The 288358-nt window shown below is 43.0% G+C and overlaps 1 protein-coding gene across 1 annotated transcript; it reads right to left on the bottom strand.

The window, feature by feature from the left end:
- Positions 1–146128: 146128 nt before the first annotated feature.
- LOC126204215 (uncharacterized) lies at positions 146129–275179 on the bottom strand. Its single transcript, XM_049938613.1, has 6 exons — positions 275127–275179; positions 268278–268479; positions 257179–257478; positions 251139–251477; positions 176044–176149; positions 146129–146316 (listed from the first exon to the last, which is right to left on the bottom strand). Exons 1-6 carry the CDS (start codon positions 275177–275179, stop codon positions 146129–146131), a joined length of 1188 nt encoding a protein of 395 aa, XP_049794570.1.
- Positions 275180–288358: the final 13179 nt, after the last annotated feature.

Raw genomic sequence — 288358 nt, 5'->3', positions numbered from 1 at the left:
TTTGCACTATGCAGTTGAAAGCTGTTGAAAACGCTGCCAGGCGTCACGGATTTCTTGACTCGACTGTAGGAGTGTCTTAGTGGTAAAGAATAAAAACATCACAACTTCATGCGTAATAGAGCAGTTCGTCATGCATCTCAGTGTTTATGACGTCATACCTTCTAACCTATGTGTCATACAATGATATAGTTTTTTAGGTACATTCAGCAGCGTATGTGGTTGTTGGCTGCAAAATGTATTATGAAAAGAGTGAGTAGCAAAGAAAATTATGTGTAATACAAATGATAGAGTTTCGTTGGCACGTTGAGGGCATATGTAGATGCTGTCTGCGAAATTTATTGGGAATACATTTAGTAGCACGGAAGTAATATAATAAATTTAAACGTCATGCATGTTGCGGCAGTTTTTCACGCATCTCATCGTTTATGGCATCATAACTCATGTTACGCAGGTGGTTCGTACCTCAACAGCGATTGTTGTCTGCCAGTAAGGGATATGTGTACCACATTCCTTTGAAATCGCTATAGAGTTTTAGGAGGAGGTATGGAATATACATATACACTTACATACATACATCCATAATATGTATGCATGAAGCAATTCTCAGTACATCAGAATACTGCCTACAATTCCTTCTTAGAAAAGAAAGCACGTCGAGGGTAGACGCTTGTTAAGAAACATGGCTGCTCTACAACACTTTATTCACCACCTGCAACCCTATTTAAAATCAACCAAGCTGAAAAGAGTGCACTATACTTACTGTTTGAAAATAACTTCATTGCTTGATTCTTTAATTCCGAATTGGCAGAACCTGGAAGGCTATAGGCGGGAAGTGCTTTGCATCTGACCGCTGCCACTAATAATAATAATAATAATAATAATAATAAACCCGTGGAGGCCCGGGAAAAGAATAGGCCTCCGGTATGTTCTGCCAGTCGTAAAAGGCGAAGAAAAGAACAAACCACAAATAGGGCTAACCCCCCCCCCCCTTTAAGTGTGATTAGTTGGTTCGGACAGAACTAATGAAGTCTCGGACAAGCGCTGTCATGGTCGGGGACGACGCTTGAACCCTATGCCCGTCCACAATGGTAACGACACTGCTAGCCACACGGAAAATGATTTAAATCCAAATAGAGGTGTTTTGCAGGATATGTTTCCTGCAACCACTCTAGAAGGAAAACAAAGACAGAGGATGAGATGGTCATATGAAGTTAACAGACACCTCATGTTCTGTTATTACCAAGCAACAAACTTAGGAACCAACACAACTGGATACAGATCACAAGTATACACAACATTTATTAGCACTTACCCAGAATTAAAATTTTTAACAGAACAACGACTAGCTGATCAGATCTGTGTGATAATCAAAAATAACAGGATACCCCAGTCAGAATTAGAAAATATCAAACAACAAGTACAACAAATACTGGAACAAAATAATGTGCAATCAGAAGAAGAAGAAAATACAGTAATGGACTCAAACATCCCAGAACAAACAAACAAAGAACAACACGCATCAATTAAACAATGAGAGGAAAACGAATTCTTAAGACAGCCACCAGAACAAGCACAAACAGAATACGAAGAGACACACATGTTAGATATAGAAGAAAAATTTCAGCTGACATAAATAGAATACAAAGACACAAATACAGACATTAGACCATTCTTGCATAGACCACCAAATAACTCACAAGTCGAAACAACAATAACAACTATCAACACAATCATACACAACAAAATAAATGAAAATACAACTATGGAAGAGTTACAACTACTGGTTTATATAGGAGCACTCACTACACTAAATATACACACTAGGCAGAGATCAGAACCAACCAACACACAGAGGAAACCCACCAAACCAGCATGGCAACACAGGCTACAGACCAGAATAGAAAAACTGAGAAAAGACATCGGACAGCTAACACAATTTATAAGAAATGAAATGTCAGACAAAAAAAGGAAAAAGGTTAGGTAAAGCCTCACAACAAGAAGCGATAGAGCAATTAGATAAAAAGAAGCAGAAATTACAAGCATTGGCCAAACGTTTTAGAAGATACAAAAAAAGTGAAAATAGAAGGAAACAAAACCAAACATTCAGCACAAACCAAAAGAAATTTTTTCAGACAATAGATAACACACACATTAAAATAGACAATCCACCAAACATAACAGACGTGGAACACTTCTGGAGCGACATATGGTCAAACTCGGTACAGCATAACAGGCATGCACGGTGGATACAAGCAGAAACAGACTCATACAAGATGATACCAAAAATGTCTGAAGTGGTAATTTTGCGACATGAAGTCACCCAAGCAATTAATTCTACTCACAATTGGAAAGCCCCTGGAAAAGATAAAATAGCAAATTTCTGGCTAAAGAAGTTCACCTAAAGATATTCACATTTAACTAAATTATTTAACAGTTACATTGCAGATCCATACACATTCCCTAATACACTTACACATGGAATAACTTATCTGAAACCCAAAGATCAAGGAGACACAGCAAACCCAGCTAAATATCGCCCCATAACATGCCTACCAACAATATACAAAATATTAACTTCAGTCATTACACAGAAATTAATGACAGATACAACAGAGAACAAATTTATAAATGAAGAACAAAAATGCTGTTGCAAAGGAGCATGAGGATGTAAAGAGCAACCGATAATAGGTGCAGAGGTGACATATCAAGCTAAAACTAAACAAAGGTCGCTACACTACGCATACACTGATTACCAAAAAGCTTTTGATAGTGTACCCCGCCATGGTTACTACAAATATTGGAAATATACAAAGTAGATGCTAAATTGATACAGTTCCTAAACATAGTAATGAATAACTGGAAAACCACACTTAATATCCAAACAAATTCAAATAATATCACATCACAGCCAATACAGATTAAGCGTGGAATATACCAAGGAGACTCATTAAGTCCTTTCTAGTTCTGCCTTGCTCTGAACCCACTATCCTACATGCTAAATAATACAAATTGTGGACACAATATTACTGGAACATACCAACACAAAATCACACATTTGCTATACATGGATGATCTAAAACTACTGGCAGCAACAAATCAACAACTCAACCAATTACTAAAGGTAACAGAAGTATTCAGCAATGATGTAAATATGGCTTTTGGAACTGGCAAAAATAGCATAGTCAAGGGAAAACACACTAGACAAGAAGATTACATATTGGATAACCACAGCGACTGCATAGAAGCGATGGAAAAAACAGATGCCTATAAATATCTAGCATACAGACAAAAAATAGGAATAGATAATACAAATATTAAAGGAGAACTAAAAGAAAAATATAGACAAAGACTAACAAAAATAGTGAAAACAGAATTGACAGCAAGAAACACGACAAAAGCTGTAAATATTTATGCTATACCAATATTGACCTACTCATTTGGAGTAGTGAAATGGAGTAACACAGACCTAGAAGCACTCAATACACTTACACGATCACAATGCCACAAATATAGAATACATCACATACATTCAGCAAACAGAAAGATTCACATTAAGCAGAAAGGAAGGAGGAAGGGGATTTATCGACATAAAAAACCTACATTATGGACAGGTAGAAAATTTAAGAAAATTCTTTCTAAAACGAGCAGCAAAATACACAAAGCAATCACTCATATAAATACATCGGCTACACCATTGCAATTTCATAACCACTTCTACAACCCTTTAGATCACATAACATCAACAGATACGAAAAAAGTAAATTGGAAAAAGAAAACACTACATGGCAAGCACCTGTATCATCTAACACAGCCACACATCGATCAAGACGCATCCAACAAATGGCTCAGAAAAGGTAATATATACAGTGAGACAGGATTCATGATTGCAATACAAGATCAAACAATAAACACCAGATATTACCGCAAGCATATTATTAAAGATCCCAATACCACAACAGATAAATGCAGACTTTGCAAACAACAAATAGAAACAGTAGACCACATCACAAGCGGATGTACAATACAAGCAAATACAGAATACCCCAGAAGACATGACAATGTAGCAAAAATAATACAACAACAACTTGCCATACAACATAAACTAATAAAACAAAACGTTCCCACATACAAGTATGCACCACAAAATGTACTGGAGAATGATGAATACAAATTATACTGGAACAGAACCATTATAACAGATAAAACAACACCACATAACAAACCTGACATCATATTCACCAATAAAAAGAAGAAATTAACACAACTAATCGAAATATCCATACCCAATACAACAAATATACAGAAGAAAACAGGAGAAAAAATTGAAAAATACATCCAACTGGCTGAGGATGTCAAGGACATGTGGCATCAGGATAAAGATGACATTATACCAATTATACTGTCAACTACAGGAGTCATACCACACAATATCCACCAGTACATCAACGCAATACAGCTACATCCAAACTTATATATACAACTACAGAAATCTGTAATTATTGATACATGTTCAATTACCCGAAAGTTCCTAAATGCAATGTAACATATACCGTACAGTTAAAAGGAAGTCACGCTTGATCAAGGTACGCGTCACTTTCCATTTTTAACCAGACATAACGTCTGAGACAGGAAAGAGAAATAATAATAACACAATGTAGGCGGTACCTCAGTGAAATAGCCAGAAGATAGTAAGAATTTCAGAACGATCTTTAGAGAATTGGCAGTTGAACCTGGCTCTGGTAGTTGAAACTGAACGTAAATAATTGTAACATTCGTAGGAAAAGAGGTCCACCACTGCACAGCTACACTGTTGATGACAAACAGCTGGAGACAGCGTCTGCAGTAAAATACCTATGCATAACTATCCAGAGCGACCGTAAGTGGAATGACCATACACAACAGATAGTGGGAAAATCAGACACAAGACTCAGCGTGATCGGAAGAATCTTAAGAAACTGTTACTCATCCACCAAAGAATTGGCTTAAAAAGCACTTTTTCGCCCGATTCTTGAACATTGTCGATGTGTCTGGGATTCCTGTCAGATAGGGCTGATAGAGGAGATAGAGAAGATCCAACGAAGAGCGGCGCGTTTCGTCACGGGATCGTTTAGCTGGCGAGAGAGCGTTACGGAGATACTAAACAAACTCCACTGCAAGATGTTACAAGAGAGACGTTGCGCATTACGGAGAGATTTACTATTGAAATTTCGGGGCAGCACTTTTCAGGAGCAGTCAAACACCATACTACTTCCCCCCACATACATCTCGCGTATTGACCACGAGGAGAAAATTAAAGAAATTAGAGCCAATACGGAGGTTTACCGACAATCATTCTTTCCACGCACTATTCGCGAGTGGAGCAGGATTGGAGGGATCACATAGTGGTACCGAAAGTACCCTCCACCACACACCATTAGGTGGCTTGCGGAGTATGATGTGGATGTTGATGTAGATGTAGGCATGTTTGCCAGCGATACTACTGTGTCCACGGACAAGGGGAACAAAACAGAGCGTTCTCCCAACTGGTTGGCAGGATTCCGTCACAGAACTACCCTCCCCCACGGGGAATAAACGTATGTTCACACCTCTGGAATTGCTCCCTCCCCAGACGTCAAGCTATTACTCGTTCAGTCAATTAGGATGACACATTTGTGCGCTGACAGTTTTTATAATCGAAAAGAGATATCAATAAGATCGCCTAAATCTGTGATAGTAATTACAGTCTGAAGGCTTATTTTCGATGGTATCAGTAGCATACTTGCTCATTACATGTTATTTTGACAGTGCTGGCAGAGGAATAGTGGATCCATTCTGGCTGAAAAGTGTTATAATGTGTCAGTTCAGATGGCAGATACTAAATTTTGACAGGGTCTCATTTTCTGGAATCTTATGTCTTTGCCATTGATGTCCGAAGACGTATCACTGGGAGAGACCATGGACATAATAAATGCAACTGTTGCGCCACAGGGTTGGATCCTCCCCCAAATGAGTGTCGGCCAAGCAGGTTCGCTGCCTGAGGAAGTAACACCACAGTGCCTTTTCGCCCCCATTGTCAGCTGACTCTTGATACACAACATGGTTTCGCTCCGCTCACCTCTGCCGTACTGTCTCGGGGCTCAGACTCTGTCAGCAGGGCACGACTACCGTTGATGGACTCGAGAACATTTCGTCTGAATATCTGTGATACGGTGGTCTGTGTGTTTTGGAACCCGAATTAAACTGTTAACGTTGTCATCAAGTGTCACTTATGGTCCTCTGTAATACATGCTGAACATCTGGAACCTCAAGTATTAATACTTTCCACTGCGTTTATATTGCTAGGTTCTTAAATTTTTTACAGATATACTGATCGAGCTGTTTAAGTTTTCTTAATGTAGATCATTATATACTGTAATTGTATATTACTTATTACTGCAGAGTACAGCATGGAAGATGCCTGATGGCTTAGTACATCTTCTCGTAGTGCTCCTGAGCTTTGCAGAACCTCCTTTCATTATTAATTATTAAATTACTTTAATCCATATAAATTATTATATCTCACGTTATCATCAAATGATTGTAATAAAAATAGCTATAACGTGTCATAATTTGAACTTGAGGGGCTCTAATGCCAACATTCTCCCGTCTAAATTATGAAAATATTTGTAGTTTAATTTCATCATATTTCTGACAGCAGATAGTTGTAATCACATCATTAAAAGTACTAACAATAGAGTTAGTATTTACAGTTTTTTTCCAAAACGCACTACTTTGAACTTGGTAGCAACATACAATGAAAAAAATGGACCACGAGTTTTATCATACTAACGTCCAAATTTTGTAAAGTATTAAAAACGAAATTGTCACCAATTATGATGAGTAATAATAATAATAAAAATATAATAATAATAACACGCAACGTAAGTAAAAACCTTCAGGTTATTCAGAAATGTGATATACTCAACCGCAGACAAGCGACCTGTCTGTCAAAAATCTGTCTTGAGATAGGTATTTTAACTTAAAATAAATGCACGTTATATCCAATTTCATAAAAAGGGGAGACAAAGGAAGCTAAGCACCGTTTTGTTCTTTTGTAGAGTATAGGGGGTAGGTGAGTGCCGAAACTGATGTGAGCGGCTGATACAGTCACGGCTTAACGCTTTATAGTTGGAGTGACGTCACGTAGGTAGTGAAATTTGCATTCGTAAATTAATGTCGCCTAGGTCCACAGCGATATGCCGTTTCAGATGAAAAAGAAGCAATAGTGTATGTAACGAGTATGTCCAAGAGCTGGTTGGAAAAGGCTAAGGACAGGAATGGGGTATCGCATTTTATTCTAATAAACGCTTGTCCCTCTACAAGTATATCTTCTTATAAAATGATGTGCATCTTGCTTGTTTCTGAGAAATATTCTCATTAAAAATGTGTCCTCTAGCTTCCTGAATGTTTTATGCAAGAACTACACTGTATGTAAGTATTTTTCACTGCAGATGAGTGTGTAATTTCCTGTGTGCTGTGCAGCCAGACGTAATTCCACTAAGCGGTGTAGCAGGTCGCCTTAATCACACGCTGCTCCTCGATGACACGATGGGCTCACTGTGATTGACTACAGATCGATTACGATGCACTGACGGGGACCTGTAGACCAGTCTAGGGACAGCCTGCGAGAGGTTTACTGTCGTAAAGAGCAGTACAGCAGTTCGTCATCATCGTGTCCATGGACGAACATGTGCATCCATGGTGTGTATTACATTAAGCTACCTCTCCATTTAACTTGGTTGAAATCGTCTATCGTGAGGCCCTATAAACACGAGTCTAAAAACAGTCTTTTAAGCTCCAGTTATGTTGCCATTCTTTTAACTCCCTTTAAACTATAAAATTAAAACGAAATTGGGAGTATTAAAAACGAATTACTTCTGATCGGTTGAGAAATTGAAGAAGTTGGGAAATTTCGTTTATTAAACTAGGTTTTCAGAAAATATTCATGCTGCTGCCTGCCAAAAACCGGCTTCCAGCATAGCATACATGCGACTGAGTGCTCCGAAAACTGAAGTGGATGTGACGGAGATAACGAGGAATGGGCACGGGATACGATGAGGAAGCCTCTAGCTTCAGTGGAGTTTTTAAATTTTTTTTTATTGCCTGTGTGTGTGTGTGGGGGGGGGGGGGTGGGGGGAGGAAGTTGACAGAGAGAGAGAGATTTAGGAAATTTGTGGTAAGGTCTTATGGGACCAACTGCTGAGGTCATCGGTCCCTAAACCTACACACTACTTAATCTAACTTACGCAATGGACAACACACACACACACACACACATCCCCAAGGTAGGACTCGAACGTCCGACGTGCGGAGCCGCACGGACCGTGACATGGTGCCTCAGATCGCACGGCTACCCAGTGCGGCCTATGTTAAAATGGAAATGACGACTTCGTGTTGTGCAATATTTAATTCATTTCTTCATATGCTGAAGATTAGACAATGACGCGCAATGTTTGTATATTTTCAAACTTAACAACTTATTTTGCTTACGATTTTGAAGCTAATTTGGGTGACATGATTAAGTGTTAACTGATTAGATAGGACCATATAAACAATTTCGCCACTTGAAAGGTGTAACGTAATTTTCAACAACTTCTTGAGGAAGTATTAACTAATATTAATTCCATTCACTGGCATGAACATGTGTTGCCGAATCGTTCAATTGCAATTACAGCTTCTTCATTTGCAAATAATCAGGAAATATAAGATACCAAATATATTGCAACTAAAGTGTTTGGAACTTGTAATAACTTTGTTTATGATAGAGTTAGCTTAATATGCTACTGGCTGACATATTAATATCTATTTACCTCGTATTTATTGTAATTCATTAAACGAAACCGGATCAACAATGTAAACGATGTGTTTATTTGGGCTATTGTATTATATTTTGATAATTTGTTTAAACTAAACAATAATATATTCATATATGCGACAAGAAACATGGTAGAAATATTTGCGACAATGTTGTTTCAGTGTAATCAACAAAAGAATAATCAGTATTACTTATTCGTATCATTTCACTTATTTTAGCATGAAAACAAGAGAACTGTAACTGCTTATGTATCTTATTCCATGCAATTCACTTGTTGCCAGCGGGTGATAACATCTTTTGTAATTATCAACGACTTATGTAACTGTAATTAGCGAATTTACTATACGCTACAATATATCAACTGCTAGACGCGGGAGAAATCGTGTAAAGTCCAGCACGATGTAAGATCTTGAGTAGCAATATGTGAAGTAATGAATAATACATTTGAAACAATAACTTTCTTTTCACATACTACGAGAACCATGGTGCTCTCTGGCCCATCTTTACGTAAGAAGTCTGCAGCAGGTGTCATCTGCAGCGAAGCATCGAAATGAGGATAAGTTCTTGTGAACGTTTATTAATTTGTACAAAATTGGTTACGCCCACCCAACTTAAAGACCTTTAATTTCAATTACTATTGATAAAATTAATATTTCGTAAACACATTTTCTTTCAATTATTTTCTTTTGACGACATTTATCCCCAGGAAGGAAGTTACAGCGGAGCTTAAAAGAGAATATGCCAAGTGTTTACATTCCTTCTGTGCTTTTGAATTTCATGAAATGTGTGAGAACAGATGGGATATCAGTGTTTACAGCAGCTGGAAACTTCTTAAGAATAATATTTTATTTCTGTTTCTATATATACTTTTATTTTTTTTATTTTCTAAAGGCTGTTATTTCCTCGTCTACAAAAATGTTACCCTCTTCAACTTTGTCGCCAGTATAAACTGTATACTAATGTCATCGCATTTTCTAATACTCGAAACACCTCTGGAACCTTATCTATTTTGCAGTTTTTCGCTCCCTCAACCATGCGTTTGTATTCTTTTTTTGTTGTTTTGTTTTTTAAACAGTCAACTGATTTTGGCTAGAACTCACTAACAGGGAGTACAGCCAGGAAGTGATGTGACAGACCTCAGCTTCCGCTTCCGCAGCTACGGAAGATCCACACATATTTTTACATCCTATTCCGCCTTCGTTTCACTATTATTTATATCGGAAGTTTACAGGAAATTTGAATAATGCCAAGACTGTTGCGTTTATTGCATTATTACGCAGTGATCTCTGACCATCGCCGCGAAAGTATAGCGTTTTCTCTCCCGTCAGTATACTTTCTGTTGCTGTATACTGTTTTGTTTTTTAAACAGTCAACTGATTTTGGCTAGAACTCACTAACAGGGAGTACAGCCAGGAAGTGATGTGACAGACCTCTGCTTCCGCTTCCGTAGCTACGGAAGATCCACACATATTTTTACATCCTATTCCGCGTTCGTTTCACTGTTATTTATATCGGAAGTTTACAGGAAATTTGAATAATGTTGGCCAAGACTGTTGCGTTTATTGCATTATTACGCAGTGATCTCTGACCATCGCCGCGAAAGTATAGCGTTTTCTCTCCCGTCAGTACACTTTCTGTTGCTGTATACTATTACTACAATGTATAGTGTTTTTTAGTCAACAGTTTTATGGTGTAACGTCAGCTAAGAGTGCAACACTAAAAGCAAAAAAGAAAGAAAGTCGAATTTGGAACTATTACATTGAGATTAACGATTTGAGTGCATAATGCAAAATGTGTGACAAAATATATTTGCGAAAAGGGCGCACGACGCTTTGAAGAGTCATCTTAAATCATTACATGTCGAGAAATTTGCAAAGCTTGAGAAGTTAGATGAAACTATCAAACTTCCAGTGGAGGTGGAAAAGCTAGAAGTTGGTCCATATTTACATAATAATGTAGTCGGTACTAATAATATAGTTGTATTATTATAGGGCGACCTCTGTCCACTGCTGATGCAAAGATGTTTTACGCGAATGATTCAAAATACCATAACATTTTAAAGAGTTTCACCCTATCGTTAGTTCCGGTAGGGTCGTGTTGGTAGAAGTAGACACATAAATTGCCTTTTCTCACTGCTGTCGGCGCTTGACGATATAAACATATAACAGTCTGTGGCACGGAGTAAATACGTCACTATACCATATGAACTGCACACAACTGCATGCTGACAGCACTGCACGAAATTTAAACCGGTTTTTTATCCCTGCCCTCATCCAATCTGAGGTGAGACCCTTAGAAAGGTATCGCACTCCATTTGAAAACGTTTCTAAGTATTTTATCTTCCATTTATCTATAGAAGAGTGATGGTACTCACGTAACTTTTTATAGTTTGAACCAATATTAATCGCGTTGCATTTACTCGTAGAATGTTAATTTATTTATTGCTTTTTGTTCTCCATATTTCATACTATATGTCATAACTTCTTTACCATAATCACTTCTGAAATAAACATTAATGACGGTAAATAGGTTCCTTACACCTAGTACGCATTATGAAGAATTAAATCCAATATTTATAAATGAACACCCTATTGAAGAACGGCAGCGTGATTTTTAAATTGGTTGAGAAATGTTTATTTTACAATTGTCGCTTTAGCTGGGCATGCTGCGAATTATTGGCGTGCTCTGCTTAACAATTTGGAATTTAGTTTGGTATTACTTTTTACGTATTTAATTTCTGGGCGTATTTTACTATTTATATGTTGTCTTTTTTATAGGTTTCTTTTACTCCGGCAAAATATGCTTAACAATCACTTACATTGCAACAAAGTCTGTTAGTCCTCACACCTAAAGTCTCAACAAATGGATAATGTGACTGCTGAAATTATTGCCCTCAAGAACTTCTCATATAATTTTTTGTCGAGGATACAAGCTTTAGCGGAGTAGTAAACGCTGATCATCCAAAGTATAATTTGATAGGTCGTGATGTTTTTTACTTGTATTCGTGTGATAACTTGTACACTAAGGTGGCAAGAAAGTTGAAAATTTATTTGAAGAATTTGAAAAAATCTTTCACAACTAACATATGGTGTGATCTACATTCTGGAACTTTATAACGTAGTTTGACTTCTCACAGGTCCGTCGCAGGAGAAGCGAGTGCAGTTGGTGTGTTAGCTGCTGTTGTCATGAACCCACACATGAGTACACGGGACATTGTGGATCCGGTGGACTTGGTCAAAATAGTGTCATGCGCATACTGCATCGTCACCGTTTTCACCCGTTTCATGTGTCGCTACATCAGTAATTACATGGTGATGACTTTAATCATCGAGTGCAGCTCTGTCAATGGGCATTAACAGAGAATGCGTTGCAGTTCTACCTGTTTACCGATGAAGCGGGTTTCACAAACCACGGGGCAGTGAATCAACGGAACCGTGGGACTGCTACGGTCGCAGGTTCGAATCCTGCCTCGGGCATGGATGTGTGTGATGTCCTTAGGTTAGTTAGGTTTAAGTAGTTCTAAGTTCTAGGGGACTGATAACCACAGAAGTTGAGTCCCATAGTGCTCAGAGCCATTTGACCCATTTTTGAATCAACGGAACATGCATTACTGGTCCGTGGACTATCCTCGCTGGCTCAGACAGGTAGAGCGACAGTGACCGTGGACTGTAAATGTATGGTGCGGAATCATTGGCGACCACCTCATTGGTCCTCACTTCATTGCAGTGGCCCAAACAGCTGCAACATACATCGCGTTTCTACAGAATGATCTGCCAACGCTTCTCGAAAATGTCCCAGTGGAAACTCGTCGACGTATGTGGTATCAGCATGATACCACATTCCGCAATTAACACTAGGCTGACGCTTGACAGGATGTTCGACGGGCGTTTCATAGGGCTTGGAGGACGCATAAATTGGCCAGCCCGTTCTCCTGATCTTACACCTCTGGATTTCTTTCTGTGGGGTACGTTAAAGGAGAATGTGTACCGTGATGTGCCTACAACCCCAGAGGATATGAAACAACGTATTGTGGCAACCTGCGGCGACATTACACCAGATGTACTGCGGCGTGTACGACATTCATTACGCCAGAGATTGCAATTGTGTGCAGCAAATGATGGCCACCACATTGAACATCTATTGGCCTTACATATCGGGACACACTCTATTCCTCTTCGTAAATGAAAACGGAAACCACGTGTGTACGTGTACCTCACCCCTCATGGTAATGTACATGTGCGTCAGTGAAAAAGACCAATAAAAAGGTGTTAGCATGTGGACGTAATGTGCTGTTCCAGTCTCTTCTGTACCTAAGGTCCATCACCGTTCCCTTTGGATCCCTACGTAATTCGGTGCTCTCCGATGTACACGATCGAACAGCGGAGGAGTGGTACTCAAGCGTCAACTTTAGGTTACAATATCTCCGGATGTAATTAACATTTTACAATGCAACAAACGGCACTGATTACGTATTTGTTTATATGTTCAGATGTGCTAACAAAACTAACGGGGTTCCTTTAAAAAAAACGTAGGTTTGTGTTAAAAAACAGACTTCCGTGCATTTTTTTATGGTTTGTATTAACCAATTACACTAGCCCCTGTCCTCACGTTCGGTCTGTGGAATCGATTCGTCAGTATTTGATGTGGTTTACGAAATATATCCAGCGGTAATGTTAGGTGACTCACCCTGTATACTGTAGTATCGACAGTACCGAAGCCACATAGTGTCAAAGGTTGGGACTACCACGAGACACCGACGACAGCGCCCTCTAGCCGGTGCTGTTGAGGTCTACGATCTCCGCGACTGATTCAGCCCATTTCATCAGGTGCAGCCAGCCAGGACACTTCGCTTCAGCGCCCCACCTTGGAAGTTATGTAATATGTTTGCATATGTGTATCCACTAGTAAAGGTGCTTTTAACAGTGTCGGCAGTACCGAGAGATTAGTACCTTTTCCTGTTCCTTACCCACGCGCCGCCTCCCAGGCGGGATACAAAATATACACTCCCGCTTCCCGATCCGTTTCCGTTTCCGCATCCGCTAAAATTGACTTTTGACATCTATTTCCGTTTCTGCTTCTGTTATCACACTTCCGTCGCATCACCAGACCAAGTGCATAGTTGTAGTTTCTACACCACAAACTGTTTCACCAGAAACAAAGCAGCGTATTCTTTCAGATTGTACCACTCAAATGGCGTTGATATTGTAAGTAGCACTCCTAACTGATAGTCCGACCTTGCGAAGAACACAGTCACCAGAATATTCACATATGGCCACACTTGTTAATCCGTTTTCATCTGACGGTCCGGAATGCATCCAATGAGACGATTGAGTGTCAATTTCGATGTCACATCCATATCCGTAAACCAATGTTTTATCCATCTGTTAGACACTTTCCAGTAGTTCTGCATTGCTACTGACATCGTCTAGAGACGCCCCAGAAACTTAAACTAGCTGCTTTTCTTGTTAGACTTTCAAAGAATTTTGAACAAGTTTTTCTCTCTTGAGTTTCATACCCAAAACATCAGAATAATCTCATGACATCAGCCACGTGATACAACAATATCATCAGCGACTATTCATATTGCGATTGGACTATTGTTCATAATCATTTCTTTCAACTTCTGCGAGATTTCACGGTTTGGTGGTGTGCTAGGAGGGCCAGTGCAGTCATTATCTTCAGCTTTTTCACGGGACTCTTAGAATTAAACCCATATTTTCCTCACAGCAGAGTCACCAAAAGCAATAAACGGAATTTTGTTTCTAAAACTTTACTTGCACCTTAGTTTCTTCTTATAGCAAAAGTTCATACAAATAGCAGTATTTAATGTATAAAATCTTCTCAGTGTTCAGACCTAATCAAATTGGAATTAAAGCTCCAGGTTTCGAAGAGCATCACCTCGTTTTTCGTCCGATATGACTGTCTACCAGCTATTTCAATTCCCCACAATGGGGGCGGTCTGGCACCAGATAAAAACCACTATACAATCAAATATTACATTAACTGCGTTTTAAAGATAGTCAAAATGTATAAAAGTTGGAAATAACAGATGTTTTTGTTAAAAAATACATAGATGGACGATACTGACAATTTTTACGTTAAAACAACTGAAAATAAAGGGGATTTTATGAAATACACAGCGATGGTAAATATTAATGATTTTTAAAACTCGTTTGGCGTTTTTATGATACAGTTAAAATATAACACTAATGAAAGTGAGTAATGTCATGGTGTAATGGTCGCGTGACTAGGGCCTCCCGTCGGATAGACCGTTCGCCGGGTGCAAGTCTTTCGATTTGACTCCACTTCGGGGACTTGGGCGTCGATAGAAATGATGAATAGGACAACACAATACCCAGTCCCTGAGTGAAGAAAATCTCCGACCCAGCCCGGAATCGAACCTGGGACCTTAGGTTTGACATTCTGTGGCGCTGACCACTTTTTTTTCTTTTTTTTTTTTTTTGTAATCTCATTTTGTTCGTTATAGTTCGTTGTAATTGTTCGTGGCGGACGTCCCCTGACGCCTGTTGAAGTTCATTATTGATCCATTCACTCAGTTTTTTTTTTAATACAGAGGGCAGCTGACCTGACGGAACACGCTGAGCTACCGTGCCGGCATCACTCAGCTACCGGGGACGGACGGTGTAATGGTGAAGCTGGGTGACGCACGAAAAAATTGCCATGATTAAGGTGCAATGATGAGTATGACTATGGGCCCTGTACAACCGCAGGAAGAAATTGGAACAACTCAGAAAGGTGGATTAAGGACAAGGAAAAAATGGGGAGATTTTGTGAGGTGGAGCGTAGTGATAAAGTTTCGAAAGGGGACGATTTCATCGTTGCGAAGTTGGAGTTAGTTAAAAATGCAGTGAGAGAGGATGGACAAGGCATGTGGATGTAGTGATGCAGCAGATTCGTTATTAGTGTGTTGGAAATAAGGCGCTGGTATTGGTTTTGCGATTAATGTATCAAAACCGAAGGTGATCTCGGATGAGAAAACGCTGTGGGAAATGGATGCGTTGGTACAGAATGAGAGTTGGGGAAAGTAGGTGGATGCGAAAGGTGATGCGGAGTGTGTGTCTTTCCAAGATTTCAAGGGACTTTCAGAATTTAGGCGAGGCACACATATAGGCAACGTATGCCTAGGTTAGAGTTTAGCGAATGAAGGATTTATAGGTGAGGAGAGTGATAGACGGATATAGACCCTAGGTGCAGTCTGTAAGTGTTTGGATGTAGACCCTAGGTGCAGACTGTAAGTCTTTTTAGTAGTTTAAGTCGGTTTCGGGCTTTGTGTTGGCGGTAAGGAGATGTCCGTTCCATGTCACATTCCTGTCAGGAGTTGGTACTATATGCTTTACTGTGTTAGTTAGATTGATGGATTGGAGGTAGATGGAAAGATGAAAATCTGGACGACGGAACTGCCGAATTGTTGGACCAAAGATGGTGCCTTGACTTTTATGAGGCTTTACTTGATGTTTCCGCGTATTACACAACTAGACTGGGAGATGGCGTCGGAGTGTAGCATGAGAGCGTTGAAGGGTATGATAAGTGGGTAGGTAAGCGGTGTCGTAGGATATTGTAGGAGTTACACTGGGGGTGGTATAGCATATAAAGGAGGGGTGAAGGGCCACAGCAGTCAGACACACCTGCAGCAGGGTGAAAGATTAGGGATCAGGCATGGTTGATTGTGAAATACGTCAGATGGTGGCGAAGGTAGGATGCTATAAGGCGGACATAGTTAAATGGGTGTGTATAGGTTTGTAACTTCAAGAGCAGTCATGAATGTCGCACCCACTCGAAGGCCTTTTGGACATCAAAGGAGACAAATATGGTGGACTTCCCTTTATCCAGTTGATGGGAGATCAGATGGGTAACGTAAAGAATTTGGTCGTCAGTGGAATAGTTGGGACGAAAGCCACACTTGGAATTGGAATTGGTAGGTGGGTTGCAAGGGGCTGATTGATTCTTTCGTTTAGAATGGTTTCAAAGATTTTGCTAAAAACTGACGTTTGGCTGATAGGTCGATTTGATGAAGTCTGCGCCCGCATCTCGTGGTCGTGCGGTAGCGTTCTCGCTTCCCACGCCCGGGTTCCCGGGTTCGATTCCCGGCGGGGTCAGGGATTTTCTCTGCCTCGTGATGGCTGGGTGTTGTGTGCTGTCCTTAGGTTAGTTAGGTTTAAGTAGTTCTAAGTTCTATGGGACTGATGACCATAGCTGTTAAGTCCCATAGTGCTCAGAGCCATTTGAACCATTTTGATGAAGTCTGCGAGGGTAGTTTACCACGTTTTAAGAACGGGAGGACTTTCGATCTACTGGGTGTGCGTTCTGCCTCCTTTACAGTGGCGCTCGAGTGTGTCATTGTTGAGGTGAAATCGTTTGGAATTCTAACTTCTATTCTCGATGTGACGTCACCTGGAGGTCGGGATTGCGAAAATGCTAGAAGTCGACAATGTGGCCATATGCCATCCCTCACCCATTTTGCCGCGATTGATGTGCGGAAATCGAACGGAGACCATCTCCAGTGTCACCCTTAAGAGTTACGATTTTTTGTTGTATTTCTTTAGAGACACTCCGCGTCAAGTGCTCGTCTCCAGCCACGATTATAACATCCATCTCTGTTAAAATCCCATATATGAGTGCCTGTAAGCACAATCTGAGCTGCAACAGCCAAAGTCAAAGCAGCCGAAGTAAGATACGACCTTGCTATAGCAATATTGTTACATCGTCTTACAAAACCAAGCCACAGAAGATTTATTTATTGTAATATCACTAACTGTGTATGTAATGGTTATCTTGTTTAAATACCGTGTGATCTCATGTTTTGTCTAAATGACTACGAATGTAAATGAAAACCAAATGAACTTGTAATCTCGACGAGATGTTGAAACTGTTACTAAAGTGTGAACCGTAAGGACTTTACAAAGTGTGCGACTGCTGTGAACGCACGGAAGGAAATGTTAGTGACAAACAATTAAAAAAAATTCATGTGCGACGATCATTTCGGGTGCATTGTGCCGTCCCAGCGACAACTGTGTCGTAAAGTCATTTAAAACAAAAAACTTGGAACGAGAAGTGTATCTCACGACTGAATAAATGTACGCGAACCTTATGTGTTTCACCGACGGCATATACTTCGACCACGCAATTACATTTACGCGTGTTTTTACAGACTCCGAATAAATAAATAAGTAAATAAATAAATATACTCCTCTAGAACAGTCACTTCAACTGAAAGTAGAATTACGAATGTGAATCCATCATTCAACAAAATTAGTTACGTTGTTGACAAAATAACGCTCACCAATCCTATATATTCGCAGACACCACAAATAAAGTTTTTTGTTGTGTGGCTTGCTCCAACACACTCAGTGTGTGCCCACAAATTACACTGCTGACACCTTAACCAGTGTTCTCCCGTCATTGAATGCGAGTATAGTTCCAAGCAGTACAAACAGACACAATCTTCTGTCGCATCACTGTTGTCACCAAAAAGGTATTTTTCGTATGATGTTTCTTTCCCAAAACTATAGTACGTCTTTGCTTTTCTCGACTATTTCGAATGCAACTTGTCTCACCTTCATGGTCACCAAACACATGCGACTCCAACATTTTCAGGTGCTGTACCAATCCACGCTCCAACATACGAGTAGTGTTGAAAGTTGACTGGAATCTAACCAACCATTTCTGAACACCATTCAAGATTTTGTTCGTATTCCTAGTTCGTCTCAAATCGTAGCCTGGGGAACTCCGAATGCTTTCGATGTTCAAAGCCATCCCATATCGCCGCTGGTATCTATAGCCTGCTGCATCTGCATTGCATCCCAATACTGTCTTGAGGATTTCCTTACTTTATTGTCAGCCATCTCAAAGGGTAAATTCATGTTCTTTTATTTGGCCTACGGAAATTCATTGCATCTCGTTTAATTTATTTTATTATATAATAACGTACTGCTCTTGTTAAATTTAAAAATACACGTAAAATAAATAGCTTAATAGATATCAAAGCTCACTTTACCCTGACACATGGTACGTCATTGGAGCCCGAAACGCCTTTGTTTCATTCGAGTAACATTCAACTACTGCGTGCTCTAGCAGAAACTTCTTCCTCTGAGAAGAAAGCTAAAAGTGTACTTTACGAGATGACTTATAATTTTCTCAACCATGTAATACCTTGCAATACTAATGAATGAATATAAGTTGGACGCTTACCAGTACGTCTTTCATTCACAGTACCAAGACGAAAACTATCTCATATAAAATTATTACACCACTTCGTTAATCAAAATTAATAAATCAAAAAGGTTTCGTTGAAAATTACCTTGATGAAAAACAGTTACATATCAAACTGAAATTCGTAAGAATTTAAATCCTAGAGTAGTGACCCATAGCACGGTGGTTATGTGATCTGCTAAATACTTAATATAAAAGAAATAAAGTCCTTATAAAGAATTTTATGAAGATCTGTTAACATCTTAGTAAAATAAGGAGAATCAAAATGAGACGGCTGATTTAACCAGGCAGATTTAATAAAACATACAAATAATAAAACAAATAATAAACAAATAATAAAACATACAAACGCCCTCTGTTGACGTAAAACTTCATACATAAACGTATTGCGTAGTTGCAACTGCTGTACGCTGTTTGCAGAAAGGCAATAAAACAAACAGTCCTTATACCTATCCTTTAATCAAAAACTGAAAAGTCATTTACTTGTTTGGTGGTGAAGTACATATAGCACTGGACAGTACCAATACGATAGAAGACAAAATGATTCCATAATAATAATAAATTATATTCTCACGTACTATCAGGCCAAATGAAGGCAGGCCTAAATTCCCATCTCAGGCTCCTCGGGGGTCGTGACATATCTTGCGTCGATGCAAGAGATCGTGGAAGAGCTCCCAAAATCGGCTGTTCTTCACCAAAACCTGCTCACTGAGCAGGTGGACGCCAGTTGATCTCAGATGGCAGTATACCACCATCTCCTATAGGAGATCCTTGAATCAGCCTTCCACAGCCTTGTACAATAACTCGACACCAGACCTCAGAGAGGGCAGGGTGTGCCGACACTCAGCCAGGCGGACAGCGATGTCTGATGTCGCAGCCTATCCAAAACTACGTGCTCACTAAAGCTGATCTCGAGCTTTATTTCTGTCTGTCCCACGTAACAGGACTCGCACTCTAGACATTCCATTCTGTACACACCTGATTCGTTTTGTACATATTTCTTTTATCAATTCCATTAGCTAAATGCGCCCAAGGCTGTTGGTAGTTGAGAAGGAAACGTTTACGTTTGGTTTTTTGAAAACCGATGCTATTTTTGTGGGAAGGGTGCCATAGTACTCAAGCAAATTTATTTGTTATACTCATCTTCGGTTTTCTTGCTACCTACCATTTCTCTTGCATTTTGGTAATTTTTTACAGTGTTATTGTATATTTTATCTACATAATGAAGGGCAATGTTGCGGGCTTTCACTTTTAAATGATGAAATAGTGGTGGTGTGGTGAGATGTCCCTCAGACTCAGAGTTGCAGTATTAAAAGTTTTGGCTGGTTTCGTTGTCTAGGGGCTGGGATACGTAGTTGCCGCCTTAGAGGCCAAATACTGCTGAGTCTACAGTACACGATAAGAATACACACATGAATCGAATGGTCACTCAGCAATTGCGAATTATGAAAGTAACATGTAAATTTATAAATGATAGATTGCAATCAAATAAAATCTGCAGGTACTATCTTAACGAATTTAAATGATGAGCACAATAGTCGAAGTACTTTTGAGAATGCGGTATATTTCTTCAAAACACTTATTGGTGTCGATGGTCCAGCTATTAAATAAAATATAAGATGAATAACAGGGAAACAATAGATTCCTACTGCACGTAATTAGTTATGAACAACAACACAGCTCGCGAGATGGTCACTTCTAAACGCACACTACGTCTTCATTGTAGAAACCTCGGAAATCTCACAAGTTCACAAGTCCGCACTCCGAAGTATTTCTATATCTCGCGACCACGCGCAAACCGCTCCACACTCCAAGTCTCTCTCCGACCGTCCGTCCGTCGCGCCGCCGCGTCCATCGAATTCCCCCCGTCCTGCGCGAGAGTCCAGCACTCCCGCACCGCCATAACTTCGGTAGTCGCCTCCCTTAGTAACAAGCGCTGCGATTGGCTAGAGCGCTCGCTCCACGTCTCCATGCTAACATACACTCACAAACATAAAACATATTCTAAATACTGGAGTTACATTTAAATACTTGAAATTAAACAAATATTCCTACGGCTGGACCATAAACACGCTCTAACACACATTATTAAATACATAAACAGTTAAATAAACATATATCAAAAGAAAAGAAGCAACAGGTAGACCAGTAGCCTAATGTCTGTGTTCTTTCTGAAACACAGTAAATATTTAACCAATTTCTTCATGAATGGTATATATCGGATATAAACAAAGATCCAAATGAATAAATATACTTATAAGCATGCTGCTACCGTTTTTTCGTGTAACTGTGGAGTACTTACGGCCTGACGCGATCGATAGTAATCGGTCACTTTGACCTCCTATAACTCATGCACTATTTAAGATACATGCCTGTAATTCATACCAATTTAGGTTTACACCAATAGCTTTCTAAAGATACGTAGATCGACGAAATCGTATGAACCGTTTAGATTTTGGGAATCCGTTGCTGGGTGTTACTTGTATAATTTATCGTCAGATACTAAACCTTAAACTAATAAAGATATTGCAAATCTGATTACACCATCAGAAACGTCGTACAAATAATAGTCATGTATATGTTTCTTTTTGAGGTACCATGATTCATGAATCATCCATGATTCATCATATCAATTGCTATACGAACTGTGAAATGTCTGCCATGATGGTTTCACGATGTCCGCCATCTTTGGCACTCCAGGCGTGTCTCCTTCACCGACACAGCGTCACTATGGAAATCCCAGCCACGCGGCCGATGGACCACGTGGTTCGGCCGTTGTGCGGCATCACGCGGTTGCTAACGAGCCGCGGCTTGCCCGAGCGGTGGCCGCCAACTCTGAACTAAGAATATTTCCAGGGCGCCGCAACTCGCCCATTACCTCACAGTGTGTTGATTAGTACCCAATTTTTTTCATGTTCACCTGGAGAGAGTGAGAGCTTAAGAAGACGCTCAGTGAAAATTAAAAGAAGGAGAAGTCTTATGATGATTTGAGTGTTTTGAATGGTATTCAATAATATCAATTTAAGTTATTTTTCTCAAAATTCCAAATGCGTGCTGCTCATTACCGTTCCTGGTGTTTGAGTAAAAGAAATTAATTGAACCACAGGTTTCCATTTCGCCGGTGAATTTGATTTTTTGATGTAGGTCGTTAAATCTGACTACAATTATATGAATTCCGTCATGATACCCATTAACCAGCAGCAGTGCGTCATCAACTTACCTAAAGCAATACACTACATTTACAGCTGGCTACATCAGGATTTTCACTGAAAAACTTGTTCTCTAGATAGTTGATAACCGTGTCAGCTCCCCATGCCAAGTCCATTATTTAGAAGACACATTTCTCCATTAAACGTAAAATTGTACTTCAAAACTAGCGACAGCAAATCAATAAATAGGTTAATTTCTTCATTCGACAGCCTACACTGACAGCACAAATTTTCCTTAATAATTCCAATAGCACTAGTAACCGTTACATTTGTATAAAGGTTTATTATATCTTGAGATACAGATTTCACTCTTTCTGCAACCTGTACTTAGATAGTGTTCTTGATCAATTCGTAACTATATTTTATTGAAAATTTCCTACTGAAGTGATCATATGTCTTGAAGAAATTAAGACATTTCCTATCGACTTTACAGAACGGGCCTCCCCTTCCATCGACGACTCGTCTTATCAGCAAGCAATCTCTAGGACCTTAATCTACGACCTAAGTGTGGGAGTGTGCGAGTTCATTACTTTGAATTGTTGTAATTCTCTGCGCGAAAAGATATCTTTATATGTTTTTAACTTCTCATTCGGTTTCTTATGAGCTTCTGCCGTTAGATCTCTATCTATTCTTGTGATATTCTTTTCAACAAAAAGCTTTTTAGTTTTAGTCAAGTGTTCACATCTCCCTACTATCATCACCGAGTTACCTTTATCTTATCTCGTAACGATAGCATCGTCAGCATTAAGCTTCCGGATAATATTGTCGACAATCACCTTTTTCTTTAATAGAGGTTGGTCTATTGGACTCATGTGTCATAATTTCATTTATTGCTATAGCAATTTTACCCTGTTCAAGTTTTGAATCCATGAAAGTACCTATCGCGTATTACACATCAAAGTGTGTACATGATAGCTCTATTTCCTATTTTAGTGTTCAAATTCTACTTCAAACCTTTGCATAACATTACTGTTTCTCGTTCATTGACATCAATGTTCGTCAAACTGACCACCCTTGGATGGAAGTTAACCTGTTCCCTGCCTATATTAGTGCACTCCGATTGCTCTATCAGATCTAGAATTTTCTTATTGTACCGTAACATTGTTTCATTAGCTGTTCTGCTAGCAATGTCCCTCATAACAGCAAATAACATACCAAACATCAAAGGTGTTAGTATCCCAGCCAGTTAAAAATGCAGCCTATACAACTAACAGCTAATTATTTCTTTTTTATAAATAAGTTTCTAAACTCACTTTAATTACCGCATCACATTTACGTTTACACTTTGAAACATACTCATTCCTACACTTGCTATGGTATTTTGCCAGTACATATCTTGGTCTTATATTATTCGCTATACATGCTTTGTTAAAAGCAGTACAAAGGATAGTTTCGCAAGTTTGATGGTAAGATTTTTGTATTTATGATACGTTGCACTTGCCCAGCTCGGCAAACTCTTAATCAGCCTCTTCCGCCAGGAACCGTTGAGCACAGTGACCGTAAGCTATAACGCTGGAAAGCACACAGCAGTCATCGCAATATCATTGGGTTTTATTATTCTTGCAAATCTAGATTTCGGTTGTCAATAGCCATCTTCAGTGCTAAAATACAAGAAAAAGTTACAGAATCGGAATTAATGTGCTTTACATAGAACAATAAATTCTATGTTATAGCATCAGTCCACACTCATCAACATACCGTTTTTGTTACAATTAAACAGACTCGCGGCTGTTCTGGTCGCCATATGTTCCTACAGGTTTATAGGCAGAAGGACACTGAGGCGGTTGTTTACAGCACGTACAACAGCCATAGTTTACCTCATGTAATACAAGTAACGCCCTCAATACTAAGAATTAACCAACAGAGATTTATTTCAATACACTAACTTACGAAGCCTTTGTATATAATATCTAAAACCAGAAAGCATATTTGAATATCGCTTTGAAAGATTCACGAAATTCCAAATTAAAACTTACTTCTTCATATTTTAGTGTCGAAGCGATCCATCAAAATGATTCGTTGTATCATTAATAGGTTCACGTACCTATCCAATACAAAATTACTGCATTACTTTAGAAATAAAAATTAACAAATTAAAAGGATTTCGTTGAGGATCGTCTTGATAAAATACAGCTACACAGAAATCTGAAATTCGTCAGCCTAGCGTAGTAATTCGTACCATAGAGATTATGGGAGACACTGAATGTCTGATGTAAAAGAAATAACGTCCTTACAAACAATTTCTGTAATGATCTGTTAACGTCATAGTAATACAACGGAGATCAAAATGACACGGGTGATTAACCAGGCACATTTAGTAAAACATACAAATACCCTCAACTGGCGTATAACTTCATAGATGAACGTATTGTAAATATGGTGTCTACTTATCGGTCTATGCATAGTATATTAATTTTTATTCTCTAATTTTTCCTTGTGTTTTAGCAGTGAAGATTTAAATCTATAGCCAGAATCTAGATTTACAAGAATAATACAAGCTTATGTGAATGATACTGCTGTGTGCCTCTCCTTGCCTATTGTCTACGGTCGCTGTGCACAACGGTTCCTTATGGAATCAAAGTTGGTAAACAGTCTCAGTCATCGTTCTTATGAACAGAGTTACCAGTTTGAGTTGTTGTCGCATCGATGTTTACTGCCGAAACGTGAAACGGCAAACAATTAGCCTCTTTTCAGTTGTCTCCAAATCTTGTTTTCAAGAATTTATCGACATCTAGTTTCTTAGCGTCAGGTAACACACTCGGTTTTTCAATTATGAGAGGTTCATGTACCAGGTCAGTCCTTGTGCCTTGTTCCAGAAAGTTTGAGAATCGTTTTGAGGGGTCATTCAACCTGTACGTCGGCTCCATTTTACTCTGACTTAAGACTGACCACCTTTCTTCAAAATCACACTCATCATTCTTTAATCGTATCCAATTACCTATAATTCTTGGCGACCATCCTGCAGTCCGTTACAAACTATCCTTTACCAAGAAATTCCACCGTTCTCCCAGCCTGATTTCGTTACGTACTGAGCTTTCTTTTCACGCTGTCTTTCAGTTTTCCCAGCACTAATTCTCATTCATTTCGAACGCTCTCCCATGGGTAAATAGCTTTTCGTGGTCGAAAGTGCACCATCATGCAGCCAACACCAGACTGTAAGTTGCAAGATGAAAATAGTGCAAAGAGCCATCAAAATAACGTGATAATAACCCAGGCTTGGAAACATGTCCTGAACGTATTCGTTTTGAAGCGTCACCAGCAGTGTACATAAGACGATTTGATCTGATTAGTGTTTTTCGCACTAAATTACTATAGTACAGATACGAAATGATCCGATCTAGCTCAACAATGTTAAAGAACATACCACGATGAGGGTAAAAGCGCAGCAAATTCTATTTTGAACTCGACTGAATTTTATATGTTCTGAAACGATAATCGGCAGTTACTCTACCTATCACAGTGTTTAATGGACACTAAACGATAATCCTCTATTACTCTACCTATCATAATGTTTAATGGACACTAAACGAAGAGATAAAGTACCTAAGAAAATTCGCTGTGATGTTAGTTTTGTTTCCCTTTGTGTCAGTTCCCTAAATCTATCTCAATGGAACAGGTAGACTAGGTACCAAGCGCTGACATGCAAAATAAGATATGAATATTTGCATATAATTGTGCCTCGGTCATGTACCAAGTTTGAGGAACTTGATTTCATATGCCCTAGAAAAACATTTTATGCACCACAAGTGTCGCTACTACTCCAAGCAATAAAATTACAAGGTTTTTTCCCGAATTATAAACAACTGATATAACTTGCAAGCTTCAGTTGCGATTTTCAGTTTAAACTTTTGCACATTTTTATAAAATATAAGAGACGTGCTGAAAAACTAACGGATAGTTTGTAATTTCTATTGTTAAATTAAAACAATTCACACGATTTCTTCGTTGTTGCGTTGGCAAACATCTCTGAAAAATATATGTGCAGTGATAGCCCTATCGAATGTTTACTCTGCTGCAAGGAGTCAAATAGCTTACACGTTTCTAGTTAGGAACTGCGATTACTTTTGTTGCGTAAATATATGTTAGAGAAATTGTTAAAAATTTTGTACAAAGCTGGAAAAGGTGCAAAACAGATTTAGAAATATTTCTTTGATATTGAATAATTCTCGTCATCACACAACAGAGACGGCTGCCGTGAGAGAATTATGCTTCCTTTACAGTGGTGCTCAAGAGTTTCATTGGTTGGGTTACAGCGCCGGGAATTCTAACTTCTATGGAAGTAGAAAGAGAAGGAAAGCTGAGTCATTTACTGTAGAGGAAACCAATTCATGTAGATCGTTATTTGAAAGAGCACAGTTTCCACCACTCGGGTAAAAAGCAGTCTGTCCTGCGGACTTGACTAAACAGAATATGGTATTAGACCAGTATTCCGATCTCTGCGAAAAATTAAGAATTTTGTGCGTTCACTGAAAGACAGCCTGGATTTGAAAGAACCTTGTGTCTACAATGGTCCATGTGAATGTGGTGAAAACTATGCAGTGCCGACAATCTGCATCGAACCCGAGGGCTGTATAGAATGTAGGTGGCACATGATGCCTAGAAATCTTGAGAAATCAGATATCACCAAATACAGCGATACGAAGGTCACAAAATCCACTCTGGGAAAGCGAATGTCCTTTCCCATGCATCGACCTACTGGTACTCGTGATAAAAGAAGCGACAGAAACTCGTATTGTGACTATTCGCTCCCCATTTGGCAAGGCCTGATGGAAAACTCGTGGGGAAAACCTTGGCGGAGCGATAGGCTGACCCATTTCATAGTTATTGAACTATTCCTTACTTCAAGATCTCGGTAGTACACTACAATGTGTTTGATTTTTGCCATGATATTTGTATATGTGAAGTTATATATGACAAATCGTTCATTCGTTGCGGAGAAAGCTGTTCTGCGTCGTACAGTTGAGGCTGGTTCCTGGCGGTGCTGGTAGGCGCTGTCCGGTAACCGTTGGAAGCGGAGATGTCGACGTCCGGTTCGTGCAGGCGCAGTACCCGTTGTCGCCTCGGTTAAGGCCAGCTGATGCAGCGCCTCATCTGTCTGCAGTTGGGCAAGTCGGAGTGGAGTTAGCCCCCCCCCCCCCCCTCTACACACACACACCCCACGCCGCTGACAAGACTCCGCACAGCAACTCGTCTCCGTCAGTGTACATGGAAAAACATACACACAACGTAACAGTCCCTTCCCGCTACAGACGTTATAACTACACTACTGGCCATTAAAATTGCTACACTAAGAAGAAATGCAGATGATAAACGGGTATTCATTGGACAAATATATTATGCTAGAACTGACATGTGATTACTTTTTCACGCAATTTGGGTGCATATATCCTGAGAAATCAGTACCCAGAACAACCACCTCTGGCCGTAATAACTGCGTTGATAAACCTGCACATTGAGTCAAACAGAGTATGGATGGCGTGTACAGGTACAGCTGCCAATGCAGCTTCAACACGATACCACAGTTCATCAAGAGTAGTGACTGGCGTATTGTGACGAGCCAGTTGCTCGGCCACCGTTCACCAAACGTTTTCATTTTGTGAGCGATCTGGAGAATGTGCTGGCCAGGGCAACGGTCGAAAATTTTCTGTATCCAGAAAGGCGCGTACAGAACCTGCAACATGCGGTCGTGAATTATCCTGCTGAAATGTAGTGTTTCGTAGGGGTGGAATGAAGGTAGAGCCACGGGTCGTCACACATCTGAAATGTAACGCCCACTGTGCAGACTGCCGTCAATGCGAACAAGAGGTGACCGAGACGTGTAACCAATGGCACCCCATACCACCACGCCGAATGATACGCCAGTATGGCGATGAGGAATACACGCTTCCAATGTACGTTCACCGCGATGTCGCCAAACACGGATGCGACCATCATGACGCTGTAAACAGAACCTGGATTCATTCGAAAAAATGACGTTTTGCCATTCGTGCACCCAGGTTCGTCGTTGAGTAGACCATCGCAGGCGCTCCTGTCTGTGATGCAGAGTCGAGGGTAATCGCAGCCATGGTCTCCGAGCTTATAGTCCATACTGCTGCAAACGTCGCCGAACTGTTCGTGCAGATGTTTGTTGCCTTGCAAACGCCCCCATCTGTTGACTCGGGAATCGAGACGTGGCTGTTGGATCCGTTACAGCCATGCGGATAAGATGCCAGTCATCTCGACTGCTAGTGATACGAGGCCGTTGGGATCCAGCGCGGCGTTCCGTATTACCCTCCTGAACCCACCGATTCCATATTCTGCTAACAGTCATTTGATCTCGACTAACGCGAGCATCAATGTCGCGATACGATAAACCGCAATCTTGATAGCATACAATCCGACCATTATCAAAATGGGAAACGCGATGGTACGCATTTCTCCTCCTTACACGCGGCATCACAACAACGTTTCAACAGGCAACGCCGGTCAACTGCTGTTTGTGTATGAGAAATTTATTGGAAACTTTCCTCATGTCAGCGCCACCGGCGCCAACCTTGTGTGAATGCTCTGAAAAGCTAATCATTTGCATATCACAGCATCTTCTTCCTCTCGGTTAAATTTCGCGTCTGTAGCACGTCACCTTCGTGGTGTAGCAATTTTACAGTAGTGTAGTGGAAAAAGAACGGATCATTAATTTGGCAGCTAATATGAAGCTTTCGCAGGTGTTGAAGTCACAAGCTGGCACGTTGTGGCAGAACACATGACATGTTTCGTATTGACACGCAGTTCACAAGTTATATTATTTTCGTGTACACGTCTCACTTCAGTTTCGTGACAGACACTTAACTGCACATATCGCACTCGCAGGCACATTTTATCGTCCAGTGACGAGTAAGCTAGTATTTACAAAGAATTCGTTGCGCCTCTGCGTTCGCCGTATTTCTAACAGTCCGCGCATAGCAGAGCAAATGCGTATTGTTACTCTAAATCAAAGTATAATCCGTCTCAAAGACATTGGCCTTTTTTTCGTTTTGTGTTAAAGTTTTAGAGAAAGCACACATAGTTTTTCGTGCACGATCTTGTCGTCTTCCGCGTCTTTTCACAGTATAACGTTCAATATCTGCACCTCATTGCCTACAATAAAGAGTTTAACTTTCACAGTTAGACATAGTTCATGGTTAATTGTCTCGTCCAGCAAATTCATCATTGACATTTTTAAATTCAAGTCAGACTGTGTTTCAGTTCACTCAGGGCTCTACAGTTCTTTCCTTTACATTTATTCTCCTAATTATGTTTGTATTTATACAAAATGTCTCCAACATATTTTAGACAATGCTGTTGTATTTTCGTCCTATCTGTGGTGAGTCCCATGTCATGTCTGCAATTTTTGCCCAGTTGTCTCTACTTTACAGAAATTTGATCCATACTGTTGTCTATGTATTTTTCATTTATTTTTCTTTGACGTTTAAGACATTCATATAGACTCAAAGTGCAAGCTCCTATGTTTAGAGCTGCCTAACGAATTGCAAATTAATCGTAATTATTTAAAGAAAAAATTTTGTAATTTCAATCACGGTTGCATTTTACAAGGGCCTATCTTAAGATGCGTAATTTCCTGCACACACGACACATGAGGTATCTTTGGTGTCAGCACACCCTACTCTCATGTACATCTTTAAAATCAGTACTCACACATCTCCCATTTTTTTCAACTTATATCCTAAGTGCATAATATACAACATTTGTATCTGCATACTTCATTACGAAAAAAAAACACTAATAGGCATTAATCTAAAATTCAAATTAAAATTCTTGCACCATTTTGTGCTGTCATTTAAGCTTGAATAAGTCTTTAGGATATACACAAACTTGTCTCATACATCATATTTCTAAACATTTGAAATGATTTCAATGGCAGTACTGCTTTGCACGTGGTATAATTACTCACATAAAGCAAATTTTAATGCATGGTTTTCTCTACATACAAGTATTGAAATCTTCTGTCTTCACATTAGAAAAAAAAATCAAAAAATTAAACTACTATTTACATATTTAGGTCCTGTTCTACTGAACAAATATTTCTTAATCTTTATACGTCTCTTTCGTTACTGCCTCCTTTTTGGACCATGGGACTATGTAGTTAGCATGTCAAAGCGTGCTATGAGGCACTACTTCTAAGGTCTATCCCTTGCTAGTACCCGGCCTCTCTGAAAAAACATTGTCATATTGTATTAACAACCGAGTCAGTTCCTTTTGTTGTACAGGAGGCAAATATTCTGATTCTAACGCTTTACTATTTATGAGATCCCTTTTTTCTTTTCATAATTTACTTGAAAGCTTCGGCAATACTTGTCGTGGTTTTCTTGCGTGCGTGACATTGGCAACACAGTTTGCTTACTCTTAATTACAAGACTTAGTTCTCAGCACAGCAGGTCGATTATCGCGTCACTCTGGCGTAGGAACTCTATTCCCAGGATGCAAGCAACCATCAACCCTTTGACCAACAGGATTAAGCTCTTTATGGCTTCATTTCCTACGCTGAAATCAACTTGCACCTGGTACCTCGTCACTTAAGGTTGTGCGCTGATTTCGCCTGTAACTCGGCAATTTTCAACCGGTAAGACAGGTATACTGTTATTTCGACTTACGTGTTCATAAATTATAGACTCAGGACGTTCGCCGACGCACCTGTGTCCACTATCATGTGGATCGGAATGCCAGATATCTGCTTGTGATATGGCCTGCCCAACGTCTTCATCGGTTTGTTGACACTTCTGAGGTACGTTCACTAATCCATCCTCAATGTTAACCCCATGATTGTATCTCAACATTTTTAGATTTGAGTCTCTTGAGTGGAATGTGCTTTCATTAGACCCTCTCTCAGCCAGCAGTGGAGAACAGATTGTGGCTGGTTTTAGTTTGACGCATCGGTTACAGGGGGTTGTCAGTTGTCAGTCACCTCCACTATCCACACGTTATGATTTTGATTATTATTATGATGGTTGGGTCGGCTGTTTTGCCTCCCCTGCCTTGATACGTTTGCTGGTTGCTGTAACCAGGCGTCATATTCGGAGGCTGGTTGGAAGTCTGTGCCAATTCTGGCGCATATTTGGTTGCCACTACGCTGGTTGTTCATTGTACTCGCGCACTTGGTTACGGTTACTCCGTCACTGCGGGTTACCTTTACCATTGTGTACGTTGTTCATGTGCCCGTCGTAACCTCTTTCCCTACATTGATTCGTATACCCATTACCAATATTCGGCCCCCTGCACGATTAAATTTTCCTTCGCTGTTCATGTCTTCGATAAGAAAATCTACAGAGTCAACAACGTCCATAAACTGCTCAATGTCATTAATAAGGTACTTTTTTATGTCACTAGATTATTTTATTTTAATTAGCCTTACTGCCGGCCGCGGTGGCCTTGCGGTTCTGGCGCTGCAGTCCGGAACCGCGGGACTGCTACGGTCGCAGGTTCGAATCCTGCCTCGGGCATGGGTGTGTGTGATGTCCTTAGGTTAGTTAGGTTTAAGCAGTTCTAAGTTCTAGGGGACTTATGACCTAAGATGTTGAGCCGCATAGTGCTCAGAGCCATTTGAACCATTTTTTAATTGGCCTTACTATGTACCGGTCAGACATTGGTTCATCCCAGAATCTAGTCTTATTAATATACTTTTCAAAATACTTGCGGATGGTTCCCAGTCTTGGATTGAACATCTCAGAACTGTACAATTCCTTCCTTAGTCTTTCCTGTATACAAATGGACCATAACTTTAGTAAAAATACGTACACAAACTGCTGCATGGTACGGCCGTTGCCCAGAGTGCCACATCACCTTGTATTAATGATAGAACGAATTGAATTATCTGCCTTTCCGTCCCTCTCCATGAAAAAAAAAATTACGGAAACTTTTAGTGAATACCACGGGGTGTACGGTCGCTTTTCATTGTTGAGTGGTTGAAACTGCCTATGTTTAATCACATTATCCTCTTTATGGTATAGTGAATTACCACTGCCCATTCCCATCCTTATATCCGGCGGTGAACAGTAAGGCATTCCGCACTGTGGGTTGCTGTTGTCAACCGGAGGTGCATGCGTTTAAGCGCTCTGCACGTTGTTTACGTTATTGCTCATTTCCAACCCAAGAATCTGAGTGGATACCGGTCTTCGACTGTCAGCTCGCTTTTCCAGTTCGGTTAGTCTCCGAGCGACATCTCTTTGCGAAACGCGTAACTCGCTGCTAGACGTGACTCTAACTGAACTAATTCTGCTTGAATTCAGGAAGCGCTGGCGTCGCTTTTCGCGCTCAGATCCGCTGTCGCTTGTTCAACAGCTGATTTTATGCTAACTTCGATATTTGATGAGATTTCGCGATCCTTTACAGATAGCCACTCACCAAACTCTTTTTCGACCTGTAGTGCTTGGGCGTTTAGATGTTTGTCTGTTTTCTGACGTGCCTCAGTCTCTACATTTTCGACACGTCTTGTCAAGTATAGAACTTCGTCTTTAAAGCTAGTGGGAGCTATTTGTAAATTTTGCATCCGTTGTTGTTGTTGTTGTGGTCTTCAGTCCTGAGACTGGTTTGATGCAGCTCTCCATGCTACTCTATCCTGTGCAAGCTTCTTCATCTCCCAGTACCTACTGCAACCTACATCCTTCTGAATCTGCTTAGTGTATTGATCTCTTGGTCTCCCTCTACGATTTTTACCCTCCACGCTGCCCTCCAATGCTAAATTTGTGTAGTTGAATTTTGGACCGGATCCGATATTTCTTTGCATACACCATGCATATCTACAAGTTTGGAATGAACGCTACACACTTTTTCCCTTTAATTTGTTCTCTTTGTTCAAGTTTCCTATCATGCTCTTGTTGTTTTTTCTCTACAGTTTGTTCTCTCTGTTCAAGTTTCTGGTCGAGTCGTCGCAGAAATCCTGCTTAGGGGTCGGGAATATGTGAACACACCCGTGTTCCACCCATCCTACCACTTGACTCGCCCCCCCTGCACATGCAGTGGAGTTATAGGTGTCACTTGTTCATTACTGTGTGGTGCATTATTTCGTATCCACAAAGCCTCGCCCCTCGCTTCGGAAGATATGTTTTCCGATGCGTTGGCATGGGACTCATTTCCATTCGGAATATTGTTTTCTTTTTCCATATCGAGCAAATGGTGCTCGTCAGATATAGGTGCCCTTGCCTGACCTACTTTAATGTGGCACAACTAAAACTTCAAACACTATCACAAATGTACTTATATCCCTTCCAAAATAAAACACACAAATACATACACAAACGCACTCACTACACTGTTAGCACTGATTACCGCTTTTACGGAGGATTGCTCATGTGTGTATGGCCTTGATATTTAGCACAAATTTCTCCAAGACTCTTGCGCTTTAAGCCTTACCTTTTTCTTATAAAGGTTTTGCTGTTCCAAAGCCTTTCGTTTCCTTTCTCTAGAGTATCTTCTTTCTTTCGTGTTGGTTGTTGTGCATGAAAAATTTTCTACATAGGCATTAACATTACACAATTGTTATGTAAGTACATAAATCACGTAGATATACATATATAAATTTTCATACGCCTATGTTGGGCGCCAAATCAAGTGGCTGTTCTAGAGGAACATATTTAATTATTTATTTATGCGGTGTGTGTAAAAACAGGCATAAATTGTGTGGTCCAATATGAAAAAATTATTAACTGATTTTTACTTCCAAGAATATTACGTGAGAATGAAAATATAGCAGTATGATAAATAGCCTCGACATATTCGTACATTAAAGATCATGGACTCAAACACTGAAGTCATTGTGGACCCACACAAACACTCGAAGAATACTCCTCTTACTATTATATTCGAGCTATGGTAGTCGAATCCTGGCTCTCGGCATAAGCTGAAGAGCAAAATCTTAAAACTAATATTGCTCTCCGACGCGACTCATCGCTGCGAAAAAAGTGTTTGTTAAATGTTAAAGCGGGCTATCTCTGCGCTTCCGCTATGATTTCACTTTTGAAATCGACGCGTAGTGGCGTCCGTTGAAGCAGCGGCCGCGAAAATTGTGGAGCTGTAAACGTCTTAAGAAAAAATAAACAAATTAAAGGAACATGACAGAGGGCTCACTGTACATTGAAATAACGCACATATAAACTTTAACGCATTGTATTAACAAAGTTAGCATAAATGCTTACATTACTTTTGTGCTACAAGATGTCTGCTTCTTAACACCCGAAAAAAGCGTAGAAACAGGAAGAGAAGAACAATCTAGGAGCGTTCTTCTCCCTTATTAATATGAGAGAGGTTATTACATAAACAGATTACTCCTTGGTACTAGGATTAAATTTAATATTTACTATAAAACATGTATATTTTACGCCGCCTATGCGGTCGGTGAAACACATAAAGTTCGTGTATATTTATTACGTCGTGACATACAATTGTCGTTTCAACTTTTTTTTATGTCTTTAAGACACAGTTGTCGCTGAGACGGCACACAGTCTTCACGTTTTGTACGATTGAAGTAAGAGACCTTAATAGTTACTGTTGAGGAATTGTTTCAGGAAGAGTCTTTTAATTGTTAGATTCAAATCTATTAAATATATCAATATCTAATGTTTATCTGAATTTCTTACTTTCTCTTCCTCCTATGGCATATTACCCTGACATCGATCTAAAATGATATATTATGTACTTTTATAAGAATGTCAAAAACGTTTGCTGTAATATTAATTAAAAAAGTGGCAACCAGATAGCGAAACATACAACTGAATGATGCACAGTCCTCATACAAATTTTATTTAAAATCATGGTTTATGAAGCAATAATGACCTAAAAGGAAAATGCTATGTCATTTTAATCAGATTTCCCCTATGTGTGAGTTATATGTTAAACGAGACAATACTTATAAAGTTTTTCAAAATAGTTCTTTAGATGCTCGTTCGAGGATAAACAAGATTAAAGAACATTTGGCAGCATTTGTCGACGGATATTTCCAGAAAATGTTGTACAGAGTATTGACAACTGGGGTGCTGCCAAGAATAAATATTATCTACGTAAGAGGCTGCCCTACAACAGTGAACTATATCATTCCCCCAAAACCTTAACGTTCAGTTTTTCGCCCAAATTCAGATTCTTGACACATGAATAAGACAACAATGAGTGGTAGAATGCACATATTTAAACAGTTTTGTGTAGTTTGGATCCAAATTACCAAAAATTATCCGGTGATATGGCGTTCACACTGAATTTAGAAATTTACTCGTTGCTCTTGGAAACCAAGATGATAGTACGAGTGTGATTTTGACGAACGTGATAATTTACCTAGAAACAGGTCAGTATTCATTTTCTTCAGTTATTTCACTAACAACTGGAATTACCAGATTTTAACATATCATTATTATTTATGTCATTTTTTCTGTCTTCTGTCTTCCCTTAGTTGCTTTAAAATTTGTGGAGGTATGAGCCGCCTATGCAATGAATTGAAGACAGTTTGTTTATTGCCATGTGCGTTTCGCTTCTTTTATTTGTAAAGCATCTTCAGTGGCCTGTAAAACATATTTCTTTTCATGCATAGGGTAGACGTATTATGTGGTAATTACAGTATGTTGCCATATTACATTTTCTCCTGTTTTCCTCTTGACTTTTAGATTACAATAAATTACATTTTGTCGTCTTTCTCTCTTGTTTTCTTAGGGTAGAATCAACTTTTGTGCTAGGAAAACATGACAAATGTAACATAGTAACATATTGTAACTACCGCATAATACTTTTATTACATGTATTACAAGAAAGATGTAATGCAAGCCACTGAAAATGTTCACAAAGAAAAGAAGCGAAACGCGTATGGTAATAAACAAACTGCTTTCAATTTGCTGTATAGACACATATTATTATTCATCATATTTTAGTCTTTTTTGCTTATTAACTCCTTTCTCGTATTTCCTATGCTTAGTAACATCAAAAATGGAAATAGAACGTGAAAAACTGACAATGTTGGTGTTATACACGTGTCAGATTTATCCACAAGCCAATAAACTTCATCCTATTGAAAGTTGACTATAGTAGTAGCCGAGAGGTCGATAATTCTATGTTAACGTGATAGGATCCCATGCCATTGGAAATTACGCTAGAAATGTTCAAACATAATTTGCAATATTATCTATACTATTGTCCCTTTTTGACAATAGCACTTCAACTGATAGATAAACGATTGGGGATTATGAAATGAGTACTTGTGCATTAATGGGATGAACATAGTTTTTAATTTAATTATGTGTCGCGGCACAAATGCAGACGTCAGCTGTGGACAGAGAAAGTTTATTAATCTACAGCAAAGTTCCCTGTCACTGAACTACCTAAAAATATACAAATCGAGGCCGCATGAAATATTTATTTTTATTTTACCTTCAATATATATTACGCGTCCCTTACTAAATAACAGTGTAACTATCTAGCTAAAGTTCTTAAATTTATTGCTTTATAACACGCGTCCGGTTTTGTCTGGCCAACCGCACATGTGCACATGGACGAGCTAAAATATGTGATAAACAGAGATTAACGATCTCGGATTTTCACCTCACTCCGTGACTGTCGATACGGGAGAATTACACTGTCAGCAGGATAATTGAGTAATTGCTAAAACCCCTCTCTAATAGTTTGCGGCTACCCATACTGATGGACGTGACAGCAGGTGTCAGGCAGATAACGAGGCCAATGGGAAATAAACATCTCATTACAGTTATTGCCAATAGCTGCATGTTTCAATACGTGTTGCAACTCGGATCAAGTGACAAAAATTTGCTGCTGCTGTTTCACAATTCATTACACACAACAGTCTCTCACAAATTTATAAATGTAGATAGGGCGCCCTCTGCATCACAGTTTTGACAAATGTTACAGAAGTAAGAAATAGACAACTAACTTTTCTCCAGTCATTGCCTTCCTTTACATCCTTCATTTCTGTGAAATTGCCAATGCTCTATTTCGTCCGATTCCGACAAACCAACAGTGTATCTTTTACTTTCATTCAACATTAACTTACAATGTTCAAGTTTCAGAACTTCCTCACATATTCTCCGTCAAATATTTATAGCCATGGTTGTGAATAAAGAATTAATTTTTATAGAATCAATCAATTTTTCTTACAGTTCTATTACGTATAAAATAATATTTTTGAGGTAAAAGTGGGATACAAACTGTGCTGTAAAGGATGGTAGGGAAAGCTGTAAATAAGTACTCGCAGCTAAGGTTTCACAACGAATCTGATCATCAATAATAACAAAAGCAATCTCCTAATGACTCTGCATAGCACTCTGTGAAAATCATCGAATGGCTGTCAGTTCTATCAAGTCGTGCATGAGAATCCGTGTTTCTGGAGTGAACAATTGTTCACGGGCTGTATTCAAAGGTATTCCAGATTTTCGATATTATTGGGAAAAACAACCAACCAGTTGAAAATACAGGCTTATTAAAGCTTGACCACCTTTTCGAAAGTTTGAAAACTGTCCTCTTCAGAAGTTATTTTACCGATTAACAAATATTACGACGTTGTGTGTACAACAGATATGATACAGTTACAATAACAAAATTAAAGAAAATGTTTGCAAAAGATTTAAGAGAAAATTTTTGGAACATCACATATTTGACATTGGACCAAACAGCGTGTACCACTTGACACACACACACACACACACACACACACACACACACACACACACACACACATATATATATATATATATATATATATATATATATATATATATATTTTAACCCCTCCCCTTTTAAAAATTTTAGTTAATATGTGAATTCTATTAATGGACACGTACTAGTGATTCACACACACACACACACACACACACACATATATATATATATATATATATATATATATATATATATATATATATATATATATATGGCGCTTCAAAAAAATGTATACACACTTTGAATTGTCATAGACAATTTATTTCCCATTCTACAAGGTACAAGGTTAAACATCTGTGAGAAAGTAATCTATCTTTCTTCAACAGGTGGCAACAGTAGCAAGTATGTAACTACAACATGGCGGACGTGCGTTTGAGCTTTGAAGCGCGGAAGCAGATAATTAAGTGGTACTGGAAGTTTGAGAATGCAGCTGCGGTTCGAAGACAGTGGGGAAGTGAGTATGGTACAGAATCACCATTAAGGTTAACAATTACACGTCTACGAGACAAATTAGAAATTCATGGAATAGTGTGTGATGTGCATAAAGGTCGATCAGGGCGACCTCGTACAGCTACAAGTGATAATTCCACAACTGCGGTCTTGGAACTGTTTCAGAGTTCGCCTCAAAAATCTTCAAGGCAAGCGGCACGTGACAGTAATGTAAGTGCTAGTAGTGTGTTACGCATTCTGAAGAAAGGAAAGTTTCGTGTGTAAATTCCAAGGCTGGTGCAACAGCTAAGTGACGACGATCCAGATCGAAGGTTAGAATTTTGTGAATGGGTTCAGGAGATGGTGAGACGTGAACCGGGATTTATGGGTAGCATAATTTAGTCGGATGAAGCCCAATTCAAACTCAATGGAACTGTCAATAGGCACAATTGTGTGTACTGGGCTGAAGATAATCCTCACATTACAGTTGAAAAGGCTTTGAGTTTGCCTGGTGTAAATGTGTGGTGTGGTTTGTCTCCAAGGGGACTCCTTGGGCCCTTCCGCTGTGAAGGTACTGTTACTGGAGAAACGTACCTAACAATGCTGGGTGACTCCATATTCCCTGCCATTCGTGCATTATACGATAATGAAGAGTTTTATTTCCAACAAGATAGCGCCCCGCCGCACTATCATAGGGACGTACGAGCATACCTGGATCACAATGTGCCTGACCAGTGGATAGGACGCAGGGGACCAATCGAGTTTCCTACACGCTCTCCAGACCTCACTCCGCTAGATTTCTTCTTGTGGGGCACATTAAATGATGAGGTGTACAAAGGTAAACCACGTAACCTGGACGCACTTTGGAATGATATTCAGGCGGTGTGCGCAGAAATCTCATTGGCCACTTTGGTACGATGTGGTGACTCGTACTCAGAAATGTATTGACGCTGAAGGCCACTAGTTTGAACACTAATCGCATTTTCTAAGTACATTTATTTTTCCAATTTGACTTTAAGCTTTCCAGTGTGTGTGTGTGTGTGTGTGTGTGTGTGTGTGTGTGTGTGTGTGTGTGTGTATGTGTGAAATGTGTGAATCACTAGTACGTGTTCACTTCTAGAATTCACATATTAACTAAAATATTTAAAAGGGAAGGGATTAAAAAAGTGTGCCATGAAACTCACGTTGCTAATAAAGAGAGCGCAGGCTCGAGGAAACACAGCAAACTACGGGTATCATTTTTAAAGTACGAACCGACAGCTCATCGTGTCGACGACGCACCCTGTCATGTGTCGTCCGTTCGCGGTCGGCTACTGTTGGTCTCTCTCTTACTACAAACCCATTACGTTTCACGTCTCTGCCGGTGTTGGTTGTGTGGGTATACTGCTTCGTTTGTCGTCACGTCAATCAGTAACCTCGCCGATTGTGAAGTGAGCTTGGTTATTAGGTTGTTAAATACAAAACAAGTTATTTCTGCTGATATTCACCAGCATCTTGTTGAAGTTTATGATGCAGATGTAACGAATAATGGAAATGTGCGCACATGGTGTAGGCTGTTTAATGATGGAAGGACAACTGTTCATGATGAAGAACGACGTGGACGCCCTACTGTCATGAATGTAGACCTGACACAAAAAACTGATGAGGCAATTCGTCAGTACAGGTGCTTCAGAATGGACGAGCTGCATCAGAAATTTCGATAAGTTTCAAGATCAATAGTTTTGCACGTTATTACTGACGAACTTTACTAGAAAAAAAATGTGTGTGAGATGGGTGCCAAAAGCGTTGACAGAAGAACACAAATGAAGCGAATGGCACATTCTTTATGTGTTTTGGAGCGCCAGCGGAAAGACGGTGACGAGTTACTGAATCACATTGTGATCGGTGATGAAACATGGACCGTGCACTACACTCCAACGAATAAGCGTCAATCCAGTGAGTGCTATCATTCAGACTCCCCGACGAAACCACAAAAATTCAAACAAGGGCCGTCAACACGAAAATCATGGCCATGGTTTTTGGGGATCGGAAAGGCATTCTTCTGTAGAGCGTTTTGCCAGGAGGAATGACAACAAATGCTGAGAGGTACTGTGAAACATTATTATAGCGTAAGCTCGCTAATCAAAATTGCTGCTACCGAGCGAGGTGGCGCAGTGGTTAGCGCACTGGACTCGCTTTCGGGAGGACGACGGTTCAATCCCGTCTCCGGTCATCCTGATTTAGGTTTTCCGTGATTTCCCTAAATCGTTTCAGCCAAATTCCGGGATGGTTCCTTTGAAAGGGCCGATTTCCTTCCCAATCCTTCCCTAACCCGTCTCTAATGACCTCGTTGTCGACGGGACGTTAAACACTAACCACCACCACCACCAAAATTGCTGCTCTCTAGTGGTTTCGTTCTACTTCACCACAGTATTCGGCCTCACGGTGCGGGAAGAACAAAGGTGCACATGTACAAATTTCGCTGGGAATTACTGGATCATCAACCACACAGCCATCAATTAGCATCATCAGACGTTCATATGTTTCCAAAACTGAATGAATTTCTTGGTGGAAAGCGCTTGGAAAATGATGACATGTTGAAATAAATTGTTACTAACTCTGCAGACGAAATTGTAGGCCGGGAATCCACCATCAACAGTAAGATCGTCTTGTCTCTCCTCAATTAAGAACATTTGGAAGATTACGGGCAGAGCTCTCGAACCAGCTTGGAATTTTGTCGATCTAATGCACCAATTGGACAGAATTCGGCACGATATACCTCAGGAAGATATCCAATAACTGCATCAATCATTGCCACTCCGAATACCTTCTTACATAAGGACCAGAGGTGGACCAACGTCTTACTGACTTGCTCAGCTGGTAAAACTGTTTGTCTTCAATAAATCATTCACTTTTCTGGAATTGTGACTATTTGTTTGTCTGTGCACGTGCATTATTTCTGCGGATTTCGATCCCATTTGATTAATTCCTCCGTGGCATGTCGTTTGTTTTGTTTTAGAGTGTACTCAAAGTTTCTGTTTGCTAAATATTCAAGTATTTGAGGGAATTTTGTAAAACAACACGTAAAGGAGAAAATTTTTTATAGCGCTTCCTCTCCTTAAGACTATAACACAGTACAATAATAAAGTTGCCCAGTCTACGTGATAAGTAAGCCTCACAAATACGCCTCAGTTCCCTTTCTTATTGCCGTCTTCTTACCTATCTGTCTTACCCCGCCCCTTCCACGGAGTCCCACATAGCTCCTTTTCTTGCAGTGCCGCCTTTCCGTCCAGGCGAGGAATTATGGCAGTTATCTCACAGGCTGGTTTAGCCGGAGAATGTTATGAATTTATCCGAGGATTTATTGGGGAGGCGTGAGAGGACTGGAGCAGCGAGGTATACACACATTTATGTGCGTAGCACGTGAGGGGCATTGTTTCTTTTACAAGCGGGTCTCGGGATGCAATTTCTGCTCCTCTGCGAGATCGCAACATGGTGGCTTGGCGTTAATGTCACATACGTAACAGCCAGCGCGTAAAGTACACTATCTGAACTGTATTTTCTATTATCGCTATATCCACGACCGTTGAAATGGCTGAAAATGAAGTTATCAATTTTATTGAGTGTCAGTTTATCCCGATAAACCGAAGTACAGCTATTTTTGCTAGACCATTCGAATTCGGTATTTACGAGGGATACTTATAAGAATTTAATCATCATAACGACATAAAAAAATGGTCAAGTACGAGAAGGAACACTGCACTGAGGGTTCCATTGAGACTTACTTATGTATATATACAGTTTATCCATTAGTGGAATGAGAATCTCGGCAATTTTTGCCCGTAATCGATATTGATACTGACAAGATATCGGTCCCACGGGTTCCAAGATTTTCGAGTATGCTATAATTTCAGTAATACAAATGTGACATCAAGTCATCCAGGAAGCAAGCGACCATTATTTTAACAGTCAGTAGTTTTCCATTGAGAAAAACAATCGTGTTATCGATCATATGATTTTCAAATATACCCATCATAAGGAATCCAGGAGCTGTTCCTGAAGATAGACGACGCGTTTCACGTCGTATGTGAAACGCGATATTAAGGTGGACTAAGTGCTCATGGATATCTGATGACAGAATACAAAACATTCCTTACCTGATGTTTGTCTTTATCATTGCGACACAGTCAGGCCGAATGCACAATTACCCATTGTTTCAATGTCAAATTGGACATCGAATAGCAAATGAGAAAGAAATATTTTTTGCGTGTAATATAGTTAAAAATTAACAGTTTTAGGATTTTTCCCTTTGGTTGTACCGTGAAACCTTGCTTCTTGCCTAATTTAATTATCCTAGGCCAACGGAAAATACAAATACGTTGAAATGAATGAATTTGCGAACATCAAAATATTTGATCTAAGTAGTCCCCTTTTGGTTTCATTGATTTAGAAACTTACATTTATTTCGTTGCCTATGGCCTGTAGACTTTAGTATGTGACATACATTTCAACTCTGTATATGTTCCTGTTTCTGAGAAAAAACGGATTTAACAGGATCATGTAAGAAGTAACAAAATTTTTTTCGTTTGCTATAATTACATATTAACAGTTTTCGGATGTTTTTCTTTGGTTGTACTGTGAAATCTTCCTTTTTACTGAATTTCATGATTTTATGCAAACGCTGAATATACCACTGTTTTTGACGGGAGAGATAGCGAGTATCAAAATAAGTGACATAAATGGCAGTAAGTTTTGATTGCATTGACTCAGAAGCTTCATTGTTTTACTGCGTCACGGAACCACTGATCTCAGTACGAGACACAAATTTCAGCTTTACGCCTCTACTCGTTCCTGAGAAAAACGGTTTTCAACAGTCGGACAGACAGACAGACGAACAACAAAGTTATCCTATAAGGGTTCCGTTTCCTCCGATTGACGCACATAACGCTAAAAATGAAGTTTGATAATTGATTATATTTAGTTTTTATTTTCAGGTACATACCTTCAGACTTTGTACGCACTGAAATCCTTAGACCTCAGCACCGCAGCAAGCCCCTAGATACGAAACAAAGCGGTACGCATCATTGATAAAGTGGGTATTGCGTAGTACTTAGTTGTCCGTATCTGAAAGGAAATAACGCTTAAACAATCATCCAGAGTTCTTAGAAGTGAGCAGAAACAGGGCACCATCATACCACACAATGATTATGCAGAGCAGACGGTTCAAGTGTCGTCAAACAAGTTAAAATGAAGAAGAACGAAGCGGAGACCATCTTTCTCTAAAGGACCGGGAATCGTAGTAATTGTGGAGCTGCTGCCACCTAACACCGATGTATCGCAATCGACACGATAGCGGAAAAGTGAAAAAGAGTCCTGGGCTGGTTTTCACCACCTTGAAAATAAATGTCACCGTTCACTGGGTTCCGCGGTGCTCACACTCATTCCAAAAACCCTATGAATGGAGGCAGTGTCAGAAGCGTTAGTATAGCAGCATTAATCTATGAAACACCAACCGTATTTCAGCCTGTTCGGTCAGAGGATGAGCTGACTTCTGAAATAAAAGAATAACTTAGTGAATGGATGAACAGTGAACTTCAGTGGCTGTCAGGGTACGTACGTCCCCAACAATAACGATCAAAATGAGATAGAAAAAGGGGGTAGCTCATTGATTAGTAATCAAAGCATCCTCGGTCCCGGGTTAGAAACCGACCTCGCCTTAAATTTTGATTAATAGCCAGCATTGGCGGTCGAAGACTCTCGGCATAAGAAGTCACCTACATTCTGCCAACTGCCTTGTCATAGATGGTGGAGGAACGCACAGAGGTTCAGGGCACTCTCTTGTACTTGGGGTGGGAAACTAGCCCTAAAGTCGGAGGAATCTGCAATTATCAACGGCACGAGGAGGCAGAAGGCAAAGGAAACCACTGTATTAGAGATACGTAACGTGTATCCACAGTACATGTGGCCTGTAAGTGAATAAAATGCCATGATGATCTCTCTTTCGGCAAAAGATTTCGGAATAGTCCCCCATTCGGATTTCCGGGAGGAGACTGCTAAGGGGGCAGAGACCATGAGAAAAATATTGAGTAAGAAAAGAAAGGATAACGTTCTACGACTCGGGGCGTGGAATGGCTGAATGTGGTAGGGAAACTAGAAAATCTGAAAAGCGAAATGAAAAGGCTCAATCTAGATAAAGTAGAATCAGTCAAGTAAAATGGAAAGAAGTCATGGATTTCAGTAGATGAGTATACGGTAATCTCAACAGGAGCAGAAAATGGTATAATGGAAGTAAGGTTCGTTATGAATAAGAAGGTATGGCAGAGAGTATGTTATTGTGAACAGTTCAGTGATAGGATTCTTCTTTTCGGAATCGACAGCAAATCAACACAGACAACGATAGTACAGGTGTACATGCCGACGTCGGAAGATGAAGATGCAGAGATAGAGAAAAAATATGAGGTTATTAAAAGATTAATACAGTGCGTAAGAGGAGATAAAAATCAAACAGTTAAGGGACACTGGAATGCAGGTGCAGCGGAAGGAGTAGAAGAAACAGTTACAGGAGAATAGGGGCTTGGGACAAGGAATGAGAGGGGAGAAACACTAATTGGCTTCTATAATAAATTTCAGCTAGTAATAGCGATTACTCTGTTCAAGAACCACAACAGGACGAGGTGTGCTTGGAAAAGCCGGTTGGTACGGAAAGATTTCAGTTAGACTACATCATGGTCAGGCATAGATTCCGAAATCAGATACTGGATTGTAACGCATACACAGGAAGATATATACTCAGAACATAACATAATAGTGAAGAAGAGTAAGCTGAAGTTTAAGAGATTAGTCAGGAAAAATCAATATGCAAAGAAGTGGGATACATAAGTATTGAGGAATGGCGAGATACGGTTGAAGTTATCTATAGATTCATCAATAAGGAATAGCTCAATAAATAATACAGCTGCAGAGGAATGGTCATTTCTAAAAAGGGCATTCACAGAAACTGGAAGGAAAAACACAGGTACAAAGAAGGCAACTGTGAAGAAACCATGGTCAGCAGAGGAAGTCCTTCAGTTCATCGATGGAAGAAGGAAGAACAAAAATGTTCACGGAAATTCAGGAATACAGAAATACAAGTAACTGAGGAATGAGATAAATAGGAAGTGCAGGGAAGATGAGACGAAATGGATGCGCGGAAAACGTTAAGAAATCGAAAAAGGAATGATTGTCATAAGGACTGACTCGACATACAGGAAAGTCAAAATAACCTTCGGTGACATTAGAAGCAAAAGTGGTAACATTAAGTACGCTACTGGAACTGCACTGTTAAATGCAGAGGAGAGAGCGGATAGGTGGAAGAGTACACTGGAGGCCTCTATAAGGGCGAGTGCTTGTCTGATGGGATAGAAGAAGAAACGGGAATCGATTTAGAAGAGGCAGAGGATCCAGTATTAGAACCAGAATTTAAGAGCACTCTGGAGGACCTAAGATCAAATAACGCAGAAGCTATAGATAACATTTCATAAGAATATCTAAAATCGTTGTGGTAAGTGGCAAAAAAACAACTATTCATGCTGGTGGCTATGAGTCTGGCGACACACCATCTTACTTTCGCGAAATTATCATCCACACAGTTCCGAAGACTGCAAGAGCTGACAAGTACGAGAATTATCACACAATCAGCTAGACAGCTCATGCATCCAAGTTGCTTACAAGAATAATATGCAGAAGAATGGAAAAGAAAATTGAGGATGTGTTAGATGACGATCAGTTTGGTTTTAGGAAAGGTAAAGGAACGAGAGAGGCAATTCTGACGTTGCGATTATTAATGGAAGCAAGACCAAAGACAAATCAAGACCCGTCCATACGATTTGTCGACCTGGAAAAAACGTTCGGCAATGTAAAATGGTGTAAGATGTTTGAAATTCTGAGATAAATAGGGACAAACTATAAGGAGAGACGGGTAATATACAATATGTACAACAGCTAAGAGGGAATAAGAAGAGTGGACGACCAAGAACGAAAAGATCGGTTTAAAATGTGAAATACAGGGATGTAGTTGCTATGCGCTACTGTTCAACCTGTACATCGAAAAAGCAGTAATGGAAATAAAAGAAAAGTTCAGCAGTGGAATTCAAATTTATGGTGAAAGAATAGCAGTGTCTTTGATGCGGCCCGCCACGAATGTGAAATGAATGTGAATGAAAAAAATGTCATCAGCGAATCCGCTGATGACATTGCTATCCTGAGTGAAAGTGAAGAGGAATTATATGATCAGCTGAAAGGGATGAATAGTCTAATGAGTGCAGCATATGGATGGAGAGGAAATCGAAGAAAGACGAAAGTAATGAGAAGTAGCAGAGAAGAGAAGAGCGAGAAACTTAACGTCAGGATTGATGGTCACGAAGTAGATATCGTTAACGAATTCTGCTACCTAGGCAGAAAAATAACCAATTGCTGGTCAAAAGAAATGTTCTAGTATCAAACATAAGCCATAATGCGAGGAATAAATTTCTGAGAATGTACCTTTGGAGCCACAGAATTTTACGATGGTGAAACATGGTCTGCTGCAAAACCGAAACAGAAGAGAATCGAAGCATTTGAGATGTAGTGCTACAAGCGAATGTTGAAAATTAGGTGACTGGTAAGATAAGGAATGATGAATTTCAGCGCAGAGTCGGAGAGGAAAGGAAAATATGCAAAACACTGACAAGGAGAAAGGACAGGACAGTAGCACACTAGTTAAGGCATAAGGAAATGACTGCCATGGCGCTAAAGAGAGCTGTAAGGGGCAAAAACTCTAGAGGAAGACAGAGATTGGAATACACCTAGTAAATCAATAAGGACGTTCGGTGCAAGTGCTACTTTGATGGTGAAAAGGTTGGTTCAAGAGAGGAATTCGTGGCTGGCCGCATCATCCCCGTCAGAAGACTAATGACAAATAATTAAGTGCTGAGCTGCTTCCTGCCAAATTCTTGACCTTTTATCTAATTTACCACCTTGAGACGTGACCCTAATAACAACGTCTAGTAACTGACTTCTAACATAACTGTGCTCTTTCCCTGTCTCGCCCCTCTCAACCTCTACCCCATTTTTATCCTACTCCTCCCCGTCAAGTGCTTGGTGGTCAGTGGCGATCACGCTTATCGACCAGTAGGCAGCAGCAAGCAGCCATAAATTATTTACAAATAGTAATGTTTCTCAAACAGCAGACAGTAAGGAATTGTCAAATACATTTGTGACATTGCTGCTGTGATGATGGTTTGCAGTACCCACTCACAAAGCTGCACAAAGCTTTTTTCAGCAGCAAAACATCAGAGTATGGAGTAGCTTCAGCTGTTGAATTAATTAGTTTATTCGAACAATCTGCCGATGTCACAAACATAACACTGGCTATACGTCATGTGTTGAAATGGCGATCGCTTGCGTTGAGCAAAAAAAGTGTTTCACAAATCTGTTTCTTGTATAAATCTAGCCGAGAAATGTACCCACACTTTTCTACATCAAGACTGGGGGGGGGGGGGGGGGGGGCATGACAGCAGAGGAGTGTAAGATAGTAGACAGAAACAATACAATAATGGATATACTGCAGGATGGCACCAAGATTTGGTCCACCAACACACCGTGCTGCATATCTTGGAATTGTAAGCCATTCCTAAAATGCCTACCCACTCTCATATCTCGAATTAGTGGTAATAATTATGGTATATATTCATTTATCTATAATCATTGTTAGTATGATTGCATGACGTTATATCTGCTGTTTTATATTTGTTGCTATTACGACACTACTATCGCATATGTTCACAACAACAACCAGTCACATACTTGCAGTTTATAAAGTGGGTGTAACCGTAGTTGGGGAGCTGTGATTTTTTGAAAAACCATTGAGTTCGTGGGTTTTTAAATATCCATGCACAGTGCTCCCTTGCTGCACTTGTGTCTTGACAATAACCACAACAATTGTTAAAGATGTCAGCTATAAGTATTTGAAAAAAAATTCCACCATTCTTGCATCGCACTGCTAGAAATACAGCGTTTTTTTCTCTATTTTCTCCACAGCATGAGGTGATGGTCATGGGGTGCAGGTGAATTCTATTTGAAGTGCAGAGGATACGACTGAAGCAACTTGTAGTTGTTGCGGTATTCTAGAAACGGCAACAAGGATTCTTCGACAATGATGTAACAAAAAATGCACTGCCTGACAGATTTTCCCATGCACTGTCGTTGCGCGAACTGCAGTCCATCTTTAAAATATATTATTCACCATATTCACCATCTCACATCACGTAAGAAGTGGATGAGTAAGCAATCGACAATGACTGAAAATGCCACGCAGCAAATTCAATACAGAGAATTCTAGGAACGCTGAATAGCGAATGTTCGTGTGGTGAAGGGTGGGCAGGGGATGGTGCGAGGAGAGAGGCTTAGCGGAATGTGTGTATGTGTAATAGCTTCCGTGTGTGAAACAGTGAGTCATGCGATTTGTTATTTATGGGGATGTACTGCACATGTGCAAAATTAAAAGAAAGTCTGTCATATAAAATAATTTTTTATTTGAAAACCAGTCTGCAAACGTCGCCATTGTTCATCCCAGTTTTCGGATCACACAAGTAGATACATATCGTTTTTTTTATACTGTATGAATACGTTTCGAGTATACGAACTCTGGTTTCAGGATAGAGATAAAGGTAGCGCTCCCTAGACACCTAGAAATGCCTATAATGTGTACATTCTGTCAGGAGAAGCCTTAACTTCTTCTTTACAGTGAAGCCTTAACTTTTTCTTTACAGTGAAGCAACCTTGTTACTGAAGGTAGCAATAATAACCGTCGAGAAGTGAAGTCGTGATATAATGGTCTAGCTGTCGGGTGCCAATCTTATTTTTTATTTTATTTTTTTTAACAGCAGATTGTTTTATGACCCCTAGTTGAGTGTTATCGTCTAGAGATATGAGTGGCTAACGCATCGAAATCCTCATCAAAAGTAAAGGTGAGTATCGCATGTGATCATTATAGCTCAATCGGGGTAATACTAGATTATAGGCAGCTGCAGCAGTACCACCGTTAACGTAATAGTGATTTGAACTACGCTGATCACACAGAATTTTATGAATAAAAAAACATGTCTGACAAGAATTATTTTTATTTATCTTCTTTTCTACATCCTAGACAATGTATGCTAATGGGTAGCGATCCATTAATTTGACATCGCCGATTTACATCATAGTGCTTACACCAACCTTCAAATTTAGAAATAACAGTGTTATTTTTAAACAATTGAAGTATCAAATGAAATTCATGTGAGATATCACACAAACGAGGTATAAGTTGTGTGGGAAATAAGTAATTATCGACTGGATTCAGAAACCGCCATATTTTTTCAATTATTTCTTATACATTTATAAGTACCTTAGACTCATTTTTCGATTTTAGCCAACAGTACGTGTAATACACATTGGAGCTGTCCTCTTAAGCGGTAAATACATAATCTGCAATTGGAATAAGTTAGTACAACACTGGAATAATAATTTACTGTAGAATAGTTAGCACATGTCTGATGAGATGATTCTGAGAATATACTAAGGCCCTGCATTGACCAATGACGTTATCTGTGGCAGCAGCTATTTTAACCCAATACGAGTTGTATCTGCACTTACAACACCGATAATACGTGCACTGCCTTCACAGAAGTTGGCATTGAGAGGAATTCCATACAGTGACAGGTCTTAGCTTCATGAAATAGGACGACGTTACTCATTGCTGCAGTGGGGATTAACTGACCGCTACATCCAATGCGCACTTGTATTTGTATAGCATATACATTGTATAATTATGGTGCCATTTTGTTTTAGATTGGTGTTACACATATAGCGAAAAATCTTTAGAAACAGTCAATGACAATTTGATCGCTTAGTCATGTGAGTGACTTCAGTAAGTCATGTCTTGCCATTAGCTACTCTGCCCACAGTAAGAAAGCAATCATATAAGTAATAGCACTGATGGAGATGAACGCAGTCAGAAAATTTTACGTTTCTTCATCTATCTTACAGATACACTCCTGGAAATTGAAATAAGAACACCGTGAATTCATTGTCCCAGGAAGGGGAAACTTTATTGACACATTCCTGGGGTCAGATACATCACATGATCACACTGACAGAACCACAGGCACATAGACACAGGCAACAGAGCACGCACAATGTCGGCACTAGTACAGTGTATATCCACCTTTCGCAGCAATGCAGGCTGCTATTCTCCCATGGAGACGATCGTAGAGATGCTGGATGTAGTCCCGTGGAACGGCTTGCCATGCCATTTCCACCTGGCGCCTCAGTTGGACCAGCGTTCGTGCTGGACGTGCAGACCGCGTGAGACGACGCTTCATCCAGTCCCAAACATGCTCAATGGGGGACAGATCCGGAGATCTTGCTGGCCAGGGTAGTTGACTTACACCTTCTAGAGCACGTTGGGTGGCACGGGATACATGCGGACGTGCATTGTCCTGTTGGAACAGCAAGTTCCCTTGCCGGTCTAGGAATGGTAGAACGATGGGTTCGATGACGGTTTGGATGTACCGTGCACTATTCAGTGTCCCCTCGACGATCACCAGTGGTGTACGGCCAGTGTAGGAGATTGCTCCCCACACCATGATGCCGGGTGTTGGCCCTGTGTGCCTCGGTCGTATGCAGTCCTGATTGTGGCGCTCACCTGCACGGCGCCAAACACGAATATATTCATCATTGGCACCAAGGCAGAAGCGACTCTCATCGCTGAAGACGACACGTCTCCATTCGTCCCTCCATTCACGCCTGTCGCGACACCACTGGAGGCGGGCTGCACGATGTTGGGGCGTGAGCGGAAGACGGCCTAACGGTGTGCGGGACCGTAGCCCAGCTTCATGGAGACGGTTGCGAATGGTCCTCGCCGATACCCCAGGAGCAACAGTGTCCCTAATTTGCTGGGAAGTGGCGGTGCGGTCCCCTACGGCACTGCGTAGGATCCTACGGTCTTGGCGTGCATCCGTGCGTCGCTGCGGTCCGGTCCCAGGTCGACGGGCACGTGCACCTTCCGCCGACCACTGGCGACAACATCGATGTACTGTGGAGACCTCACGCCCCACGTGTTGAGCAATTCGGCGGTACGTCCACCCGGCCTCCCGCATGCCCACTATACGCCCTCGCTCAAAGTCCGTCAACTGCACATACGGTTCACGTCCACGCTGTCGCGGCATGCTACCAGTGTTAAAGACTGCGATGGAGCTCCGTAGGCCACGGCAAACTGGCTGACACTGACGGCGGCGGTGCACAAATGCTGCGCAGCTAGCGCCATTCGACGGCCAACACCGCGGGTCCTGGTGTGTCCGCTGTGCCGTGCGTGTGATCATTGCTTGTACAGCCCTCTCGCAGTGTCCGGAGCAAGTATGGTGGGTCTGACACACCGGTGTCAATGTGTTCTTTTTTCCATTTCCAGGAGTGTATGTTAAAATCAGAATCCAACAATACAATGTAAACAGCAGTGCATGTGGGGGTGTCAGTGTTGGAATATCTTCAAACTGTGAGTTCAGGTAGTGGCATTTGGTAACCCAAAGATGGTGGACAAAGTAATATTTCCTAGGGATGACTGGAACTGCTTGTATGCTAACTTAACGCAAATTGTGTCAATGTTCCATGGAAGTGAATAGTTACCAGCAGTTACCATCAGTAGAATTTGGCAACTATACAATTACAGCAGCAGACTTCCCACAAACTGTCAAACTCTTTAATGAGAGCGAGTGTACGCACTTTCAGGAAACTGCGTTAAAAAATTTAATGTATGGTAGTTATGTGTCCCAGCAGGCACTACACCACATATTCGGTTGGCGATTTCTGCTTGCTACGAAGATATACAACACACATGAACCAAAGGTATCAACAGGAAAAGCGTTTTTGTGACCAGCTTGCTGAATTCGTGGTCTGATCAGGAGATCGAGCATTGTCTGTAATAACACTTACTTATTGTGCGGAATGAATGGAAGTATAAGTGACTTCAGTGCTGCAGTCAATGGCCGGGTGCAAGCACACGTGCCGTGAACGAGTGCTGATGCCATGTCAGCGAGTCGCGACGTCACCATGGCAGCACAGTGCCATGTCCACATGCTGTGCTGGTTGCGGGGCTAGAAAGGCGAACCCCATCCAGGCGTTCCACAGTCACCCAGTACGGCTCCCACCTCATCGCTCTCGCGCTCTCGAAGACAGCCCATCATACGCTGAGGCTGAGGTAGAGACTGCAGACTGTGGTCCACGATTTTGGTTGTCGTCAAGACTAGACTCTGGTCGAGTACCATGGACCGACCGAAACTGCAGCAGATGCTCACGAGTTGGCCAGGAGGCTTGAGGGCGCACCTTATCTGGTTGGTGCAGGTTGGCAGCTCGCATATGATCGGCAGTGACCCAGTTGTAGAAAATGGTTGGCTGCTCGCCAGTCACGACTCGCTGACAGGGCATCAGCACTCCTTCATGGCACGTGTGCTTGCACCCGGCCATTGACTGCAGTGCTGAAGTCACTTATACATTCATACATTCTGCATGACAAATGTTGTCGGCACTGATTTAGTATGCAAAAACAGCATGCCATGGCTGTGGTGTAAATCGAGCTCTGTGCTGAAGTCAGCAAGCAAGTGAATGGTTAGCCATCGTCTATCAGTTTATCATGGTTCACTAAAACGCAATAATCGTTCCCTCTGGTTTTAGTGTCATGGACAGAGTGACAGAGTGGCAACATGACCAAATGTATTCTAGACCTTCCAAAGTCTCTTTATTTAGAGGGCCGAGTCCACGCCAATGATGTACAGGCTCTGAGTGTATATCACATTTGTCCTCATTTACCGGACTTGTCAGAACCAGCTCACTGCGGTAATTCCACAATACATGTCGGGGTAAGTAAAAGTGACCCGGACGAATGGGTACAATTAGACGTGAATGTTTGCACATAACCACACCTCGTGACGAGCACAGCAAGTATACTCCTGCTTCATGATCCACATTGGTTCAGGGTGTATTGTGGGCTGTGCCAGTGTGAGTGGAGCAGTGCAAAGGAGAACATGGTACTGTAGTGTCGCGGAATAGTAAAGAGTTGGAAACGTGGAATGTTGTCAAAGTTTCGTTCCCTATGCCGAGAGCCAGAGGCAGTAGGTTAGCCAAGAGGTAAGAGGATTGCACATGTATCGCAATGTGTCATCACGCAGGGGCAGTGGCCTGGTTACACACAACAGGCGAGAGAGCACGCGGGTTTGTGTTAGACGGAGATTTTCGTAGAGTGTAAGACAGAGGTATAGCGTCAGCTGTACTGCATTTCATAACTTCGCGTAAGTCTGCCGTAACAACATGTAACTCTGTCACAAGAACACATAAGGGGGCGAGTACAACAGATAAATCAGCAGTATAAGTGGAACGAATGCGTTCATTACAAACGAGCATGACGTCAGGACGTCGCTCGTGCTTCCTATAAATCTACATCTACATCTAGATCTACATTTATACTCCGCAAGCCACCCAACGGTGTGTGGCGGAGGGCACTTTACGTGCCACTGTCATTACCTCCCTTTCCTGTTCCAGTCGCGTATGGTTCGCGGGAAGAACGACTGTCTGAAAGCCTCCGTGCGCGCTCTAATCTCCCTAATTTTACATTCGTGATCTCCTCGGGAGGTATAAGTAGGGGGAAGCAATATATTCGATACCTCATCCAGAAACGCACCCTCTCGAAACCTGGCGAGCAAGCTACACCGCGATGCAGAGCGCCTCTCTTGCAGAGTCTGCCACTTGAGTTTATTAAACATCTCCGTAACGCTATCACGGTTACCAAATAACCCTGTGATGAAACGCGCCGCTCTTCTTTGGATCTTCTCTATCTCCTCCGTCAACCCGATCTGGTAAGGATCCCACACTGATGAGCAATACTCAAGTATAGGTCGAAAGAGTGTTTTGTAAGCCACCTCCTTTGTTGATGGACTACATTTTCTAAGCACTCTCCCAATGAATCTCAACCTGGTACCCGCCTTACCAACAATAAATTTTATATGATCATTCCACTTCAAATCGTTCCGCACGCATACTCCCAGATATTTTACAGAAGTAACTGCTACCAGTGTTTGTTCCGCTATCATATAATCATACAATAAAAGATCCTTCTTTCTATGTATTCGCAATACATTACATTTGTCTATGTTAAGGGACAGTTGCCACTCCCTGCACCAAGTGCCTATCCGCTGCAGATCTTCCTGCATTTCGCTACAATTTTCTAATGCTGCAACTTCTCTGTGTACTACAGCATCATCCGCGAAAAGCCGCATGGAACTTCCGACACTATCTACTAGGTCATTTATATATATTGCGAAAAGCAATGGTCCCATAACACTCCCCTGTGGCATGCCAGAGGTTACTTTAACGTCTGTAGACGTCTCTCCATTGATAACAACATGCTGTGTTCTGTTTGCTAAAAACTCTTCAATCCAGCCACACAGCTGGTCTGATATTCCGTAGGCTCTTACTTTGTTTATCAGGCGACAGTGCGGAACTCTATCGAACGCCTTCCGGAAGTCAAGAAAAATAGCATCTACCTGGGAGCCTGTATCTAATATTTTCTGGGTCTCATGAACAAATAACGCGAGTTGGGTCTCACACGATCGCTGTTTCCGGAATCCATGTTGATTCCTACATAGTAGATTCTGGGTTTCCAAAAACGACATGATACTCGAGAAAAAAACATGTTCTAAAATTCTACAACAGATCGACGTCAGAGATATAGGTCTATAGTTTTGCGCATCTGCTCGACGACCCTTCTTGAAGACTGGGACTACCTGTGCTCTTTTCCAATCATTTGGAACCCTCCGTTCCTCTAGAGACTTGCGGTACACGGCTGTTAGAAGGGGGGCAAGTTCTTTCGCGTACTCTTTGTAGAATCGAATTGGTATCCCGTCAGGTCCAGTGGACTTTCCTCTGTTGAGTGATTCCAGTTGCTTTTCTATTCCTTGGACACTTATTTCGATGTCAGCCATTTTTTCGTTTGTGCGAGGATTTAGAGAAGGAACTGCAGTGCGGTCTTCCTCTGTGAAACAGCTTTGGAAAAAGGTGTTTAGTATTTCAGCTTTATGCGTGTCATCCTCTGTTTCAATGCCATCATCCCGGAGTGTCTTGATATGCTGTTTCGAGCCACTTACTGATTTAACGTAAGACCAAAACTTCCTAGGATTTTCTGTCAAGTCGGTACATAGAATTTTACTTTCGAATTCACTGAACGCTTCTCGCATAGCCCTCCTTACGCTAACTTTGACATCGCTTAGCTTCTGTTTGTCGGAGAGGTTTTGGCTGCGTTTAAACTTGGAGTGAAGCTCTCTTTGCTTTCGCAGTAGTTTCCTAACTTCGTTGTTGTGCCACGGTGGGTTTTTCCCGTCCCTCACAGTTTTACTCGGCACGTGCCTGTCTAAAACGCATTTTACGATTGCCTTGAACTTTTTCCATAAACACTCAACATTGTCAGTGTCGGAACAGAAATTTTCGTTTTGATCTGTTAGGTAGTCTGAAATCTGCCTTCTATTACTCTTGCTAAACAGATAAACCTTCCTCCCTTTTTTTATATTCCTATTAACTTCCATATTCAGGGATGCTGCAACGGCCTTATGATCACTGATTCCCTGTTCTGCACTTACAGAGTCGAAAAGTTCGGGTCTGTTTGTTATCAGTACGTCCAAGATGTTATCTCCACGAGTCGGTTCTCTGTTTAATCGCTCGAGGTAATTTTCGGATAGTGCACTCAGTATAATGTCACTCGATGCTCTGTACCTACCACCCGTCCTAAACATCTGAGTGTCCCAGTCTATATCTGGTAAATTGAAATCTCCACCTAAGACTATAACATGCTGAGGAAATTTATGTGAAATGTATTCCAAATTTTCTCTCAGTTGTTCTGCCACTAACGCTGCTGAGTCGGGAGGTCGGTAAAAGGAGCCAATTATTAACCTAGCTCGGTTGTTGAGTATAACCTCCACCCATAATAATTCACAGGAACTATCCACTTCTACTTCACTACAGGATAAACTACTACTAACAGCGACGAACACTCCACCACCGGTTGCATGCAATCTATCCTTCCTAAACACCGTCTGTACCTTTGTAAAAATTTCGGCAGAATTTATCTCTGGCTTAAGCCAGCTTTCTGTACCTATAACGATTTCAGCTTCGGTGCTTTCCATCAGCGCTTGAAGTTCCGGTACTTTACCAACGCAGCTTCGACAGTTGACAATTACAATACCGATTGCTGCTTGGCCCCCGCATGCCCTGACTTTGCCCCGCACCCGTTGAGGCTGTTGCCCTTTCTGTACTTGCCGAAGGCCATCTAACCTAAAAAACCGCCCAGCCCACGCCACACAACCCCTGCTACCCGTGTAGCCGCTTGTTGCGTGTAGTGGACTCCTGACCTATCCAGCGGAACCCGAAACCCCCCCACCCTATGGCGCAAGTCGAGGAATCTGCAGCCCACATGGTCGCAGAACCGTCTCAGCCTCTGATTCAGACCCTCCACTCGGCTCTGTACCAAAGGTCCGCAGTCAGTCCTGTCGACGATGCTGCAGATGGTGAGCTCTGCTTTCATCCCGCTAGCGAGACTGGCAGTCTTCACCAAATCAGATAGCCGCCGGAAGCCAGAGAGGATTTCTTCCGATCCATCGCGACACACATCATTGGTGCCGACATGAGCGACCACCTGCAGATGGGTGCACCCTGTACCCTTCATGGCATCCGGAAGGACCCTTTCCACATCTGGAATGACTCCCCCCGGTATGCACACGGAGTGCACATTGGTTTTCTTCCCCTCTCTTGCTGCCATTTCCCTAAGGGTCCCCATTACGCGCCTGACGTTGGAGCTCCCAACTACCAGTAAGCCCACCCTCTGCGACCGCCTGGATCTTGCAGACTGAGGGGCAACCTCTGGAACAGGACAAGCAGCTATGTCAGGCCGAAGATCAGTATCAGCCTGAGACAGAGCCTGAAACCGGTTCGTCAGACAAACTGGAGAGGCCTTCCGTTCAGCCCTCCGGAATGTCTTTCGCCCCCTGCCACACCTTGAGACGACCTCCCACTCTACCACAGGTGAGGGATCAGCCTCAATGCGGGCAGTATCCCGGGCAACCACAGTCGTAGTCCGATCGGGGGATGCGTGGGACGAGCTGGCCGACCCCGACAAATCCCCATCCGGACCCCCACATTAATGCCCATTGGCAACAGCCTCAAGCTGTGTGACCGAAGTCAACACTGCCTGAAGCTGAGAGCGAAGGGATGCCAACTCAGCCTGCATCCGAACACAGCAGTTGCAGTCCCTATCCATGCTAAAAACTGTTTTGCAAAGAACGTCTGAACTAATCTACAGAGAGCGCAAACAAATCGACAAAATTTAAACGGTTATTAAAATACAAGATTGCCTAGTAAATGCAGTAATGCTGCTACTTGCGCACTGCTGACACTGCTCGACAGCGGAAGGAGACTACGCGATTTAACACTATTCAGGTACTAAAACGCGATGCTACAACTCTCAAATACTATAATACGCCCGAAATTTATGTATCAAACAATGCAAGTACCAAAAACACGCAAAGAAATTAAGAATTAAACTATGTAAGAAATGAGTGAGCTAGGAGTATACGACTTGCTGCTGCAGCTGCTTATCCAACGGCGGCAGGGAGCACACTGACTGTGACCAACAGCTTTGATAGCAACAAGGCACTCGCAGTTAGACTTGCAGTTAGATGTGTACTGGGACGCTGTATAGCGCTCAACTCGGGGGTCGACATGTTAATCTTTATTAAGGAGATGTTGTAGTAAGGGCGGCCCATCCAGCAGCAGACATGAGGGGACAGTACAAGCTCTGGTCCCCTCTGCTGCTGCTGTCAGTCATCAACCCAGGATTAGCAGACATGGCGGCAGGCTCGCTCGCCGCCAGTGCTGACCACATCAGTGAGCCGTCTTCGAGTTTGTGCGGTGCCTAGGCCCTGTGCATCCGCCGTCATAACCGGGTGAGCTGACGACGCTGGGGGACTGCAGCTCGTTCCGCCCGTCCACTGCGGACGAGCCACCAGGAGGAGCAGGGAAGAAGACGGGGTGGGACAGAGTACACTCCGCACTACGAGAACGCCTCTCGTGCCGATAGCGCCGGGACTCCAACCCGGAGCCTTCTATGCGCAGCGGCCTGCTGTCCGCCGCCGAGCTGGCCGGCCAGCCGGGCGCCGCCAGCCACGCGCCGCCGAAGTGAGGGCATTCCACCGCTACGTCACAGCACGCGGCGCTGCACTAGCAAGACTGGTGCGGCCCGGAGCCGGTGTCATCACGCCAATGACGTACAGGCTCTGAGTGTACATTACATTTGTCCTTATTTACCGGACTTGTCAGAACTAGCTCACTCGGGGAAAGTTGTTGATATCACCAAGCTCAGCCAGCCTGTGTTTATGCGGGCCACATTGTACCCGGCAGGAATAAAGGTGTCATGAATTAATAACGTTTCTTTGGTGTTTCTGACGAGTCCACAGTCATTGCCTAGCATCCCGTCAACTGGAGAGGTCACCGCTCGGCTTTCAGTCTACCGTAGGTTCAGAGTACATCTGGCTTATTAATTCTTGTATTGTTTAATCGAGTATAATTGGCATTTCATGTGCTTATTCGTAGCCAAATGTCTACATTGGTTTCTTAACGATTTGCATCCTCTTTATAATTGTGTTTCTGTCTCTGCTATAGTTCTGCATCATTTCTGATCGTAACTAATTGAGGCTTCTTACTACTACTCCAAGGGTTTGTTTAGAAGCAAGGGACTATCATGTTGCCTGGTTTAACCCTTACCTCAACGCCAATGAACCTAATGGTTTGTGCGATATGTCTGTATTCTTCAAATATCACCGAAATTATATTTTAATTGTTCTAAAGTAAATGTTGCTTAATTAATTCAACTAGTAAATTCGAGGCCTTCTTTTCATATTAATTTCAGAAATATTGTCTAACAAATGAACTGAGTACATGTTGCTCTAATAATTTAGCAAATGAAGGAAAAATATTCTTTTAATAAATTCTCTATTGATAAATTTAGTTATTTTCCAGAACTCCAAGTTATTTTTTTGTTAATAGAATTGTTTATGCAATAATTCAGCTTGTTCACGGTTCTGGCTACCTGACAGCTACCTTCCTGATTCCTGTCAAAATGTTAGAAACTGAAAATACTCCTTTATGAAAAGACAAAATGGTGGTGTATTGGATGAAATAAGATGATTGCAACATAAGCAAAGAATAAGTTAACTGTCTTTAGTGGATCTTGCAGATCGGTGTAAGTTTGAAAATGTAATGCAAGATAAAGGTTGATTCCATACAAAGCTCAAGAATGTACAGTGACAACTCCGGACTCCTCCCCTGCACTTACATTTTTGAACACCACAATTTCCGTGATTGGTCTGGATGGTTCACAGTTACCTGGACATCTTTAGTCTTCACGAATATACCTGAAACTGCAACACGTGTGAAAATAGCTTTGTTTTGCATAGAAATTCTGCCGGTAGACACATCTGACTCTGGAAAAACGTTAAAGGAGAACCTTTTACTTCTCGTTTGTCACGCTTATCTTCCGATCCTTGAAAAAAAATCCCTTATTTTTCTACTTTCTTGATCATGATCATTATCAGCATTATTTTGAAAACACTTTAACGAAGATATACAAGACGCTTGTATGTCACCTGATGCGCCGATTGCACTTTATCCGATGGACCGGCAATTTTTCTGTCAGTTCAATTCATTTTGCAGAACATTAGCACAGAAAATTATTATGGACAGATTGCTGCACTTTCAGTCTCCCACAACGGCAATAGCGACTTCTACAGCGTGTTTTCTCTCTTGGATTTCAAAATCTGATAAAATATGTAGAGCACTTCTCAAAATGTATTGAAATTAGGCAGGACTCACTCACAACCAGTGTCCAGTTTTCTGTTAAAACGTCGAAGTCTGTCAGCCACACTTTCTGTACCTAATTATGTACGTGCTGCACAGACAATGTACATTTACAATATTCTATCAATACTTCATATTAGCCCAATAGGTATGAGTAATACAATTAATGTAGACGTCTTGGAAATTTCATACTCGTGTTTATGTGAATGTACTAAATACAAGAGGGAAAGAAAGTTACAGATAAAATACAAGTCGGAATCCTCTAAAAGTATTTAGTTACCCTTTCGATGGTTCCCAGTCACTCAATCAACGCTCGTATGAGAAACGCAACGGAAGCTGTGACAAGAGAGGGCCCGTTGTGCAGTGAAAGAATTCCAGGACGTACAGTACGCAGTTTCAAGTGCGGAAACAATGTGAAAAATGTTATGTTTCATAATTTTTTGGTAAATTTCCAGTTCATGTGGTTTGCTGGAATTTTTCTTACGAATTTTTTTCAAAGTCGACTAACAGTGAGAAAACTGTCACCGAAAGTTTCACCATAACAAATCTGAACAGATTCTTTTAAGATAGCTGCGGAGATGTTCTGAATCTCAGAGCCTGGGATAAACAGCTAGAAAATCTCGATATGTCGTTCAATCACTCAGTCGCTCCGTCTTTGTTGCACCCTGTAAACTACGCTATTATCTTACTGTTGGTATCTGTAATAACAGTGGTGGCGTTAGCGATGGATTTGTTTTGGCGCAAAAGAGGTGGTAGTGGGCTTGTAAAGAGGAATAGCTGGAATAGTGTTCTCTGTTTGGGAGTGTCGCACGTCAGAGTTTTGGAGCGGAATGAGACTCCAAAATGATTAAATTTTATCTTAAAAAGGAGTTAGTGGAGTGCCTGTATTCATGAGTGTTGCGTAACAGTGCCGATAGTTTATGGACTTCAAATGTTAAGTCGAATCGTGCATGACATAAGCTCATAGCCGCAGGCATCTGCCGTACCTCGTGGACAAAATAAGTAAACCGATAATTATACTCACGAACCGACGATAAGTGCACTTCAGCTGTAGAGGTAAAAAGAGACGCAGATTCATGTGTAAAAGCAGTGTGTGAACTGTGCAAACCTGAGAAGAACCTATTAAAAACATAGTAACAATTACGTTAGAGCTGTATCACATTAACTGGTAGTAACAGAATCTATTTATTTGCTACTTGTATGTCGAATAAATATTTCCAGTATCGCTGCAGTCACGATGGCAAGGAAAAAGGGTGAGTCTGGCGCCGGATATCGCAATTACTTGTGGAAGGCACTCGCTTGGAAAACACAAACTCTCACCGCTACTACCACTGCCAAGTATGTCACATCAGGGTGCTTACATCACGTCACAATTTTGTCTATAACTTAGCAAACTAGACCTAAATCTGTGTCCGCCGTGTGCGGTCTGAGCAGTTCATCCATATTTGTTCTCCATAAATAGAGTACCTCATCAGCAGTTGCTAGCCGTAAGCGTCTAGATAGGATATTATAATCCGTCCTCTTTCTCTTTCCGTCTGCTTTCCCTTTGTAAAAGTGATGTTCTCATGACATACAAGAATAGACCATTGATAGTATAAAACTGCTAATTTTGACTGCAATGCGAAACTTCTCACTACACTAAAGTTTCCGCAGCAGAACGAACTCTCTCACTCTATATCATAACGTAAAAAATCGGCAGATTATGTTGTTATGAATTTACTGATCATACTAAACCATATTTGTGTCACTGTCTCGCCACTAGTGAGACAAAAAGTTTAGAATAATAAACAGTTTAGTTCTTGGAATGTGTCAAATTAGTGTCCTCCAGTCCTGAGACTGTAATCGAGGGAGGCCTGAACTGACATATTTTATCTCCGATCAACGTCACCTATATCATCAACATTCCATCGCATCACACGGGTTTTATGGACATAATGCTGCCACTCGATATACTATCTGCCAGAAAAACGCGTTGTTCATCGCCGCTTTTCCCCGCCCATCGCTAGTTAAAAAATAGATGAAGTCTGAATTTTCTACACGGTCAGCGTATCACGTCGTCCTCATTACATTTGTGCGTGCATCTGCACATAAAGTGCATGTGAAACTCTAATGTGACTATCATAGCAGTCCATGACATCCATGGACGTAGTAAGAACGTGTGCTCTAAGAGCACCACAGAAAAATTGCCACTGCTAATGGTGAACGTAACCAGTCACAAATAACTCTACGAAGCTTCGTTTTACAGCCCTGAGTGGTTTCGGACTAATACGCTCATCTTCAGATGGCTATACTGGTTTTATTACGGTCTCAGAGTCGCCAGCATCATGTCGTTTGTACAGGTACTGCATAAGAATATTTAAGTAGCCAGCGGCACTTCATATGCTGTGTGGATGGCTCGTATAAAGTAGAAAAGTACCTTAATGCGCTTGCAGCTGAAAGCACACAAAATGAGTGAGTACATTTTTTACTCGACATGTACCTTAAACCCCGCCGTTGCGGGAGCCAACTTGGTCACGTGACTTGGTACAGACAGAAAACACCTTAAAGTGGTGCGCCTTTCTGCTTTCGCTACCAGTCGTGATGCCTCGCTGTTTACTTCACTGTATTTATTGACGATGAGGAGAATAACTGAGTGACACTGTTGGTGGAATAGGAAATGAATGTGCAAGCAAAATGTTATAACTGAGAAAATCGATGGTGTCAAAATACGGCAGCAGAGGCACGATAACGTACCGAGTGAGATTCAAGTATCTGCCCCAGAGGAAAAGAATTAAAATGCACATAATAAATATCACACTGACGATATGAATAAAGGAGTTGTGAGGTAGTTATTTTTCTGATATAATGACGATACAAGGAAACAGCAACTTCTAGAAAACTTTACAGCTTCTGTCGCACAGAACTAGACTCCTCTCTAGGAAAGTCCGAAAAAAGTCTATGCTCTCTACAGTATGTGGCTTTAAAAGGTGACAGCACAAACGAATCATCATGGTGGAAAGAAACGACATAGTTACAAATAAGGCTCGCTACTACAGATTTTTATGGTGAAATGAAGCACAGAATTAAATTCGCAAGTGGTTTTTTCTAATGAAATATGGATTGATTTTCATTAAACTGCGTATGATTATTGTCTAAGAGATACCGGGTGGTAAGTATTCTCAAACAAGGTGGGCGGTCAAAGATAAGTTGCTGTGTTGTGCAAGACTTTGGTGCACAGACATGTGGCGTTTGTAGCAGCGCTTCACTTTTCACTTGCAGGAATACTGATGTGTGCGTGGGGCTTACCGCCTCCTCTCTTGCGCACCTTGTTTCCTTGGCGTAACCATGAGGATGCCGCCGCCTAACAAGGTCTTCAGTTCGATCTGCTGGACAATACAGTTGTTGTAGTGAAGGGTACTTTCGTTCATTTCCGTCCGTATGCAATTTTTTGAAGAAGCACCAAGTGCTTATGCGCTAACAGCTAAGATACATTACACAATTAGCTGTTACACAAAAATGATCTACAATATTGTTTACGACTGGCGGAGATTCGAACATGTATTTTACATGCAATGCTTTAGTTTACAGTGCTAATGTTATCCACGAAACAATGGCTTTACTCAGCTTTTGAGAAGCAAAGACATTCACTACCGTTTTTTATGCAATACGTGTGGGAAGTGCGTCAAGCTGCGTTGTGTATCAGCAATCCTTAGCTGGATGATACTGACTTCAGCAAGGTTCAGGTTGGATTAAATAACATAACTGTTGTTGTGGCGGTCATCAGTTCAAAGAAAGGTTTGATACAACTCTCCATGCGAACTTATTCTGTGCAAATCTCTTAATCTCCGAATACCTGCAGTATTCTAATTGAAACTGCTTACCCATTCATCCCTTGCTCTCCTTCTACAACTTTTAGCCGCCCCCCCCCCACTCCCCTCACTTACCTCCATCATCAAACTGACTATCCTTCATGGCTCAAAATGTGCCGTATCAACAGATCGCGTCTTTCAGTCAAAATGTGTGATAGATTTAATTTTTTCCTTAAATTCGATTCAGTATCTTATCTAAACATCAACATTCTGCACTAGCCACCCGTTTTCATTGCCACTATACTCTCCTTGTCTGAACCTCTCAGTCGTTGTCTTTCACTTGTGAACAAGACTATGTTCCAGAAAAAATGACTCCGGAAAGGACTACCTAACATTTAAATTTACATTTGAAGTTAATAAATTCATAAATATCTCTTCTTCAGAGAAGTACTCCTTTCTATTGTCAGTCTGCATTTTGCATCCTTTCTACTTCGGCTATCATCGGTTTTTTTCTGTCCAAGTAGCACCACTTCCATCTTTAGTGTCTCTCTTCATTAGCTAGTTCCATAAACACTACATACGTGTTACGCATCCAGCGACCACGGGCCCTAGAGACCACGTTCTGCTTTCACAAACAGCCTCCATCCCTTTCTGTGTTGTGCTCGGTTCCTCTAGGTACCTTCAATCCCCAGGGCTGCCAGACCCTTCGCCAGATCGACCGTCCAGCGCTGACAAAGTCGTCCTATGGGACACCTGCGGTTTGGTTTCCTCTGAAATACATTCTTCCCTTGTCTTTGTTGTGGCATATAGGCTACATGACCTGTCCACTGGATTCCTCTTTCGCTTACGCCATAGTCCCGCAGCGATCGCAGGGTCGGCGTGGTTACAACGGATTTTGCAGTGTTAGTGTTAGGGATGGCCGGATGCCCTTTCTGGCTCCACCCTGTAACCCTCAGGACGGAATCAGTGTAGCCCAACAGTCTGCGGCTAGTGTAAATCGTGAAATAGTGCGGACATGTTACAAGTGTCTGCGACGCGTGTAACTGTGGCGGAACGTGGGGAACAGCCCGGTATTCACCTAGTGGGATGTGGAAAACCGCCTAAAAACCACATCCAGGCTGGCCAGCATACCGGCCCTCGTCGTTAATCCACCGGGCGGATTCGATCCGGGGCCGGCGCGCCTACCCGAGTCCAGGAGGCAGTGCGTTAGCGCGCTCGGCTACCCTGGCGGGTGGACTCCTCCATCATCATCTGATTTTATTCGACTACATTCCATTACCCATGTTAATAGTCATCTTATCCTTACACACAAGGCAACATTATTCCGTTCATCTTCTCTTCCAAGTTCTTTGCTGCCTCTAATGTAATTACAACGTCATCAGCAAACCACCAATATTTTATTTCCTCTCCATGCACTTTAATACCTTTTCAAAATTTGCCCTTGGTCTCCTTTGCTATTTTCTCAGAGTACTGACTGAATTATGTCGGGGATAGGCTATTACCCTGACTGACTTCCTTCTCAACCAATTATTCATTTTCATTCTTACAACTGTTGTATGCAAAGTATAAATAACCTTTGGCTCTCTGCGTTTTGTCCCTTATATCTTAAGAATTTCAAAGAGTATTTTCAAGCCAACAGCATGAAAAGCTTAAAACAGATAATTAAGTCTCATTTTTCTGTATACATATAACGTGCACGGAACAGCGAAAATAAGACGTTAAATATTTATGTGCTGCTGGGACGAACGGAATTTGTGAGGCCCAACTTCTGTGCAGGCGAAAACACCTTAGCAGTGGCGGTGACAAACAGGCGCCAGCTCTTCGACGTAAACAGGCAGGAGATTAATGCGACGGAAGCCGCCGTAGTGACACCAGCTACCGGCCCTCAAATTGTCGTTACGGGAGGCGGGAGGAACTTTTGTACTTTTGGACCCCACAAAAACATTATCCCTGTCATAGTGCAAACATGAATTAATGTTCTCTTTCCGTAAAATTGAAAAGAACTTCTTCTCCTTCAAAACAAGCCCGGGCTGCCGGTAAAAAAGTGTCGTCTTCCGATATTATGTTGCCTCCAACGCCCTACAAAATGTCCCACGCTGCTCTCCCGCCTTTTATATCTCTTCACACATTCTGGATTCGGATAACCGGAGTTATATAGTCCAGTAACATAGAGACCCACTGCTTGTCATAATGTTATTAATAACAGCAGAAAATGTCCGAACTTTATTTTTTCAGTTAGATATGTAGCTTAATTTGTCAGCAAAATAACAGCTGATGACCGAAGTAGTAAAATCACAAAATGCAGACTGGCACCAGCAAGAGAGAGAGGCTGAAAAATAGGACATTTTTGGTAAGGACTATGGGACCAAACTGCTGAGGTCGTCGGTCCCAAGGCTTACACACAAATTAATCTAACTTACGCTAAGGACAACACACATACCCAAGCCCGAGAGAGGACTCGAACCTCTGAGGGCGAGAGCCACGCGAACCGAGACAAGACGCCCAGGACCGACAAAGCTATACCGCGCGGCTGAAAACTATGAATTTGGTAACATCTAATACAGATTTAATGCCGGCCGAAGTGGCCGTGCGGTTAAAGGCGCTGCAGTCTGAAACCGCAAGCCCGCTACGGTCGCAGGTTCGAATCCTGCCTCGGGCATGGATGTTTGTGATGTCCTTAGGTTAGTTAGGTTTAACTAGTTCTAAGTTCTAGGGGACTAATGACCTCAGCAGTTGAGTCCCATAGTGCTCAGAGCCATTTTTTGAACAGATTTAATCCTTAAGTCACAAGATGTTGTCTCTCAGACCAAGCTAAAGACTTCTAAAACGCTTTCCAGCAAGTTCCGGCGGAATCTCTCCCCTCCCGTCACGTCCTTAAATTAACAACACTACGATGTTTTGCTGGCGGTTGCTGTATCGCCTTCTTTGTTTGTTGTTGACACGTATTGTTGATAGGCGTTAGGATGTCCCAGATCGCACATCATTGATAAACGTACCAGTTTTTCTTTTTTTCAGTACAGTACCAAATGTGTTATTAGGAACGTGTGAGTTTTAACGATTCTAGGTTTGATGCAATTGTCAGTCTGTAGCTGGAGGAAGACGTCAGTGATATAGATCAAAAAACAAACGAAAAAGACTACGATTTTACAATAGTCAGCGGACACACTTCTCCTAGCGTAGGATCATTCAGCGTAAGAACTTCAGGACAACTCTAAATGTGACCATTCTCCACTAAAATACTTAAAGTGTTAGTTAAAATCAGATGTGTGCTGAATGGTGATAAACAAGAATTTAGGCCCGGCATGGAGTGTCAATTTTGCAGACTTCCTTTTTGTACTTATCGAGGGCAGTTTTAATGTGCAAGTTTATACCCTACCATTTAGTTTTACGTGAAAATATATTTGCTACAGAGATACTATAATTTTTAAAATTCAGTTCGCGAACAGTTTTTTACACGGATCATTTAACAAATTAAAGAAAGTATGTGATTTTATATGGCAGAACGAAGATACTACAGATCAACAACGAGTATTTAAACAGGTGATGAGAAATGTAAAAGTTTATTATTATATAACTTAAATTAATGGAGCCCTAAATCTCGTTTTAAAGAAAGGTGTCTCATAGGCAGCACCTCGTAGTACACGTTACAGAAAAGTTGCCTCGTGAGTTAAGAGTTATGTGTTAGGAAGCCTTTTGTGGAGGTATTTGTGGTGAGTGTAGACTTGCACAGAAGCGGAAGGTAGAGGGTAAGCAATTCTGACAAAGGAAAGATAGAAGTTTTTAAAATCTGGTGCTACAGGAGAATTCTGATGATTAGATATGTAGACGGAATACCAGATAAGGAGGTACTGGGTAGAATTGGGGAAAACAGGAGATCTGTCACATCTGGTCAAAAAGAAGGGATCGGATGACGGGACACATCCTGAGTTATCAAGGAATCGTCAGTTTGGTAGCAGGAAGAAAGTATGGAAATGGGGTGGGGGGGGGGGGAGGGTGCAGAAGGGAATCAATGTCTGAATACAATAAATAAGTTAAGATGTCTGTTGGTTACAGTAGTGATGCAGAGATGAAGACACCTGTACGGAATATAATGGCATGTACACCTGCAAGCAAGCAGTCGTAGGACTGAAGTTAGGAGGCCTCGGTGGCCGAGTGGTTCTAGGCGCTACAGTCTGGAACCGCGCGACCGCTACGGTAGCAGGTTCGAATCCTGCCTCGGACTTGGATGTGTGTGATGTCCTTAGGTTAGTTAGGTTTAAGTAGTTCTAAGTTCTGGGGGACTGATGACCTCAGCTGTTAAGTCCTATAGTGCTCAGAGCCATTTGAACCATTTTGAACTTAAGTTACAATAAGCAAAGTGTAGTGAAAACCATCGAAAACAGAGTTTTAGTATATTTTCCTGTTACGGCAGGCTGAATCAGCACCGGCTGTCGGTGTTGGTTGAAGAGTGCTCCAACCGGAAGTTTATGTCATTCTTAACACGAAACTGATAGTAGTGGTGTCATGGTTAAGGGAAGGCGTAGCATTCTGGAAGAGCGAGGTCTAGCTCTACTTCCGGTTATCCAGATTTAGGATTTCCACAGCGTCCCTGAAACCGATTACTGTCTTTAACGGAATAGTCCCTTTCAAAATAATACGGGCCGTTACCTTTCCCCCTCCTTCCAAAATTTCATTATGCTCTTCGTCACTGATGACGTAATCGTTAACTGGACGTGAAACTGAAGTGCCTGAGAAACGCTGCGCTATGTTCAAATGGCTCTGAGCACTATGGGACTCAACATCTTAGATCATAAGTCCCCTATAACTTAGAACTACTTAAACCTAACTAACCTAAGGACATCACACACACCCATGCCCGTGGCAGGATTCGAACCTGCGACCGTAACAGTCCCGCGGTTCCGGACTGCAGCGCCAGAACCGCTAGACCACCGCGGCCGGCTGCGCTATGTCTCAGAATATTTACGCAAGGTAAGACTCAGGTGGGAAAATAAATCTGCACTGGCCAAGCACAATATAACAGAAAAGCACGCATGCCGCATCGAAATTATGTCTGTCATACGCTCAGTTAATGTTTTTTCGGACAGCATTATTAACGGGGCAATCGACACACGAGTTACGACGAAGCATGTTAATCGAGATAAAGGTTTCCCTCTCAGCGCAGCTTGCCAACCACCCTTTAATGCAACAACATGGGACAATTAGCGGTCTGCACTGCGCGGGACATCGGCGGACACCAGCAAACGCGAGTGCCAGCTATGTACGGTAAACAGTCGGCCATGCAACTATTGTTGAACGGCCGCCGCCTACGGAGGTAGTGTGCGATATTAAATACTGGCAAGTAAAGAGATTGTAAACCAGCAATCCCCATGGTGGAAAATAGCATACAGCACGCTTTGTAGCAACCCGCTCCTCCCCTTTAGGGAGAAAACTGAAATGTGAAGAAAAAAGGAAGACACAACTGTACACACTCTGCGGTCTCATGACATAAGATACCCGTGAAGATTTTATTGCATTAAGACGTTAGACATGAGTAGGTATTTTTAGTGTGATTTTTAAACGGCTTAAAATAGTCTTTAGAAAATGTTATTCTAAGATTTATTCATACTAAGTGGGGTACAAATGTTAAAATATGCTACAATCGCGATTTACTGCATGGCGGTCGGGCTCTTCCGAGAGGTAGAGTGAAGACGATATAGTGCTTTAATAGTTACCGACGGTATGGGGTCCTGTTACTTTCGAATATTGTTACAGAGGACGTTAGTATCAACTAAAATAGTGTTGTCGCCGGCCGCGGTGGTCTAGCGGTTCTAGGCGCTCAGTCCGGAACCGCACGACTGCTACGGTCGCTGGTTCGAATCCTGCCTCGGGCATGGATGTGTGTGATGTCCTTAGGTTAGTTAGGTTTAAGTGGTTCTAAGTTCTAGGGGACTGCTGACCACAGATGTTAAGTCCCATAGTGCTCAGAGCCATTTGAACCATTTTGAATAGTGTTGTCAACAAGGTTTCTTTTCGTAACGTGATCCGTCTATGGCAAACAGTGTGAAAGCACTTGCTCTTTTAGCGTCTGTTTAACTTATCATTCCGCTTTTTTTTATACGAATAAAAAGTGAGACCTTGAAAATGACAAACAAAATTATTTATAAAAGGTTCGAAATGTAATCCCAGTGATGCAAAAAAAGCTTCGATTGTTTAGGGGAAGTCAGTCAATCGATATAATTTCGTCAAAATGAGAGTGTTTCGACATCTACGTGGTGCTACCATCGCTCATTAGATATTTCTTCAGTTTCAATATTAAAGAACAGACAATGAAACTTTAAACGCTCTTTTCAAAACATCATTTTTCAGACTACCAGGCGCTATAATTAATGAAATATACCTTCAGTTACATTATACCTTTTTGTAACTTGTGAGTCGGAGTTTTTTCTACTGTATTTAGTAGCAATTTTACGATATATTTTAATTTCGATTTTTTTTGTGCACGTTTCTAAATCTACCTTTTTCGTCGATAACTTTGATTGTTACTTCAGAATTCCACCATTTTGTTAAAAACTGTTGTTTTTGAAATATTTCTGTGTAATACATTATACAATACAATCACTTTCAAAGCAGTTTTTGAAAATTTGTTCTAGGTTGAAAATTTTGGCTTTCGGAATGCCCACCAACCGCCCTCATACTCCGCGAAGGCTTCGTCGATGTCGTGTAGTGTCCTCTGACTGCAAATATTTTACTTAAAAACATAACACAATCCTTAGGGCGTATGTACAGTACAGTTTTAAAGACAGTTTTATAATTTCTTTGTTATTTTACTGAAAAAAAATTGGATTCCAGATCGAGCCTCACCCCGGTCTGCCCCCTTAACACGGCGCCAAAACATTTATAGACCCACCAAATCTTCTCGTTAACAGAAATATTCGTCTGTATCATACTTCGTTGTCACACAGATCTTTAAGGAGCGTGACGCAAATCTTGCAATTTCTACAACGTTTTAAGTGACGGGAAGGTGTTTTTGACGTCATTTCAAATCAGTAATGAAATATATTCAGTTACTTATTATGAGAAATACTGTTATTATTTCGAAAATGATATTTCCAACTTCTTGAATTTGACATTTTTCAAATGCTGTATCGATTTCACATCGTAAAAGTAGACTACAATATGTATATACGAAATATACATGATATGAAATACTGAACTCTTCTTATTCCGAGTCGCTTTTCAATGGACGATGTTTTGTTTTAAGGGACACATTCAAAGTGATGCCCATTATACCACAAAACTCGTTGTGTCAGTTATTAATACGCTGGGCTGCCACAGTATCTGAACTGTCACGATTAAGCAGATAAACAATGTTAAAATGATTTTAATAATAGATTTCGACTGAATAACATCCCTCGGAAAGAGAAAAAGAAGAAAACTTTGGGTGGTGTATCATTCAACATGTAACAAAATGGCGGAATTCCGTCATTCGTCCGAAGCTCTATTGTATGACAGGTTTAAAAATTATGTTTCCGTAACTAATGTAGTTTTAATGTCAAATTTTACTGCTTATGCGCTATTTCTGTGCAATCAGTGAAGTTTATTCGCGGTGTACTAACTGCGGACATTACAATGCGGAACGTATCACAAATAAACTCTGTGGAGACAATGTAGAATCTATGGTATGAATAGATGTGAGACCTCTAGAGCAGCTTTATTTCAGTATTCATTCTATTAAAATGTTAGGGAAACATTTTAAATGGATATATGAATTCAGGATTGAAAACGTTGTTGGCCACATGAATAATATGGACAGAGCAGAAACGCCATGGAGAGAAACTGAATAATAGAACTTCAAATCCAGGATCACTCTATGAGCGATCAGTATTGTCTATAAATCTGCTTCTTATTTCCTGGTGCTTCTGCGGATGTTTAAACAGAACTGAACATCCTGAACATGGTAAGAAATGTCTCATTATTACTATTATAAAACGCTAAATATGAACGATTTGTAAGGTAACTATTTATATTCTTTCGTTGCTGTGAATTTCAGGAACGCCTCTCAGTTACGTGGAAAACAATGTGATTTGGTTGATAAAGAGATGAACGTATTATTCAATGGTTTGTAGAGGTGTTTTTGAGAGCCCGGCAGCAGCTGTCCGTAAGTACAGGTTCCTACAAATAAAATGAGTCAAGTAGTACTTCACTACGTTAGTTGAAACTACAGTGACATTACCTCAGCGCAGTTTCCGTGCTTAACGATAGCAGTTTCTACAGAGAAATATCTAATGACCCACATCTGAAATATTTCTGCGCCTAATTTAGGCAGTACCAGACGAAAATGACAGCAACGTATTCTGGCTGCTTAAATATATTGCAGAATGTGATGCTTTTACCTTCGTATGAAATGTAATAGTCTCACATCTTTAAGATGGGTAGTTACTTAAATCTCAATGTTGACAGAATCACTTATTGAGCGCCATAGGAGATATATACGAACTACGACAGACAGACTGTTTGATGGTGACGGGTCGGTTACTGATCTAATGTAACGAGCCTCAATGAAATTCTTTTTATTTAAACAACACCACAGTTACATTTCAGTAACTTTTACGCTTCTATGCTTAATGAGAATGCGAAAATAATTTATTACGTGAATATTGTGTGGTTGTTCATCAGTGTGAAAATGGATTGCTGGGTGCTGGGGTCTCCAGTTCGAACACTGGTTTAATGCAGCAATGCCAGCCTATCCTGAGCAAGTTCTTCATTTTCATAGCCTACATCTATCTGAATCAGGTTACCGTATTTAAGTACACCGCTTCTCCCACACCAGTACACTTACCCGTATCACTAATATCTCAAAAAATGACTTTATGTGCCTTAAGTTGCGTTTTAAATTTGATCTAGATGTCATATTTCGTCTTAATTTCACCAGTTCTAATACAGCTGTAGCACATTTTGTACCTGAGTTCGTGAGATTCATCCTGTTTCAGACTGCATTTTATTTTCAAGCTTTTACATTTTACTCGGGCTCTGCAGATAGCAGAAGTAATTTACTGCCTTAATCTGCAATGCAGGAAACGATAGCACCGATTAAATATCTGATTCTCAGGAAGGTATTGGTGATGAATGGGCCATATTGTACCGTAATGAACCATTAATCCAGGAAGAAGTACGAGAGCCTTGAGACGGAATATTGCTTGGCGATCGATATGCAGGGGAACGACAAACGTTTTGGTGCGAAACTCAGAGACTTCTTCATTAAATATTAGTTATCAAAGTCTACTTTTTCCACAGCAAATACTAGGAGGAACCTACGGATAATCAGGGCCTTAATACAACAATACTGCGACGCAGTAAATCGATGAAATCAGTAGGCAGACGTATATATTGTTGAACTCCCGAAGAAGTGTTAAAGGCTACGAAGTGCTAAGATGTAAGTAGGAGGTTTGATATGGACTCGTTACTAAACTTAGAATCAGTTTAGTACCACGAGTGGATCTTCCAAGCCTCATTACAATAATGTAAATCATACAGAGTGGGCGAGAAGTCCGCGTATTTCTTAGTATCGAACGCTAACTGATTTGACTTGTTTTAACTCAAGTACATAACTTACGTATTAAGATCCAGTGAAACGATACGTTCCCCGTCACGCTGAAGACACATTTACATACGCCTCCATGTTGTTCTCGACATACTTTGAGCTTGTCCGGTGTTATAGTGCGAAATGGATACTGAACAATATTGCATCTGTAGCCTGACGATTGCGCCTTAATGACTGCACATAACGAGCTGGCACGTGTAGTATGGTCCAAGCACATGTCATCGCTGCCGGTTTCATTATGTGAGGCGGATTTCTTTCTATGTCGACTGTGGAATGAGGATTCACTTTGGTCCAGACGACAATATTTTTAGTACGTGAGCTTGAATAAATGGCAAATCCATCTGAAAATATATCCTTGTCACGGTTCACTGCATTTGGAAACTGCGATAACAAAGTTCGGCACGCTAAAACGCGCTCATTCCCCTCTGTATTCGATAACTCGTTTACGAACGTCAGTCGAAAAGGTCTGACTTTATGGTCTTTTTACGTGCGATCTCGCATTGTTCCATACCGAGTTTCGAAGCACGTTCAGGTGTCGAGTTCATAGTAGATTTTTCAGTGGAATTAGATTATGTGGCACATGTTTCTTCTCGTGTCTTTTCCCATCCACTCCACGGCCTGTCTTAACAGTGCCAAATGCAAAAGCACGTTTTTCCCAAATTACGAACTGTTGCCTTTCGCGGTGGAGCCTTATCAAATCATTCCTGGAATGCTCCCGTAATCTGTCTCACTATCTACCCTGTGTATTATCGTTCGTTCACCACACACTTGTCACTAAGCGCTCCTTTATAGTGTAATTATGACCGCTTACATCTGACATGGCAACAGTTTAAAACTAGACTGCGACTGTCACTGCGATAACATGTGAACATGAATTACAACAATTGATTCCAATAATTTATAAAATGTAACATATCTACCATCCTGCATAATAACATCTGAAAGTAAACGGTGGTTACAGGGGCATGGGGGCTTTCCGCCCACACTTTATATTTTCTTAATTACGTTTCCTTCTTGTTCTTGGTTTTCATTTATGTCTTCGAAATGTGTGTAAGGACATGGGTTGTTAACAAATTTCACAGTTGACTGAGAAACATTGTGTTTTAATCACTACTGTAGTTATTTCCGTCCGAAAAGTTGCCGTGAGATGCCCTTTTCGTATGAAAACACAGTATGGTTACTTGTTTCCTCCCTTGTGTGATAGTTTTTGTACACGACGCAGATTTTTTACTTACACGACACTCAGTGTTTCACGCGATGTCTGCTAGACTATCAGTCTCTATGTAGGCCGATTTACTGACGCTGTGCTCACTATTCCACATGCATTGTTGCAAAAGCTGTTACAACTGAATTTTAATATTTCTTATTACTTAGTTTCAGTTACAGTTTGCAGCTTATGTTGTATCAGTTTCGTCCAGTACTGCATTTTGTTGCCTCATTATTTTCTTAATTTTCTGTGCTCTTATTAAATTAGCAGTGCATCTTCCTTTTTTATGAAGTTAATCATTCTAATTGTTATTCTTGGTCGTTTTGAGAAATAACAAAGTTAAATTTCAGTAAATTCTTATAAAAAAATACTTCAAGAACATGCATTGCAATTTTTTATTCAGTAAAGTAACTATTTTTGACACATTTGTAGAGCAACAACATATTTTTAGAATCATCAGTTCCATCCTAAATTTTATCCTCACAAATACGTCAGTGGTTCCTTAACAATGCTTACCAGCAGCATGCTGAATGCACTTAATATGAGTTACCATTAACTTGCTACGGTTTACTCGTTGGGTGAGCTGACGAAACATTACCGTGAAACCTTGCAAATGCAAATTTAGGAAGTACGAATTGCTTCAATTTATAATATTCAGATTTGTATTATCAATGTTTGAAATAAAGAAGTAGAACTATCTCAAAAATTAATTTATGGTTCAGTGCAATGGTAAGAATAGCCTTTAAGAATCCTGCCGTTACAGTGTCACCTAAATTACTCAAACAATGATAACGGACACAACATTTTTACGAGATTGAAGAATTATTCACATTTACCTTTTTAGCACCCACTTTCGAAGCTCGTTCGGTTTAGGAGCATATTCAGCATTTTTGTCTGAGTCGCAGTTATCAACATCGTCGTCAGATTTGTACAAATCGTCCCTGAAAAGCATTTTCTGGCACGAATACCGCACATGTTACTATTACCAGCATTTTTTTCGGGACTATTTCCATGAACACACTATGGCAGTGTTGCAAGTCGTGAGAAACTGAAATTAGAGTCCGAGCTGGCGCTATCAACTAATATGAATAAAGCACTCGACGTACCATGTTTTGCATCCACAATCTCTGTTTCTCATCGAGTGTCTGTTACTATTGTTTCCGGCCGAGGTCTTCAGCTGTTTGTTGCGTTCATTGTCTTATGTTTGCAATATGTAGAGAGTTGATCTTCCTGAGTGTCTATTTACGTCACATAGGAAAATTGCATTAATCTTAGGTTTTGCAGCAGGTATGTCTAACATTGACAATATATATTTAGACAAACACGTAACTGAAATAGTATTGTATTGTATTGTATCGAACTGGGGACCTAGAAACGACGGAGAAGCTTTGCCCTGCCGTAGCCCTAAGTGGTTCACAACCTCACAACAGGCTACAGCAGTCCACCCAACCCACCTCCGCGCCACACCGAATCCAGGGTTATTGTGCGGTTTGGTCCCCTGTGGACCCTCCCGGGAATACCTCACACGAGAAGAGTGTAACCCCAGTGTTTGCGTGGTAGAGTAATTATGAAGTACGCGTACATGGAGAAAGTGTTCGCGCAGCAGTCGCCGACATAGTGTAACTGAGGTGGCATAAGGGGAACCAGCTGCATTCGCCGAGACGGATTCGTGCCGGGGACCGCCTTCCCTTCCGGAAAGCAGTGCGTTAGACCGCACGGCTAACCGGGCGGGCAACTCATATAGTAGTACTATATGGAAGATGCTTACAATATTTATTGATTGAAGAAGACTTATGGCTATGCACGAACTAAGAACTTCCGGAATGCAATAGAAGACAAAAATAGTAGCGAAATAGCTTTATAAGGATAATCAAAGTAGACTCAAAATATATAGCCATCTGTCTGATGAACTCACACTTAACAAGGGATAGGGGTAACTTGTATTCTTCACGCAGCAGTCGTGATACAGTCCTAACAAAATGGAGTAGGAAATGTTCCAATATAGGTGTGCGAGTAGGAAATGTGTAGTCTACTGTTTGACGATTATCAGGTGACTGTAGCCGAGGATGAAGAAGACAAAAGTTACGCACTGAGAAAAGTTACGCATTGAGAAATTTATTATAGCAATTAAAATAGTAGGGATGGAGACAAATAATGGAAAGACGAAGTATGGAGCGTCAGGCCGTATCTTAAATCTAAAGAAAACAATCTCAGATAACTACTTGGGTGTCACACTGACAGTGGATGGAGTAGATGGTCGATATATACAGAATAAAGTAAAGGAAGCAGAAGACACTGTTAAAATGTATTTATGGCTGCAAAGAAGAGACTGAAAAAAACATTTCATGGACTAGATTACGCGATTTGTGGCAGGCGTGTCGGCAAAGAAAGGAAAACTGAGATATGGGCTCTACGCAACGGAAATTATGTATCGGAAAAGGCGTTGGAAGCCATCATAATAAGCTATCGAAGACAATGGAAATAAATTTAGCATCGCTACGATGAATAGTAAGGGAACAACTGGAATAGTTTGTTAATGTGAGACGTGTAATTGGTAAGAGGAAAGCAGATCTAGGAAGGACTGGAATGACGGAATTACAGCGGCCGAGCGGGGAAGACTGCTTCTTATTGATTTTCCTGGCCACCATCCGGTATCTTCACAGGATCTGCATAAATTTGATCATGTTAGTGTTAGAGAGCGATCGGATAGCCTTCTGTCACGATGCCTTGCCCCTCTCCTCATCCTTATCGTTCTCAGAGGCGGAGCGTGGATCCAGCCCGATATTGACCTATCCAGACGTGGAAAACCGCCCAAAAGACACATCCGGATTGGCCGACGCCACGACACTCGTCGTTAATCCTCCAGGTGTATTCAATTCGGGGATGGCACGCCTCCTCTAATCTCGGAAACGGCATGATAACGCGAGCGGCTATTTGGGCGGGTTCTGTAACGAAACCATTGTAGTGCACACTGATCAGCCAGAACATTATGTCCACCTACGTAATAGTCTGTAAGTCCACCTATGACACCGATAACAGCTGCGACACTTCATTGCATGTAAGCAATGCGGTCTTGGTAGGTCGCTGGAGGGAACGATGACCTCCTACGCCACGTCCAACCACATCGCAAATTTGTTAGATGGGGTTCAGATCTGGCGAGTTGGGAAGCCAGAACATCAACTGGCACTCTCCACTGTCTTCCTCGAACCACTCTATAGTACACCTGGCTTTGTGACATGCCTCATTACCTTACTGAAAAATGCCTCTGCCTTCGGGAAACACAATCGTCATGAAGGGGTGTACGTGATCTTCAACCAATGTATGATACTCCTTACGGAAATGGTGCTTTACACGAGTTTAACTGGACCAATGGGTGCCCACGTTAATGTTCCCCAGAACCTACCCTGGGAGACGACGAATCGCTCCCTCCCATCGGCATGATGAAGAAGGTAACGGGATTCATCAGACCATACAACGGTCTGCCACTATATCATCTTCATCTACATCTACATTTATACTCCGCAAGCCACCCAACGGTGTGTGGCGGAGGGCACTTTACGTGCCACTGTCATTACCTCCCTTTCCTGTTCCAGTCGCGTATGGTTCGTGGGAAGAACGACTGTCTGAAAGCCTCCGTGCGCGCTCTAATCTCTCTAATTTTACATTCGTGATCTCCTCGGGAGGTATAAGTAGGGGGAAGCAATATATTCGATACCTCATCCAGAAACGCACCCTCTCGAAACCTGGCGAGCAAGCTACACCGCGATGCAGAGCGCCTCTCTTGCAGAGTCTGCCACTTGAGTTTATTAAACATCTCCGTAACGGTATCACGGTTACCAAATAACCCTGTGACGAAACGCGCCGCTCTTCTTTGGATCTTCTCTATCTCCTCCGTCAACCCGATCTGGTACGGATCCCACACTGATGAGCAATACTCAAGTATAGGCCGAACGAGTGTTTTGTAAGCCACCTCCTTTGTTGATGGACTACATTTTCTAAGCACTCTCCCAATGAATCTCAACCTGGTACCCGCCTTACCAACAATTAATTTTATATGATCATTCCACTTCAAATCGTTCCGCACGCATACTCCCAGATATTTTACAGAAGTAACTACTACCAGTGTTTGTTCCGCTATCATATAATCATACAATAACGGATCCTTCTTTCTATGTATTCGCAATACATTGCATTTGTCTATGTTAAGGGACAGTTTCCACTCCCTGCACCAAGTGCCTATCCGCTGCATATCTTCCTGCATTTCGCTACAATTTTCTAATGCTGCAATTTCTCTGTATACTACAGCATCATCCGCGAAAAGCCGCATGGAACTTCCGACACTATCTACTAGGTCATTTTTCCAATGCCGTATGTCACGCTCCCATTTCAGTAGCAGTTATCTATGTCGTGGTGTTAACATTGACATATGCATGGGTGGAGGTCCATTGTTAGCAGTGTTCACAGCATTGTTTGTTCAGACACGCTTGTACTCTGCACAGCATTAAAGTTTGATGTTAATTCAGCCACAGTTCGTCGCCTGTCCTTTTTTACCACTGTGGCCAGCCTACGACGTCCGTCATTTGTAATGAGGATGGCCACCCAACTTTACAACGTGTGGACGTGCTCTCACCTCGGTTTCGCCACGTATGGGAAACACTCGCCACAGCACTCCTCGAACACCTGACAATTCGCGCAGTTTCCAAGATGCCCGTGCTTAGCCTCTGGTCCATAATAATCTGCCTTCGGCCCAAGTTTGATAGGTCGCATGCTTTCTCCATTCTACACATGGACCTCGCGCTCACTGGTACTACATACGCTGTGAGTGTCTCTGCCTAGCAGTCATTCCCATCCAAGTGGCGCTGCTATCGTCTGGACTGGTTTATATCGATAACAGGTCGGTGGTCACAAAGTTCTGGCTTGCAGGTGCTACTTAGTATCCGCAGTGTATGTCAGTGTTCGTTGTGACAGTGATGAACATTTCTTTAACGCGTTACCCGAAAATGGCTTCTGAGGATTTCTTGTAGAAACGCCAATTATACAAGGGATACTGAATGAGACAGTGAACTCAGTTATCAAAATCACAGCGCTGGCGGTAGGACACGAACTACATGCACTGAGCGTGAGAACTGGGAGCGCATAACACGTGTCTCTGACTTGGTGAGACAGAGGTCCGACTCTGCAGTCAGGTTTACTCGGAAAGTGTAGGTGCATTAGGAACCTGTCAGTAAGCACAGTTCAACCAATGAACTGAATTCTGTAGAGGTTGTGTGTATGGAAGCTCGATAAACCATACCGACAGCTGCGCAACACTTAGAAACTTAAGATTCCAGCTGGGTACCAGCTTTGATGTTACTCGTGCAAGGCAGGTGCACGTGCTCATTGAACTGGTTGTGATATATAAAGAGATACAAGGATATATCTGGTTTGTCACATTCCTTATATCACGACAAAAACAGCACAAATTAGGACCAGTGCTGCAGCTAGGAACATTAGCAATCTTTTATGGTAGCTCAGGCGCGGAGTCATTCGCGAGTTTTTCTGTCATATCTAATCACAGCTCTGAGATACCCATCTTTGCTACAGGGACGCAAGGCGGAACTGCAGAGAGAACTGGCGCGAAGCTGTGTTTAGTGATGTGGGAAACATAGTGAACACTACCGTAGCGTACCAGGTAGAGTCACTTAGAAGTACCTCTCCGCGGCAAGGTGTGACAAGATTTACACCATATCGATCCCATACCTATGGTGCTTCTTGTGGACGCTGAACAGTACAAGAATTCAAATTTAACATGGCCATTAGAACCTTCTGTGTAGTTATTAGGCGCTCAGAGATCTGTGAATTTTCGGAATGACTATGCCCATCCACATACTTTAGTCACTATCCAGAACGCTCTACAAGATGTGCTGTCCTGGCTAGTAACATCCCCTATCCCCATTGATCTTGTGTTGGAAATAAGAGGCCTACTACCAGATGTTGCTTTCACATACACGATAATCTTTAATGGCGACAGGCTTCCTGAGAAATTGGCGCAGTGGGACAGAGTTTCATCACCATGTCTATGGGAGGGCACGAATTCGTCGTCTTCCAGGGGAACACCTGTAGTGCGGGACGGAGACAAGCTGATGGCGACTCCATTATGGTCTGGAGGACATTCACGTGAACATCCGTGGTTCCAGTGAAAGTCGCGCAAAGCTCCCTGACGGCCAACGAGTACCGTAGACTGGTTGCTGACCACATACATCCCTTCATGACGCTCAAGTTTCTCGACGTCAGTGGCATTTTTAGCAGGGTAATGCTCTGTGTCGGAAAGCTAGGATTGTGATGGAGTGGCTCGAGGAACACAGTGGCGAGTTCCAATTGACGTGCTGGCCTCCGAATTCGCCAGGTCTTGACCCGATCGAACACGCCTGGGATGTGATTAGCTGAATTGTCCTACCAAGTCCTCATTGCTTGCCAAAAATGGACCATAATGTTCTGTCTGACCAACGTATGTTCAGCACGAAGGCTACAAGTCTTTGTGACACAAACAAACAAACGAAGAAGCAGCAAACAATAGAAACCACATGTATCTGCAGGCTTTCATTGCGGTCGAAACCTGTTGAAGCAATCTGTGATCACCAGATTGTTTCAACAGCAGATCACAGCAGAGGAGTCGACACATCGAGTTAACTGAAGCAGCAGGAGAGAAAAATGGCACGTCTTAATCACCCAGAAAATTTTATTTCCAAGAAAAGCCGTATTACGGGTACACTCTCTGTCAGAGATAACACTCGGAGTTGTGTTAAAGGAAAGACTATTATTCCCGAGGTATGTCTACTAGGATGCCTATTTTACAGTGTACAGGCTCTTTCCAATGACTGCCGGAAGAAATTATGAGGAATATGTAAAGTGGCATTTATTTTAGGTGTCCAGGGAAAATTGCTTCTTCTTTTCCCGGAAATCAGGCATGCTGAACGGTGCACAACCTCATAGAATCGACTTCTAGATAGATCAGGCAGATTGCTTTTGTTTCATCTTTCTCTTTCATTGGTGTGAGACGAACGGAACTGTTGCCCATTGACCATACCATTGACCACATATGTCCAGCTATTAACATAGCCGGATAAATTTACAGGGCAGTAATGATTGACGCAGCATTTGTGTGCTCTAAGATAAATTGTTCCGAGCGGTCTTGTATCGCAATATGTGGTTGAAGCTGTGGTGTATTATACAAATATTTTATTACATTTGTCATAGCAATATTTAGTTTCATTACAAATGACGACATACTTGATGTCAAGTCTCAATCTTCCACACGACCATTGTAACAGTTTCAAGGAAAGTAGTATATGTTCTTCAGTGAGTGGAATTTATAAATCAGTGATGCCTAAATGTTCTTCGAAAAACACAGAATCTTTTACAACTAGAACGATCTGATAAAGGATTTCATGATATGTATTCCAGTGTTACTGTTTGTGTCAAAACACCAATTGTTTTTTCGGTAAACAATGAAAGATTTTCTACGATGAATTCTAATTACGAAAGACATTCGAAAAAGGCTAGGCTTCGTGTACCAAGCTTAGTGTGTAATAGGTTACGTGTTTCTGATGTATTAATCTTAAGATACAAGTCAAACAGCTCATACTTTCCTTAAATGAGCAGCAATATCAGCAAGGAAGGCTAAGTTTCTACGTATTACGCATCATTCGCTGATATATACAGTGTGTAACTTTCATTTTGTCTCTTCAAATGTTCAAATGTGTGTGAAATCTTATGGGACTTAACTACTAAGGTCATCAGTCCCTAAGCGTACACACTACTTAACCTAAATTATGCTAAGGACAAACACACACATCCATGCCCGAGGGAGGACTCGAACCTCCGCCGGGACCACTGCACAGTCCATGACTGCAGCGCCTTAGACCGCTCTGCTAATCCTGCACGGCTTTTGTCTCTCGCATCGTAAAGTACTTTGCGTTTACTAAGATATCAAACCACGGTTTGGAACGGTACACCACGTTACGAGGTGTGTTAATGACGTTAGCGTTGTCTATATATGCGCAGTATTGTCTGCAGCTCGTACGAATTTCAGAAAACTGATCGCTACTAAGAGTAAACTTCGGCTGAATAGGATTTATGTTTAAAATCTGATAATTTAAATGCAAATTCTACGCATCCTGTGTCAACAAATAGGACCTACAAGAGTTTGCCAGTGGTTCATTTTATTAATTCTGTTGAACAGGCTAATTTTAAACTACCTCCTGATGTTGCAATGGACGCTAGTGGGAGAGGGTGGAAGGGGGGCGGGGGCGGCATGCCGATTGTTGACAGGGACACTCCAACCAACAGCAATATAACAACAGCTGACAGGACTGATTTACGCTCACTTAGAGTTGGATCGGATATTGTTATTTTATCTCCGAACAATGGAAATGCTACCGTTGTTTTGGACTAACAGGATTACGATCAAAAGATACGAGTGTTTACAGTGGGAATCAGCGTATCGCAACATCGGTGCCGACCCCGCAATAAGTGTTGAGAGGAACACTAAGAGCCTCCTGGTGAAAAATTCCTTGTAGGAGACTATCAAGAGTCTTAATTATTATTTGCTGTTACCGATAGGTTACATGGTATTCATAAAGTTCACAAAGGAGGCGTTCCTCTTCTTTCTAATGTAACGCTAATGCTCCGATATATCGTGTAGCAAAAACCCTCGCTATTCTGTTGAGCTTTATAGTATGTAGGTGAGAACATGACATTAAAAACTCAGCGGATTCCTTATGTCTATTAGAGGAAATGTGTTTGACTGACTCTGATATTCTAGTAAGTTTTGATGTGCTCTCTCTCTTCACTTTTGTTTCTCTGTCTAATTCGATACAGTTGATTGAGGTTAGGTTTGGTATTGAATTAACTAACATGTGTTGACTTCCACTTACTTTTTATTCAATGATCAGCACTACGAGCAGTCAGGTGGAGTTGTGATGGGAAACACGTTGTCAACTATTATTGTCAGTTTCTTTGTGGAAGATCTCGAGGAACGCGGCTTGGAGTCAGTGGCTTTGAAACCTGCGTGCTTATCAGATATATGTAGACGAAATTTTGTTTTCTGGCCTCATGAAAGTGAGACATTGTACTACTTTTGAGAACACCAGATTATTTGTTTCACGAGGGGTATGGAAAAGGGTGGCTGTCTTCCATTTCTTGGTGTTACGGTGAGGAGGAAGGTTAATGGTACGTTGGGACATGCCGTTATAGGAAGTCCACCCACAATGACTTGTATCGGCAGGCTGATAGTTGTCACCATCCCTAGCTCAAGGTGAAAGGGCCCTTCATACCTTGGTTCACAAGGCATACCCTGCCCCGGACCCAGAGAGTTTGTCAGCTGGTTAGCCCATCTCGAGATCACCTTTCGTCAGAATGATTACAATGAAAGACAGATGAGACGCGCGTGGCGCTATCTACAAACTGTGCACCGGCTGGGTGATGGTAATACCGAAGTGGCACCAAAGTCTACAGCCTTCTTGCCTTGTGCACGAAGCATTTCGAACGGGATTCGTCGCATTTTGCCAGAATATGATTTCGACTACCATGTAAGATCAGCGTCCTTTCAGTTTCTGTTAAGGAAGATCTGGGTTCGTGTAAGGCAGGTACCTACCGTATCCTTTGCAGTTGTGGCATGTCATATATTGGTCAAGCTATCAGGGCTGTGAAGGACTGGTGTACTGAGCATAACCGGCACACACGCTTACAATAAGCGAGATTCTGGTATGTACTTCCAGCAACTGGATAATGTTATTGAGGAATACGCTGGAATTTAATTAGGAAGTAACCTTATAAAAAGAGGTGATAGATTTTGTTTATATTCTGCGTGGAATCTTTCTCCCTACCCTGTCAAAACACAGAGGGACAGAGCTGATGCTACCCCACCTGGTGATTATATATTTCACTATCGTAACTTCTGATTTCGGTCATCTTTGGTTTATGATGGCACCTGTATCTGCAGTGTGTGTGTGTGTGTGTGTGTGTGTGTGTGTTGTGTGTGTGCGTATGTGTGTGTGTGTTACCTTTCCGGAGATTCTCTGCAAACCGAGGTTTTTAAATTCCATTGCCCAGCGTTTACTTGCTGCAGTTTTGCCTTGAAAATAGAGTGTGCTCCCTCTGAAATATCGGCGGTTGTCGACGTCACCAGGCTGCATTCCCGTAAGTTATTTGTACATCGCATACGCCGGCAAAACACTTCTTAACACTTAAATTTATATTCAATGTTCATATATTCCTGTTTTTCAGAAACTTTTTTGTTGCTATTGCCAGTTTCCATTTTGTATCCTCTCTTCTCCAGCCAACGTAAGCTACTTTTCTGTCCTGGTAGCTAAACTCATCTTCTAGTTTTACGGTCCAATTTCATAATTTAAATGTAGCAGCATCTCCTGAATGAGTTGGTTACATGCCATTCGTATTTTTTTTTACTGTTGATGATGTTCTTCTTAGAAAACCTTTCCAGGAAGCTATCCATTCTGTTCAGTCACACTACCAATTTTATTTTCGTCTCTGACGGAAGTACAATGTCGTCGCCAAACCTCAAAGTTTTTACATCTTCTTTCAGAACTTAAATTCCATTTCCCAATTTCTCTTTGGTTCCTTTTACTGATTGTTTGGTGTACAGATTTAGTAACATCGGGGACAGGCTACAATCCTTTCAGACTCCCTTCTCAACTACTATATCCCTCTCACAGTCTTATAACTGTAGTGTAATTTCTGTACAACCTGTAAACAACTTCATACTCTTTGTGTTTTTATCAGCTACCTTCACAAATTCATACAGCATATTCATGTCGACATTGGAAAACTGTTTCTCTAAATCGATAAATGCTATAAACGCCTCTTCTACCAAGAAAAGTCGTAGGGTCAGTATGGCCTCACAGTTCCTATATTTCTTCAAAACCGAAACGGATTTTCCCCGAGGACGGCTCCTACTAGTTATTAACTTCGTCTATAAATAATTCTTATCACTAATTTGCAACCATGACTTGTTTGATTCGGTAAAATTCACAAGAATTAGTAAATTTGAATTTGTTGTCTCCTTAAAAATACTGCGTGGCTATAATTAAACTAACGGTGTTCCGACTGCTGCAGCGGAGACTATATACTTCGCAGGACGCTGGAACGTCTTTAGTGGACACTGACCGGTGCACTAGTGGAGCATGCTGAAAAAATAATAGTTTCATTTTCTTCCACCAGGTGAAAATATGGCGCTTTAAGAAGTCAGAATGTGATGCGGGTGCAGGAAATGGGGAGAAACAATCAAACACTTGACAATGGTGGGTGTGGCACGTTTAGTAGGATATAGTCACATATTACAACATGTATTGAAGATGGACACAAGACTCAGCATCAGATGAATCCCTAACACAGTATGGTTGCTCGCAACGTATCTGGTGTAATCAGAGCGATATACCGTCCTCTATTATCCTTCAGATCAGGAAGACTCTGAATACATCCCTTACAGACACGATATTTCAGATGTAACCAGAGCCAGAAGTCACATGGATTTATTCCGAGGTATCTGGAGGGCCACACATCTTAGACGACGTGATCATTACCAAAGATTTCTCAAGGCAAATCTTTCACCTGACAAGTAACATGTGATGCCAACCTATCTTGCATGGAAATAGTGATCTGGACATTGTCGCATTGTCGCATTGTCGCGTTCTTGCAAAGCAGGAATAACATGTTGCACATGCTGTAGTGTAGTGTCACTGTACATCGAAAAGGCTCGCGATGAATCATCTTCTCGAAGCAAATCGGACTGAGAATAAAAGAGCTTGTGAAACCACGCCACACAGTCACATAAGCTGATAGCAGTGAATGTTCCTGTACAGTTGAACCACATATGTAGCATTTATGTGCAGTCACGGCACTATGCGAATCCAAATTTGCCTCCCGCGTCCAAAGAATAATCCTCGGCAACACGTCATCCGTTTCCATGTATGCCAAAAATCGAAGCCAAAGTCATGAACTTGTAACTTCTCTTAGGACTTCATTTGGTGCACATTCTAAATCTTATAGGGATACCAGTATAGGATGTGCATTAAAATTACGGAAGGACATGATTCATGTGCAAAAGGATTGGTTATAGCTACATCTTCATCAACAACTGCCATGGGAATGGGCTGTCTCCCTCTCCTTACTGCACCATCTAATCCACCTGTTTCTTTTTATTTCTTAATCATATTGTTTAACCGATTTATTGACATGAAACATCTACGTAGTTGTTTCTGTCGACGATATCCCACAGTGCAGCGCTGCTATTGCCGGCGTTCTAATAACAAAACTTTTTCAGCAGTGCACAGACTTTCATCGCAATAGGCTTTGCGTTTCGTAGGGAAAACTTCAACCTTCTTAACCATTTACACAAACAGTCACTTCACAAAAGAATTCGACATGCGTCGTCAAGTGACAAAATGCATATTGACGTGAAAACAGGAGCCATTTCATATTATGACTGCTTAGAGTGCCATATTTTCACCTGGTAGTAGAAAGTGGAAGTATTATTTTCTTCAGTATACTCCGCGAGCACACCGATAAACGAACATATCTACGATGTTGCAGCCTCCTCAATGTATACAGCCCGCTCCGCACCATTCATTGATGCAGTTTCTAGTGTGACAGGGCTTATTATCATCGTGCAGTTGCCAATAAATACAATGTTTGGTCCATAAATGTATTCCCTTTCCTGAGACGTTTCAAGATTTACCGATAAATTGTTTGACTCAAAGATTTTTCTGAAGGCACATATACCTTGCGGACCATCCACTGACTGTAAAAAAAATTTCGTGGATTTCATTTTGGATTCATTCAGTTTTGTTTCCTTGCGATGGAGGAGTTTTCAGATTTCTACCCCCGACTCCGGCGTTATGTGTGGTGATCGTGCTGGGAAATACATTATTCGTCACCTCTCTTAACGTGTCTGAGCAATTCTGACGCCCTCTGAAAGCACAAAATGCAAACGCATCCTTCCGCTTATTCCACTGCTCAGTCGTGAGCAATCCTCACACATATTTATCAAATGTCCAGATAGTATGTCAAAACTGGATGAACACTATAGATGTTAAAATTTAACTGTCTACCGATTATTCTCATCGTCTGTCAACGACATGACCTTACAATGCACTTTGCTGTCTCCATATTGTCATCTTTTCTTGAATTGGAGGTCTTCGTGGATGAGAAATGTTTCCCATTTCTGATTTGTAACTTTTCGTTAAGCACAATAGCGCTTTCGTCAGGCTTCACAGAAAATTTAATGGCGCAGCCTTGTTCGTATTCATGGCGGTCTGTTTTTGTGGTGGACTTGACAGCAAAACCATATATGAGATGCTCACAAAACTCTTGCAGCAACTCCAGGAAAAGGAGCATGTTACTGAGCCAAGGTAATGATTCATCGTAACAGCAGCGTAAGCAAGAAAAGACAGCGTTGTCGGTTGAGGCACAGTGTTACCACTCTCAATGCTCTTCTAACACACCTGTACCTAGCGAAAAGTCTGTAATCTATTAGTGATATACTTCTCGACGTAATATAGAATTATCCCTTTGTACACCATCTTGATAACCTGACGAAGTAATCTGGTGGGCAGCGACGCATTTTATCTGCCAACGGCACTTTTTTGTGCTCTACAGAGCTGATTTGGAAAAGCTTATGATATTTTCTCGGTCGGTGACAGTACTAGCTAATGCCCGTACATGAGAAACAGGCTGTGGTCCAGATGTGTTTTCGTGCTCGTACACTTATCTTTCTTCGTCAATAAAGGCAGTCAATAGAACTTTCTAATGATTCTCGTGTAGAGAAATCTTCATACTTATTCGCTGTAGCGTAATCGACGAGAGAGACGGCTCAGTGATTAAGAAACTGGTTTCACAGTCAGGTATAGAGGAGTTCAAATCCCTATTCGGACTGATTTAGACTTCCACGGCTTGTGTAAATACACAGCCGGAAAAATATTACTACACCCTTTTAGAAGTTTCCAGTTCGCTCTAGATTTATTATTGCAAGAGTGCGGATGAAGTAAATGAAATAATTACAGATCCATAGAACATGCGGTTATGAGATACCAATTATCGACTTCTGCTGAACACCCATATTGCTACGCATTGTAACATCCACATCCGGCAATGCAGACGCTGATTCTGGCGTCCAGGCGATCGTACAGGTGGAGAATACTGCCCTGGAGTACGCTATGCCCTGCTTTCTCGACCTGTTCACGTAGTTCTGTAAGAGTTGTCGGTTGACGAGGCACACGAGTCACTTCTCGTCCCACCACATCTCACACGTGCTCGATTTGAGACAAGCTTTAAGATTTTGCTGGCAACGGAGACTGCTGCATGTCTTGCAGAGCACGTTGAGTTTCACCGGCAGTGTGTGGGCGAGCATTACCCACTTGGAACAACAACTCAGCTTCCTGTTAGAACGAGTCTAACAACGTCCTGCACGTACCGAGCGCTGATTAGCGCCTCCTCCAGAAACGCCAAGGCTGAATGAGAGTTGTAGCTTACCGCATCCCGTATCATAATGACTGGGGTGGACTAGCGTGTCTTGGACGAATGCACTCTCCGAGACAGCGCTCACCTGGTCTATGGCGTACAGACATTCGACCATCACTTGCGTGCGGACAGAATCTGATTTCATCGCTGAAGATCACGGTGAGTCATTCAACCTTCCAAGTGATCTCTGACGGCACCAGTTGAGCCATGCACGTCGATGCTGTGGAGAGGGCGGGAGACGGGCTGGAGGTGTGCTTACCCTAGTCCCACTGCTAATCAACAGCTCACAACAATTCCTGTTGACACATCTGGGCTCACAAGCCCTCCGATGTGTGCTGTGGTAGCTGTACTACTTGCCAATGCTACCCTTGCAACATGACGGTACTGGTGAGCGTCTGTGCTGCTGGTCGTCGAGAAACTCGTATACGGGTGTGAGGATGTTTGTGTGACCACTGATACCGCCATCGTTCCACAACAATGCAGCTTGACCAACTTGCGTGGCAATTCTCCGAAAGGAGCATCCCGCCATTCGGTAGGTCACACTTTGATCCCTTTCAAACTCACGCATTTGGCGGTAGGCAGCACGAATGCGTCTCCGCGACATGATTGCACCACACTGAACCTTCTGGCTGTGAGCATTCCCTATTAAAGCGCGGACACAGATGGCGCTCTTGTAGTTATGCCACAATGCTATCTGCTGGCGGACGACGGTGAAACCATTATGAGTACATCTACTACCTCCCACGTGGCACAAGCCGTCATCGGATTAAAATCGACGTCGATATTCGAGGTGTACTAAGTTCTTTCTTCCCGCAGTGAAATTTCTATTGCTTTCGAAAGGTCACAGCCGATTTTATTATTGAGCTGAGCTGATATTCCGTATCTAATGACTGCAACTTTTACTAGGAGATTAAATCTAAATTTTCTTCATTTTAACAGCGTTTAACGAAATGATTGTACTATTTCACAACGCATGTGTGTATCGTAATACCGCAGAGATTTATTATCTTAGAAAGAGGGGAATAATTTAGTCACTTGAATACTTCTAGTTTTATCGAAATGAAAACTCTGCCCAGAAGTGAAGTAGCGCGGGTAATACGTAATAATGTCATACAGTGTCGAGGCATGAGAAAGTAGCGCAACTAAGAACACCGTAACGCTGGAAATATCATCTCAAAGATAGGGTAGAAATTCAGACGTGCTGAGCTACAGTTTATTAACCGGGTTAATTTATTTGTTTGTTTGATGGAAGGCATTAATGAGTCATTTTCGTCATTGTCACTGATACAGAGTGGAGCAAACAAAAGTGGACCCGATAACAGAGTTCTAGGGTACAAAGAAACAGCCGAGAAAAGGGAATACAGTACTAACCTGTCTGTATCAGATACGGAAAGTGACCATCATTAGTCTCTTGGCACTTTTTGGTCCTGGTCAGCGCGTTGCTGAAGATGGATCGAAGCTGGACTGCTGGAATTGCTGCACTCTCATCCGAAATGTTCTGCTGCAGTTCTTGAGTATGTGACGATTGTTGTGACACACCTTAGACTTGAGAGCTCACCACACAAAGTAACAGCACACTGACAGATTAGCTGACCTGGGTGGCCAGCTAGGGTCGCGATCACACAGACTTCTGCTAAGAACTCCGGCAGTCGTGGAAAATGTGTAAATGTGCTCCAAGGTTCGGCCAGCTGTATTGGCTGTTGAGCCATGGCTTGGAAATAATTGTAAGTCTTTTCTTTCTCCATTAATTCTGCCACATATGATGTCAAAATATTGGCAATGTGACGCACCAACGTAAGCGTCTGCTGAAAGAAGGGTGATACTAACAATGCGGCGTAAATACACTGCATAAAAACCATAACTTCTTAGAAGTTATGCGGGTTCTCCGCTGGCCGCAATCTGCGATTCTGTGAGTTGCGATACCTACTCAGTTGAAACTATGCTTCATGAGACTTAAAGAACACATCCATGTCCATGCCACTCATTGTTATCTTAGTGAACAGCCACTCATAAAACTGGAGGAGCTGAGGAGCATCTGGTGGTTTCAGTACATGAATGCCCGACACCCGGTAGGGAGGTACTTCTGGTCCTGCTGGAGAATTCAACCGCATGGTCTACGTGATATGCCGGCCACTTGCGACATGTGTCTGGTTGATTTGGTACGACTCTAAAGCATTTTCTGGTGAACTGCAACCACATTTTATGGTGTTCGGAATCTCTTTCGATTTTCTCAAAACAGATCCTGTCTGACGTCTTTTTTCGTACTAAGCGTGAGGCGGCAGTCTTTGCTGGCACTTTGGCACCATTAAGCTTCTCAGCAAACAACTCGATACATCGTTTCCACGATTTTGTTGACACTTAACTTTCCAAGACAAACTCCCGTTGCTGCAATGGGAGTGTCATCGTCCAGTGTTCAATGGTCCACTCGCACTGACAAATCGCGCACTACTCTCTGAACTTGTCTGGATCACATGGTGGGCGTAGATGTAGTGTGTGCGTCACGGGGTGTAGTTATATGCATACATTCACGTCCAATCGTATCCACTCCTCCGGGCCACTTTTCGCCCCACCATGTAGATATAGAGGAGGCGGAAACATAATCACATAGCGCAGAACGTATGTATAAGCCCATAAATTAAGCATAATTAAGAAAAGACGCATATAGGATGAGTCAACCAAGAATGAAAGAGGCAGTGAAGGATTTGGGGTGGAGTCATGGAGAAAGCAGAAATATGCCATAAAACTGAGACCAAAGGCATCTTCCAAAAACTGTTGTACATGCAGGGCGAAGGTTGGTTGTTCCCCTGAGCAGAGGAGACAACAGACTGAAGGATATAACTAAATTTATGGCTTAGCAGAACACAAAACATGCAGATATTGATAAAAAATGCAGTGCTTAGAAACAGAACTCCTTTAGAAAGAACAAGTGTGTGTGTGTGTGTGTGTGTGTGTGTGTGTATTTGTGTGTGCTTTTATTGTGAATAAGTAGGGTATTATACCGCAGCAACGAATTTTGCCAAAAAATAATTTTATTGTTGAGACGAAAATTCTGAGAATGTGAATCAGATATGTTACACTCTTAACAAATTCTGCCAAACTCTTAGGGCAGAAATCAGATCACCTAGTGCTATAAGCTTGAAGCAACTCACTGTGAGGTTTGCTCATGACTTTCCTCGTGGGCGTAAGCAACGACAGCTAAGGTCATTAGAGCTAACACTGGAGATCTGATACAGCATGGGCTGCTGAAAAACCAGTGTTCACTGACTCCCGACTCGAGCGCACGATTAGCCGACGACGACCAGAAATCGAACCCCGCCTGATATTCAACCTCACTACTGCACCGAGCGTCAAGTGAAGCTACCGATACCAGATGTCAGCTTCATTCTGATATTTTGGCCTGTGACATCATACACCCGCTGACAGAGCAGACCAATGACAATATTTTTGTGCGTCGATATAGTTTTTTGAAATTTTTATTGCTGAGACGTAAAGTGGTAGACTGATTAGGAGATGGAGAAGCGGTATCAATGGCTTCGGTTAATCCCTCAACCACCACAAAACTTCCACTTGTCAGCCTTTAATTTGTAGCAAACTAATAACTATTTCCTAGGACATCCACCTTGAGATAGCTATTAACATAAGAGACATACTACTGTCTTTTTTGTAACCTTTGTGTGAAGGAATTATATCAATTGTGTCAGAACAAGTTTGGTGAAGTTCAAGTGCGACCAACCTAATGATGAGCCAAAACATACATGCAACGTGTCAACGTAATTTCACAAAGGCACCATTCGGATGTATAGAATTCCGGGATCATTTGGAATACATCATACACAGACCGCTACGTCACACTGCGCATCTTACCGAGGGCCACTCAGTGTGGAAGCGTTCTCCATACTCCATCCTCCTCGAATCTTTGGCCACCAGCGACGTTTAATCTCATTCCTAGTCGCTTGCAGTGAGGAAAGATGGCCACGGTAAGTCCTCCACTCCCAACTGTGACATTGGCTTAGTTCAGTGGCAATCAGTTTTATTTATTGCTGTCTGCTAGCAACACTCTGTAACACATCGCAGAATTTATGACGTTCGCTTAGACATGGCGCCAGAGGGGGGAAAACTCATCCTGTCCTCTCTGTCTCTCCCCCTCCCTCCCTCTCTCCCTCTCTCTCTGTCTCACTCTCTCTTTCTTTCTTTCTGCCTCGCTATACATGAATCGCCTTCTGACGCTACGCACTCCACTGTGTCTAATGCACACAATGTCATTTCAAGTCTTATTTGTGACAGGCTGGTGCAGGATCTACCCGCAACTGGTATACATGGCCTTAACTGCATTAAGAATTCGAACGGCATTTGGGAGCAGTCTTCTGCAGACTTTATAGCTGTTTAAGGAATTCTATTTTAGTACAAAACTGCTCCTGAAGTCATGTTCATTGTACTTCGTCTTTATACCGGCATCAAGACAATATGTCCCATTCATGGAATTTCGGAGACACAGCAGTTTATTACACAGTCATCATTATGAGAAAAGTGACAGTAAAGTGCTACATAATTAGGGTCCAATTTCCTTACCTAAAACTTTTTCCTAAATATTCGAAAAAAATTATGTATTTAAGAGTAGTCTCACTGTAGAGGCGATTTTCTTAGCACATCACTGTTAGGACACCAGATGGGATTGAGAATAAAATTTATACATTCATTCTATAAATGTTACAACCCTTACTTAATAAGATATCAACACTTGGTATTTGCGGTGATCTTTCCAAGGCGTCGGATTGCGTAGATCTCGTCATTCTCTTAGAAACATTTAAATTTTTATGGAAATGATGGCTTTACATACAACTGGTTTGAATAATACGTAACAAATCTAATGCAAAAAATTATGCTGACTAATTCAAACAATAGTGAATTGAGAGAAAATTTTAGCGACTGGGAAGAAATCACAAATGGAGTCCTACAAAGTTCAATTCTATGGCCACTATTATTTCTTATACGGTGTGGAAAGATTGTAACGGTATTGCAGAATAGGTTGGCTGAGAAATAATTGTTAAAAAAATCTCGAAACGTAGTGCCTTTTCCGAGTTTATAGCATTGATATAGCCAACGAGGCAGTTGCTCGAACCAACTCTGGTGGACTGTGAAAGAAAGTGTCGCTAAACGTGTTCTTCGTTTGGTTTCGTAAAGCCGGAGAAGAGAGCGATACAAAAATTGAACATGGAAAGGGAGTAAAGATCGAACCTGAGCCAAAGGCTACGAAGTTCTGTGCGCTACAGATTAGGCTATGAGAACAACTGATACTAACTGTATCTAGCGGACCGCTTGAACTTGGGCGAGCAATGGTTTCATTGGCTAATTTCAATGCTAATCAAATCGGAAAGGCCGCAACGCATCGAATGTTTCTCTGAACAGATATTTCTCGGCATAAGCTACCTGCAACACCCTGACAAGCATTTCACACAATTTCTGCCTATACTGCATATGTTAATGACCCTCCACTTCATATTGACCAAGCAGGATTACAACTTTTCTTGTCAGGGAAAAAGAAACAGAAGAGATTTCTAAAGATACATTTCAAAGATTCATTAAGTGGTTCTCTGAAAATGGATCCTCTGTTTTTGAGAAAACTAATTATAATCGGTACTGTACAACCAATAGTGTCACCGACAACTGATGTACCGTAACACATGAGCAGGAGCCAGAAAACAGGATAGAATGCTTCAAAATTCTGCGTGTACGTACTGATGAATACTTGAAGTGGAAGAAGCTAATTACTAAGCTGCTCAAACATTTAACTTCGCCGATTTTCCTCTTCGTATAATTGCCAGTTGTGAAAACAAGCGAATCAACTTTCTGATACATGTTGCATATTTCGTCTCAATATTGGGGCAGTTCATTACTTGGAAAGAGTACTGACTGCACAAACGCGAGCAATAAGAATAATACATGTTCACCCACAATCGTCATGTAGGTACCGCTTCAAGGAGTTAGGGGTTTTAATTACGCCATAACAATACATATAAACGCTAACGAAATTCTTCGTAAATAAACCATCACAATTTTATAAGAATGGTGATGTCTATACCTATAACACCACCCGAGAAAATAACCTTTATTACCGATTATTAAAGCTACCAGTGGGCCAGTAAGGAGTTCGATATCAAGAAACAAAAATTTTTTAACATTTGTCCAATGATGTGAAATGTCTGACAGGTATCAAAGCAAGTTTTGAATCTGACGTCAAGACCATCTTCCTCTATTGCCTGGACGAAATTTCATTTAAAATCTGATAGCTTGAATAAAAATCTAGTTCTGAGGTGTAGTTGCAAGGATAGGACTAAAAATAATCAGAAATGTTAACGTTTATCACTTATTCATATCCAGTAAACTGACTCCTTCCACATCATATCTACAGAGGAATCGTTCAAATGATCTGTGGAACATGTTACTAACTAAATAAAATCAGCATTGAGATTAGCCCATTGCTGAATGGAGGATCGGCATAATTCGTTTTCAGTTTGCAGAATTCTATCCATCGGATGTTTTCCAGGAGGGAAAACTGTAGCCCCAGTAAAGGGGGTGTCGTAGAGAGAGACAATTTTGGTAACGGTCACGTTTTAGGATTGGTAGACCTCAAACAAGATGTGTATACGGTGCTCCACATTTAGCTGCAAATGCATGAGCGGTATATAAGTGGCAAAATTGGATCATGCTTTATTTTCACTAACGATAATGCCGTTCGCATCCAGCCGATCTAATTGATGTGCCTCTTCCATACTGGGCTAGTAAGGAGGTCTCGTGGTTCATACGCAGTCGGTCATGTTGACAATTCATTGCGGAGGCGAAATGTAGACCATCTATAACCTCCGCGGACTCTTTGAGACCTTCGCATCGCTTCTCTTATTAGTGACTGCTGTGTAAATCTATTTGAACTGTACTTTCTGTTTAGTTGATGTACAAGAGGTTTGTTTAGTTTTTTTATGGGGATCTTTGATTTTAGGATCTTACTAATTAAATATATAGTAATAAATGTTCTTCTATAAACCTTCTTGCTCCGGCGTAAAGTCAAGCGCCGGCAAGCCGCTCGGGAACGTTAGAACAGAGAGGGCTGTGAAGAAGACGTCTGCGAATTGCACGCGGACCGACCCCTCTCTAGGACGACAACCCGACAGCAGCGCCCTAAACACGAAAAGGACATAAGCGTCGCGTCGCCTGACCGCGGCCCAGTTGAATACTAGCCAATTGCCGACTTCGACAGCTGCATCAAGAATAGGCACTTGTATAGCAGCGATTTAGGAGCTGTAGTACTTCTCTTTTATTACGAATTGCGTATACTGAAGAGATTGCTTATGTTGCACGTCGCCCTTTGCTTGCCACACATCATTGTAAATTTCTCAAAGTTAAGTATTGTCATTTAATTTCTGTAAATAAAATTCATTAATATGATTTGCTTGAATTGTTGCGTGGCGATCCGAAAGAGCAGGTTTCCTAGGCAGCCCATATTTGACGAGTAGGCAGGACACTACACTTGAGATATTCCATACCTCGACTATGCTTAATTTTGGACACTGATATACATCTAGCGAGACAGAGGAAAGTCCACGTTAACCGTACGCAAAACATTTTCAGCGCCGTCTCAGTCCACTTCAGTTAAATCATTATTTGATTCATGAAAAGGACCTTGGACGTGGCCGGTCGGGGTGGCCGAGCGGTTCTAGACGCTACAGTCTGGAACCGCAAGACCGCTATTGTCGCAGGTTCGAATCCTGCCTCGGGCATGTATGTGTGTGATGTCCTTAGGTTAATTAGGCTTAAATAGTTCTAAGATCTAGGGGGAGGAACTTTGGCAGGAGTCTTGGGAGGTAGAAGAGGCTGGACGTAGAACGTTCCAGTACATACCTGATGTGAGGGAACGCTTGGAAATGAAATACTTTGAGCCCACACGAGGACTGATGCATTTTCGCACTGGCCATGGACCCTACCCGACATACTTATGTCGATTTGGGAAGAGGGCTACACCAGCGTGTGACTGTGGCGATTCGGAGGGTACGCCCGACCATGTAATTTACGAATGCCCCCTCTTCAATGATGCTGCGAACACACTTCGAGACAGACTTCCAAACCATGACACATATCAACTACTTAGACGGGAGGACACTTTCCAGATCTTAAACACATTGGCCAACGAGGTATCACGGAAAGTTTTAACAGAATACTTGAGGTACATTAATTAAATAACAAAGACAACCAACACTGATTGCGTCCAGAGCCCTATTCACATACCGCCTGTGCGTGGACTGGCCGACTTTCCATCATAGCTGGAATCCGCCACGTGCAGGATCAGGGGGAGTGGGGGTCAATACCACCGATAAAGACACGCACCGGAAATGACGTAGGGTAAGTTAGTTTGTAGGACTTAGTTTTTTAGGTAAACTATGCTTGGGAACTGCAGCGAATCAACATCGTGGCCTGCCCAGTGCCAGGGGCACGCTCTTCGTGATTAGCTCGAAGAGCAAGGCAATTTAAAGTAGGTTTTCACTGGCACACGTGTGGCGCTGCAGGTGATAGGAATTAGTTATAAGAATTAGATATAAGCTGTAGATATTAGAAATTAAATGCCCATTGTATGAAAAACTAACTGTAGCTCACTCAAAAAACTGTAACTAGCTGCAAAATAAGTATTAGATGTATAATTATTATGACCCACTAATGAGATAAGGAAGTGCATTAATTTTGTATAATTATAATGGTTTCGTTAACAAAGAATTTTTTTTTTAAAAAAAAAGCTCTAGGGGACTGATGACCTCTGAAGTTATGTCCCATAGTACTCAGAGTCCATTTTTGAACCTTGGACGTGTTATTCTTCCACAGTGGTACACTTTATCCTGTTCTCACTATATCTACTGACTTCATTGGAGATAAGACATTAAGTAAACTGAAAAAAAAACGATCCCTATTTGATATTCGATATTCATTAGAGTTTTTATCAAACGAGATTCGTATTATTAGGTCCATGTGTCAACATCACAACAAATGTCGGAAAATTCGTCTTAGCGAAGACGTACTGACTGTTTTGGTCTTCTGTAACTACCTGTCTGTTAATTTACGTATACAGTGTGTTTTAAAGACGTCACATTTTACTATAGGAGACAGAATTGGTCAAAACTAGAAGAAAAAGTTCCTATAATGATATGTCTAGAAACCGATACCTGCTGAGATACGGTCTTAACTAAAGGTCATTACCAAACATCCCGACTCATCCTTCAGCCCTTCTTGTCAGCAAATCACGCACTCTTCCTAATAAATCTGGCTCTATTCGGACTGCGGCACATGCGTTGGTAACATACTACTGTAACGTCTGCACATTGCCGATTGGTTTTGCATAAAACGGGGCATTTAAATGCCCCCAGTCGTGAAACCCAAAACGGATTGAGGTCCGGTAAACGGGGAGGCCATGCTACTGGCCACATTCGACCAGTCCATCGCCCACGAAACTTTGCGATGAGATACTGTTGCATGATCCGTAGAAAATGTGATGGTGCCCCATCGTGTACAAATCACAGTCGTTGTCTTTCTTCAAGAGTAACGTTCTCCGATAGCTCTGTTAATTTGTCGATCAGAAATCGGTGCTACACAGAAACTGTTGATGTTTTTGGGACCCTATAAGTCTGTCGGCAACAATTCCTGTCCATAAATTGATACTGAAGCGATTCTGATGCCTCGTCTCCATGTCTACATGAGGGTTTGGACCTGTCCAGACGCGTATAGTGGTGATTTATTATATTGCTCCTTGCGAATGCTGCGTCATCTGTAAATAAAATTTAGTCTTAGAAACGCGGATCCTCAGCCTACGTCTCACAGGTATTGATTTCCAGATATATAATTGTAGAAACTTTTCTTCTATTCCTGACGAATATGTGACATGTTTTGTAAACAAGCTGTTCGTGCTCGCAATTACCTAGTTTGATGATACTCTTGATTCAAAACAAAGAAAGAAGTGGTCGTGTATCTTATACGAACGTAACTCATAAAGGGCGAAGTTGCACTCAGTTAATTCACGTGTACTACACAGCTGTGTAAATCAGGTCTTATAAGTCTGTCGTCTGTTTAACCACAGATCGTGTTGTGATAAGCCGAGTTACGTTCATGTTTATGGAGTACAGGGAATTTCGTCGTGTGTGTCGCAAACTAACATACGATACAAGACGATAGTAGCTTGGCAGGCACTATTTCTGAACAATGGAAACGTGTCTAATATAGAGGGTGATTTTTTCTAGTGAATGGTAATAGAATGTCCGAAGAACGTTTCTGGGTATACCTAGGAATTCGATGTATGCGTCCACTGGAACGTAAAATACAAAAACAACTATTTCCTCAAAAAAAAAAAAAAGGCGAGGTTGAATAGACACAGATCGAAGAGCGTAAAGACGTTGCTTCCAAGAGACAAGTCACTGCGTTACGATATTGCAATGTGTGAGTTGTTCAACTATATGGATAAAATCTATGGGCTTTAATAAGATATTTTTCACTGAATAGTTTAAATTTTATATTTCAGAAACAATTAACAGGTATGTGTCTTAGAACATCGACTACACGATCGGGAATAAAAGCGGGATAGACCTAAGTTGTGGTCTGGATTGATGTGTATAACATGACTATCGGGTCAGTTTTCTTTTCACGTCCAGGTATGTTGGCAGAATATATTTTGCACAACTTACACACCTCGAACCATACATCCGGTTCTTCTTCATACTTCTGTGCAGTGCATTGATAGAGGAGAGACAATTTGTGCTCTCTATGAAAATATGCTACACTCTAGCTACAAACATAATCTCATCTTGAAACTTTACTATAAGTATCTTTCTAAAGATTAGAGAATATTTAACTGGGCACTGGAAGGACAATGCGACCTTGACGAAACATTTCAAGGGTGGTAGAAGCAACGTAGCGGATCCATGGAGCACCATGTTCCTTAACGTTTTGCTTACGGAGGAACAGCAAATATAGCGTTCACTCACCTAAATTGCGCGATTTCAATATACCAGGATGGGGATTTTTCATGCAGCCAGCCCCAGACTTCGCGATTCTCGTTCGTGACTGTCAGTCATCTATTTTTATTACTTTAGATCTTCGAAGCTATAGCCATGTCATGGGAAATACTATTCTCCTTTACCAGATATAGCTGTTATTGAATTTATTAGTTTGTAAGTAATGTAACCTGCAGTATCTTGTCTTCAGCTGTTATATATAAATTTTTCATTCAGTATCTATTGCACAATAATATTATAGATACTGAGACCGTTATAATAAGATGTTATTGTGATTTATGAACATTATTCTCATACTTGTTGGCTTTCAATTAAACTGACGTGTTTATAGCCCAAAATAAGCTTTCACAGGATTAAACCAACCACCCGTAAGGACACAGCTTTTACTAATGTGCTTTCGAAAGGTATGTATTTGACACATAACATTCTCTTAGTATGTCCTTTACATTTTCATCACCCTGTAGTCGAAGATGAAGCGATGTCTGTAGATTATTTCCAGTTTCCAAACAAAATTGTCAGCGTTCATTCTCAGTTCACCATTACCTCATGATTTAACTTAGTGCTTGTAATCAACTTTAGCCACACAGCATCAGCATAAATAACGAGAATTTCATTTCATTTTATTGAACGCTACATTATTTATAGCTCAGATGTTATGACGATAGCTTGTAATTTCCTGTTAATTCCGAACGAAGCTTGTAACTACAAAGGTTATATATTTGTGTAACAGGGTAGGTTTCCGCGGCCAGAGTTATTTGACATCTATCGTACTGCTATATGATGTAAAAAACTATGCTGGAGAAACCCAAGGTCGGTTTGTCCAGCATCGTTTTTTTACGTTATTGCACGATACAACGCTCAAGAAACTTATACGTCGATGTATTTGTAGTTGTCAATGTCAAACAGTTTGGTTTTACTGCAGCTGCTATCCAGTCAATCACTTTTCTTTTCTCGTTATAAATAAAAGATAGAAATTTATTAAACTTTTGACAAGTATGTGAGTATATTTTGTAAGGTTATTTCTACCACTTTTGTCTTTCTTACCTGTCAGTGTTAATACCTAATTCCCCGTACTGAAGATACGTTGTTGTAAACTGAACATGTTCCAGAAATCGGAGATGGTAAGCTTGGAAGTTGAGAGTTTTCATTTTGGTTTACTTGACGTCTCGTACAAACCGCATACAGCGATAGCTTCATGATTTGTAAGGACTTGAACAGGAGAGTGACAGGTACAAGGAACCAAGGTTTGGTTAAAAGAAGAGCTCGCTATGGCGTACACCTGTCCTGAAAGGCGCTACGAGAGGAAGTCGAGGTAATGAATTTTATTTGTAACACTAACAAGAGACATAGGAAATAGATTTACAATTACACTTCTGTGCAGTGCATTGATAGAGGAGAGACAATTTGTGCTCTCTATGAAAATATGCTACACTCTAGCTACAAACATAATCTCATCTTGAAACTTTACTATAAGTATCTTTCTAAAGATTAGAGAATATTTAACTTCTCGTAAAATCTGTGCTTGGTCCAATAAGTGGATGTGTTTCCTAGAAGCTGTTTACTGGATTTATCTTTAGCCATAAGCGTTCCTGTCGTGATACCTTGCGATCATCTTTGATCTTGTAATAGCCTTATACGAAGAAAAATCTCAGGATAAGACACACAATCATGCTTTTGGCATTGTCTTTCACGAATATTTATGCCGATAATTTCGAATAATGGTTACCTACCTTCTCCTTCTGAATATGCTGCCTTCGCAAATATATCAGTTGTTTTTTCTAAATTGCAATCGTGAAGTTGATGAACTCTGAAGAGGCACACAGCCGTCACAAAATAAGATTTTGTCATAGTATTCCTACCGGTGATTCAAGGAAATCCATTCAAGTGCACTTTCGCAAGCAGACGTAGTACGGTGGTTGCTGAACGTCTATGCAGAAGGTATATGTGTTGAGGAATAAGATCACGGTATTGTCACGCATGGGAACTACCAGGTCACCTTCACATTACAGAATGAGTTCAACGTTGGTAACTAGTGGACTTACAGACATTTTTTTTATTATTTTGTGAAAAAATTGAAGCCTTTTCTGAGAACAAAGAGTGTGCGCCCTCAAAGTACTACGCTCGCCCCACGCAAATCAATAGGTGAATTACTTTCTTAGGAACATTCTACTACGATATCTTTGATGTTTGGCTCACCTCGACGTTCATAAATCAGGCTCTGGTGAACACATCAAACAAACAGCGCAGGCCACCGACATTTCCTCTGTTGGAACGTACACACGTCCAAAAGGGTGATGCTCTTGCAGTGGGAAGGAAGAAGCTATGCAAAAATGTAACATGCTGCTCTTTCTGGTGTGAGCTGAAAGCTCCGAAGAATATTTAATAGTATTCATGTCGGAAAGTTATGTAAAATATATGGAAAGGATATTAGGGTTTATCGTTTCATGAATGATGAGGTCATTAGAAATGGAGAACCTATTCGCTTTGGATCGGTAGGTGATGGATGTGAAAGACAGTCATGTTTTCAAAGCCACCGTCGCGGAATATGCCTTAAGTGGTGTAAGGAAACCATTGGAAAAGCCAAATTCGGATGCCTAGGCATGGATTTGAATACCCATCTTTACGGATGTTTGTCCTGTCTCGTCACTGCGTCACCTCGCTCGATGTGAAAATTCTGTGAAACACACGTGTGTAAACTGTATTGACTATGAAATCTAATCACCGTGAAGCACACAGTAAACGGGAAAATTCGAAAGCCACAGGCGGCTTACGTGAGAGACGGTTTCATTAGCTACCCTCCCCATGGCCACTGCGAGCCAAAGAAAGGCATTCTCGCACATACCGACATAAGGACTGCTTTTCTGGTTCGCACGTTTGGCTGTTAATAGGGTGGTGGGGAGTGGGAACGAGATGAAGTCTCGCTATTGGTAACAGCCAAACGTTCTACGAAGCAATCGACCATAATAGCTGATAATCCATCAAAATTAACTATGCATCCCTGCAGCGAAGCTTCAGATCCAAAGGAACATTACGTTGCCATTGACTAAGCCCAAACTTTCAGATGATGTGGTCCTCAAATCCCTCCACCTCCTACTGGACAACATAACAGTCTACACAGTAGCAGCCAGAGAGTTTTTAGGCTGGACTTGGGCTCCAATGCAGATGGGTCGCTTAGGACCCACCATGGAAATCACACATAACACAGCTTTCTCGAAGGATCTTACTGACCAGCAGAACATCGCGGCCACCCCGCTCCAATCCGTTCCTAGAGCCTATATTGGGGATACCAGCTACACAACTACAACCACGCTCTGCATTCCCATCCGGCCCACCTGCCCGTTCCCCGTGGCGTCGCCAGTTCAAATATCTTCAAGCTCATTAGAAGCCACATGATGTCAGTTAAAAGAAGGAGGGATTTGGTATTCCCACCAAACGGGATGACAGAATGGATTCCTTCATAGAAAAGAAATTTGACAGAGAGTACTGCGTGCTGGACCACACAGTTCGCAGAGCTGCACAAAACCGCACTTATAGCATTGCCTTTTACGAACATTTGGAGGGATAAAATAGTGATTTTCAACCTACAGAAGAAACCAGAGTCCATTAGAAAAGAGGCTAGAATAAGGAAAGGCATTATCTAAGACTAAAGTCTCTCACTGTTTACTTCATCTATGTATAGAAAATGCGAAAAACTACAATGAAAAATCTCATTAAAAGAATAACACTTACTGATAAATGAATACCTTTCATTAGGCTGGTGTATAATATCGGCACGTACTCCCATTTCCTAAGGGAATAAATCATGTGTTATGAGTTTCACCACCATCTAATAAAAGAAATAAAAGTTAATGATATACGAATACCTTGCCTTAGACTAGTGACATATTGGAAACTGGCCACATACCTTAAAGGGCTAAATCATTTGTTATGGCTTTGACCACAATTGCCTGAAAACAAACATCGACACAACCAAACTAAGCTAACAGGAAAGAACGAGGTAACCAAATAGCATCAAAAAATTAAGATAGGCAATAGCACAGTTATGGGAACTCTACGAGGTAGGTATTATAATAACTAGACGTAACTAAATTCCACAAAAAGCAAAGCAATTATTGCAATATGTGTGTGTGTGTCTGTGTGTGTGTGTGTGTGTGTGCTTGTTTGTGTGAGGAAGGAATGTTTCATGAGCCTGATTTAGACTGTGGTGATGGTTGCATATTTGAGAAAAACAAGAAGAAAAACAGTGGAGCCATAGATAGGTGAATCTGGAAATGACTAAATCTGCAGTATCAATAGTAAATACAAAAATTAAAACATTTCAACTCACTAACAAGTCACAGCAAAGAGAAGCGAAATGAGTAAATATGCAGGAACGAAAGTAAATACTAAAGATAGAATATTTGACTCACTATCAAGTCACAGAGGAAAAAACTGTGTGATCTGAACACTTGCTTCGATATAACAAATTTCAAAGAATCTTATGTTCGAAGAATCATGAGAAAGCATCAAGCGGTAGATATTGTACATCCATACTGTATACTGTGGGCAATTTCATGAACTGCAGCAGTTACAATCGAATAGTGCTACTGGAGAAAAAGATGGTAACATCAAATACGTGTACATTAAATGTATTCGCAGTTGCAAATAATGACAACCATCAGCTGTATAATTGAATGACTACAATGAAAAGATATGCCGCACCGGGACATGAACCTGGATTTCCCGCTTACCACGAGTGGTCCCCTTAGCATTTGGCTATCCGTGTGCGACCCAGGGTCAAACCCAAACTTACATACGTCGTCAACCATGCGTCTACGACGTGGAGTCGTACATACGTTGCGTACTCGTATACTCCCATACAGATCAGACGTTGTACTCGAAAGTCGCTTCCCGGTATCGGCAAAGAAATTCGATATTGCAGTGCCTGCGTGTCATGCATGTGTGTCCAAAGGAACTTTACATCGTTATCAGAATAACACAGGCACTGCAAAATCGTAAAAATACGTGCTGCTCTCAATGATGAATGATGGTGACGAAAGGCAAAATGTTTGACGTTTTCCTTCGTTCAGTGAAGCACATTACCTTTTTCGGTTGATAGACACAAGCAAATCAACAAATGAAATTTACTTCTTTTGTTCTCTTCCCCCAGTCGCGGTTAATTTTAAAGTGGTCCCAGCGGCTGAGAGTCGCTGAGAAATTATAACCTATTGAATGGATACATCACTTACCTTAACAAAATAAATGCAAATTCCGTTAATCTGAGTTGAGAAGTAGTTCACACTTTTGTGACTGTTTGGTCAACAGATATTACAGGAGTGAAAATTTCCTTCTTTGACAAGCATGCATTACGTTTCAGTTCATCAGCTTAGATTTTATCATGAAAATATTACGATATAACGGAAGTTCAAGAACACTTCCCCATGTATTTAGAAATTTTTACTGCAATTTCAGTTCGGACCTGAATGTTGAAAGTGCAATAATTCGTTAAACTCTACCATGGAAGTAAAATGAGTTGAGGATGACTGTTTTGGCAACTGTAACCAGTTACAGACTGTAATAACTGTATTGTTTCCCCCGAATGAACATCTCTGAAAAGATCATTTCCATCTATGCACAATTTCGTACTTTAGAAAGCTATTCCCTTTTATAATTGAAATGTTCTAGATAATTTATTTCTGTTTCAGCTCTCGATATCTAGCCTGCAACACCTTCTGTACCCTTTATAAATTATTATGGCATTTACCTTTACTAGTCCATAATGGAAGCTTTCTATTCTCCGAGGGCCAGTATTATTCCTAAAAACGTTTCCCAAATCTTTTTTTCGTGGCGGGTTTCACACAATGCATCATGGTCTGATTTGTCATCTGAACCTCTAAATGTAACAACAAATTGAAATTATCACACAACACCGTTTATTACACTTCTATTTCAGTCGTTAATCTTTCGAAGAGTAATACGCTGTCCTCTATCCCTATATTTTTCTAATATTCTTAATTCAGTCAATTTGCTACAGTTAACACATTGTATATATATACTATCTTTACCTTTCGCTTCAGGCTTCTCACTTCATCTCCTATCTCTGACAAGTCAGCTATTACTGTATGCCTTGTAATAGATCCTATCTACCCGCTCCATCGTCTTGTTTGTATATAATAGATGCAAATTTCTTCAAATTGTAATATCTCCTTAGTTAATACAATATATGCCACTTAACGATCATCATTCTAAAGTGTCAAACTACTAATTATTGTAGCTACTTCACTTTTCACACAGTCCATGTTAGCTACGATATGATACTGGGTTGTAGATATTTTTAAGAACTTCCTGTCAATACATGATATCAGTATAATTATTTCTTTCCATCAAGGATTTCACATAATGAGTAACTGCTTGATATATGATCTAAACATTTGAATGAAACACCAAACTTATATTTACGTAGGACGCTCATATTCTGATATAGTTCTCCCTACATCCCTCAGTAGTAACTTTATTTCTCATAAACCAGAATTCTGAAGCTCCTTCTACCCATCCCGTCCCATTTTTCTTGACGATGAACACACTTCCTTCCTTCTTACTTACGTTTGAATCTTCAAATTTTATTTCACGTCATCCTTTGCTTCTTAAGAATGACAGCCTTTTTAGCGACTTTGACTGTTCTGTCACAGGTTTTTTAAACATTACATGTATGCATACTTATAAGAATTTCTGCTATTTTACTCTGCTTCAAGTCGTTGAAGATTTCCTCTGGATCTACAAATGCGATGAGGGCTTCTATAATTATCTTCTGAATGTGACTGTCTAGTTCGTTTACATGCTCTTTCCCCTTTAGTTATCTTTTCGTTCTTCTCGCTATCTTTCGCCCAACATCCATATTAAGAAATATCATCAATATATACAACTTACTTGGTAAATGATGTAGAGACGTTCTATTGTTATTTCAGTAACTGATAGAAATCAATATGATAATATAACCAATAAGCCTAACCGGAATTATAATGGTGACACAGAATTAATTTGTTTTCTTTGTACCTAAGAGTCAGTGGCGAGAAGAATTTATGATTGTCGGTGTAATTAAAACTGTGTTACATCCAGGAATTTTTAGATTGACGAAAGTGTCACTCCGATCAACGATCCGTGGATGTCAGAAGGATCTGATAATCGTTACGTAGTCGAATAAAAAATAAACTCTCATTTACCTCACTCGCTCAAGTCCTAACTAAACTAGGGAAGTCAAGTAATGCGTTATGAACTACTTTTCTGCTAGGAACAGTCCAGCTTTTTCTCTGTCCTTACATCAGCTGCTACTGTTCTACGCAGTCTTTGAAATCCACTGGAGTCGATTATTGGTCACTAGCAACTGAGAAACACGACAAAAATTGTCATTTTGTCCACAGCAGCTGAGTACGATAAGTTATTGGCACAATTGAGAATGTGTTCAGGCCTAGTAAACACACACTATATGTAACTCTCACGTACTGTGTTTTAAGGAACTGAAGAGGGCTACAAGAAGTGTCGTGGTTATATACGGGAGACTGTTGCGCCAGTGCAGCATGTATGACGCTTATCACATTTAAATATGTCAACTTTGTCCAATAAAAGACAGTGTAGATGTTGCACATAAATAAGTATTCAAGTCCTCACAGAATCTTAGCTGCATTTGAAGCTAGCTTCTTATACAAGGTTCTCGTGTCTGACCCTCACATATAACAACAGAGGTCTCTAAAACAAGTTGTGTAGTTCCCTGTTGTGAACTATGGCTTACAGACGTGCAGCATCAACGAAACATTGTCAGTGTGTAGCAAGAGGAGATTAGAACAACAAACAATCTGAAACCAGGTAAATATTGCTGATGAATTTGTAAACCCATCTTATTCTCGGGTAACGTGTAATCAAGAAACATATCAATATTCTTTGGCTTGTAATAGTACTGAACTAGTACACACCTACTGCAAACTGAAGAGCTCTTCGAAATATAAAAGAAAAAACATTTGATTGGGCGGTAGTTGACTTTGAACTCTGCCTAATGTTCTTCCTCTGAACACTCTACTGACAAAGTTTGATTACACTATAAGACATCTCATAGATTTAGTGCAAACTCCCATTTCAATCATAATTCTTTCATAATTCGAAGAGGAAATTTCTTCGCTGCACTGGATAGGAAATCAGGCTACCCTGAACACTTAATTAAATACACTTCATTTGAGCATATCCATCATACTCTAACACTACATTGTGGTAACATAAAGCTCCTTTTCCAACCTAGTGCTCAGGCGCAAACGAAACTAGGGAAATCAAATGAATGGTCTGTAAATGTCACACAGACCTTATAACCTTTTGATAGTCGAATAAAAAATAAAGTCTCTTTACCTCATTCGCTCTAAAACTCACGTCATGACACCAGTTACAAATAGAGTAATGAATCTACACGGTACTGCGGCGAGAAAGAAAAAGCACATGAGGAGTAGAAAAGGCTTTTCTTTTCGTTAAGTAATGAGATTCGCATCAGATCTATACGCAATAATCGCGAATGTTTACCGTGCAGCACAATATATGTTCTCTGGAGTGCTCTCAGTTGTATGATCGTTATGTCTGCGTTTTCAGATTTTAAGCAGCTCATAGGTATTGCTAAACACATACAATGTGCTATGAGAAATATATAAAAAAAACACTTCAAAATGCAACATATTGGGGCTGATTTTGTAAATGCGAATGTAAGTGAACTGATACATTCATCATATTGTATATGTTAACGATTTAAGGAATGCTGATTTAGACTGGTACTATTGAAACATGGGTAGGAAGTGTTACTGCTTGGTGGGTAACGTTCGTCAGCGAAATGTAGAGACTTAAAAATAAGTCTGGTGTTAACAGAGCATCGTCAGAAGATACAAGCATAATATCTGGACAAATCTGACACATTTAAGCAACTGAAAAAGCATTAACTACCAAATCTGAAAAGAAATGAAAAAAATGTAAGCAAAGCCAAATGCATTATTTGCATTATTCTGTAGGTTTCTTAATGTGTTATGTTAGACTGAAAACTCAACTACACCCGTCCATGACCCAAGTACTATAGACTGCAGATGCCATAGTTACAGAAGATCCTTGTACCTATGTTTAATGTCTATTCACACCTGCCGGCTATTTCATTTGGCTAAAAGGTTAAACATCAAATCGGATACAATGGAATGCAAAATGTTAATATAACAGAAAATTCACAAAACATGATTGAACACCTACCTTGGTAAGAGCTCTAAATGTTTCTAATGTTGAATTTGTCCACGTGAAAGAAATGCTTAGAAGTTAGGAGATGTCGGCTGTGTGATGCGGTCTTCAGCCATGACATATAGACCTTAAAAACACGAACCTTCGGAAAAATAATAATTGATGTATCAAGAATGGTCAGAAGTATGCTGGAAATAAGGAAGAGAAAGGAGGTCGCAGGTGAAAATAAGTAAGAAAGGAAAAGAGCGGAGTTAAGATTCCCGTAAGGTTGTTATTGAAGTGAAAAGGGACGAGAAATACACACAGTAATAAGGGTTAGGAAATGTACTAGGAATTACTTTGTTGGATTTTTTGTGGTAATAAGTAGGTAGTAGGGGAAGTATTGGAATATGAGTAAGATATAAAGAAACACATGGACACAACTGGTTGCGTGAAGCTGAAAGCCGCAATACATGAAAGGTGTCTGAGAAAGAACTTCATCCAGCAGTGGATGAAAACGGTGATGACAGCAGTAATTTTTGCAGTAACAAACCTAAGAAAACATAGATGTATTTTAAAATCCACTTCATGTAAAATTTCTTACACTTTTGCGAGTTTGGCAGAAGATATTCGACAACTATGTAATATTAAACGTATCATCGTGTGGTGCTTCTTCGACATGTAAGAGATGATAGTAGTTGCAGATTTTGGTTTAGAGTCGATGGCGAAGAGAAGAATGAAAGACAGTACGTATGTTGCGAATCGATGGACTGCGGCATTTTGAGTATTGCGGTTGCACAGTTATTTGGAGTAATGGCATGAAGAAGACATATACACCGCAATTTATACGAATCAGAAGAATCCTCGATAAATCACTACTGTCTACATACTCCACACTGGGTATGTATTAGTGCCTGCCTGAGAACGAAAATTCTGGCAGGAAGTTTGGGTAAGTTGATACAGTCTTCGGACATAGGGTCCATGCGCATGGCTGTTCTGTCGAAAAATACTATATGTTCTGCTCGTCTACGATGACCATTTCTGACGTCCTGCACATTGCGCATATGCGACCGCTATGGTGGCGTGATCAAGTTGAAATTCATGTCAGTTGTGAAAGAGAATTTAGGAGCGACGGTCGTGTATGTCTCTGCTGGTTCGCATGGTTGTGTCATGAGCAATTCGGTTTGAAAACGGAAGTTGGAACCGAGTCTGGTCGTATTACACGTAGTGACCTGAGTTCTTACATTAAAATCGAATCCCTGCGTGGAAAGAAGACTAATGGAAATTAACTGCGCTTTGAGAGAGGTGTGTGGGAATAGCAGAATATCACGGTGAAGGTCGAGTAAGCGGTGAGGACAACCCAAGGAGTGGAAGGCCATCAGCTTCGACAGACTACACCTCTAGGGCTATTGTCACCGACATTTTGAGAGAGGATGGACGAAATATATGTGAAGAAATTGCATATGAGACCTGAATAACAGTCACTTCAATTTATATAATCATAGCTGAAAAATTAATCATGAGAGAAGTTTCTGCCAGATGGATTCCGCATGATCTGAGTGAAGAGGTGAAAGCAGGTCGCAAGAAAACTCGAAAAAGAATGTTTTTAACGCTATCGAGCAGAAGGAGAAGAGTTTATATAAAGGATTGTAGCACTTGACGAAACCTGGATAGGAGACACTGAGCCCGAACTGAAGTCTCAGCAATCCCAATGCAAAAGTTCCGACTCTCCACACGCGAAAAACTCTCGCCGCCAACAATCAAAGGTGAAACTGATGTTGCTCTTCGTGTTTGTCATGAATGGAGTCATAGCTACAGACAGAGCGCCCAGGGGACGTCGGTAACGAGATGTGTCTGCAAACTGTTTTGCTCTAAAAAAATTCGTCAAAGAACGTCTGACTCGCTAGTAGTTGGTGTCCTCATTTTGCATGATACTGAACACCGCATATTGCCCTACCAGTGAGAGAAACACTCGAAAATTATTGATGGACAAACTTCCCAATCCACCATACAGTCCTGGTATGAGCCCAATAGACTTTGGTTTGTTTTCCAAGTTGAAGGAACAACTTCATGAAAAATGTTTTCATACATTTGGTGAAGCTTCCAGTGAGGTGACCCGAGTAACCGGACAGCTCAATAATGAACGTATCCTATCAGGAATACAGAAGTTACAAAAAGGTTGGGAAGCTGTATAAGCGAGAATGGAGATTATATTAAAATCCTGTAAACGTTTTTTGTAGAACAGATTATTTTCTTCAATTATATCTTATAGTGCGCAGACATTTTGAGATACCCACGTAGCTTCTAGCTCAGTACCTCTTCTACCTTGTTACGTGGATTATTCGAGAAGGAAATATCCGTATATCGAAAGACGATGGTAACGATCGCTTGGAAGAAAAACTTTCGGAGACACATTGTCTGCGACAAACAACAAGGTAGACAACGTATTGTGCTTGATACTAGATGACTGTTTTGGGATACGCATACGATGCATTCCTACGCTGAAGTCATGACCAAGCGATACCAAGTCTGCACTTCTCAGACGTTAGTCTCAGGACTACTTTTGGACATGGAACATAGCGCAGCTATATTGGTTTATTTACAAATCAGCTAGAATTTACAGGTTATGGGATTAGTAAGAAATGTATCCGTCGACGACCTCAAGGCTGTCGAAACATATTCGAAATTTCAGTCTACAATAGGGAATTATCAGAAGAATATTCACTTCATATTATTTGAAGTGAAACTGTTACTTGCTTTTTTGTTTGAAATACATTAGTTGAACAAACTATTGACCATGTGGAATGCAACATTCTTCATCCACAATAGAAACCTTCAGTTCCTATTACGTGTGTGAGATTACATCTGAATCGCGATTTCCATCGTTGGTGCACTTGTTCAAAAATTACAGTCAACTCGCCATCAAGATTCCCATACCAAACATTTGCAGATTTACATGTATGTGGTTGGCTGAAGTGTGTAGAAAAATAAAGACACGCGATTGGAACAAATATATCTAATCAAGGACATAATTTCCTTCATTGATGATCGTAAATGTGCACTAAGATTAGCCATATGTACTGATCATGGAATTCATTGTTTTTCAAGCTACTTATGGACTATTTTAAAATGTATTCTGGACTGTCTTAAATATGTTAAGAACTGTCGCAAATTTGTAATCTTACAAAGAAATATTATATATCTATGACATATTATAACGATTTCATAAAGATAATAATTACTGACCAGTGTTTGTTTTTATGGTAATTTACCCTTTCTCTCGGAATAGTGAGCTATTCACTTGGGACACCCTGTACTCACCCATAGAACTTTCTGCTCCAGTATTAACTAGCACATATAGATACTTAAGGGTGTGTTACCGAATAAATATAAAACATGACACTTTGTGTACTGAACGACGTACGTACCTATCTATTGATGATCGATTATACAACCTCTTACGTAAATACGCCACTTTCTAACACATTTCCTGTTTGCATTACTGTGGACATTCGCCATTAAGCTACAACCATGTCGGAGATGCGTCACAGGCCAGGTGAATGATAAGGATAAATAATTCGCATTGCGGCACTTCAAAATCATTCAATGTGATCTGTGCTGATGGCGACTAATGTGATGTTACGCAGAGTAACAGAACGAGCGAAGTCTTCTGTCGCTCCTCCAAATCACTTAGCGCAAAATACGGCATTGTTTGCGTCAACGTACACGCCTGATGTAATGTATGTAGCGACTGATGGCAATGTCTTTTGAATCTAACATCGTACGTACATTTCAAGAAGCGATATGGAGTACCTTACCTTTAGATATTTCGATACCATTCCATAGAACAACGCCTAACAAATGCAGATGTGAGACTGCCTCGTCACGACTTCAACAAGTCGATATGCAGGGCGTCTCTCCTACGAGTCGTCAGGTGCTTTTTCTCTGGTATTTCATCAGATATTTGTAATTCTGTTATTGTTATGTGTAGCAGAAGTCATCACAAACAAGCAACACTGTTCAAATGCGTCATGCTATTCCCAGTGTCGACAGAAATCGCCGGTTTGTTTCCCCCAGTTACAAACAAAATGATTTTTGAAACATTATTTTACGTGACTATTCGTTGGAGCGGTTCCAGATTAGTTTAGTGCGTTATTTGTTTTATCGATATGTTTTAGCATTGGCAATAAAACACGAAGACTAAACATCAATCCAGTAGCGGTTCAGTAGCGCTGCCTGCTACCGCCAAGCATGTAGCGCTACTGAGTCGCGGCTGAAACACCGGTTATTCTTCCTGATTTACCTTACCGCACCTCTTGATACATATCGATAAAGCAAATACCGTACTATATGAATCTGAAACCATTCTATCGAATGAGCACGTGTAATTCCGCTTTTAAAAATCGTTTTGCTTATAACAGGAAACAAACCGGTGATTTCCATTGACACTAGGTGTCAAATGAGACTCGTTAAAAGCAGTATTTCTTTCGGAAGAATCCTGCTATACACAGAAAAATGAAATTGCGAACATCTGCTGAAACGCCAGAGAAGAAGCACCTGATGACCCTTAAGGAAAACTCCTTTATAGCTAATCGATGTCTCGGATACATATCTTTAAAAAAAAGTCACGTAATGATTTTGTTTGTTCTTCCTGTGAGCTCAGCACAATGTCCCCTATCTGCGTGATGTGTGAGAGATGTGTAGCTATTGAGTGTAGGCGACTGTAATGGGTAGGAGTGAACGGTGATGTCATGGTTTGTGTTGTATGATGATGAGAAAAGTGAAAGGCTGAAACCTGCTTTCAGCTCATAGCCTGTTCCTCTCGAGAAACACCGAAGAGTTCGACGAGCTTGACGTCCAACGGTTGACCACCATCGTTGTTACACTCCCTCATTCCAGGAGACCGTGCGGAGCGATTTACAATTTATTCCGGATACAAGTCCGGCGATCAAGAACTTAACGCATCTCCTCCGTTAGCCAGCTAAATTACAGCGGTGAAAAATTTCTTCCGCTACCGAGGTTCAAGCCACCTACCTTCGAGTCGGGAGCCGACACGCAGTGGTGTGCGGTAGCGACATTAACTGTGGAGGTGATGGTGGTCGGACTGAAATAAGACATCGAAGCAGTTCAGAGACGAGCTGCTAGATTTGTTACCGGCAGATTCGATCAGCATGCATGTGTTACGGATATGCTTCGGGAACTCACTCAGGAATTCCCGGATGGAAGAAGACATTCATTTCGAAAAATGCTACTGTGGAAGTTTAGAGAAGCGCCATTTGAAGTTGACTGCAGAGCGATCCTACCGCCACCAAAATACATTTCGCGTAGGGACCCCGAAGATACGAGAAATTAGGACTCATATAAGGCATATAGACAGTCCCTTCTCTCTATCGGCGAGTGGAACAGGAAAGGAAACGACTGGTTGTGGTACAGGATACGCATGATGTGGTACCTTGCGGAGTATATATGAAGTAGATGTGGGAATACGTTAGTCCTAAACCTGGGAGGATGGAAAACGAATAGATTACGCTCATAATAATATTTCCATGCGGGTCAGTGACGTGATGCAAGTTTTTCAATTACATGGCACTTCAGCTACTTGCACGTCCCAACCTGCTCAGGAGAACTACCGAGATAAGCGGACATTCAGTTTAAGATGGAACCTGAACCACGTGCCTTTATTGGTGAACCTTCACATCACTGAGAGCTGAAGTTTAGGTAAAGACAGACAAAAACACGCCATGGTACGCCGGGATTTCATCTAACGAGAATTATGTTTTGATATGAGATGGTATCTGTTCTTTCGGACATGTTCGAAAGAACAGATACCATCTTCATATAGTTAAGGCTAACCGGCCATTGACCTTCTTCTTCTGTGCTGGATGCACACGCATCGCCCGAACTCTTACGGGACTCGGTAAGATTGTCTACCGCGAATAATGAGTGTAATGGGCAGGGGCACTACGAATGTAGTGTGTGAATATTAAGTTGGGAATGTGGGTCTCACGGGGAGCGTGCAAGGGATAAATCCCTGCTGTCACATTATCCTCTGTGTCCTAAGTGGCTCAGAGGGATAGAGCGTCTGCCATGTAAGCGGGAGATCCCGGGTTCAAAGCCCGGTCGGGACACACATTTTCAACAGTCCCCGTTGATGTATATCAACGCCTGTCGACAGCTTAGGGTCTTGATTTAATTATCATTTCATTACGTTTTGAGGCCTGCACTTTGTCAGTAGACTACCAGGTCCGACATTTATTACGTATGGCACAACTGAAGAAACACGGAAAGCCCGTTACCATTCTGTGGTCGTAGATTCTTGTACATACTGCTCGGACAGCATCGCTTTCACTTTGCCCTGCCAGGGTGATATTTTGAAGCCTTCAAAGCAAATCTCGAGGGTCTTTAAATACCCACACTAACAACACCGAGAAGACCCACCAACAGGCATACAATTGTTACTAGCTATAACGTACAGGCTGTGTTTAGCTATGTGTGTGTGTGTGTGTGTGTGTGTGTTTGTGTGTGTGTGTGTGTGTGTGTGTGTGTGTGTGTGTGTGTTTGTTGTGTGTGCGCGCTAGAGCTGTGGTTGCTACTTTACCGGTGAACATTGATTTTCAAGGCTTCTGGTTCCATTGGGAAATAAACTGAAGAGATATATTTCCAGTTTAAGGGAGCTGGAGTAAGTGTATCTGCCTTTGTCACTGCAGCAGCACTGCTTTTCCGTGACGCAGTTTAGCAACGTTTCGCTGAAAACGCTTTGTAGCCATCGTATGTGCGTGAAACGAGTGGTTAAATTAAATGTTGGTAGTTGGAGGATGTACAATGAACGTTTGTGGGTCACATATAAAGGACGAGCTACTAGGTCTGTCTTTGACACAGATTAAGGAAGATACCGACTATTGTAATCTCGTAGAAAAAACTAACTAGCATGGAGATGAAACTCTCTAGCTTGTAGCAGGTTTTAGCTACGTAAGAGATAGTGTACGAACTAATGTTTCCATGATTTTAGGTGAGAAAGCGTTAACAAACACTCTTTGAACCTACATCTGGATTTTTGTTGTAACACGTGAGTACGTCTTGAAACTTAAGTACTAAGGTTTGGTGACTTTATATTGCAGTACATAAAACTTGATAGAATAGCATATGCCAACAGGGATTTAAAGTTATTCGTTGGTTTTCGCAGAAACACATGTGTGTGAAACCATTTCTTAACAACGTAACACCCGGTATCACTGAAAAACAGTGTTCTTGACATGGCATCAGTCGATTCAAGGATTTGAGGATGTGAGGATGAGTCACCTGAATACGAAGCCGAAAGTTACGAAACACGTAGCATCCAGCAGAAGAAGGCACCTGCTAAGTAAATCTCATTTACAGTGTAAGGTATTATATATGTCGCTTATTATACTCGCATTAATATCTGATGATGGTGAAAATAGTATTCATTATCACCTGATAGTTAATTTGCCTGAAAGAAATTCAGTCGCTGCCTAAGGCCACAGAGAAAACTGAACTCAATAATTCTGCTGTCTTTTTAATTATGTCACAAGGTCCTATTAGTGACAGCTTAACAGCTAGTGTTTGGTCTACTTCATAACACTTCTACATACCAAGAATCCTGACGGTAGTACCATCCATTCCCTTCCGTCTATTTCTCTTACTGGTCGTAAGAGTGACTAATCTAAGAAAGTTGTGGTCTGATGTCGCAAAACGAGCGGCGTAACCAGATACTGGCAGATGAGTCAGTTGCGACGATAGTCCAAACAGGACACCTCTGAAGTGATGTGAAATCGCTAGGACTAGATATAACAGGGTATACACTGCAAAGAAGGAAAGGCGAATAAGAAGACAATGTACTTGTATCTACCATACATATTATTCAAAAATTAAAATCTAAGCTGATGCGGGTAGAGCATTAGTGAAATCCGCATCATCATAGAATGGTTGCAAAACAATGCCAAAGTCATCGTCTTGCACAAAAAAATGTGTGTGAAATCTTATGGGTCTTAACTGCTAAGGTCATCAGTCCCTAAGCTTACACATTATTTAACCTAAATTATCCTAATGACAAACACACACACCCATGCCCGAGGGAGGACGCGAACCTCCGCCGGGACCAGCTGCACAGTCCATGACTGCAGCGACCGAGACCGCTCGGCAAATCCCGCGCGGCCGTCTTGCACGTTTTCTTGTTAGGAGACTTTGGCTGCTCTGAATCAAAGCAATTTAAAGTTGATCGCACCATCTTTCTCGTGGTCTACCTGTCCTTCTTATACCTTTGGATCTCAAGTCATTGGTATTCCTTGGTGTCCGGCTTCGATACATGCCACTCCTTTCTATACAGTTACCTCTTTTCTACTATTCCTAAAATTTGGAGGTCCCCTCTTGTCCCACTATTCTTCTCATTACCTTCAAATCTGTATCATAGAAATAGCGTTAGAAGGATAATTCCTGCCGCTTCAGTTCTTTTTAATGGATTGATCGTTAAGCCTATATTTCTGACTCACAAAGCAGTAAATAGTGTTTATGGTAAATTTACATTTCTTTCGCACGGTAAATAAACTGCTGTATTGTAGCTATGCCAATTTAAACAACTCACAACGTGACCACGGCATGGAAAAAGAACTAGTCCATATTGCACTATGAGGACAATTGCGCTATGACTGAGAGCAACAGTTCGGAAATCCGTCATTATTCCCACGAACAAGAAAGAGCCTGACGAAGGTCTACCGTCCACTTTCGACTCATTATTTCGCAGATATTTGTCCACATTTATTATGAATATCTGCTAGTGTAGTGTTGCGTTGCGCATTTATCCATGGGTACTAAACAGTGTGAGGGAAGAGGAGAAAATTTGTTTCCAGCACATTGCCTATTCTCACGAGTAGTAACATGTGAGCTATTTCATTGAGCGAGCCGCAGAAATACATGAACTTCTCGAAGAATTTTTGACCTCCGATTATTCGCTAGTCATGCTGTCCTCCTGCCGGTAGCAGGTGTAAAAAGACTTGAAAAGGGATTCCATGTTGTGTAAGGAATAGCAGTTCGCTATAAAGTGGGTGGAATGCAAGTTAATGTCCGTAACGAAGAGAAAGGACCAATTGGTCTCCAATAAAGAGATTAGTGGTAACTTTTGAAGCCTACCTCATTGTTTCAAGATCTGTGTGTAATAAAACGATGCGGTGTCAACGGTGGTGAACACATCAAACATTACTTGGGAAAGAGAATAGCAGACTCAAGTATGTTGTGACTGTTACGAAAAAGCGTGGCGCGTCTTTAAATGAAACAGCATATGAGGTCCTAGTGCGAACAATTCTAGAATATGGTTCACTATATGGAGTCTTTATCAGATTAACATGACAGCAAGCATCGAAGCCCTATTGGGATAGGAACAGCTCAGTATAACCATGAAAGTGTACCAGCGAACCTCATAGAATTTCAGTGGGAATGTGTCGAAGAAAGGCGACTTTCTCGTGAAACCCTGGAGAATGAATTTAGAAAACGAGGAAGACAGTGCAACAGTTCTGCTACCTCAATAGATCATCATGACTAAAGATCGTGAGTACAAGGCGGGAGTGATTAGGCCACATGTATCTGAAAAATCGTTTCTGCATTGCTTTACAGGCAAATTGAACAGGAGAGCTAATGATATTGATAGAAAGTATGCTCAATGGCTCCTGTAGTATACTGGACGAGTTTCCGAAACATGCAGAAATGAGACCAGCCGGAAATGGAAACAATATGCAGTCCTCTTCGATCGTTTTGTCTGACCAACAATTAATGGAAAACTTTTCTCTTTATAGGAATGGTCTTGGGAAACCGCCCGTTTCCAGAACTTGTAAGCATGTGTGTGTTTTGGTACAAGCATTCATGCAAGAAACATCGTGTTTCATACTAACCGTATTCTGCGGATTTGTAAGCAGAAAAATCTGTTTATCGTCCAGTAGCTCTGCCGTAGAAGCCTAAAGGAAGTACGGTTCCCAACGTTACTGTTGTCCTTCGCTTGCCTCACTGCTACAACTTCTCGTTTTTTTTCGGGACTAACGTGCTTAGTTTAGAAGAAGCAGTTCTGCGAAGCTTTGTAATGAGATCATTTTGTATATGATTTTTGTTTTGTTTTAATTTACGTTGGTCAGCTACAGAATACCTCAAGTACTGGTTGGCAGAAACGTGTAATACAACTTTTAAATTCTTTCCATCCGCATCCGTCCGTCGTTTGATTTTCCTTACACAACGGAACGTCAACATATACATTTAGCGAGAGAAAAAAGCCTCTATGTACAAATCATAACTGATATAGAAATAATCGCTGGTGCGAAACTCAACTGGCCTTTTCTTGCACGATATTCTACGAACTATAGATTAAGGGCAACAGGTAGTTGCGATACTCCTAAATTTCTGGTAAGCTTTTCAGACTGTTAACAAAGGACCGAACATACGGAATAGGTTCTCAGATGTATGAGTAAAACCAAGATATTTTAAGTAACAGAACCCAGTGCGTTATCCTGGGCGGCGAATGTTTATCGGAGACAACGGTATTGTCTGAAGCGTCCCAGGTCAGTATGATAAGACAGCTATTTTTCTGTATATGCATAAACAGTCTGACGGATAGGGTGAACAGCAATCTGTGACGGCTGTAGAGTACGGAAAAAGCTCGTCATTGACTGATTGTAGGAGCATACAGGATTAATTAGATAGAATTTGTAGTTGTTGTGGTTAATGAGAGCTTTCACTAAACATGAACTATACAAATTAATGCAGATGAGTTGGAAAAACAATCTTATAATATTCCAATATAATATTAGTTGTGTGATGCTTGTCACAGTAACAACCATTAATTATCTAGGCGACAAGTTGCAAAGTGACGCGAAATGTAACGAGCGCGTATGGCCAGTGGTAAGAAAGGTGAACGGTCGTCTTCTGTTTGTTGGGAGAATTCTAGGAAAATGTAGTACAGCTCCAAAGGCGACCGCGGACAGAACACATGTGCGACCCACTCTTGAGGTGTGCGCGAGTGTTTTGGATCAGCAGCAGGTGCGATTAAAAGACATCGAAGCTGTTCAAAGGTGTGCTGATAGTTTTGTTACCCGTCGGTTCCATAAAGTCACTTGGTGAACTCAAGTGGGATTCCCTAGAGGAAAGAAACGATCTTCACCGAAACACTATTAATACAGTTTAGAGAACCGGCATTTGCTACAGAATGCATAACGGTCGTACTACCACCAACATAAATCCCGCGTCAGGATCATGAAGACAACAACATACAGCAGCCTTTCTTCCGTAGTTCCATCTGCGAGTGGAATTTCGGAGGAAACGACTAGTATTGGAACAAGGTATGATCCGTCATGGACCGTATGGCAGCTTGCGAAGTGTGCATGTAGATGTTGATGACGAAAACCCTACCACCACGAACAATTTTTCATTCCACCATTTAACCAGAAGTGAAATGAAATGAAATGAAAATTCCTGGCAGATTAAAACTGTGTGCCGGACCGAGACTCGAACTCGGGACCTTTGCCTTTCGCGGGCAAGTGCTCTATCAGTTGAGCTACCCAAGCGCGACTCACGCCCCGTCTTCACAGCTTTACTTCTGCCAGTACCTCGTCTCCTACCTTCCAAACTTTACAGAAGTTCTCCTGCGAACCTTGCAGAACCAGCACTCCTGAAAGAAAGGATATTGACATGGCTTTGCCACAACCTGGGGGATGTTTCCAAAAATGAAATGTTTGTATGGTGTTGATGGCCGGGAGTCCCGAACTGGGGAAGTTCGACCACTGAGGTGCAAGTCTTTTCAGTTGACGCCACACTGGGCGAATTGCGTGGTGTTAATGATGATGAAAAGATGATGAGGACAACTCAACACCCAGTCCCGGTGAGGAGAAAATCTCCGTCCCGTCCCGGCAAGTTGACCACTGTGCTAAGCGGGCACGTTACTTAACCTGAGAACAGTGAACTCTCTAGCGATTCCTCTGCACTGGGAAGTCAAGTACATAGTACAGCAATATTTGTATGCAATTAAACAGCCTAGTTGATAACCTTAGTGAAACTGAGCAACATTTTGTTTCATACAGCTGGTGGTGCTTGTAATATGGAGCTAAGAATACATTAACCACTAAGATTATGCCCTAGTAGTTAAATTCGGTGTCTATCTTTTCTTCACTCACTAACACTTTAAAATTTCTGTAGCGTTATTTCGTTTCCGCTGGTTCTTGTCTTGCTTAGCTTAAGTCCGATTGCAGATTTCTTGCTTCCTCTTTTGCCATTCTCTCACACAGAATGTGGATGAATGGAAAAGAGGAGAATTTATATAGATATTTGTACGCTGGATACACACATCCACTGTCGAGCCACTTGCTTACACAGCACTTACGAAAGTTCATCTTTCTGCTGCTGTTTTTCTGTTTTTAGGTAACAAGGTATACAAGACAGGAACGCTGTACACTGCTCTAGGAGTGCTTCAGCAAGGCTACATCTGACACTTTGAGAACAATGGGGAAACACATTCACAATAACAGTAAGATCACTAAAGACAAAGCGGGACCAGGAGGGAGAGGGCAAGCGCACTTATATATCATGCCTCGACAGGGACGCGGGGAGATGGTGGGGTTCAGGGTCACAACTTGGGAGTTTAACAACTGGAGATTTATTTTTTTCTCATTTATTCTTGTGTTTTAATACAGAATTATTTTAAATATTTCATTCGAAAATAGCTATATATTTACATAAATTTCTGTATTTAAATTCCATTAAATTTGATGTATAAACTTTATATGGACTGTTTTTTAACGGAATAATTCTCTTTTTAGAATTCGGAATATCAGTACTTCATGGGATTTGTATAGGCACTCTGTATGTTAGGGAACTCGTCGAGGCAGTCAGTTCTAACAGCTGTGAGGACGGCTAGCAAAAGATGGAGATTTTCTTTCTGTCGTACTAAAAGTTTTGTTCACAGTGACCATCTTTCCCAATCCACCAGGCGTGGTAATAGTTGGATTCATTGTCATCGAACGACATATCAGGGAAAGTAAAAAAAAAAAAGAATCAAACACTAGTTAATACTAAGACGTGATTAATAGACGTCAGCCTTCAAGAACACGAGAGGAAAATTATTATGCATACGGATTCACTTAAGTAGTACGTAAATTGCACTTTTAAAGTATTAACCAAAGTGATTTTCTTTTACAAATAACCCATGTAAAAGGGCATTTTCTTGTAATTTATAGTAATATTTACTCGCAAAGTTACTTGATTATGGAAAATCGTATTGTAGTATCATAATTTACGCTACTGGACGAAAGTAAGGAGCCCATGCAAGTTATTTCAAAACAAATTGTTGAAGACGGTATCACAATCTGCATTAGATAACTCGCAAGATTACACAGGACTTTGAGGCGGTTGCGGTCGTATTACCTGTCTGAGTTTTAGAAGTAATCTTCAAATTCTTTTTGAATTTTCTGTTAAACAGTTTTTATAAAATCTTTCATTAGTTGAAAGGAAATGAGCAGATACTGCAAAGAAGCAAAATTATAATGAATGTGAATTTTCAATCTGCAGCGGAGTCTGCTCTGAAATGAAAGTTCCTGGCAGATCAAAACTGTGTGCCGGTGCGAGATTCGAACTCGGGACCGTTGCTTTACGTGCGCAAGTGCTCTACCAAGTTCGAGTCTCGGTCCAGCACACGGACCTATATAAAACTGAAAAATTTTTACTCATTGTGATGAAGATTAAGCACAATTCGAAAAATTAAAAGTGATTATGTATGAAGTTCAAGCTGAAAGTAGATCGAAAGCCTTATATACAGCGAAAACTATTTTACAGTCTAGCAGAAAAATTTGTTGTTATGTTGTTTAGACTGTGAGACATTAGGGCAGTGTAATTAGCATTCAATCATTGATAAACGTGAAATTGTATGAAGGGCAGCATGAAGACGAATATATGAATCCGAAAGCACTGTCATAATAAATAAATGACTGTATAAAAGCTAGAGAGTATTTAGCAGTATAAAGAAAATGTTTCACAAGCTGAAAAATTCAGCTGAAGGAAAAGAAATATTTAGGAAAAGTTTGTTTACGAGATGAAACGTCACGCATTAGCTTATGAGTTGCATGACAGTTTTAATGCCACCCTCAGATACAATAAGCTTGTTAAAGGACATAAGAGAAGATTATACTAAGGAGGTATTGGTTTCAACAATTAAATAAGAGTCTAACAGAACACTGAAATATTTGTACACAAACCATTCACCATGAGTGACCGTAACAGTTTCGGACTTGCAAAAATCAGTGCATAGGATAAGAAATGTATGAATAAATCTGGTGTGTAACATCTATAGACTGATAGCGTATCATCAGGATCCTAGAAAAGCATTATCATTGCAGTACCAGAGAAGATGCAAAGAGAGAAATGCTGTAGCCGTCTTCAAGATCGATCGGATATATTTCGTTCCTCAATTGTAGCTTAAAATGCCAAAAGGAAGAGAGAATAAAATACGGAAGAAGAATTATAGATAGAATTAGCTTCACACAACGCTTGAAAGGTATCCGCACCACGCATTTGGTAATAACAGGAAGCACACAGAAGTTTGAATAAGATTGTGTTCAAATATGTTACGCTAGGAACTTTCACATCTCTTCTTTGCAAAAAATTATTAATCTTCTGCATTGTTGCAGATTATTGCTGGGCATCTGGCTGGCGAGAAATTTTGAACTTGACAGTTGGTTTGTTAGTTCACCATTTGTTCTTTTGTTACTAAGGAGAGAATGACTTTGTTCGGTGCTGGTACCATTTCACAATAGCTTCAGAAGCCCGCTTTATTCTATCTACAAATTCAGAGAAATTTTTGTTTCAGCTCATGATATTTTCGGTCATCTGTCTTTGTTGAAGTTGAACTTCGGCTGTTTCCATATACCGCCCATAGCGATTTGTAACATTAGTTCACTTCCCAGTTGATCAATTTTTTCCAGTGATGCCGCAATTTTGTCCAATAAACGTACGCAACAGCGCTGTGACATACGGATACTCTTCAATGAGAGCACATGTGATTACCTGTTTGGAAGGAGGTGCTTCTGTAAGTATTAAAACCTTCTTCAGCCAGATTTTTATCATTTCAGTGTGCACCAAAGCTTTCGAGTGTTAATTTTAAGTAAATAGAATCTTCACCTATGCTTCAGTCTTAGGTCTATATATAACAAGCATCGTGTACTGTAGACTATAAAAACCACTGAACACAAGAACACTGAACAAAAAAGTGACTAAAGTCTGTTCTAATACTTACAAGAATCTCCCTTCCTACGACGATAGTTGAGACTGAATGACACTAACATGTTATGGGCGTATTCAGGCGTCACCACCATTGTTTTACATGAGGATAAAGAATCTGTTTGTTACGTACTTATTCTGTAAATATATCTCATGTCCAGAAAGTAAGATGCAGAGACAGAATCATATGAGCTGCTATATACGTACTTGATTCTGTACTGTAATGAGGTAATGAAAATGATAAAAGGAGCAACAACTACTACGCATTACAAAAGCTACCGTCTCGTCGTTAAAAAGTGAATACAGTCTTCAACAATGTAACTCTCCTCACATTTTCACGTTAGAAACTGACAGTTTTCAGATTATAACTCACTGGGACATACATTACTTTAAGTTGAAGCTAATTGTTTTCCCTGGCTATTTAATTCTTATACTGACTTAAACTGGTTCTAGGGAACCCTTGCATATTGTTTTAAACTGAGACGGGTACTACGGTGGCACATATTTAACACGAATAATCTTGTTGCTTTTCCACTCCCACAACGAGATAGGATACAGCGTACGATCTTCAACGACGAGCTACTGATTTTGCACATATATGTTCTGAAAATAATACTTCAATTTCTTTCTCGGGAAGACTCATTTTCTAAGCATGAAAATCGCCAAAACTTTGCTAGCCGTCCTCCTTGACTTTTGATAGGAAAATGTGTTGCGCCTAGACCAGGATAAGGCATATTCTAACAGCAAACACGGCTGTGCAATACATTATTATTTACAGCGTACATTCCAAATTGTGTAGTCTGAGACACTCTGCAGAATTCTGAGGATGTTTTCTATTGCAATTCGTGCATTGATTTCATCTCTATTTACGAACTTGTGGCTAGGAAAATGATCATAAGTACCGTTTGTAAATATTAAATATACATGAAAATTATGACATTGTTTCTTTGAAGTTAGTCGTATGCACCCTTACTCGATTTATGGGAACTGTTACAGTTTGAATGAGTATGCGTCCCAAACTAGTAGCACTGATGGCACATCAGCGAAGTGGAACTCATCCACAACCTTACTCGAAATATTCGCTCGTATCAATGAGTAAAATTATGCTCTTTGTAACTGTCGCATTAAAACTTCTTACAAATCAAAATTCTTCCTTTATATTTTCGCAAATATTGTTCTGAAATTTTAATATTAAGAGCATGGTTTTGGAAATAAAAAAGATAGTCGAAACAGGAATTTAATTCCGTCTTACACGTTGAGAAAATGCCCAAAATCATGCATTTATTACGTCTTCCTGCTGAAACACGAATGTTCCGCCACCAGCACGATAATAGTACTTACTCATAAGCAAAATTTAGAATGATATACAACAGTACTGAACCAACCAATTCACCCTACATAGCGGGCAAATATGATCGGTAGATTAGCATAAAACTAGTAGGAATTTTGGCGTTTACAGTTTGAAATGAGTGAGCAAGGAAAAGGCCAGAAAGAGTTCAAACTACATCTATTACAGAAGCTTCTTACGCTATTGAGTCGTAGCTGGCCAGTTTAATTCAGTTTGTCGCACATTATATGTCTGCCGGGTAACATGGCATACACGTAGTTCACTTGGTATTCTAAGATACAACAGAAAATCAGATTTCGTCACAAATGGGACAGAACGTTTTTGCAAAAGTCTCGCAATATCAGTTTTTGGCATATTTTCCGAGGCTGTTGCTCTTTCCCAATGACGTGAATCATCAGATTTGCCTTTACATGAAATTGGGTGATGGAATAATATACGTGGATTCGCAGCACAGTCAGAACCGAATGTAGAAACAGGTCATTACTGAAGTTTTATTTTCGCCGTGTCACTTGAAAAAGTCTTTCCAACGACACACATTGTTTAGTTCGTATTTAAAAACATATGGAGGCGTAGCGGTCAATTATGTCCCATGAAAAACGGTTACGGCTTTGTTTGTACCATATCTGGTTAAGTGAAAAGCTCATAAAGTAGCACTTCCCGGTGAACATTGTGAAGTTTATGCTGCTGAAATTATCAATCTCGTTAGAACATTAACTCTGCCTCCAGCACCTTGATTAGGAACAACAGTTGCTAAAACAAAGAATACGAGTAGCACTTTGAAGTATATGAAAGGGCTTCATTCCTCCATAACTATCAGTCGTTCATATGAGGAAATATCATGCTCATTTTCTTCGTCCGTGGTAGATGTTCAAAATCGAGCAACATTGTTTCGAAAATACTTAAATCCTGAATCACGAGTTTGGTTTTTAATGACGTGCATCATTTCTTATTTAAGAGTTTTGTATTTTTCTAAATTTTGTGTACTGTATATGCATTATTCACGAAGAAGATCTGGCGTAGATGAAAGTATGCAGTGTTAAAATCCACTCCAATGTAAGAAGAAATGCACAGGCTAACCAGAGACAATTTGCAATTTCTTCAAAAGTTGGAAATATGGAACAGTCAGTCAACTTCACTCTGAAAGTTATATGTACAGAGTCATACTATTGCTCACACGACTGTTGGCCAGATTTCACGTAGATTTTAATGTATTAACTAGCGCTTTTCCGCAGGTTAACGTTAAAGCACTGTGTCTGAAAATAAGCACGCAAAAATATAAGGTACTAAGATAACGGTAGGTCATCAAATAATGGCAGAATTTAACAATAACACTGCCTAGCTACGGTGTAGATACAGGGTCTCTAAGAGGAAGAGCGTCGTAGAGCCTTACTGATGCGAATTTAAGACTGTAGCTGCGTTACAATCATTGAGGTTGCCCTACCAGTTTTTGCATTATTGCTCACCATCTTGCGCTAGGACTCGTATGACAAAATGTGGCAGGAGACAACTACTTCACCACACAGAAATACTTTATATGAAATAGGTGAGCTGTTACGGACCTCCTGATAGTATTAATACAGAGCAGTGATCTTTCAAAGGATTTGATCAGGATTGTTGGCTTTAGAGGACCTAATTCGCGTACCGAAGCTATATGAACTGTACGCGTTCTCCACTACTTGCTTTCTTCGTGGCTCCATTTCATTGATCTTCACGCAGGCAAGCACTTGCCACATGGGATCCAAGAGGCGTGTGGCCCATCCACATGGCGAAGCGAAACTGTTGCTAGCAAGCAGCGAGAACGAAGGAAGCCCACTATGAACATCCGGTTCACGAGCAAGCGAGTGCGATGGAGCGAGATCTGTGAAACCATAGACGTCGCTCAGGTAGCGTTGTTGCTAGGCTAAATAGTATTGGTAATATTGGACAGCTTCCACCAAGCTCCTCCCCTGTTGCGCGCCGTAGCCGCGTGAAGACCACTCGGATCGGTCACTTGCAGCGCTGTAAATGTCTTCCATGTCACTAATTTTTTAGTTGTGAAAGTAGCTTACGGTTCGGCTTCGCTTCTATTCCTACAGGTACTTTTGTGTGTTCTCGGTTATGAGGAAGCACAAGTCAGAGATCAACCCCGGAATAGGGGTTATGAATGCTAAATAATTTGGAATGTTGTTGCTCGATAATCTTTTAGTTGATATCAGTTTGTCTGCAGAATATCGTCCCGTGGTAAGTAAAATGAGAATGTTAGGCTTCCAATGCGGAAAATGTTGCTGTGCTCGGAGTTCGAGGCAGGGGTGTTTTGCCGAAACCTCGTATTGGAGGGTGAGGGTGGTGGTGGATGTAGTTAACGTGCGCCAGTGTTTCGAGACGAATCAGTGGGCGCCCTTCCTCGGCGCAACGTCGGGTGGTAAGTGGCGGCGGGTGCTGCGCTCAGCTGGTGAGCCACTCGTCGGCCGTGTCGTCGGTGCCGCTGCTGAAGGTGTAGAGCGCGACGCCGTTGGCAGCGGCGGCCGCCGCCGCCTCGAAGCCGTCGCTCTCGTCGTCGTCGTCGGGCGGCACGCAGGCGCCGGCCCAGCACGGCGACAGCCGGCACAGCGGGGGCGGGGGCGGCGGCGGCGCCCCGGCGTGACGTCACTCGCTGCCCGAGCTGGCGGGCGAGCCGCGCAGCAGTCCGTTGACCGGCAGCGTGGGCGGCGGCAGCGGCGCGGCGTCCTCGTCCAGCGCCGTGTGGGGCGGAGGCGGTGGGGGCGCCGCGCCCGGCAGCAGGGGGGCCGACAGCCCCGGGGGCAGCCCCGGCTGCGGGGGCGGCTGCGGGGGTGGCGCCGCTGGCCACGCGTCCACCAGCATCAGGTGGTCGTCCCCCTGCGCGCGACACCACAGCTCACAACACACGTATTCAGCGCAGAACTGCATGCAGCCTGACCTCTGAAACAAGAAGGCCGGTGTGCCTGCCTGCGGCACTTGCTTTCGGCCCCACTCGTGCACAGGCATGCCATGATCTGTCCGTAAACTAACGAGCGAGCTGGCGAGTCCCCACGCACCTTGCCAAATCACGCTGACCTCGGTGGCCGTGCGGTTCTAGGCGCTGCAGTCCAGAACCGCGGGACTGCTACTGTCGCAGGTTCGAATCCTGCCTCGGGCATGGATGTGTGTTAGTTAGGTTTAAGTAGTTCTAAGTTCTGGGGGACTGATGACCTAAGATGTTAAGTCCCATAGTGCTCAGAGCCATTTGAACCATTTGCCCAATCGCGTCACGAAAAGCACCTTCAGGCCATTTCCCAATTTGTAAATAATAGATTTCAGCTGTCAGTCGTCCTTTGGAATTTTTATTGTCAGATCTAGATTTCAGTCAGAAACTAGACATCCTCAGTGCACTATCTTTTTTTCCGTCAATGCATGTAATGCCTGTTGGTCTGACTTTGTACACAGTTCATTGAATGAACGGTGTACAAAGCCAGACCAACATGTATTACATGCATTGACCAAAAAAAGGAGTGCATTGAGAATGGCTAGTTTCCAGCTGAAATCTAGATCTGCCAATAAAAATTCCAAAGGACAACTGACAGCTGAAATCTATTATTTACAATTCAAAATAACGGTCGCTGCATGCAACAGCCTCTGAATGGAGGGTAACCTGATTTCCCAATTTTATGCCGACTCTTCCCCATCGTGCGTTCCAAATGAGCATCAACGCAGTGCTCAGACACGCCAAAAAATTATATTTTTCACTAAATATGTTAATAATGTACGCAACATTAAATTAAGTAACTACTCAAACTATCGGAAGAAATTCGTATCATCAAAATTTACACGTGTCACTATAAGCTGCATTACATTGCCGGACGGGAAACTAATTCTCAGCTATTGTGTACTGCAGTAAGACGTTCTTCCGGGAAAAGTTTCTTCCATAAACGCTGCTCGCTCTTCAGTTTATCGACAGACTATACTAACAACATCAGAACTATTGCTACTACTACACTTTCTACCATTAACACTACTAGTCTTAACACCACTACACCACGTAACACTACAACAACTTACTGCGAGTTCAGTTTACGGTATATGCCGCAGCTGCAGTGCAGCCTGAAGGGCGTTTAACCGTGCCGATTTGTGACCCAAACGATCAGTGTGAAGCTGTCACAGTTTTATACGACTAGCCAACACGGCAATGGTTCACAGTTGCTAAACTTATTTGGGTACTAGATCTAGTCCTAATTTCCTTCTTCCTCCCTCTCTCTGTTCATATCCTCTTCTCTCCTCACTTTCTTCATCTCCTTCTTGTCTCTCTGTCTCTCCTCTCGTCTCCTCTCTCTCTCTCCTCCTCTCCCCCCCCTATCTTTCACCACCTCCTCCACCACCCTGTGTCTGCCAATTTTCTGCTTCCCTCTACCAATATCCCTCACCCCTTCCCCTCTCTGTCCATCTCCTCTTCTTCTGTCTCTGACATTGAGCTTTGTTTGTTAAAGCCGACATATCCTTGATTGGAAACTGAAGTCGCTTAAAGTGACTGGGAAAACTGGTTGGGCTTTTGCTGTACGGGGTACGCTGCTGCTGGATCTAAGAGGATAATAGCTTCATTGACAGTATTTCTCAAAGTTTTAAATTGCGAACGGGTATAAAAACAAAGTTTCATATGCCTCAGGTTCTGCAGTAGTATTCTGACCACAAGTCTTTGAGCCACAAATAACACTTTCCGGTTTTCTGTGAAAGAAAAAAAACACGTAACTGTGTATACAAAGTCCCGTTACTCTACTTAAAACTGAGTGCAAGAATCAAAACGAAACCGCATATTTTCACAGCACAGCATGACTCCACATTCCTTTTCCCACGGTCTGATTTAACAAGAAACCTGTGTTTACATATCATAATCATTAAGCACGTGGTGCCAGTGTCCGCCCGAACGTCGAGTATCGTGTAAAGCTGTGAAGCAAGTCGCTAAGAACTTCTCATGATGTTAGGTGACAACTTTGTGAGACGAATTGCTCTTATGTGGTGGGATACATGACACAAACGCTTCATAAGTTATTTCGATAGTTCTCAAACAGATCTACATGACAAGAGAGAATTATGACGACAATCTTTCTTTGTTATTTCCCGAAAGCTCGCCGGCCAGTGTGGCCGTGCGGTTAAAGGCGCTTCAGTCTGAAACCGCGTGACCGCTACGGTCGCAGGTTCGAAGCCTGCCTCGGGCATGGATGTGTGTGATGTCCTTAGGTTAGTTAGGTTTAATTAATTCCAAGTTCTAGGCGACTGATGACGTCAGAAGTCGCATAGTGCTCAGAGCCATTTGAACCATTTTCCAGAAAGCTCCGCTGTCCGGAACCGTTCGCCTCCAGCCGTTCTGTTTAGAGCATTTCTCCAGCTCCATAATCTACTGTGGTGTTTCGCGCTACTCCAGTATTGCTGATGAGAAGAAATTGCTTGTCTTTACTGTCAGAGTGACAATAATCGATACCATATTTTATAAATGTTTTCTAAAAAAAGTGTCACATATTGCTGTGGTAGGTTATCTTTTTGAAAACTAGAAGGAAAAATTCCTAACATGACATGTCCGAAACCAGTACCTGTTGAGATGTGGACAGTGGAACATTCGCAGTTCACAGCCTGAATTTTATTTTCAGGTGAGATAGGATTCACAACAGATGGTATACCGGTAGTAAATTATCACAATAGGCCGTGTGTGCAGACGTAAATCCTCTAGTAACCATGGAGGTGAGACATCTAGATCTCTTCGGGAGAACATCCAAGCGTAGCACTGGTTTACAACGCATCGTTCTTCATAGTTCTGAAGGAAGTCAGTTGAAAATTGATGATAAAAAAGGTGACTATCGCCTCTTTCCTTAGAAATGTAAATCACGAAATGCTGCCACCATTAAGGGGAGTTAGAACGAAAAAATAATTTTTACGTATTCGGATTTTTATCTCATTATAAAATTTGCAATTTTCCGATTAAAATGGGAAGTATTTTATTTTATTTTTTAAATATAATGCACATTTGTTGAAAATGTTAAAATTTTTACGTGCGTTACTTCAAGCTCTAATGAAATCAGTAATTTATATGGAGGAAGTTGAAACAAAACTTGAGAAATAAGAAACTTTCTGATGGTAAAACCATAGAGGCAGGCTGCCAGACAAAATGATTGATGAACTACAGTAGTATTATGGGATGGCCTTTAGACATAAACCTGAGGATTTGTTGAAAATGAAGCAGGCAGTATGGGTTGCCTTCTTCCATAGACTGTCAACTGATGAAAAACCAGTACATCACCTTTATCCCTCCTGGACCTGATACATGGGGCAATTACTGCAATGCCCAGTACTCAAACAGTTCGTACAGCCATAAACATTCCATCCCGGCAGCAGTCATGGATATCATAAAACCTATTTACAGAGACCTGGAAAATCCTGAATCACTGAAGAACTGTCTGCATGGTCAGACTCCAAATCCCAATGACTCGTTCAGTAATCTTATACGGACTCTCTTACCAAAAAATCTTTTTCTTGGAGTGAAGACACTAAAGTCGGGGGTCAGTGATGCTGTTATTACTTTTAATGATGGCAACATTGTTAGGGAGAAAGTGCTACAGCATATGGCACTTAATCCTGGAACAAATTTCATTAGAGAACTTGAATGGATGGACAAGGTTCGCATTGATAAAGCAGAGTATGCAGCACATTTGGCCACTAAGGAGTCCAGAAAGAAGAAGAGAAGAAAAAACTTGGAAAAAGATGAAGAGGATGATACACACTATGGTGCAGGGTGCTTCTAAGCGATTAAAAATAAAAAAATAAGCATATATTGAGTTACAGTCTTTTGATACTTTAGAAGCAGCTCCAGAAAATTTACATTTTTGTTGCTTTTTTCCCTGAATCTCAAAAACCACTTCGAATAGAGTATTCAAATTTTCCAGGAGTGATAACATACATATCCTGAATATACTGAACTAAAAGAAGAAGGTAATGTTATGTACAATTAAAATTATTTACGATAACGTACAAAAAGCACACAAAATTTTAACCGTGTAATAAAAAAATTGTATTTCCTAAAGAAGTGGCTGAAATGCTATTATTGTAGCTCATTAGACTCAGAACATACAGTTCAATGTCCTGTAAAAGTTTCATGTCAATGGCTACAGTGGTTCCTGAAATGCAGCGAAGCCAAATCACTGAATTTAACATTGTCGGGATATGGCGTTCCAACTCCGTTTAAAGTATTACATGATTGCAAACAAACTATCAGTGATTAATAGTGTGTTACCGGGTGTTCCGCGGTGTCGTAGTTTCCATTTTATGCATAATATATCAACTACCTACACATCTGTCTCCTCCAGGTACTGCGAGATTTGTTGTTACGTATACTCGCTGCCTGGTCTATGAACTACTGTAGGTCCCGCACTGCTATTTATACCTGATGCCTGTTCCCTTTGATGCTTTTGAAACGTGGATTCTATTAGCGTTTACAAGCTGTGGTAGACATAATGGCCGGTGTGAGCTTAATAAACTGGATACTGGGCCCCAAGCATTGAACAGAAACCACCGACCCTGTTTTTTACACATTTTGACATCTAAGTCAAAAAAGGCCATTAAAGGAGATGAAATTCCCTCAATATTATTGGGATCCTTAGCAGAGTTAGCTATTAGACGACTATTTCACCTGGTGTGCGAGCTACTGGAGTTGGACAAGAATACGAAAACACCTCTAAGAATGCATGTTTGAACATGAATGAATGTGCTAGCAAGCCAGCAGCTCTGCTGTATCTGACTATGAACGGCGCCTGTGCGGCCTCAAAACGTTGTGTCAGTCGTGATCAGAACAGTCTTCTGTGCAGATGTGAGTGCTTTATGTTCGAGCTAAGTGAATCCGAACGTGGGCGTATTGTTGATGATCGTATGGTGGGTGCTTTCGTAATCAAGATAGCCGAAGTGTTTCAAGAGTCACTGTATCGAAAATTTATGCCGCAGACGGGGAAAGCGTAAGAACATCAACCGATAAGACACAATGCGGATGAAAGCGTATGTTGAGTGTTCGTAATAGACTGTCACTAGAGAGGATTGTGATGAAAAATAAGGGGACGACAGTTGTAAAATTCATCGCAGAAATGATTGTCGCAGTCGTGGAATTGTCCGCGGCAAAAAGCACGAAGGGAGGTCCATAATCTGGTAAATGCAGTGCGTGGTGGAAATCCAAAACCATATATAAGTTATGTAAAGGCCCGTAATAGTAAAACGTGGTACCGAAGCTATAAAACCTGGACTACGGAGCAATGGAAGAAACTAATTTGGTCAAACGAATCTCGTTACTCATTTTTTCTAACTTTCGGCCGAGTTTACCTCCGAAGAGCGAAGCATGGAGGGGGTTCGGTGACAATTTGGGCAGTCATATTGCGGTATTCTATCGACTCCATTGGTGCTTCGTACGGTCCTATTACCGTCAAGGTTCATGTGATCATTTAGGTTGATCAGGCTCATCTCATGGCACAGTGTTTGTTCCCTAATGGCAATGACGTGGCCAAAGACGGTAGAGCCCCTGTTAACACTGTTCACATTGTCAAGACTGGTTTCTTTAGCACGAGGATGAATTGTCTGATCTCCTCTAGGCACCACAGTCACGAGATCCCAGTGGTCTTTGTGCTCTACTTTGGAGAGAAGGACGTGTGATTGCTATCCAGCTCCATCATAGTTAGTTGAACTTGCCACTATTTTGCGGGTAAGAATGCTATCAGATTCCCGGTAAAAGCAAACAGGACCTTCTTTTACCCATTCCCAAGCGACTAGAAGCCGTTTTTAATAACAATGATTGTCCCATTCGGCACTAGGAACGGTAATGTTTGTGTTTCTGATGTTTCCATATTTTTGACCATCTTCTGAAAATGAAACGTCAAGCAAAACGTAATAATTACAGTTATAGAAGGTGGGTACTGACAGATGTAAATATAATGAACTGTCAGTTTAATAAGTCATGGATACACAATACTGATACGAATGATTACAGAAGAATGGAAATACTGGTGGAGACTAGCCTCGGAAAGGATCTCTTTCGGTTTCACAGAAAAATCAAGAACACGCTAGAGAATACTGACCCTACGACCTACCTTCAAAGATAAGTCAAAGACCTCAATAGTATTTGTAGATTTAGAGAGATCCTTTGAGAATTTTGACTGGACTACACTGTCTAAAGTTATGACGACAGCAAGACTAAAATAGAGTGAGGGAAAGCTTATTTGCAGCTAGTACAGTAAATACAGTGTCTTAAAAGGAGGTCATGAAAGGGATACGTCAATTGGGAAGGGAGTGAAGCAGGTTTTTTAGCCATTACCAAAGATATTCATCTATTACATTGAGCAAGCTGTGAATTAAAACAACGAGAAATTATAAAATGGAATTAAATGTCACGTAGTTGAAAGGAAAAGATGGCGACTTATATGTTATAAGCTGAAAAACAACAAATGTAAAAGAAGGGTGATGCAATGGAGTCGAATTAAATCATGCGATACTGACGGAATTGGGTCAGAAATTGGACACCAATACTGATATAGGAGTTCTGCCATTTTGAGACCATAATAGCTGAGGACGCTGAAGCAGAGGCGATATAAAATGCAGACGGGCAATAGCAAGAGGAGTGCTACTGAAAAATAGAAATTAGTTACAGCCGTTTACGTAACACGATAATTTGAGCGCCGCAGCAGTCTGCTTGGTGTATACCTTACTGCAACGTACGTGCTAAGAGAGATCTCGTAGTATTAAGATTGTGTTCTAAGAGAGAGTGGCGAAACACCAGTTACCGATGGTATGATCGATAGAGACAGTGACTTCACGCTCAATGAAGCACGGGACGCAGCGTTCGGCCAACTGTAGTCACGACGTCAGCCGAGAGCGACATCGCAGCCTACGGAGGCGACAGATGCACTGAGCGACTGCAGCTCGCGCCCAGCACTCTACGATCACATCCGCCGATAACTCCATCTGAGGGGGCAAGCGGCCAAGCAGTGACGGAATGATTAGGGAGTGTAAAAGTGTAAATGCAGCACGGGTTTGAATGCAGATGCGTATTGCATGCGTGTATTAATGTTCTGGCCGTTTCAGTAGTGAATGCACACTTCGAAGATTTCCTTGTTATAGCCGCATGAATCTAGGCACTTATAATGGACATTCAAAAGCAGCAACCCACCTGGTCCCTTTTCACTTAGTATGAAAATATGACAATAGTGTTTTATAAAAGCGAATTGGAATTGGTGACTGTATGTGCTGACTCATGAATAGCCTCTTAACTACATTGCATATAATGCGGGTCTTCTTTTCTTGTTACTTTTCGAGAGTGTGTTGGAACAGGGCTGAACGCTGGATCTGGGACAGGCAAAGCAGTGCCAGACGTAACGAAAGAAGCGGCCTCTTGCGTCCGCACAGGCAGGCAGCCGCAGGTGCTGTCTCCCTGAATGTCGCCTCCACGGGCGAGCCCCGGGGTCTGGAGCTACTGCGCGTTTATGAGCCAGCCCTGCAGCCGAGCCAAGGCGAGGTGAGGAACTTTATCAGAGGGACGCTGGCACTTATCCGGGTTCTGAAGAGAGTATTCAGCAGATAACAATCTTATGCTTTCCTAAGGAGGCATAGCTCGCAGAAATAAGAACCTAGCCTCGGGTATAGCTTTTACTTTCAGAGAATGATGCGACACTAGTTACTGGGCACAAAAACACGCCAACGGGTAAAATGCTTGTGTTCCACGAAGACGGACCAGAAGCAATAGCTTTTCGGTTACAGGGGCGAATCAAAAAGTCATGGGCGTTTTAACACGACTCGTTTTCATGTCGGCATTTTTGTGCAAGAAGGAATCACAACATTGGCTAAGTGAGTGTTCTTTTTCAGCGACTGTCGGGCATTTCCTGTTTGGCTTAAAGAGAAGAGCAAGCTGTACGACCCAACAATAACAAAGGAGTTCATCAGGACACAGGGAGGACTGTTCATCTAAAGCAGTGATGGGTCGCAATTACTTTTAAATCAGATAAATGTAAGAGTGTGAAATTAATAGCATATGCTGTTTAACAGTTGGGTTTATCATCATATTTGTACAACTTCAGCCACTGTCCATAATTATTATAATAATATGCACAACTTATCTGAAAAAAGAAAGAATTGTTTTTGCGGAATTTTGGTGTTTTGTACATAATTAAGAACATTTTATGGCAAGAACGGAGTAACGTTTAAGCTTTCAGTATCCTCCATTTGGTATCTTTGTGTAAGTGGGAGTTTTTGTGGTTTTTTGGAATTTCGGACAAGCGTACAAATCCATAGTACCTGTATTGATTAACGATTTAACTTCCGGGCTGAAAATCAGACAGTCTTATGTTGCACCCACCCAACAACTTACTCTTATTATACGCACTGCTTTCTTAAGTGTTCACCTGTAGTCACGGCTATTTGAATTCTTTATTTTCTCAGCAACAAATCTCGTCTGGGAGGCCCTAGTTCCTCTGTGGCTAACTTTTCCTGGTAATTTTCTTTTCTGTTAGCACATAAAAAAGATTCCACAAAGTTCATGTTGACACTGTACAGGAAAGCCGATTCCTGCACAGTAAACAACCAACACCAAACACAAACTCCAGTTTGCAGAAATGGTTGAATTCAAGTAGTGCTATATACCAACGAGGTGACTTGACTAGAATACAAATGAGGCAATGAGACTCATAAGGCCAAAAAGAGAGTAAGAGAATATCAGAATAACCAACGTGTACATACATGTGTACATACAATTTGAGCCTACACTACAGATAAATCTGAACCTCCATAAGATCAACAGATGTCAGAAGCATGAATAAAAGCTCACAATCGACGATGATGTACTTTAGGGTTCTCAGCACCTCAAACGGGTTACTGTATGGTAAAATCCAAAACTTAATATACAGTACCTCATTTAGAATACCACAAAATTGAATTTTCTATCAGTATAATTACTACAAAAACTGATGTCCGAGTTAATTTACCATAGAGCGAGTGAATTGGCATATATGAGGAATGCGCTACCGTCTAGCTGGATTTATGCCAAGTGAATGGAGATATAAGTCTGCTGCAGTGTGCTTCCAGTCCGGGACCGCGGGACTGCTACGGTCGCAGGTTAGAATCCTGCCTCGGGCATGGGTGTGTGTGATGTCCTTAGGTTAGTTAGGTTTAAGTAGTTCTAAGTTCTAGGGGACTTATGACCTAAGATGTTGAGTCCCATAGTGCTCAGAGCCATTTTGCAGTGTGCTTCCACCTGGTGGCAATGATGTAAACTTGTAGGGGCAGTGCACGCTGTGAACCGTGCATGTTGCTTATCAAATCCGTATGTACTTGGCCCGTAAGGCAATTACGCCACTCCAGCCGTGCATACGAAAAAGTTCCTTAAAACGTGCACAACTGAAGGTGTGCACAATTGAAGGTGTGCTCGCGACCCTGATGCCATGTGTCGCCGAATCTAGAGGAGCAATGTAGCACAGTCCAGTACATTTAGTGCTGTGTATTTGCGGTTGCCTCATCTGCATTACGTTTCACAGCATTCAAAGAAAACTAACCAATAAATCCACAAGGCGTCAAAGGGTGTTCACGTGCTCTTGTCCTCTCACACAACAGAGAGCTGTACGCATCTTACAAGGGAAACTCCCTATCTCATATCGCTCAGATATACTGGTACGAGGGCCCAGTGGACAGCCTGTCAAAAGCTGAACACAGATCAAGCATGAAAACAGGAAGGAGGTGTACTGAGTTGTGAAAAAAAAGAGGCAAAATGGAAACAGTGAATGGTTCAAGAAGAAGAAATGTAATATAGAGCAGCCGGGAAGAGAAATGGGGTCGTAGTTAGACTGCCCAGCAGCCGAGCCGTCTTCAGACCTCCCTCGTGCCAATTTCGTTTTTTATTTTGTTCGCTGTTGGTTTTAGTCACATTTGTGTCGTGGTGTAACGTCGGTTAGCAACGGTGAGGTGTAAGATAGGGACCTGTAATGACAGTTGATTCTGCACAACTACTCTATTAGCAACCGAAAGGAAGTGGCTTTTGAATGAGAACCACAAACGTTTGACGACAAGGCGACAAGTCAACCGAATCCTCCACCTAAAACACCTCAGATTCATCATACATGCCATTAGTGACAGTGCCATATGATAGGAATCTCTTACCGACGCACCTAATTTGTACGACTGGTACGTGAGACAGATATGCCTCCTTACCCGATATAGTGGTTTCTATGGACGTGAAGGAGATCACCCCTAGGAAATAACGAAAACATAACAGTTTGCCACATATGCTGCAACAAATGAACGCAACAGTTTGACAATTACATAGTTTCTCTGTTCTCCGTCGAAAGATATGTTTTTAACGTTTTTGAAGTTGCGTGCCGTTTTGGAAGTCCTGCCTCTGGAATTACTTTCTTGTAACACAGTTCTCACCCGTTTATTTGTTTTTTGCATTTCTTTGCGATTTCTACGTGGTATCTCACTTGCTCTCGCTATTCATCACATTTACATGCGACGGTAACGTATTCTTACCACAGGACACATATTCTATAACAGATGTCTAGTATAACAAATGCCAAGAGTAGAGAAAGAGAACAAACATTTCAGTGATCGTACGGACAGTTCGTAAACGGCGCGAGATAGTTTGGAAAACGACGCGGTCACTTGGCAGTCCAACATCGTTATCACTTAAACACGACACCGATGCTGACTCATGCTGCTCTTTAGTGCACTTCTTTTTCTTCGACCGCTCACTGTTCCTACACTACTGCCCATTAAAATTGCTAAACGGGTATTCACTGGACAAATATATTATACTAGAACTGACATGTGATTACATTTTCACGCAATTTGGGTGCATAGATCCTGAGAATTCAGTACCCAGAACAATCACGTCTGGCCGTAATAACGGCCTTGATACGCCTGGGCATTGAGTCAAACAGAGCTTGGATGGCGTGTACAGGTACACCTCCTCATGCAGTTTCTACACGATACCACAGTTCATCAAGGGTAGTGACTCGCGTATTGTGACGAGCCAGTTGCTCGGTCACCATTGACCAGACATCTTCAATTGGTGAGAGATCTGGAGAAACTGCTGGCCAGGGCAGCAGTCGAACATTTTCTGTATCGAGAAAGGCCCGTACAGGACCGGCAACGTGCGGTCGTGCATTATCCTGCTGAAATGTAGGGTTTCGCAGGGATCGAATGAAGGGTAGAGCCACGGGTCGTAACACATCTGAAATGTAACGTCTACTGTTCAAAGTGCCGTCAATGCGAACCAGAGGTGACCAGTATGGCGATGACGAATACACGCTTCCAATGTGCGTTCACCGCGATGTCACCAAACACGGACGCGACCATCATGATGCTGTAATCAGAACCTGGATTCATCGGAAAAAATTACGTTTAGCCATTCGTGCACCCAGGTTCGTCGTTGAGTACACCATCTCAGGCGCTCCTGTCTGTGATGCAGCGTCAAGGGTAACCGCAGCCATGGTCTCCGAGCTGATTGTCCATGCTGCTGCAAACGTCGTCGAACTATTCGTGCAGATGGTTGTTGTCTTGCAAACGTCCCCATCTGTTGACTCAGGGATCGAGACGTGGCTGAACGATCCATTACAGCTATGCCGATAAGATGCCTGTCATTTCGACTGCTACTGATACGAGGCTGTTGGGATCCAGTACGGCGTTCCGTATTACTCTCCTGAACCCACCGATTCCATATTCTGCTAACAGTCATTGGATCTCGACCAACGCGATACGATATACCGCAATCGCGATAGGCTACAATCCGATCTTTATCAAAGTCGGAAACGTAATGGTACGCATTTCTCCTCCTTACACGAGGCATCACAACAACGTTTCACCAGGAAACGCCGGTCAACTGCTGTTTGTGTATGAGAAATCGGTTCGAAACGTTCCTCATGTCAGCACGTTGTAGGTGTCACCACCGACGCCAACTTTATGTGAATGCTTTGAAAAGCTAATCATTTGCATATCACAGCATGTTCTTCCTGTTGGTTAAATTTCGCGTCTGTAGCACGTCATCTTCGTGGTGTATCAATTTTAATTGCCTGTAGTGTATTTTGCTTTATTACGCAGTCCAGTAAACGTTCTTCCTGATTTCATGCTTGATCTGTGTTCAGTTTTCGACGGGCTATCCACTCGGCCATCTTGCCACTATATCTGAGGAGGGTGCGATGGGGAATTTACCTTGTGAGCGGCCAGTCGGCGTCCAGAGTCGTGTTGGCGGGAGCACAGCCCTCGCCCTGTATCACTGAGACCCAGGCACGGCAGCATTGCTGTGCACGTCTCGTGCTGATTCCTCACAGAGAGAATTACTAACAGCACCGGCGTGGTAGGACAACCCTTGGTCCGCATTTGCTCCGATCTTTGTGGTTATCCTTCTTAAGCCCAGTATCACTTAAGTAGAAGGATGTGATGCTCAGTCTAACTGTTCGTTCACACAAAATCTCATGAGTATTTTTTAGAACGTAAGCTGCGTCATAAGGTTAAGTTCTCCTTTACCTTCAAGTAACGCTGAAAACCAGCAGAGACATTTTGGAATATCAACCAAAATTCTGTTACATTCAGGGGCGTTCAGTGTGTGTTTTTAATTGGTTAAATTAATGAGTTCATTTCAAACTTGTTTCTGTTAACAACTTCCATTAATATTAAATCTAATGCTGTGTAGCTCTACACTTTACGGCCCACAAACAGGGGCATAAATTCTTCGTATCAGTCATTCTGTTGTGCACAGTAATTTCGGCTGCTCTTAATTAACTTTCTCCGTCAGGGTAAATACTTTAAATTCGTACGGGGTTCTGAACTATTACGTCATTCTTCTGGCCTCAGTGGATATAAGCAATAACTTGCCTACTGCCACTTTTGACAGGTTCTCTTTTCCTACGATATATACCAAATGTGTAGAACAAGAGGAATTTCACAAGTTTTGTTGTAGTCAGTAAACTTCAGAATAAGCTCAAGGGCAACATTTCACCTCGGTAGGTATCGGTACAAGTCAATATACTTCGTGCCAATAAATTTCAGTGAAAAAGAGTCCTAGTGTTGTTAACCGATGATGCTCCGTCTATCATGAAGGCCGGAAAATCACTTAAAATAATCTATACTAAACTAAAGGACATAACATTTTCAGCTCATGCTAAGCATGGGCTGAAACAGTACATCTAAAATATCACAGTGTGAATACATTGATATCCCCCTCAAACAAGGCAAAAAAATGCACAAAACACAAAGGTTTGATAACTCTGGCAGCATTAATTCAGTTATATGCCGTCATTTTTTTCCACTGAATGTATTCTTGAAGGGACGTGTCCGAGATGCCACACTGCTAGATTCACACTATCCAATCACATTAATGTGACCCCCTCTCAGAAGCTTAAATAAGAGCCTTTTGCAGCTCGGATCGCTGCAAGATGTGCATCATGAAAGTCATTGAGGTTATGAAAGATGCCGACAGGGATCTTGAAACAGCCCCGTTTTGTCCTTTATTGGGTGTTGCGTGATTTACCGAAGCCGCCAAACAGTTAATTATGCTTAATGGATGAAAGGCTATCGTTTTTTTTTTTTTTTTTTTTTTTTTTTTTTTTTTTTTTTTTGCTGTGGTTTCGGGAGTATTTCAACCGAGTGCGGCTGTTCTGAGACGGAATAGTTAATGATTGAAAGTTTGAAAGTTTATCTATTAAGAACCATAAAGGTTGTGATATACAAACCGATATGTATTTTCTACTGACACACAAATTCTGAGGCAGTCGCTACCTTCGCCTTACACGTTTAATTACGGCTATATCTTTTTATTGGTTGCTGATTTCAAGTACTTCGTCACACGCAATGATGATGGTTAACAATCCTCATTGCAATCTAAAGTTGTTGCTGGCCGACGCGAAACACGTAATTCGGCACTTCTCACTCGCGAATCGGTATCGATGAGGGTCAACCTCACAAGGGGGACGCGCTCATTTGTCATACTCCGGTTTACTACTCACTCGACCACCATTCTAGCCCGTCTCTCCAGTACTACTACTCACTCGACAGTCGTATCACTGCCTCCTGCAGCGCTCGACAATCGACGCCTGTCTGCTATCGACCTGTCGTCGGACACTAGCATCTATGTTCCTGGGTTCACGGTTCCCTTACAGTCTGGAGCCTTTCCAACACCAGTTCCATTACCAGCTAAATTGGACATGTCGACTGAGGATCCCTGGCACGAACTGCCCGATCGAGGTGGTCCAACAGTTTCTCGATTGAGTTTAAATCCGAGAAGTTTTGTTGCTAGTGGAGTAAGATAAACCAATCCTGCTGCTCTTCGAACCACGTAGGTAGACAGGGAGCTATGTGAGACGTTGCATTGTCCTACTAGTAGATGCCATCGTTCTGAAGAAGATCGAACTGCATGCAGAGGTGAACATAATCTCCAAGACTACACACATACTTGTATTGATACATTGTGTGCATTTCAGAATGACGAGGTAACCGAGGGAATGTCACGAAAATGTTCCCCAGACCGTAAGGCTCCTTCCTCCTACATGGACGCTTTCGTCGATTGTTGCAGGCTATTTCCTATCAGACTTTTCACGCGGTACACACCAACGGCCATCTCTCCGATGGAAGAAAAAACGTGATTCATCTGAAACGGCCATCTGCCATCATTCAGTGGACGTCCCAAAGTTGGAAGCCACAGGTAACTCGTGAAATCTCTGAGACTAATTTTAAGAGGTAGAAAATTCTTTGCAGTCGTTCTGCAGGAAAGTGGCTGTTGCAGCAAAAGACAGAAGGGACAACATTACGAGACCAAGTCCTGATCCTTTAGTTTTGAAGTTGACAGAAAATGTTTTGTGGTGAAGTGTGAAGACTTTGATTTTGAACTGTCCTCTACGAAATTTTTTCATTTAAGTTTTCCCGCGTTACTTGTGGTAACGTAGAAAGTGCATGTTATAGAAATGTTGTGCCTGACAAACTGGGAAATGGGGCTACCTGCCGGCACCATGACGAGGTTGGAGTTCTCGTTCCACCCAGGCAGCGACACCGCTCGAAAATTTGTAACGCGCCAACAAACTGTACTCAGGGCCAGAACAGTATTCTCAAACTGTCTATTCACAACTGGAATTATGTACTGTTTGTCGTTGAGGACACAACAGTCACTTACATTTTCTCCTTATTTAAACTGGGTCGGTGAAAAAAATAGGTGTATTTGGGTTGGTATCACTGGATTATGAAGACCCCATTTTTTGCGTTAGTTTCGTTTTACTTCGGTTTGGATGGTGAGTATTGGGAACAGGAGGTTGAAAGTTGTTAATAGGCTGTTTAAGCCACTTTCAAGGCTAATGAGTATGACTGTCAAGTAGAGAAAGGTAACCGCTCCAGACACATTTTAATCTTTAATCTCTAGTGAGGATCTACTGCTGCAGAAGTCACAATAAGAATTTGTTGTGAGTACGGGAGTGAGCATCACTGAAATTGTTTTGTCATTCCCGAATAGGGACACTCGACTTGTGCGATGAACCACGTTCTGGAATACTTTCTCTTTTCCATAACAACCACTTAGATCAGTGGTTCACAATAGTCTTCGACAGACATCGCGGAAATTCTTACAAATTGTGGAATGCCATCACACAACCATTATGCGTCATTTGTATCCACTGTAAAAGATTCAAAAATTTACTAGGTGCACCAAGAAAAGTCATCGAATAACCATATGTTCTTCTTTGCTGTATCATTGCCGTTTGGCTTGTGAGACGTACAAGCTATTCCTTGGGAACACTACAAGCGACGAGAAATGATGTCTGCATACGAACATAAGGAGGACGAAAGAAAGGCTCAGTGCACCGATAAAGGCTACACAACGAGCGAAGGAGACGGGCACACTAAAGAGAAAGAAGTCGCGGTGTTTTGTGGAACCAAATTAGCTTTCTTCATCATGAACTGCTATTAACGAAATGCCGACCGGTGTGGCCGAGCGGTTCTAGGCGCTTCAGTCTGGAACCGCGCAACCGCTACGGTCGCAGGTTCAAATCCTGCCTTGGGCATGGGTGTGTGTGATGTCCTTAGATTAGTTAGGTTTAAGTAGTTCTAAGTTCTAGGGGACTGATGACCTCAGATGTTAAGTCCCATGGTGCTCAGAGCGATATTAACGAAATAAGCGATAAAGGCTGCTGCACTTACTGCAACGCTAACACAATTCGCTGTTGCTGTTGCAAATGAAACACCAGGTAAATCCGTCGCAGTCATTCCACGACAATGCACGCTCACGTACGACTGGAATCACCAGAGACAATATTGCTCAGCTTGCTTGGAAAGAACTATAGCACCCTACAAACTCACTTGACTTATGCTATTCTGACGATCACTTTTTCGCTCTCTTTTTAACAACATTCAGGGGCAAAGAGTTTCAAGATGAGGTTCCTCTTAAGCAACTGAGTAACAGGTTGCTTCAACTCAAAACCATGGCTGTTCTGCAGGAGGCGAATGGAATTTCCTCCCGCACACTCACTGTGGTTATTGCAAATGACGGTACGTATATCGTACTGTAAGGCAATGCAGTGTATTTTACATGAATAAAGTAAAATCATGGCACTGCAAAAGCGGCACAAAGTTATGTACAGACCCAATACCTTTCAGCTTAAGCATAGGCGTTGAAATGTGAGACGACGCCCATTTGTGGAAAGCGTGAGCCCAGTCTGTGATCGGCAGCTTCGCGCCCAATCGCCGGGTTAGTGCCCTTCCGAGGTGATTTATATGCAAAACGCGCTAATCCCGCCGCCAGGTTGGAAGTAATGGAAGATCACGGGCAGGTGAGCGCCGGGCAGCCGTTCGCTGTTTAGCCGGCAGTCGGCCGCTTTAATTAACTGGCCAGCCCGGCGGTGTCGCCGCGGCGCGCTGGTGTATTATTCAGCCCCCGCCTGATGAACGGCCGGTAGCTGCCTCCGCTCTGGCCAGCCCCAGCCTGGCTGCAGCCTCGTCCCGCGGCCACAGTAAACACCGCTCACGTCGCCTCAAACAATAGCCGCCCGCCGGTCTCCCGTGCTCCATCTCAGCCACTCGCCGTAAGGAGCAAGAATTTTTGATAATTTTACTGGCTGAAAAAGACCCGCTCAGCTTGGTCTTTATTTCAGTTTGTTTTCTGAAACATGCAGATCATTCGAGCACATTAGAGTACATCGTAAAGCCGGCCGCGGTGGTCTCGCGGTTCTAGGCGCGCAGTCCGGAACCGTGCGACTGCTACGGCCGCAGGTTCGAATCCTGCCTTGGGCATGGGTGTGTGTGATGTCCTTAAGGTTTAAGTAGTTCTAAGTTCTAGGGGACTGATGACCTCAGATGTTAAGTCCCATGGTGCTCAGAGCCATTTGAACCATTTGAGTACATCGTAAAACCGAACATTCAAAGGATTAAGAATGGTAGTATTTGCTCGCGCAAGAATAGTGGTGCATTGTCAGAAGAAAGTACGTGTTCTCGGTTTCTTGCGTACACAGTTCTGGTGCGCTACGGAGAACAGGTGTGAGGATAAAATGGCACCGCAAATGGAAACGTTCTCGAGAGTTGCAGTGCGCGGTACAATACGATTCTTGTGCGAAAAAACTTCTAAAGTGCACACAGATTTGACGTGAATTCTGATGTACCAAATGCAGTGTCGCGTCCACCGGAGTCAAATGGTGCCTACTATTTGATCAACGCAGCACAGACAGGATGATATTATCAGAAAGGAAGACCATCGACCTCATTCTACACTGTCCAGGACGTCGATGAAGTGATTCGCAGCAACCTCAGTGTTTCGCCGTGGACGTTGCGCATCAGATGCGTATCTTAATATACAGCGTTCATTCCATCTTCCTAAATCGTCTGCGACGTCGTAAGTTGTGCTCGCCCTAAATTCCGCGATCACCATCACCTCCACACAAAGGCCCGAGGTTTACGGCGTCTCTGGACTTCTTTGATCATGGCTCCGTGGGAAGGAATTATTCCTTGAGCCTCATAGTGACGGACGATCAGAAATTGGTCCATCATTTCACACCTGCAACAAAAAGAGCGTCTATGGAATGGAGACACACCTCGTTGCCTCCGCGGAAGACATGCAAAGTTGTAGCATCAGCAGTGCCGGTCATGGCCACCGTTTTCCCCAACTATGAAGAATTTCTGTACACGAAATTTACGGTGAAGGGCGCAACCATTAATGACGGTTTGAACTGTGGTATACCGATAACGCTCCACAACGCCACAAAGAAGAAGATGTGTAAAAAATTAAGCAAAGGCGTTGTTCTCCTGCACACAATGAAATACCCATACGGCCGCGCACAACACAAAATTTGCTTCAACCCTTTCGAAGGAAGCATCCGCCATTCAATCCAGATCTTGCACCACGCCATTTCCATCTTTTCAGTAAGCTGAAAGAGGACGTTCGGGGGGAAGGAAAATGTCCAGTGATGAGTATATTCACACTGCGGTAATCGAATGGCTCCGTGACTAATGAGCAGATTTGTACTGCCGAGGAACAGACCGTTGTTTACACAAGCTTAGTGACCAAGCTGCAAAATAATGTCGTGCACCTTTCTGTGACTTGGCAGTGTAGTGCAGCATGCAACAAAAGTTGCGCGGCTTGCCATAACAATGTGAACATACTTCTTGAAATACCGTCGTACATATTGGACTAAAAGGTTTTGATTGAGATTGGTTAGAGAAATATTTTATATATTTCCTCATAAATGATGTTTATACTAGACAAGGAGGTACATAAATATTTTATTTATTTCCTCATACAATGAACTTTATAACAGACAACGAGGTACAGTGGATTTATGCTTAAAAAGAAAATATATCAAGTGTTTCCTTTCCTTTTTTTTAAATATTTGTGAGTATGTGGGAAACGAGTATTTGCAAGAGCTGCCCTTCGTAAAAAATTGAGATAAGCCTTCAAAACTGAATGTAGAAATCGTCGCCTACAATCTAGATCAGTTGTTTACTACTTGGAATTTTTAATTTTAATTCTGTCGCTCAATGGGTTCCACGAAATTTCTAAATATTACGAGGACGCAGTTAGTTGAACATTTAAGGAACGAAGTAACATTACTTTTTTCTGGTAGAAATTGTTTTCGCTGGGGAATTTTAAGGATTCCTTTAAAGAACGTGATTTGTGCTAACTGAATGATACAGACAGAATATCCATAACATTAGCACTTTGAATAAAGGCTATAACTGAACCATTGAGATGTATTCAGAGAAATTCCACAACACGCACCATTCGCAAACGGACAGCGACGGACGGTAATGGTAGTGGCGTCAAGAGTACCTTATGCCACGGACTGTAAGGTGGAATGTGAAATATTTATTTCATTTCATTATTTTATTTCATTAACAGTACAAAGTAACCCACAGCCTTGAAATGTGAGGTGGGTCGGATGCTTCTAAATCTGACAGCAAAGACTTCTCATTATTACACTCTTATTGGTATACAGTTGTTAATGCTTTGGTTCAAATGGCTCTGAGCACTATGGGACTCAACTGCTGAGGTCATTAGTCCCCTAGAACTTAGAACTAGTTAAACCTAACTAACCTAAGGACGTCACACACATCCATGCCCGAGGCAGGATTCGAACCTGCGACCGTAGCGGTCTCGCGGTTCCAGACTGCAGCGCCAGAACCGCGCGGCCACTTCGGCCGGCTGTTAATGCTTTTTTAAACATTATAAAGAACATAATATATAAGGTGGTCCATTGATAGTGATCGGGCCAAATATCTCACGAAATAAGCATCAAACGAAAAAACTACAAAGAACGAAACTCGTCGAGCTTAAAGGGGGAACCAGATAGTGCTATGGTTGGCCCGCTAGGTGGTGCTGCCTCAGGTCAAACGGATATCAATCGCGTTTTTTAAAATAGCAACCCCCATTTTTTATTACATATTCGTGTAGTACGTAAAGAAATATGAATGTTTTAGTTGCACTACTTTTTTCGCTTTGTGATGGATGGCGCTGTAATAGTCACAAACGTACGTAGTATCACGTAACATTCCGCCAGTGCGGACGGTATTTGCTTCGTGATACATTACTCGTGTTAAAATGGACCGTTTACCAATTGCGGAAAAGGTTGATATCGTGTTGATTTATGGCTCTTGTGATCAAAATGCCCAACGGGCGTGTGCTATGTATGCTGCTCGGTATCCTGGACGACATCATCCAAGTGTCCGGACCGTTCGCCGGATAGTTACGTTATTTAAGGAAACAGGAAGTGTTCAGCCACAAGTGAAACGTCAATCACGACCTGCAACAAGTAGGTGTTTTAGCTGCTGTCGCGGCTAATGCGCACATCAGCAACAGACACATTGCGCGAGAATCGGGAATCTCAAAAACGTCGGTGATGAAAATGCTACATCAACATCGATTGCACCCGTACCATATTTCTATTCGCCAGGAATTGCATGGCGACGACTTTGAACGTCGTGTACAGTTCTGCCACTGGGCACAAGAGAAATTACGGGACTATTACAGATTTTTTGCACGCGTTCTATTTAGCGACGAAGCGTCATTCACCAACAGCGGTAACGTAAACCGGCATAATATGCACTATTGGGCAACGGAAAATCCACAATGGCTGCGACAAGTGGAACATCAGCGACCTTGGCGGGTTAATGTACGTTGCGACATTATGGGAGGAAGGATAATTGCCCCCACATTTTATCGATTGCAACATAAATGGTGCAGTGTATGCTGATTTCCTACGTAATGTACTACCGATGTTAGTACGAGATGTTTCACGGTATGACAGAATGGCGATGTACTTCCAACATGATGGATGTCCGGCACATAGCTCGCGTGCGGTTGAAGCGGTATTGAATAGCATATTTCATGACAGGTGGATTGGTCGTCGAAGCACCATACCATGGTCCGCACGTTCGCCGTATCTGATGTGCCCGGATTTACTTCTGTGGGGAAAGTTGAAGGATATTTGCTATCGTGATCCACCGACAACCCTTGACAACATGCCTCAGCGCATTGTCAATGCATGTGCGAACATTATGGAAGGCGAACTACTCGCTGTTGAGAGGAATGTCGTTACACGTATTGCCAAATGCATTGAGGTTGACGGACATCATATTGTGTATTTATTGCATAAATGTGGTAATTTCAGGTAATCACGTTGTAACAGAATGCGTTCTCAGAAATAATAAGTTCACAAAGGTACATGTATCACATTTTAACAACCAAAATAAAATGTTCAAAAATCCTACGTGTTACCAACTGTTCGTCTAAAATTGTGAGCCATATGTTTGTGAATATTACAGCGCCATCTATCGCAAAGCGAAAAAAGTGGTCCAACTAAAACATTCATGTTTCTTTACGTACTACACGAATATGTAACAGAAAATGGGGGTTTCTATTTAAAAAATGCAGTTGATATCCGTTTGACCTATGGCAGCGCCATCTAGCGGGCCAACCATAGCGCCATCTGCTTTCCACCTTCAAGCTAGACAAGTTTCGTTCTTTGTAGATATTAGGCCCGGTCACAATCAATGGATCACCCTGTATAAAAATTTCTCTATGGTTATAGCGAACTGAATGCTTAACAATTGTAAAAATGCTTCTATATAATTTGTTTCTGCCTTGTTGTTGAGAATGTAATTTATATAACGCAAATGTCAAATAAGAAAAGTGAAGTATAGATTCTCTCACAGTATCGCTACGTCTCTCTAGGATAAATCTTCGATCGTACAGAGGTTTTCTGACAGTTGTACTTCTTACGAACGTTTTTACAGCCACAAGAAGAAGAAGGTGTCTCAGCAGGTAGAACTTGACTGGTGCATTTCTCAGTAGTTGGCTGAGGACCCAGTTTTTTGGTACTGAGGTCAAAATGATACGAGACCGTCATCTATAGATTGTGAACTTTGTCCTTAATTTGAAGTGTACAGAGTTTGTAATAAACATGGTTAATAGTGATCATTGTTGCATTCAGTAGTTTGAGGAATTCTCTACCTTTATCATCTTCGTGAGTCACAGCACACAAGGTTTATGTATGTTAAGGCCACCCCTGTTTAATGAACTGGATTTATAAATTTATCCTTGTGCGCGTCCTGTGATTCAATTTCAGGCACTCCTGCTGGGAAGAATCTGTTAATCAGTAAGGCCATACGACACATGTCATTTTGACTTCCATAGGGGTATGTCAATTCCACAGCCGTAACCCTACCATAACATTACGGGACGCAGAAGTTTATCTAACGGCTGAAATTATATGTAAGGTTTTTTAGAAGTCGCTATGAGCTACCACTCTTAAATACAGGATGAATATAGTCTGGGTAATTTGCTCGCCAAAAGTTACTTTGCCTTAAGTCACAGACACAGTTTCTAACTTTAATACTACACGTAATGTAACACGCTAGCTCATAATGAGGAGAATACAGGGAGATTATAAGAAAATTATTAAAATACTAAATTCGGTCAAAAATGATATGAGATAATGAAAATAATATTTTTGTTGTCTCCAAATAACATTATAAGGCACTGAAATTTTGCGTCATTTTAGCGTTTTATTAATATAGGTTAACAATACTTATTTCCCTCTAAGCGTTCCTCCTTTACTCCTAACTATCTGCAGTGCATTGTTGGCAGCAACCGTATTTTCATAAAGGCAATTCACGGCAGTGTGAAAGGTCCTGGATCTAATACATGCCAAAAATCAAGAAGATACTATCACTTCTATAGGCCCTATCTGCAATAAAGTTAATTATAATTTCCGGTCTCACTTTTGAACGTGTAAGGCAATCGAGTTTGTCCCCACTTGCAAGTGGTTCCAAAATGATTAATTAAGAGAATGAGGAAATGGACAATAGTAATACCACACAAATACAACTCAATTAAATATTCACATACAGGGTGAGCCAAGGTCACGAAGATGTTGTAAATGAGAAAAACATTTATTCTTCTCTCCCTTCTTTTGCTTCAGGCTCTGACAGATGAAGGACAGGAGACTGACGTTCGAAACTTCACCATGATCCTACGGACTGAAACGGAAAGTGAACACGAAAAATCTGATCATTCCCGTTGCTTATGTTCATGCTATTAGATTACCTGGCCCGTGCTCTCCGGCCTCTAATAAACCATTAATCGTATTTTATCGACATTATCTTCTTGGTATTTCTTCGCTTATTATGTCACTGAGGACGTCAGATTGATTGGTTGGTTCTATTGGGGTAGGGGACCAAACAGGGAGGTCATCGGTCCCATCGGATTAGGAACGGATGGGGAAGTAAGTCGGCCGCGCTCTTTCAAAGGAATCGTACCGGCATTTGCCTGAAGCGATTTAGGGAAACCACGGAAAACCTAAATCAGGATGGCGGGACGCGAGTTTGAGCCGTCGTCCTCCTGAATGCGACTGCAGTGTGCTAACCACTGCGTCAACTCGCTCGGAAAGGCGTCAGAAAGTATGGCATAGATAAATGAAATGCCAAACAATCGCTAACGTAAATGTCTCCAGTTGATATAACCAGAGTGTTAAGGCTAGTCTTTCTTCAGCTTACGTTGTTCATGAGTAATTCGTATTCTGCTTTTAAATTTCGTCCTCATATGTAATGGGAAGCCAGCAAAAAGTATCAACTTACGTCTGTTCTGTGCTAAGCTCTAACTTCCATTCAGTGCCCAGTGCACTAGCTGCACACGTTTCACGTACATTCCCTGACACAAACTGTACTATAAAATAACTCAATGTGGACGGATCTGTACACAATGTACCATTAAAACCGCTTGTTTTAGTAATAAGCAAATGTATATATGGAAACCACCAAGTATGGCATGTGACCTTTGCAGAAGAACGAAAGCGGTGTGTGTGTCTGTCCCAGAATCCGTTAAAAAACACGAAAATGAAGGAAAAATACATTAGCATACAACTACTTTCTATGGTTCTGTAGCAGCGCGGTTTGAGGCGCCGGACGTTCGAGTCCTTTCTCGGGCAATGGTGTGTGTATTGTTCTTAGCATAAGCTAATGTAAGAAGTGTGTAAGTCTAGGAACCGATGACCTGAGCTGTTTGGTCTCTTAGGAATTCATACACACACGCGCGCGCGCGCGCGCGATTCTGTATCTCGACGTCTTTATCGACTGCACAGTGGATAATCAAAATGTTTTGTTGTAACTGCGACCAGGACGGTCGCGGGGTAGCAATGACGGAAGCGCCGCGGGACCCGTGGAGAGGCCCGCGAACAACATAACGGAAGAGGACCGACACGACCAACGAAGGACAGAACGAATACAACAAGACCGAACAACAGAGACACAAGGAAACTAACACGTCCACTCGTACACGAACAAGGAAGTAGGCTGTCTAGCGCAAAGCGAGGTGTAAACCGACGTAAGCGAAACTAGACTGACTGGCTGAAGTTTTTTTTCTTTATTGAATTGCGATTTCTCCCGAAGGGGGGCGGGCTGGCAGCAGCTTAATTGGTTCAAATGGCTCTGAGCACTATGGGACTTAACATCTATGGTCATCAGTCCCCTAGAACTTAGAACTACTTAAACCTAACTAACCTATGGACAGCACACAACACCCAGTCAGCAGCAGCTTAGTACGCTGCTCTGCAGCCTACAGACTTTGTTTTAAAAAGATGAAGAGAATAAATAATAAAAACAGGCGATAAAATCTGAGACTTAAATAGTAACATGGCGAAAAAATCGTGGAACTTAAAACATAGAACAAAGGGATGATGATGCTAATAAAATACAAACGAAGCAAACAGGTAAAATAATAGACCGACAATTAAAAAACACGGCTACCGTCTGGTTTCTGCTGGCAAAAGACATAAAATTCACTCCCAGCGACAGCATGTTTTCTGTTTGCAATACTAGAAAGACGAACAACACTGAACATTCACTGGAACACTGCTCTAAAAAGTTGCCAAATGTGATATACCACAGCCGAGAGCACATGGGGGGAAAGTGGACAGATGATGGGAAGATAAAAAAGGGTAGAAGGAGAGGAAAAGCGAAAGGGGGGAGGGGTGAAAGGAGTCGATGGTGGATGAGGACCCATAAGAGGGGTGGCGGGTGCTGGGCAGATGCGACAGGGAGTGGGGAAGGCAGAGGAGGCGAATACAAAAGGACTCGGGGGGGGGGGGACAAGGGAGGTAGGGAGAGGTTTGGTGGGGAGAAAACAAGATGGAAGGGCGGGGGAAGAGGGAGCTCAGGGAAAGGACGGAGGAAAGGAGGGGGAATAAGGATCAGATAGGAGAGATAGATGGAGGGAGAGAGGGCATCATCTGGGCGGGGGAATTGATGGAAGCCACCTTGGGAAAGGAGGGTAGGGGGGGACACAACAGTGAAGGCGCAGCACGGGACGGGAACTGGAGAGGAAAGGAGCAACCAGGGGTGAAGGGGCTTAAGGCGGCGGGAGGTGTAGACTATGCGGATATGTTCGAGGAATAGGAGCAGATGGGGGAAAGGAATGAGGTCATAGAGGATCCGCATGGGGGACGGGAGGCATATACTTAAGGCGAGGTGGAGTGCATGACGCTCAAGGATCTGGAGGGACTTAGAGAATTTGGGGGGAGGGGGGGGGGGCAGAGATCCAGGCGGGACCTGAGTAACAGAGGATGGGATGGATTAAGGATTTGTAGGTGACTGGCTGAGTGAGAGGCCAGCGCTTAAGTACGATATCGGAGGCGCCGCTATTGGCTGCTGGGACCACATGTTCCACTGTGGTGCCCTCACACTAAAAGCGGGCCAGGAGGCGCGCGCCGCCACAGTTTACGGCCCGATGGTGCAGAGACCTCCAACGTCCATGACATCTGGTGTGGATTCAAATTCCGCGGCGCACGGTACCAGAATTTAATTGACCTCAAGATGTCCCAAAGGCTTTTACTGGTAACGTGTCATTACTTGAGATGTGGTTACAAGAATTCGTATCAAGGTTGACGTGTTTCTGATGAATCTTCTGTGCACCATTCCCTAGAAACAGCTTGCAGCAAGTTATAATACAAACAAGCAAAACGCCACGAAACCTATATGGCGAATGTTAGATCTGAAGTCACTTCCTACTGTGGCTGCTAGTACGCTGGAAGAGTGGAGGAAGCCGTGCAGGCTGTAACTGTGCTCTGTTGGTAGTTGAATTAGGATGGGACAGACCGCTCCGTCTCCTCACGCTAGCCGAGCGCTCTGCTACGCTGACTGATCCAAGGTCCATGGATGCCCCGGACCCTCTTTCCCTTTGCTACCCCCACTCCCCTCCTCAACGCAATCGATTGTGAAGTGGCGGCACCTCTGCCGGAAAGAAGTTGCTTGTGCTGCCTGTTTACGGAATCGAGGCGAGGTGCGCAGCCGGAATTGCAGGCTGGCAGCGGCGCACAGCACAGCGCGGGGTCTCATTTACAGCGGTAGCCAGATTTCCAGGAAAGAAGAGCGCCAAAACTTGGACGCCGCGTTCGCGTTGCCGGCGCTGAAACAGCCAACTCGCGAGAAGTTTCCCCTACCTGCCCGCCCACCCGCCTGTTCCCGGCGGGATGAGTTTTCCCAGGCGCAGCGGTTACCTCGATAACGAAATAGCGGCACTTGGCACCGCATTCCTGGCCGCCAGCGCCGGGATTGCAAATCTCTACGGGCGCCGCCAGAATATGAAACCAGGTGAGCGCCAGGTGGGGCGAAATATTACGCAGAAAAGTAATAAGGACAGACTCGAAATGAAAGTACACGTCGCGAACGAATACATGCCTGCACCCATTCAGTACAATCTCGACAAAAGAGACGCAACTCCCCGCTGTTCAGATCTTCTGAAGCCTACACAACAGGCAGACTGGAGAAGCGATATCGGCGTTGGAACTGGACGGCTCCGCCACTACAAACGTCTATACGGATTCGAGCGCTGTTAGAACTGTCACTAGAGATGTGATTCGCGGAATGATTATATAAGCGATACATGATACACTACCAACTAGCCAAGAGAACTTGCTACAGCTCGTTTCCATTGTTGGTCGGCAACGTTGCAGAACAATTAGAAGTGTATTTTCATCATCAGGCTAACAAATCGAACTAGCTCGACTACTCATCCTGAAGAGGAACGCAGCAAAGATGGCCGAAAATTCGGTGCTACATTTCTTTCACAGTTTTACCAGTAAACCACAGATTCCTACTGTTAACAGAATCGAACTCCGTTGTACAACGAACGGCAAAACTTAAGGATTAAAGTTACTTTCGCGTCATACATAATTGCCAAGTAAAACACTTCCTTGAAACATGGACCACACATAGGAAAACTGCTATAGAATAGTACAGTACAGTGCAGTGCAGAAGGTAAATGAAGTGAGACGAACAGAAAGACAGTAATTGCAATGAAATCACCACAATTTATGATGATCCCCTGAATGTTACAAGAGGCCAGACGAAGTACTGAATAGGGTGTATGTTAACTACGGATTTACTAGATATAGACTGGGAGACTCAAACGTGGCAGGTACAAAGAATCCAGTGAAACTTTTTTAAGTGCATTATCTGAAAACTACCTTGAGCAGTTAAACAGAGAACCGACCCGTGGCGATATTAGACCTTCTGGTGACAAACAGACCCGAACTTAATTGAAACAGTTAATGCAGATCAGGGAATCAGCGATCATAAAGCGGTTACAGCATCGGTGATTTCAACTGCAAATAGAAATATTAAAAAAAGATACGAAGATTTTTCTGTTTAGCAAAGTGACAAAAAGCAGATTTCATAGTACTTGACGGCTCAACACAAAAGTTTTATCTCAAGTACAGATAATGTTGAGAATCAGTGGACAAAGTTCAAAACCATCGTACAATATGCATTACATGAGTATGTGCCAAGCAAGATTGTAAGAGATGGAAAAGAGCTACCGTGGTACAACAACCTAGTTAGAAAACAGCTACGGAAACAAAGAGAACTTCGCAGCAAACATAAACATAGCCAAACCCTTGCAGACAAACAAAAATTACACGAAGTGTGAGGATGGCTATGCGAGAGGCTTTCAAAGAATTCGAAAGTAAAGTTCTACGTACTGACTTGGCAGAAAATCCTAAGAAATTTTTGTCTTATGCCAAAGCGGTAGGTGGATCAAAACAAAATGTCCAGACACTCTGTGACTAAAATGGTACTGGAACAGAGGATGACACACTAAAGGCCGAAATACTAAATGTCTCTTTCCAAAGCTGTTCCACAGAGGAAAACTGCACTGTAGTTCCTTCTCTAGATTGTCGTGCAGATGACAAAATGGTAGATATCGAAATAGATGACAGAGGGATAGAAAAACAATTAAAATCGCTCAGAAGAGGAAAGGCCGCTGGATCTCATGGGATGCCAGTTCGATTTTACACAGAGTACGCGAAGGATCTTACCCCCCTTCTTGCAGCGGTGTAATGTAAGTCTCTAGAAGAGCGTAGCGTTCCAAATGATTGGAAAAGAGCACAGGTCTTCCCCGTTTTCAAGGAGGGACGTCGAACAGATGTGCAGAACTATAGACCTATATCTCTTACGTCGACCAGTTATAGAAATTTGGAACATGTAATATGTTAGATTACAATGACTTTTTTGGAGACTAGAAATCTACTCTGTAAGAATCAGCATGGGTTTCGAAAAAGACGATCGTGTGAAAGCCAGCTCGCGCTATTCGTCCACGAAACTCAGAGGGGCATATACACGGGTTCCCAGGTAGGTTCCGTGTTTCTTGACCCACAAGGCGTTTGATACAGTTCCCCACAGTCATTTAATGAACAGAGTAAGAGCATATGGACTATCAGACCAATTGTGTGAGTGGATTGAAGAGTTCCTAGATAACAGAACGCAGCTTGTCATTCTCAATAGAGAGAAGTCTTCCGAAGAAAGAGTGATTTGAGGTGTGCCGCAGGGGAGTGTCGTAAGACCGTTGCTATTCGCAATATATAAAAGTGACATTGTGGATAACATCGGAATTTCACTGAGGCTTTTTGCGGATGATGCTGTAGGATATCGAGAGTTTGTGACAATGGAAAATTGTACTGAAATGCAGAAGGAACTGCAAGGAATTGGCGCATGGTGCAGGGAATGGCAATTGAATCTCAATGTACACAAGTGTAATGTGCTGCGAAAACATAGAAAGAAAGCTCCTTTACCATTTAGCATCATAGCAGGTCAGCAACTGGAAGCAGTTAATTCCATAAATTATATGGGAGTAGGTAGTAGGACTGATTTAAAATGGAATGATCATATAAAATTAATCGTCGGTAAAGCTGATGCCAGACTGAGATTCATTGGAAGAATCCTAAGGAAAAGCAGTCCGAAAAGTAGGTTACAGTACACTTGTTCGCCCACTGCTTGAATATTGCTCATCGGTGTGGGATCCGTACCAGATAGGATTGATAGAAGAGGTAGAGAAGATCCAACAGAGAGCAGCGCCCCTCGTTACAGGATCATTTAGTAATCGCGAAAGCGTTACGGAGATGATAGATACACTCCAGTGGAAGACACTGCAAGAGAGACGCTCAATAGCTCGGTACGGGGTTTTGTTGAAGTTTCGAGAATATACCTTCAGCGAAGAGTCAAGCAGTGCATTGCTCCCTCTTACGTATATCTCGCGACGAGAACATGAGGATAAAATCAGAGAGATTAGAGCCCACACAGAGGCATACCTACAATATTTCTTTCCACGAACAATACGAGACTGGAATAGAAGGGAGAACCGATAGAAGTACTCAAGGTACCCTCCGCTACACACCGTCAGGTGGCTTGCGGAGTATGGATGTAGATGAAGATGTAGATATAGAGCACATATCTTTTGCCGGCATTGTGAGGAGGATTTTGCATTACGAAAGTTAACAGCACAAGTTGTCAGAAATATTTCTTCTTGCTTTCCATAACCTGTAAACATATGTTCACGCTTTTCCATTCAATTCCTGGCACAAACATACACTGACATATTCAATAGCGCGTCAGTTTGTCGACCTATACGTCGTAGCGGCGTTTAGGCAATTTCATTACCATGGGAGGCACGGCGGGTGCAGGGATTGCCAGCGCGACAGATAGAACGCTGTATTATGAGTCCGGCTAGAGGTGAAAGTCTGAGAGGGGCAGCAACGTACAACACTCTCTCCGGCCGGGTTTTATAAGTGAAATATTTGCGGAGACAGTCTGACGTAAGTGAAGATATATCTACATCTGCATCTACATGATTACTTTGCAGTTCACAGTTAAATGCCTGGCAGCCGGTTCATGGGATCACCAAGTTATTTCTCTACCGTTCCACTCTCGAACAACGTGCGGGAAAAACTAGCACTTAAATCTTTCTGTGCCGGCTCTGATTCCTCGTATTTTATGAAGATGATCATTTCTCCCTCTGAAGGTGAGCGCCTACATAACATTTTCGTAATCGGATGAAAAAGTGGGTGATTGAAATTTCACAAGAAGATCGTGCCGCAACGAAAAACGCCTTTGTTTTAATGATTGCCACCCCAATTTACGAAACGGTCTTCCATTCTTTCAACGTTTTTGCTGTTCTCCGTCACTTCCATTTAATGCGGAACCCACACCGCAGATCTATACTCCATAAGAGGGAGGACAAGTGTTGTGTAAGCAGTTTCTTTTGTAGTCCTGTTGCCCTTTCCGAGTGTTCTGCCACACATAGGCAGCTTCGTGACAGATACAGGTATTAGTGACAACAAAACAGTTGTGGGGGAGTCTGAATACCGAAACATCTAAACCCGCCAAAAATAAAAGCAAGGAACATCTAATTAAAAAACAGATAAAACTTTAAGAGACAGTGTCAACTTCTTCCAATCTGACTATATAAGCGTAGACCAGCCATCGTTTGAATTTAAAGAAATAATATTGTCGACTATTGAGAGACATATACCACACAGATTAATAAGAGATGGAAGTGGTTCCCGAAGGTACACAAAACGAGTGAGAACACAGTTGCAGAAACAACAAAAAAGCATGCCATGTTTAAAAGAATACAAAAGCATTGAGACTGGCGAAGTTTTACAGAAATCGGAATCATGTTGGATATTGTTCTATATTCTAATGATGGGATGTTTATTTCGTCTTCTTTGGTGGAGTTGTTTCGGAAAACAGTGTTTTATAACTCTGCATTAGGTCTCTTCAGTAACAGCACCATCGCTAACGCACAGTGAAGGTATTGACTGCATCTTGCCGCTGATGTACTTTAGATGTGACCAGAATCTTTTTCGTTTCGCTGCCAGATTTCCAGATTTCGTGACAGACTTCTACTAAAAGCATTTCACATGGAAGTTCGCTCTAAATTCAGATTTCTGTAAAACTTCGCCAGTCTCGATGCTTTTGTATTCTTTTAAACATGGCATGCTTTTTTGTTGTTTCTGCAACTGTGTTCTCACTCGTTTTGTGTACCTTGGGGAACCACTTCCATCTCTTATTAATCTGTGTGGTATATGTCTCTCAATAGTCGACAATATTATTTCTTTGAATTCAAACGATGGCTGGTCTACGCTTATATAGTCAGATTGGAAGAAGTTGACACTGTCTCTTAAAGTTTTATCTGTTTTTTAATTAGATGTTCCTAGCTTTTATTTTTGGCGGGTTTAGATGTTTCGGTATTCAGACTCCCAAACAACTGTTTTGTGGTCACTAATACCTGTATCTGTCACGAAGCTGCCTATTTGTGCACGACTATTTGTTGCTAAGAGATATGTTTTCGCAATCAGTACCCAAGTGGGGTCCTGAACTAATAGCTCGAAATAATTTTCTGAGACAGCATTCAGTACAATTTCAGACGATGGTTCATACCTCCCGCCGGCTTTAAACATCGTATACTGGTCAGCAGTAATCGATATGACAGTGTCGCACGCACTGGGCATCTCCCTCTCACCTCTGGACGACAACTCAGCAGTTTCTTACACACCTTCTTTTAGTTCAGGACAGGCAGTTTCTTAGTCACCTTCTTTCTTAGTTCAGATATGTGTGATTTTTCCAGTTTAGGCCGGTGTTATGGGTGTCAATGGCCTCGTTGATAGAGAAACGAACGTGCTGTGTTCCTTTAGTGCCTGACGGCCCATCGCCGCACCGCCCGCTGGCCGCTTTTCACAGCAAGTGCCGCTCGTTGCGGCGCGCCTTACGGTAACTGCAGCAGATAGCGCCACCCCGCCAAAGAACGGTGCGCCCGCGCAGGCGCACAACGGCCGCTCTAAAAACTACTCGCTGACGCGGCGCTCTGCTCTACGACTGCGTCCCGCGCCGTTTACAACCGTAGGACCAGCCATGAAACCGGAAGACCACCGCACAGTGACTTACTCCCATACCATGGACAGTAAGCGGTTCCTTTTGTCTGCTGGTGTGAACATCACAGTGACCTTTTATTCTTTCATTTTTTAGGAGGGGGTAAGAGCGGGGCGGCGCTTCTATTATCCTCAAGAAGTGAACTCGTACAGCAGAATCACTAATGTGTGGGAAGCTCAGCTACACTTCTTCTTTCGCGGTAGCAGAAAGGTTTCAAATAGAACGACCACATATTTAAGTCTGTTTCTTTACTTGTGGAGTATCCTCCCCTGGTTCCTTGCAAACAAAATGTTTTTCTGCAGAACATTACTCAAACTGTGTTGTTGTAGTGATGACGGCGCATATTATTTTCGATAGAGAGTCATCGACAGATATACCTGATGGTTACACACTGATGCTTCAAAGGAACTGTTATAGGCATGCGTATTCAAATACAGCGATATGCAAACAGGCAGAAACCGGCGCTGCGGTCGGCGACGCCCATATAAGAAAGCAAGTGTCATGCGCTGTTGTTAGATCGGTTACAGCTCCTGCAATAGCAGGTTATCAATATTTAAGTGACAAACTGCCTATTGGCTTCTGTCTCGGGTTCTTCGGCCGATGTTCATCTAATGATTTTTCTGACGTTTCGCCAGCACGAGTGGCTGGCATTGTCAAAGCTTCACCCTCCATTGCCGGTGGTGAACTGGAGCCGAGCTCGCGGGCGCAGACTATATGTACCTGGCGCGCCAACGTCCGAGGGCTTCTCCGCGGTCTTTTCCGGTGCGGTTCCCCTCTTGCTACCTGCGACGGTCGTTCGCTGCAGTACGGGAAGCCAGGATCCGTTGACCTTGAGGCTTTCCTCTTTCTTGTTCAAACTGTTCGCGTGTTTTTGTATTTCTACAGCTTCTCTGAACAAGCGCGTGTGATAATGCTTCTCTACAGCCAGAACTTCCGTGTCGGCGAATTTTATTACGTGGTCGGTCTCATTCAGTGCGTGCTCTGCCACGGCCGATTTCTCCACCTGCCCCAACCTGCAATGTCGCTTATGCTCTTTGATCCTGGTGTTGATGGATCGTCCAGTCATTCCGACATAAACTTTTCCGCATGTGCATGGTATACGGTATATTCCCGACATTGCAATTGGGTCTCTTTTCTCCTTCGCCGATCTAAGACACTCTTTGATCTTCCTTGTCCGTTTGAAAATCGTCTTTACGCCAAGAGCATAAGCGACATTGCAGGTTGGGGCAGGTGGAGAAATCGGCCGTGGCAGAGCACGCACTGAATGAGACCGACCACGTAAAAAAATTCACCGACACGGAAGTTCCGGCTGTAGAGAAGCATTATCACACGCGCTTGTTCAGAGAAGCTGTAGAAATACAAAAACACGCGAACAGTTTGAACAAGAAAGAGGAAAGCCTTAAGGTCAACGGATCCTGGCTTCCCGTACTGCAGCGAACGACCGTCGCAGGTAGCAAGAGGGGAACCGCACCGGAAAAGACCGCGGAGAAGCCCTTGGACGTTGGCGCCAGGTACATATAGTCTGCGGCCGCGAGCTCGCCTCCAGTTCACCACCGGCAATGGAGGGTGAAGCTTTGACAATGCCAGCCACTCGTGCTGGCGAAACGTCAGAAAAATCATTAGATGAACGTCGGCCGAAGAACCCGAGACAGAAGCCAATAGGCAGTTTGTCAACAAGTGGCCACGAAAGCCTTAACAATTTTAATATTTAAGTGAGTTTGAACGTGGTGTTATACTCCGCGTGTGATGGGACACAACGATGAAGAGGGCATTTTGCCGTGCGAGCATTTCACGTGTGTACTGTAAAAATCAGTAATCCTGTAAAACATCAAAATTTCGACATCACTGCGGCAGAAAAAAGATCCTGGAAGAATGGGACCAACGGCGACTGAAGAGAATCGTTCCACGTGACAGAAGTGCAACCCTTCCGCAAATTGCTGCAGCATTCAATGCTGGGTCATCAAAAAGTGTCAGCATACGAATCATTCCGCGAAACATAATCGATATGGGATTTCGGAGCCGAAGTCCCACTCGTGCGCCCTTGATGACTGCACGACAGAAAGCTTTCCGCCTCACTAAGGCCCGACAACACCGGCATTGGACTGTTGATGACTGCAGACATGTTGCCTGGTCGGAAGAGTCTCGTTTCAAATTGTATCGGGTGGATGGACGTATATGGGTATGGAGACAGCTTCACAAATCCATGAATCCATGGACCCTGCATGTCAGCAGGTGACTGCTTAGGCTGGTGGAGGCTCTGTAATGGTGCAGGATCTGTGCAACTGGAGCTATATGGCACACCTGATACGTCTAGATATGACTTTGAGAGATGACACGTGCGTAAGCATCCTGTCTGATCACGTGCATCCATTCATATCTATTGTGTATTCCGACGTATTTGGGCAATTCCAGAAGGGCATAGAGATACACCACATGTCCATAATTACTACAGAGTGGCTCCAGGAGCGCTCATCTCACTTTAAACACTTCCGCAGGCCACCAAACTCCCCAGACATGAATATTATTGAACATATTTGACATTCCTTGCAACGTGCTCTTCAGACGAGATATCCACCCCATCGTACCTTTACAGATTTATGGACAGCCCCGCAGGCTTCATGGTGTCAATTCCATCCAGCATTATTTAACACATTATTCGAGTCCATGCCACCTGAAGTCGCGGCAGTTCCGAGTACTCGCGGGGGCCTGTACGATATTAGGCAGATGTACCAGTTTCTTTGGTTCTTCAGAGTATTTAAACTGACAAAGTGCTGTAGTCCGGGCTGAATGCAGAGGAAGACGCTGAAACATAGTAGGTATGTTCATTAATTGGTGCGCTCACGGTGTATGGTGAAAAAAATAGTAGTTCCATTTCCTGGCACCAGCTAGAAAGACGGCAGTGCAAGCTGTCATAATGTGAAATTTTTCCTGTTTTGACGTCATATGCCGTTTGAAGTGACTGTTGATGCAAACGGTTAAGAAGGTTACAGTTTTCTGTTATAAACGTACCGGTTGTTGAGAAAGAAGGCTGTGCACTGCTGGTAAAGTTGGTTTATCAGAACGGCAGCAATAGAAACGTTGCATTGCATGAGTATCTTCGTAAGAAACAGCTGCAAAGACGCTCCATGTCCCATGTCAGTAAGTGGCCTAAAGAAGAAAATCAAGGAATCCGAGGAAACAGTTGAATTAGATGGTGCAGCAGTGAGAGAGGCGTAGCTCATTCTTATGGCAGCTGTTGACGAAGTTGCTGTATCTAAAGCGGGCCGTGCGACACACACATAAAATTCTGCAACCAGTACTCGACATCTGTCACGAGAATTGTCTGTCTCCTGGTCAACAGTTCAAAAGATTTTGCTGTGAATTTTACACATGTATCCCTACAAGATTCAAAGTGTGTACCAAATGAAGCCTCAAGGAAATGGATGGCATGTGGCCAAAGAATATTCCTTGGATGTACGATGCATTTTTTTCTCTACACGGTGCCGTGAATTCACGGAACTGCCGCATATGGGATTGTATTGCGCAGGAAAATTTACTGCTCTTAGCTTGTGCGACTGTATGACGTCGTTTCACGAGATCCTTCATTCTCACTCCGTTTTTCTTCGAGGAGATGATACCTCATGGGATTTTTAGCTGTACAGTGACATTTGCGCGTGGTAATGACCACCTTGTACAACATCACAAGATCACAACTGTGTCCACATCACTATTTTCGTGCAAAATAAGACGACATCACAAGTCATATCCCAGGTGAAAAATTTGCTTCGAGAAATCTTTGGTAATGAGCCCATCATCTTAGGAATATCTTAAAAATCTTAGCTATCAAGGATGTATGCGGACTCTTCCGGATCTGAAGGTTAGTATTCAACGACATATCGCTCTGATTACAATGGATATGCTGCGTACGGATGTAACATGTTGATGAGCCGGGAGACCACAATGACCACATGCAACTTGTGACCATGTCATCATAGACGGCCAGAGCCACCGTTATCATGTGCCTGATCGTTCCTCCCCTTTCCCAGCAACCACACCACATTCGAAGTGCTTAAAGCGCCATATTTGCAGCTGATGGCAGAGAGGGAGCTATTACGAGGGCTGTCCAGAAAGTAAGTTACGATCGGTCGCGAAATGGAAACGGCTATGAAAATCCGATAAAGCTTTGCAAAGATGTGTTGGGCAGTGTCTCTAGTATGACTCTAGGTAGAATTATGTCGCTCTTTTCATTCCTGAGCTCTTAGTCAGCGCGTAAAGATGTTACAGAAAATAGTGTCTCCCGCCAAGTACGAGGGCCTGGTGAGAATTTTCCCCTGAAGCTATGCAACCAACATTACATAACTGTCGTGCGGTTTCTTCTTCAAGACAATTCTCAGCCTCATTCTGGAGGGGCAATGAAGACGTTCCTGCATCGTTTCAATTGGAAATGTTTGGTTACCCACAATACAGCCCGTAATTGTCTCCCACTGAGTTTCATCTCTGCTCAAACGAACCGCTGGCTATGAAGACAACATTTTGGCACAGACAACGAGCTTTAGGCCAGCGTAGAGAATTGGTGGAAAGCACTGGCGGCTGCCTTCTATGGTGAGGGTATTGGAAAGTTGGTACAACGCTACGACGAATGTCTGAGTCAGAACGGCGACTACGTAGAGAAGTAGCTGAAAGGTGTAGCTAACTCTTACAAATGAAACATTTCTGATTTTCACTGTGATTTTCATTTCGCGATCATCGTAACTTACTTTCTGGACAGCCCTTGTATTTTTTTTCAGATACTCCTAGAGTGCAAAGATTAATGAACATACCCACAAAGATTCAGTATTCTGTGATGTATGCAGCATTCGGTACATCGTAACTTTAGCTATAACTACCTGAGAGAAGTGACTATAGGTGTGCACAAGGAAACTGTTTGTGACTCTTGCTATTCATTTTGTATCTTAATTACATGGCAGCGAACACTAACAGCAACCTCAGTCGTATCGCAATTCAAGCTACTATCTATAATTTCAATTAGTAAGCGAGTATCTCAGGGCAGAGGACGCAAACACATTTTCAGGTTGCCTGTCTAACAGCCGCAGGGGCTACAAAAATGGATTTACAATAGAGGATACAAATAGTGATCCAGTTTAAAAAGTTAAACTTCTTATATAATGTACTCATTAAGAAGCAGAGGGGATAGGCAAAATCATGTGAATGGTAGTAATGGTATGTTTGTGATTGACGGTCAAGAAGGCAGGTAAAGCACATGTCGCGCTGGACTATACATGTGCAGTACGGACTAGGCATCAGTGCAGGCTGTTTACGAGTAGTGCATACTTCGTATTTTCATTCATCGACCGAGGCCAACGTGCAATGAAAGACCTAACAGAGTTCCAAAGAGTGCAGATTGTAGGGGCCCGATTAGCTGGAGCGTAAGTAGCCAATACAGCCAACTTACTGCATGTTTCAAGAGCAGCTGTTTCAACAGTCATCACAGCCTACGCAAAACCTAGGAAGACGTCATTATGTAAACGTAATAGTGGGCTCAAATCAAAACTAAATGACAGAGATCGTCGTACGCTAACACAAATTGTGTCAAAACAACACAAAACTATGGCAGCTAAAGTGACTGCAGAGCTCAATAGCCATCTTCGAGACCCCGTATCTATGGACGCTGTCTGCCAAGAATTCCATGAAGCAAATGTTCATGGACGAGCTGCTATACCGAAACCATTAGGTCGACAACCAACGCAAAAGAGCGTAAAACACGGTATCAGGAGCATAAATCCTGGATGGTTGATCAGTGGGAACACGTCATATGGTCCGGCGAGTCATCGCTTTCGTTATTTCCAACAACGGGCTGGGTTTACGTCCAGAGAACGCCAAAATAAGCCTACGCTTTCCACTGCCTGATTCCAACGGTTAAGCATGGAGGTGGGAGTGTGATAGTGTGGGTAGCCATATCGGTATTCTGCTGGTCCCATCATTACTCTCGAAGGCCGTGTTACTGCCAACGATCATGTGAACTTATTAGGTGATTAGGTACACCTCATGATTCAAATGTGGTTCCCCAACATTGATGGAATATTTCAGGACGATAATGCACCGATTAACACGGTCAGGACAGTACAATCGTGGTATGAGGACTATGCAACTGAACTGCAGCGTCTTCCCTTGCCAGCACTGTCCCCGAACTTAAACATTATCGAACCCTTGTGGGCGGTTTAGGAGCGCAGACTTCAGAGCAGCTTTCCGCCTCCCTCGTCACTACTGGAGTTAGAAGAGGCTCTGATCGAAGAGTGGCATAACACACTGGAGACTATAAATTATTATATGCTAGAATTCCAAGAATAAAAGCAGCTGTAGGTTACAATCCGCTGTATTATCTTATTTGGAAGGTTCAACTCAGTAGCACAAATACGAGGAGGTGGCAATGAGGAACTTAGAAACCATTTTTTTTTTTACTAAACATAAATGGTACAACAAAATATTAGTTTTCGACGTAGTGTCCCTGTCATGCAACACACTTCCTCCAGCGAGTAAGAAGTAGTCGGGTTCCTCTGGAATTTCTTTTGGTCACATGCGCTGTCATTCGTGCGCCCATGCCGCACCTTCTTATCGGAACAAAATTTCTTTCCTTTCATCGCTTGTTAGAGTGGCCCAAATACGTGGTAATCACTCGGTACGATGTCTTGTGAATTTGGCGGATGTGGCAGAGTATCAAAGTGCATGTGATCTATGGTCACGGGCGGCATGAGTCCGTTGCAAAATGACACCTTCAGATAGAAATCCATGTGGCTTTGATCTTATTGCTTGTAGGAGTTGGTTTTTTAAAATATTGGAATCTGATACACTGGTGATGGTGTTTCCTCTAGTCGTGTAGTATTCCAAGATAACGCCCTGTTTATCCTAAAAGAGAGTCAGCAAAATTTCTCCTACAGATGGCTGCGTACGGAAGTTCTTGGGTTTCGGTAATGAGGTAGGACGCAATTACCTGCTTGTTTTTTTTTTTTTTTTTTTTTGTGGTTGTGTACACAGGTTGAGTCTCCTGTAACGATTCCCACGGAGAAACCATTACCTTCTGCTTCAAGGAGCCACTAAATTCATCACAGACGAGTAGGCGAGTTCTGGAGCGAGTTTCTTCTTTCTGTTCTTACTTTATGATATCTTTGTGTCACATTCTGTGTTGCATGATGTTTCGGATGCTTGAACGTTTAAATATCTGAATGTGTTCCTCTCGTCAGACCTCAGCTTCCAAATATACCATTGAAACTACACTCCTGGAAATTGAAATAAGAACACCGTGAATTCATTGTCCCAGGAAGAGGAAACTTTATTGACACATTCCTGGGGTCAGATACATCACATGATCACACTGACAGAACCACAGGCACATAGACACAGGCAACAGAGCATGCACAATGTCGGCACTAGTACAGTGTATATCCACCTTTCGCAGCAATGCAGGCTGCTATTCTCCCATGGAGACGATCGTAGAGATGCTGGATGTAGTCCTGTGGAACGGCTTGCCATGCCATTTCCACCTGGCGCCTCAGTTGGACAAGCGTTCGTGCTGGACGTGCAGACCGCGTGAGACGACGCTTCATCCAGTCCCAAACATGCTCAATGGGGGACAGATCCGGAGATCTTGCTGGCCAGGGTAGTTGACTTACACCTTCTAGAGCACGTTGGGTGGCACGGGATACATGCGGACGTGCATTGTCCTGTTGGAACAGCAAGTTCCCTTGCCGGTCTAGGAATGGTAGAACGATGGGTTCGATGACGGTTTGGATGTACCGTGCACTATTCAGTGTCCCCTCGACGATCACCAGTGGTGTACGGCCAGTGTAGGAGATCGCTCCCCACACCATGATGCCGGGTGTTGGCCCTGTGTGCCTCGGCCGTATGCAGTCCTGATTGTGGCGCTCACCTGCACGGCGCCAAACACGCATACGACCATCATTGGCACCAAGGCAGAAGCGACTCTCATCGCTGAAGACGACACGTCTCCATTCGTCCCTCCATTCACGCCTGTCGCGACACCACTGGAGGCGGGCTGCACGATGTTGGGGCGTGAGTGGAAGACGGCCTAACGGTGTGTGGGACCGTAGCCCAGCTTCATGGAGACGGTTGCGAATGGTCCTCGCCGATACCCCAGGAGCAACAGTGTCCCTAATTTGCTGGGAAGTGGCGGTGCGGTCCCCTACGGCACTGCGTAGGATCCTACGGTCTTGGCGTGCATCCGTGCGTCGCTGCGGTCCGGTCCCAGGTCGACGGGCACGTGCACCTTCCGCCGACCACTGGCGACAACATCGATGTACTGTGGAGACCTCACGCCCCACGTGTTGAGCAATTCGGCGGTACGTCCACCCGGCCTCCCGCATGCCCACTATACGCCCTCGCTCAAAGTCCGTCAACTGCACATACGGTTCACGTCCACGCTGTCGCGGCATGCTACCAGTGTTAAAGACTGCGATGGAGCTCCGTATGCCACGGCAAACTGGCTGACACTGACGGCGGCGGTGCACAAATGCTGCGCAGCTAGCGCCATTCGACGACCAACACCGCGGTTCCTGGTGTGTCCGCTGTGCCGTGCGTGTGATCATTGCTTGTACAGCCCTCTCGCAATGTCCGGAGCAAGTATGGTGGGTCTGACACACCGGTGTCAATGTGTTCTTTTTTCCATTTCCAGGAGTGTATATGTCCAAGCTTATCCCTGCTGACAACAGACGCTACGTGAAAGGACAACCTCATTGTTCACTGTTTCATTTGCCAGACTGTGTTCCTCCAGGAGGGGGCTTAGACGGGAAGCATAGAGTGAAGAACACGTTAAGATCGTCAAAGAGCCTCCTCAAATGGTGAGATTTGCGGAGATGAAGGTTGCTGGCTGCCCGGCAACAGATTCTATGGTGATCGACGCAGCACATAGACATAAAACCGCCACCGGTACAAGGACGCATCAGTGAAACCTCAGGTTGTGAGATTAAGCGGATTCTTAAAGCCCTACAAGTCCAGTTAATGAGTTGTGTCTGTGCCTGGTCGTATAGGCCGTGAGTTCTGTTTGTATTCTTGATTGGTGAACAATAATAATAAAATATTAATTTTTCCTTGCTTTATCATTAAAAAGAAAGTTTTACTACATTTTTGGCGCCCAAAGTATGGCACTATTATAACTGCCTTGAAGTCGTTACAATACTGAACACGAGTAACGGAGAATACCGAACAGCACAATCGTTCACAGGTTCGTCTGACATAGATGACTGATTCACCAAGTCGCTAAATATCCCATCAACGCCTATTTACTAAGTTAATAGTTCCTATACAACTAGGAAAGACCAAACGTGTTATTCAGTCTCTATATATCACTCCCATAGGGGTTATGAAGACGAGATACAGTAATTAGGGCGTCCGGAGAGGCATTTAAATTGACATTCATCCTTTGATCCATATGCTGTTCAAATGGGAAGAAACTCTAATATGTAGTACAATCGGAAGTACCGATTGCCTATCGGTTTACAATGATACCTAGACAACTGATGTAAATGTAGATATCAAACAGAACTAATTACGAAGCTGTGCGAGAGCAGATTTCAGTAAACGCGGAATTACAGAGACGCCCAGTAGGACACGATAAACAACGCTCCTCAATGTGACATTACTGTGACATATCACTATTTTCTAGTTACATTTGTGGGCACTGGAAATATTTCTTGGAAGAAAGCTTCGCACCCTCCTGGAGGTTCAGATTGGTCTTGGCAGGAGCTCTGTTCTCGGCGGAGAGCAGTCTGTGAATATGCTTAGGTCAAGCACACCTCCATGCCCTGCTGAGCAACGTTCTCTGATCTGTGTCCCGCTCTGCTGCCTTGAGTGAACTCAGTTGACATCTGTCCACGTCTCGGACAGTGAACGCTGCCACCGCTTTGTCAACCCTTTGGGTAAAGTGAGCGTGGTATTTTTGCTTTTCTGCATTAACTTGCCGGCCGATGTGGGCGAGCGGTTCTAGGCGCTTCAGTCCGGAACCGCGCTGTTGCTATGGTCGCAGGTTCGAATCCTGCCTCGGGCATTGATGTGTGTGCCGTCCTTACGTTAGTTAGGTTAAAGTAGTTGTAAGTCTAGGGGACTGATGACCTCAGATATTAAGTCCCATAGAGCTCAGAGCCATTTGAACCATTTTTTGCATGTTCCACCAGGTCTCACAACAAATTCCTGTTGAAATTGACAGAGAAAAAAACGGCTACAGTACTTAACGAACGTCCCTCGTGTGTGATACCATTGATAGCTGTCTCAGTGAACAATAATTCATAGACGGATATACGAACTTTATCGGGAACAGGAGTAGTTCGACAGTTGTTTGTGTTTTGTCCCCCTCATTCGTGTGTTTTGTTGGTTGGCCTTATCTGAAATATGAAAAGTGGCTTCGCCACTGTAAATTGATTTGCTTGTGCATATCAGTGCAGTGGAGTACAGTGCAGTGCTTCTGCATATCAGTGCAGATATGCACACAGCGCCATCTGTCGTCATGGCTTAAGGCACGCAGGAACTGCAATTTGTGTAGATTCAGTCTTAAACTCTTACGGAGTATTTTCCACTCTGTTGTCTGAAGCATGTGAAATTCTGTACTTCGCAGCATAACGGTTGTCACATAGAGCAAGGTCCGTCCAGAAATGGTGGGTCACCCCGAACGTTTTGTGTCTCACAGATAAACATACTTCTCGAATTTCTTCTATCACTAGACTATGCTGATGCATACTGATGGTGTCTTGTGAAAATGGCCACGGAATACTTTTTCTATCTTGTACCGATTGACAAAATCTTGTAACCAAACTGTTTTTTTTTTTTTAACAGATTTGTTATCCGTCTTCAATGCGTTAATTTTTTTAGTGACTGGTTTCGATTCAACATGAATCTTCCACAGATCAGTATGTATACAACAATAAAATAACTAATTAGCAAATAATCTACGAAATACAAAACGTTAACACACCACGCCAACATCTAACATCAAATGCATCGGAGGATACCTGTAATCCATCAAACTATCAATAAATATACATGTTACGCCTTAAGGGCTATATTAATAAAATGGATTCTACAAAACTGTTATTTTATTATGTGATGTAGAACATAAATTTGCTGACAGTTCGACAGATTACTCTTGTGATCAATGTCAGCAGTTCGTGGTCTAGGAGCTGCCTCTTGATCACGGGGTCCTGGGTTCGATTCCTGCCCAGGCTGGGGATTCTTCTCTGCCCGGGGCCAGGGTGTTTGTGTTGCCATCATCATACCATCATCGTCATCATCAGGTGTGAAAGTGACTAGATTGGGTTGTGGAAAGAAAATAGATTGTGTAAAAATTGGGACTTTGGATAGTTGAGCGCCCCATTCATTTGTGTTCTGCTGCATTCGATGTTTGATGTTGACTTACTGTGGTAAAATTTTGTGTTTGGTAGAGTATTAGCTAGTTAATAATTTTACTGTTGCTTACTCATACCAGGACGGATCATGTAGAACCATGATGGGCCATTTACAAATTTAATGCAATTAAGATGGATAATACTTTTCTTTGGAAACCAGTTTGTGTCGATTTGATGTCCAAAGATATTACACCCATTTTTCCAGTGCATTCTGTGCCTTTTCTTCCACCATTCTTAGCAAATACGGTCGGTTGTGCCCCTGTCCAAGATTTCCCAAACTATCTTGATAACGCCATGCCCAAAAATCGTTCTGAATTTATCTTTCACTTACTGAATCAACTGTTATATTATATTTAGCCATTAACCTATATCGATTTTTTGAAAAGTTTTATGGTTTCTATAGGGTGTTCGGAAATTCTCGCTACAAACTTCTAGGACTTTTAGAGGGGAGTGAGTAAATAATATTTTGAATAGGAACCCATGTCCGGAAACGTCATCCAACGACGCTACAGAGTATTAAAGTTGCAGGCGCCGGCGTCTGTAAATGTATGTTTGTACTCAGAGTGATTCCGTGATGGTGGTGCAATCTTTCAAGGATGATGGGTAAGGATAATTGTACCAATTTGAGTTAAGGGTCGCTGTAACAGAAACGAACGAGTCGAAAGTTACAAGCGAAAACCGTTCTGATACCTTGAGAGAGGACAGGTTACTCTCTCACCTATTTTCCGCGTATGGAAAACTATTGAAGATTTTACTACAACCTGACATACATGGAACGAGACTCTAGAAAGTTAATGGCCTGAGCAGACGTTGATGGAGCCTGGTAGGGCGCTAAAAGCATGAGGTATTTTTATGGTTCTTAGCGAGTAATAACGGCATGTTTGAAGTTGAAAACAATTGGCGGCGAGCCCATCCCTCAGCAAATCTTGTCAGACAGGCCTACAGCCATGCAGGGCAGACAGGGCAGCCCCTCCTTGAGACAGGTCTCCAGCAGAACAATGCTGAGCTACCTGCAGTCATGCCAGTGGAAGGCTAGGGGCGACAGACTTAAGGAACGTGTCTACACAGTGGAGTTGTAAACTGTGCATTGTGCGCAGAGCCACATGTGATAAAAATTCACCAAGTTTTCGTGTTTGCCGATACTGCAAATAGGACTGTGAGCCACTTCCATCAGTTGCCTCGGTTGTATAAGAAACTGCAGCATCTGAGAAATGTATAGAGATAGAATTTTTATTACACCTCATAGCTAGAACAAACAAGCTCGAAGGCACAGGTGACTTAAATAAAGATCTTTAAAATTGTATCTGTTTGCTTGTTGCTGTGTGAAGCGACACAACTTCGGAGAAAATTATCTTCCCTTCCATGAAAACTTAAAAAAACAGCAATTGGCTGTTTCTGTTTTTTTTTTCAGAAATACAGGTTTCTTAACTCTTGTCCTGATTTGATATGAGTTTGTGCTGTCAAGTGGGAGGGGATATTTGGCGCCTCTAGAGTCCTGTGATTGGCTCAAGACAGGGTGGAGGTGGTGTCGTTCGTGCATTTTGCCGAAAAATGGAATTTGTTGTGGAATGGGTGCTGGACTTTGGTCTGGTAAGAGGACTTCTTTCTCGTCGATGCTCGAGCATGTGTGGCTGGTGCTTGGGACCTGTCCTGAGACTGTATTCACTTGCGAGTAGTTTAGACTGGGGAACCTGTGGTGAAGTTCTTACCGTACTGACAGTGTGACTTAAAATGTCTTGGACTACTCGTTTGCCGAGGGCACACTTATTCGTTTCTGGTTTACTAGTCTTGACATTTGGCATCCTTCACACTCTGTCATATAAGTGAGCCAAATTGGTCCTTGGTACGACCAGCGAATGGGTGTGTCACACACTGAAATCTACCATGATTTCAGAGCTCTGGTAGAAAGTAAATTGCGACCCGTCTGCCTGATCGCTAGACCATGAGATTTTTGCATTTCTTCCGTGGCCACTATCTATTCTCAGGTGCGCATCACTTCTCACCTCCGCTGCACCCATCTCGCCAGCTGAAAGTTACATGGCTGCATGAAGCAAACAGGGTAACGTACTGCCGCTCTGGTATTGTCGGGCCGTGCAGATCCCAACCGCCACTTGCTCGCAGCTGCACCTATGTAGTGAAATTACAATAGATTTGATCAGTCAAAGTCTGCTCAGCGTCAGATCAATTCAGATTTCGTTATCCACATTTTTAGGGCCAGAGTAGTTGACTCACATCTGCCACCCAGGATCCTTGCCCATTGTACTCTGACACCAACTGTCAGATGTTTATGGCATTAAATCAATAACTGGTTTAGCATAATTTATGCCTGTTTTCTTTACACAAAAGTAAATGTTGTTAGAACACCCAATCTTTGCCTACATTCTGAACCATTTGTATGGTCTCCACAAACATTTCAACAACTGACAGCGAATACATGCACTGCTACTGCTGTTGCTGACGTTGTACATCAGGCAAGTTTCAGGAGTGGTAATAGACTAGACATGGGCTCTAAAATTCGTACGTTAAGAGCTATGCTTACTTGTTTAGAAGAGGAGATGCGTTTCACACTAGCGAGGAGGGGCACGTGCTTATAGCACGTCAGGTATGCATTTTAGAGCCCATGTTTACTAGTCAATTTTCTTTTTTTTTCGTCGATACTACTACCTCTGCAGGTTACATAAGCTACATTCGCAGCAACAATAGTACCGGTACATGTATTTCACTGTCAGAGGTATTATAATGATTTTAGCTTATAACTTTCGGCGTTCTCTTCTGGTACAAGGTCCATCACCTCAAATAGATACATTTATCCATCTTGAAAGTTTATGCAAATATTTACAGGCGCCGCCGCTTATAACTTCGATGCACTGTGGCGTCATGGATGACGGTTCAGGTCAAAGGTTCCTGTTGAAAAATATAATCATTCTCCTCTGTATATTCTAGAAGTTTGTAACAGAATTTTCGAGCTCCTGTTGTAATTGCCCTGTATTTCTGAGATGGCCCAAGCTTAACTGCGTGAGCTGCGGCTGTGTATCATGTTCAGTATCATCGTGGTGTTGAATCTACATGCTACTGGTCACACACAGGCGCGATTTACCGGTAGCGGTGGCGGCGGCTGTGGCGTCTTGAGCATGGAGAGGGCGGCAGCAGCCGGCGGCGGGGGTGGCAGCGGGGGTGGTGGCGCGGCGGGGGCGGCATGCGAGGAGCGACGTGGGCGGCAGCACGACTCGAGGGCCGCCTGGCGGAGGCCGTGGTGCAGCACGAGGAACAGCGTCGGCTGCACGAAGGCGTGGACGTAGGCCACGTGCAGCGTGATCTGGAACACGCGCGCCGGCTGAACCGACAGTGGCGCCGCACAGCAGCGCCGTCACCTCACTCACACACACACACACACATCACGTATGCTCACTCACCACGGACACCAATATTTGGTGCTATTAATGTTACTATAGCTGTACTATTACTGTTCCTAAATGTGTATATCTACCTTCATTGTTTCTAGTAATGTCGAATGTCTATATCTCCGACGGTGAGACGCTTAATAAGAAATAACATGACACAAGTAAACAAAACAAGAGTTTATTACGATCACAATAGAGAGATCTAATGACGAAGGGAAAAAAATACTACTTCTCAGACGCTAACAGGCATATGCCGAGAAGACACAGTGAATAAGCGTATTGGGACGTGACTGCTATGCCACCGATGAACCTGAGGTTAAGCGTTCGGCGTATTTGGCCGAAAGGTACGTCTCGGGATACCGTTCGAAAGTCGTACATCCGATTGTGATGGCTTCCGCCCGGACTCTGAGTGATGGGCTGCTAAGAGCAAGCGCATCAATTCGTCCAGAGCTCCGGTGAGGCGAACTGCCAACGTTTTATTATTTTTTTTCCTTTATTGTGATTTCATTCCCCTGCCCCATATTGGCAGGGGAGGGCTGTCAGCGGCACAGTCCGACGCTCTTCAGCCGAGTGACATGACAACTAAGATGAGAATAAAATGTTACATATAAGGTGAAATAAAAATGGGGACATAAAACAGAGTAAGGGGAGATAATGGAGGTAAAAATACACTGACATGGAGACGTCCATGGGGGAACAATTAAAAAAGTCGACATAAAGTTAAGAAACACAGTTGGCGATTCTTAAAACACAAAGAAGAGACTGAAGGCACACTCACAGATTAAAAGTCGGCCACGGTATTAAAACACTCCAGAACAACACACTTTAAATCCACTTGGAGCAGACACAATGACGAATAAAACTGCCAGGTGGGACCTGCCGAAGGAGACGCTGGAGAGGATGAGAAAGGAGGGGAGAGCAAGGTGCAGCAGAACGTTTTGGCTTGTGCCACCCTATATAGGAATTCGTGGTGATCCAGTTCTGCACGCACGACAGGTCGGAGGAATTAGATCGCTAACACGGAGACCTCTGGTAACGCTTGTCCTGCCATCTGTCGTCTTTCTTGTGATCGAAGCACTCCAGGGAGGAAATGCGTTGTACTTATGCAAACCTGGGATGATTCGGTGTCCAAGGGGCTGCCCTTCCCTTTAGGCAAACGGCAAGTACATGGCAGTCACCATTTTTTTTTTTTGTCATCAGTCTACTGACTGGTTTGATGCGGCCCGCCACGAATTCCTTTCCTGTGCCAACCTCTTCATCTCAGAGTAGCACTTGCAACCTACGTCCTCAATTATTTGCTTGACGTATTCCAATCTCTGTCTTCCTCTACACTTTTTGCCCTCTACAGCTCCCTCTAGTACCATGGAAGTCATTCCCTCATGTCTTAGCAGATGTCCTATTATCTTGTCCCTTCTCCTTATCAGTGTTTTCCAAATATTCCTTTCCTCTCCGATTCTGCGTAGAAACTCCTCATTCCTTACCTTAACAGTCCACCTAATTTTCAACATTCGTCTATAGCACCACATCTCAAATGCGTCGATTCTCTTCTGTTCCGGTTTTCCCACAGTCCATGCTTCACTACCATACAATGCAGTACTCCAGACTTACATCCTCAGAAATTTCTTCCTCAAATTAAGGCCGGTATTTGATATTAGTAGACTTCTCTAGGCCAGAAATCCCTTATTTGCCATAGCGAGTCTGCTTTTGATGTCCTCCTTGCTCCGTCCGTCATTGGTTATTTTACTGCCTAGGTAGCAGAATTCCTTAACTTCACTGACTTCGTAACCATCAATCCTGATGTTAAGTTTCTCGCTGTTCTCATTTCTACTACTTCTCATTACCTTCGTCTTTCTCCGATTTACTCTCAAACCATACTCTGTACTCTGTTCATTCCGTTCAGCAGATCATTTAATTCTTCTTCACTTTCACTCAGGATAGCAATGTCATCAGCGAATCGTATCATTGATATCCTTTCACCTTGTATTTTAATTCCACTCCTGAATCTTTCTTTTATTTCCATCATTGCTTCCTCGATGTACAGATTGAAGAGTAGGGGCGAAAGGCTACAGCCTTGTCTTACACCCTTCTTAATACGAGCACTTCGTTCCAGATCGTCCACTCTTATTATTCGCTCTTGGTTGTTGTACATATTGTATATGACCCGTCCCTCCCTATAGCTTACCCCTACTTTTTTCAGAATCTCGAACAGCTTGCATCATTTTATATTGTCGAACGCTTTTTCCAAGTCGACAAATTCTATGAAAGTGTCTTGATTTTTCTTTAGCCTTGCTTCCATTATTAGCCGTAACGTCAGAATTGCCTCTCTCGTCCCTTTACTTTTCCTAAAGCCAAACTGATCGTCACCTAGCGCATTCTCAATTTTCTTTTCCATTATTCTGTATATTACTCTTGTAAGCAGCTTCGATGCATGAGCTGTTAAGCTGATTGTGCGATAATTCTCGCACTTGTCAGCTCTTGCCGTCTTCGGAATTGTGTGCATGACGCTTTTCCGAAAGTCAGATGGTATGTCGCCAGACTCATATATTCTACACACCAACGTGAATAGTCGTTTTGTTGCCACTTCCCCCAATGATTTTAGAAATTCTGATGGATTGTTATCTATCCCTTCTGCCTTATTTGACCGTAAGTCCTCCAAAGCTCTTTTAAATTCCGATTCTAATACTGGATCCCCTATCTCTTCTAAATCGACTCCTGTTTCTTCTTCTATCACATCAGACAAATCTTCACCCTCATAGAGGCTTTCAATGTATTCTTTCCACCTATCTGCTCTCTCCTCTGCATTTAACAGTGGAATTCCCGTTGCAGCTACCTTCTTTGTACCTATGTTTTCCTTCCCTACTTCTGTGATGGCCCTTTTTAGAGATGTCCATTCCTCTTCATCTGTACTGCTTACTGCGCTATTCCTTATTGCTGTATCTATAGCGTTAGAGAACTTCAAACGTATATCGTCATACCTTAGTACTTCCGTGTCCCACTTCTTTGCGTATTGATTCTTCCTGACTAATGTCTTGAACTTCAGCCTACTCTTCATCACTACTATATTGTGATCTGAGTCTATATCTGCTCCTGGGTACGCCTTACAATCCAGTATCTGATTTCGGAATCTCTGTCTGACCATGATGTAATCTAATTGAAATCTTCCCGTATCTCCCAGCCTTTTCCAAGTATACCTCCTCCTCTTGTGATTCTTGAACAGGGTATTCGCTATTACTAGCTGAAACTTGTTACAGAACTCAATTAGTCTTTCTCCTCTTTCATTCCTTGTCCCAAGCCCATATTCTCCTGTAACCTTTTCTTCTACTCCTTCCCCTACAACTGCATTCCAGTCGCCCGTGACTATTAGATTTTCGTCCCCCTTTACATACTGCATTACCCTTTCAATATCCTCATACACTCTCTCTATCTGTTCATCTTCAGCTTGCGACGTCGGCATGTATAACTGTCGGTGTTGGTCTGCTGTCGATTCTGATTAGAACAACCCGGTCACTGAACTGTTCACAGTAACACACCCTCTGCCCTACCTTCCTATTCGTAACGAATCCTACACCTGTTATACCATTTTCTGCTGCTGTTGATATTACCCGATACTCATCTGACCAGAAATCCTTGTCTTCCTTCCACTTCACTTCACTGACCCCTACTATATCTAGATTGAGCCTTTGCATTTCCATTTTCAGATTTTCTAGTTTCCCTACCACGTTCAAGCTTCTGACATTCCAAGCCCCGACTTGTAGAACGTTATCCTTCCGTTGATTATTCAATCTTTTTCTCATGGGAACCTCCCCCTTGGCAGTCCCCCCCCCCCCCGGAAATCCGATGGGGGGACTATTCGGGAATCTTTTGCCAATGGAGAGATCATCATGACAGTTCTTCAATTACAGACCACATGTTCTGTGGATACACGTTACGTGTCTTTAATGCAGTGGTTTCCATTGCCTTCTGCATCCTCACGTCGTTGATCATTGCTGATTCTTCCGCCTTTAGGGGCAATTTCCCACCCCTAGGACAAGAGAGTGCCCTGAACCTCTATCCGCTCCTCCGCCCTCTTTGAAAAGGCCGTTGGCAGAATGAGGCTGACTTCTTATGCCAGAAGTCTTCGGCCGCCAATGCTGATTATTTATCAAAATTTAGGCAGTGTCGGGGATCGAACCCGGGACCGAAGACGTTTTGATTATGAATCAAAGACGCTACCCCTAGACCACAGGTACTACCAATACTCATGCTTAAATAGGTTTTGATAGCAAGGAAATCCACAGAAATATATCCAAATCGAACCAACATCCCAAAATTTTGTCACGTAGCTTAATTGGTAAGCTTGAAACATACCATGTCCTAAGAACTACAGTGAAGTGTCAAAAGTCATGGGAAACCTCCTAATATCGTATCGGACCATCCTTTTTTCGGCATAATGCAGCAACTCTACTTGTCCTGGACTTAACAAGTCGTGGGAAATCGGCTGCAGAAATATTGAGCCATGCTGTCTCTGTAGCTGTCCATAATTGCAAAACTGTTGCGGATGCAGGAATTTGAGCACGAACTGACCTCTCGATTAAGTACCATAACCGATCGATGGCACTCATGTCAGGCGATCTGGATGGCCAAATTATTCGCTCGAATTTTCGTGAAGTTTCTTCGAACCAATCGCTCGCAATTGGTGCCCGGAGACACTGTGCATTGTCATCCTTAAAAATGAAGCCCATGAATCGCTGCAGATGGTCTCCAAGTAGCCGAACATAACCATTTCCACTCAATTCAGTTGTACCAGAGGAGTCATTCCATTCCATGGAAACATAACCCACATCGTTATGGAGCCACCACCAGCCTGCACAGTGCCTTCTCGACAGCTTGGGCTCATAGCTTCGTGGTGTCTGCGCCACACTCGAAACCTACCATCAGCTCTTACCAACTGAAACCGGGGCTCATCTGACAAGGCCACCGTTTTCCAGTCGTCTAGGGTCCAAATGCTATGGTCGCGAGCCATGAATAGGCCCTGCAGGCAATGTGGTGCTGTTAGCAAAGGCACTCGTGGCGGTCATGTGCTGCCTTAACCAATTAACGCCACACTTCACCGCACAGTCCTGACGGATACCTTCGCGTTACGCAACACGTTGATTTATGATGTTATTTCACGGAGTCTTGCTTGTCTGTCTGCACCTACAACTCTAAACAAACGCCGCCGCTCTTGGTCGTTAGGTGAAGGCCGTCGGCCGCCGCTTTGTCCGTGGTGGGAGATAATACTTGAAACATTTGGTGTTCTTGACTCTGTGGATCTCGAAATAATGAATTCCCTAACGATTTCCGAACGTCTCATGCGTCTAGCTCCAACCACCATTCCGCATTCAAATTCTGATAATTCCCGTCATGCTGCCTTAAGAACGTCACAATCACCTGATTGAAACGACCGCTCCGCTCATGCACTGTCCTCTCATACCTTGTGTAAGCTATACTAACGTTATCTGTGTACGTGCATATCGCTTTCTCATGACTTTTCGTAAATGTATGAAAATTAGTGGTTACTAATCGATACCGTGCCCGTTAACAGAAATGTATCCAAAACCGAGCAATATTTTAAAATTCTTAACTAACTCGTTAAGTTTGAGAATTAACATGCCGTAAGAACTACATATGGAAGGAAAAAAAAATAAAAAAAAAGAGAGAGAAGAACACGTATCGTTTCTCAAACCATTCAAAGGTAACCACTCAATGTTTTTGAGGTAGATTAATATGATACTTAATGATATTTCATTAGTAATCACAAATTACACCGCTTTGTACTTTTATATAGCAAAATATTATGCGAGGGGCGTTCAATATACACTCCTGGAAATTGAAATAAGAACACCGTGAATTCATTGTCCCAGGAAGGGGAAACTTTATTGACACATTCCTGGGGTCAGATAGATCACATGATCACACTGACAGAACCACAGACACATAGACACAGGCAACAGAGCATGCACAATGTCGGCACTAGTACAGTGTATATCCACCTTTCGCAGCAATGCAGGCTGCTATTCTCCCATGGAGACGATCGTAGAGATGCTGGATGTAGTCCTGTGGAACGGCTTGCCATGCCATTTCCACCTGGCGCCTCAGTTGGACCAGCGTTCGTGCTGGACGTGCAGACCGCGTGAGACGACGCTTCATCCAGTCCCAAACATGCTCAATGGGGGACAGATCCGGAGATCGTGCTGGCCAGGGTAGTTGACTTACACCTTCTAGAGCACGTTGGGTGGCACGGGATACATGCGGACGTGCATTGTCCTGTTGGAACAGCAAGTTCCCTTGCCGGTCTAGGAATGGTAGAACGATGGGTTCGATGACGGTTTGGATGTACCGTGCACTATTCAGTGTCCCCTCGACGATCACAAGTGGTGTACGGCCAGTGTAGGAGATCGCTCCCCACACCATGATGCCGGGTGTTGGCCCTGTGTGCCTCGGTCGTATGCAGTCCTGATTGTGGCGCTCACCTGCACGGCGCCAAACACGCATACGACCATCATTGGCACCAAGGCAGAAGCGACTCTCATCGCTGAAGACGACACGTCTCCATTCGTCCCTCCATTCACGCCTGTCGCGACACCACTGGAGGCGGGCTGCACGATGTTGGGGCGTGAGCGGAAGACGGCCTAACGGTGTGCGGGACCGTAGCCCAGCTTCATGGAGACGGTTGCGAATGGTCCTCGCCGATACCCCAGGAGCAACAGTGTCCCTAATTTGCTGGGAAGTGGCGGTGCGGTCCCCTACGGCACTGCGTAGGATCCTACGGTCTTGGCGTGCATCCGTGCGTCGCTGCGGTCCGGTACCAGGTCGACGGGCACGTGCACTTTCCGCCGACCACTGGCGACAACATCGATGTACTGTGGAGACCTCACGCCCCACGTGTTGAGCAATTCGGCGGTACGTCCACCCGGCCTCCCGCATGCCCACTATACGCCCTCGCTCAAAGTCCGTCAACTGCACATACGGTTCACGTCCACGCTGTCGCGGCATGCTACCAGTGTTAAAGACTGCGATGGAGCTCCGTATGCCACGGCAAACTGGCTGACACTGACGGCGGCGGTGCACAAATGCTGCGCAGCTAGCGCCATTCGACGGCCAACACCGCAGTTCCTGGTGTGTCCGCTGTGCCGTGCGTGTGATCATTGCTTGTACAGCCCTCTCGCAGTGTCCGGAGCAAGTATGGTGGGTCTGACACACCGGTGTCAATGTGTTCTTTTTTCCATTTCCAGGAGTGTATAATGTTACAGATTTTGTTTATTGTAGGTAGAAACACCATATTGTTCCCCCACTCTTTTGGCTTCTAAAGCCTAGTTTTCAAAATAATTTTCGTCCAATGTGACGGCCATATGCCACGCTACTGGGAGGCCACGGATGCCCGCATGGTACTACTCTACTGGTCGATGTCGGAGGTAACGTCTTGCTGCATCAACAAGATCCCAATCATCCACGTACTGCTTCGGACAGAGAGAATCCTTCATTGAATGTGTGAAATCCTCGCTGTAGGATCGATGAGGAAGAATCGTCCCATGAAGTTTTGTGATGCTCTCTCGAGTGCGCAGCCGTTTCTTCAATGTCGCGAGGGTAACTCAGCTGTGTGCGCCCGACCGGCACGAGGGAGGTGGGACAGCTTTGCGCAATCTTGCTGCACTGATGGCAAACGCTTCTTCCAACGACACGCCGCGCCTTTGGTCGCTGCCAGGTCTCCGTAGATATTGCGCAAGTGACTCTGAATATCTGCACTGCTCTGGTTTTTCTCTAAGAGAAACGCAGTGCTTGTAATGCATCCCCGTCCGAGACGCAATTTTGAAGGCAACGGATGGTGCCCGCCAACCTTCGGAACCTCATGAAGCTATAGGGGCTCAAGCGAGAATGTTCCAAGATATTCCACAACAAATTCCGCATTTTTGCACCAAAACTGGTCCAGAAAGATGTGTTGCATTATTTATTTAACGACCCTTGTACTTAGGCAGCCAACTAAAAGTTAATACGTCCCTGGTAATTCCAGAAGCTACGGAACGGAGGTGTACCCAGCAACGCCCATATCCAGGGCATTGATCGATCTGTCACCGGTACAGCAAAAAGGCCTCAAAAGGGAGAGAGGTTCCGTCATTTTGGTGACCATTTACGATTGAGCAAGAACGCATAAGTCGTATGTAAGGTTAATTGTTCAATACACTGATGCTATATAATACAACAGGCGGAATGCGTAAAATGCGAAGTTGGGACATCACAGGACATCTATGGAAGGTGATCAGACAGAAAAAGGAAGGAACTCAACATAAAAATAGGTGACCATGAAGCAGACGAAATTAAAGAATTCATCTACCCTGGAAGCAAAACAGCACAGGTCGGACGATGCAAGGAAGAAGTAAGAAGCACACTAGCACAGACAAAGAGGGCATAGCATGCCAATAAAAGTCTTCTGGTATGAAACATAGGCCTTAATTTGAGGAAGAAATTTCTGAGACCGTACGTTTGAAGCACAGCACTGTGTGGTAGCGAATGGCGGACAGTGGGGAAACGTGAACTGAAAGTAATCGAAGCATTTGAGATATGGTGCTACAGAAGAGTGTCAAAAATTATATGGACTGATGAGGAAAGGAGGCAAGAGGTTCTGAGCGGACTCGGCGAAGAAAGAAACACATGGAAAACACCGACAAGAATAAAGGACTGGGTGATAGGACACGTGTTAAACAATGTAAGAGAATAACCTCCATAGTAGCAGAGGCAGATGTAGCAGTGTAGAAAGAGAGAGACGGGTGTACATCCAGCTTATAACTGAGACCGTGGGATGCAAGTACTGCCCTAAGACTAGGAAATTTCTTGGCGTGCCGCATCAAACCAGTTAGGAGTGTGGGAAAGAATAAGCCTAACTGATGTTAAATTACGGGACTTGGTAATATTACTCGAGTACACTCAAAACTTAAAAGAAGTAATATGTTTACAGTAGTCACTGAAAAAACAAATACAGAATGTACTTTCCGAACACTAACTGTAACTGACATAATATGATGAGGAAATCTATAAGAACCACTGTTTTATATTGGCTTATGTCATAGGTCATACACACTTCCGCTGGCTAACAAATCTCTTACACAGTCATTAAATTCGACAAGTATACCTAATGACCTGCACCCATATATGTATTTTGGAAATTTGTGGTAAGTTCCTACAGGACGAAACTGCTGAGGTCATCCGTCCCTAGGCTTGCACACTACTTAATCTAACTTAAACTAACTTACGATAAGGACAACACACACCCAAGCCCGGGATCTCTCACCTTTCAACTGTTCAGTTACCTCAGCACAGCTTTCCATTCTTTAATTATATTTCAATTGTAGCCACGTAATATGTGCAGGTAAAGATGTATGCAATTATTTTATAGCAGATGGATAACGACTTATGGTTCTTCTACTGAGAGTTGTTTATTACTTTTCCATTTGCCCAATATCAGAGAGAGACAGTAAGAGAGGCAGTAAAAGGAAAAAGAATCCTTTTAGTAACCAACTGAACTACAATTACTCTTCTTTGCATGAATTAATGTACCAGACGTATCCCTTTAATCCTACACTTCTCGCTATCTTTAAACAATTATGCCATGTAGTAAAATTCTATTAATTGGATACCAGTCGGCAAATGAATAATAGGAGAAGCTAGCTCCAATCGAATCTTACTGGGAAATGACGTCAAAATGACGTGTGCTTGTCACAATAGATTCAGTTTTCGTTCCTTAGGCCCGAAAATAAGATAATTCTCGTGGGTGTGGAACACGTCAGAAAGCATCATTTGTCAGGAATTATCAAGATATGTGGATACATTACAGTAAACTGGAACTACTGCTATGCACAGAATTAATACGCTGTCAGAATGAAAGATAGCTACACATTTTTAGTAAATTTATCATACCCAAACTCCTAATCTTGACTCTTGTGACCAAGTGCTATTAAAAGTGAAATTTGACAGACAATTTTGCTTGAGCTGGTCTAGCAGTCGTCGTTAAGATATTCGTCTACAGAGTAGAAGGAATTGCCTACTAAAAAATCTTTTAAACTATAACTGTGCTTTATCTGCAACAAGTTTTTAATGGTTGCTGGCAGTTCATTGAAAACGTGTGTTCTGAAGAGTGGACTCATTTTGGACCACGTAAGTGATTTTAGGTCTTTATGTAGATTTTCCTATTTTTTGTACTTACACTATACGTTGAGCTATTAGTTGGAAATAGGCGCATATTATTTGCAAAAAATTCCATTAAGGAGCAAACACACTGAGTAGCAGTGGTTATAATAGCAAGTTTCTTGAACAGGTTTCTACATGATGTTCTTGAATTTACAGCACAAGTGTGACTTAATACACGTCCTTGGACTCTAAAAACTTTTGCTCGGTTTGACTAGTTAGCACAGAATATGATCTCATATGACATAATAGAATGGAAATAAGCAAAATATGTGTTTTTTATAGTGACATATCCTTCATCTGACTTCATTCATATTGCAAATACAGACTTGTTTAGACACTTCAAATAGTTCTGTGGCATACTCTTTCAGACTCAGTTTATTATCTGGTTGTAATCCAGATATTTAACACTGTCAACCTCTTCTATCTGCATGTCTTCATACGTTATACACATGCTGGAGGGAAATCTATAACAATTTCTGAACTGCATATAGTGGGTCTTTCCAAAGTTTAATGACACTGAATTAGCTTTAAATCATTTATTAATTTCAGTGAAAATTTGATTATCAGCCATTACTAAATCTGTACTTGACTTGCTATTTCGTCTAATGTTTGTATTAACTGCAAACAAAACAAACTTAGGATTCGGAAATATAACAGACGAGAGATCATTAAGCTACACAAGAAAAAGCAATGGACCGAAGGTAGTACCTTGAGGAACACCACATGTAATTAATTCCCTGTCAGACGAATACTAATTGCTTCCTCCACAGGCATTCTGCAACGACACGCTTTGTTTCCCCTTATGTAAGACATGAATCATTTTGCAACACTGCCAGTGACACAATAATATTGTAATATACTTAAGAAAATTCAGTGACTCACACAGTCAAAGGCTTTTGACAAGACACAGAAAATACCTGTAGCATCTTATTTGTTACCTAGTGAATTAAGTACATTCCCTTTGTATGTGTAAATGGCCTTCTCTGTATCAGAACCCTTAAGGAACCGAAACTGTGCCTTGGACAATAAATTATTTGCAATCAGATTTATAATAACACAACCTTTTCAAATATTTTTGAAAAAGCTGGTAAAAGTGTAATGGGTCCATAGTTTGACAGTATCTCTTTATCCTCCTTCTTGTAAGGAGGCTTATCTTCAGTATATTTTAGACAGTCTGGAAAAGTTTCAGTGATACGAGATCCATTACACAAATAACGTGAGATAGAACTTGAGTTAGAAGTATTGTATTTACCCAGTTCACGTCTTTGAGGAACCTCCTAGAATTCTCGGTTTTTGACGTTTCATACCGTCCTGTACTCAGATTTAATAAATTTGATATTCTGACAAGTTTCAACATTTAACATAAGATGTTGCATACCATGATGAAATAGCCCAATTACTATTGATTTTGTGATATGACTTTTATCCTTAGATTTGCCTGCAAAGATATTCTCAATATCAGTCTCAGAGCTTAGCATAGTTACAAAGTTCACTGTACCAAATTAAACTGAATGACACTGAATGAGAGTGTTACTGATTACAATAATTATTCACTGACGAAACTTTTCAATAACTCCACACTCAAATCACCAGCATCCATTAATTCCTTGTTTTTTTCTTTTTTTTTTTTTTTTTTACTGTGTGATGGAATAACAGATCATCCTGAAGGTGCCTTGCATATTTTCATATTCTTCCCATTCAAAAGGACTTGTTATGAAATACTATATCTGTAGCACAATCTAATTGCTGCTCAACGCTAAGTTTATTAATATCAGTGTTCCTGAAACTAAAACAGTTTTTGACAAATGTGGCAACTCTTCCTTCCTCCATATTTTTTCTTCAGAAGTAAGAAGCTAAGGTACATCGCTTAAGATTTACCATACATATTCCAGCAGTCACATGATGTTCAGAGAGGCAGATTATATCAGCTGGTTTATCAACTCTAAGTCGTCAATACAAATACGCAACTCATTAAGCTTACCCCTCAGACCATGCATATTCCGATGCCAGAAGGACAACTGATTTTGTCCGCTGGTTGAATTACAACTGGAAGAACCTAATTTTTCTGTCGATTTCTGAACATCTACAGCTTCAATTAGGAGCTGTTTGCATGAATTCTGTGCGTTAAAATGTACTTTCTAGCCGTCTGTTTCATAAATGTGAATTTCATTGTCAATCTGTTTCTGAAAATATTTTGTTTCTACCCGCAAGATCTCACAAAATGCTGTTCTATCACTTGCAACCACTGGTACTTTACCATATGTACTCCCACCGCCCTTAAGATGTTTGCTATTAGACCAGATAGTTTTCCCTTCCCTTTCCTTCTGAGGTGAAGGCCATGCCTAGTAATAGTCCCACCTATTGATAGAGTCAATAGAGACGACACCAATAGGAGATCCCACCTCTAAATTAACTCTCCTAATGGAGGGTTTATATGAGGGAGGCCATGGTGCCTACAGACACAAGCACAACGTCAGAATGTCTCACTGCTAATGCTATATTTATCAGTTGAATAATTGGGATCCATGTCTATGTTGTTTCCTGCCCCATCCGCTATTACCACAATATCTATCTTTGTGAAGTTTTAATAAAGTGAACGTGTATCCTCTACACCTAACCCAGACTTGCACTAGGTTTATAAAAACTTGTGACCTAGTAATATCTGATCCTAGTTCATTCTGCAGCAATTGGCGAAGATCTCAATCATGTGAACTACCAAACAACGAAACTTTCTTTTTCTTCCCAACTTTTTCTTTCTGACTTGCTACTTTTCAAACACTTTTTGAAAGTTTGTTGTGTCCTATCTACTACTACTACTGTCGAGTGTTAGCGACTTTCGTCTAGCATCGAGTTTTACGAAAGTATTTCGTGTAGGTAGACACTCAGTAAACGGAATTATTCAGAAATAAAACAGTGATGTGACAAGCTAGAGCACATATCTCACTGCCGCTCGCTTAAGATGCAGTCATTTAATCTTTAGTTTTATAAGTGGACAGAAGTTATAAAACCGAACAAACTCAATACTGAAAGAGGAGTGTAGATAACACTGAATATTGCCGAATATCCTTTTATTACATTAATGAGAATTCCCCATAATATTTCGCAAATGCGAAAAATATTTAAATATAAGAAGACGTGAACCTACTTCTTTTGACTCTAACACAACGACTATAGCCACTGCACTACAGTGAATACACGCAACATTCGACAACAAAGTCTTTCCTCTTAGGATCTTCCGAAAGCTTTTTCCGCTAATGGGCTATTAACTGACATTTAATTGTAACAGATCGAAACAAGTGTGATTAATCTTCAGCTTGCCGTTGCATGGACCCGGAATACTGTCTTAACACAAATGTTATAATAGGAAAGCAAGTAAATATGAAGAATGCCAATACAGCACACTCAAGTTTTTTTATTAGTCGACCGCTATCGAGCTTCGTGGTCGCATAGATTTTTATGGAAGACATGACGTTTGACATCACTTCACAGTGAGCTTCGAGTAACCGCAGCTTTTCCTACTAAGAACCCGCGAAACATTTTTACCAATTGCTTAATAGCGTGTTCGCCATCTTCGGAACGCAATAGAGCTATGATTATACCTGTCATGGATTAGAAAAGTGCTAGATTGTTTTAGGTGGTGTGTGGCACCGAATGTATATGTAAAGGTCACACAGTTCCGCTAAGTTAAGGGCAGATGGTTAGTTGACCCGGAGCTAGCACCCAGTTGCGTCCAACGCGAGTTCCAGTTCACATCAGACGAAATTGGTAACCAAGGAATCAATGTAACCAAGAAATCAATGTGAGTTCACTGTCATGTTCCTTATGGCACTGTAGTTCAATTTTGTCCTTGTAGCGTGGATAGTTATACCGCTGAAGATCAGCGTCAGGGAAGTCATACAGCGTAAACGGACGCAGTTAGTCCCTAACAATGTAATCAACATCGAGATATATACAGGTCGTCTGCTATGGAACATCATGCTCAACAATGTGTGCTGAATACTGCCCGCTAAACACCAGTACCCTGACTAAGATCTGCCGTCACATCTGCAACGGGTCGCTTTCTATCTCACTTTACATAGTGGACAAACGTCTAACTTCCTTTCTAAGTTTTGAGGCGTGGGCGTCCAACAACTTGACACCTGCTGGTGGCTTCAGCATGCAAGAAATTTTCGTAGATGTCCAGAACAGCAGCACGTCAATCTCCGACAAGCTTTGCCGTCGTCATATCGTCTGGGATCGTCAGTGAGCGTTTTGCAAGGAAGATTTAATGATTAGTCTATCATTCTTGCTGGAAGCCATATGAATACCCTCTAATTATTTCTGTCGCCAGGAGATAGAATACGAAATTAACCTCTACATACGAAAAATGTCTCTTGTAACTTACGCATCTGTATGTTTCGACCCAGCAGTTCGAATTAATTTCAAAGTGTGCTGAGTGGACAGACAGTCCAGAGACGAGTATCAAAATATTTACCCAAAGATCATTGTGCTCCATGTCATTTAAGTACGCTTCTCTGAAAAAGTTAAGGAAGAAATACATGAAATACCGTAACGTAGTAAGTATTTGGTGGAAATGAATTAAAGCGCCGGAGCATTTTGCCAAAGATTTCCCTACCAAGCGCAGGATGGTGGGCGTCACATGGAGTGAGTTCAGTGTGGCTACAGCGACAAATGTGGATGGCACCGCAACAGGAGCCACTTGAAAGAAGTCAGTGAGTCAGTCATGTCAGTCAGTGAGCCTTGCAGTGCTCTGGTTTGGTGATCTTCACTACAACACAGGTCGAGAGGCAAAATTAGTATCACTCGACACGGCAAACAACCACCGGGAAAATGGAAGAAGGACGAAGTGTGACGAGATAGCCCAGAGTTTCGTACTGATCACAGTTCTGTTTCGCATGCATTATGAGCGTTCCGAACAGCAGACACTGCTGCCCTACGAACAGGAGGTGTTCGACAACGGTCAACTACACAGCAGACGACCGCCATATTGTGCAACAGGCAAGAAAGGATCCACGTGATCCCAAATTTAATAGGACTACAAGGTGCGCAATCACACGCTTCGTGCTAGCTTAGCGACTACATGGATGGTGGTCTCTGGACGAACATTATGTTATGTTCCGTTGAGTCCCACACATCGGCGGCACCATTTACGATGGTGCTAAGAACGTAGGTAGTGGACAAACGAGGAGTGTAGTAACGTACTTTTCCCCAGTCTGAGCAGTGATAATGGACGTGACCTGACATGACGAGTGTAGAGGAAACCCAATACACCTAGTGACATTGTCTGAGATGATCCTTATGATGGTCCACTTGTTATTATGTGGGGAGGAATAAAGTTGCATGGGAATGCAAACCTCTGAGTCACTAAACAGCGGTCAATGTTACAGCGACTTTACAGGGGTGCATTCGGCTCTGACGCTATTTTTGTGGGTGACAACGCGTGACCGCATCTTTCAGCGCAGGTAGAGGACCTCTTGGAACCATACGATATTCCGGGAATGTACTGGCCTCCTGCCCGTTCCTCGACTTAAATCCAATCGAGTACGTGTGGGATGCGTTGGGACGATTATATGCTGCGTGTCCACATGCACTATCTAGCAATGACAATCACTATGATGGAGGAATGACACGATCAACCACAAGAACTCGTTACCAACCTTGCTGCCGATTTGGTAAAACGTAGCAGAGCATGTACTGCCGTCCCTGGTGATGAAAAGCGCTGTTATGACGTATGTCGCACCTTTTATGATATCTAGGGGAGAATCATAAATATCGGTGACATCAATGTAATTACTGATGATTGAATAAAAGAGTAATTATCGTTCTTGTCACTGCGTATTACTTTTCGTTACCTTCTGTACTGTACCATAGCAGTTCGTTCTATGTATGGTCCGTGTATCATCAAGCTGTATTGCTTGGCAGTGGAACATCAGTGAGGAGCGTTATTATACACTACTGGCCTTAAAATTGCTACACCAAGAAGAAATTCAGATGATAAACGTGTATTCATTGGACAAACATATTATACTAGAACTGACATGTGATTACATTTTCACGCAGTTTGGGTGCATAGATCCTGAGAAATCAGTACCCGGAACAACCACCTCTGGCCGTAATAACGGCCTTGATACGCCTGGGCATTGAGTCATACAGCGCTTGGATGGTGTGTACAGCTACAGCTGCCCATGCAGCTTCAACACGATACCACAGTTTATCAAGGGTAGTGACTGGCGCATTGTGACGAGCCAGTTGCTCGGCCACTATTGATCGTACGTTTTCAATTGTGGAGAATCTGCTGGCCAGGGCAGCAGTCGACCATTTTCTGTATCCAGAAGGGCCCGTACACGACCTGCAACATGCGGTAGTGCCTTATACTGCTGACATGTAGTTTTCGCAGGGATCGAATGAAGGGTAGAGCCACGGGTCGTAACACATCTGAAATGTAACGTCACCGTTCAAAGTGCCGTCAATGCGAACAAGAGGTGACTGAGACGAGTAACCAATAGCACCCCATACCATCACGCCGGGTGATACGCCAGTATGCCGACGACGAATACACGCTTCCAATGTGCGTTCACCGCGATGTCGCCAAACACGGATGCGACCATCACGATGCTGTAAACAGAAACTGGCTTCATCCGAAAAAATGACGTTTTGCCATTCGTGCACCCAGGTTCGTCGTTGAGTACACCATCGCAGGCGCTCCTGTCTGTGATGCAGCGTCTAGGGTAACCGCAGCCATGGTCTCCGAGCTGATAGTCCATGCTCCTGCAAACGTCGTCGATCTGTTCCTGCAGATGGTTGTTGTGTTGCAAACGTCCCCATCTGTTGACTCAGGGATCGAGACGTGGCTGCACGATCCGTTACAGCCATGCGGGTAAGATTCCTGTCATCTCGACTGCTAGTGATACGAGGCCGTTGGTATCCAGCACGGCGTTCCGTATTACCCTCCTGAACCCACCGATTCCATATTCTGCTAACAGTCATTGGATCTCGATCAACGCGAGCAGCAATGTCGCGATAGGCTACAATCCGACCTTTATCAAAGTCGGAAACGTGATGGTACGCATTTCTCCTCCTTACACGAGCCATCACACCAACTTTTCACCAGGCAACGCCGGTCAACTTTTGTTTGTGTATGAGAAATCGGTTGGAAACTTTCGTCATGTCAGCACGTTGTAGGTGTCGCCACTGGCGCTAATCTTGTGCGAATGCTCTGAAAAGCTAATCATTTCCATATCACAGCATCTTCTTCCTGTCGGTTAAATTTCTCGTCTGTAGCACGTCATCTTCGTGGTGTAGCAATTTTAATGGCCAGTATTGTATGTTACTTTCAGCTTTATATAACAACGCAGAAGTCTCGTAAAAAACCAATGGCACGCAATTTAGTATTTCAACTACCTTGCGATTACCCGACATTACGTATACCACGCTGTCGGTAATGGGATGCTCACAGCGCTAGCGGCTACGTCGAAGGACAGTCGATGTTCCACAGATGTACCTTTTTAACATCACTTGCGGATAAATAGTCACAACTATTCAGGATGCTTTCTATTCGTCTGTGACGTTCAAGTCTCTAAATCCGACGTTGAAAGAAGGGGGTGAATGTGCGTTTAGGAGCCTGCGATCGTCCCACGCGTTACTGGGTAGGGCCATTATATGTCCTGTTGCAGCAAATCTACATTAATATTTATGTTCGGATTACAGAGGGTGTTAACTCCGCTAAAATTACAGCGCAGCTCAATCAACAGCCGGTCGCAAACAACGACATGCACTTAATCGCTGTTGCAATGTTTCCTCCGTCGACCCACGCAAATTACCGGATTGCGGCCAAAACTACAGAGTTGCAGAATGGCGGGAGGCACTCTCATTAACAACTGCTAATTAGTTGTCAGCTGCAAATGAGTCTAATTCAAATAACAACAGCTGTGGTGCCCAAGGCAGGGGCAGCTACCTAAGACATCTAGTTAATTGCTTTATGAGGCACCAACCAAAGTTAGTTCGTTGTCATACAAGCAGAAGTTAAGTTTAGAATCTACCATAAAATAATGATAATTTTTTTTAAATCTCGCATATGCGTCATTCAATAAAACCCAGAAATACATGTGAGTCGATGGAATAAAACTGCGTCCGTATTAAATGGCACATACCGAACTATTGGATGCAAATCAGGTTGAACTATCCAGTGTCTCTATGCATATACTGGGTGGTTATAATTAACGTACAGCTACTCACAGAGGTCCAGTCTCGGCTGTAATTATTGTATGGCAACAAAACTTCGTCGATAATCTAATTCGTTAATGTGGAACCGATCTACGCTCGAGGAAATCTTGTTCAAATTTTGGCCACCTGGCGTTGTGCACTGTCTGTATGACGGTATGACATCCACGCTATCATTTGACAAGCCAAATACATGGGTGAACAGAATGGCTGTCGAGAAGGGAGGCTGTGCTTTTGTAGTGAAACTGTTTTATGTGAATTGTAGTGCTGCACTTACAGAGTATCGCTTAATGAAAGATCTGAGGAGAGCGACGAATTCATTAAATGGTTTAAAGAAGATTGTAATGAAATTCTAAAACACTACCAAGCTTGGCGTGGCACCTAGAAGAGGAAGTTGTCCTATCCCGGTGGAAGTTACTTTCCCTAGGTAGTAAAAGTCTCCGGACAGAGTCACGAGAATCTTACATCCCATGGTCAACAGTGTGAAAAGTTTTGCGGTCTATATTACACTAGCATCTGTAAAAGATCCATAAGTGCAGCAACTCCGCATGATCCGCAGCGATGTTCCGAATTTGGTCTCCGTTTTCTGGCACGTATCTAAGCTGATGACATGTGGCCGGGAAATATTCTATGGAGCGACGAAGCACCTTTTACAACACAACATGCAATGAGACAGAGAACTGCCTAATTCGGGGTACTGTTAAGCAGTGTGCCGTGCAAGAAGAACCATTGCACTCGCTGTTTGTGACTGTGTTTAGTGTAAAAAATGGTTCAAATGACTCTGAGCACTATGGGACTTAACATCTGAGGTCATCAGTCCCCTATAACGTGGAGCTACTTAATCCTAACTAATCTAAGGACATCACACACATCCATGCCTGATGCAGGATTCGAACCTGCGACTGTAGCGGTCGCGCGGTTCCAGATTGAAGCGCCTAGAACCGCTCGGCCACACCGGCCGGCAGTGTAGTGTAATTCACAAGCATCTTTATCCTCGGTTCATTATTCTTGAACTTTGAAGAGAATATATCCAGAGGGCCTGTCAGATATACCGTGGCGTCTGCACATTATGGAGGCCTCCTTGTACAGCTCTGAAAGAGCACAACTGTGTACAAGCCAGTGTTTTCATACAAAATAGGGCAAAATTTTATATCGCTCTCCCAGTGAAAGATCTACTTCATGCAATCTGTTATCTCCAGAGGTTTTGCAGGTGTGTGGCCTGCAAGATCAAGTAATCGGAGTCCATGAGACTTTTGGCCCTATGGATATCTAAAGGAAAGTGTTTACCTGGGACTGGTTCGGTGTCTACTGATGTGAAGACCAGTATGTAACACGTTGCCCAGGTTGCACTGGAATTGCTGCTAGTAACTGTTGGTCATCTAGTTTTACAGCTACAGCATCACGTCGACGTCTGCGACGCACATGTTGAACAAATTGTGTACATATCGCTCGTTTGACCTTTTCTGCCTTCGGCTCGTTCCTAATCCATTACACAAGGAATGTCTTCCTTAGTCTCTCTTACACACACAGCGCCAAAGTTGCACCTGGAGGCCAAAACTGGAACTAATGCTTCTTTGCTGCGAAAATCGATTCCACAGTGATACATGGGAATATGTATCTAGTTTTCTACCATACGATAACTACAATCCACACTTTAATTATAAGCCTCTACAGTAGGCACTAAATGGTATCTCTTGCAACTTCCGAAAATTTCACAAGCAAAATAACATAACTACCGAAACCATTACAGCATATGTACTTGAAACGTCAGACATGTAAAATTGTGCGCTTCACAAGAAACGTAGTGACTTACAGCAAACTGCAAGACATAAAAGGTGAACCACCAAGCAGAGGAAGATGTGATGCTGCTTCAGTGATTACAAAAACGAGTTAATTTCACGAAGAACTTGGTGGTACGAGTTCACTTATCAGCAATGACGGTGAAACCATCTGACATGGATGCATGGACTTATTTGGGTATGCAGTGTGTCGTAAAGCTATTGCATCTTCTCCAAGGCAAGCTGGCGAACGACTGTTTTAATTGGTCCTTGACATCTTGCTTACCGGCACTGGAACTGGGTTGACACTCGAGCTGGTTCCACCCATGTTCTATAGAAGACAGATCTAGGGATCTTTCTGGTCGCATAACTGTTTCAGTATCACGGAGATATGTGCCACCCCTGAAAAATGGCACCACGGTAGCGTCGCATGAGAGGTAACGAAAGTGGATGCAGCACGTCTGCGATGTAGCGTTATGCAGTCACTACCATCTGTGACCTGAAGTCATATCCGGTGGCTCTCCACAGCGTGATGCCTTAACTAACTCCGGTATGTGTCCCCAAAACATTAGAAAAACGCAACCTCTTCCCAGGTCACCACTTTACGTGCCGGTGATGGTCATCCAGAATAGTGCAGAAACACATTTGATTGCTGAACACAATGCGACTTCATACATCAGCAGTCAACCCTACACAATCACGTCACCATTCAAAACGTCGCCGTTTGTATTGTGGTATTAACGGCAGCCTCACATGGGGGTAACTGCCTAGTCCGATAGTTAGAAATGATAGAGAACGTTCTAGGGAGTCAATTAGATGTTACCGGACGGCAACCACAGATCTGAAGGGGTTACAATGTACTTGGTGCACATTACGGTCACGCTCCCTTGTGTCGGTCACATATGGTCGTCCCTAACCTTGCCCTCACGTTGCGATGGGGTCAAGCATCTGGTCATGGGCATATACGAACGCCTCAAGAATCTAGATATTGCACGATTCCACTAGATGGCCTAATGGAGCTCTACAACGAGACCTCTTTCAATCACTGTCTTACAAGAATAGACGGCATTTATGTGTGCTTGACTGTGGTCAGCCAATATCTGACGCAGTTCAAGCTCCTTAAATGCGCCGCCATGCCTGTTAAAAACTCGCAGATGTCGTGTGGATGTATAAAGTTACATGCGACCATGTCTTCTGCGTACTTTATTTTTCTGTGCCAAGCAGTGTAGGACTAGCAAGGGTATCGAACGCTTACAATGAAGAGCGGCAGGAGTGGTAACAGAAATGTTTGGCTCAAGAGAGTTCGTCACGAAAATACTGAAAAATCTAAATTGGCAGATAGCAATTATTCTGCGAAAGCCTAATTGCAAAATTTTAATAAAACGTATTCTCAAGAATCGATAATTATCTTTCAGTTCCGATATATTTCGCTGCCCGTATGAACCACGAAGACCAGATTTAACTAATTCGGTATGCACACTGGAATTTGTGCAACCATTCTACTCGCATGTGTCTCCAGTCTTCTGACATAGGCGAGCCCCAGAGACTTTCTCTCTTCATCTCAAAAAATGGTTCAAATGGCTCTGAGCACTATGGGACTTAACATCTGAGGTCAATAGTCCCCTAGAACTTAGAACTAGGTGAACCTAACTAACCTAAGGACATCACAAACATGCATGCCCGAGGCAGGATTCGAACCTGCGACCGTAGCGGTCTTGCGGTTCCAGACTGCAGCGCCTTTAACCGCACGGCCACTTCGGCCGGCTCTTCATCTCAGAGTAGCACCCAGGGTCCTAATTTTTTATTGGATACATTCCAATATCTGTCTTCCTGTATAGTTAGAAACGTCTAGGGTCCCTACGAGTACAATGAAAGTTATTACCCAATGTCCTAACACATCTCTAATCATCAAAACTGGACATAACGTACTTGTAACAGGGAGTTACCGCGCTCTATATTGCTATAAAGCCGACTTATTTCTCGTCTGTCAATCGCTGATCTCATTATTTCTAACTGACCAGTATAGGGAACCGTTGCCCATATCAACATAATTTCTCGTTGGGATGAACTGTCAGTTTCACTGCCAGGCGCAGCTGAAATGGATTATTCTGTCAGGAGTGGTAAGTACACTGCGCAACAGAATTAAAGGATCACTTCTACGAAAATAGGTAATTGCCTCCCATTGTGATGGATAAGTGTGAAATTTGGCTGAAAGAAGCCGACAACCATCCTCTGCAATGTTGCAATAGCGAGGCTCTCTGCGACGTCACTCTCGGGTTCGGCGACGCTCCAAACAGTGAGGTTTCGACATATGTGAAAAAGCCACAGCTAAGAAGTTCATATGAGATGTAAAGTGGGTTAATGATGTCATATTGGCACCAAATTTCACGACACTTCTAGGCAACGCCCCCTTATCGTGTCTTACTACAGGAAGGCTGTCACAGTCCCTCTTACACACATTTTACCCCTTCTTTTGAAGCCTTCGCGAAGGACGTCAGAACCGCGACACGAAACGACGAAATCAAGCGGTTTTCTTTTGGGTGCTGGGGAATATATTTCAGACAGATCGCCGTTCAGAATCGACACGAGAATACCTCAGGGGATGGTATAGAGAGTGTCAATAAAACCACATCCTTCCCTCGGACTTTGATTTCCACACATTTAGCAGCCGAAAACGACAGTTTTTCAACACCTTTCTATAGCACTACATCTCAAACTCTTCGGTTCTCACTTTTACCGGTTTTCCCACAGTTCATACTTGCTCCAAACGTACGTTTTCAGAAATTTATCCACCAAATTAAGACCTGTATATGATCTGGCAGACCATTTCTTTCTTTTTATAGAAAAAAGCGAGGAATCCCTTCTTTTCCTGTGCTATTCTACTTCTTGTATCATCCTTTCTTCGTACAAGTTGTGTTATTTTGCATCGAAGGTAGCAGAATGCTTTCATTTCGCCTACTACGTGATAACAAACTTTTATGTTCAGATTGTACCTACTCTCATCATTTCGAATCCTACTCATTGCTTTCGTCTGAACTATACAGGAGAAAGACTGCATACCTGTCCTACACCCGTTTTAATCGGAGTACTTCTTTTGTGTCCCTCCGTTCTTATTATTCCCTCCTGGTTCAAATGGTTCAAATGGCTCTGAGCACTATGGGACTCAACTGCTGAGGTCATAAGTCCCCTAGAACTTAGAACTACTTAAACCTAACTAACCTAAGGACAACACACACATCCATGCCCGAGGCAGGATTCGAACCTGCGACCGTAGCGGTCGCGCGGTTCCAGACTGTAGCGTCAGAACCGCTCGGCCACCAGCGGCCGGCTCCCTCCTGGTTCTTGTAATTATTGGACACTAGGCTTTTCCAGTGCCTTCGTCTGCGTGTGCGGTCAACACTTACATTGAACACATCTTCTCCTCCTCTTCTGTTGTCCAGCTCTTCCTCCCTCTCTCTCTGTCCATCTAACCTTCAACCTCTGTCTATCTGCTCCCCCCTCTCTCTGTCTATTTTCTCCTCTCCCTTCCTGACTATACCTTCCTGCACCATCGCTCTGACAATATCCTTTCTTCTGCCTTTCCATCTCTGACTCCTATTATTCGCCAACCATCTAAACCTTCCAGCTGCGCCATGCATCGTATCTGTCCATTTCATCCTCCCTTCCTCCCCCCCCCCCCACTCAGTCCATCCCCTCCTCTATTGATCTCATTCTGTCCCCTGCCAATTTGATCAACACACAGAGCCCCTACTATAAAGCAGGCAATACCACTTCCACAACAAACCTGTCACATAGGACAGGCTGCACATCAGGCACTAGCAAAATCATTTATTTTCCCCTGACGTACCAGTCGCCATACTAGGCAAGTCGATCAAGCAGGCTGATACTACTTCAAGGTAATACGTCTGTCAGGGAGGGAGCCTGCATCTTGAGCCTGGGAAACTGTTTCTTGTTCCAGGCATGCAGGCTGTCGCGTAAAGTAGATCCATTAGTCAGGATGAGACTGATCCCACACAACAAGTCTGTTGTGTAGGGCAGCCTATACACCAGGGGCTGACTTAAAGATGTTTTTGCTCTTATCTCTGCACCTACTGGATCTACCAGTTTATAAACCCACATCTCTAATACTTGTGAGGCCAGATTTGGTAGAAATAAAGTAGAGTTTGGGAGGAGATCCCAGCCATATGCACATACACAAATACCCTCTGCTTTCTATGTCCAACAAATTACCCTTCTTTTCCTGTAGTTTAAATCCTTTTGCACTGTTTTCAAATATTCAGCAAAAAAGTGGCGCAAGAGCATTGAAGTTCTCCGAAATATAGGTGCAAACAACAAGAAAAGCTGGTAATGTACGACACGTTCAAGAACCAAGAGGGACCACTGTTGGCATGTGCAGCCAGTGACTCAGTTCAGTGGTTAAATGAAACAGTGGAACACCAACGTGAGCGTCATACCAACCCTTTGAGATGTGACAGATTATTGGTGATAAGAATACAGTTGATATGTCTATAGATAAGTGGTGCTTTGTGACCACCAAGCTACTGTCGGACGCAAGAGATTACGAATTTTCTACAAGATGTGGCGCTAAAAACCACGTAAGAGCGAACAGTATGGAGGAAACGCCCTTCTGTCATCGGTTGGCTCTTCTTAACGAAATTCTGATCTAGCAGGAAACAATTTCTGGCCCCATACATATTTACCTCGTTATTCGTACCATCTTTCTATGAAGTCAAAACCAGTTCTGATTATAAGTAATACCATTATAATACAAAGAAAAGTTATTGCAATGTATATATACTCACAGATAATCAAGCGACTGTCTTCAAGATGCTGCAGCTGACAGCAACCAAGTATTTGACGACAAGGAACCTCCCTTTAACTAAAAGTGGTGTTTTCCGTGATGTGAAGCTGATCACAGTAATAAATGTTGATTAGAGCAGATTTTGTTGATACCATGATTCTTTAAATGCATGGCACTATGCTTCGCTTTTAACACAAAATGTTTCGGTTATGGTACTACTCGTGTGACCAAATGCTGTAAAACAGAATAAAACAATTTCGTATTCCTAGTCTGTCTAAACCAGTAATCCCCCTCATCTCAATTTTTTAAAGAATTGTATTTCCATGTAGGAAATACCGTTAAATGTCTGATTACAAATCAGTTAATTTGTTAAATATTTGACGATAAGCAAGTAAAATATTCAGTATTGAAGGTGCAAAATTCTAACTGTGCTCTTCTTACTGGCTTCGGAATTTTGACTCATAGACTAATGAAGAAGTCGAAATCAAAAGTTGATGATGAAGTTTTAGCACATGAACAACGAACTTATAGTTTTCCTTTTGTTATTTGAGGGCGCGGTAATCGATCGAGCTCTTAGAAAATGATTTAAATAAGGTTTAATTTGTCTTGGGACTGGGTAAGTGCTCTCATTATCAACTCTGGTTGAGTATAATGTGGTAACCTGGGATCTCTTTTAAGAATAGCTAGTTGTTCTCGCACCTCTTTAATGATGACACCTTATTACCTGAACAGACATAATTTTGACGGTACTTTCAATGGTAAATGTGAGTACAGCCTGCAAAATGAGTAGGGAATGGAGTTAGTGGTAAATGAGTAGTAATTGAAAACATGACACCACACTGAAGTTTTACTGCATGAACAGAAAAAATGTAGTAAGCGATAAACATACGTCATTTATGTACTCGTAGCTTATCTGACTTTTTTATGTCTACTCTGAAGCTACAGTCATCAATGCGTGACGTCGGATCAACAAACGAAATCTATATTCCCTCATTGCTAAATAGCAATCTTCAACTTTCTATAGAATCATCTGACACTTTGTTTTAATACTTGTCCTGCTACAATGGCGAGAACTGAGAAAAAAAAACTATTCCATTCAGGGCGCTAATTTCAATTTCGTCTGTCTGACGAGCATCATTACCTCTGGAGAGAATATTCCCATTTACTGAACATACTGAATTGTATATTTCATGATGATATTATTCCGTCACGAACAAACAGCCACAATGCGTCTATCTCTGTTTCAGCCTATTTAGTTTTGTCTTTTGGTCCTGATAAGCGATTTATTGTATTATATGATCAAATTTTCAAATTTTATGGGCCACTTTTATTTCACTTCCTGGGTCTATCAGTTCCTATAAATTCCTCTTCGTCACTTTTCTCACCAACTCGCTTCATAGTCAAATGCCTGTTGTTCTGTCGCACAGTTACGACTCTCTGACACTAAGTTATGATTATCACAGTCACTGATGTCACTATCATAGTCGAGAGGTTCTTCTTCTGAATCACATTCGAACAGTCACTTTATCCTAACAGTTGGGTCTGAACTTCTCTACGCTGTTACAGAAATTATACCTTTTTCTGAAACAATACACCAATACAAATAAAAAATATGAAAACAGGATTAATCTATAAATCAAATAGTTCAAATCTATATTACACTGTTTCGCCAGGAAAGTGTGAATCCAGTAACTAAAATTGATCCTTGAACCGGGTAAATATGCTACAAATAAAATAAAAAAGCGCATAAATAAGTTACTGGCAGGAGATATAAAAAGTAGCCTCATCCCATAAACAGAAAATAGTGACAAAAGTTAGGCGAAAGGTCGCGTTCACTCCAAACGAAATATTTCACTCAAATGCAACATATATGGAGATATAAATAAAAAATATTTTATGCGATGTAATGAGTGCTGAAAAGTATTAAATAAGTGAAACACAGCGGAAAAACATAAATCAAAAATACTTACACGAATGGTCGCATGGAGGACTTATGTCATCCAGCCAAAAGAAAGGTCAAGTACTCTGCGCGAGGGACAGATTCCGACACGCGTGGCTGCACTTTGTCTGAGACCCTCTCCCGCGACTCGCGGTCCCTTACTCTTATTGTTGCCAAAATAAATAAACAAGCGCAGTTCAAAGAGGAATGGGTGCCTATAGTCATCCGCGCGATCACCCCTGTGTTAAAAAGAATCACACTTGTTAATGACTGCATTTGAAATTTATAAATTCTGTCAGTAATTATAGGGAATACATTTTCTTAAAGGGTAAATTAAAACCATTTAAATGAAGCGTATCATCGCAGCAAGGTGCGCTGCTGTCGTGCTTGAAGATAGCAGGTTCCTAGTTTCATAAAATCTCAGGAGAGGTTGTAGACACGGCAATGAAGGAAACGACTCATCGTCTGCTCAGCATCACACGCACCGATCTTGGCTATTGCAGAGCTCCCCACTTCAACGTGGAAGTTTTATGTCCGCCATTTCCCACCAGCATAGACGATTCAGTTATCTGTATATTGGCCATTACAGGCTGTTTCCTGGGGGGGAGATACTCTTCTGGTGTATGCAGTCAAGTTTAGCTCTTTCCTGCCAGCATTGAAGCATCTCTTCCACCTTTCCGTTCACTAAGGGGGCAGTACTGGAGATACAGCTTTCTCTGCTCCGAAGACGCTGAACAACAGATTTATGAGAAGAGAATGGGTGTTTGTCGTCAGTGTCGAGTTTGCTCCTTTCGGGTTTCACCGTTAGTATCCGCCTGATGTTGGATTGTGTATTCCGGTCAGATCTTGGATCTCCTCGATTGGAAATGGTGTCAAGCATACTATAACCTGGAGGCAAGGTGGTTGAAGAGCAGTGTCAATCTGTTTCGAGTGACTGATTTGGTACCACACTAGGGAAGCTTTTCTCCAGTCTAGTAGCACGGGAGTAAAGGCGACGTCCGAAACACATGTGATCTTGCTCTCCGACTTATGATTTTGAGTTTTATTAACACATTGTTCTGTGCTGCGACCTTCATCCCGAGTCTGTCACATTGCTCATTGAATATGAGGCTGCTATTAAGGATTATCCCGAGCTAGATCTCGGATTGAGAGGAGTTCACAAACATCAGATTTTTAGCTTGTAGTCAGCAAGTTTGATGCGGACGTATAAAGCGTTGACTACTGTGTTCCTAGGATTTGGCGTCAGGCCATTGGCCTCGTACTACCCTTCCAGGACGTCCAGAGGAAACGAAATTTGAAATGTCGTATGCTGGGCCGAGAGGGCCAGACCGTTGGCATAAATAAATGAGATGGAAGCATTGTTGCATAGTTGGTCGTTGGCGGACAAGTTAAATACTGTAGAAACGACAACGCTTATTTGGGAAGACCACGTATTTTTCCTGCCACCGACTTTTGGTGTTGTGAAAACTAACACAGAATTTTCTGTTGCTAAGCAGCTCTGCAGAGTTTTCACAAAACCTTAATCTTTTTTAGTGTTGTGCATCTCTGACAGAAGTATCCTGATGTTTACCATCGTAAGCTAGACGCAGGTTAACGAAGGTAATACCAATGGCGAGATATTTCTCGAAGCCATCTTCAGAATGTTCAAAACTACCCTGTGTATGACTGCCCTGAGCGGAACCTGGCTTCTTCTCAAGTGAACTTATCTTCTACGCGTAAGGTGGGCAGAGCCAAAATAATTAGTTCGGGTAACTGTAACAAATGGCAGGGAAAATATATTGGACGAAAATTTTCCGGATGGTCTTGAGCAGAGTGATAACATAAACTATTCGCCGAGCTTCGGAATTTTGAACGTTTCCTGGCACTTATTGAGTATTTGGCTCACTATGTCTTCTAGTGTGTTTTAGCAACTCTACATGTGCGCTGTTGTAATGTCAAACGTATGTAGCCTGTGGTGTCACCGCCAGACACCACACTTGCTAGGTGGTAGCCTTTAAATCGGCCGCGGTCCGTTAGTATATGTCGGACCCGCGTGTCGCCACTATAAGTGATTGCAGACCGAGCTCCGCCACAACAGCAGGTCTAGAAAGACTTCCTAGCACTCGCCCCAGTTGTACAACCGACTTTGCTAGCAATGGTTCACTGATAAAATACGCTCTCATTTGCCGAGACGATAGTTAGCATAGCCTTCAGCTACGTCATTTGCTACGACCTAGCAAGGCGCCATTATCAGTTGCTATTGATCTTGTGATTCATGAACCGTCAGACCGACGTTCACCATTAATGGATTAAAGTTAAGTATTCCACCAGCTACGTCCGTTTTTCTAAATTCTAATTTCCTCGTCCTGTTCCAGACCTCACGCCAGCCTGCGTGAGCTAAAACGCGTGCCTATCGGCTTCCTCTATTCATACGGTGTTGGCTCTCTTGCCAACCCACAACATAGCCGAACTGATCGGGCTGTCTGTACTGGTACGAGGTAACATGAAATTGTTACACGGCTGAACGCTAGCGCGCCCAGGTCGCAGGGCATGCCGCTGTCGGTTCGGTATTGGCGGGTCCAGGTACAGGAAAGAGACGGAAATGGGAAAATCCCAAAGCTGAGAATCTGGACGGCCTTCGTGCAGGAGCTGCACCAAAAGTAACGGAGCGTCAGACAAGCTGAAATATGGCGTCTTACAGCTCTTTGAGAATCTATAATAATTTACAGTCAAGTATAGAAAATACACTGGCGACCTCAGAAAAACGAGGAGCATCGGATGACACAACAATGTTTTCATTTTCTTTAAAACTAGAGAAGTTAACACTTCACAATGAAAAAACATTTCCACAATGAACCTCTGAAGAAACAACGTTTAAATATTTAACGAGATTTCAACAAACGATATCTCAGACGATAGCACTGTATGATAACTATCATCCAAGAAAGCCACTCGTCTTTATCTACTTTATTTCTTGACTTACGACGTCTTTTATATCTTTTTTATTATTTTGTCAGAGCACGGTACTCACCACAGTAACACACCATATGGATGTAGCATAAATACATCATACCTTGAAATACTTGCCTAGTTATATAATAAACAGTTTACTGTTTTGCCAGTTACTTTCCTTAGATGTTTATTGCACGTGCTACTACAAAGATGTGCTAATTTGTAAATGATGAATCGCAAGTGTTAGTGGACACATAACTTTTCTTAAATTTATAAAGCTACTTTCTGTCTGTGTTTTAACTGAATCCTACCCTTCTATTTGAGATGTCCTTTCTCGAATAAATGTTATTCAGCATAATTCCCTGTCGTCTAAATCAACTGCAGACGTTGTAATGGAAGTCTTTTATTAAATTATTCACTTAACTTGTTTTTTGTTTTCTAAGTATTTTATTGACTTGCAATTCTAGCTAAGGGATAGATTCTTTGACTGCCAGATCACAGCTACAAGTTCTTGTTCCTAGGAAATTACATTAAGGAATGAAAACAGGTACACATAGCTCGACCCTGTGACTACATCGAGCTATTCTTTTTAAACAGACCGGTGCATGGCCCAGGTAACACGCCATTAGGTACTGTTACACTGTCTGCCTCCGCTGCTTTGCCAGCTTTCCGAGTTCCGAAACCAGGGATTTACAGAATAGATGCTTATCAGAGCACACATGTGGAGTACAAGACGATCGCCTGTCTCACCCCTATTTGTAGTGGTAATGAATATATATTGATTTCTGGCTTTTACTCACCAACTTCCAGTCACTGCTCCGATCGAGGATTACAGGACGAAACAGTAGTCAGTTGTCGTGGAACTTCGGGGAAGAGTAAATTCATAAGAGTGTAAGAAGTGATTAAACTGATAGAGGCGTGATACGGCTTTCCACTTAATCTCCATGCAAATTTAGGTAGATATAACTGTCGCAGGTTTAGAATGCTTCATTTTAATTTTTAATCCCGTAAATGTGTTTGTAAACTAATGTGGATATTGAATTTCATCAACGTTTCTGTTCGACCCTTTCACTTACTTTAAGTTCTAGGCTTTTAATCTGTGTCCAAAAAGATACTAACAGTGAGCTCCAAATTATAACCAATTCACTACTCCAGTCAGACAGCGTTAGTCAGAGTGACATGCTGTGCGATTTCCCCACTTTAAGAGCTGCGACTAAAGACATTATTTTTGCAATATCTATTTAACTTTGTGTAGAAATATTTAAAAGTTGGTTCTTAAAGAGGCGGCCTGCTCTCAGTGAGTTTTGGAGGGTGAAGGGGTCTTCAACGTGCGATTTTACTACACGTATAAAAAACTGTGATCAAAAGCAGTAATGAATCACGTTTTACTTTACACAAACAAGAAAATTTGGTGATTTATTTCTTATTACTAACGTATTTCTAATTTCATGTATATACACACATCAAAGAAAGTTTTCCATCACCCTGGTTCCCAGAACTCCGGAGGATAGACGTTGACAGAGGATATTGTACTACAGACACAGTCCCTTTGACAGTTTAGAGATGTCACTAAATCTGCCCAAAGATGTAAACAACCATGCATGAGCAGCGCCATTTAGACGGAGGGAGTCCAACAGACGATCAGTTCCAGTCATTCCACCAGGAAGGAGGTACATGGCTCGTATTGTCTGTAGTTCAACCATGCCTAGACGGTCAATACCGCGGTTCGATCGCGTCCGCATTGTTACTTTGTGTCAGGAAGGGCTCTCAACAAGGGAAGTGTCTAGGCGGAGTGAACCAAAGCGATTTTGTTCGGGTATGGAGGACATACAGAGAGACAGGAACTGTCGATGACATGCATCGCTCAGGCCACCCAAGGGCTACTACTGCAGGGCTACCTACGGATTATGGCTCTGCGGAACCCCGAGAGCAATGCCACCATGTTGAATAACGCTTTTGGTGCAGCCACAGGACGTCGTGTTACGACTCAAACTGTGCGCAATAGGCTGCATGATGCACAACTTCACTCCCGAAGTCCATGGCGAGATCTGCCTTTGCAACCACGACACAATGCGGCGCTATACAGATGGGCTCAAAAATGTGCGGAATGGACCGCTCAGGACGGGCATCACGTTTTCTTCACCGATGAGCGTTACATATGCCTTCAACCAGACAATAGTCGGAGACGTGTTAGAAGGCAACCCGGTCAGGCTCAACGCCTTAGACACACCGTCCAGCGAGTGCAGCAAGGTGGAGATTCCCTGCTGTTTTGGAATGGCATTACGTGAGATCTTCGTACGCCTCTGGTGGTCATGGAAGGCGCCGTAACGGCTGTATGATACGTGAATGCCATCCTCCGACCGATAGTGCAACCATATCGGTAGCATTTTGGTGAGGCTTTCGGCTTTATGGAGGACAATTTGCGCCTCCATGGTGCACATCTTGTGAATGACCCCCTTTACGATAACGATATCGGTTGACTTTAGTGGCCAGCACGTTCTCCAGACATGAACCCTATCGAACATACCTGGAATAGTTAGAAAAGGGCTGTTTATGGACAACGTGACCCACCAGCCACTCTGAGGGATCTACGCCCAATCGCCGTTGAGGAGTGGGACAATCTGGACCAACAGTGCCTTGATGAACTTGTGGATAGTATGCCACGACCAAAACGGGAATGCATCAATGCAAGAGTACGTGCTACTGGGTATTAAGGGTACCGGTGTGTACACCTCTGAAGGTCTCAAATGGTTCAGATGGCTCTGAGCACTATGGGACTCAACATCTGAGGTCATCAGTCCCCTAGAACTTAGAACTACTTAAACCTAACTAAGGACATAACACACATCCATGTCCGATGCAGGATTCGAACCTGCGACCGCAGCGGCTGCGTGGCTCCAGACGGGAGCGCCTAGGGCCGCTCGGTCACAGCAGCCGGTCTCTCAAGGTCTCGCTGTATGGTGGTACAACAAGCAAAGTTTGGTTATCATGAGCAATAAAAAGGGCGGAAATGATGTTAATGTTGTTCTCTATTCCAATTATGTGTACAGGTTCCGAAACTCTCAGAACAGAGGTGATGCAAAACTTTTTTGATGTGTGTATTTTAGGGAATACTGAAAACCAAATTCCTATTGCCCCTGGATGCCGTTAGATAGTTAACTAGAAATCGGTACCTGGTGACCAGGTGACCGTTGCACCTGGTTTGTAATATAGAATCCTTTAAGCTCGCTACCTTCCTTAAAATAGCTATACGCATATGCTCTTTGGGGTCATAATGATCCAATATGGTATTAACGAGTTATGATGATTATAAACTGTTAAAGTTAATTAAAATTACAAATGTAGGTTTATTTGTTAGTATAAACAAATTTAAAGAATTAGATGCCAACAATGTCAACAATTATGTGGGCTCTGGCCCTCAGTGAGCTGTTGCGCAATAGTTTTACTTAGGGTATAAATTGCCAATCACAGATAAAAGCGTTACTTAGAATTCAACAATTTGGGCAGTGGTATCCAACGTAAGCTTTACAAAAATGTTGTCACAATTTGATGGACAGAATTTGCATCTGCCATGTTGCAGTTCTAGTTGCCACCGCTGGAGTTTGGTGTTCGTAGATTTCCTGTTTGTATTCTTCTAACAATAAACTCTGACTGTTCGTGACAGTATTTTCCTAGTTTCTATGTAAGGAGTAACTAGGATTATTCCTTCTTCGCAAATGTTCTTCTTTTGTAAAGAACATATTTTTCCTACTGGATTTATTTCTCATCACAGCACTAAAGCATTATAGGCAGAATACCAATAACACTGTACAACACTGTATAACACTGTACCTCTTGTACGTCCATAAGTAGGTGCCAATAAGCTGATCCAGTGTGTCAACTCCACCCGTATCGATGGCCGGAGTGGCCGAGCGGTTCTAGGCGCTTCGGTCTGGAACCGCGAAACCGCTACGGTCGAAGGTTCGTATCCATCCTCGGGCATGGATGTGTGTGATGTCCTTAGGTTAGTTAGGTTTAAGTAGTTCTAAGTTCTAGGGTACTGATGACCTCAGATGTTAAGTCCCGTAGTGCTCCGAGCCATTTGAACCATTTTTTGCACCCGCATCTGTACTGTACTCTAATATCATTTTTGGTTTCTTGTCTTGTCTGCTGCTTATTTCCTCAGTGTTTTGCATGTTGCTCATCGGGATAACGTGTTTGTTCTTCCCTGGAACGTAAGATACGACCGTGCTATCCGTAGTAAGTAAGATCTTCGGAGTGGGAACATCTTCTTTGCTTGATATACTATTTGGCCGTTCAGGCTTATTTTATCTCGCCTTCCCCAGTGTTGTAAGCTATCTTTTGAGAAGTCTTTGACCTGATGCATACGTTGTGAAGAAATTAGCCATGTGTCATTTTGTCCCTTTAGCTTTGTATCAGATCTGTGACAACCTCCATGCCATGATTTTTCGCAGGTGCCTGTCCAGGTAATTTTCATGTACAGATTTGTGTATTCAAAACATAATAAGTAGCAGTATCACCAGTGTTCACATTTTTCGCCAAAATTCTGACGGTTTGCTCGGTATCCATTGTTTGAATGGAAAACGTCTTCGGAAAGCCATCAGTTGTTGATTCACGGTTACATTTGTGCCAGAATTATATAGTTTTGGAAGTATTTTCATCCACATGTCCCGTAGACCTCTTATAGGTGCCAACTTGTCATTTACTTTTCTTGTCATCGAAACGTAACACACGTGAGATGCAACAGAATCGATCCAGCGGTATTATGGTCGCAAAGATGATTCTACTTGTTTCTGGATCCCGCAGACTCAGGCCAATATACGTTTTAAGTCCAACTTCATCTAATGTCTCCCAGCTACCCCCACAAACTCTTCAGCCCTCATTATTAGTCATTTCAACCACAATATTATGAATATTATCGTTCATCGAAACTTTGAAAAGATGATTTTACAACGCTTCCTCTGGCGATAGCATATCTTGTCGTTCTAGGCCGGTCTTATAATATTCGAACCACATGTTCTTACAATTTGCGGAAAAGGTTCTAGGCTCCAAGTAACTTTGTGGTTTTTAGACAGAATTAGTTGAGCAGCTTTCTCACAGTCATTTGAGGTATTAATATCTGAAATGTCTTATGAATCCGATGAAAGCCGAATGTTGTCATCAGCGTTGGGATTTTCATCTTCAGAAGTATTCTCCTCGCTGTGACATCCATTTACTAATTTCAAGTTTCGCATCGGAAAGTAGTCGTTTTGGCATAATACCCACACAGAAATTATTACGATAGGTACATTAACTGCTTCTACGCACAACAGTTGTTAAAATGTAACTGCTAGCGGCAGTGTGCCATAATAATTTGAACGCAATCAGCGCCTTGCACTGTTGCGTACCTTTGTGCATTTTAACAATACGAATCAGATAGTTAGTTTGTCACAAAAAACCGTTGCGTATATACATCCTACCTACAAGTGGTGCCCCTGTTAAGCTGAGCATCCCAGTGGAAGGTTGGGTAACCAACCCCAGTGGGAAACTGGGTCAGCGAGCCGACAGGATGTGGAGGACAATGGATGGCAATGGGAAACCACTACTGTAATTACTTCCCTAGACGCTCATGGGTTGGACCTCTCTGTACAATATTCCGGAGGTAAAGCTTTCCTTCAGTCGGACCTCCAGGAGGGGAATACAACAAGGACTCTAGAGATTGGGGCAAATAGAAAAGGAAGGAAAGAGAGGAAGAGGGAAGAATTATTGAGGATTGGGACTTGGAATGTTTTAATCCTTCTCCAGGAAGGGAAATTAGGAAACGCCAAACATGAAATGACACGAAACAAATTGGATGCACTTGGAATGTGTGAGGTGAGATGGGGTAGTTGTGGAGAACTATAAAGTACAGACTTCCGATTATACTATTCAGGTGTAGATAAAAGTGAAATTGGAATTTTGATAGGTAAAAGTCTGAAGGACAAGGTTATCAATGTTGAATACGTTAGTGGAAGAATAATGATGATGATGAGACTGAAAGGGAAAAAGAAAGACTTAGTTATCTTCCAGGTCTAAATGCCAACATGTAATCATTCAGATGAAGAGGTAGAAGAATTTTATGAGAAGATAGAAAACTTAGCAGAGAGAGAGAAAAGAAATTAACGTATTGTTATAATGGGTCATTGGAATGAGGTAGTTGCTTAAGGACCAGAAGAAAAAAATGGTTGAAATGGCTCAGAGCGCTATGGGACTTAACTTCTGAGGTCATCAGTCCCCTAGAACTTAGAACTACTTAAACCTAACTAACCTAAGGACATAACACACATCCATGCCCGAGGCAGGATTCGACCGTTGCGGTCAAGCAGATCCAGAATGTAGCGCCTAGAACCGCTCGGCCACTCTGGCCGGCCCAGAAGAAAAAGCTCTGTGATAGTTTGGGACTGGGAGAGAGAAATGAGAGAGGGCAACGACTGTTGGAATACTGCAATGAAAAATTCATGGTAGTTGGAAATACTTTTTTTGATAACAACAAAAGACGCTGGTATACGTGGATATCTTGATTTGACAACAAAAGATATCAAATTGATTACATAATGATACAACAAAAATACCGAAATTGCCTAAAGAGTGTCAATAGTTATCCAGGAGCAGATATTTATTGAGATCAAATATTAGTAGTTGCTGAGGCTGTAGTTAAGTTGAAAAGAACCTGGAAAGGATAGAAGAGAGAGCACATTAACTTTGAGAAACTGAAAGCCAAGGGCAATTGTGAAAAATTACAGAATGCGTATTGTGAAACTATGATGCAAGGACAGGAAATGGAATGCACAGAAGGAAGATGGGATCGTTTTAAAAATAGGATCAAAAAGACAGATAAGGAAATGCTTGGAGTCAAGGAGAGGATAAAAGCGAAGAAAGAATGGATAAAACCAGATATGATGACCAAGATGAATGACAGTAGGAAATGGAAAACTGTAAACACAGAAGAACAGGTTAAATAATGAATTAAGAAGGGAGACACAAAAAGCAAAGAAGAAATAGCAGACAGAAAAGTGTAACAAGATAGAGAAGGAAGAGAAAGAAGGCAAATATGATTTGATGTACAAAGAAGCAATGGATTGACACTCAGGGAAAAGAGAAACAACAATGGGCTAAAGCAAGTAAAGGCAGCAGACGGTAAAATGGTGAATGAACCCCAAGAAAAAATGGGAAGAATATAGAGAATAGCCATGTGATGCAGACAGCCAACCAAGTGAAGAAGACCTTGAAATAGAAGAAGAAGATAAAGTTTCAGATGATGACAAGTGAAATGCAATACTAACTAGTGAGATTGAAGAATGAGGTTGCAGAATCTATGAAGGAGATGAAAAGCGGAAAGACAATGGGAACTGATGAGATATCTGCAGAACTGTTAAAGTCATTGGAGAAAGAAGGGAAAAGGGAGTTGATTGAATTGTGTAATCAAATATACATGACAGGAAAATGGGCAAAGGATTACACAGAAAGTTCCTTAATACCTATAGAAAATAAAAGGGACAGCAAAAAATGTGAGGAACATAAAACAGTGAGCCTGATATTGCATGCGGCCAAAGTCTTGCTGAGGATGCTCAACAGAAGTCTATATGGAAGCTGAGTTGCGTAACAGGATATGAACCATTTGGTTTTAGGCGAGGAGTGGGAACTAGAGATACCATTAGGCTACTGAGAATGACAGAGGAGAGGTACATGGAGAAGAAAAAGAAGGTGTATATTGTGTTCATTGATTTTGAGAAATCTTTTGACTGTGTCAGATGGGATAAACTGATGGAAATCCTAAGGAAACATGGAGTTGACTGGAGGGATAGTCGGCTAATTAGAAATTTATATTAGAACCAGAGAGCAAAAGTAAGCATAACAGGTGTGATGAGTGAAGAAATTGAAGTGGGAAGAGGTGTAAGATTAGGTTGTTATTTATCACCAAGACTGTTCAATATCTATCTGGAGGAAATTATTACTGAAGGTTTTGATGGAAGGAGAGGAGTTCGTATAAGGGGTTGGAGAGCGGACTGTATCAGATTTGCAGATGACATGGTTGTGATAGCGGAGAGTGCAAGAGAGATGGACCAAATGTTAAATGATCTAAACACAAAATTAGAAGTATACGGAATGAAGAATAACAAGAAGAAACGAAAAGCATGGTAATTGGAGGAAAGGGGAGAAATTCCGTATTAAAATAGGGGGAGAGGAAATAGAGCAAGTGAATAACTTCATCAGTTGGTAAGTGTGATAATGGATTTTATGTATTGCTCAACAGAAATTAGAAAAAGAATTGTAATGACAAAAGAAGAATTGAAGAGGAAACAGAAATAACTTTGTGGACCACTAAACAAAGATCCGAGAAAAAGACTTGCCAAATGTTACACTGTATAGGGCGGAGACCTGGACATTGAGGAAGGCACTAGAGATGTGGATATGGAGAAGAATGGAAAAAGTGAAATGGGATGACCGTGTAAGGAATGAAGAAGTATTGATAAGAGTTGGAGAAGAAAGAAACGTGCTGAAAGTCATCCGAAAGAAGAAACGGAACTAATTTGGACATTTGTTGAGGATGGACTGTTTATTGAAGGAAGGAATAGAAGGAATGGTGGAGGGAAAATGGGGAAGAGCAGAAATAAGATATTAAATGCTGGACAATATCAAAGGAGACAAATATTCAGAAATGGAAATACTGGCTATGGACAGACAAAAGTGGAAGAGCCTTTACCCATGAGAAGACATGCCGTAAGGCATAACACCATACTACTACTTTAACCTCAGGGATGAGAAAGTAAAACTTGACTTGATAATTTGAACATTCTGTGAATTCTTAAGGCCCCTGGGTCATAATGACCCGAGCTACACAAGCGTTAACAAAGTAAGTTTCAGCAAGGGAGAGAAAAGTACCTTTGTTTTTAAATTTAATCTTTAAGGTATATGTAATGTATAGAAAAATAAAGTCATCAAGTCCGAAGCAATAGCATCTAAATTTTAAATGAGTTATGGAGGAACAAATCCCTTTTCGGGTCATATTGACCCGAAGATAAGAGCAGGGTTAAACAAAGTGCAAAACGGCACGCAGCCGTTACTAGAGAACTTACTGCAGCCGTTACTGAGAAAGACAAAAGGAGGTCTTCTGTCTGTGTCAGGACGGCCTCCGCAATCTGTGCTTGGGAACGGGCAAATAAACCAACCGTTGCGCGGGAGCGGTAAGAGGCGAGAATGCCGCCCGATGGCCAGAGAGACTGCAGGACGGACGCCCTCCAGCCCGACGACGACGTAATTACGTAATCTGCCTACGTCCGGCACACACAGTCCGTCTGAGAAGCACTTACCGCAACAGTCTTACAAACCGGCGACTGAGCAAGCGAGGCCTCTTGGGGCAGTAATAAGATTACTTTCTTCTCTCTTCTTATGCTATTTCTCGTCAGTCAACAGCGAATTTCGCGCACAGTACTGACGTCCGTTTCTTCTGCAATATCATTACAAATTTCCTATCTCTCTCCATTTTTCTAATTGCAATTAAAGAACATTTGCAAGATGAGAACGACAATCTCTATACCTGACTCTCTTTGCACTCTCCGAGATCAGCCGGGAGTTATGACCGAGCGGTTCTAGGCGCTTCAGTCCGGAACCGCGCTGCTGCTATTGTCGCAGGTTCGAATTCTGCTTCGGGCATGGATGTGTGTGCTCTCCTTAGGTTAGTTAGATTTAAGTTGTTTAAGTCTACTTGTGGTTTAGGGCGCAGTCTGCCTTCGGCAGGGCAACAGAGCGGACGCGTACGTGTTGACTTCGTGCGGGGCGCGAGCTCGCCTTGTTTACTTTCTGACGGCCGTTGCTTAAGTGCCGGCTTACCTTGTACGATCCATGGCGAACCGATACCGTAAATCAACACTCCGATTTACTTTCTGCAAAGATTATGCCCGACCCAAAGCACTCGAGGTGGAGCGTTTTCTGCGAGAGAAAGTGAAGATCCCGGCGACCGATATTATCGGCATACATTTGTCCATCGTGAGCAGCACGGTCTATGTGAAAATCATTAACGACGCGGCGTGCGAACGCATACTACGTGAGACCAAACAGGGGCTCCGCTTCTGTCACGCTGATGGCAATGTGGGGGAGGTAACCGTCGACCACGCAGGCTTAGGTATGCGAACGATACGCATTTTCGAACTGCCATTCGAACTTCCTGCTGAGGAAGTCGTCGCGGCACTACGCCCATACGGCACAGTCCATGGCCACACTGCGGAGAAGTGGACACAGTTTCAGACGTATCCTGTCCTAAACGGGGTCCGACAGGTCACCATAGATCTCCGAAGCCACGTCCCATCCTATTTACAGATTGGCGGATGCCGTGCAATAATTATATACGACGGCCAGCCTCGCACCTGTTCCGGGTGCGGCAGGGAAGGCCACCTTAGATCCGAATGCCTACAACGGCGTATTACGCAACTTCCAGCTGCCGAAGAACCACCCACGTTGCAACCTACGGTGCTACCGGTGACCTATGCCGCTGCTCTAGCTTCTCCTACCGCTTTGCAACGTCGCCCGGTCACCACAAACGACGCCACCAACGAGCCCGACCCGACACCGACGGAGAGCGCCTCGGACGACCCGCCGCCTCGGCCGGCCATCGACGCCGCTCCGAAGATGCCGGCGCAACCAGACGCTGACCCTGGCCTCGAAAACTCGATGGAGATCGACTCGCTCATCGTTCCTACAGCGGCCTTTCTGCCAGAACGACGCGACTCCCTTGCGTCGTCTGACACGGAGGGTCGCACAAGGAAACAACGTTCCCCGAAACGTCGCAAGCGAAGACGTCGCACCGTTTCCGGCCAAGAGGGGACGTTACAAGTCGAGGAGGACGTAACCGTCGACCAGCACGAGGCCTCAGAACCCGCTACTGCTGACGAAGACGTTATGAGCGCGGAGACATCTATCGGTGTGCCTGCGCCCCGTGCTGACGCTGAACTAAATCATGAACGTAACACAGGCGATACTACACCACGCACAATTACAACATCTTCTGCAGACAAAATGGACGATTCACCAGTTTCCGCTTCCACGGCGTGGCACGAGGAGGAGGTCAAGGAGCAGGACCCGTTACGGGACCCTGCGCCGTCACGGCCGCACCACTAATCATACTCTCCCTAGACTCCCCTGCGGGCCAGCGGGATAATGTTCCGCTGCGACGCCCACACCCTTGCGCGGACAGCGGAGTGGACCAGCCTCCAGCAATCCGACACCAGGCCTACCGGATAGCAACCATCAACACCAACAACATCCGTTCCAGGGTGAAAATCCGCCTTATGCAGGAGATGTTCTGGGCTTCGGATATTGATTTCGCCCTTCTGCAGGAAGTTCACTTGGCTAGTCTCCCGGATATCAATGGCTATACCGCCCACGCCTCCGCGAGTGATCCTATGGGCCGCGGGGTGGCCATCTACGTCCGCCACGGGATTTCTGTGACCGATGTCGCCTTCCTTCCATCAGCTCGGGGCATGGCACTCACTGCCATGGGGACACGCATCATTAATGTCTACGCTCCCTCAGGCACCGACCGACGGCATGAAAGAGCCCAGTTTTATACCGAGGAAATCGCTCCCCTGTTTTTAGGGCGGTATGACCATTGCCTACTAGGAGGTGATTTTAACTGCGTTCTGCATCCTAAAGATCAGATTCCCCACTACACTACATGCCAGGAGCTACGTATAGTGGTGCGAGACCTCCTGCTTCACGATACCTGGGAAGTACAACACGGCGACCTTTCTGGCCATACCTTTCTTACCAGTCATTCCGCAAATCGACTAGACAGGATATATGTCTCACAAACTCTTAGATCTGCGATACGGGGCGCCGAACGATGGCCGCTGGCGTTTTCCGACCATTGCGCTTACATCTGTACGGTCCTCCTTCCGCCGCAATCAGTATGGCGCAGCCGTGCGCCATGGAAACTCAATACCTCACACTTGCATGACCTGGCGTGTCGCCAACAAGTCACTGAAACGTGGACAGCCTGCGAACGACGCCTTCCCCGCTACCACTCGACATTGACATGGTGGTTGGATTGTGCCAAGCCGGCGCTCCGGAGGACACTGATGAGATACGGGAAGGACATGGCCGACTGGCATCGCACCACTGTTGACTTCTATTACGCGATTCTCCGAGATCTGGATGCTCAACCGCCAACCCCGGACAACCAGTTGGAACGACAAAGAACTAAGGCGAAGATAATTGCGCTGGCACGCCGGAAACTGCAAGGGGTCGTGATACGGACGCGGCGCCACGATCACGCGGATTTAGAAATTCCATCCATGCATGATATAGTGTCCGACAAACGAAGGCGTCGTCGGCAGATCATCAGCACTCTGACCACGCCTCATGGAACGCAGGTGACCACTCAGAATGACATCGTCCACGCATTCGTCGAGCACTACCGTCGTACTTATAGTGATGAAGACGCTGGAGCTGCAGCAGACGACTCCATTTTGCATTACGTCACGCGCACCCTCCCCCACACGGAGGCGGATGCTTTGACAGTGCCGGTCACGCTAGATGAAGTCAACGATGCCATCGCCAAGGGTGCAGTCAACAGATCGCCCGGCTTTGACGGCTTACCGATTGAGTTTTACCGTACCTTTCGGGATCTCATGGCACCACGGTGGACGTCTATGTACCAAGAACTGATGACATCTGACCAAGCAATCCCACCCGCCTTTGCAGAGGGCATCATTATACCGGTCCACAAACCAGCCCGAGGTTCGATGGTCACGAGTTACAGACCGCTCACCCTACTCAATGCCGATTACAAGATTTTCGCGCGCTTACTGGCAATGCGGCTCCGAACTACACTCCCTCATATCCTCTCGCCAGAGCAAACGACGCCTGGCGGACAGGTTAACATACAGACTGCCACAGGGGAATGCCGCGACTTAATTACGATAGCGGCGGCCTGCAGACTCCGGGCAGCGGTCGTCGCTATAGACTTCGACAGCGCCTTCGATAAAGTGCGTCATCGTTTCCTGTTTTCGGTGGCAGCCCGAATGGGCATCCCCCCTCCGTTTCTCGACGTCATCCGGCGTCTTTACGACAGTGCCAGTTCACGTGTCCAAGTCAATGGACGTTTAGCAGGGCCGGTACCTATCTGCCGTTCGATACGGCAGGGGTGCCCCCTCTCTACCCTCCTGTATGCCATTGCCCTTGAGCCCCTTCTTGGTGGCTTGACGACCAAGCTCTCTGGCCTCACCCTACGCCAACACACTTTTCGCTGTCGGGCATATGCTGATGACCTCCTCCTCCTCATTCGCTCCGGCTCTGAGATTCGGGAAGTCCTCGAATTGATTACCCGTTATGGGGCTGTCGCTGGCAGTGCCATGAATGTCGCCAAATCTTCTGCAATGCACATTGGACGGGGCCTCCAGGAGGGTGAAGTTGCACCCCTGCCGCTTGTGCGGACTTTCCGGTACTTGGGCATTACCTTTACCCCCACGGTAACACGCACAGCGGCAACGAATTTCCGTCGCCTGTTACACGTCATCCGCAACGACGTCCGCCAGAACCTCTTGCGCCGCCAGGACACACTTCAACGGGTTGAGTTTATTAATCTTTATGTGGCATCAAAATTGGTTCACATCGCGCAAGTTCTCCCTCTGTCTGGCGTGAGGTCAGTCACTCGACGGCGCGTTTCGGTGCGGACCCGCCCGTTACCGGCGCGCCGTAAGGCACGGAAGCTCGCACTGGGGCGTATCGCTTTCCAGTCGGGTGTGCCGTGGCAGTCCTCACAGGGGAAGTGATGCGTCTCTCATAGCCTCTCCTTCCCAAGCGGCTCTTTCCGCCTTCCCGTGGTGCCAGATGTTAAGCTTGGCATTCTGCCTTGCGACAAAAGGGAGAGCTGCGACCCAACCCGATGCGAAAGCGAAGGGTGCGTGGCACAGGGGGAGCTGTGTCGAGGGACCGAACACCAGTCCCTTTCTGTTCGCAGGGCACAGACCAGCAGGTGCTCTGCGTGCCGGCGACCTCGTTTGTCGGCGTGGGATCACGGCGCGAGTCGGCAAGGGTGCTTCGCCGCGCCCCTGGGTAACCGGGGCGTGTTCTGCCAAACCCAGGAGGTGGTGACATCGCCTGGGCTAGGTTAGATGGGCCCAGACCGCTGAACGACTGGGGGACCGACCCACCACCTGAGTAGGAGTGGGTCCTCGGCCTCCTGGTGGAAACTCGGGCAAGTAGGCGGCGAAGGGCGAGGGGTGCATCCGCCTCTCCGGAGTGCGGGGTGCAGTTGCCGAGGAGCGTCGTGTGAAATCGTCGACAACGGGGCCATCGACGGGGACCAGTGCGCTGGCGACGGCGCGCTGAACCCAGCAGCTCTGGAGAGCCCTTGACCTAGGGGCGAGGTTGGTGGGCGAGCTGCACGAGTCCCCCCCCCCCCCCCCCATGCCAGAGGAGCCGGTCCGGGGCAAGAGACGGGCTCCCACCTTTTTTATCACTCGTTCTAACTATGGCTTCTAACGATACGAGTGATTCGTGTGCGCCTTCACGGGCTTCTGCTGCGCCTGATCCCTCTCCTCAGGACGAGCAGGGACAGGCAGAGAATGAGACTGTTATGGAGAGGTATTCAAGAATCTCGTTGCTTATGGAGCAACAAATAAAAAATGGTAAAATCAGTCAAGCCGGACTTGCCATTATAAAAAATGAACTGGCTGCATGGGCTATTGCCCACGCCAAACTCGAAGGAAGAATAGAAGAACTTGAGAAAGAAAATGACAGGTTGAGGAGGCAACCGGCAAAGACGTGGGCAGCTGTGGCTGCGCAAGCGCCCACCAAACGCCCACAGAGTACGACTAGAGACACCATTGACAAGGTCACAAAAAGGACGGACACAGCTGTCTTCCTCAGGACATTACCTGGGCAAGACACAAGTGTCAAGAAAATACAGGAACTTTTTACAAAAACTATCGACCCCGTCAAAGACAAGATCAAAATAAAAAAGGTAAAACCAAGTAGAAACTCCGTAATCGTTGAAGTTGCCTCGGAAGAGGACAAGGAAAAGCTACTGAACAACCAGAAATTGAACTCGGTGGTCAAATGTGAACCACCGAAAAAACGAAACCCTCTTGTCATTTTATATGACGTACCTGCACTTATGACGAATGAAGAACTAGCAGAAACAATTAGGTTACAGAACTTTGATAAAATGAAAGAAGATGAATTTAAGAATAACTTTAAGCTAAAATTTAAGACTGGTCCGCGGGGTCGAGATGTAGTTCATCACGTCGCCGAAGTATCGGCGCCGATGTGGAAAAGTGTAACAACAATGGGCAGATTATATGTTGGTTTCCATGCCATCAATACAAGAGACTATGTCGTGGTACCTCGTTGCCACAACTGTGGTGACCTGGATCACATCTTAAGGCTGTGCACCAGGGAGCCGGCGTGCACCAAGTGTGGGGAGAAAGGCCACAGCCGTAAAGACTGTAAGGCGGCGGCAGTTTGCATACCATGTAGGAACCGAGGAAAAAAGTCTTGTGGAACCACCGGTAGAAACTGCCCCACATACAGAATGCTGGAGCAAAGACTGATCTCCAGGACTGATTATGGCTGAGCCCAGTATATCAAATAGGATGCCAAAACGAAAGTCCCCAAGCAAAAGGAGGAGGGATGCCATGCGGGCAAATAGATTCAAAGACTTCTTGAGGTCGCTCACGGGAGTCATTAAAATTGAAACAAAGGACATGGCTACACAAACAGATTTTCCAACAATGGATATAGGAATACAGACAAACCTCCCCATGGCAGAAACTCTCTCCTCTGGAAGCTGGGAAACAAAGCCAAAACCACACCAACAGCGGCAAGGGCATCCTATGGCTCCAGTAACTTACAAGGACAGTAACATAAATAACCAACCTATACAGGAAAATGTAGTGACGAGCTCTTGTATGAGCCCCACCACTCAGTGTACACCAATAGTCAAACTGCCACCAGTCGATCCGGTTAGGGTGTACCCCAACTTGGAGTACACCTTGCAGCTATCCAGGTTGGAGCAGCCGGCTACCCTGACCACTGCCTTACGACATGTGGTCCGCGTAGGACATGAAAACGGTAGAAAAATAACCTTTCCGGTTATGGAGGCTGTTGACAGAATCCAGCTAAAGTCAGTGAATCTCCCCACCGACTTCGGAGCCTTGCGAGACCTGCTCATTAAAGCATTCGAAAGACGAGGAGAGAAATTTAAACTGGACGACATCTATGAACAATCAGTAGTGGCACATGGACGAATTTTATTTGACTGGAATAAGACCTGGCCACATGACAGAGTACATACATACTATCCATGATGACAAAAATTACCATAGGACAGCTTAATACACACAACAGTAGACTCGTAATGCAAGAGCTCCGAAGGGAGGTGGAGGAGAGGAGACTCGATGTTCTCTGTCTACAGGAGCCATACTCCCTGGCTGGGAAAATAGCTTTTGCTGCCGCAGGCTGGCAAATAGTCAGTAGAGGGGATGACCCGAAGGCGGCAATCATAGTCACCAACAAACTGATGAGAGTCACCACACTCTCTCAATTCACAACTAGCCACTGCAACGTCGTGGAGCTTCAATCCCCTACGGGAATTATAACTCTCATTAACACATACTTTCAGTATGGGGATAATATAGAAATTCATATAGACCACCTAGCGAGAGTTACCACGGCGTTGCGGGGAAGAAAAGTCATAATAACCGCTGACATTAATGCAAAATCCCCCCTGTGGTACAGTGGCACACGAGATGCGAACGGTGAAAAGGTTGAAGAATTTATTATGGCATCACAACTTGTGGTGGCTAACAGACCTGGCAATCCTCCCACCTACGCTGCAGGTGGAGGACAGGGAACAAACATTGATGTCACCCTCGTAACTCCGAATACGGCAAATAACATTCAAAATTGGAGAGTCACAGAGAATGCCACCACAAGCGACCATAATCTGATAATTTTCACCATAGGAGAAAGAGAGAGCCACTGGGCCACGGGGTGGGAAATACAACTAAACTACAAAAGAACCGATTGGGAACGCCTAGCGAGGGAGTGTGACATTCCTCCATTGCCGGAAAACGACATGCACTTAGACATGGACGTGGATCAGAGGGCAGAGGAACTGGTGAACGCAGTGACAAGAGCGGTGAGGGCAGCCGTACCTACTAGGAGGAGGGCCATGGCGGCCTCCCCGTCACCATGGTCTGCCGAATTAAGCGAACTGCGTCAGTCTGTCAGAAGGCTAAGGAGGCACTATCAGCGCAGTGTCGTCTGGCAGGAACGACAAAGGTGGCAGCTGCTGTACAGGGAGGAAAAACGAAAATTCCAAAATGAACTGCGGGATGTCAGAATGAGAAGCTGGGAACACTTTGTGCTCAGCCAGCTAGTCACAGATCCATGGGGGCTCCCATACAAGCTAGTCAGAGAAAAAATCCGCTCTCCTCTGGAATTATCTACAGTCAGGTACGGGGATAGGATGACGGAGTCCTGGCAGGAGACTGCGGGGGTCCTCCTCCACTCCCTGCTGCCTGACGACAATGCGGATGGGGAAACAGAGAGGCAGCAGCAACTCAGAGATCAAGACCGTGAAACATACACCAATGAAACGGCTGTCTACCCCTTCTCAGAAGAGGAGGTAGCGACCCACATAAGATCTCTGCAAAGAGGAAAAGCACCTGGGCCGGACGGCATTGTGGCTGAGGTGGTGCAGTTTCTGGCGCCCCAGTTGACTGCACCACTAACACATCTATACAATGAGTGCCTCAGACAGCGCAAGTTCCCTAAGATATGGAAAATGGCGCACGTAGTCATCATAAAGAAAGGACCAGATAAGGATCCCGCAGAAGCGAAATCCTACAGGCCGATTTGCCTACTGGATATATTTGGTAAAATATTGGAAAAACTGCTGGCTGACAGACTGACAGCACACCGGGTGTTGTGCGGGATGAGTGACAGGCAGTTCGGGTTCAGGCCGGGGCGGTCGGCATCTGATGCAATCGCCCTGGCGGCCGAGGTCTGTGGCTCGACCCCGCACAAATACGTGGTTGGCATCATGGTTGACATCAGTGGCGCCTTCGACAACCTGTGGTGGCCTTCGCTCTTCTCCTGCCTGCGGGAGAAAGAGTGTCCAGGGCCGCTATATGGTTGCCTGAGGAGCTATTGTGAGGACCGGGAGGTCTGGTTATCATCCTCTAGCGAAAGAGTTGGTAAGACAATCACTAAGGGATGTCCTCAAGGCTCCGTATTAGGACCCCTCTTTTGGGACATCCATATGGAGCCCTTGTTAGATAGCTTACAACAGAGTGAAGAGGTGCTAGAGGTGATAGCTTACGCAGATGACCTCCTCCTGTTGGTTGGCGGCCGCAGCCGTGAAGACATCGAACCAAAGATAGCGACAACAATAGACAAACTTCAACGGTGGTGCCACGCAACTAAAATGACGATATCGCCCAGCAAATCGACATACCTACTGCTAAAAGGACATCTTATTAGAAATCCGACTGTTAGAATAGACGGTTCACCAGTTCTTAGACGACGCGAGACACGCTACTTAGGTGTCATCATTGACGAGAAGTGGACTTTTGGTAAACACATTGATACCGTCACCCAGAGAGCCATTCAGATACTAAACAATCTCATCTCAATAGGTCATAAAAGATTCCATCTTCCTCCACACTTGATCAGACTATACCATAACAGCATTCTAACTTCAGTCGTGGGTTACGGCTCGGGAGTCTGGGCGCACAGGCTCACGAGGGTAGTGCCCGCCATGGCAGTGAGAAGGGTCCAGAGAAGCATGCTACTCAGAGCCGTGGGTGCTTACAGAACATCTCCGGGGGGGGCCCTATTAGTCATAATGGGGCTCTGGACATCAAAATAAGGGAACAGGCGGCCTGGTACTGGGCCAAAAGGGAAAATTACGAAAAGATGGTAGACATTATAGGTATCAGAGTGGGGGACAAAAGAGAAATAAAGAAAAGAGGGGAGGAACTCTGGCAGGAGACCTGGGCTGTAGACGAGGCTGGACGACGAACCTTCCAGTTTCTGCCTGACGTAAGGGAACGCTTGGGTATGAAATACTTCGAGCCCACACGAGGTCTGATTCACTTTCTCACTGGCCATGGACCCTACCCGACATACCTATGTCGATTTGGGAGAAGGGCGACACCAGCGTGTGACTGTGGCGATCCGGAGGGTACACCCGAACATGTTGTTTATGAATGCCCTCTCTTCAATGATGTCGCAAACTCACTACGAGACAGACTTCCTAACCATGACACGTACCAACTGCTTAGACATGAAGAAACCTTTCAGAGACTTAACACCTTGGCAAACGAGGTATCTCGAAAAGTTTTAACTGAATATTTAAGAGAGATACATTAAGAACGAGATAGTAACTATTACCGATCGTGACCAAGAGCCCTAGTCCCAAACCGCCTGTGCGTGGACTGGCCGACTTAACCCAAGTTAGAATCCGCCACGTTCAGGACTAGGGGGAGTAGGGACCAACCACTATTATGACACACCAAATATGACGTAGAATAAGTTAGTTGTAGGACTTAGTTATAGGAAATTAGAATAGGTACTGCAGCGGATTGTAACGTCGAGGCCTGCCCAGTGCCAGGGGCATGTTCTTCGGGGTTAGCTCGAAGAACAAGGCACATAAAGTAGGTTTATATTCTTACTGGCACGCATGTGACGCTGCAGAAAATACATAAGTTCAATTAGTTATAGGAATTTGATATAAATAGTAAATATAAACATTAAATGCCCATTGTTGTTAGTGTAACTGTAGCTCACTATTAAAATAAAGATAGCTGCACAACTCAATATAAATGTATCAACAATAGGACCCACTAATGAGCTTAAGGAAGTGGGTTAACTTGTATAATTAAAATGATTGTCAATAAAGAATTTTTTTTTTTAAAAAAAAAAAAAAAAAAAAAAAAGTTCTCCCTCTGCCAACTGCAATTGGGCGCAACCTTCAGGCGGCTTTTGGCTATTATCTCACGGCTGGTTCGATGTTTAAAGTCCGTTATGAGACACTTACCCTGCCCTCACGGTATGGTGGCGTCGGGCTCGTCAATGTCCGTATGCGAGCTGCAGCCTTGTACATGAGTACCATGAGAAAACAGTGGATGGGCCAGGGTACATCTCTAACACGCAGCTTGCTTGAAGTCCTCCTACCTGCTTCCACCTCACCACCGGTGTCTGTCGGCCATATCGTGCCTTATTTGTCCCATATTTTGACCTTTTTCGTCGACTACAGTTACATACGTACCAGTCTCCCAGATACACGCCCACCTAGGACTAAGGATTTTTACAGCCTGTTGCCGGCCGCGGTGGTCTCGCGGTTCTAGGCGCGCAGTCCGGAACCGTGGGACTGCTACGGTCGCAGGTTCGAATCCTGCCTCGGGCATGGACGTGTGTGATGTCCTTAGGTTAGTTAGGTTTAAGTAGTTCTAAGTTCTAGGGGACTGATAACCACAGCAGTTGAGTCCCATAGTGCTCAGAGCCATTTGAACCATTTTGAACAGCCTGTTGCTGCGCTGTGTTCCCCGGAATGTGATGGAGACCAAACATCCCTCCATCCAGTGGCCCATAGTGTGGACTACCGTCCACCAGCCCTTCCTCCCTACGAACGTCCGGGCACTGTGGTATCACATACTCAACAGGAAATTTGCCACGAAGCAGCGCCTGCACAACATTGGCTTGTCAGAATCCCCTCTTTGTCTCCTTTGCCAGCAACTGGACACTGATGAACACCGTCTGACATGCGCCTCGTCGCAAGATGTATGGCGCTTCGTGCAGCAAATCATTGCCTGCTATCTCCGGGTGCCACCAGACACAATCGGACCTCGAATGTTTCTATACCCGGAGGACCGACATTTTCCCGCCGCCAAATGTCATGCTATTGCGTGGGTCAAAGGATGGGCGGTCGCTTATCTCTTTCATGAGGGACCTAAATCCCGCCTCGACTTTTGGACCTATTTACGAACAGCCCATGCAGCTCTCGAAAACTCGCCACGATACCGAACATTATTTGCTAACTATCTTCGAGCGGTCTTTGTTAGACCTCCACTGAGTTGGGGGGTGCCTGGCTCCTCCCCTGGCGGTGTCTGAGTTTCAACCGCCTACGATCTATTCTACTTCTGACCTCCGCGGATGGGAGAGCGCGTCGCAGATTGCGCGGATTTTATTTCTTTTTGCTTTTCCTTTTTCCTTTTTCTTTAACCAGAATTTATGTTTCTTTTCTTTTTCGCCGATGTGTTCCCATAATTTCATGATATAAAAAAAAGAAAGAAAAAATAAACAGAATTAGTCTGCTGTAAGCCTGACATTATTTGTAACGTTTTAATTTATTGAATAAAACTAAATTAAAATTCTTGCCTCGTAAAAAAAAAGGGTAACGTCTTTGATTCATAATCAAAACGTCTTCGGTCCCGGGTTCGATCCCTGACACTGCCTAAATTTTGATAAATTATCAGCTGCAGTCTGCTTTCGGCTGCGGTGGGGCGAGGACGTCCGCTGCGCCCCGCCGTGCGCGACCGTGAGCGCTTGCTTGTGTTTACCTTCTCGCGGCGCGAGTTGTCTTTGTTCCAAGTTCAGTGCGATTATGGCACACACATGGCGCCACGATACGATCAAAATTACTTTCCAACCAGATCACGCGCGTCCTCGAGCCTATGAAATAGAACAGTTCATACGCGACGATCTACGTTTAGATCCGGCGACTGTCGTCGGAATACATTTTTCTATAACGGCGAGCGTGGTTTATGTTAAAATGACCAGTGCAGAGGTCTGCGCGACAGTGATTTCTAAATACTCGAACTCTCTCCGATTCAAACATTCTGACGGGCATATCGGTGCAGTGACGGTGGATCATGCAGGCATGGGCCTAAGGACTGTAAGAGTTTTTGAGCTCCCCTTCGAGGTCCCAGAGGAAGTTGTCAAGGACGCCTTCCGACCATATGGCAATGTTATCAGCCACGTTGCAGAAAAGTGGCAAACTTTCTCGACGTATAAGGTCTACAATGGTGTGCGCCAAATTAAACTTGAGCTCAAGAAACATGTGCCGTCCTATTTAAACATCGGTGGCTGTCGTGCAATCATCATGTACGACGGTCAACCGCGTACCTGTTCCGGATGTGGGCAGGAAGGCCATGTTCGATCGAGCTGCTTACAACGTAGAATTACGCAGATACCAGTGGGAGACTCCGTTTCCCCGACGGGGACGACAATCCTGCCCCTCACGTACGCTCAGACGACGATGCGCACCATAGTTGAGGACGAAACGGGCGATCAGACACATCCATCGACGCCAGAAGTACCAAGGGAGGAAGAGGAAGGACCCTCGGTGCCAACCCATATGTCGCCCCCTCCACAGCAACAACAGCAGCAACAGTCCCACGGACTCCAGACGCAACATCACATTCAGAACGCGATGGACGTGGACGCGAACATTGTCCCGACCGCGGCTTTCCTAGCGGAAGGTGATACGACGCTGGATTGCCTCCCACATTCGGATACGGATGTCCACGTTCGAAAGCAACGTTCGCCCCGACGACGCAAGCGACGTCGGCGGACCCCTTCTGACGATTGCCTCCTACACACGGCCGGTCAAGAAGGTGACATCTCATCAGACAGCATGGATGCTGCGCCTGCTGAGGATCTAAGTGGTGTAGACGGTTCACTTGCCCATACTACGAGTGCCCAGTTACTTTTTGCACCACAACCGCGGCAGGTCGCGTCGATGGATGGCGATCCGTCTACCTCTACCAAAGACGACGTACGTGAGAGAGATTTAGGTGCCGATCAGCCACACAGCATCGTGTTGCACCCACTGTGGTCGGACGATGTTGAGGAACTTCCTGAAGAGGGCACGGGTGACAGGGGAGGGGGCGGCATTGGGGATGCCACTACTAGCGTGAAAGACTCATAATTTGTAACGGGTTTGGTGGGTCCGGCATCTCTTGCGGTTAACTTTTATTGCCATGGCGTCTACCCTAGGTGAAGAGGCTAGGCAGCACACCTTTCGCCTTGCCACAATAAATATCAACGCGATAAGGGCACCACACAAACTGACAATGCTACAACGCATGCTTGATGCGGCGGACATCGACGTGGCCCTCTTACAGGAAGTATGTGTCGCTAGTTTCCCTGACTTCTACGGATATACCGCTCACATCTCCCACGCCTCTTCTACCGATTGTGGTGTGGCTGTTCTGCTACGGGACGGTTTGGCGGCTACGGACGTACTGTACTTACCGAGTGCAAGAGCCATGGCAGTAACTGTCAACGGTGTACGACTCATCAATGTATATGCCCCTTCAGGATCAGGGAGACGGAGAGATCGGGCCCGCTTTTTTTCGGAAGATATTACGCGTCTATTTATGGGCCACATAGACGATATGGTGATCGGAGGAGATTTTAACTGTACATTATCTCCATCTGATCAGCAGCCACATCACGTCCCGTGTGCGGAATTGGAAATGCTAGTGCGTGACCTCCACCTGATTGACACGTGGCGCCACATCCATGGCCCAGCTCCTGGTTACACCCATTATACAAGCCATTCATCAAGTCGGTTGGACAGGATTTACGTCACAAGCACCCTGTCGACGGCGACGAGAGGAGCAGAGCTCTGGCCCACTGCTTTCACCGACCACACAGCCTATATTTGCACCATTGCCCTCAAACCTGCACGTGTGTGGCGCAGTAGCCCCCCCTGGAAACTGAACGTCGCCCATCTGGACGAGCCGGCATGTAAAGGTGCTGTCGAAGAGTCGTGGAACGCGTCCTTACGGCGTCGAGGTCGTTACCGATCGACCCTCAGTTGGTGGATTGAATGTGCGAAGCCTGCTCTTAGACGCACCTTCATGACTTACGGCCGGGAAGCAGCCGCATGGAGGAGGAGCACGGAAAACTTTTATTACACCGTCCTACGGGAATGTCTTGCTATGGAGCCCTCACCTGACAGGCAGATCACAGTCAATCGCGCGAAAGCGCGGCTCGTCTCCTTAGCACGCCATCATTTACACGGCGCCGTTATACGGTCGCGTGCTCCAGACATGATACAATCAGAAAGGCCATCTATGCACCACGTGCTCATAGAACGCAGAAGGCGCCGTAGGGCACTGGTAACCGACATGATAACCGACGACGGTCGACATGTGGTAGAACAAGCAGATATAGCAGAAGCCTTCTATGGGCATTACGCTCAACTTTATTCAGCAGTGCTCCCTGATATGGCGACGGTAGACACCGTTTCAGCACATGTCCACGGTACAGTTCCACCAGACATGGTACTGACTTTACTGGGAGAAGTGACAGAAGAGGAAGTGCTCGACGCCATTGGTAAAGGTGCTCCCCATAAATCACCAGGAATCGATGGGTTACCATTAGAGTTCTATCGAGCCTTTAAACAACTGTTGCTACCGTGTTTGATTGAAATTTGCCAGGAATTGATGTCCCCGGGTATAACATTGCCTGCACCATTCTTGGAAGGTCTGATTGTCCCCATCCATAAGCCGAAGGGACGGAATCATGTCCGCGACTATCGTCCCTTAACGTTATTGAACAGCGACTTCAAGATCTTTTCGAGGCTGCTATCAGAACTTATTCGCGGCACACTATTGCACGTCTTGTCCGGCGATCAGACGTCCTTGGGGGGACCCAACAACATCAGAACTGCGTTATGTCGTTACAGAGATCTCATCTCCCTTGCACGGTGAGACGTTTGCCGGCAGCCCTCGCGTCTATCGACTTTAGCCAGGCTTTTGACCGTGTGGGCCACACTTTCCTCACGGCCGTTCTACGGCGCATGGAATACCCCGACCCCTTTATCACAGTGTTGACACGCCTACTACATGGTGCAACTTCTCGAGTTCTTGTCAATGGAAGACTGACGGCACCCATGCCGATCCGCCGATCAGTACGACAGGGATGTCCATTATCAACATTGTTATTTGCATTGGCCTTAGAACCCTTGTTGTGTGGTCTCCGAGACAGGCTCACTGGGATACAGTTCGTCGGCTCCATCTATCGCTGCACCGCATATGCGGATGATTTGATGATCGTCATACGAGGAGCTGACGATATGGCCGCGGCTTTGGACTGGATTGCAACCTACGGTACAGCTTCTGGTAGCCAAATCAACGTTGACAAGTCCGTCGCCTTGAGCATCGGGATTGGGCTACCGCAGGAACACATTGCCCCCTTACGCTTCAGTGGTACTGTACGCTGCTTGGGCTTAGATTTCATGAACGACATGCGACGCGCGACGACGCTCAATTATCGACGCCTTCTTAACCAAATTAGAGCCGGAATTGCAAATCAGCGCTTGCGATCCCTCAACATCGTTCAGCGGGCGTATTATGCCAATGTATACCTTGCGTCCCGCATACCGCATGTCGCCCAAACGCTACCCATTCCGAAGCCCTTGGCTCGTAGCATTATGGCAGCGCTGGGATACTTCGTCACCGCTGGTATGTTACTGAAGATCAGATACGTATCTCTTACCCTCCCCAAGGAAAAAGGTGGTCTCGGCCTAGTTAACGTCCATGATAGGGCCATTGCCCTCTATGTTAGCTCACATTTATGTCTGCTGCGCCGTTGTCCTACGAGCCTCACGAGTCTGCTTCTAACGGCGCTACGTCCTGCTTCACTAAGAGCGCCGGTGCCACTACAGGACATCCCAGCGCTCCTCTTTTATATAGGACGTTTCTATTTAGAACAAAGTTATTGCAGTGTCGCGCTCAAGACACCACAAATGGCCACAACTCGACGCCTATATCATGACATGCTGCAACGCCGCCCCCTAAATGTGGTCGAACTAAAATATCCTGACGTACGGTGGCGCGTGGTGTGGAAGACTGTACACGATGCCATGCTCGATTCCGATGTTGTTTCTCAATGGTACGTCGTCGTTAATGGGAAGCTCGTGACGCAAGAACGTCTCTACAATATCCACATGACAGAATCTCCCAATTGTGTGGGTTGTAATACAGTAGATTCTGACGAGCACCGCCTCAGCTGTGGAGAGGAGGAACCGGTTTGGCACCTAGTGCGGCAGATGCTGGCTTATCTCTTGCGAGTTAGGCCGGAGCATATATCTGCACGCACGTTATTGTTTCCGGATGAGACATTTTACCCCAAGACTCGAACCAACTCTGTCACCTGGATACGTAGACATGCGGTCCATTACCTCTGTCGTGACGGACACAAGGATTTCCTTGACTTCTGGCTCTATTTGCAAGAAAGACATCACGCTATTTCCGGGCATACCAGATATCGACAGTGCTTCGAAAACTACCTATGGAGTGCCTTTCACAGCCCGCCGTGTAGCTGGAATGTTCCAGGCAGTGGCAGATGAGGTCAGAACGAACTGCAAACGACCATATATTTGAACAATCTTATCAGTGGGCGCAGTCGCTGGGAAGCCTCACTACGACGTGGTAGCTTTCTTTTCATGCTATTTATGTCTCATATCTTCGATGGCGTCTTCATTCTGTTTTATTTTTCCAGGCTTGGTTAACTGTGACTGTTCGCACATTGATAAAAAAAAAAAAAAAAAGAACGTGGGCAGGAGACCTGCGTTCAAATCCAAATAAATACACAAGAACAAAATAAGAACAAAATGAACAACAAATAAAATTTAATAAAGTATTATAGCCTTTCCTTTCTTCTTTTATTTTTTTTTTAATATACAAAGTTCAGAGGCATATTTAATTTTTGTTCGTTGGCGGAACCTGAAGTGGCGGCGAACGGCCGTCTCTAGTTAGCTTTAGGATGAAAGTGGCGGTGGCACTAGCTTTGTTTTTGTTTTTAGGCTAGATCGGTCTTTGGGGGTAGTATGGGTGATAGGGGCCAACGCCTGAAGTGGAAGAGGTAAAAAAAAAAAAAAAAAAAAGGGTAACGTCTTTGATTCATAATCAAAACGTCTTCGGTCCCGGGTTCGATCCCCGACACTGCCTAAATTTTGATAAATTATCAGCATTGGTGGCCGAGGACCTCCGGCATAAGAAGACAGCCTCATTCTGCCAACGGCATTGTCAAAGAGGGCGGAGGAGCGGATAGAGGTTCAGGGCACTCTCTTGTCCTAGGGGTGGGAAATTGCCCCTAAAGACGGAAGAATCAGCAATGATTAACGACATGAGGATGCAGAAGGCAATGGAAACCACTGCATTAAAGACAAGTAACGTGTATCCACAGGACATATGGCCTGTAACTGAAGAAGTGTCATGATGATCCCTCCATTGGCAAAAGATTCCGGAATAGTCCCCCATTCGGATCTCTGGGAGGGGACTGCCAAGGGGGAGGTTACCATGAGAAAAAGATTGAATAATCAACGAAAGGATAACGTTCTACGAGTCGGGGCGTGGAATGTCAGAAGCTACGTGGTAGGGAAACTAGAAAATCTGAAAAGGGAAATGCAAAGGCTCAATCTAGATATAGTAGGGGTCAGTGAAGTGAAGTGGAAGGAAGACAAGGATTTCTGGTCAGATGAGTATCGGGTAATATCAACAGCAGCAGAAAATGGTATAACAGGTGTAAGATTCGTTATGAATAGGAAGGTAGGGCAGAGGGTGTGTTACTGTGAACAGTTCAGTGTCCGGGTTGTTCTAATCAGAATCGACAGCAGATCAACACCGACAACGATAGTTCAGGTGTACATGCCGACGTCGCAAGCTGATGATGAACAGATAGAGAAAGTGTATGAGGATATTGAAAGGGTCATGCAGTATGTAAAGGGGGACGAAAGTCTAATATTCATGGGCGACTGGAATGCAGTTGTAGGGGAAGGAGTAGAAGAAAAGGTTACAGGAGAATATGGGCTTGCGACAAGGAATGAAAGAGGAGAAAGACTAATTGAGTTCTGTAACAAGTTTCAGCTAGTAATAGCGAATACCCTGTTCAAGAATCACAAGAGGAGGAGGTATACTTGGAAAACGCCGGGAGATACGGGAAGATTTCAATTAGATTACATCATGGTCAGACAGAGATTCCAAAATCAGATACTGCATTGTAAGGCGTACCCAGGAGCAGATATAGACTCACATCACAATAAAGTAGTGATGAAGAGTAGGCTGAAGTTCAAGACATTAGTCAGGAAGAATCAATACGCAAAGAAGTGGGATACGGAAGTAGTAAGGAATGACGAGATACGTTTGAAGTTCTCTAACGCTATAGATACAGCAATAAGGAATAGCGCAGTAGGCAGTACAGTTGAAGAGGAATGGACATCTCTGAAAAGGGCCATCACAGAAGTTGGGAAGGAAAACATAGGTACAAAGAAGGTAGCTGCGAAGAAACTATGGGTAACAGAAGAAATACTTCAGTTGATTGATAAAAGGAGGAAGTACAAACATGTTCCGGGAAAATCAGGAATACAGAAATACAAGTCGCTGAGGAATGAAATAAATAGGAAGTGCAGGGAAGCCAAGACGAAATGGCTGCAGGAAAAATGTGAAGACATCGAAAAAGATATGATTGTCGGAAGGACAGACTCGGCATTCACGAAAGGCAAAACAACCTTTGGTGACATTAAAAGCAACGGCGGTTAACATTGAGAGTGCAACGGGAATTCCACTGTTAAATGCAGAGGAGAGAGCAGATAGGTGGAAAGAATACATTGAAAGCCTCTATGACGGTGCAGATTTGTCTGATGTTATAGAAGAAGAAACAGGAGTCGATTTAGAAGAGATAGGGGATCCAGTATTAGATTCGGAATTTAAAAGAGCTTTGGAGGACTTACGGTCAAATAAGGCAGAAGGGATAGATAACATTCCATCAGAATTTCTAAAATCATTGGGGGAAGTGGCAACAAAACGACTATTCACGTTGGTGTGTAGAATATATGAGTCTGGCGATATACCATCTGACTTTCGGAAAAGCATCATCCACTCAATTCCGAAGACGGCAAGAGCTGACAAGTGCGAGAATTATCGCACAATCAGCTTAACAGCTCATGCATCGAAGCTGCTTACAAGAATAATATACAGAAGAATGGAAAAGAAAATTGAGAAGGCGCTAGGTGACGATCAGTTTGGCTTTAGGAAAAGTAAAGGGACGAGAGAGGCAATTCTGACGTTACGGCTAATAATGGAAGCAAGGCTAAAGAAAAATCAAGACACTTTCATAGGATTTGTCGACCTGGAAAAAGCGTTCGACAATATAAAATGGTGCAAGCTATTCGAGATTCTGAAAAAAGTTGGGGTAAGCTATAGGGAGAGACGGGTCATACACAATATGTACAACAATCAGGAGGGAATAATAAGAGTGGACGATCAAGAACGAAGTGCTCGTATTAAGAAGGGTGTAAGACAAGGCTGTAGCCTTTCGCCCCTACTCTTCGATCTGTACATCGAGGAAGCAATGATGGAAATAAAAGAAAGGTTCAGGAGTGGAATTAAAATACAAGGTGAAAGGATATCAATGATACGATTCGCTGATGACATTGCTATCCTGAGTGAAAGTGAAGAAGAATTAAATGATCTGCTGAACGGAATGAACAGTCTAATGAGTACAGAGTATGGTTTGAGAGTAAATCGGAGAAAGACGAAGGTAATGAGAAGTAGTAGAAATGAGAACAGCGAGAAACTTAACATCAGGATTGATGGTCACGAAGTCAATGAAGTTAAGGAATTCTGCTACCTAGGCAGTAAAATAACCAATGACGGACGGAGCAAGGAGGACATCAAAAGCAGACTCGATATGACAAAAAAGGCATTTCTGGCCAAGAGAAGTCTACTAATATCAAATACCGGCCTTAATTTCAGGAAGAAATTTCTGAGGATGTACGTCTGGAATACAGCATTGTATGGTAGTGAAACATGGACTGTGGGAAAACCGGAACAGAAGAGAATCGAAGCATTTGAGATGTGGTGCTATAAACGAATGTTGAAAATTAGGTGGACTGATAAGGTAAGGAATGAAGAGGTTCTACGCAGAATCGGAGAGGAAAGGAATATGTGGAAAACACTGATAAGGAAAAGGGACAGGATGACAGGACATCTGCTAAGACATGAGGGAATGACTTCCATGGTACTAGAGGGAGCTGTAGAGGTCAAAAACTGTAGAGGAAGACAGAGATTGTAATACGTCAAGCAAATAATTGAGGACGTAGGTTGCAAGTGCTACTAAGAGATGAAGAGGTTAGCACAGGAAAGGAATTCGTGGCGGGCCGCATCAAACCAGTCAGTAGACTGATGACAAAAAAAAAGTCTTCTGGAGTGATGACCTCAGATGTTAAGTCCTATTGTGCTTAGAGTCATTTTTCTCCGAGGTCAGTATAGCGCAACCTACACACAGCCTCTCTTTTTGATTATTTCATGGCTTAACGCGCCTCTGACAGAAGCAACTATTTCATCCATACAATTTCCTGATTTCTTTTCTTTGTCTTTAATTGCGTTAATTGAGTAAACTCCATGGCTTGCGGTCCCATGGTTGATTCTCGAACGGGTCGGAGATTTTCTTCGCTCGGGGAATGGGTATTTGTGTTGTCCTAATCGTTTCATCCCACCTTCATCGATTCGCAAAAGCCGAAGAGTCGTCGGATAGAAAGTCCGGGACCGGGCGGTCAAAAACCCAAGACGGGATCTCCTGACCAATATTGCCATACCATCATTTCGTTTTCTTACTCAAGCATTAATGTTGCTCATTGACCGACCACCTTCGTACGAAAATAGTTATCGTCTCTGGTTTCGGTTCGGAATGCCTCGAGCTTGATTCCCGGTACCTCCTCAGATTTCTTCTGAGCTAGGGATATCTGATACCGGGTCCACTTAGCTTCGTGAGGTCAAATGAGGAGGTGCTTGAATAAAGAATCGGTGGGTGCATTAGGATTCATGTACTGGCAATAATGGCTGGAGGCGTTGATGGCATGCTGATCACGTGTCCCGATAGTATAGATCGCTCTACCTAGTACCTTGTAGCCAGCAGTCGGCCAGTCGGAACTGGCCTAAGCTCTGAGTGATATTTTCCTGTTACATGTTTCCCAAGGGAAGACGTCGAGTGACAGTGAGAATCGGTTCTTTGATTCCGGTGAGTCCACACCACTGTACTAATCTTTCCCCATGTAAACGCGTCTTTCCTGTTGTGCCAAGTTCTTACTAAAAGTTATTTATCCTATTTCCTCCAAAACTGAAATGACAGAACCATGTCTACGTAGAGGCACAGCATAATGCTACATATTCGCTACAGAACATCCATGTGATCAAAGTACTCGTACTGGATATATGTGTATGCAGTGCGCTCCATGCTGTCTCTATCCCCAAAGTTCAGAAAAGCTTTAAATATCGCTTATTATTGCACGAAACATGAACTTCTTCCAAACTAGTTAACAGCACATAAAATAACGAACGATTTCCGTTAGCACCACCACCCCATGAACATTTCAGCAGAGCTAAAAGCAGCCACCACCTAGTGTTTAGCACATGTTAAATGAAATTATAAATGTGATGATGAACCTGTCAACCCGAAACGAGCAGTGGGTCTGTCTCCAATCTATCTCAGTCTTTCTTTTCTTTCCACTAGCGTTTATCCCTTCTCGTACGGAGACCGCTATTTCAGGATTGAAAAATTTTATTATTACACTCTAATCCCAAATAAAATATCGATGCATCACGAAATAACTATCTGAATGGGATGAAATCGGTAAATGTGATGCACATCAATAGACAAAGAAATAATTAAAATTTCACAGAAGTGCGCAATTTCTTAAGAGAAAGAGCTTCACAAATTGAGTAAGTTAGTAACGCATTAGCCAAACTCTGTTCCTTACGAAAGCAGTTACTCGGGTGGGCACCGGTTGACAGAGTTGATGTTTGTTCTCCTGAGGGATACAGCGCCAGATTTTGTCCAAATGGCGAGCTATATCGCCAAAGTCACCAAAGTCCATGACCATAATGCTCCAAATTCGGAGCGATCCGTGACCTTGCCTCCCAATGTCTGGTTTGGCAAGCACGAATACAAGCATCAGAAACTCTCGCCATGTGTGAGTGGGCATTATCTTGTTGAAATGTAAGCCTAGGATGGCTTGTCGTGAAGGGTAACGAAACAGGGTATAGAGTATTGTCGACATACCGCTGTAAACGTACCATGGATAACCACCGGCCGCGCGGGATTAGCCGGCGGTCTAGGACTGCAGTCACGGACTGTACGGCTGGTCGCGGCGGTGGTTCGAGTCCTCCCTCGGGTATGGGTGTGTGTGTTTGTCCTTAGGATAGTTTAGGTTAGGTAGTGTGTAAGCGTAGGGACTGATGACCTTAGCAGTTAAGTCCCATAAGATTTCACACACATTTGAACATTTTTCATAACCTCCCTGTGTGCCCAGCTACGAAACGAAATGGCACGACAGACCATCACTCCAGGTTTTCGGGCCGTATGGCGGGCGACAAACAGGCTGGTATTCCACCGCTGTCCCGGGTGTCTCCAGATACATCTTCGGACGGGAATCTCATAGACGGAAATAAAACTGTCTGAGACCTGATGACCAGCGGAACACCCCTTCTTTGAAGCATGGTTATGTGCAATACGAGCAGGTCTCTTCCTTTGTCCTCAATAAATAGCATTGTTAAGGTGTCTAGTTGCTCTTTTTACGTTGTGTTAATAATTCAACTGTCAAAATTATACATTTCCGGAGTCCGAAAAATAAACCAGCATTCTGATCGAGCTATCTTTAGCAAAAAACGTGCTTCACATAGCAGAGAACAAGTATGGAAGTGAAACACTTCGTCAGTTTCAGTAATGTATGCTAATAGACTTGAAGAATGGCGCAGTTTAGTGCCAGCTCTGTTGAATCTAATTTAGAGACATTATTCTGTACCTAATTCGAGACTGTCCTTGCCAGTACCTGTCTTCCACCCAGCGACGATTCTTGTGGAGAAGCTATGCAGATTTTTTTTAAGTTTACAGCTTAGACGCTATTTTAACGGACTACCTTTTTCAGCGAGTTATTGTTAGAGGTTAAAAAGTTAAATGGTCCAGCTGCATATGTTTTAGCTATTCCCTGGTCAGATATTAATTTCAGATATAAGTCAGGAAAAATATTAATTACAAATTGTAGCTTAGTGACGGGAAAGTGGTGACAACTGCGGAAAAATCTTTTTTATTAAAGAATTGTCGAAATTTTTTAAAAAATTTTTTACATGTCGTCAGCTAAGAACTTCCTAGCCGCTTTCCAATTTGCAGTCTCATGGAATACTGTACCCACACGAGTGATGCACATGAAGTGGAGGTGGAGAACAATGGGTGCCCCTCTCGCTGTTGCCATGCCGAAACATATCTTATAAATGTGTTCGCCACTCTCAGTATTGTATCCGATTTGGAGTGATGTTGTTTTGTTTGCACCAAGCTGCAGAATGTATGCCGTTTTCATCAATCCGTCGTTTCTTTTATAGAGTGCAATAAATTGAAAATATTCTATTTATATTTGCAGTAATACAGCGGGGTATGAAAAATTTTCGTTTTAACAGGATTACGAGAGTACGATACATGTTGTAGAACAGCGCACAATTATTTCCTTGAGATTTTTATCGTAGGCATAGTAAGTTCCTAGCAGTGGCGGCTAACCCGAGTTGAACTGGAACTTAGACATCGAGTTGCAAACTTCATTGACTTTATTACGAAATGAAGCCGCCACAAAGTCAACAGAGGGAGATGTTACAAGAAATAAGTTGTGCGACGCACTCTTAAATCTCCGAGACCATACTTCCCGATATGGTACCAGCAATGTAGCACTCCCAACCAGCAGTAAGCGTAAGCATCATGGCGGTAAAGTCCGAGGTGTCTGGGCTTGAACGGAGGCACAACTGTACTCGAAATTCATGGGCACTACCTGCGAACTGTATAGTAAGATATGGAAATGACGATGATACGCTATGTGTTCCATATGAGAGGGAATAGCTTCCTCTGTTGGACCAGATCCTGATTTGTACCACTACTACACAATTTGTGTCTCTTGTATTATCCTTCATCTAATAAGATCAGCTGAACTACCTCCGTGATTCTTGGTGCCAATTTGTCAGATATGAGTTCTGTGTGTTGAGGAACAGATAGTCTGAACGTCTGTCTTCAGGAGCTCTGGGAACGGGGATGATGGAAAACTTTTTTGACGTGTGTAGTTTCTGAAAGTGTCGACTGTAAGCTTTCGCTGCTTTCCCTTTTGATCAGTAGCGAGATGCTTGTAAATAGGACACATGTGTATGTTCTTTTAACTGATGACTGTGGCGTGTTGTTCCACGTCGCCACTTATACATTCCCACTAATTAAAAACTTGCATGCCACTCGTGTATAGGGAAAAGTTTAATTCCTTTTTACGGTATATACATAAATTTTATGTCGCCAGCTTCCACTCAGTTTTACTACAATTGTGTACTGCCCTGCTCAAAATGTTCCTTTAACACGCATAATGCACTTTTAACGTTTTTCATGTTTTCTATGTAGTGTTTCCTTTTCTCATTTTTCGTTCTAAATGTTAATCACTTATTAAAATTTTGAACGGCCGGGCTAGTGGCCCCCCGTTCTTCTTACCGTCAACAGATGGCAATACGTTTGCCACTCTGGTTTACCAGTTTACTTCCTCCTTCGCGTACGCTACTCCCTGCTCTGCGCTCGCTGGAGGGCACACTGCGTATTGTACTCGTCCACTGCGGCGGTCCGAGTCACAGCACCTCGTGTAAGTGCCCTGGTATTTTTTGAATATTTCTTTACGCAGCCGGTTGCCTGTAGTACAGTCTGGTGTCACTCTGGCATTGACTTACAGCACCTAGCCCTACCGGTAGTTATTAAATTTTCTATGGAATTTTTCTTTTGTTTTTCTTGTGTATTGCTACGCGTAAAAATTATCTCCCGTCTCTTGCTATTTTCAGTACGACAACTGAAGATGGGCGAATAAGAGCCTGAAACCGGTCGTGTTCTAAATAGAAGAACCTTACAATTATAGCGGTACTTTTAACCTTTGGTTGTACAGTCTAGGCAATTCCCCACTACCCTACGACGAATTGTGTGTGCAGCAATCTTAGATGTATCTTCCCACAAGCCGGTTTGCGCTGCTTTCTATTGTTTGGGGCCTTCTCTGAGCCGAAGTTTCTAGTGCATTGTCGGCCCGTGATCGCTCAAGCCCCTCAGTCCATTAACTACGCCGCCGTATTGTCTTCGGTACAAGCCACTCAGTACGCCCATTGGACAAGCAGCCTTTCACCTCAGTCCTATCGTCCACGATTCTTGGTTCACGAAGTAGTTTCTCTCTGCGAAAGCAAATTACACTTTCCTATTCATAAAGGCCTCGTTTACAAAGTTACTTACTGGTGGACTGCTGTGAGTTCGTAACGTATATCAGAAATTCATACCTCACATTAACGTCATTATATAAGGTGAACCCAACTCCACCGACAAAAATTCGGAGCTTACTCGGCGACATGTCTCGAGCACTAGTAGCACTGTTGCGGGTTGGTGTTTGTAAAAAATAGTTATAGATGCTGTGACAATACTGGTTATTCATGGCTTCATCTCTTATGCTTATATTCCATGATGTTAGTTCCGTTGTGAGAAACAAATTAATGTTGCATTGGAAACATGGTGTTGTGGTCCGTAGTATTATGGCGCCGAAACCGGGGAGAAATTAAGATTTGTTGCATTATTCAAACAATTAACTGCTTATTTCACGCTGCAGCAAACAAGAGACAACGTCGGTTCGCATTACAAGATAAGTCTGCTCAAATATAACACGATCACATGAATTGCTTCCTTCAAAACGACGTTTGCGTCATGATTCAGAAACTTTGCTTTGTATTCCAAACGTGAAAACTTTTGTGTGGTGTCACCGCCAGACACCACACTTGCTAGGTGGTAGCCTTTAAATCGGCCGCGGTCCGTTAGTATACGTCGGACCCGCGTGTCGCCACTATCAGTGATTGCAGACCGAGCGCCGCCACACGGCAGGTCTAGAGAGACTTCCTAGCACTCGCCCAGTTGTACAGCTGACTTTGCTAGCGATGGTTCACTGACAAATTACGCTCTCATTTGCCGAGACGATAGTTAGCATAGCCTTCAGCTACGTGCCCGCATCTCGTGGTCGTGCGGTAGCGTTCTCGCTTCCCACGCCCGGGTTCCCGGGTTCGATTCCCGGCGGGGTCAGGGATTTTCTCTGCCTCGTGATGGCTGGGTGTTGTGTGCTGTCCTTAGGTTGGTTAGGTTTAAGTAGTTCTAAGTTCTAGGGGACTGATGACCATAGATGTTAAGTCCCATAGTGCTCAGAGCCATTTGAACCTTCAGCTACGTCATTTGCTGCGACCTAGCAAGGCGCCATTATCATTTGCTATTTATCTTGTGATGCATGTACCGTCAGACCGATGTTCACCAATTATGGATTAAAGTTAAGTATTCCAGAAGCTACGTACCTTTTCTACTAGTCTCTATTCCTTTAACTGTTCCAGACCTCACGCCAGCCTGCGTGAGCTTAAACGCGTGCCTTTCAGCTTCCACTCATAATGGCTTGGCTGTCTTGCCAAGTCACAACATTTTGTCAGACGTCTAAGCTGTTCACAAGTTTTCCAGTAGCCGTCTTTAGTAAGATATAAAGTCAGAAGAATTGGAAAAACAGCAAACTTCAGTAGAAAGCGAAGTAGGAAAAAGACTAATGCCACGCGGTTTTGTGTGGCTGATTATGGACTTACTTGACAAAGGCCGTTTAACGATTTTGAACACCACAGCGAACGTCTTCAAGAAATTTTAGAGAAGCTCGTTTCATTACATCAGCCATTCTCAAAGTGGAGGTTGCGTCAACTGGGAGTTGGTGGGACGGTGGGAGGGCAGCAGGGGTTCGCAGAAAGTAGTAGAGAGGGGCGCTAACTTGTAGGTGGAGATCGTTAAACTTCAAATAATTATTTAGTTAATTAACTAGTCTGTAAAAAAGCTGTAGTGAAATATACATATTTGCTCACTTCCGCCTCAGTTCGAATAACTGCATACACACCCCTGATTACTTATAAATCGTTTCTAATTATTAGACTCCAACACTTCGAATACTACGAATATATCATGATTTAAAATATGTTTAACTCGGTGTGCTCGAAGGAAACACTCTAATTATTATTATTGGTCTGGTTTCTGTTGTAACTGATAGTTGCAATAGTTAGACATACGTAAATACAGTAGGTGTCGCTGACCTCTTTTGTGCCAAGTATGAGAATAATGTTGAAGGCTAGAAAATTGGGGTGGAAGGGGTGGGTGGCGCGGGGGCGTGGGGGGAGAGGAAAAGATGGACAGGACGTTAAATAATTGGAACTCCAGAAAGGGGGCACAACGGAAAAAGTCTGAGCACACCTTCAGGACTCTCGGTGACGGATAATACGACGCAGACGTGCAGAGATAGAGATACAGAGAGAGAGAGAGAGAGAGAGAGAGAGAAAGAGAAAGAGAGAGAGAGAGAGAGACTGTCAGAGAGAGAATTAAAAGCGCTGTACAGAAGGTTACGAAAGCAATTGATTACAAGCTACACATTAAACGCAAGCCAATGTACGGTGCGTTGCAGAAGGTAGTCTGTACCATAACTAATCATTTCCTTTCCCGTTCCACTCGTAAATCTAACGAGGGAAAATCGATTGTCTATCTACCTCTGTACGCGAAATGTTTGTATGTTAGCGGCAGTAGAATCGTTCTACAGTCATCCTGAAATGCCGATTCTACAAATTTTCTTAATAATGTTCCACGAAAAGAACGTGCCTTCATTTCAGGGACTCCCATTTTACTTTCCGAATAATCTGTGTAATATTTTCGTGCTGTTTGAACCTACCGGTAACACCAATACTGTAAACACACCCCACTGTACTCCACTCTGCGAAGCTATCAGCAATTAAGCGTGAACCGTTTGGTGTAGATGGGAACAATGTGAATCGACCAGTGAAACAAAACATGTTTTTCTACGAGGATATCTGTCTACGAACTGAAGTAGATAGTAGATGGAATATTTACAACAGCTAAAATGTGTGAGGAAACAGGGAAAATGTTATTGAAATGATATGGAGATAGCAATGGCACTAAACAAGCACAACTCGCTTGCGCGAATGTATATCTTGTGAAGTCAGCTACATATTCCTGTAACGTAACCATCAGTAGTTGGGCAAATTTCGTTCTGCCAAAGGCTACATTGTTGCCATATTTATTCAAGATGGGGGATCCAAGATGGTGGCGATAGATATAGCAACTTCACAATGACGTCATGGTGGGAGAATCAAATTACGGCCGGAAAATTGGTCAATTTGGCTACCTCCACTAACCTAACCTCCTCCCCTCCCCTTCCCAACCAAAGAAAATGGTGAGAAGTTCAAATTTTGGCAGAAAAAAGGTCACTTGGGCTACCCCCACTAACCTAAGTCATCCAGCCACAACCTCTTCTTTGGGATTGGCGGGAAGAGGGCTCAGTGCTGGATAGGATGGACATAAGTATTTTATATGCATTTTTTATTTAAACTATTCGAGTTTTCATACGCAGTAGCTCCATCCAGTGTGTTCACCATGAAGTCCAGTCCTACTGACCTAGTACACAGTACTGCCACCAGAGGGCACTGTGGTCCCATTGTAGTCTAGGGAAAAATAGCAGGTAAAAGGACTCTGTGTCTAGCTGCTGGAGAGAGGAAGGAATGTACTTTTATTATTTTCTTCAGTGGCAAGTTGGAACAATTTATTTAGACCTGGATGTCACATAGTATATTTATTATGCTGATTCAAAACACTCGCCCTTTTGTGAAACAGTAAATAGGCTACAGATTTGCAATCTATTCCCAAATCACCGGAATAATGCAGTACACTGATGTGCAGATACGAAAACAACTCCTAAATTGCCAAAATAAGGCACGTAAAACGCTCTGCAAACACTCTCATTAATTGTAAACTGTCGAAATAATTCATTGCACAGCATACAGACCTGTTCACAAAACAGTGCAGTATACTGACCCCCAGACACGTACACTACGCATAAAATTGTCAAAAATAATGCATGTACAAGACTCTGCAAACACGCTCACAACGCTTAAACAGCTGAAGATAATGCAGTTTACACTCATTGCACGTAAAAAATCTTTAGAACTATCGTTCAGAAATTCGACCCTGACATATCAGCAAACTATTCTGTAGAGTCCCTAATGTGCTCACACTTGGGTGGTGTGCTCACACTGATCCAATCCGTCCCACATGCAAGATGTCTCTGGCTGCTTGCACATGATTACCCAGGCAGCGTTGCTGGTACAATGACATTTGGCTGCGAGATGTTTCCCTATCGACTCACCAATACAGGGGCAGCGTTATACTGATGTCTCATGCCTATGAAACAACAGCCAAGTACCCCTCTGGATACGCTATAGAAGTCTTTTGCAATGCGTCGCAGAATAACACAGGATCAATTCTTGCTAATGATCCTAACAGGACAGCCTGTAACACAAGCGAAACGCCTCTGGCCACGCACGAGTTTACCTAGCCACCGTAGCTGACATGGCTTTCGTAGCTGCAGATCCAGCGCTGAGCGAGATGTTTGCACAGCGGCTCACCCTCGCAGGCGCAGCAAGGTTGTCAATGTTATACTGACGTCACATGTATATGTAAATAAGAGCTAAGTCTTTCTCCGAAATCAAGTGTCGCAGAAATAGTTAACGGTCTGTTTTGTTCTTCTAGGAGCTTTCGCGATGTCTCAGCTTGTCTGCATGGAAATTCTTGTCCTAACAGGACCTGTTTACGAAGGTAGCCCAGAATAACACCGAATGCTTTCTTCTTGATGGTCCTACCGAGGCAACTTCTCCATCATGTGTTACGCTTCCTGGAATTCGTGACGTCATGCTTTCAACAACCGTCTCCAAAAGGCTAAATGCTCTCACTGCTATGCAGAGGCTCCTATGCCCCAGCACAAAGGCTGTCTTGTGAATGAATGGAACATTCTGATTAGCTATTACTTAATTTATCCAGCAAAGTACGGATGCTGCCAGTGTGGATGTACTACCCGCCATTTCTTTCTGCAGACGAGACTTTCAGTAGCAAAACTATTTAGAACAGGTCGCCATTTTGCACTGATAGTTAAACCATGCAAACAAGTCTAAAAATACAGAAAGACAGTTCCTCAATTACACTGCTCTACCGCTGACGACAGAAGCTTGAATACTTCAGCATGACACCGATCTCAAACCAGGCTATATATCACCACTTACCACTTTGATATAGTAAACACGCAATCGTATCCTGCGCCATACAAAATCACCACCTCTGCACCTTGCATATAGCTATCGACCATCAGACAGTCGTACATACTAGGGCAGTTCAATAAGTAATGCAACTCATTTTTTTTCTGAAACAGGGGTTGTTTTATTCAGCATTGAAATACACCAGGTTATTCCCCAATCTTTTAGCTACACAACACTATTTTTCAACGTAATCTCCATTCAATGCTACGGCCTTACGCCACCTTGAAATGAGGGCCTGTATGCCTGCACGGTACCATTCCACTGGTCGATGTCGGAGCCAACGTCGTACTGCATCAATAACTTCTTCATCATCCGCGTAGTGCGTCCCACGGATTGCGTCCTTCATTGGGTCAAACATATGGAAATCCGACGGTGCGAGATCGGGGCTGTAGGGTTCATGAGGAAGAACAGTCCACTGAAGTTTTGTGAGCTCCTCTCGGGTGCGAAGACTTGTGTGAGGTCTTGTGTTGTCATGAAGAAGGAGAAGTTCGTTCAGATTTTTGTGCCTACGAACACGCTGAAGTCGTTTCTTCAATTTCTGAAGAGTAGCACAAGACACTTCAGAGTTGATCGTTTGACCATGGGGAAGGACATCGAACAGAATAACCCCTTCAGCGTCCCAGAAGACTGTAACCATGACTTTACCGGCTGAGGGTATGGCTTTAAACTTTTTCTTGGTAGGGGAGTGGGTGTGGCGCCACTCCATTGATTGCCGTTTTGTTTCAGGTTCGAAGTGATGAACCCATGTTTCATCGCCTGTAACAATCTTTGACAAGAAATTGTCACCCTCAGCCACATGACGAGCAAGCAATTCCGCACAGATGGTTCTCCTTTGCTCTTTATGGTGTTCGGTTAGACAACGAGGGACCCAGCGGGAACAAACCTTTGAATATCCCAACTGGTGAACAATTGTGACAGCACTACCAACAGAGATGTCAAGTTGAGCACTGAGTTGTTTGATGGTGATCCGTCGATCATCTCGAACGAGTGTGTTCGCACGCTCCGCCATTGCAGGAGTCACAGCTGTGCACGGCTGGCCCGCACGCGGGAGATCAGTCTTGCTTGACCTTGCGGCGATGATGACACACGCTTTGCCCAACGACTCACCGTGCTTTTGTCCACTGCCAGATCACCGTAGACATTCTGCAAGCGCCTATGAATATCTGAGATGCCCTGGTTTTCCGCCAAAAGAAACTCGATCACTGCCCGTTGTTTGCAACGCACATCCGTTACAGACGCCATTTTAACAGCTCCACCTGTCGGAAGTCAATGAAACTATACGAGACGAAGCGGGAATGTTTGAAAATATTCCACAAGAAATTTCCGGTTTTTTCAACCAAAATTGGCCGAGAAAAAAAATGTGTTGCATTACTTATTGAACTGCCCTCGTATAATGAATGAAGATAGATGACTGTTCAGTACATTCATTCATTGTTAATTCTCGAACATGTACATCATCAAGTATACCAGACCAGACTAAACATTTGTAGCACCTCAAGCATAGTGGATAATCTATAATCTTTCCATACATGGATGGGATTCACAGGGCATTCTCGTATTCTAAGGATATAGTTAAAGGTTAAAAGAGCTCCTCTCGCTGTCATTGACCAGCCCACCCTGCAGCACCCTTACCGATTTAATCTGCAACTGACCAGCTACATTCCACCTCTCGTGAATTAATGGAGCTTGTCGAGTCCGCACCCAACCAAGTGCACAAGATTTCTCCAGATGCGCTCGTGTCGAGGAGGTTAGTACCCCTTATAGGAGAATAGTAGTTGATTTGAAAGTGTTGTGATGCAATAGCAGCCGGTTAAGAACAATAAGATATGGGTGGTTTTTATGCATGATGTAGCTCCAGACGGATGGAGTTTGAAGCATTTTACATAAATCAACTACGGTATTCTAAAGTATTGTTCTAGCGTCTGAGATGAGTACCAAAAGGATATTTGTAAGACGGAATATAAACACATGCACTTCTAAGGTTACATGGATCTGCACTTAAATCAGGCTATAATATTAGCTCGCTTCAGCTTCCGACCTATTAGTCATGTGAAATGCAACGCTGTTACTATTATAATGTAAGAAATATATTTCCAGTGCATGACATACGTCCTTCTTGCAGGTTTTTCTACGATAAACCATGGTAACAAACTGTAAAATGGAAAGACTACTTGCTTAAATCATGGATTCTGTGTGATACATTCACAAGACACACTATGTGATCAAAAGTATCCGGGCACATCCAAAAACATACGTTATTCGTATTAGGTGCATTGTGCTGCCACCTACTGCCAGGTAATCCATAGCAGCGACCTCAGTATTCATTAGACATCGTGAGAGAGCAGAATAGGGCGCTCTGCGGAACTCACGGACTTCGAACTTAGTCAGGTGATTGGGTGTCACTGCTGTCAGACGTCTGTAGGCGACTTTTCCACACTCCTAAACATCCCTAGGGCCACTGTTTCCGATGTGACAGTGAACTGGAAACATAAAGGGACACGTACAACACAAAAACATACAGGCCGGCCTCATCTGTTGACCGACAGAGACCGCCGACGAAGAGAGTCGTAATGTGCAATAGGCAGACATCTATCCAGACCATTACACAAGTTCCAAACTGCATCAGGATCCACTGCAAGTACTATGAAAGATAGGTAGGAGGTGCGAAAACTTCGATTCCATGGTCAAGCAGCTACTCAGTAAACATAGGAAGATTGGACAGTGGAGAAACGTTGTGTGGAATAACGAATCACGGTACACAATGTGGCGATCCGATAGGAGGGTGTTTGTACTGCGAATGCCCGGTGAAAGACGTCTGCCTGCGTGTCTAGTGCCAACAGTAAAATTCGAAGGCGGGGGTGTTAGGCTGTGGTAGTGTTTTTTGATGGAGGGGCCTTTCACCCCTTGTTGTTTTGCGTAGCATTATCACAGCACAGGCCTACATTAATGTTTTAAACACCTTCTTCCTTCCCACTGTTGAAGAGCAATTTGGTGATGGCGACTACATCTTTCAACATGATCGAGCACCAGTTGATAATGCACGGCCTTTGGCGGAGTAATTACACGACAATAACATCCCTGTAATCGTCTGGTCTGCACAGAGTCCTGACCTGGATCCAATAGAACACCAATGAAATGTTTTGGAACGCCGACTTTGTGCCCGGCCTCACCGACCGACATCGATACCTCTCCTCAATGCAGCACTCCGTGAAGAATGGGCTGCCACTCTCCAAGCAACCTTCCAGCACCTGACTGAATGTATGCCTGCGAGAATGGAAGCTGGCATCAAGGCTAAAGGTGGGCCAAGACCATATTGAATTCCAGCATTACCGGTCAGTGGAGCCACGAACTTGTAAGTCATTTCAGCTAGGTGTCCAGATACTTTTGATCACATAGTGTAGCTTTCCCGAGAAGTACGAGTATAGCGGTCTCTGTTCCCATCCGTTCACGGTTCCGAAATTGTACTATGCCCTTATCAGTCCTACATAAAATGATCGCTAGTAGCGGAGAATACCTCTTAGAAGGAAACAGATAAACGCACAGTAACGGCGCTTGACATGTGAAATTACCCTTGGAGATGATGTCCTTTGGATGTAAAAACAAACGGATCGGTACCTGCGAGCGGTCAGCTGTATCAATGCCGCGCAGATCAATGGGGTCCTAAATACGCTTGTGCGCATGGGATACGTAATTGCTGGTAAGGGGCACCTACAAGAAGAACTTGAAAACCTCAGAAAAGTTTGTTTCCTTTTCTTTTTTTAAAAAAGAAAAAAAGGCTATCCCCAATAGAAGATCAACAATGCTTTGCAATTCAAACGTACAATGTCAGTGACCTCCAAGTGTTCGTAAGGAATCTATCTTACAAAACCGTTCACATCGTCCCTAAAGATTGAGTCAACATTATTTCTCTCACAGTGCCAAGTGTAATATCGATTGTTTGCTCTTTAAGGGATGACCTGATATTACAGAGAGTCGGCGGGAGGGGGGGGGGGGCAGGCGGATATTACATTCTCTGTTCTCTGGGTTTCTCTCTCTATGCAGATTCTCACATATCGGACGTGTTTCGCGTACAGTTGAACTGACACGGTATTATTTTTCTTCCAGCGCCAAGGATAAGATAACGTCGATCGTTGGCTCTTTAAGGGATGACTTGATATTGCAGGGGGCATGCGGGTATTACATTCTTTCGGTTTCCCTGCCTATGTGCATTGTCACATATCGGACGTAATTGGCGTACTTTTAAACTCACACGGTACTATTTTTCTTCCAGTGCCTAGTATAACACCGATTGTTGACTTTTCAAAGGATGCCTTGATATTACGAGGTGCAGGTGGGTTTTTCTGTCAAGGTGGATTGTCAGAGATCGCTCTTTTATGCATACAGTTAAACTCACACGGTACGACATCGTAAATCTGCAGCGAGCGCCGGGTGGATTTCAAGAACGTCGGGACTTTAGTGATTCGGTGTTCAGGAAAGACAACGAAGTACCTGTAAGTGCTTGGTCGAATGCTCGTGACATTTCAGCCGCTAGATGCCACTGGAAATCCGAGAGCAATTTATTCACTCATATTATTTATGCCGTTTGTTGCCCCAGTTATTACTGTTTCGGTGAAAATACGTTGACGACAATAAACAAGTCTGTAAATCATGAAAATGTACTACACAAACTATATCTCTGTGTATACATTGTGGCTCTAGTACAGTGAGCAGATAGAGAAAGAGAGAGAGAGAGAGAAAGTGAGACTTGTGGAAGGAGCAGAGCAGAGCAGAGCAGAGCAGAGCGTGTGGGCTCACCTCGTAGCCGAGCTGCGAGCCGAGCGCGGGCCGGTGGACGAGCGTGACGAGGAAGAGCGGCCCCCAGAAGACGACGTAGGCGGCCGTGATGACGAGGAACATCTTGACGCGCTGCACGCCCTCGCGCTCCACGCGCTGCAGGTAGTTGCGCATGCGCCGGCTCTCGGCCAGCGCGCCGCCCCCGAGCTTCTCGCCGGCCGCCGCCCCCGGGGGCAGGCCGCGGGACATGGCGCCCGTCCCCACCGCCCCCGGCAGTCCCGTCGCCGCCGCCGTGGCTCCGCCGCCACTGCCCCCGGTCACGCTCACCAGCGTCGTCACCAGACCCGCCACCCTCACAGCCTGCACACCGATCGTAGGAATAATACAGCGTCTCGAGAATGCGGAATAATCGCAGTAGATGTACCGCGAATGGTCAGTTTTAACTGTGCTCTTGTTCTTGTTATACAAGCACTTCGACTCAGATAGTGACTGACTCATCTTAGATGTCTTACATCCGTTGGGCCCGCAGCATAGTATGCGTCGTTTTAAGACATACAGAAAATGAAAGCTCCAATACTACGTGCAGTAATGTAAAATATTTACTATTTTACACGACAGTCATGTTTAGGATTAACTCCCATCATCAAGTGACGTCTACATACAGCATCGCAGTACAAAACTGTCTACATATTGCACTGTGAAAATATCTCTCAAAATGGTATTCTTTACGATTTTTGTAACTACCAAAATATTACGCTTACCACGATTTCACAGAATAAATTAATAATATGCTCGTCACTTCCAAATAGACATTGCTTGATTAACGTAATTAAGCAGAGACCGGCCTTCGTGTAAAATATTAAATATTTTTATCTTATTTCACCTGCTTTTGGTGCTTTAAATCTAAGATGTAATTCTAGTTTCACCTAGATGAATGTTGAGATAACTTTCTCAAAATTTAAAGATGGAGTAATAAAATGATCAACTAAAACTCTATGACCACTGCCCACCGTGACATTGGATGATGATGATTGGATTGTGGGGCGGTCAACTGTGCGGTTATCAGCGCACGTACAAATTCCCAACCTTTGCTCACTCCAATCTCACCACTTGCATGAATGATCATGAAATGATGAGGAGAACACAAACGCACACTCATCTCGTGGCAGGTGAAAATCACTGACCCAGCCGGGAATCGAACCCAGGACCCTGTGCTCGGGAAACGAGAATACGACCGCAAGACCACGAGCTGCGGACCCGTGACATTGGACGTCGCCTGCTGGCGCTGCGGCCGTCTGCCGCAGTAGCAGAGTGTGTAAGAGGAGCAGATACAGACGGGGGATCACATGAGCGAAGATATTGGCTTCAAATTGGGAAATCCATTGAGATAAACGACTTAGACAGAGTATCTCGAAAACGGCTCGGCTGGTGGAATTTTCACGTGCTACTGTTGTAAGCATCTTCGGACAGAGATAGAAACTACCACTACGCGCTAAATGATTTGACGTCCATGAATCTTCATACAACGTGAGGATAGGGGGCTTGTTTGCTCTGTAAAGAAGAATACATGATGATTTGTGGTATCTCTGCCAAAAGAGCACAGAACTAGTGCACGCACATGTGTTTCGAAGCAAACCGTTCATCGTACATTGTTGAACATGGAGCTCCACAGTAGACCACCCCTACGAGCTCACATGATGACCCAATGACATCGTCAGTGGGTACGGAATCATAGGGATTCGACCGTCGATCAATGGAACGTGCCGGCTCTTTGGGTGAAAGCCAGTTTTGTTACACTAGGTCGATGGTCGTCTCCTCAAACGCCATCATCGAGGTGGACGGCGGCAAGAAACGTGCAGCGCCCCACGGACGCAGGTTTGGTGGGAGTAGTACTCTGCTTTGGGAGACGTTTTCCTGCGCTTGCGTGGGACCTGTGATAGTATTCGGACACGCTGATACCTGCGAACCACCTGCATCCCTTCATTCTTGATGTCTTCCCAGACGGCGATCTCATCTTTGTGCAGTATAATTGTCCGTGTCTCGGAGTCATAACCGTGCTACATAGATTGGAGGAACACTATAGCGAATTGTCGTTGATGTCCCGACGGTAAAATCTGCCTGATGTAAATCCTATGGAACCCATCAGGGTAGCTATCGAGTGCCATCAATACGTGCGCAAATCAAGGACCAGTTACTTGCGCGAAGTGCATGATCTGTGCGTAGAATTCCACGTACCTTCACAAACCTACCAACAATTTTTCGAATCCATAATAAGCAGAATCAGTAATGCATTTTGTTCCAATGACGGATAAACAAGCTATTACGCAAGTGATCATAATATTTTGGCTCATCAGTGCATATTTTGAACGTGAAAGCGATTGTTGTCTCTTTAGAAAGTTATTATACGAAACTAAATCATCAGACTAATGGGGTGCTCCAGCTAAAGTCTATTTACAAAAGCGAGAGAGTGGGGAAATATTTAACTTAAAACTGGAACGGATCCAATTAGGCTACATGTGGTTTGATAGAAATCCCATTTGAAAGGGTGTATCATTCATGGGTGATTCACGATTTAATAACGGCACCAGGTTTGCTCTTGTTTCTGCAAGAATCTTGAAACAGCTTTGTAAAATAGGGAAATAATTTATGAAGGTCTTTAAATACTAACTTTGCGTCATGAGGTTCATGACACGATACATCCTTACATTGCAAAATTACATCAGCAGCAGAAACAATAAGGAAATCACACAAGGATTTCCTTAAAATTCAAACAGCGCTGTGTCCACGGTGGAATAATTTCTTTAAAATTCCATTTATGTCATTAAGTGTTCGAAACGACCATTGTCTACTGTGCTGTAAGGACTTCGAACATATTGATGGGATTCATTCGTTAATGTTGCACATGTAATTTCCTCTCTTCAAATGGACCGTCATTGACTTTAGACAGAACACAACATATTCAATTCCGTGAAGCAGAAGGCCTGACACATCGTTATAAACAATGCACTAGACTTAATCAATAAGCGAAAGTGGATATCCTAAATCCTTATGAGATTATAATGGTAACAAACCGAAACGGAATTCTCATGTATCACACCTTCGTTAACATGAACTTTAACATTTGTGTTACGTATTATATTAGCGTTTGGAGATCAAAATATCATAAATTGGACTTAATCTTCCTATTATAGTTTAATAACACCTTATGACATTATATTTCAAAGTAATTCACTTTCCTGGAAAGTTAATATCCTGTGTTTACTATACACTCTGCAGTACATAGGTCTTTAAAAAGTTGGTCATAATTACAACAGTGTCACGGTACATTTGAATCCGTATGAAGTCTTCTGTTACCCGTCAATTACAAATATGAAGCAACGGTAGTACTAATATAACCCTAGAAGGAGAAATTAGTGACGTTTTCTATCAGTCTTAGTATGGCATAGACTGGTGCCAGGTACACAACCACAAAAATATTTGACCACCTCCACAGTGATTTAAAGAAACAAGTGGACAAAAAAATTACTTTTAAAGACAAATTGACATCATATCTGCTTGACAACTCGGTAGAAGAATTTATAAATGTGCAGAAGAATCGTGTGTGTGTCTTTATGAGACATTCAACATAGTGAACTATAAATCACTATTCGAAAAGAAAGTATAATAAGTTATGTAAATGGTTGGCATGTCATCACATTTCTTGTTGAAGAGATATAATGTAGCTGTAAAACTTACTCGCTCCACGTGTTAGCGAGAGATAGTAGTTACGATGTACGTAAGACGTTGATAATTAGCTAAGTAAGTAACTACGAATACACACGCCTCCCATTCCGAACTGTGTTCTGACTAGGGATGAGATACTGTTAACGAAAATACGCAGCACAATGCCATTAAAGAGCCACCTTTTCGAAAGCGGAAATGCCTATGCCATCTCCTTTGATGGAGGACAATCTTGGCACCATGTGACATCAACATCAGGCACGGCGACGCTTTAAACAGCAAGGCGATAAAAAGGTCACAGCTCAGAAGTTCATGTGAGGCGCAAGGTGGGGTGATGATGTCTCAATGGCACCAAATTTCACCAAAACTCTGTCCAATGTCATTGTGGACATGTCACACGGTTACAAGGTCGTCAAGCGCCACCTTACACACATTTCACCCCTTCTACCTCTGCTGTGGAGGTCAGAACGGCGACGCCCAGCGCGAAAATCACGCCGTTTTATTGTGGGTAGTCGAAGAAACTATTTCAGACACACCGATGCTCTAAATTGCCACGAAAATGCCTCTGGAAGTGGTGTCATAAAGGCCGAAAATGAAACCAACGCTTCCACCTCCACCTCCTTCCCCCCTCCCCCCCACCCCCAACTATTCAAGTCAGAGCACGTTCTATACAAGTTTTAACACGCTGAAATCCCCCAGCAGATTCAATCCATCTTCAAGGACATCCTGGGCATGAACCTCCACTGACACTGATCGCACAGCACGACCTTAATCACGGCTCTGGTATAGAGGGTTTAACCATTAGGCACCACTGATAACCATTAGTCGAAATTTCAAAATGATCCGAACCAGCGAAGGGTCCTAACACGTTTTCAGCCAAACTGATTTACGCCCTCCTATGGTGTGGATACAGACAGATGCGATATTAACACATCCGTGGATGAAACCGCGAAGGGTCTTCGTAAGAGTCCCCAGTTTGCCAACACCCTTGGTGCTATCTACCCAGCTTAGTTGAGCACTTTAAAAATGTACCCGTTCAGAGACCACTTATGATGGAGTGGTAGTCACATGCAAGGAGGCTATGAAGTCGCTCTTTCACCTGCTAGGAGGCATACGGTATGAGAAGGGTGTTGTCACGCCACGAATATATAGCCGAGCCAGTTGATCAGCTGAATTTGGTTGCGAAGCTGTGCAACCCTAGGACCGATAGCAAGACGCGGCCTGGCAGTCCGCCACAGCCGCTCCAGGCGAGCCACGTGCGTTAGCAATGGACCGGACGTGGGGAAAATCCTTAACTGGGAACCTGGACGGCTCTTATCCGCATGGACTTTGTGCAGAAGACGCTCCAGTAAATGCTGGAGTATGAGACAACCTTAATAATTGCTAAGTTGCATCTCTTTTGACACTTGACAATAACTCACTTCAAACGACAGATGTTAATATCTCACAGGGAATATACATTTTCACAATGAGCCTCTAAATTAATAGTTTCTAACCGCATTAAGCGATTTCAACATGACGATATTTCAGATGACATAATTGCACTACAGCTACGATATTTCAGGTGACAGAATTGCACTACAGCTATCATCTATGAAATCTACGCATCTGTATCTTTATCTATTTTATTGACAACGATGAATTTTGGTGGGGATGGCCTTCATCCAATGAGAGTTGAACAGTGGCAGGAGACTTTTCGAGTGACGAGCTCAAGGGAGCGATTCGACACTTTATTTCGAGTGTCAGAAGTAGGCAGGCCTGCCTACGGTAGAGTGTCGGAGGATGGAAAGGAGTCCCGATGGTCTGACACGAAAGCTACCATGGGCACTATGATGGTGTCTATATTTATGTCTCAATTAGCATGATCATCATCTGTCAACATCGACTTCGGAGCAGGAACGACCCCTGTAATGGGCGTAGGTCTTTCCTCTGTTGTGCTACAGTAATCTACAGATTGTCGCTAGGACCCGTCAGTGACAGCAATAGGCCAATAGGCCACATCATTTTTGAGCCCCGCCACTTACATTACAGGGAGGGACGCCGGCGACGAGTGAGCGATGTACATATAGTTTCAACACAACTGACACACAAATGTAATACTAACAAATGTACATCCACCTGATAAGGAGGTTTAAACCTTTGATACGCGTCGTGGAGATAAATAAACAGTGACTGGTAACCGTAAACTTGTTTCATTTAATAGTATACTGATTTGTTTCACGACCAAGGAACTTTGGTCCTACAGAACTGGATACATAAATACGTAGAAGTGGATGTCTTCCCAGTCATGGGCTTGTGTGTGTGTGTGTGTGTGTGTGTGTGTGTGTGTGTGTGGACTGACCTGCACGTTGGCCTTGGTGAGGTCGCGGTGCAGCTTGTGCAGGTGGAAGAGCGTGAGCAGGACGCAGACGACGTTGACGGCGATCCAGAGCACGTTGAGCACGTAGTGGCGGAAGGGCCCGTGCACCAGAGGGCAGCTGGGCGCGTTGTGGCTCACCTCGGCGCTGGCGGCCAGCGCGCCGCTCAGGAACGTGGGGCCCAGGTTGATCGTGATCGACGCGAACCAGATCATGAACGTGCCGAACAGCACGCACTGCGGCGAGTCCATCAGCAGCGGGCTCTGCTCCTCCGTCTCGTCATCCTGTGGGCAAGCGGCAGTGCAGCGCGGCGAACACGTGAAGCTGGCTACTGGAGTTAGGATGGTGCACACAGATACCATCGTAAACGTTCGCAGAAGTACCCAATGCAGCGACTGCACCACCGGTGCAGTACGCCGCATCGTCACACATTTGGCAGCTACATTAGTCTCAGTCACAACGTTTGGAATCCTAAAGAAGACATGGTTAACCTGACAAGGTGACCATCAGACTAGAGATGGGTCGTTCGTGAACTAACGGGTACAAAGGAACGGTTCTCCTAGATGAACGGAACGAGCGAGGAACGAAGTCTAAGGAACGGTCTTTCATCACTTCGGTCGCGGCTCTCTACTTACAGTTCCCGGGTACGGGGAACGATCGGTCTCGTTCCCGCAACGGCACGTCGACTGGTCTCGTTCCAGCCTCGGTCCCGTTCTCGTCTGTCTCGGTCTCGGTCTCGCTCGGCCGGACTCGTCCTTCTTCGCGTGGCCACTCGTCGCAGTTCCACTGCTAACTGCTCATAATTCAGTATAGAGTTGTTCTTGTTCGTTTCGTTCGCTTCGCACGCCCATTCTGTATCTGTTTCCAACCTTTTTTGAACTCCAACGTCTGGTTCTTTTCGTATTCTATTCAGCGCCCACGACCGGTAATTAAAATGCATTTTATAATTACGTAAATTACATACAAATTACGTGCTATGTAATAAATACGTCTTTTCAGGTAACAAAACGACGTATCAGCTTACTTCACTATTTCGATAAACAGCAGAAGGAATACTTGTAAAAAGGCAAGATTTCTTTTTATTACACATGAAAAAGACGTCGGCACGGCACACACGAGTGGCCACTTTCCGTCTCTTTTTGATCCAAGGTAAAAGAGCATGTTCATTATTATGGAAGGCAGACTGACTTACAACCGAATGAAGCCCGCGCTTCGTAATCGAGTGTATGATGTCACATTTTGTAAAGTGAATATGATAACCCCTACAATATTATTTCAGTGGTACAGGGTGGAGCACGAAAAATCGGCCCCGAGTACTAGACCGCTCATTGTCGCTTACCAATCGTCATCTATTGCTTCGAAGTTGTTTGCATTAGTTTATTTGTTATTTCTTCACTGCCTGATTATTACATGTTTAACTATTCTGCTCGTAGCGGTCAACAAATCGTGCGTAATTGGCGAGTAGTCTGTACTCCGGGCCGGTTTTTCGTGCGCCACCTCATATTATTTCCCTGCAATCAGCCACATAACGCTACAGTTGGCTAAACGAGATGTTCTGCAGATCCATTAAAATAACAAGTGTGTGAGAATTCTGTTATCAATAAAAACTCTGTACTCCAGGGAGGAAGCAAGTGGCCCCTACTGGCGCCTTCCATCTATAGTCACCTATGCTACTAATTTTCAATTTTTCATCAGAACCTTATACAAAGCACAATGAATGGTGAAGGAGTAAAAATTAATGGTTCCCAAAAAAGAGCGATTGCTGGTGGACTAGTTCCCTAGGATGAACGACTTTGCCCATATCTACTTCAGATCCGTTTACAACGGATTTCGATGAGTTTTCAATTACGTTGTAGAGCTACATGTACTGAGTATTTGAGTAGTCGCTTTTCATGCGACAGTACTTACTGCCTGAGAAAGTTTAGTGCATACCTCATTTATCTGTAGAATTAAAAATGTTTCGACTGAGTGAGCCTAGCGCAAGTTCTTAGCTCCACAGGTATCATGCTGGCAGTACTGGTTTCAGTTCTGTTCGTAATTTACACTGTACTGTCTTACAATATATTCATTCACAACCGGTTCTGATAATTGGTCATCTTCATAGTGGAAAAATACTGTGACAACTTTACATGTCATAAACGCTATGGCATTTTTCTGCTCGTATGACATGTGAAGCTGTCACAGTATGTTTCCACTGTGAAGGCGATCAATGATCGATATCGGTTGTGAATAAATATATTGTAAGACAGCACAGTGTTTACGATGCATTTCTCCAATCACAATAATTTGATTAATAAATCAATTAAAACTGAAATGTGAGATTAGTAGTTAAAATTCCTAATATCTGGACATCTCTAAAGCGTTATAAAAGATGGATGAATTATTAGCAGCTACAGACACATGCGTAAGTACCCATCACTAACTTTGACCGTATTATGTAATTAATACCGCTCAAAATGGATGCCAGTGCGAACTGACGTACAATAAATACTTTGTGGAACGATAAGAGAAAACCAGTTCCTAAACAGAACAGTACACTATAACCACGCCAGGAAAGATATTCCCTTACGTTTTCTTATATGTGCCAGAACAATTCTGAAAATCTGATCGTGTAGTTCAACGAGAGTTGACGTCGTATCTCATGAATTGAATATATATTGCACAAATCTGAAACACAGAGAGAGGGACGCGTACTAACAGACTCACAGAAAACGTGATTCTTGCGCATAAAATCCGAATCAAGTTAAACTTTTAAACGGTATCGTAAGAATGCGTAACTGATTTGTCTGATTCACTTCAAACACTTTCTAAGCATTGAATTCACGTAGGAATGAATTTTACGCGTTACATTTAGCTCGACTTTAATCTGTCGTATCTCGATAACGGATAAAGAGTAGTGGATAAAAAAAATTGACTTGGTTTATTTGTCTATCTTCGTTCGAAGTTTTCAGAGATTCGTAGAACTGTAAAGAAGTGAGCTCCAAAAATTTCAAATGATTAAAACTCACCTTAGGCCAAGGTCCGGTTCACCAAATTTGGATCATCGTTTTCATTCCAGTTCGCAGTTAAATTAAGGGGTACTGCTTTTCAACGAAAAATGCGAACGAGGGTGATTCTTTGTGCATATAAAATTCGAACGGTACAGGTACAAATGCTGACATTTTGTGAGCATTAACTTGGGCTTATTCGAATTATTTTGCAAAAGGAACAGATCGGTTCGCACAATTTGTCTGGCCGCCAGGTCAGGTTCGTCTTTCAAACCTTGCGTAATATCCTCTAATGTAGAAGGATGTTTGCATGTCTACACAAATAGCTGCTGGTCTGGACTAAACCAAAAGCTTTTCTCCAATGTTCCTACCTTAAGGGGGAAGAGTGCACCAGGACCCAATTCCCTCCCCCCCCCCCCTCTCCCACCCAATCGCGACTCTGTGCTTAGCTTTATCGTACTATAGACTCTAAGACAGATGAAAAAATAAACGATGCACCACTAAGGAATTATACTAATGGGATGGAAAGTGATAGATGTGATTTACATGAACAGACAAAGAGATCAGAACAATTTAGAAAAAAACTGGATGATTTATTTAAGAGAAGAAGCTTCACAAATTGAAGAAGACAGTAACTCATTGGTCCACCTCTTGTTTTTTTATTCATTAATTGAATCTGTTCACTCCTCCCTCCACTCCCAACCTCCTTCTCAGTACATCCACAGTTTTCACTCCATCTCTCCAACATATTATTTCTATCCTTCACCATGTGCACGTGCCAAAAGCCTCCAGACTACCTCTTTTTATCTTTCTCGTTGTCTACGTTTTAGCATCATGTGGGTGAACACTCCGTTTGCCCAGTGTAATGTACAAAAATTTCGTTAGTATTTACCTCTAATCTTCGTCCACATTGTTGCAGAAAACTTTGCCATCCTTACACAATGTCTCTTTCACCCTTGCGATCCTGGTCTTTATTTCTGTTCTGCGCTTTCACTCACCCTTCCTCAGTATATAAAGCCTTGCACATGTACCAGTGTTTCTCCATTCAGCATCGTCTCCTCATTTCCTTCTAATGTCATTCCTGTTATTATCTTTGCCTTTTTTCATTCCGCACCTTTTTCCTTTACCTTGAATGATCTTCTTTATATTTATTATAGCTGTAAGCTTATTCCAAGTCACATCATGAAATATCTTCTTCAGATTTATTAAATGTATGTGTCTTCTCTTCTCAATATATGTGTCTCCCAAAATTAGCAACAGTTCTGTTGCGATTCGGGTGACTATATTTCTTCTTAAACATATCTACTGCTCATAAAAATTTTCCTTCATTTCATTTTCATTCTTGACATAAATTTAGCTACATGTGAAATGAGACTAAATAACCTGTGGTCAATACATTTCTTGCTTCCCTATTTCTTGGATATTGGAATGATTACCCATAAGAAACTTCCTCGGCCCCTTCATCACTGTCATCCATTTTGTTGCAAAGTCTCAATATTTATCTTAGTTCTTCTTCATTCAAACACTTAACTATTTAACATCTATATTTACTGCTTTTAATTTATCATTGTTGCACTCTTTATTTCTTCCATGAAGAGCCATGGCCCTTTCCATCATCATACACGTCAATGATAAATTCAAGTTCCAGAGTTGTTTGTTTGCTATCTACGTAGTTACTGAAATATTGTCCCTTTTCTGGAGTACTTCTTCTCTATTTTGGTCAATTACACAGGGAAAACTTATGAGGAACGTTTTCTGAAATAAATAGTTATATGCACTTCATAGTGCAGTAGTAATTATATTTCACTCGCCAATGGACTACATTAATCACCAAAAGTTTCCATGCTTTCCGCTTCTATCGCGCTATTGACGCAACCCACAGAAAAGAGAACGTAATACATGAAAATATTAGAAAAAAGCCGGAGGTGCATATGTAACGCAACAACAGTGGTGTACATGAATAAAATAGACGGTCCCCATTTTGAAGATTATGAGAGTATTAAAAGAGGAACTAGTATGAGCGGCGGCAGCGACCTCATTTCAAACATGACAATGATATGATGATAGGACCTACTTCCAGCTCCTGACGCCTTTGTCAGTTGAAGTGGCGGAATTACTCAGATCCGGTGAAGTTTCTGTAAACTACGAATTCACAAGTAGCGGTGTCCTTTTTTAATAGCACATTCCTGTTTTTGTTTCTGCAAAGTTTTGTCTTGCTTACATAAATAAGTAGTTACATAAATAAGTAGGCAATTTGAGCAGAGATATGTTTCTGTTGTTGATGCATCACTAAACTGCAATATCGCAATTATCATATTTTTCTAATGGTTCACTTTTTACACGGCTACAGCATCACTGTTGGGGACTAAAAGAAGAAGAATGTCCTGTAAATAAATAATGTTGTACTTTATGATGTACTTCAATGTTAGTTGTACTGTTTCATAGATGTTTAGTCTTATTTCGCTATCAAAAATTGCAGTCACGAAAGATATGCAGATTTCAGGGGAAGGACACCGAAATCACGTGATAAGAAAAGTGCTTCTCAAATATGATAGTCAGGTTGGTTGGTTGGTTGGTTGGTTGTTTTTGGGGAAGGAGACCAGACAGCGTGGTCATCGGTCTCATCGGATTAGGGAAGGATGGGGAAGGAAGTCGGCCGTGCCCTTTCAGAGGAACCATCCAGGCATTTGCCTGGAGTGATTTAGGGAAATCACGGAAAACCTAAATCAGGATGGCCGGACGCGGGATTGAACCGTCGTCCTCCCGAATGCGAGTCCAGTGTCTAACCACTGCGCCACCTCGCTCGGTAAATAGTCAGGTACTAATGCGGCTGTTGTCCTGCTTATAGCGCAGAAGCGGATTGAAACTGTGGTATCATTCTGGTGGACGCTGAAAACGTTGCTGTTCTGGATCTTGGTCCTCCCGTGTTTGTGTCTGAAGTTACTTTGGACTTTTCTCTTCCAAGTCTGGCATGAAGTTACCTTGGACTTTTCTCTGATGCTCATCTCAAGTCCGACCTACATTGTTTTGAATTTGAGATTACTTACTGTATTGTATACTCTGTCTGTGTACTATCGTGTTTTCTTACAGTTTAAAATTCTACCTCTAAAAGTGTTGTAAATTCAGAGGACGGCAAAACCAACCTCAAAATTCGATATCTGAGCAGATTTCTTGACACAGAGTACACATTAATTTTCTGTAATGGTGTGCGACCAAAGATCAGAAATTCAGTATTATAGTTGGTCTTAAAAGATTTCCTACGATTTGCAATTCATTTCTGTCAGATACAATTACAGAATCCGTATTTAATCAGAGAAAAATAGTATTTGCTGTCATGTGTAGTTGTACATTTATTTTGTCGGATGACTACCTGTTTCGGACCTAAGTACCATCATCAGGCCAGCCTCCAATCAAAAGCATCATGGTGTACAGTTGAAATACTCTCTGGAAAATAAGGTATCTGTCTATGTAATAGGTAAATCACAAAATTCGAGTATAGGTAGCCTCTTAACACTGATGCGCAGTCGGCATAACAGCCTACCCCAATCACAGTGTCATTATACTAACAAGTAAATACCAATATTATGTGTTAAGTATATGCGAACAACCGCCCCATTATATTAACGAATATGCTATGTAAAAAGGATCAAAGGATTAAAATGTAAACTACATTACGTCTAAGAAAAATACCGTATACACCTAATGGACAAGAAGATAATGAATTAAATAAATCCGTCTGTAATAAAATATTAAGTGCAGAACGAGTGCACTCCATGTTAAAAAAGCTTCCCCTAATTTAGAATTGCAATTCGTAAAATAATTTAGTTATGATTCATAAATATTCTACATATATAACCAATGGTGTATACGATTAATGTACAGTAATGCTTTTCGTCGTGGAATGGCTTGATGATGGACCGTGGAATCGAAGCTGGTATCCATTTGACAAAATGAATGAGCGACAGTAGAGTAGAGAGAGTATGTTTTTCCATTTTTTGTTCATTGTAAGAAACATGTTACGTAGTTACTTGTTAAGACCATTTATTCTCCACCTTCAGAAGCAGTGAGTCTAACGCTGCATATACCGAACACAGCTTCCTCGACTTTCGTTATCGTAGTCTGTATACCGTCTTTCATGTTAGTCCGAGAACAGATCAAACATACACTGACGGAAAAAAATCATAAGAAGAAAAAAGCATTGTGCCACAAAACGAAAGTTTTTAGACGCGTTTCTACATCTGAAAGATGATGTCTACTCATATTTCGCGCCAGTCGCATAAGACTGGTGGTAGTAGCGCCACTATGTGTAAACGAGGTCGTGTAATAGGGCTACGAAAAGCTGATGTTTTCTCTGCAACAACTTGTTGCAGGAAGACATGGTAGGAATGTTGGCACTGTGCATGATTGCTGGCAGTGGTGGTCAAGAAAATGTATAGTCGCAAAAAGACCGGTCTCCGGACTGCCACGTGGCGCTACCGAGAGGGAAGACTATCGGAGCATCGATCTGTAGCAGCAATCTGAACACCAGTCGGCGCCACAATGACTCCACGAACTGATACAAATCTGTTACTGTAAGAACAACTCAAGCTAGACTTCCTGTAGCGTGCACTGACCCCAAACCACCGCTGTTCGCCGCTTCAATGGTGTCAAGCGAGACCTGTAGTTATGATTTAGGTTACGATTTCGTATGACAGCTAGAACACTCTCGTGGCAAATTTGTACGTCAGTATGGTGATCGGTCCTGTTGCTCTTCATGAATAGCATTCCAGGGGGTGTTTTCCAACAGGATAACGTTGGCCCATATATCGCTGTTGTGACCCAACGTGCTTTACGAATTGACGACATGTTGCCTAAGTCTGCTCCATCACCAGGTCTGTCTCCAACCGAGCACATACAAGAGATCATTGGACGATAACTCCAGCGTCAACCACCGTCAGCATTAACCGTCCCCATATTGATTGACCAAGTGCCACAAGGATGGAACTTTATCCCACAAACTGACATCCGGTACCTACACAACACAATACGTGCACATTTGCGAGCTTGCATTCAACATTCTGCTTGTTACACCAGTTGCTAATGTACCGACATTTGACGTTTGCAATAGCTTATCTCTTACTTACTTTAACCTGTGATCTTCCAATGTTTTCAACTAAAATATGTTACCTAGCCAAATGTTCAGAAATGTGTGTGAATTGCTAAGGGACCAAACTTCTGAGATAATCGGTTCCTAGACTTACGCGCTAATTAAACTAACTTACGCTAAGGACAACACACACACCTATACCCGAGGGAGGATTCGAACCTCCGGCGGGAGGGGCCGCGCAATCAGTGACATGGCGCCTCTAACCGCGCGACCACTCCGCGCGGCCCTAGACAAATGTTTTCCCGAAATTTCATTACATTGCATTAACAGTTTTTTGTATTGCGATTTTTTTCCAATCGGGTTACATTTTGTTTCACGGGTTCATAGGAAATACTCAAGCTGTAGAATATACCACAAATCAATACATATTACGTCTGTTAACAAAAAATACATATTTACAAAAAGAATGCAAGCTACTTGGTGTTAAGTATGCGATATGTTCTTTTATTTTATACTTCTATTTTTATAACATCGTATATCATGAATGCATCGATCGCTACGGATTAGAAAATCCAAAGATGGACAATATATGGCCTACACAGGAAATGGCTAAATGTGTGTTGTGTTGTTCTGTACAAAACAAATAAAAGGTGCGTGATAGAAGTCTATCAGTTTTACTCAAAAATTTCCTCCTGATTAAACACATTTATGATTATTGGAGAGTAATCTCTCCATTACAAAGCACACTTCTTATTGAAACTTTCTTTGACCAATTTGTTTAAAATTTATTTTCGATTTCTTATAAATATTTATAAATGAACGTTTTTTATTGAGCTGGCCGTAATATTTGAATCGGAGACTGTTAGTCAACAGTGTTCAGGAGACCTAGACACGTTGAGGTGTTTACTTTGATCTGTAGAAAACAAAAATGCTGTCTGGTTTCAGTTTCGCAGTGCATCAGGAGTTTCAATATGTAATAAATTACTTTGTGATCTGACATACTGGATACAGCTGAATCAAAGTGTTGTTTGATTTCCTTCCTGACTCGAGAGTGATTTGAAAAATAATCAGTACATTTCGATGTGCAGTTACTTGTGATTCGCAATATTCATTGTCCACGTCACAACATGTTAATTTAATAACCCGCAAATCAATACTGAACAAATTCAATTAATTAAATTCGTACACCCAATATATATGGGCCGCGCGGGGTAGTCCTCCCTCCGGCATGGGTGTGTGTGTTGTCCACAGCGTAGTGTAAGTTAGCTTAAGTAGTGTGTAGGCTTAGGGACCGATGAACACAGCAGTTTGGTCCCATAAGACCTTACCGCAAATTTCCAAATATATCTGGTTCTCTTGTTGAGCTGACTACTCAGCTCGTCTAACAGTCATGCGAAGGATACAAGTTCTTTTCTGGGCACTGTTAAGAATTACTCCTTGGCGGGAAGAGGAGCTACTTGAGTGAGAGGTAGCGGGTCCAAGGTCCGAAAAGCTGAATAATGCTGAGAGAGCTGTGTGCCGACCTTAAGCCCCCCCCCCCCCATGCCTTACACAAATTGGGAAGATACAGCAACCAGTCATCATAGTATGGTCCTTGTCTCCAGAAAGTGGATTGTTAATCACTGTAACGTAGATACAAAGAGAAATGGTGTAGTGCTTTTGCACCACCGCTAAAGCTGAGTGCTACAGTAAGAAATCGATGACGTTTGTAATTATGATAAGTATGTGAAAGTTTCCCTCCACCAGATGGTTATTTAATCGCCGAGGGACAGAGTGAATGAAATAAAAATTTTGTGACTGTAGCAGAAATATATAGGTTGGTGTTTAAAGTTGTACAGAAATTGAAACGACTTAAAATAATTCTGAAGTTAACCAAAAGTTTTTCCACTGATTATAAGTCAAAAATCATAAAACTAACGAAATTGTACGTAAATTGATAATACTATAAAGATTTCAACCAAACAAAGCACGACTGTCACAAAATGTACAAAACGTTAGAGCAGTGAACCACGTGAAACAGGCTTGGGTTGGGTTTTCTAAGGATGGATTGGGTTGGATTTCCTTAGATTGTGTTGTTTCTGTTGGGTTGGTGTGCCATAGGTTGACTTGGGTTAGGTTGGGATGGATTAGGTTTGGTTATATCAGGCTGAGTTAGCTTAGGTTAGGCGGGTTTAGAAAATGGTTCAAATGGCTCTGAGCACTATGGGACTCAACTGCTGAGGTCATTAGTCCCCTAGAACTTAGAACTAGTTAAACCTAACTAACCTAAGGACATCACAAACATCCACGCCCGAGGCAGGATTCGAACCTGCGACCGTAGCGGTCTTGCGGTTCCAGACTGCAGCGCCTTTAACCGCACGGCCACTTCGGCCGGCGGCGGGTTTCGACTGGTTTAGTTTAGTTTAATGTAATGTTACACCACCCTCCCTCCAGGGTGGACCAGAAGGTGATTTTAGAGATACGGCGTGGGTGTCTACATCAAAAGTCTTTGCCTAGTCATCTGTCATGGGGAAGAATGTATGGTACTGATAAATGGTTGTGTAGAGAAGGAGTAACACTACCCACTAGATACACAGTCGCAACTTTATCAAGCTGATAATTAAATCTCACTATATGTTCGATGTATAAACAAAAAGCTTTGACATTTACTACTGACTGAATTGTTCGTTATCAGTCGTATTCCTAGCTTCACTGAGTCTCCGACTTATACCACGTCTCCATTGCACGATATTTAGCTCTCCGTCCGACGACTGGTCCATCACTTGGCAACATCTGAGATGTCCAATACAGCTTTTGACGATACTTCAGGTACGAAATGGTTTCATGGACCACGACCACAGAGCGTGGATGATTCACGACTACTGACACGATCGATCATGACAGTCTTCATCGGATAGAATCTTAGTCTATAAATTATCTGCATATTCTTCATACTCCTCTACGAACCGAAAAGTAACCCCGCATATTTTCCAGATCGTTTTCCAGACGGTATGAAAGGTGAAGTACTCACCTGCGGAAAGACAGGGGAGTCGTTGAGCACGGTGGTGAGCATGTTGACGGTGGAGACGGTGACGAGCAGCAGGAAGGCCGTCTCGACCAGGGAGCACTTGTGCACCGGCTGGCAGCGCAGGATGCTGACGGCCAGAGGGAGCAGGATGGCGGCGCGCGCGCAGTCCACCAGCGCCTGGTGGAACACCAGGCCCTGCGACCACCTGCCGGCAGGGGCACCACAACACGAAACCTCACATCTCTGATCACTAGGCTGCACCACTGCTGCTGTAAGCCACTCGTCACTCTTCATCCGTCATTTAACGAGTAAACATGTTGCTGGCTGTAAAAGCTGGGACACAAGGAAGTACGGCAAATATGGAAAATTATATTCTTCGCGTGACTTAACTATACTACCTCATCAAAAGTTGAAACACCCAAGAGATGTGGTCGGATGTCAGTGTAACTTCGTCCACACACACGCCGTCTGTGGACAGGTAAACTGTTACAGTTGCAATTCTCTGTGACAGGTAGCGTGAGCACAAAGAGTTCGTTAGTACCGTTAGCAACACTGGTAGGGCATATAAGAGGCATGAACTGCGTCAGATGCTAAGTGTTCACTGCTAAGGATACCGAGATGCCGCTTGTTTGAGGCACGTTTATCTGCAAGTGTGAGGCACGTTTATCTGCGCAAGACAGAGTTGTAAAGGGGGCTCATTGTGGGTCTCCATTTGGCTAGTTGGTCGAATCTCGTAATGTCTAGATTTTGCGAGGCATTCGTTTGTGACAGTGGCCCCATGTTGGGTCGTACGGAAACAAGCGAGCAGACACTTGTAAAGGTTCTGGTCAGACCACTATAACGGAGCATCATCGTATTGTGAACCAAGGACACTGACCCCATTTAACATCTGCGTCTTCGTTCCGAGAAAAGTTATGGGTTATGTACAACATTCTCTGCCACTTCACAACACTGGTCGGAGATTGGCATCTGTCGCACTAGGAAGTTATTGTCCCGTGTGTACACTATCGCTAACACAGCAAGTGGTTCTGCTTGGAGTGCCGCCCTAATCAGGAAGCCTGGACTGCGTATGAATGGCGTCGCTTTGTGTTCAGCAACAAATATGGTTTCTGCACTACTCCGGATGACCTTTATCTACAACTATCGTGCCATCACGCGGAGAGATCCCAGTATTTAAATATTTTGGAGAGGTAAATTTGTCTTGCTACTGATATCATGGTCTGTGGAGTAATCGGGTATGACTTTAGGTCGCGGGTGGTAGTGATTAAGATCACTATGACGTCACAACAATGCGTCACGGACATCCTGTGATCTCCTGTGTTACCTCTCAAGCGACAGTATCATGTGCTATTTTTCAACACAATGATGCTCGTCCACATGTATCACGTCTCTCTATGAAGTATCTGCATGAGATTGAGGTACTTCGATGGGCAGCAAGATGTGACTCCTATAGTACATGCGTGCGACCAGCTCTGACGTAAACTACGTGCCAGTGCTTTAACACAGGATATCAAGGTCGATTTACAACAGGTGAGGCCAGGTTGCCCCAGGTGAAGATACAAGAGCCTTACGACCGTCTTCCGAACCGAATGAAAACTTACATTCACAGCCTATGGTGTGTAACGTCTTATTTACTAGTGGAGTCATGTTGCCTAATTCTTTGTATGTGTTTGTTTCATAACCAAAAAAGTAACGTCACATACTCCCTCAAGCTGTGAAGTTTCATTTCGTCCCCCCCCCCTCCCCCCCTCCCCCCCCCTCCCCACCGTCCTTGTTCTTCACGTTATTTGGCATGTAGTGCATAGTACGAACAATTCCTGTTTAAAAGTGTAGGTGATTAGGAGTAACAGGAACTAAGTAAACAGGACTGACACCTTAGGCAGCAAATATGGCTCCAACCTGGCTGAGCATCGAATATAAGGGTGGATGAGAGATACAGCTGCATCATTCCATGCTGCTTCAACTCTGTTTGAGCACATCAATCGCAGCAGTTTGCGCGTGGTAGCGTGCCATAGCCTCGACTAGCTGTTTCCAGTGGGGAACGTCTTGGCCAGGGAAACGTTCAGCAACTTCTTTATTAAGGTAGGTCAGGACAGCATAGCATACAAGGGGTTCCGGCGGTGTCTTGTTGAAGGACGACGTCAATGATATCTCAAAAATACGGAATTGTCACCAGTCACTCTAATGGCTTCGTATAGCTCTAATGCCTTTCACTACGTCTAATGGCTTTCGCTGCCAAATTTATTCTGAGTGAAAAACTTTAATGTATCTTCGTTGATCCATAGGGCAGTGGCCGGTCGTATATTTACGAAGAAAAAGGACACTGGAAATCAAGAAGACAACTGATAAAGGAGACTGTCTAGGTGGAATGGCAGGGATAGGCGAGTAGAGATAACGAATTAAGGGTGTCGTGGCGATACTATCATACGTAAACATTGGAAAGAGAACGAAGTTGTCACATCAACATCAGGAACGAGTTTTCAATATCTTCTGCCATAAATCGTGGAGTAGAGGCGTCTCTGTTCTGATCCTGGGGGAGGCGCCTCAGAAGCGACCAGCGAGAGCAGCGACCGCCGCATACGCAGCCACCGAACGCCCACTAGAGGCCTGCGCCCGCATTTAGGTGTAACGCTTTCTTACTAGGTTCCACTGACGCACTGGCCCTGACAAAAGACCCGTTCAGGTAGGAGCCGTGACAGAAGCATTTCTCACTCATGACGAGCTGTATATTGCTCTCCCTTACTTTCGACCTAGATCAAGAGACCCTGAGAGCATTGGGAGTTCTTAAACATTTGTGTAATCAGCTGTTTATGAAGATACACACAGTAAATAAAAATAAATGTTTTCTCCTTTACGCTCGGCCGGTGTGGTCGTGCGATTCTAGGCGCTTCAGTCTGGAACCGCGCGACCGCTACGGTCGCAGGTTCGAATCCTGCTTCCAGCATGGATGTGTGTGATGTCCTTAGGTTAGTTAGGTTTAAGTAGTTCTAAGTTCTAGGGGACTGATGACCTCAGATGTTAAGTCCCATAGTGCTCAGAGCCATTTCTCCTTTGCTTCTCAGGTGAAATTTTCTGCTTAACCCAAGCGCGTGACAGAAATGTTGATCTCGCGTTAACTAGGTCTGGCGCCCGCTGCAGGAAGTGATACGAGAAGACCGAGAGATATGATAAGCGTAGGGCAGTCTCAGGGTCAATTTTATTCCCTTTAGGTAACAGCTACCATTACAATGTACGGAGTGCATAGAAGAATTGCTCGGTATATTGCGTCCCAAAGCAATCTTTTCAACATTCAAACGGGAATGTCAAAGCGGTAGGTGGATCAAAACAAAATGTCCACACACTCTGTGACCAAAATGGTACTGAAACAGAGGATGACACACTAAAGGCCGAAACAATAAATGCTTTTTTTCAAAGCTGTTTCACAGGGGAAGTCTGCACTGTAGTTCCTTCTCTAGATTGTCGCACAGATGACACAATAGTAGATATCGAAATAGACGAGAGGGATAGAGAAACAATTAAAATCGCTCAAAAGAGGAAAGGCCGCTGGACCTGATGGGATACCAGTTCGATTTTATGCAGAGTACGCGAAGGAACTTGCCCCCTTCTTGCAGCGGTGTACCGTAGGTCTCTAGAAGAGCGTAGCGTTCCAAAGGATTGGAAAAGGACACAGGTCATCCCCAAGAAGGCGGTCGAACAGATGTGCAGAACTATAGACCTATATCTCTAACGTCTTATCAGTTGTAGAATTTTGGAACACGTATTATGTTCGAGTACAATGACTTTTCTGGAGACTAGAAATCTACTCTGTAGGAATCAGCATGAGTTTCGAAAAAGACGATCGTGTGAAATCCAGCTCGCGCTATTCGTCCACGAGACTCAGAGGGCCATAGACACGGGTTCCCAGGTAGATGCCGTGTTTCTTGACTTCCGCAAGGTGTTCGATACAGTTCCCCACAGTCGTTTAATGAACAAAGTAAGAGCATGTGGACTGTCAGACCAATTGTGGGATTGGATTGAAGAGTTCCTAGATAACAGAACGCAGCATGTCATTCTAAATGGAGAGAAGTCTTCCGAAGTAAGAGTGATTTCAGGTGTGCCGCAGGGGAGTGTCGTAGGACCGTTGCTATTCACAATATACATAAATGACCTTGTGGATGACATCGGAAGTTCACCGAGGCTTTTTGCGGATGATGCTGTGGTATATCGAGAGGTTGTAACAATGGAAAATTGTACTGAAATGCAGGAGGATCTGCAACGAATTGACGCAAGGTGCAGGGAATGGCAATTGAATCTCAATGTAGAGAAGTGTAATGTGCTGCGAATACATAGAAACAAAGATCCTTCATGATTTACCTACAATACAGCAGGTCAGCAACTGGAAACAGTTAATTCCATAAATTATCTGGGAGTACGCATTAGGAGTGATTTAAAATGGAATGATCATATAAAGTTGATCGTCGGTAAAGCAGATGCCAGACTGAGATTCATTGGAAGAATCCTAAGGAAATGCAATCCGAAAACAAAAGGAAGTAGGTTACAGTACGCTTGTTCGCCCACTGCTTGAATACTGCTCAGCAGTGTGGGATCCGTACCAGATACGGTTGATAGAAGAGATAGAGAAGATCCAACGGAGAGCAGCGCGCTTCGTTACAGGATCATTTAGTAATCGCGAAAGCGTTACGGAGATGGTAGATAAACTCCAGTGGAAGACTCTGCAGGAGAGACGCTCAGTAGCTCGGTACGGGCTTTTGTTGAAGTTTCGAGAACATACTGTGGTGTCACCGCCAGACACCACACTTGCTAGGTGGTAGCTTTAAATCGGCCGCGGTCCATTGGTACATGTCGGACCCGCGTGTCAAAAATGGCTCTGAGCACTATGGGACTCAACATCTTAGGTCATAAGTCCCCTAGAACTTAGAACTACTTAAACCTAACTAACCTAAGGACATCACACACACCCATGCCCGAGGCAGGATTCGAACCTGCGACCGTAGCAGTTCTGCAGCGCCAGAACCGCTAGACCACCGCGGCCGGCACCCGCGTGTCGCCACTGAGTGATCGCAGACCGAGCGCCACCACACGGCAGGTCTCGAGAGACGTACTAGCACTCGCCTCAGTTGTACGACGACTTTGCTAGCGACTACACTGACGAAGCCTTTCTCTCATTTGCCGAGAGACAGTTAGAATAGCCTTCAGCTAAGTCCATGGCTACGACCTAGCAAGGCGCCATTTGTAACATTGCATGTATCTTAAGAGTCTCACTTGATTCGTCAAGAGCGATGTACCACAAGAATGGAATAAAGTTAAGTATTTCCGCAGCTACGTACTTTTCTTTATAGCATTCATTACGTATCTTGTTTCAGACTTCACGCCATCCTTCGTGCGCTTATAACGTGCATCTCGGCCACCCTCAAACACACTGTGTCGGCTCTTGTGTCGACACAACACATACCTTCACCGAGGAGTCAAGCAATATATTGCTCCCTCCTACGTATATCTCGCGAAGAGACCATGAGGATAAAATCAGAGAGATTAGAGCCCACACAGAGGCATACCGACAATCCTTCTTTCCACGAACAATACGAGACTGGAATAGAAGGGAGAACCGATAGAGGTACTCAAGGTATCCTCCGCCAAAAACCGTCAGGTGGCTTGCGGAGTATGGATGTAGATGTAGACGTACAATCCCCTTACCGCGACTGGTGAGGGTGAGAAGGGTTTGAGGAGGGAGCAGGGCGAGCTAATCACTACTAAAATTGCAGGTTTTTCCTTTTGTTGTGTTAGGTATCCTAGGTTCTTGTGCATCCAATTAACCACTTTTGTAAGGTGGGTGCATGGTCTGTCAATGACGAACGTTTAATGTCTTGACTCAGAGGGTAAACTGACAGTTTTTCAATAGGGAAGTCATGTTCGCAAACTCATGACATGTGTACTGTTGGTTTCAGAGTGCTTCAGACATGGTGACAAATTTGTGTGGACTTGTTTTCCGTTTAATTTTAAATAGCAAACTTCAGCATCGTACTGTGCATTAAATTTTGTTACGTATTTAAATAACGATTCGCAATAACTATTGAAAATATACCTATAGCTACGTGTAACTTGTAATTTTCTATATTTCCTATGTCCTAAGAACACACACAAAATTAACAAACTGAAGCTCACATTAATGAATTGAAATTGTTGTTGCTGGTCTATGCTTTAATTACCCAGAGCGACCAGTTGATGGGATTGCACAGCTTGTGGAATGGCTGATATAGACCAAATTTGTCATACAGTTCCAGCGGGAAAGAAAACAAAAGCACACTTCCATCACGTCCGACTATCAGACAGTGGTACATTAGGTTCAAGGAATGTTAGGAAGTGAACGAATTCTGGGCGTCCGAGCACTAATAATATAGACGTGAAACAGATGTAACACAAATTTATCCAGACCTCAGTCAAATCAATTCGTCAAGTGCATTGATAGTTCCAGCCACCACCAACACGGTGCATAGTGTGCCGAACCCTCAAGCCTGTAATGTGTAACTGCTGTAAGCGCTTACTTCAACCTGATTTCAGGGCAAAGCGCAAGGTATCTGGAACTGAGGTTCTGTAACATATCGGCGATTACCCAGACAATTTTAAAAAGGTGATCGTCGCGTCCGAAGGTCGATTTTATGTGTCCCTATATTTAAACTGGCCCCATGTACGGGTATGGAGCTCTGAGAAGTCCTACTTTACCATGGAAATTTTGCGCGACAGTCCACACGTGAGAGTGTGGTGAGATCTGCTTCTTGACCATGTGAATAGTGATCGCAGAGGCATCAGTGACCTCTAGAGATTAACTGCATATGCTTGACCAGTGTGCATTACCACGGGCAGAGGAACGGGGACCTGACATCTTGCTGCAGTAGGATGGTGCCCATCCTCACTGGCCATCGACCGTTAGGAAGATTGTAGACGACACATCTTCATATCGCTGTACCGTCAAAGGGGGACTCGTATCTTTGCCGTCAAGGTCTGCGCACATATTTTTGGGGTTTTGTGAAGGATGGTGTCTATCAAATTCTGGTGTGGGACCTATAGCAAGCGTGAGCTCGCATCATAGCATCAGTTGCACACGTTAATCGAGAAATTCTAGGTTCAAATGGCTCTCAGCACTATGGGACTTAACATCCGTGGTCATCAGTCCCCTAGAACTTAGAACTACTTAAACCTAACTAACCTAAGGACATCACACACATCCATGCCCGAGGCAGGATTCGAACCTGCAACCGTAGCAGTCGCGGACTGAGCGCCTAGAACCGCCAGACCACCGCGGCCGGCAGAATTTCTAGGTCAGATATGGGAGAAACTAGAATATCGCTTATGTATCCTGTGTTGATTGGACGTTATGCCGCAAACCACATCATTCTACCTACCCAGTTTCTGAAATATACGTCGTCAAAATTGTATAGTTAATTTCGAAACTCGCTCTGTTTAACAGATTCCTCGACCCCCCGTGAGTGTGGTGTCACACACTTCATATTATCACTTGTTATCGTTCAGTCGTACCTACCTTAACCCTTTGTTTCCTGACATAAGAAAAAATTTACTTTTTAACATTTTCTTTGCAGAATATATGCTACTGTGGCCTCAAATGACGGTAGGATTTTTTGTAAAATTTTATTTTATTTTTTACAACATTTTTTCAGTCCTGGTACTCAGAAGTCCCGTCAGACTCCATGGACAGAATCACAACATGCGCAGAAAAATGCTCCAATTTTTATAACTTGTACTTTATTCCACATAAATATTAAATATTTTTATATTAGAAAATTAATTAACAAAAATATTATATTTCTGAATTTTTTTTAAATTCGCATAAATTTACCTTACTCTGTGTTTGTCTCTCCACATTCTGTGTGTCCGGTATTCACATTGAGGTGAAGGTGTAAACGGCAAAGAACACTCTGAGTCATCATTATCCGAACAAGTGGAGTTTGTTTCACAATCTGCCTTTTCCAAATTGTATGAAAAAGCTTTGTCAAAATTATTAACATTTTCGTCATCATCTTCGAAGTCAGTATCCTCTGTAATATCAGAAGGAATGTCCTCATACAAAACTGCTTCAATCTCTGCATCATTTAAAGGTCGAAAGTAGCCACCAGTTTAACGATTATCGTCCATCTGTGTGTGAAAAAGTGGACAGAACAACTATTGAGATGTAACGCACTGTTGCTACAATAAAGTGTTCGCACAACCTGGCGGTACTAATAAGTCCGCTTTATATTTTCCACTTTATCTCATTCACTTGTAACGTAATGCTTCAAACTATTATAAAAAAACAAAGAAGGTAAGTACTTACAATGGAAAACTCAGCGGAAGTTTCAATAAATTGCGCGCAAATTCAGGCAACACCATGGAAACAAGCACATACACTCTTCTGTTTTCACAGAAGCGTGCGAAAAACAATTTCAAGCTCTGACAGCCGAGAGGTGTATGTATTGCATAACAACATCTATGAAACGGTAGAGCAGAGTTACTGTTACGTACCGACAGGCTCTCAGATCACGAAACTGCACCACGAGAAAATAATGAGAGTCAAAACTTACTGGTACTTTTAAGTACCATCAGGCAACAAAGGGTTAAAACATCGGTATATATACTGGGTGTTTATTGTGCAGCTACTTACAGAGTTCCTGTGCGGGCTGTGACTATCGTATGGCAGCGAAACTTGGTAGATATGCTCATGCATTACTGCAGAATCAATTTACGTTGGAAAAAAGACATTTGTTTTTAAATTGTAGCTATAGGTGGAAATCTAGTGCTGCACGATTTTTTATGAGTCTATGACATCACGCTGCCATTTGACAAGTCATAGTGTGAGTGAACAGTATGGCTATGGAGAAGGGAAACTGTGCGGTGTTAGTGAAACTGTTTTATTTGATGGCAGCAATTACAGTGTTGCATTGAGAGAATATCATCGACTGAATGGTCTGAGGAGAGATGGTTTAAACAAGATGATAAAAAAATTCAGAAACACGGATAAGCTTGGGGTGGCACCAGGAAGGGGAAGGTGTGGTATCCCGGTGAGGGTTCGATGACGTTACTGTGACTCTGTGGTGTGGACTGACATGCACCGTTATTCCAGGTCCATTTCTCTTTGCCAGAGAATAGACGTAGAGGGACTTTCTGATGTACTGCGACGTCAACAGGTTATCGAGACCTCATTGAATAGGAGGTAATTCGTGCTTTGGAAGAGCGGAATTGTGTGGAAACCACTTTTTATGCCGGGTTTGGAACACGTCACGTCGATTTCAGAACGAAAGATCTGTTTAATGCAACCGTCGATGAACGTGTTATCTCCAAAGGTTTACCAAATGCATGGCCTGTATGACCACTTGATCTTAATCCACGTGACTTTAGGCTCTGGGGATATTTGAAAGAACGCGTTAACCAGAGCTAAGTTCGGTTTCTCACCATATCTGAAGATCAGTATACTGGAACATGTTGCTCAGATTGCCCTGGAACTGCTGCGGGTAGCTGTTGATCAGTTGATTACGTCCCTTTACGGATGGTGCATCTCGTCGTCGTTTCCGGTGCCCATTTTGAACAAAGTATGTAAGCTGAAGGTAACAATAAAATCAACGGTATGTCTTTGTCACTTGTTTGACGTTCTCTGTCCACGTCCCATGCCTTGCGCATTTATATGTGGAAACATTTGTGTACGACTTACTTATATTCGCAGCGCCAGCTTTGCATCTGATGGCCAAATTTGGAATATTTTTCCCAGCTTACACCGGTTCCGCATTAACGCATTAGAATATCTACCAAGTCTCGCTGCCGTACGCTAATGGCAGCCTACAGTGGACCTCTGTGAGCAGCTGCACTCTAATTACGGCCAACCGGTACGTTGCTTAACAATTCGCAATCAGTGTAGTTGCGGCGTGACGCAATTAGACACCAGCTTTCAATTACAAGTTACAGAGGAGGGCCAGTGGTGAGGTAATTAACACAAGGGCGATTAGGGCTGCGGCAGTGCAGCGCACGTACCCAGCTGAGAGCGTGACCACGGTCGCCACACACCCTGAGCGGGTCAAAGGGAAGCCAGCAGACATCGGCCGCGCTGCTGCTGGTGCAGCGACAACGGATCAGTAGCTGACACAGCTCTCAGACAGCCTTACACAAGCTACTGCTAGGAGTTACCTACGTGAGAGTTCCAGACAAAGTTCAGACTTTTAGATAGCATACCAGCGCTTTTCGCTGATGTTCAATTGAACAACTCGAAAGTTGCCTGTTCATTCAGCAATTTCATTTTTGTCCTCCATATTTTGCAATTAGTAGATCGTCACAGCTACATTTCCAATACTTTGCGTGGTTCTGCTGTACTCAGACCGATGGATTTATGATCTTTACATTGTTACCGAGGTGTTTTCGCATCTTCGAGTGTCATTTAGTCCACGCGAACCTTCGCGAGTTACGAGTCATATGTCTACCGTTGTTTGAAACAGTATTCGCCATTCTAATTACGGACGCCGTGTATGGAAATGTTCTGTTCAGTATTCTCACGTGGGAAAAACACTGGCTTTGTCTGCTGGCGATCTGTGCTGGTGTCGATGTTCTACAGTGATGAAATAATTGAGTGGGCTAATTTCAGTTATTAGCCGTGCTGCAGCTTATCTTAAGTGGTTAGGGTATTTCAAGGCTACATGTAAAATTCCTGAATAATTTACTCAGAAATACTATCCATTCAAGAGTTCCATTCCGTTGTTCCACGTGGTGAAATGGAAACTCGTACGGTCTCTGTTTTGATTAAATGGAAGCTGATTATAATCACAAACATAATCTTTTCTATCCGTTATGCTGTAGATATAGGTTTTATGAAGAAGTTGTTGCTTTCTTTGAAGTTGTGTGATGAGAAAATATATTGAGATCATTATTTATGAAACTGGATATCGTATCTGCTGCTTCGAGTACCCACATGGGTTCGCAAATCAATTCCCTTCCTTTCGTAACAATAAAAAGGTGTGAATTCCTAAGAGACCAAACTGCTGAGGTCATCGGTTCCTAAACTTACAGACTACTTAAACTAACTTATGTTAAGAGTAACGCACACACCCATGCCCGATGGAGGGTGCTCGCAATCCGTGGCATGGCCTCTCAGATCACGCGGCCAACCCGCGCGGCTCGTAACAATATATAAGCCTTCTAATGACCTTCTTTCTGAATTATTTCCGTCCAAATCTAGTCATTTTTCTATTAGTTATGCATGATACAGTGACACACTGCATGGCCACCATTACTGAATTCTAATCGCAGTACATTACTAACAAGTAACTTCTTTTTGAATTGTATTACGTAACAGATGAATAAAAATACATCGATGCGTGGTGTTTCGATGATCACTGCTTACCATATGTGCGGCGCAATGATCTACTGATCTCGCATATTAGCATGCTCTTACACTGAAATAGTATTTATAACTTATGTCTGGAATTTGTTGCCTCAGTTACTCACTCATGTATGAAGTCGATTTCATCAAACTGAGGAAACATACTCTTGAGCGCTGTTGGACATTTTAAGCGGAAACGGAACATATATCCAATATTTAATCTCTTTATTAATGAGTCATTATTCCCTGCTTGTTCAAACGATATCTATTAGTTTCATATAAACGTGTGTCTGTGTTCGTGTGTGTGTGTGTGTGTGTGTGAGAGAGAGAGTTTCTCTTAAACAGTACAAATCCAGTTGCATTTACAAATTGTTTTCTGTGACATAAAGTTTCTTGCGTGGTACATAGCTTGAAAGTTGGAGGCTGAAGTGTCACTACTTACAGGAGTAGTTCACGTCCTTTAACGTCGCACTGACAAACTCACACACACACACACACACACACACACACACACACACACGCAACCTACAAACTAGCGCACCGCTGGTGCCTTACTATAGCATGCAACTGGAAATCAATCATTTCACTTCTACTTCTACAAAGAGACTACTCATATTCCTGGTAAGTAACGAGGAAAGAATACGTTATTGTTGTAGCACACGATTCCCTCTGGTTTCATTTCCGGATGGGTCGTGGCTGCACGTCTCATAACTTAAGCGATCTGTCTGGTGTCTTCCTACTTTCATGGAATTTCGTCAGTCCACTCTTCATCTGATGACTATTAACTTATACAAACAACTAATAAAGAAGCAACACAACACAACCGATTTTTACTTTTGCAGTCCATTAATTTTTATTGTTACTCAACACTTCGTACCATCAGCTTGTTGGTTATATGATACAGATTGTAAAATACAGATTTGCCGAATCTTTCACACAGAACTGGCATAGGAGTTTGACTGGCGCAATCTTCACTATATAACTTCCGGCCGTCGACTCGATACAGTCTTCGTGCACGACCCCTGTCCATAGACGTGCTTACTATGGAAATAGCAAAAGCATAAATGCAGGACCACTACATCTTAGATACCAGCACAAAAGAAAAAAATGAAAGATACAAAGATACAAAGGCAGTGAAGTAAATCTGTTAAAACTAAGTTTGTATAGTTAGAAAATAACACAAAATAGCTACTACTTTATGGAAGACAAATGTTAATTAGCATGGAGATTCCCAAAGGTTGCCTAGGATGTTCTGGTAAAGGAAATTGGACTAATTAACAACCGAACACTTTATTTTAGGAATAGTACACATCTTGGAAATAAAAAAATCGGGCCTTAATATTTATGGCACTGAGCTTTGGGAAGAATATCGCTGGAACATTGCGGAACACGAAAATTTTGAATACGAATAAGTTCTGAAACATTACATTTTTACAAAAAGTTAAATGTTTGCATGAAATTGGAGTACAGGTACACGTTTCTTTGTTTAAATAAAACGTTTTTACATAATTTATTCAACTATTCTCATCAGGAGGCTGTACATAATAGCACTAATAATAAAATTTGGTGAAATACTGCATGCAAAAGCGTTTGACAATTTCGTGTACACATAATTACACTGAGCAGCCATAACGTTATGGCCATGTATCTAATAGCCGGTAAATCCAACTTTGGCACGGATAAGAGCGACGACGCGTCGTGGCATAGAGGCAATGAGACCTTGATAGGTCACTGGAGGCAGTTGGCACCACATCTGAACACACAAGTCGCCTGCTTCCGAGGTGGGGGCCATGAGCTGTGACGCCACGGGGGATAACATCTCAGATGTGTTCGATCGCGTTCAGATATGGCGAGTTGGGGGGCCATCACATCCATTGGCACTAGCTATAGTGTTCCTCGAACCACTCCTTCACACTTCTGGCTTTGTGGCGTGGCACAGGAAAACAAGATCGTCATGTAGTAATACATGAGGTCTACAACCAGTGTGGGATACTCCTTGGCCGTCATGGTGCATTGCACGAGCCCCACAGGACCCGTGCATGCCAACCTGAATGTTCCTCAGAGCATAATGAAGCCGCCGCTAGCTTGTCTCCGTTCCGCAGTACAGGCGTCAAGGAGCTGTTCCCCAGGAAGACTACGATGAAGAATATATCGGGATTCATCAGACCATGCAACGGTCTGCTACTGCGCCAACGTCCAGTGCCGATGGTCACGTGACAATTTTAGTCTTATTTGCCGATGTCATGGTGTTAAAATTGGCACATGTACGGGTCGTCGGCTGCGGCGGCCCATCGTTACGAATGCTCGGTGCAGTATGTGTTCAGATACACTTGTACTTTGCCCGGTTTTAATTCTGATGTTAATTTCGCCACGCTTTGCCGCCTGTCCTATTTTACCAGCCTTCCCAGCCTACGACGTTCCACATCTGTAATGAGAGTTGGCCGCCTAACCACACAACGTCTGGCCGTGGTTTCATCTCGATTGCGCCAGTTGTTGAAGACACTCACCACAGGACTCCTCCAACACCCGACAAGTCGTGCAGTTTCCGAAATGCTCGTGCCGATCCTCTGGGCCATCTCAATCTACCCGCCGTCAAACTGAGATAGATAGTGCCTCTTCCCCACTCTGTACACACGGACAGAACGCTCACTGATACTACGTGCAACCGTGCGTGCGTCTGACTTGCTGTCATCCCTCGCCGGGTGACGCTGCTGTCGCCTGGGCGGGTTTATATCGGTAGTGTGTCGGTGGTCATAGCGTTCTGGCCTGATCAATGTATCCATTACGTAATGAAAAGAAGTCGTTGAAACAATAAGATTTTACATTAGCATAATAGTGGTATGGAATAATGGAATGTAGTCAAATTAAATCGGGTGATGCTGAGGGGATTAGATTAGGAAATGAGACAAAGTAGTAAAGGAGTTTTGGTATTTAGGGAGCAAAATAACTGATGATGGTCGAAGTAGAGAGGATATAAAATGTAGACTGGCAATGGAAAGGAAATCGTTTCTGAAGAAGAGAAATTTGTTAACATCGAGTATAGATTGAAGTGTCAGGAAGTCGTTTCTGAAAGTATTTGTATGGAGTGTAGCCATGTATGGAAGTGAAACATGGACGATAACCAGTTTGGACAAGAAGAGAATAGAAGCTTTCGAAATGTGGTGCTACAGAAGAATGCTGAAGATAAGGTGGGTAGAGCACGTAACTAATGAGGAGGTATTGAATAGGATTGGGGAGAAGAGAAGTTTGTGGCACAACTTGACTAGAAGAAGGGATCGGTTGGTAGGACATGTTTTGAGGCATCAAGGGATCACAAATTTAGGATTGGAGGGCAGTGTGGAGGGTAAAAATCGTAGAGGGACACCAAGAGATGAATACACTAAGCAGATTCAGAAGGATGTAGGTTGCAGTAGGTACTGGGAGATGAAGCAGCTTGCACAGGATAGAGTAGCATGGAGAGCTGCATCAAACCAGTCCCAGGACTGAAGACCACAACAACAACAACAATAGTGGTATACGAGCTAGTAGGATTATCCAACTTTTCTCCGTTGCAGTTACTGAACGAGTTTTCCACGTGCAAACAGTCGCCAAATGTAGCCTTGTGCCTGTACTTTAACCCATTGCTGACCCCCTCCACCCACATGCTGCACAACCGTCGATGAAACTTCATTTCGCCACCGTGTTTCGAATACTTCAGGCCGCACCTTGGGACAAAACGTCAATGCATTAACGTGCTTTAGTGACCTCAGCTAATATTTTACACTTTCAGCATAGAAACTACGAACCCATTCTGTGCACAAACCTATGAGTTTCTACATTAATACAGTAGACAAAGACCGCCCTCAAAATATATCTTGGATCTAGGAAGAATTGATTTTGAACCACCAGGAGCACCTTCTTTGGAGAATATGATAAATTTAATGACGCGTTCTGGCTATATAGGTGCCACATTGACAAGAGATTTAACAGTAAGCATTGAAATTACACATTTTTACCTGAATATTAGGAAAATGTGTACTTGCTCACTCAAGTAAGTTACGCTCAGCTGTGACGGTAAACGCATTCCACTTAGTCAACTTATTGTTAGTAGCAGCTAATAAAATTTCTCGTGAAAGGTATTAGTTAATTGTAAAGACTGTGAGTGCCGTAAAGAATCATATTACATGAATACTGTTCTTTCATTCAATACATGATAACGCGTTACGGGTTGTATCTTCATACAAAAACAAGTTACATAACGGTGCCACTTCTTTACGTAACACTAGTCTCCTTCGTTGTTGTAACCTCATTTTCTCTCACCTCTCCTCTTCATCCCTCTCCGACCAGAGTAAAACAATAACACTGCGCACCATATAATGTCACTTTAACTCCTTCACCCCACAGTCCCACTTCCCTTCTATACCTGACACCACAGCAAAACAACATTGGACATCGTTTACAAGCCGTACTTGCACTGTTAATTTTAGAGAGTCCAAATTACTGGTTCTTTTGCACAATTTGTGTTCCGTATGCAGGGCCGCCTGAAGATCAGCAGAGACGCTCGAAATGGATTTTTATGTATTGAATTCGAAATTGACGCGAGTGTAGCGTGACTCGTTGCAGAATAAAAGAAATAAATAGACACTAGAAAATAACTGTTCATTGGCGACGTACAAGAAGGGTGGAACCAACCGCACTAGACAGAATGTAGGTGCACAGTAAATGAATGCCACCTTAATAATAAATTATAACAAAAAAGAAAATGTTGGTGTTAGATTTAAGAAAACACAGTGTTAGTAGTAAAAATGATATGTAAACCTTACTAGGTGAAAATCCATTCCGCTGCTCTTCTCAATACGCAGTTTATTACAAATTTATTGTATGGCTTTTCAACGTGGTGGATTAAATACCATTTCTTCCACACGTTTGTCATACATTAATTATTACTTGTAACAAACTACATTTCTCATGATACGAAATGCTTCATATTAAGTTGCTGCGAATACATTTAATTTTAAATGGTTGGAATGGCTCTGAGCACTATGGGACTTAACTTCTGATGTCATCAGTCCCCTAGAACTTAGAACTACTTAAACCTAACTAACCTAAGGACATCACACACATCCATGCCCGAGGCAGGATTCGAACCTGCGACCGTAGCGGTCGCGCGGTTCCCGACTGTAGCGCCTAATTTTAAATCATGGTCTTTGAGCTCACGAATATCTATTGCGTATCGCATACAGTCCCGTGTTGACAGAAGAACTAATCATGCATGGTAAAGGTTTAGCAGTTGGATATTTTCAAGGAAGGAAATATTTAAGCCGGTGAGACATTCTTTGCAGATCAGAAGTTTAAGAAACGCCATTGCGTTCCGGTGGATTGTGCTGTATGGCCTACTTGTTTGTTGAAACCGGTTTCACTCATAAGATCATCTTCAGTCGGCCTACAGGATGTAATAATAAGGTATGGCCAAAATTTCGGAAAACATTCCTCACGTGTAGAGGAAGAAAATATGTCATATGGACTTGGGTCCGAAAACACTTTATAACCATGTTGTTTGTTTCCCACTTCTCGTCATAAACACATTAATCATAGGATATACACAGGAAAATTATGTCTCAAAGGCTGATAAAACACTTTCCTAAATGAAATGTTCAAAATTTCATCCCTTAAAGGGATACATGAATCAACCCGCTATCGCACAGAGTGCGTTATGCGTTAAAGTACTCTATCGTTTCATAGTCTTTCATAATAAGGGCACGAAGACTTTGCACGCCTAGCACCGGGGCTTCAAACACAGGAGCTTCCAAACGTCCCCACAAATAAAGGTTTAGTTTCGGAAAGCGTGGATGCCAAGGAATTAGTCCTCCTCCATCTCTCTGTCACGAAACCTCTTATTTAGAAGCCTACTAACACTTACACTGAAATGAGAAGGCGCTCGATCGTGCATGAAGTACACGCTTTGTCTCACTCGTAATGGCACAACTTCAAGCAGAACAGGTAGAGTGTTCGCTAAGAGAGGACAATCAGTTTAAATATCTTTAAAATTTCGCGGCCCTGTCAGCCACTGTATAAATATTAATTTTAATTTTAATAATTAACAGCCTCAGTTGTACCGTTTACCTAGAAATTTACCTAGGTTTCAGTCGGGATAACGCAAACTTCTTCACAATAGCAGTATCTATCGTTTGTCCATAGTGGACATCGTCAAGCTAAAACTACAAATCCATAAACTATCGTCAGAATGTAAAACTTATCTGGCACTGCCTCGGCCCTTCTTCGCGACCGCGACGCGGCAGCCACGAGTGCTGTACGATGTCCACTATGGACAAACGATAGTGCGGCTGGTCCCGGCGGAGGTTCGAGTCCTCCCTCGGCCATGGGTGTGTGTGTTTGTCCTTAGGATAATTTATGTTAAGTAGTGTGTAAGCTTAGGGACTGATAACCTTAGCAGTTAAGTCCCATAAGATTTCACACACAATTGAACATTTTGAACAAACGATAGATACTGTTATTCTGAAGAAGGGTGGGTTATCCCGGCTGAAACCTTGGTGAATTTCTAGGTAAACGGTGCAAATGAGGCTGTTCATTATTAAAATTAAAATTAAGACAATAAGTTTCTCCGTTGAGACTGTGGTGGGAGGAGGAGGAACATCCTAACAGTGGCATCTGAAAATCTCTGTTGATGACGTAACAGCAACACAAGCAATGAATTTAGTCGCATGCCAAGGCAAGTGAGCAAGAGAGCCACATGTCAACATCATCTGGGTTCAATTGGCAAGAAGCACAAGCCGTGAACCTAAGAATTACAACTTACTCCACATTCTAACCAAATATAACCAACAGAACGGTTTGAAAATTTCATGGAAGAAAAGGTTTCATGTAAGGTTGGTGCTTTCCGTTTCTGTGTATTTACCGTAGAAAACGAGCTCTGACACAGAAATAAAACGTTTCCAAACCCATGTCCAAATAACATATTTTTCATTTCTATGTGTGAGAAATGTTTCACGAAATTTTGGCCTTTCCTTTTTGCTACACCCTGTACACTTACATAGAGTACATATATGTATATATGCAGAATACATATGAGATAATTTAATCAGATGGTTTTTAGAAAAGGTTCTTTAGTCTCAAAAATACCTACGACATTTTACTTTAGCAGCGAACCTTACAAGGCAAAACCTTCTGGAGTGACGCAAAATATACTTTGTAATTTTCTGCTTGCAAAATTTGCGATTTCCAAAAATGATCAATCAAGGAAATTAAATATATTATACAGCTTAAATCATTTTCCGGGCTATTGTAACGAAACGAATTGAAGAACTCAGTACAATGTTAGAGAAAATCCTCACTTCACCATAGTGAACTTGAAGCATGTTTTGACTGTTATTTACTAAAATCAGCGTTCCACAGATGTTCGTTAGAATGGGTAATGTATTGCTGGAATCCATCCACTAAGGTATCCATAATTCAGGTTTGGTGGGGGAAGAAGTTATTCTCCGCAGTTCGCTGACGATTTTTTTTATGTTTATACGTGGGTGATATAATGAGGAAAGCTCAGACTAAGAATAATATTGCACTAAAAATAAGATTTGTAGAACAAATTGCCCTTTTAACTGAAAGGAAGGAAAACTACTAGGAAAGAAAGGAACATTGTGAGGCGTTAAATAGGTTGCGAAGACTCTATAGGGCAGAGTTTATGCACAAGATCAAGTAAAGTGAAAAATTTATAATGAGAACTCGAAAGACGAGAATTGCATCCACGGTGGATCACAGTCATGGAAATTATCGATTGGAAGCGACGAAAGGCATCCTATTTAAAGTATTGAAGTTTCTAATACTCTGGCCACTATTCGGCAAGAAATACAAGGTATCTCATCTAGGGGGTAATTTCAGAAAGGAAACGGTGGAAAACGCGTTTCACTATTCCGCAATAACTTCATTTCATTTCGTGTGCCAACGCCGCATGTGGCTGGTATTCCATTAAGCTTGTTTTGACAATATTGGCCGTAAATTGTGTGTGGTTAGAGTAACAACGACGCTACGGTTTTTGTCGCGTTAATGCAATATACAGGATTTTGACGCATTTCAGTTTCTGTTTCTGTTTTAAATGTGAAATCTGTTTGCATAAATAAACGCTGCGCTGGTAATTCCGATATGTAAAAGTTTAATGTAACAACTCTACAGGTCGAGATGCAATCAGCGCACACAAAAATACGTAATGTGCAGTTATTCACATCTGTTTTCCAGGTGCCAGCTGACGCTATGTGGCGGTGGGTGCTTGTGTCACACTATCAACCCCCACCGCCGCCCCCCCTCCACCCCTCTCCTGAGCCACAGACGAATGATACACAGAAAGGACTCAAAGTGTGTTAAGAATTTCTCTGATTGACCACTTGGGGTCGTGGGATAAGTGCGAAAGACAGCCTTTTAGAGATAGTTTGGACAAGGAAGTCTGTTGTTACCATTATTATTAACCACGGTGGAATGTGAATGAGACAGAAGAAGCTCATAGTGGAAAAGAGATGAAGATATTGCTATGTTCATTTGGCGTGAGAAACCAACTGTAAGGACGTACAGAACAAACAGACATTTTAAATGAAAAACAATCGATAAATGCGGAATAAAATTGAGTGTGGAAGAAACCAAGATTATGGTGGCAACCAGAGGAGAAAGAGGATGTAAAGAATAAATTAACAGTAAAACACGTGATACTGACATTTTGAAAAAGTCAAATATCTAGAAATTGTGA

This window comes from Schistocerca nitens, chromosome 9, assembly GCF_023898315.1.
Source record: "Schistocerca nitens isolate TAMUIC-IGC-003100 chromosome 9, iqSchNite1.1, whole genome shotgun sequence".
Taxonomy (NCBI): domain Eukaryota; kingdom Metazoa; phylum Arthropoda; class Insecta; order Orthoptera; family Acrididae; genus Schistocerca; species Schistocerca nitens.
The sequence above is the reverse complement of the archived record's forward strand: the minus strand, read 5'-3'. Positions and strand labels throughout refer to the sequence as shown.

Excerpts from the sequence above, each read along its gene's own strand:
- LOC126204215 (XM_049938613.1), bottom strand. The coding sequence starts at position 275,179 with ATGGGCACCATCCTACTGCAGCAAGATGTCAGGTCCCCGTTCCTCTGC. Across the intron at positions 257,479-268,277 it reads ACTCCCCTGTCTTTCCGCAG|GATGACGAGACGGAGGAGCA; the intron begins GTGAGTACTTCA and ends GCTTGCCCACAG. Across the intron at positions 176,150-251,138 it reads GCTCGCAGCTCGGCTACGAG|ATCACGCTGCACGTGGCCTA; the intron begins GTGAGCCCACAC and ends CGCGTGTTCCAG.